The sequence below is a fragment of the Pinus tabuliformis genome, chromosome J (genome assembly GCF_031772625.1).
Source record: "Pinus tabuliformis cultivar Carrire ecotype Pingquan chromosome J, CPIR1, whole genome shotgun sequence".
In the NCBI taxonomy this organism is placed as follows: domain Eukaryota; kingdom Viridiplantae; phylum Streptophyta; class Pinopsida; order Pinales; family Pinaceae; genus Pinus; species Pinus tabuliformis.
The window spans coordinates 77104808-77393165 of NC_142295.1; the positions used below are offsets into that span (position 1 = coordinate 77104808).

Genomic DNA, 288358 nt, shown 5'->3' on the forward strand with positions numbered 1-288358 from the left:
TTATTTATGAGAGAATATTCAGTTATCTGAAGTGCAGCAGTTACATGCATGCATGCATTAACTAACTGAACTCACAATTAATTCAACAAACTGTTTGAATTAATCTAACTCGACTTAACTCAGTTAACTGAGCTAACTAATTACAACTCATCCTTATCTCTTTAACTAATGGATAAATTCCTCAATCAATGGGATAACTGTTGGATGTCCTCACATAGACTTCATGTTTGATTTTCTCCAACTAATTAACTCAAGATGAATTTAAAAATTATTAATCAAACAGCTGCTAAGGACAAATTCGAATTTTACTTCTCAATTTTAGTTCAGGGACTAACTAAAATTGGAATCCATCCCGAAATGCTATTTATAGCAATGCTATTTTTATCACTTCCATTTTTCATTCCTTGTTGCTATGTCCAACACTGGTACCCAAACTGCTATTTATAGCAGTGCTATTTTTAGCACTCCTATTTTTAGCATTTCTTGTTGCCATTTTCAACAAAAACTCATGTTTTAAACTTGCAATTAACCTCATGAATCCTTAAGCACTTTTAACATAATCTCAAAGAAATTTAGTACAACAAACTAATTATCCCAATCAGATCAAGTTTGGTATCAAAGCTCTTGGTTTTCTTTGTTCAAGAAGGATTTGATTGTTTGCAAGTGAATGTCATGCTTACAAGGTTGATCTCAAGAGAGGAGAAGGGAAGCTGGTTGAAAGCCCTAAAGTTGGGTCAAGGAGAAGGAGTGTAATGTTGCCATAATATCCACCACCATTTCTTCCTTAAGTTGCAGTTGAGGCTTCAGTGAGCATCTCTCGTGAAGGAGAGCCTACAAACATGACAGAGGATGAGAAGGTCTTTAGGAAGGCTTTCTTTGATATGACAAAGATGGTGAAGGTCCTCTATGAAGAGAGGAATACCAGACTGCAGGGTGAAAGCTCCAAGCCTCCCAAAGGAGAAGTTTCTTCAGGAGGAGGAGGTAATGGAAATGGAGGTATAAAGGATAGAGTCCATAACATTTTCCTTGATGTGTCCTTCCAGCTCTACCTATTCGATGATTAGTCTGCACTCAACTAATCTACACCACATAAAGAGAGTATATTTTAGTCCATTTAATTGTGTTGATAAGAACATGATTGTTCTGATTCCATACACCTTTGATCTTTGATAGTCAAACTAATACCCAACAAAGTGGTGGGTAAAAAGGCCAAATTTCCTTCTAAGCTAAGATCAACAACCTTTTTCCAACCTTGAGACCATAGGGGTGTCATCCGAGTTTTCAATCAAATTCAATGCACATCTTACAATTACCTATGGGTGTTGTTTGATTTCTTTAGGGATGAATATGTCTCTACCTCGGCCCATTATTACCCCAACTCTTGCTTGTGATCCATCTTTAACTCTCGATGCCATATAGGATCCATGTGTGGGAAGGTTAGTATCATTGCATTCCAATGGTTGGATAGAGGTCTTATTTCTAGCTGTGTTTGGACCCCAATTATTGACAAGGATAATATGGCCTTATTAGTATTTCCAAGGGATCTAGGTGGGGTAGCGGAAACTCTTTGTAGCCCCCCTTACAGGGGGTTTTGGGGAAGCACTCCCCAAGAGAAAATTTTGGAAAAAAATCTTGCAAAATATTGTAATGTCATAGTCAATCTAGATTGTTCATCATTAGGTCACAAATTTTTAATTTGTCAACTTAGCGAAAAATTGAAACCCTGGGACTAGATTTCACTTTTTGAGAGGACCAATTTTGACTATTTAAGTGCTCAATTTCGACAAGGGAAAGTGTACTTTTGAATTGAAGCCCACAATGTCACATTTGATTAGGTCAATTATAACAGGAAAATGGACACCCTTGGAGGCCTATAAATACAAGTGACCTCAAGCTCATTTGGAAATTACCAAGCATATTCTTCTTCTCTTCTTCATTGATTGGTTTTCATAGGTCTAAGGTTGGGTCGCAAAATTTGGTTCATACAGGTTCGAGATTACAGGATCCGAAGCTCACACTTGTTTTAGGGTTTTGGGTCACTACCGCAAGTTTGTCACAAGCAAATTTCTGCTCAAACCGCAGGCTTGCAGGCTCAACAATGTGGTTGGAAGGTCTCAACCACACGCATCCTTCTTCCTCCGTGTGGTTGGGCTCTAGTTCTGAAATTTGACATTTGACTGTTGTTGACCGCAGACAGGAAAAGTTGTCTCTAATCTTTATTCATGTTGAGAACATATTTATGAATGTTGTTGGGTTAATTTTGATGGATTATTTTTTATTGGGCTCATTGTACTCTATCTTGAACATTTTATGAGAATCTAATAAGAAGAAAAATTTTAAAGGGTTTTCCCCGTAGTGGGTTTTTCCTTGGTCTCCGACCAATCCTAGTGTCTCTGTGTGTGAGTGCATTTCTTATAGTGTTCCTTTATGTTCTTCTACATTGATGATGATGTTGCTCTTTCTATATAATTTCATATGTTGCTAAATAATGTTGTAAAACTAAATAATGATATGATGTTATGGGGTGAATTTAATATGAAAATGAAGAAATGCAATTATGTTAGGGTTTATGGTAGGTGTTAGGTTAGGGTTTCTTTTCCTGGAATGCTAGCCCTTTTTTACGAGGGAATTGTATTTCGATCATGGATTATTGAGAGAACATTGTAATTGAGAGAGAGGAGACTGTGAGAAAGAAAAGAGGAAGTTGTAGTGGATGTGCTACTGGTTGTAATCCTTTCATTTGTTATACAAAATAAAAAGGAAGGATTGGTTATTTCTCCATATATGTAACCCAATTCAAGTGAACCACGTATATTTGTGTCTCCTTTGTATTGTTTCATTCAATGTTTTATTTCCACTTTCAATTCTATTATATTTCTCTATGATTTTATTCCTAACAACCAGTATTAGAGTTGAAGATTTATTTGGCTAATAAAACTCATAGGAAAAGAGGATTCCTAGTTTGAATGGGATCATTGGTGGAAGAAGGTTTTAGGGTCAAGAAGTTTAACAACCAAAACTACCAACTATGGAAGATACAAATGGAATATTACCAATATCAGAAAAATCATTTTCTCCCATCGGGTAGAATAGCAAAGAATTCAATGAATATGTTTTGTTGCATTGATGATGATGTTGTTCTTTCTATATAATTGCATATGTTGTTGAATAATGTTGTAAAACTAAATAATGATATGATGTTATGGGGTGAATTTAATATGAAAATGAAGAAATACAATTCTGTTAGGTTTTATGGTAGATGTTATGTTAGGGTTTTTTTTCCTAGAAATCCATCCATTTTTTACAAGGGAATTGCATTTTGGTCATGGATTATTGAGAGAACATTGTAATTGAGAGAGAGTAGACTTTGAGAAAGAGAAGGAAGTTGTAGTGGATGTGATTGGTTATTTCTCCATGAATGTAGCCCAAATCAAGTGAACCACATATATTAGTGTCTCCTTTGTATTGTTTCATCCAATGTTTTATTTCCACATTCATTTCTATTATATTTCTCTATGATTTTATTCCTAATTACTCGTATTAGAGTTGAAGATTTATTTGGCTAATAAAACTCATAGGAAAATAGGATTCTTGGTTTGAGTGGGATCATTGGTGGAAGATGGTTTTAGGGTCAACAAGTTTAATGACCAAAACTACCAACTATGGAAGATACAAATGGAATATTACCTAGATTAGAAAATTTATTTTCTCCCATCGTGTGGAATAGAAAAGAATCTAATGGCTGTGAAAACTAAAGAATGGGAGGTTTGTGAAAAAAAGGCACTAGGAACAATGCGGCTATCCCTGACAGCATCAGTGTATTTTAAAATTTCAAAAGAAAAGACAACAAAGGGTTTGATGATGACATTGAATAAACTGTACGAAAAATCCTTAGCTTCCAATAGGGTATTTCTTATGAAGCAATCATTTAATATGAAAATGTCATAAATGGGTCAGCTGCTAATAATTCAAATGAATTTAACATAGTCACCAGTCAATTAAGTTTTCTAGGAGTAAAACTTTGATGATGAGGTCAGGCTCTTTTGATTTTGTGTTCATTGTGAAAAAGTTGAAATGGCTTCATCATGGTTGTGAGTAATTTTGTATGTAGTTTTAACAGTTTAAATTTTTATAATGTTGTTTTTGTTATCCTTAGCGAGAAAATATGACGGAAAGGTACAAGTTAGATTTCAAATAATGCTTTGATTGTAGAGAATGGGGGAAGACAAAGTGGGAGAGGAAAGAGCCCACAAAATCATGGAAATTATAAGAAGGGAAAATCCAAATCCAGAGGGAGGTTGGAATGTTAGCATTGTGGGGCGAAAGGACATAATAAGAAAGATTGTTGGTCTCTAAATAATAATAATAATAATAATAATAAGAGATGGACAACTAGAGAATAATAAGGAAGAAAATGTAATAGGTGATGTGTTACAAGATGTTTTAATCTTTTCAACATATAACGTTATTGATTCTCAGGCTTCATTTCAAGCCATACCCCATAGGAAATATTTTCAAGATTATGTTCAAGGTGATTTTGGATAGGTTTATTTGGGTGATGATGAACCATGTAAAATTGTTGGAAAGGGTAAGGTATGGATAAAATTATAGAATGGAAACCAATGGTTGTTGAAAGAGGTAAGGCACGTTCTTAATTTAAGAAGAAATCTAATTTCAACAGGGTAGTTGGGAAGTGAAGGTTGTACAATCACATTTATAGGAAATTCATGGAAGGTCACTAGAGGATCTCTGATAATAGCAAAAGGAGAGAAGGTATGTATAATGTATCTATGTATTGGTAATGTTACCTTTTTTATTGCTTTAGCTTCTACAGGAGTAGATACGGTGTTGTGGCATCACAAACTCAAGCACATGAGTGAGAAGGGGATGCATATTCTCCACTCAAGGAAATTATTTCTACATTTGAAGAAGATTTATTTGGACTTATGTGCATTATATGGAAAATAGAAAAGAGTTAAATTTTTCATAATTGGGAAGGAAAATAATGTTGATTTCTGGTAGCATTGGATGTGCTCTAGCCATAGAAATTCGTGGAGAGGCTAAGGCACATAAGATCTCCAAGAACCAGAAATGATTTGGGGAAATTCCTCCGATTGGAGAGATATTAAAATAATTAATATTTTTAATGGGGTTCCTAAGTCTAAACTTAGGAAAATTAAAAAATTAATGGGTATGAATATAAAACTAGGTGAGAATGTTCTAAATGACATGGATCAAGCTAAATCTAATCTTAGCCGTTGATTAGGAACTTAATCTCGATTGTCGAAGACTCAACAGGAAAAGTATAAGAGGAGGCTTGAGGGTCAGATGGAGACATACCAAGTTGATAAGTCAGTTATGTTATCACTTAAGAATTCTAATGCCAAAATTTCTCATACTAGTTTGATGATAAAGGTCAGTGCTAGTCTAAGTTTGATTTTGTTTTTCCTTAGAGTCTGAGTCTTAGGGGGTCTTGAGTCAAATATGCATTCTCATTCATCACTGGTCATTCTCATTCATCACCGGTCTCATAGCCATGTGTCAGTTTGGTTTAAAAATTACTATGTGCCACAAAGCCTTTTAGGTGATTTCGTAGCGCATGTAACCATTTTGAAGTGTTTTCGCAGCGCATAAATCCTTTTAGCAGTTTCGCAGCGCAAAAGTCCTTTAGGTGATTTCGCAGCGCGATGTGTTTTAGGTGATTTCGCAGCGCGACACGTCTTAGGTGATTTCGTAGCGCACAATTCAAAATTTACACTGACCGCGCTGCGAAATCAGAGATTCGTGCATTCCGCAGCGAATCTTTCCCAACTGTCAAATCTATCAAGTTAAGTTATAGTTGCGTCATTCATTGTCAGTTTATGCACTCCACATATCATGTCCAACCGCTTATCTCCATTATTACAGTCACTAGGTACATTGGTACACACGGATTGCAAGTTCCAAGAAAAGCCAGGTATCCACAGTCTTAATGATGATTGTATTCGTTGCATGAGGAACAAGTCTGCAAGTTTTCAATTTGAATACATTGTTATCAAGCGAGGCAGTTATCAAGCGAGGCAGCCATTCAAACAAGGCAAAGATTGAAATTTGAGCAGCGACAGTGTTTCAAACCTTCATGGAGGGATCGACAGAAAGGAAAGACCACAGATCAGGCAAATGTTTGAGAAACGAACCTGAAGGTTTAGACATAACCTTGAAGAACAGAGAAGTCGAGCATGCGTTTAAACAAGCTGGATGTTGGAATTTTTGCAAGAAGCTCCAGGGAGGTCATGCACAAGTTACTAAGGAATTTGCCCTGAATTTCACAGGACTAAACTCAAAGGTTGGTATGCTGGAATTGCAGGTCTCACCAGACATGATATCCACAGTTACAGAGATTCCAAGAGGGCAAGAAAGTTGGTTCAAGAATTTCAAATTTGATATGACCCCATGCAAAGAATTTCTAAAGCAGGAGTTCATTAACTCAGATTTAAGCAAGTCTGTTCCTAGAAGTTATGTCAAAGAGTCATATGCCAATTTGCTTACTTGTATACAGAAGTACCTTACTTGTGAAGGGAGATATAACAAGGTGTATTCATTATAAGGAATTTAGACTTCTGTGATCCATAACATTGTTTAGATAATCTTCGGCAAAATCACATAATCAATCTTTTGTCGACGCGTTTCGAACCAACCAGTGTGGTTCATCGTCAGGACAAGTTGAAGAAATAATCTGGCTTAGCTTGATTAAATAGAGTGTGTAGAGACTCCAACGGCTATAATGCAACGACTACTTTTGACTTGATGATCATAGTCAAACCCCTAATTTTATTATTAATAGAAGCATATAATTCATTATTATTCGTTAATTGAATAATACAATAAATTTATTGTTTAATTATAATGGTCATTATATCTTCATATTTATTAATTAACCTATATTTATTATTATTCCCCAATTTATTTAAATATAAATAAATAGTATTAAATTATTGTTAGACTTTAGTTACAATAGGTAACTTTGTATTTATTTATTAATAATGATTTAAATCTAAGGGTCCAAAGGTAATACTAGATATAATGGTCATTAAGGTAAACTAAAACTATGGTCATTAATAAACTATATCTTTATATAACCTATATTTATTATTATTCCCAAATTATATTTAAATATAAATAAATAGTATTAAACTACTATTATTCTTAGAATTTTAATTACACTAGGTAACTGTGTATTTATTTAAAAATAATTGTTTAAATCTAAGGGTCCAATGGTAAAATAGATCTTCTCTAAAATAAATCATTTTTATTAATTATTTAACTGTAATAGCCCAATCGAAATTAAAATAATAAGTTCTATACGATAATTATGTTCATTAAATAATCTATATTTACTTAATAATTTATAATTCTAATATTATTAAAAATAATAAATGGTATTCTAGTAAAATTAAAGAACATGTATATCCATTAACTCAATGTTATTGGTATATCATAAAATTCCAATAATTTCTTGTTTATCAATTAAACCTAAGGGACATTGGTAAAACTAGATCACCTCTTATAATTAATTTAATAATTTATATTCACCAAAATATTTATTTACTAAAGTTTTTTATTAAAATTAACTATGTTATTATTCATAAGGTTTAAAAAGGGGGTCTTTATTAATACAATATATATGAAATTAGATAAAGGTAAAATTCAAGGTGTAGAAGAATTAAATATCAATGCAAAAAATCTAATCTAATTTTAAATGACCCCAGGGATTACTTAATAACATAATTATAACTCATGCATTCCATGACAAACCAGCCAAAAACAGAACTTGAGGAGAGGGAAGACAGAAACCCTAAGACCTAACAAAAGGGGAAAGAGGAGACTAGGAAGACAAGGCTGGGACCCAGCAACTGCTAATCTTCCAGCCATCATCCCTATTAAGATTGTTCGGCCTTTTCTCAATCTCCAGGGCCTCTCTAAATTTGCGATGGTGAAACTGCGCAACTTTGGCAATGACTTGAGCATCTTCTATACAAACATGATGCATAGTCTTCCCCGCATGCTCAGCCAGGGCTGAGGACTTGGTCCTACCATGTCTCAAGTCAGCTTAATGCTCGCTAATCCGTTGATTAATAGAGCGACCCGTCTCACCAATATAAGGGGTCCCACAGGAGCAGGGAATGACATAGACGCCCTTCATGTCCTTAGGGTCAATAGGGTCTTTCACAGACCTGAGGGAGCTACGGATAGTGTGGAGAGGTCTAAAAGAAGCGGGCACATCGTACTTCCTCATAACCCTCGCAATCCTATCTGTGGTCCCTTGGATGTAAGGAAGGTTCACACCCATGATATGGTCTTATTGCAGGAAATTTGCAGTTAAGGAGGCTTATTTTAACCAAATGCAAGCTCGGTGGGAGGACCAAACATTTCCAATTCCTGAGGTGGTTGATTTTAGTGTTCAATTCCATAGCTGGACTGTTCCTGCAATAAAGGAAGCTCAATTTATCAGAAATTTCAATACGAACCTCAGATCTAGGATCAAGGTCATGAAGAAACAAATTGAAGCCAGCTGAAAGAATCTCCTTAAAGAAATCCCACTTCAAGTAAGGCTATGTTTCAAATTTTGATGGTTTTGCTTGGTATAATCTTTCTTGAAGAATCATACATTTCCATTCAGTTTTGAAAGGCCTTGGAGCAGTTGAAAGAATGTTTAAACAACAAAAAGCTAAAAATAGCAAAATTTTGGGTTGAAACTGTGATTTTTGGAACAACACAGCAGTTTCGTAGTGCCCTACGAAACTGCTGAAGCTACACAATCTAATCTCAGTCAACCGGTTTTGAAATACAAGCGGAAATTTTGAAAAGGGAATATCTTCAAGGGATCATCTGAAGCTATCAACTTTCAACAAGGTCAAGACAGGTGGAGGAAACATGTATTCAAATCCAACTCTAAACTTTTTGTCATAAAGTGAGCACATTTACTACAGTCCAAGATATGTCAGACAGCTTGGAAGAGCTTTTGCCTCCACACATGAAAAAGGTTGACAGCATATCAAGGACGTGGCAATCTAATAAATTTTGGATAATCAAAGGTGAAGGGCATGGTTCTTTGGATTCGAATATTTTGAGGCAAACCAAAGACCGATAAACAGGGATAGTTTCCTATGTTTCAGGGGCAATGGAGAAGATGTGACATTGAAGACCAGCATGGAGCTTTGAACATCCACCACATCCAAACTAAAAAGGGACCAGATGTCAAAGAACGAGAATGATTGTAATTAAGGCTATTATTGGCATAATATAGAGTTAGACTCCTACTTGATTTAGATCTCTAGAAAGTCTAGTTGCAGTTTGTTACATTTAATAGGCAGTTAAAGTTTGAACAGGTGTCATTAGAAGTAGATTTCGAGTTCCCCTCATGTTTGAGGAGGAATCTCAGTCAGGTAGAAGAACTCTATATATAGGAGAAAAGGAAATGTAATAAGGGTTGGAAATTTATGTAAAAAAGCTCTGTTATTAAGCCTATGTAAAGACTTTGTTTCTTTTGGTAATAGAGTACTGGCTTCTGCTACTCAAGAATCATAGAGAGTTCAATGTATGAGTTCCTTTTGTTATCTTTTCATGTTGTCTACAGTATTATGAGTATTTGATTACTTAGAAATCACTTGCAGTGTTCTAATTTCTTTCATATACTCGTAAACTGTCCTTTTTGTGTTTGGTGTACTCTACCTATATTGAAATCTGAATGCCTTGATTTTATTGCAAAGCCAATTCTATTGTTAATGCTAAATGACAAATGACCCCATAAGCCCAATGGATGCTTGCTAATTTTGATTCCACCAGCTTCATTCCTATTTGTTTCACAAAGAGTTAGCCATCTTAATCATAATCAAAAACCTTCAATCCTTTGAGAGAGCCCTCTCAGGCTAAGGAGGCTAAGCCTTAGCTAAAAGATTGGTTTGAAACAGTTACTTGAAGTCTTCCTGGTCTGCAGCCTTCCAGGGCCTGATTTTGAGATAACAAGTTCAATTTTCTAGAGCGGGGTTTTCGCTGAGAGAATCGAGCTAGTGATTTGTTGCAGCGAGGGGCAGTTTGGCACGGGGTCGAGAATACATATCAGAGAGGCAAATATAGTGCCAGAGAGACAGTGTAGAGCCTGGAAAGGTTGACGTAGAGGCAGCTGGAAGCTACGCAGAGGCTAAAGAGGCCAGCGTGGGTGACACAGAGGGTTTGAGAGCTGACGCAGAGAGCCAAGGGGCTGACAAAAAATATTCAGTAGTTGTGCAGAGGCTAGCAGAGATGACACATGGCCAAGAGGCAACGCTAGAAGATTTTAGTGGGGCAGACTAGGTGCTGGTGAGCTGGGAAGGGTGACGCAATCCTTGTAGGGTGACACAAAGCAGTAGATAAGCATGGAGCATTTTTCGCTATCCAGCAAAGAAACTGAAATTGTTGTTGTGGAATCGTTCATCCGATGATTGATCAGCCAGAATATCTATCTCCAAGGAGAGGTAATACTGCCGAGGGCATTCTCTGTTGGGTGAGCCACTTCTGACACCCTAGTTGTATTCATAAATTGTATAATAATAAAACCCTCATATTTGTTGCACCAGTTTTCCCGCATTGGCTTTTTTCAAGGACGATTGTCCATAAATAACGGTGTCCCTTGTGTGTTTGTCACGGTTATTTCAATTGTTGATCTATATATGATTTAAGGCTAAATTTGTGTTTATTTTCGGGATTTAAATTTATAAATAACTTGTTAATGAAAAGAACAAGTAAGAGAAAATAAATCAGATAATGTAGTAGGGATTTCTGACGTGTTAGACTTAGAATCAACATGGTATCAGCGCATTATAGATCACAAGAGAACTGAAGGCACCAACAGTAATCTGAAGAATTTACAACAGTAGCAACTGTCCCGAGAGATAGCGATGTTCCAGAGCAGAAGCAGCAGAGAAGGAGTGACGCAAAGGGCCTACGTCATCATTTTGAGCCAAACGGAGGGTCAGCGTAGAGGCAGAGAGGGGAAAATCCGACCTACGCAGTGCCCGGTCATCTTTCTCAGCCAGGAAGGATCGACGTTGTGGCCAGGAGGAGCAAATTTTGTCGTTTTCGGGATTGCGCAGAGCCTGAAAGGCTCAGTTTTTTCAGTTGTCGGGCCTTGGGGAGCTGTGGGCATATTGTGATCAAGAAGCTCGTGGGGTGTTGTTTCTGTTGGTGCATAACAGAACTCAAGGGGACAAAACCAAGGTAGAGGGAGTCGCTACCTTAATGGATTTCTAGCCAAGAAATTCATATTTGAGTTGCAGTTGCAAGGAGGATTGGAGAGGAACAGTTCGACAATTGGCTAGAGGATTTCCAAGAGGGAAATCAGGACTTAGAGGGAGATTTCTAGGAGGGGAATCCAAACTCAGAGGGATTCTAGAAGAGGAGATGAAATGGAAGTGAATGGAGTGAGGGATCAGGACTGGTTGGATGGGGCTTCCAACTTTGTCATCTAGAAGGCTGGGATCCTGGCAATCCTGGATCGACATCGCATCAAGGACTTTGCCTTGAGAACCATGGTTATCCCAGTCGACCCAGCTGAGAATGAGAAGTATGAGGATGCAATGGCAAGGGCAAAGTGCATGATCCTTGACGGGGTCAAAGATCATGTCGTATCACATATTGCTGAAAAGAACACACAAAGGAGATGCGGGACACTTTGAAGACCTTTTATCAGGGCACTTCCATGCAGCGGAAGATGCTATGGGAAAATCAATTGTGTTCATATCAGATGTAGAAGAGAGAGCAGATAGATTCGTTCCTCCTCAGCTTGCAAGAGATTTGTGACCAACTTACTTCTGTGGGGTCTACACCGGATCCGGAGTTCATGGTGAGGACTGCCCTGAATGTAGTCTCCAAGGAGTGGGAGACATTTGTCCAAAGTATTTTGGGCAGGGCTACCCTTCCAAGATGGGAGGAGATGTGGGCGGCTCTTCGCCAAGAAGAGATCAGGCGGATGACCAAGGCAGGGAGTAGTGGCAGGGGAGGACGAATCAAGAAAGAGGAGGAGGAGGATGCGGCTCTAGCATCTACGGGACAGCAGGGGAAGAGGAAGAAGAAGGACATCTCCAAGGTGAAGTGCTTCCATTGTGGGGAGTTGGGACATTATGCATCCTAGTGTCCTAGGAAGAAAAACAAGGGAGAGGCTTCTGATTCGGAGGCAGCTCTAGCTAAGGTGGAGAAAGAAGTTGAGACTAATGACGATTGTGCCATGAGTGCTCATGCACCTCTAGAGAAGAGGTGGGGAGACATCAAGTTGTAGTCAGGAGGACTACATACGAGGGGCAGGATCCTTGAAGTGCCCAAACTCTTGGATTATATCCGGCTACGGGATCCCTTAACAATAGTAGCGAAATGACAGATGTCAAGTGGAGCAAAGTGTAGTGGAGCAGCAAGACAGTGCTTGGGTGCAGAATTCTGAGGCAACGCAGTGGAGGTTGCAGTAGTGCGAGAGGCACAGAGATGTATGCAGCAGCACAGTGTTAGCAGAGGGAGCACAGAATAGTAGCAGAGGTAGCTCCAATTTCACGAGGCTTCTAGACTAACTAGGTTGTCAGTATTTGGGTAGATTAGTTACTTACTTCTCGGTAACTGAATTGCAGTGCAGCAGTGAGTAGTGGCAGTGCTAGGGACAGCATGTGCAACATATTGAACGGGAGTTGCAGTACAGATGTAGCAATGGTAGTGGTAGTGTCATGGGCAGTAGTACAGGAAGCAGCAGTGCAGATGATGTGAGGCAATAGGTCAAGCATCAGCACAGGTACCGGTGCAGAAGGATCAGTGTGATGTTTCAGTGGTGGAGCATTACTAGAGCACATTCCTCGCTAAGAGGGAGTGTTGATTTGTGGTAGCATCAAATGTTCTCTAATGGTGGAGAGGATAAGGCGCATAAGATATCCAAGACCCAAAAATGGTTTGCGAAAATTCCACCCGGTTGGAGAGATATTAAAATAATTAATATTTTTAATGGGGTTCTTAAGTCTAAACTTAGGAAAATTAAAATATTAATGGGTATTAATATAAAACTGGGTGAGAATGTTCTAAATGACATGGATCAAGTCAAATCTTAGCCGTTTATTAGGGAATTAATCTTGGTCATTGAAGACTCAACAGGAAAAGTATAAGAGGAGGCTTGAGGGTCAGATGGAGAGACACCAAGTTGATCAGTCGGTTCGATTTTCTTGAGCGGGGTTTTTGCTAAGCGAATCAAGCTAGTGATCTATTGCAACGAGGGGAAGTTCGGCATGAGGCCAAGGATACATAACAGAGAGGTAGATATAGTGCCAGAGAGACAGCGTAGAGTCTAGAGAGGCTGACGCAGAGGTAGCTGGGAGCTATGCAGAGGTTGAAGAGGCCAACGTGGGTAACACAGAGGGTCTGACAGCTGACACAGAGAGCCAAGGGGATGACGTAGAGGCTTCAATAGCTGCGCAGAGGCTAGCAGAGTTGACAAAGGGCCAAGAGGCAGTGCCGGAAGATTTTCGTGGGGCAGACTGGGTGGTGGTGAGCTGAGAAGGGTGACGCAATCCCTGTAGAGTGATGTAGAGCAGTAGAGAAGCATGGAGCAGCTTTCGTTGTCTAGTTAAGAAGCTGAAATTGTTGTTGTGGGATCGTTCATATGGTGATTGATCAACCGGAATATTTGTCTCCAAGGAGAGGTACTACTGCCGAGGGCATGCTTTGTTGGGTGAGCCATTTCTGGCACCGTAGTTGTATTCAGAAACTGCATAATAATAAAACCCTCATATTTGTTGCACCGGTTTTCCCGCATTGGGTTTTTCCGGGGATGATTGTCCAAAAATAATGGTGTCCCTTGTGCATTTGTCTCAATTATTTCAGTTGCTAATCTATATATGAGTTAAGGTTGCATTTGTGTTTATTTTCGGTATTTATATTTATAAATAACTTGTTAATGAAAAGAACAAGTAGGAGAAAATAAATTAGATAATGCAGTAGGGATTTCTGACGTGTTAGACTTAGAAATTTTAACAAATAATAGTGAAAAGTTAGAGCTTGTGCATATATATGTATGGGGACTAGATTGGGTATCATCTCTTGGTGGCTCTTATTACTATGTTACTTTTATTGATGATGCAACTAAGAAAACTTGGGCTTATTGATACTTTTAAGAAATGGAAAGTTTTACTTAGGAAGGGGACATGAAATAAGTTGAAGTGTCTCACATCAAATAACTGGGATGAATTTTAGAACTAGGACCTTCATAGTTAGTATTCATACCATGGGATTTATATAGAGAAGACAATTCTAGGAACATCCGCAAGAAAATGGTTTTTCGGAAAGGATGAACATGGAAATCTTAGAGTGTGCAAGGAATATGAGATTGCATGCAGGATTACCCTTAAAGTTTTGGGTAGATGTTGTGGAAGTTGTTGTTTACTTAATAAATAGAGGCCTTCAAGTTCTTTGGATGTTGGCATTCCAGATTACTCATGGATAGTTAAAAAGTTAAACTACACATTTCCAAAGACTTTTAGTTGTGAAGCACTTGTCCATATTGTTAAATAAAATAGAACAAAACTTGAGGCAAATTCCAAGAAGTGTACTTTTATTGGATATGGAGTTAGTGATTTTGGCTATCACTTATCGAATTATGAAAATCACGAAATCATTAAGAGTGAAGATGTGGTATTCAAGGAGAAGGTCACGTACAAAGATCAATTTCACAGAAAGAAACATCAAAAAGAAAACAAGGAATACACAATGCTTAATGTAATCACACACACACAAAAACCAAAGGTGCCATAAAATCAAAATGTTAAAAAATAACAACAACAAGTACCTCAAAATCCTACAAGTGTCGTTATAAGATCAATCAAGTTAACTAGAGCCCTTAAACAACACTCTTCTTCGTTGTATTATGCATTATTGATTGATTCTAGTAAACCAGAAAGATGTGAAGAAACAATATAGGTAAAAATAGAAAGAAATGAGAGCAAGGCGTGAAAGAAGAGATGGACTCTTTGATACATAACCAGACTTGAGACTTGTTCTTGTTGCCTGCAGGTAAAAGAGCATTGCAAAATAAATGGGTTTACATGTTGAAGGGTGGAAATGGAGGAAAAAAGAGGTACAATGCCATACTTGTTGTAAATGGGTTTGCACAGAAGAAAGGTCTAGATTTTGATGAAATGTTTTTTCTATTGTCAAAATGACTTCAATTAGAACTATTTTAAGTTTTGTGTTAGTAGAAGATTTACATCTTGAATAGTCATATATAAAGACAAATTTTCTCCATGGGACTTGGAGGAAGATATTTATATGCAACTACCACAAGGGTAAGATGCCAAAGGGAAGGAAAACTTAATATATAGACTAAATAAGACCATGTGTGATTTAAAGCAAGCTCCAAGGTAGTGATATTTCAAGTATGACAGGTTTATGATAGAAAAAGGTTACCGTAGACATCAATTTGAACATTGTGTTTATTTTAAGAGACTAGATGATGGAAAATATATTATCTTGATATTGTATGTAGATGAAATACTTGTTGCAGGGTCTAACATGCATGATATAAATATGCTCAGAAGGAAATTAGATCATTTAGTTGTTATGAAGGATTTGGGTGTTTCAAATAAAATCCTTAGTATGAGAATAACAAGAGACATGAAAAATAATAAATTAACATTGTCTCAGAGTGAGTACATAGAAAAGGTATTGGAAAGATTTAAAATGAAAGATGTGAAACTGGTTAGTACACCATTGTCTATCCATTTCAAATTGATTAAGAAGATGTGTCCCAAGACATGGGAGGAGATAAAATACATGTCCAAGGTTCCATATTCATCAATAGTTGGTATCTTGATGTATGCAATGGTGTGCACAAGGCCAAATATTGCACATGTAGTGGGAGTTGTGAGCAGGTATATGAACAATCTAGGTAAAGAGCATTTGAAGGAAATAAAGTGGATTCTCAAGTATTTGAGAGGTATTACTACTCATGAATTATGCTTTAGAGGCTCAAAAATTGTTTTACAGGGATATGTTAACTCAGATATGGAAGGTGATATAGATAGTAGGAGGACCATCATAGGGCATGTTTTTACTGTAAGTGGAACAATAGTAATTTGGATTTTTAAATTCCAAAGGGTTAGTGCACTTTCAACAACAAACGTGGTGTATGTTGATGCTACAAAGGCTATTAAAGAGATGATTTGGTTACAAAGGTTCATGGAGGAATTGGAAAGGAAGAAGGAAAATAATAGGTTGTACAGTGATAGCAAGATTCCAATTCATCTTGTAATGAACTTAGCCTTTCATTTTGGAAGATGGACAATTGAAGTTGGAAAAGATACATACTAGCTAGAATCTTGTAGACATGTTAATGAAGGTAGTATCCAAGGAGAAACTAAGTTTTTGCTTAGTTTTAGTTGGTCCTCAGGCACTACGATGAAGATAAGAAACTAGCCAGGTCAAACTCGAAGCATAGTCTAACAAGTGTAGTAGCAGTGGAGTTGTTGTAATCAGTATCCAAGTAGGAAATTGTTGGTTGTGGAGCATGATTATCTTCCCTTAGTTGCATTTGGACTCTAGTTCCTGGTGGGAGGTGTAGAGGACCTTGAATTCATACTATTGTCACCAAGGGGTCTGGGGATAGCACCCCCAAAGATAAATTTTTGGGAAAACTACCTTGTAAAATATTATAGTTTTATAGTCAATATGAACTATTCATTACTAGGTCACAAATCAGACGATAGATGTTATGTTAGTATTTTTTTCCCCTAGAAGGAAACCCTCTTTTATGAGGGAATTGCATTGCACTCGTGCATTATTGAGAGAGAATTGCAATTGGGAGAGAGTATATTATGAGAGAGAGAAGAGGAGGTGTTGAGCCTCAAACCTGCACCTTCCTATACACCCTCTCAGCCTTCTTTTTCCACTTACTTCATCCATCAAGCTGTTAAATCATTGCATTATAGTCTAAAAAGAGCTTCTGACATGGTTTTCTAACTATGCTTATGACTGTTGTTTGGTTTAGATTTTTGTTCAGGCAGCTGCGGAAACTTGTCAGTTTCCGCAGCCAGCACAGGTTTCCGCAGCCAACACAGGCTTCCGCAACCATTTTGTTAAAGGCTATGCTACAGGTGTCCTATGAAGAAGCGAGCCACATGGGCAAGCTACAAGTGACGGGTACATGGAAAGTGTCCCTTCAGATCAGCCAAATCACCCATAAAAGGTCACGGTCAACAAGGGTCAAAGGCAAAGCCAACCAAGGAATTTAGTGGTGGCACGTCTCTGTTTTGAGCACGTGAAAGTTTACGTGGCACAGTCCTCAGCTCACGGAGACTTCGGCACACCTGGAGATCAACCCTGTAACCTGAATCCAACAGCTACCACTCCGAAGATTTAATGGACATGATGATTGTTACGCTAGATCTCGGGCTGAGGAGATCTACGTGTCTCTGGCAACGCAGTTAACAGCATAGGACTTAGTTAGTTAGTTACAACACTTTTTCATTATAAATAACGCGTTGATAAATGTTGTGTAGAAGCTTTTGGAGATGTAATTTTTGAACTATTGTTATTATCACCCCACTGCACTCTGTTTTATATATTTTGCTGCTACTTTAATACATGAGAAGACTACTTTCCTGAGCTCGTTTTTGTGACTGTTCGTTGATTGGCTGAGGTGGCAGAGGGCCCCTGCGCACTAAAGCCCTGTATAGTTTTCATTTGATTTTATTATGTTTCTGCTTTCATAATCATTAGCTTGTATATAACATACTGTTTTGATGTTTCTAATTCACTGCTGTTTACATTTTCATTTATGTTTTCTTATAGTTGTCAACTGATCAATGCTTTTCTACAGGTTTTCTTAGGCAGCCCGAGCAAATTTTCATCTTTTTGATAACTACTGACATATGAGATCATCTTGTCCTTCCTGCTAATTTTCATTTTCTGAAGTTTAATTCCAGCACTGTCCTTTTTCAAATTGTGTTTTGCTTATTTATTTTTCTGCTACTTAGATATCATACTACTCATTTGTTTATGGTTTCTTTCTATAGTCAAGTGACTCTATTAGTAAGGAATCAGAATATTACTTATTGTAGTGTGATTTAGTTATCATATTGCTTAACTTATTCATGATTGCTTCCCATAAGGTAGATTGAGCTGAAGGGTAAAGGATCAGAAGAGTTGAAGTAGTGTGATTAGTTTCCTTTATGCAATTTAATTTCTTGCAATTTAGTTATCATATTGCTTAACTTATTCATGATTGCTTCCCATAAGGTAGATTGAGTTGAAGGGTAAAGGATCAGAAGAGTTGAAGTAGTGTGATTAGTTTCCTTTATGCAATTTAGTTATCATATTGCTTAACTTATTCATGATTGCTTCCCATAAGGTAGATTGAGCTGAAGGGTAAAGGATCAGAAGAGTTGAAGTAGTGTGATTAGTTTCCTTTATGCAATTTAATTTCTTGCCATTTAGATATCATATTGCTTAACTTGTTCATGATTGCTTCCCACAAGGTAGATTGAGTTGAAGGGTAAAGGATCAGAAGAGTTGAAGTAGTGTGAATTAGTTGCTTTGCTTTTAGTTTTTGAGTTGCTTTAAGTTCAGTTTTTACTTTCTTTTTCATACAGCAGCAAGAATACTGGGCCATTGTCATTAGTTCACTGTTTGATACATTTACTTCCTCTTAAGAATTGATTTCATTACAGTTGTTTTAAAGCTTTCTTTTTGAACACTTTTAAGTTTGGGAAAATCACTGTAGAAATCACCATTACCATCCATACTTAACTTTCATTTTCGCCATCACACATTAGGGAAAGATAAATCCAAAAACAAACTAAAAAAAAACTCAAAAACGACAAAAGACTAAGGAAATGGTTATCTTGTACATATAGTACACTTCACTTCGTCAGTTTACGAATCCCGGATTGACATTTTAAATAGCAATTTAGAACACACTAAATTGACCAAACATTTTGGCGCTGTTGCCGGGGAAGTGAAATTAGGTAGCCAATTTCTTTTAAAAAAAAACAAGAAAATTTCAAGGAAGGAAAATTGATAACCTCTCAAAGTATGCTCTCCTCTTGCACTTAATGTGATCTTGAGGATCAGAAAAGAGAAAGTTATTGGTTTAATAGTTTCTTGAGTATGCTCTCTTCTTGCACCTAGAGTGACCTGGAAGATCAGAAAGAGAATTATTAGCCCGACTTGAAGAAAAATAAAAAAAAAACGACATGCATAGAGCAAGAGATTCTAGGGGAAGGTTTTTAGCTAGAGCCAAGAGTTCGATTTTTACAACTCCTTCTACCTCAAGGAATAGACAAGAGACACCTCCATCATCTCCAACCTACACTCCTAGCCTTAGGATTCCTGGAATTCAAGAGATAGTAGTTGAGTTAGGAGACTCTTCCTCCCCATCCATCGAATCTGAATTAGGAAAAGGTCCTTTCTTTTCTTCTACAGGGAGACACATTGTAATTGAAGAAGTAGAATCATCTGAGGAAGAAGAGGGAGAAATTCCTCCTTGTTCGCCATTAGTAGAGGAACCAGAGGACTCTGAAATCTCTGAGAAAACTACCATGACAGAAGAGGGAGTTAACAGATTTGGTAGAGGTAGAGGTAGAGGAGGGGGAGGAGGAAATAATGGAGGAGGTAGAGGTAACAATGGGGAAATAGGGATGGAGATAACTCATTCGGATTTCCTATAGTCGATGAGGATTCTCGAGCAACAATGAAAAATATTTCACCATCTGTCCTCCCAAACTTTCATGGGTTAAGAAATGAAGATCCTGAAACATTTCTATTTGAGTTTGAGGTCGTGTGTCGAACATATGATTATCTGGAAGACCCTCAAAAACTCAAACTGTTTCCTTCAACATTGAAAGGAGCTGCTTTGAAATGGTTCATGGGATTACTCACTCAATCCATTAGGACTTGGAATGATATGAAACAAACATTTTTGGATAGATACATGGATTATTGTATGCCTACCAACCACAAGGATGAAGTATTTAAAATGGTACAAAGAGAAAATGAAAACTTGGAGGATTTACTTGAAAGATTCCAATACAATCTGAAAAGAGCAAAAATGAGTAACTTAGATGAGGAGACCTTGAAAGCCCTTCTATTAAAAGCCATTAGAGATGAATGGATAGATATTTTGAACATGATGGGAAAAGGAGACATATCTCAACTTCCACTTCATGACATAGCAGAACTGTGTGTCCATCTCTCAAGAGGAAAATCTAAAACTAGAAAAGGGCCTAGAGATCCTTCTCTCATCAGAGCAAACAAATCTGCAACTGGATCAGTAAGTAGGGCTGAGATTGGCAATATGCTTGATGAATTCAAAACTGATATCTTAGGGAGTCTTAGTGAGCAATTAGACACTCTTAAGATCCACAATAAGCAGAAAGCATAAGCTGAAGCTTTAGCCATCTTTTGCCCAAAATGTAGAAAAAAACATGCTCTTAGAGAATGTCCCTTGGATGCAAAAGTTGTAGAAACATGTGCGATCTGTTCAGAGAATCATGAGACCAAGGATTGTCCTTCAATTCCTGGGCTCAAAGCTATCTTTCAAGAAGATCCAAATACAATTGAGTCTCTCTGTTTTGTTGCAAGGAGACCTTGGCAGGGGCAACCAAATCAAGGGTTTAACAACTCTATGAACTTTCAACCCCCACCAAATTGGAATCCTTGGCAACAACCTTGGTCCCAACCTCAAAATCCTTTTCAATCATGGGTACAAGGTATGCAAAATCCTTATGGGAGATTTGCTCAATTTTATCAATATCCTCCATCTTTTCAAAACCAACAGGCTCCACAACTTCCAAATCAAAACCCACAACTATCATTGCCATTTCAACAACAACAACCCTCTCAACAAAACCCAAATTCTCAACTCTTGCTTCCATTCCAACAGAAGTCAAATCAACTTCCTTCTCAGCCATTGCCAAACCCCAATAATAAAAACCCTCAAAATGCTTACATGATAGAAGGTCAACAATTTCCTGCCTATATGATTGTTCCTCTCAATGATGTACAACTCAGATCTGGTAGAGTTCTAGATAAACCTTCTATAGATGCCCAAAATCAAAGCATTTCTGAGGAAGAACCTTTTGAAGCCAATAAGGGTTCTGAAGCATCTCTTCAAAACCCAAACACTCAGAAAGAAAAAGAAAAAGAACTAACCCCCACAACTCCTATAGTTGAGAAACCTGCATCTTCATCCACACCTCCTTTTCCTGAAAGATTACAAATTGACAAAAGGGTGGAAAAACAAATCTTGTTGCCTAACTATGACTTTCTAGATGAATTGAAGAATGTCTGTATCAAGATTCCCTTGTTACAAGCCATTAAATATATTCCTATTCTAGCAAAAACAATAAAGGAGTTGAGTCTTAAAAGACCAGGAGTTGAGTCATGATGGGAAAAATTACTATGCAGAAGTATGTAGATCCCGGTAGTCCAATTGTCAAAACACATATCCATGGGGTTGAAATTCCAAATACTTTGATTGATTTAGGGGCTGCTATCAACATTATGAGTAGACAGACAATGGAACAACTGAAACTTCCTAACCTTCTCTTTACACCTACTTTACTGCAACTTGCAGATCGATCAATTATTAAACCAGATGGTGTATTAGAAGACATTTCAGTCTCCTTAGACTCTTGGGAATATCCAGTGGATTTCATGATTTTAACTCCCAAGAGTAATTTAGGAGGACATCCTCTCATCTTAGGAAGACCTTGGCTAGCCACAGCCGATGCTTTCATCAGTTGTAGGTTTGGGGATATGTATATTTCTGATGGTAATTTTACAAAGAAATTCAATCTGTATCCTCCAGCAAAAGGAATTACAGAAATAGGAGATAATGAATGGATTGATGATGAAGATACTATACAACCTGTCTTTACCATTTCTGAAGTTAGTGAAGATAGTCAAATTCTGAACACATTAGAAAATTTTGAAACATCTTCAGAATATGACCACACACAATTTCAGTTAGATTCTGACATTGAGTATTTATCATCTAGACAAATGTCTCTTTTCTCTATGGAAGAATTTGGTAGTTCCGCCATTGAGATCTTTCCAGGAAAAACATTGAATATCAACAAAAATTTGGAAAGATCACAACAGGAAGAACTAACCAAAATCTTGCAAAAACATTCTACTGCATTTGCATGGGAGTATACCGATATGAAAGGTATTGACCCTGAGACTTGCATTCATCACATCTACATTGAGGAAAACAGTAGACCAATCAAACAACCTCAGAGAAGGATGAATCCAAACCTTAGGGAAATAGTGAAAGAAGAGCTCCAAAAGTTACTTAATGTAAACTTCATTTATCCAATTTCAGATAGGTGATGGGTTTCTCCTTTGGTTATAGTACCTAAAAAGAATGGTAAATGGAGGGTATGCATTGATTACAGGGAATTGAACAAAGCAACTTTGAAGGATCACTTTCCTTTACCCTTTATCGATCAGGTATTAGATACTTTAGCAAGCAAAAAGTATTTTTCATTTTTGGATGGTTTTAGTGGTTACAATCAGATTCAAGTAGCACCTGAAGATCAGGACAAGACCACATTTACCTGTCCATGGGGAACTTTTGCTTATTGAGTACTTCCTTTTGGATTATGTAATGCACCCGCAACATTTCAAAGGGCAGTACTAGGAATCTTTTCCGATCTAATCCATGATTGTGTAGAGGTTTATATGGATGATTTTACAGTTTATGGTAATTCATTTGAAGAGGCATTAGAGAATTTGGAAAAAGTCCTTATAAGATGTAAAGAAACAAACCTATCATTAAGTCATGAAAAATACTTTATGATGTTTACTGAAGGGATTGTTTTAGGACATTGTATTTCAGGAGATGGGATTAAAGTTGATAGATCAAAAGTTGAAGTCATCTCCAAGTTGCCTATTCCAAATTTTCAAAAAGATGTTAGAAGTTTTCTTGGATTTACTGGATATTATAGAAGATTTGTTGAAAACTTCACCAAAATAGCATCTCCATTCTTCAAATTACTTACAAAAGACTGTGAATTCAAATGGGATCCTGATTGTCAATCTGCATTTGAAACTTTGAAAACAAGAATATCTAAAGCACCCATTTTGAGAGGTCTGAATTGGAAACTTCCTTTCCATATTTCCACAGATGCTTCAGATACAGCTCTAGGAACTGTGTTGGGACAAAAGGATTTAGTTCCTTATGCCATTTACTACACCAGTAAAAATTTGACTCCCACTGAGTTAAACTATACTATGACTGAGAAAGAGTTCTTAGCTGTTGTTCATGCAATCAATAAGTTTAGACACTATATAACTGGCTATGAAACTTTTGTCCATACTGATCATTCTGCAATTAGATATCTCATGAATAAACCTGTTACTAATGGCAGAGTTACAAGATGGCTCTTACTTCTACAAGAATTCAATATTACTGTGTTGGATAGACCAGGGAAACAAAATACAGTAGCTGATTTCTTGTCTAGAATCCAAAATGCTAACGAAGATTCTCCTGTAGAGGATAAGTTTCCAGATGAATATTTGTTTGCAGTAACTACTAAGAATCCTTGGTATGCAGATATTGCTAACTATTTGGTTACAGGGAAGCTACCTCCACACCTATTTCCTGGTGAAAAAAGAAAAATTATTCAGGAGAGTTCAAGTTATTCATGGATTTCTAATGAATTGTTTAAAACAGGGCTAGATTGTGTGATCAGAAGATGTGTTCGGGAAGATGAAATGCCTGACATCCTCAAGGCATGTCATGATGAACCATGCGATGGACACTTTGCTGACAAAAGGACGGCCTATAAAGTCCTTTCTTTAGGATATTATTGGCCTTCCCTTTTCAAAGATGCAAAACAATATGTCAGAAGGTGTGACAGCTGCCAAAGAGTTGGGAGACTGACTCTTTCAAATGAAATGCCATTACAACCACAGGTACTCATCGAACCCTTTGAAAAATGGGCTTTAGATTTCATTGGACCCATTAATCCACCATCTAAACAAAAGAAGTATATATTGGTATGCACTGATTATGTCACTAAATGGGTAGAAGCCAAAGCATTGCCTTCTGCGACTGAAAATTCAGTTGTTCAATTTCTTTTTGAGGATATTTTTACTCGTTTTGGTGTCCCAAGAGAAATTGTGACAGATCAGGGAAGTCAATTTACATCTAATTTGATGGAGAAGCTGATGGAAGAATACAAAATCAAGCACAGAAAATCTACTCCTTACCATCCGCAAGCAAATGGCCAAGTGGAGTCTACAAACAAAGTTCTTGAAAGCATCATCACCAAAACTGTTCATCTACACAGAAAAGATTGGGCAGAAAGGCTTCCTAAAACCTTATGGGCCTACATAACTACATGGAGGAACACAACAGGACATTCTCCCTATGAACTTGTTTATGGGAAAGAAGTCTTGCTCCCCATTGAGTTTCAAGCCAAGACTTTCAAGATGGCAGTCCAGTTGGGGATGAATCTATCAGAAGCCCAAAAGCACAGAATGGAGCAGCTGAATGAGCTAGATGAGATCAGACAAGATGCAATTTTAAGGACTGATCTAGTTCAACATCAAAGAGCTAAGTGGCATGACAGATACATCAAAGAAAGAAAGTTTCAAGAGGGAGATTGGGCGTTACTGTTTGATTCCAAGTTTAAAGACTTCAAAGGAAAATTTCAGACTCATTGGCTTGGGCCATATGAGATTGACAAAGTCTTTAACAATGGAGCGGTAAGAATCAAGACCATTGATGAATTTCAAACTCCTCTCATTGTGAATGGCCACCGATTGAAAATTTATCATAAGCCACTCTCAAAAGAGGAATTTGTCAAAATGTTCCAAGGGAATTCTGCAATAAGGCTGGTGGAGAAGAATCCTACTCCCCCATCAGCCTAGCCTTTGTTTCTTTCAGTAAAAATAAAAAAATAAAAAAATAAAAAAAATAGAAAATCGTATAAGCCTGAAAACCAATCATAGATTGGCGGTCTTATACAGAAAATGTAGAGTGAAAATTAGGGACACCTGACACTCTATATTTTCAAAAAAAAAAAAATCTCCTCTCCTTCTCTTTCCATTTTCACTCCATCTCGTTTGCCATTTCACTTCACCTCCATTTCATTCTCATTTCCATATCACTTCACTCCACTTCATTTTCATTTCATTCCACTCATTCCATTTCATTTCATCAATAAAAATCCCTTTCAGGGCTATTTTCATTCAGTTAGTTTTTCTCTAACTATCTTTGTTCAGTTAAGGGGGTGCTGTCTCAGTTTCCGCAGCTGGAAACCGTTTCTGCAGCCAGAAGCAGTTTCCGCAGCCAGCATCACTCTGTTTTCAAATTTACAGTCAACTGTTAGTGCAATAATCATGAAATGCAGGTGTAATTGAGCTAAAGACATGGGGCATCTCCAAGACATCAAGGAAGAGCAATTGGTTAGAAGCCTTGAGCAAGAAATGTAAAAGTTTCCGAAGGTATGATCAAATTTTTTTATCAAATAACAATTCAAGTCATAATTACGCATAGTTATCAAACCATAACAAGTTCTACTATGTGCAATGATTTGATACAATAGCTCCAATACCACTCCTATTCCACGATATCACTCCACACACCTTGCATTCATTTCTCCAACGGTCTCATGATTATTCCGAGTTTAAACTCAAGACTGACTGCACTTCCATTTATTACCCGTACTCTTGAGACGTGACCTATTGTGTTACGGTTCTTCTTAGCCGTAATTTCCGCAGCCGTTTGTTGAGACGTGTAAAAATTTCATACACAGTCATCCGATTCGAAAGAATCCCGACGTCACTCCATTCGTTTACCACTCCACTAATACCATACTCCTCCCATGCATCCACATTTTATTTTGAACTTGTTTACTGCTGCTCACCCTCTATTCCTCCGGTAATTCAGGTACTTCCATTCCCTGTTCTCCATTTTCGACTGCAGCCACTACAGTTATCCTAAACCCCGACTGCAGCCACTACAGTTTGTTCTAAACCCCGACTGCAGCCACTACAGTTTGTTCTAAACCCCGATTGCAGCCACTACAGTCTATCCTAAATCCTGTAACCGAGCCATTTTTTTTTTGAACCCTCACACGCAGAAGAACTCTCAGTTGGAATTTAAAACAGAGGATGGGAAAATTACTGAGAGCAGAGCCGGAAGGACCGAAATACTTGGAAGGTTATCCTCAAACTAAGGAATTGCTGAAGAAAGCCAGATGGTTACGATTTATCCAAAAGTTTAAAGGCCATAACAAGGAGGTGACCAAAGCTTTTGCACGGTCTTTTGATGGACAAACAGTGGAGATTGGAGACTTAAAGTTCACAGTGACTGAGGCCACAGTAGCAGTTGCCACAGGCCTACCTCAAGAAGGTGAAAGGTGGTTTAAAAATAGAAGTGTGGACGATCAGATATGGAGAATCATGCTACAAAACTAAGGTATGGATACCACCATATTTACAAGAGGCATCCCTGTTCATGCACTAAAAGAGGAATGGTCTAGTCTACTGTTAGTTATCCAGAAATTTATCACGTGTGAAGGTCATTTTGGTTCTATGTATATGTATCATGCTAGACTGATGATGAATTTCCTAGAGGGTCACACTCTTAATTTGCCTCATTTTCTGCTATTGAGTTTGAAAAAGATGAGTATTATAGTTCAAAAACACATAGGCAACATTGAAACTCATCTCTACCATCATGGACTCATAAAAATTCTTATTGAGGACCAGTTGAAGAAAACTAAAGATACTTGGGAGCAATTCTTGACAAGAAACTACTTCCAAGAGCCATCTGAGGCCTCTGGAAGTAGTCCACCAAAGATTCCAAGTAAAAGTAGGAGGAGAGAAAAGAACACTACAGTCCAAGACTCCCCTACTATAGAAACTCAAGAAACTGTCCAAAAAGAAAAAGAAGATAGAGCTAAAAATAAGAAACAGAAGAAAGAAAAAGGCAAAAGAACCATCCAAGAAGTCTATCCATCCCCTAAGCAATCCATAGAGGAGGATTATCAACCACTGTCAGAAAGATTAGTACATCTTCAGGCTGCTGCTATAGCAAAGAAAAAGAAAAAAGGAAAACAGAGTGCACAAGAAAAGAGTATTAGTCCATACTTAAGGAGGAGCACTAGGCTAAAAGGAAAGGTGAATAAAACCCAAGAAAAACAGCCTCACTTTATTGATTTAGGTGAAGAGACACTTGAGAAATCTCCAGCTCAGCCAAACATTGAACCAAGTCCTCCACATGATGAAAGCCCTTTTCGGCCGGAAAGAGAGAGCAGTCCTCCTCCTCCACCAGATTTTGAGCTTAGTCCGAAAAAGACACCTGAGGTAGATCCTAATCAGCAAGAGGTATATAACTACCTGGAATCCTTAGAACAATCAGCTGCAGGACCGAGTACCACTCTGCCACTAGATGCACAAGTTCAGTCTTTGAAACAGGAGGTAATTGAATTAGAAGTCCTAAATAGGCATATCAAACAGGAAAATGAAGCAGTCAAAGAGCAGAGCAAGGTAGATAAGATTGTCCATGATAACACAATGCTCCATTTAGGACTGTGGCAAAAGAAAAACAGGAAATTAAAGAAAAAGTGCAAAAAGTTAAGCAGAGCATTGATTAATCTCAAGTTCAAATGTCTAGTCAGGAAACCCAGGATGATGTTAGCACCAAAGAAGAAGAAAAGAGGGCTACATGTCCTAGCAGAAGCCTCAGAACATATGGATTAGAGGGAAATAACTAAATTTTGGTTGCATGAGGACATGCAACACCTTCACAGTGGGGGTATGTTGAGCCTCAAACCTGCACCTTCCTATACACCCTCTCAGCCTTCTTTTTCCACTTACTTCATCCATGAAGCTGTTAAATCATTGCATTATAGTCTAAAAAGAGCTTCTGACATGGTTTGCTAACTATGCTTATGACTGTTGTTTGGTTTAGATTTTTGTTCAGGCAACTGCGGAAACTGACAGCACAAGTTTCCGCAGCCAGCACAGGATTCCGCAGCCATTTTGTTAAAGGCTATGCTACAGGTGTCCTATGAAGAAGTGAGCCACATGGGCAAGCTACAGGTGACGGGTACATGGAACGTGTCCCTTTAGATCAGCCAAATCATCCATAAAAGGTCACGGTCAACAAGGGTCAAAGGCAAAGCCAACCAAGGAATTTAGCAGTGGCACGTCTCTGTTTTGAGCACGTGAAAGTTTACGTGGCACAGTCCTCAGCTCATGGAGACATCGGCACACCTGGAGATCAACCCCGTAACCTGAATCCAACAGCTACCACTCCAAAGATTTAATGGACATGATGACCGTTACGCTAGATCTCGGGCTGAGGAGATCTACGTGTCTCTGGCAACGCAGTTAACAGCATAGGACTTAGTTAGTTAGTTACAACACTTTTTCATTATAAATAACGCGTTGATAAACGCTGTGTAGAAGCTTTTGCAGATGTAATTTTTGAATTGTTGTTATTATCACCCCACTGCACTCTGTTTTATATATATTGCTGCTGCTTTAATACATGAGAAGACTACTTTCCTGAGCTCGTTTTTGTGACCGTTCGTTGATTGGCTGAGGTGGCAGAGAGCCCCTGCGCACTAAAGCCCTGTATAGTTTTCATTTGATTTTATTATGTTTCTGCTTTCATAATCATTAGCTTGTATATAACATGCTGTTTTGATGTTTCTAATTCACTGCTGTTTACATTTTCATTTATGTTTTCTTATAGCTGTCAGCTGATCAATGCTTTTCTACAGGTTTTCTTAGGCAACCTGGGCAAATTTTCATCTTTTTGATAACTACTGACATATGAGATCATCTTGTCCTTCCTGCTAATTTTCATTTTTCTGAAGTTTAATTCCAGCACTGTCCTTTTTCAAAATTGTGTTTTGCGTATTTATTTTTCTGCTACTTAGATATCATACTACTCATTTGTTTATGGTTTCTTTCTATAGTCAAGTGACTCTATTAGTAAGGAATCAGAATATTACTTATTGTAGTGTGATTTAGTTATCATATTGCTTAACTTATTCATGATTGCTTCCCATAAGGTAGATTGAGCTGAAGGGTAAAGGATCAGAAGAGTTGAAGTAGTGTGATTAGTTTCCTTTATGCAATTTAGTTATCATATTGCTTAACTTATTCATGTTTGCTTCCCATAAGGTAGATTGAGCTAAAGGGTAAAGGATCAGAAGAGTTGAAGTAGTGTGATTAGTTTCCTTTATGCAATTTAATTTCTTGCCATTTAGATATCATATTGCTTAACTTGTTCATGATTGCTTCCCACAAGGTAGATTGAGCTGAAGGGTAAAGGATTAGAAGAGTTGAAGTAGTGTGAATTAGCTGCTTTTCTTTTAGTTTTGAGTTTCTTTAAGTTTAGTTTTTACTTTCTTTTTCATACAGCAGCAAGGATACTGGGCCATTGTCATTAGTTCACTGTTTGATACATTTACTTCCTCTTAAGAATTGATTTCATTACAGTTGTTTTAAAGCTTTCTTTTTGAACACTTTTAAGTTTGGGAAAATCACTGTAGAAATCACCATTACCATCCATACTTAACTTTCATTTTCGCCATCACACATTAGGGAAAGATAAATCAAAAAACAAACTAAAAAAAACTCAAAAACGACAAAAGACTAAGGAAATGGTTATCTTGTACATATAGTACACTTCACTTTGTCAGTTTACGAATCCCGGATTGACATTTTAAATAGCAATTTAGAACACACTAAATTGACCAAACAGGAGGTTACCATGGATGTGATGTAGGTTGTAATCTCTTCATTTTATTGGATGAAATAAAAGGAGGGACTAGCTATTTCTTCATGGATGTAGCTCAAATCAGATGAACCATGTATATTGGTGTCTCCTCTGTATTATTTCATTCTGTTTTTTATTTATGCATTCATTTTGATTTTATTGTTCTCTAATTGTATTCCTAACAATACTCTTCCTTTCCTTTCTAATATAGCCTAGGAGAGTTCATATAATAATGTATTTATATATGTCCTAGAGGGGCAGCTCAATTGGTAATCAAAGTAATGTGAGTTTGTGGTATCTAAGAGATCCAAGGTTCGAATACCCCGGGTTGTGCCCTGGTTTATGGAGAGGACAGAATTTTATCAGTATCCTTATGTCACGCAAGCTTCCAAGCTCCTCTAAGTTGCAAAAAAAAAATGCATTCATGTATAAGAATCTTTTTTTGCAAGATCTCCTTTGTGATGACATGACATAATGATTTTGTTGCTAAATATTTGTCTAATAAATGCATGTTCTTAAACCCCCAACTCCATAATACTTTCAGAGTTGCAACCTTATGCCACTTAACCAAATAATTCCCTTTGTAATCATTACACCCTTGCCACATATAATTGAAGAAAAACTTTCTAATTTTTTCAATAATACCTCTAGTCATATGAGATAGAGTGTGTTGATATATTGGAATATCTTCTAGCACAAATTTTATCAAAACCAATCTACTTCCATAGAGTACTAGTTGTTGCAACAAAAAGAGATCCATTTTCCAATTTTAGATGACAACCAATGCAAATTTATTTTCATGGAAATTAGGGTTAAGTGAATCCCATATATTTAACTCCGTCTAGCATGTTTAAGTCTTGCATAGGAAAGCATCCTTTAGTACCCAAATCCAGAATACCATCAAAATCAACTATATAGACTACAAACTTATTCTCATTTATTTCCATGTCTATATTCTTATTGTAAAGTTGTAAAATGACCTTGAAACATCAACCTTCCCTTTCTAATCCATACCATAACAATAGAACATCATCTATGAATAATAAGTGTGTGAATTCCTTGGATATTCCTATTCTCGCATATTTGATTCTATTCATTCTCATAGATTCACAAATGGGTCTACATGTGTTATTATGTGTTGATGGTGTTGGAAGTCGCCAATAGGGAAGGGGGTCTCCCTGATGTGAAGTCCCAATTAGACCCCACACCATTTGGAGTAGGAGCCCCAACCGGAAAATGACTGGTTTCCAAAGTGGTGGTTTCAAAGGTGTGCCTTGGTTGCGATAAACACATAGAATGATATATACATGACTTTGGTGATAGCAAATGTATGAACTTTGTGAAGTATCAAATGTAATGCATGAAGTTTCCATCACATCAAAGGGAAATAAATGAGCCCCTTAGAAGAAATTAATAGAACTAACTTAGAAGAGATGCACGAGAAATACAAAAGAATCGTTAGTTAACGTGCAAAATAGTTAGCCCCGAGGGATAGCTCAAATGGTCGAGTTCCCGTTGATAGTACTCTCCCGGTTTGGGAGGTCACGGGGTCAAATCTCCTTGACGCCCTCGGGGTTAGGCCTGATCTGGCCGACCGGCAGTTCCCTTCGGGTGGAGCTGCCCCGATTATCTACGTGGACGTAGCGGCCCACCTCTGGTGCCCCGTGAACCACACAGGAAAAAAAAACAAAAAACAAAAAACAAAAAACAAAAAACAAAAAACTTGCAAAATATAGTTCACAAGATAACAATGATCGCAATAACATAAACAACACACATCCAACGAGATATATACTAAAGCAAATGAATTAGTTCATTAGTATTAGTATAAGTGAAACAACATACATCGCAAATATATAAAAATAGTCTTACTACATCCATGACATATGCATGAAGGTGTGTTGGCTCTGAGCTTTTATTAAAGAGTGAAAGTTCCAGACATACAATTACATTGACAAGACACTAGCCCCAATAGTGGAACATGAAGCCAACACTTGCTTCTCCAAAGAATGATATTCCTCCTATGCTAAATTATAGAAGCCAAGGCTCCAAATAAAAGCTTCCAAGCCTTCGATTCCAAGCCCTTTGCTTGAGTTATGAGGGTTTATTTATAACAAATGAGATGACCCTTCATCTCCCATTGTGACCTTTGAGCTTCCCTCATGACTCTTTGACTTCTTTTGTCTTTTCCTAACCAATGAATTTTCATATTCCATAATTGACACTTGGACTTCCACTTACATATTTTATTTCAAATACAATAATACAAAAACCCATATAGGACAAAAATGGGTAGAGCCTAATAAGACAAACTAGACACATTAAGCTTGAGTTTGAGGAAACTCTAGCTCAACAACTTCAATTTGTAAATCTTTAGTTACATAGTGATGCCAAGCTTTGTATTGTGCAATGGTCTCCTCAAACTTTGCAAGAAGATTAGGCTGATAGTAGACTCTAGCTTCCATTGCATCTGGGTAGACGGTTTTGGAACCGGTTTGTGTCTCCTTCTTTAATAAGAACAACATAGTATTGATCTTAGCAGGGCCACCAATATATTTTTGCATGGTGTGTCTATTAATCTCCAAGTATTCTTTGGTAGCAATATGCTTCAGTTGGTCCAAGTATTTTGAAACTTCCTTCCTGGCCATGTTTTTGCCCTTTGCCTCTATGAATGACCCGATTGAAGGGATCTTATGAGATTTTACCAAAGGAGTCCACACCATTGTATAACTGTGCATAAGAAGATAAGATGTTGGCTATGAAAGTGTTGAGTTGTTTATTGCTTTGCATAAGCATTCTAACTTCAACTTTCTCCAACTCAACTTGTTGTCTTGTTTTCTTAGCCAATTCTGATGGTGCACCTTTGTACTTCATTCCCCATTCATGAATTGTGGTGATGGCTACATGAATGACTTTCAGAGCTTTTGCATTCTCCCGTGATTTCTTTTGCATATCATGCAAGGGGACAACTTCTTTATGCACGGTGACCAACTCCTCATAAATATTCATCATAGTGTCTCCCAATGCTTGAAATTCACCATATATAGCTTCCTGAAGCTCCTTCAAGTAAACATGTGTGGAAGACAACTTTTGAGTTTCTTCTTGGAGTTGTTCTATTTGTTGTTTCATAGCTTCTAAATCCTTTTCCATTTGTTTGTTTTCTGCCATTAGATAATCTGTATTTTCCTTTGAATCTCCTGCAAAGGCCAAGTTAGTTGCGACAATGGTTTGAGGATTCCTTCTGGTATCCATGACAATCACCTTTTTTGTATTAATGAAAGCAGGATGTGTGAGGTCATTGGGGAAATTCTTCTTTCTTTCTTGCACAATTTTTCTCTGAAGCTCATTGAAATTCAGCTACAAATATCCATGACTAGGCTATCATCTAAAGGAGAAATTTCTTCTTCATCACCTAGAGCTTGCCCATTTGTAGGAGGAGGCGGAGACTAAGTGATTATTTTTCTGTATTGGGCATAAGATCAACATCTTGGTTTTGTTTCTCTTGTTCTACCTCCATGTCTTGGACAACTATTAGCTCTTCAACCTCTTGGGCAAGTTCTTGATCCTGTTGCTGCTTGATTTCTTCTTCCTATAACTACTATTATCATTCTTCTTCTAATTGCTTCAACATTGTTTCTTCTTCTTTCTTTCTTCTCAATTCTTCTTGCATCTGTATTTCTTCTTGCTCTCTCTTTTCCTATTCTTCATTCTACCTTTGTTCTCCTTCCTTCCTCTTCTACTCTTCTCGTTGTTGCTTCCTTTTTCTTTCTGCTGCCATAGCCACTTTTAGAATAGCTAGATCCGCTTTAAACTTGCAAATTTGCTCCTCTATTGAGCTATGAGAAACCTTCATTTTATATTTAATGGTCATTGGGTTGTGATCTTCTAGTTTCCTTGCTTTCAGAGTAGTGTCCTGCTCTAGAGCCACATGGGAAGGGCCTGCTTGGCTACCTAGTGTGTGGGGCCTAGAGGCAGTATAATGGTTCTTGATCTTCATCTTCTCTGACCTAGAAAAAGTTCCACACGACCAATTAAAATGAAACTTAGCATAGTGCTGCTTGTAAATGCCTTTGGGATCGTACTGATGATAATCTATCGTGCCAAACCTGAAGTTCTCCAACTCTTTGACTTCAACTTCTGTAACCTTTAGGTTCTTTATTTCGTAGGATCCCACCTACAAAGGAAAACCAAGCTAGGGTGCCTTATTTTTCCTCTACAGTACTGTTGATAATCCTATGGCAAGATGATATGTGACCTCCTGCATGACCAACTTATCTATAGCATACCTTGGTAATAAATGAGATGGTTTCTGGCAACCAAACACCCCGAGGTAAGTGTCATTTGGTGAGGTAAACCAATCGGTAATTTTTTATACTGATTCCATTGCCTCACAGGATCAGTAAGGGGGTTTTTCTTCAAATGTCATCTGGTACAAGACTTCAACCAGCTTCTCAATGACTCCTTTGTAACTACACTCTAAAATTAGTTTGCAATGAATGTGAACAAGAGGTTCCTTGGGTGTCCATTTCCAACCCATACCAGGAAAATCATTTCGAGCACAAATACCATCCAACAGGCATCCAGCATATAGAATTTAGCTTGCTTGCCCTTAGGTGGATTATTTGCCTTGTTTACATTAATCTTGAGCTATTAAGCCAAAAGGTCAGACCAATTAAATATCTTCCCCTCCGTGACAATTTGATGCAGCATGTAAACCCATCGTTCAGGGAAGGATTCAACGTTTTTTTGTCCATATATTCAGGAGCATAATTGTTGGAAATACTGAGGGGGGGGGTGAATCAGTATTTCTTTTTCCGACTATTGTTTTACCAGTTAAAACATTAATATTCAGAACAAAAGATGAACAACAAGAATAAATGCTTTTATTTATATAATCTTTGCAGGAAAATAGATACAATATATGAGTGGTTGCAATCAGTTGCCAAGCACCAACTTGGACTTTTGTGAGGCTCCAACCTCCAGAGCTCCAACTCTATTTCGCCAAGGCAACAATCTTGGACTTAGGAGCACCAACTCCCAAGGAATTCAATCCTTACAGTTCCTAAGACACCAGTCCCAAGGACACCAATCCTTCTTACTTCTAAGGCACCAATCCAAAGGACTCCAATCCTTCTTACTTCTAAGGCACCAGCCCCAAGGACTTTGACCCAATCTTGTCAAGGCACATTTGATAGTAATTTTCTGCTCTCAGAACTCTTCATTACTGAGTTTTGTCTGTATACAACTTCACTGTAGTCTCCATGCTACATCATCAATGGCAACCAGTCTTCTTATGAATGGGTCTTTGCAACTCTTCATACTGTCCACACAGAGTCTCTAATAGCCTTCGTGCTCTATGATAATGTCTTCACACAGCTTTAATCAGTCTACTGTTAGCTGCACTAAGCTCTGCATAAAGAACAACTTTCTGTTCAAGCATCTGTTCTAATGTCACAATGAATGCTTCAGCATGACTGCTTCAGCATGACTGCTTCTCTGTTGGCTACTTCTCCCCTTCGACTGTCTCCTGTCTTGTTGGTCCTTCAGCCCTTTTTCTGTTCTGTTGGACCCTCTGCTACTGCCTCTGTTTTCTCCAATTATTTCAACAACACAACTACGACCTTGCCTCCACTGTTCTCTGTTTTTTCGTATACCTGACACCCCTGACCTTTGGCTTCCTTTCTCCGCTAGCTCTTTGGCTTCCTTTCTGTTTAGGATTACAGCCTTGGAAAGCATCGGATTTATCAATATCCTTTACTTTTACAATCATAAGTAAAAATTGTTTACTTGAATTTACAATTCTTTTCATTTGTCCCAAATTTATGAGAGAGAAGTTATCTTTGAGTTCATGAGCCCTTACAGTATATTCAATTCCATCCTTAGTGAGTTGATACTTATTTTCAGTTCAATAGAAGATAGCATTCCTATCGTATAAGTATGGACTTCCTAATACAATTCCACATATGTCCAATGGGACTATGTCTAGCCCAACCTCATCTACAAACTTTGACCCAATAGTAAAACGAAGTTTACATTGTTTTGTAACTTGTAGCTTAGTTTTATCACACACCCAACCTAATGGATATGGATTTTTATGAGGTTTTGTTTCTAGACCCAACTTCTTTACAATTGCTTCAGAAATCAAATTAACTTGTGACCCACTATCAAATAAAGTATCAATTTTAGTATGCTTGGAAATGACTCTAATGTGAAATAGCTCATTTCTTTTCCTCTCATCATTATCATTATCAACAGAATGCGAAGAAGTACTTGTAGATGCTTTAGAATCTTTACCTTTTATACCTATAGTTGTAACTGTTGTCTCGTCACCTGAATCTGATCCCAAGTCCTTTTGAATAGCAACAACATTTTTCCGCTCCTTACTCCCAAACTTCTTAGGCTTCAATTCCGGATGCAATGACTAGCAGTGTGCCTCATCGTGACCTTCCTTCTTACAATGAGTGCATGAAGGTTTATCTTTCTTCACAGTGTTTGTTTTCTTCTCCTTCCATTTAAGTTTCTTCTTGCCTTTATTCTTGCTTTCAATAGGTTTGGATGATTTCCCAACATCATGGGTTACATTTTTGCCTCTAGCTTCTAGATGAGTTGCTTGAACCAATACATCATCTAAGCTAGTTGGATTGAACACAAGTATGGTATGCCCCAAATAACTATGAAGACCACCTATGTATTTCAACAATGTCTCTGGTGAGTCCAATGATATGCCTAATGTAAAAGATCTCTTACAGAGTTCCTGAGTATAACTTTGAACACTTTGACCTTTTAATTGACGTAGTGTTTGCCAACTCATCATTTCTTGTTACATATAAGCCAAAGGATAAAATTTCTTTTTAATAGCAGAAACAAATTCATTCCAAGTTGAAATGATTTTACCATGCTTTTTGAGATCTGCTTGTGTCTTGCCTTCCCACCATACAAGTGCAGTTCCTCCAAGTCGAAGGCTAGCAAGCTGGATCTTCTTCCTTTCTGAAACAACTTTCTGCACCCTGCAATACACTTCAATTTGTCTTATCCAATTATCAATCTTTTCAGCGTTAAGTTCTCCATCATAAATTGGCAAATCAAATTTTACATCTAATTTGATCAAAGAGGATTTCTTTTTTTTCTTCTTAGAAGGACTAGATTTATGAGAAGAAGAGGATGATGATGACGATGATGGTGATGATGGAGGAGATGGTGGAGGAAGCATTTCTCCCTTTCCCTTATCTTCTTTATCTTTAGGTGATGAAGTGCCTTCATCTTTGTTCTTCTTAAACTTGCGATACATCTCTTCCACCATTGCACGTATCATCATGAAACTATCCAAAAATTGAGATTCTAACCCAAGTGGGGTTTCATCCACCATCCTTCTTTGTGAAAAGACCCTTCCAATCTCTGGATTCACCTCAACAAGTTCACCTTCACCTCGTTCGAGCCTCAACCTAGTAAGCATTCAAATATTCACACAATCTTGTCAGACCTTAAAAACCTTTGAGCTCCAATACCACTTGATCCGTTAATGAAAAAGGTATTACAGACTTTATGTGAAGTTTCTTATGTTACTTAGTGCAATGGATCGAAAAGATTGCGAATAGCATAAACACATAAGCAAACTGAAAACACATCAACACAACAAAATTTAATAAAGGAGTTCACCAGACTCTCCTAGTCCTTTAGCTTCTAGTGTTGACCGCTTTATTTTGTCTTCAAAATGTTGTTTCAGGTATGAGCTCAAAAACAGAGACTCAAATGAGAAAATGCACCCCATCATTGCATTTAGCTCAAAATTTCGAGTCAAACGAGTATAAACTTGACCATATTTGGCCACTGTGACCTCCAGACCCCCTGGAATGATCCAAAACCGCCTCTGTCCCTGCAAAACCACTTTCTGCTAACAAAAACCACCTTGGCCTGCATAAAACCGCCTCAGTCTGCGCGCTGGTGGTATGGCGGGTTTGGCACCTGCAAATGTTTAACAAAAGTTTTGTTCGGCTTTGTTTCAAGCCCGAACATATGATATGTTGGTTATCGGACTGCGTTGAAGTCATTGCATATATATGGTTTTGGTAGGTCGAGGGTTTGAAACCCCCGCCCGACCGTTCCGCCATTTGTTATGTTGTTACAATGTATATGCAATGTATTTCGGCGGTGATATGTGTTGGCTCCGTTGGTTTATACATTAATCATATGGTATTATATACCATGTATAGTTGTGTCTTGCGGTGAATGTGGGATATTATGATATGTTTGGCGGACTATATAATAATTAACCTATCCAAAGGTCCGGCGGTCGTGGGGTTGACCCCGACCGTCCGGCCTTTTTCCGGCAACCCAATCCCGCTCACCATAAATACAACATGATCATTTCCGATAACAAGTCCTAATGTAGCCCGTCCGGTGCGGTCCTCCAGCGAAAACTCAGCCATTCCGGGAGGTCAGGGGTTCGATCCTCCCTGATCCCCAAAATTTTGGAAATAAGGCCAGATTGGGCAAAATCCGGGCTGCCACGTGTCAACACCGGATTGGCCCATATCAACCAATCACACCGCGACACGTCACCTCCTCTGCTGATGTCATCCAGGACAAGTGGTGTATTCCCAGGACGACACGTGTCCTGCTGACATCACCTTGTTGACCGTTGATCGTTGACTGTTGACCTTTGACTTTTTGCCCTAATTTTCCATAAACTTTGACTGGCTTTAACTTCTTCATCTGGACTAAGATTTACACGCAGTTCGCACTGTTGGAATCCTATCGACAAGCACTTCAACTTGATCCCACTTTCATCTATATTTGAAGAATTTGATCTGGAGGCAAAACTGGATCCATTTTGGATCATATTATTAACTTGTAAATAGGATTTGTTACAATACCACATGCACAAAAACCATAACTGATTTCACAATCAAAATATTTTATAAATATTTTAATTTAATTTAATTTTATGACATTTTTTAATTGAAATTTAAAAAGAAAAAGATTATAATTACTTTTGAGAAAGAGATGGAATTAGAGAGGGAGGGAAAAAGAAAGACATAAAGAGAGAGAGGAGAGTGGCAAGGAAGAGAGAGGGGGGGTGGAGGGGGGAAGAGAGAGAAAGTGAGTGGAAGCGTGAGGGAGAGAGAGATAGATAGATATAGAGAGAAAGTGTGTATATTTTGGGGTTGAGATAGAGAGAGAGAATAAGAAAGAGACACATAGATACAAATATAGATATATAATACTATATAACCATCCTAGATCCATGTTATTCCCAGATCTATCAAGCAATGAGAGGGATCAAATATCTGGGCGTGCAAACATTTTCTCAAGTTTTGCATTCAAAAAAAAGGTTTGCACCACAATAGATTTGATCTCTCTCGGTGCTTGATAGATCTGGTGTTAAGATGGATCTAGGTCGGTTTATGTTTTCTTCCATTCTTTAATATGTAGGAGTAAAAGTGTAAATGTGCAAACTTAGTAGTGGTTACTACCCACCAAAAATTTATGCAAGTCTTTATCCCTTGGTAGGAAATTAAAGGATGAAGGCTTTTCATGTTTGAACATAAACAATTTTGTTTATTTTATATAATGTTTTTAAGGATATAAAAAATAATAATATTTTGTTCATATATTTAAAACAACATGACAAACAAAAGAAGCTTCCCCAAACAAATAAATTCAACACGTATACTATATGGCTCGTTGAGGTAGTTATGCCCAACAACGCTCACCTTACAATTTTAGAATCTAAACAGTTTCCCTAACCATTTGGATGCGGATTTTGTTTTTGTTTTTGTCCTTCTATTTCCCACTGTTAAATTGCAATTAATGTCATTATCACTGCAAAATATCATATAGTAAGTATTGATATGAGTATGCCATTATGGGTTTTTGAGTTTTTTTCTTAAAAAATTAATAATAAAATAATATTTTGTTCATATATTTAAAACAACATGACAAACAAAAGAAACTTCCCCAAACAAATAAATTCAATACTTATACTCTATGGCTCGTTGAGGTAGTTATGCCCAACAATGCTCGCCTTACAATTTTAGAATCTAAATAGTTGCCCTAACCATTTGGATGCAAATTTTGCTTTTGGTTTTGTCCTTCTATTTCCCACTGTTAAATTGCAATTAATGTCATTATCACTGCAAAACATCATATTCTTCATTGATAGTAAGTATTGATATGAGTATGCCATTATGGGTTTTTGAGTTTTAAAAAAAATAAAAAAAATTAATAATAATAATAATAATAAATAATATTTTCTTCATATATTTAAAACAACATGACAAACAAAAGAAGCTTCCCCAAACAAATAAATTCAACACTTATACTCTATGGCTTGTTGAGGTAGTTATGCCCAACAACACTCGTCTTACAATTTTAGAATCTAAACAGTTGCCCTAACCATTTGGACGCAGATTTTGTTTTTGTTTTTGTTTTTGTCCTTCCATTTCCCACTGTTAAATTGCAATTAAAGCCATTATCACTCCAAAACGTCATATTCTTTATTGATAGTAAGTATTGATATGAGTATGCCATTATGGGTTTTTGAGTTTTTTTTCTTTAAAAAAATGGTCTTATAAACATCTTGGGTTCTTTCATTCATCATGAAATATATGTACAAAGTGTTTTATAGTGTTTCTTTTGTTGTTTTAATTTGTCAAACTTTCTCTCTATCACCAAAAAAAAAAAAAAAAAATGCATTTTCTATTCCTTCAGATATTGTTTAGGGTTGTTTGGTTCTATAATTCATTTGATATTTTCAGCAACAAGCAACATTTTATCACAATTTTTCTTTCTATAAGCATCTAGGTACTTTGTGAATTGTAGTCTTATGGTGTTTGTGACTTCAAGAGGTCTGGAATGAATATTGTAACAACTATAGATGTTGTAATTCTATCATGCTCTACAGAAGAATTTTGATAGTCACTTAGTCCATTGAATGGATGTTTTAGTTAGCCTAGTAGAAGATAGAAGAATTTAGGGTTTCACGTTGTCTTGTATGCATATATCATAACGTGCTCCTATGGACAATATGAAGATAACTTTTATTGGAAAGGAAATACTTTTCATTTTATTGGACTATAATATCTATGCAAAGAGTATTGTTGTGCTCCTATGGACAATATGAAGATAAATTTTATTAGAAAGGAAATACTTTTCATTTTCTTGGACTATAATATCTGTGCAAAGAGTATTGTTGTGCTCCTATGGACAATATGAAGATAACTTTTATTAGAAAGGAAATACTTTTCATTTTCTTGGACTGTAATATCTATGCAAAGAGTATTGTTGTCCCACGTGAATTGGTACCCACACTTTTTCATTTGCTAAATTTGTGACATCTCTCATAGATTTAAAAATAAATTTCTTAACTTTTTTAATAAACAATGAACACAACTATTAAATATTAGGTTCCAAATGATTTGATGCAATGGTTGTTCACAATAATTTTTTCTATCTCAATATATTTTTTTCAATTAATTGGTGTGATGGATACTTGAGCTTTTACAAGAGTAAATATTGTTATAGTATAATTACAATGGGTTTGAATCCTTACTCGGTGCAGATTAAAATTTTGAATCTTTTTTTTTTCACTGTGAAGAGTCGAATACAAATGAGTACGATTACTAAGTTTTTTTATATACACCATTATTACACTTCACCTGTCTCAATGTTGGTTTAAAACTAATGCAATATGTTTTTTACAGAATAATACAAGACCAAATTTAAAGCCCTAGTTGAAACAACTTTTTCTTTTAAAATAGAGAACTACCAAGGTGAATAATATTAGAACATGAAAGCAATTTATTTTTCATGAAAGCTCAAGATGCACAACCATGAAGTCAATCTAAGCATCCTTGGGAGATATATATTCCTGAAATAAATGGGGCAATTGGATTTAAGGACAATAACCATCTAGTTAAAAAAACATGATTTGCAAAAATATTCCTGAATCAAAATAAAACATAAATTAGTAAAAACCATGACTACTATTCATTTCTATATGGACATTTTGAAAAAACTACAATAGAGAAAGGGAAAAATTTTACCCTAAATATATTTTTTCCTATTTTAGTGCCCACAAGGACATTAACTTCTGTCTCACGACCTTCTTATCCAATCATGGGAAAGGGTAGGGCAGACAATGGTTCACGTCTTTTGTTAAATTGCGGCATGGAGATGGTTGGCGCTATTGATCAGAATGATCCTAGCTTGCTCCTCCTAAGACTAGGTTAACCAAATTACACTTTCTCATATTTATATTTACCTTCTCGTCTCCAAAGTCGCATGGTCATCCCATTGATATCATCCTTCTACTACCATGATTTTTAAATATTTGTGCAATGATTTTTCATTGTTAAGCTTCATAGGAAAACCACCTAAAATTAAAATCCTACTCAAGTAAATAACCTATTTATCAACAGTTACTGCACCATAGTTTAAGCAAGTATTTACATAAAAATTCAATATGGACAAGATATAAATATACCTACTAGGAGTTAGAGCCTACAGTATGTGCAAATTTGGTAGTGGTTACTACCCACCAAAAAAATTATGCAAGTCCTTATCCCTTAGTAGGCAATTAAAATTTCCACTTCATATATCAATTTGCATTTTCCTAAAAACATAACATCTAAAATGGCAAGGACTAAGTTGCCTGCAACACTTGTTTATTTTTATTTTTGGTCTTTTCTTATGTTTTTTTCTTATTGCTAATTTTATTTACATTGCTCTTGCAATAAGACTTTAATTCTCTTCGCTAATAAAATGGTACAAAAATCAAATTGTAATATACTAGGGTAGCTATATAAATTAAATAGCTAGTAAATGAGGATAGACATCAATCCATAATAAGCCTCAAAACATTTTCTTTATTATACATCTCACATTGCTAATATATATATATATATATATATATATATATATATATATATATATATATATCTATATCTATATATATATATATATCTATATATATATATATATTATTATTAAAGAATTAATATATAAGTAAAACTTATATACATTTGAATAAACATGGAACAATATTCTTAACCATGGAGATTTATCGCCACTTTAACATGGATATCCTTAATCTATAAATAGACTTATTTGTGAATATCATGGCTTATGTTTTTTCTTATTGCTAATTTTATTTACATTGCTCTTGCAATAAGGCGACAATAGGCATCAAACCACGATAAGCCTCATAACATTATTTTTATTATACATCTCACGTTGTTTATATATATAGTGCTTCAAACCTGCAGGCTCAGAACTAGTTCTAGAAGCACATAGAGACAGGATAGCGGATCTACTCTACAGAGGTCGAGGACTGACCCGACAAATGGTAAACGGGGGGTCCACTGGGACCCCATCCTTCAAGCAAGTTGTAATGTAGAAACAGAAAGCGCAGGAAGGATTTAAAATCACTGGTTATGGAGAGCGTAAGGAAAATAGCGGAACCAACAAAGAAAGGACACAGAAGTTGCAAAAAGAAACAAGAAACAACCCAAAAATGAAAGAAAAAGTAAGTAATGGACAGGAGAATAGCGACAAAAGGGCAGATGCAAGCCAAAGAGACACAGCTCCAATAAATATCCAAACAGAGGAAGAAGAGGAACATGAGGCAGAGAAGCACTCTCGAGATGAAGAGGAGAAAGCAACAGCTCTAAACCCCAGTTCCAACAAAGCAACGCAAGGAGCATGCAAACCAAAAAAAATAGAAACCCTCAGAGTGGTTTTCTCAGATCCGGACATTCAAGCCTATAGAGAACATATGTCGGAACATGCAATAATATGCAAGTTCATGGGAACGAGCGCTCTGTCAATGGATCAAGCAACATTGGAAACCTAAAGGTGATGTTAAACTACACCTAGGGGCAAAAGGTTTTTTTACTGTTGTTTTTACGAACTTAGAGGACAAGGACAGGGTTTTCGATGGAGGTCCTTACTTCTTTGCATCAGCGGGACTCTATATGAGACCCTGGAAAGCCAACTTTGTGCCAGAAAAAGAAACCTTCACACAGGTTCCTGTGTGGATCCGCTTATTCTCCCTTCCAATAGACTATTGGGGATTAGCGACGCTTAAGCAAATAGGAGACCGTCTAGGAACCTTCATCAAAGCTTCAGAAGCAACGATGCAACGAAGATACACTTCCTGTGCAAGAATCTGTGTGGAGATGGATGTCTCAGGAGCTCTGCATGAAGGCCTATGGCTGGAGTTTAGAGATGAGGACTATTATCAAGCCATCGATTATGAGCAAATCCCCTTCCGATGTAGAAGGTGTCATGAACACGGACACCTTGTCAGAGAATGCCCTTTAAACAGAATAGGGGAAGAGCACAAACCAGAGCAAGCAGCAAAGAGCAAAGAAGCCTTCACAAAGCCAAAAGCAAGACAAAGAGCTAACAGGAAAAGAATGAACAGAGCAGGGGTAGACCCAGGCATCACCAACAACACCTTTAGCATTCTGGAAACCGATACAGATTCAGAAGGAACAAACAGGGAAAAGAAACTTAATGAAGAGCCAAAAGACAAGCAAGGACATAAAACAAAGGACGGGGAGGAAAATCTAATCAGAACAGAAGTCCAAATGCAAGAGCTAGAAGACGAACGCGATGAAGATACTGATATGCTAACCAGTGATGGGGGTAGTGAGGAGATGGAGCTCAATGAAGTTATAGAGAAGGAAGGGGTGAACCTACCAGACATGGAAAAAAATTGGAGAACTCAAGGACTAGAAAATATTCCGGAAGAAGAAATAAGGAAGATCAGTGATCTATTCATCGCAAGACAAAAGGCGGAATTAGACAGGCAAAACAGGAGATTAGGTATAGCAAAAGGCACAGGAAATCATTCAAAGAGCATTTCTCTTAATCCAACAGGTCTGAAGCAAAGAAAGAAAAGAGGTCGAAGAACAAATGGGGAGGTATTGCAAGATTTGGGGATTTTAATGTTAAATTCAGGCAAAATGAAGGCTCTAAATGCCTTCCCGTCTTACCAATAATATATCTAGTTATAAATGAAAATCATTTCATGGAATGCAATAGGGCTCAATAGCCAAGCGAAACAAAGACTTCTTAAGAGAAAGTTCCAAAAAGAAAAGCCGGATATTATGTTCATACAGGAAACCAAATGTGCCATTAATCAAATGGAGAACATCAGCAAAAGGCTGGGTAAACCTATAGAATTTATAGATGTAGCCAGTCAGGGATGGGAAGGAGGCATAATTACTCTTTGGGACACCAAAGTGGTAGATATCCTCTCAATGGAAGCTACAAGATCGTTCGTAGCCACGGAAGTTCAAATGATAGGTAATTCTGAAACTTACTTATGCATAAATGTTTATGGACCGCAAAGGTTAGAAGATAAATTTTCTTTTCTTAGTTCTCTCATGAGTTTAAAGCTTAGACATCCCACCTCGAAGATAATCATGGGAGGAGATTTTAATATGATAACCTCTCTCCTGGAGAAGAAAGGAGGAATCAGAAGGCTCAATAAGGATGCAGAACTCTTTGCTGAATTCATTGATTCTGCCAAACTAGTAGACATCCTTCCCAAAAATGGTTCCTTCACTTGGAACAATAGGAGAGGAGGAGAGAAGTTGATTGCCTCTCGTTTGGACAGATTTCTGATCTCTGAAAGCATTTTACTTGAAGGAATAACAGTGGATTCTGACATTCTTCCCAGTGGAGGATCAGATCACTGGCCAATCTCTTTGGAGGCAGCCTTCCTAGGGACCCCTAGAAACAAGCCCTTCAGATTCGAAAAGTTCTGGTTGACTCACCCCAATTTTGTACATTTGCTGGAGAAATGGTGGTGTGAACCATTGGACATCAGAGGAACCAGAATGTTTAAGCTCCAAAGCAAATTAAAACACATCAAAAACAGAATTAAAGAATGGAATGCAACTGAATTTGGGAACATCTTCCAGGAAAAAACCATCATAGAGGGCAAGTTAAATCAAATTCATAAGGAATGGGCTTCGGGGAACAGCAGTGAAGACTCAAGGGAACAGGAGAAGGCATTGATGCAACAATGGCAACTCCGTTGTCAACAGGAAGAAACACTTTGGAAACAAAAGTCAAGGATCCAGTGGCTAAAGGAAGGAGAACAGAATACCAAGTTTTTCCATAGATCCACGCTGGACTACAGGGGTGCAAATAAAATTCTTCGGCTCAATAATGAAGCAGGGGAAACTCTTCAAAATCACAAGGAAATATCAACTTTGCTTACTAGGCACTTTAATCATATAGCTCAGGAAACACAGGAAGAAAGAACAGAGGCCATAGAGGAACTAACCCAAGCTATACCCCACATCATAACTAATGAGCAAAACTCAGCTCTGTTAAGAGCTGTCTCGATGGAGGAAGTGGAAGAAGCTGTCAAGAGTATGCCGAATGATAAGGCACCTGGGCCTGACGGTTTTACAATAAATTTCTACAAAGCCTGCTGGCCTACTATTAAAACAGAGGTTTGGGAAGTTGTAGAAGATTCCAGACGCTCCTGTTCCATTCTCAAATCGCTGAACTCCACCTTCCTAGCTCTAATTCCTAAGGAAGAAGAGGCCAACTCTCCAGAAAAATTTAGACCTATAGCTTTATGTAATGTGATATATAAAATCATATCTAAAGTTATAGCCAACAGACTTAAGCCAATTCTTCCTGACTTAATTTCGGAAGAGCAGTCAGGCTACGTGGAGGGCAGACAAATTTTGGACAACATCCTTTTAGCTCAGGAGATGGTTCATACCCTTCAGACAAGAAAATTAGCAGGTATGCTAATGCAGCTAGATCTCTCCAAAGCTTTCGACAAGGTCAACTGGAATTATCTGGAAGCCATTCTGAATGCTTTTGGCTTTGACAAACAATGGACCAAATGGATCCTAGCTCTGATTAAATCCACCAAATTTTCTATCTTGGTCAATGGCTCCCCCTCTGAACCTTTCTCCCCCTCCCGAGGCATCAGACAAGGAGACCCTCTCTCCCCATTCCTTTTTGTGATCCTTATGGAAGGGCTCAGCAGACTCATTCACAAAGCAAGAGATGAAGGAAAAATCAAAGGATTACATCCACTTCACTCCATACCTGCAACAACGCACCAGCAGTTTGTAGATGACACAATGCTGCATGGCACTCCAACTGTGAAAGAAGCCAGGGCTTTCAAGAACATTTTAAACCTCTTCAGCAAAGCTTCAGGTATGGAGATTAATCATGCTAAATCTACTATTTTCTTCTTTAATACTCATCTAGCCATTCAGAAGCATCTATCCAATATTCTAGGCTTTCGAAGGGGTAGTCTGCCCTCTAAGTATCTGGGAGCCCCACTTACGACTAAACCTTGGCAAAAAATTCATTGGGAAAAAATCTTGGCGAAAATGGAGAAAAGATGTAAACATTGGACTCATAGGGCTCTTAATTTTGCTGGAAGATTGGTCCTCACTAAAGCAATACTGCAAGCCATTCCGCAGTATCTGCTTTCCATCATGCCGGCTCCTAGTGGAGTCTTCCAGAAAATTAGAGCTATACAAAGATCCTTTCTGTGGAGTGGCAATGCTGAGAAAAAGAAATGGGCACTTGTGGCCTGGAACAAACTATGCAAATCGAAAGCAGCAGGGGGCTTAAATTTAGTGGATCCCTACACCATCAACATGACATGCGGAGCCAAGCTGTGGTGGCGTTGGTTGAAGGAATCCAATCTGCCATGGGCCAGACACTGGAAGGAGAAATACATTCCCGACTGCAACGAACAGGACTTAATAAGGTTACAGGAAGTGCCTGAGGGTTCTCCAATATGGAATTTAGCTAGAAGGAATCGCAACTTAGTTCAGGACCATAGTTTCTGGGAAATCCGCAATGGGGAAACCGCCCTTTTTTGGGAAGATGCTTGGCAGCAACTCCCAAAGCTGGAAAAACCAGAGCTCGAAGATTTTAAAAGAGAATGCCAGAACAGGGGAAGGTTTACTGTCCACCATTACTGGAGCCACAACAGCAGCGACCAGGAATGGAGGGAATGGTTAATCCATGACACTGAAAACTCAATTGAGGAAAACAATAATATAAGTGATCTGCTAAACCATCTAAACAAAAGAAAAATCAGAAAGGCCACAGAAAGCGACATGCTAAGATGGGGCATGAAAGGGAGTGGTAATTTCACACTCAAAGAGGCCAGAGAGCAGCTAGAGCATTCAGAGCAGGTGGAGGTAATGCAATGGAGCAACAAGGTCTGGGATCCCATGTTTTGGCCTAAAATAAAAACCTTTCTCTGGCTCCTAATGCGGAGAAAAACTCTTACCTGGGAGAATCTACGCAAAAAAGGTTTTAAGGGCCCTTCTAAATGCCCTATGTGCAATCAAGCTGAAGAAACTATGAACCATCTATTCAACACCTGTGAATGGGTTGATCACCTTTGGAGATGGATGGAAACTATAATGCAACAAACTAACAGGGATAGGGACTCCATTCAAAACACTATTATGAATTGGCCAAGCGAGTACTCAAACAATTTAAGAATCAACAGTATATGGAAAGTCTTGCCAGGCTTCATAACTTGGACCATATGGAAAGAAAGAAATAGAAGAATTTTTCAAAATGAGCACAGAAATATAGAGCACTCGCAAATTACCTTAACCCAAAATATTCGACAATTAATCTTGGTAAAATGCAGAGCCGATCCTGACAACCAAGCTTCGGCCAAGGACCAGAGAATTCTGAACGCCTTCAATTTGGACAATGAACGAAACATGGGAACCATAGAGTGCCAGCAAAAACCAAGCACTGTGCCAAGGGGCTGGAGTCGTCCGCCTGAAGGGTTCCTAAAGCTAAACTTTGACGGTGCCTCGAGAGGCAATCCTGGCTCGGCAGGCATTGGAGGAATCATCCGGAATCATAAAGGGGAAATTCTTCACATTTACAGTAAAGCCCTAGGGGAAGGAACCAACAACGAAATGGAATTTGCAGCCATGGAAAAAGGACTAAGGATTCTCAGAATGAACCAAACAAGCAACGCAGTGGTTGAAGGCGATTCAGAGGTGGCCATAACAGCGGCCAGGAAAATCTACAGGGGAACGCCAGCAAGCAAGGTTACCAGACATTGGCGACTGGCCAAGGTTACAGACAATATTGCCAAACTGTTAGGAGAAATGAAAGGCCTCATCTTTCAGGCGGTAAGGCGAAATGCAAATTCGGTTGCTGACCACCTGGCGAATCATGGGATTGAACACCCCAACACAATGTGGGACAGCTGTTGGCAGGATATTGACAACCCAGAGTTAAGAGGAAAATGCATGCAACTCTCCGGGTTAGATCTGGTGACGGCAGAGGAGTCCGACCGGAGGGTCGAATAACTCAGCGCCATAATTGATTAGACAGGCTGACTAGGCAGGCTCCATTAAATTCCAGCAGGCCTCGAAGGACAAGCGAGATAAGGGCAACTATGACAGAAGCAGGTGACAAAGATTTTTGCAGTTTCATGATCTGTGATGGTATGAGCCGCCGAAATACGATCAGGAAGAGGGACACTTGGAAAAATATGGAGCAGGCAGGGAGCGGTGACCGTAAGGGGGTGCAATTATTCCATAACCCAACCAACATACCATCACGCAGCAATTATGATGATCTGACGTGCAAGTTGCACAGAGATAAGCGATCATACACCGGTAATTTCCCCGGAATTCGATATTTAACCACTATCAAAGGCAAAAGGAAAAGCATTGTTTTATCGTGTAGCAAGACAGATCCTCTTCACTCTGCAGATAGAGCTCAGGAAAACGCTAGGAGAGTAAGAAATACAATGGCAGGGGAGGGCAGCCGCAATAAGTCTGCCAACAAAGACCTTCGGCAAGCGAGAGAGATGTATGAAACGCGGACCTCGCAAAGGAATAAGCGTAAGATTATCGACTTAGAAGCCATAGTCCAGGAAGAGGAGAACAAGCTTTCAGACCAGCAAATTGGAAAAGAAGTGGATTGGATCCAGGACCCTGGAACAGTCAGCACTCGCGCTACTCAATTCGTCAGAACCCAAGCTGAGAGCTGGCGTATGAAGACCCTTCTTGCGAAAGCAATGGATATTCAGGGAGAACATGCGGAGCAGTTGCGAAAGCTTCAGAATTTCACAGAAGCTATGACGCATGATCATATGGCGGTCATTGAGAGTAGTGAATTCAAGCTGAGTGCGCTGCACCAACAGGTCGACACTATCGACAAGAAACTCACGGTCCTGATTAAACTCTTAAGACATGTCATTGGTCAAGACAGCAAGCCTTCAGATATGCAGAAGGGAGATCCAACTGGAGATCAGTAGGGCAATCCTCCCAAGCCAGGACAGGTCAACATGTCAAGGTCTGCACCGGTCCTGGAGATGTTTAAACATATCTGACTCTGTAGTCTCTCAGACTCCACGTCCTCGGCGGTCAGTCTCTTTATTTTCGCGGCTTGCTATCCTCGCTTCCTTCTTCTCTGCGGGTTGATATGTTCACTGTCCAGGTTTCCTCTGTTTATGTCCTTCTGTTAGTTCTAGTTCTCTGCCGCCCTGCGAGGTGTGCTGGTTTTTAGTTTTCAGTTACTCTGTCTTCTCTTTTTGGTCTCCTGAAGTAAGGCCTGCTGTTTAGCGGCCCGTAGTCTGCTGATGCAGAAGTTTTGTACTATATTTTCTTTTTGTTAATATCAAAAGCTGACTTACAAAATATATATATATATATATATATATATATATATATATATATATATATATATATATATATATATATATATATATATATATATATATATAAAGAATTAATATATAAGTAAAACTTGTACACATTTAAATAAATATGGAACAATATTCTCGTCCATGGATATTCTTAACCTATAAATAGATTTATCTATAAATATCATCGCTTAGCAATATCACATGCTCAAAAACTCTTAACTCACTTCAAATAACACTTTTAATTTGTGTATACCACTATGAATATTGATAAATATTCCATGGAGGTTAAATCCCTATCATCCATAACTTGCTTCAAATAACACATGTTCATATGATCATTTATTTGCATTAATCAATTTAATTAAAAGGGAAAAATGTGCATAACTACATTGAAGATGAATCTCAACCTTTAATTTGTGTATACTACTATGAATATTCTAGAATATTCCATGGATGTTAAATCCCTACCATCCACCTATATATTATTGATAATTAAATTAAAAATCTAGAAGCCATATTCCAAAATAGACACATTATTAATGTAATTAAACAAATATGAAAAATCTTGCATAATGTTAAAATTTATTTGCCTAGCGTGAAGTTAAGATTCTATTTATCGATAAAAAAAGATACAAGTTCCATGGTCTTGGTTTGCCCTAGTAACAATCTTACCAACTTAATGAGAATTGCTATGAGCTCTCGTTTTTTGGTGATTGCATTAAATCATGATTTTCATGTTGATTTTGAAAAGTGGTGATGCAACATTGCCCTTTTCTCATTTCAAGTTCAAATTCCTACAGTTTTCAAGCATGACATTCCAAATATCATGATTACAAAAAAGATGAAAAACTATGTTGAAATGCAAAATTGGTGATGCATAATCACTTCTTCTTTTTCTTGGTTAAAATTCAAACATTTTCCAATCATGGCATTAAAGACCAAATGTCATGACTATAAAAGACATGAAAAAACATGTTTAAATGTAAAAGTAGTGATGCAACATAAACTTTTTTTTCCCAAAGTTAAAATTTAAACATTTTTCAACCATGTCATTAAGGACAAAATATCATGACAAAGAAAAACTCGAATATCAACACTAATAGTTTGATTATCTTTTTTTTTTTTTTTTTAAATGCTTGTTTTTAAAGTGCCCCCGACCAGGGTGAGAGTTGGTATAAGGGAGGTGGTGGGATTAGTATCGTCGCCATGCAATTAAAGACAATGATGCGAGGGAGGTGGGGTGGCCACCCCCACACAAGCTTCATCATGTGCGAGACATCAAGGCTGTCGAATTACCAAGAGCGAAGGAATTGGGAGAGTTATGAAAAGGTGGCCACCAGATCTATTGCAAGTGGAAAATCTTTGGGAAACATAAACAAGGCTCCCTCTGTAGGTTATCAGAGGCAAAGGACTACTTCCAGGGAGGTTTTGAGTGATGAAGGCAGAGCCAGGGTTCATATCGCCATGGGCGAGGTATCACCTCTCTTACTCAACCTTTGCAGGTACGTTCAAACTATTCATTTTTTGTGCAACATGATTTATGTGAAATGTATGTGTTGTATATGGCTAGTGATGGTGGGTCTAGGTATGTCTTTCTGGATTAAGGTTGAGTTAAGTTCTCTAGAGGTCGGGGGTCTGGGATTTTCTCTTACGCCTACCTTTCTCGGGCCTGGAGGCTTTGTGTTAGGAAACCCAATATCAATTTTAGGAACCTTCCTTTCCCAGGATCCATGAACCCATAGGATAAACATCCTTCCTAGCTTTTGGAAGATTGCAAGTTAGCAACCCTCGCTCCCTTCTCTTTCTACATGCAATCCTTGGGCGAGTGAATTATAGACTGGTATGAGGGTGGTATTTTATGTTTGTATATTGAATCCTTTTACTGGGCCGTAAGGAGTCCACGGGATATTTGGGTTTGTTTTTTAGAACAAAACCACGAAAATAATGAGGAGATGTTCTATCAAGTTGGGTTTAATGTTTCTCTCTACATTGTATATGTTTCTTTAGACTTTGCAAGATCCCATTTTAGCTCAACTCACAAGATCTTCCCTCCAAGCTTCCCCCTAGATCTTGATTTAATAGTTCTCATTACAAGAAAAGAAGGATGGGTTTCAGCTTGTCTGGCAATACTTAGCCTTTTCATTAGCAACAGACAGCTGAAGGATATGGCATGTTCTGCTTCACAGCGTGGTCACATTCTTAATGTTGGTTTGGGGTGGGGCTAAGGCCGTGGGCAGGGGAAATCTCAATCTACCCTTGGCCGAGGTCAAAGGATTAGGCACCACTTCGTCACGGTTACAATTAGAGCTTATAGGACCATTATGCATCCTCAGGCCCGCCATATCATTAGTGAGTGGGAAGCAGAGATAATAAATTAGTCTAATGTTAGAAGAGTTGGGGGACTTTATCTGAGACCCTGGCCATACATGAAGTCGTCGCACTCATTTCCAGTGGAATTTATACCTATTTTGGTTGATGAAGATTGTCTTAGCTAAGGCTTTGACGACTATTATCGCAAGTATCTCAAGTCCTTCAAAAGAGATTCAAGAATTTCACAAAGAATTCAATTTAATCCAGTCCCAGATTCAGCAGCAGAACACTTGCCTTACATACATAGAGAGGCACATCCCATGCTTACCTTAGACTGAGTAGTCAAGCTCAAGTGCCAAAGACCCAAGTCAGTTGAGTCCTATGATTATTAGTATGTTTTAAAACTTAGTATGGATATTGTATTGCTTTAGTCTTGTTTAGATGAATAGTAAGGAATTTGCGTACATATGGTATAGGCGTATGGTCAATAGGAGTCATAAAGGTAGTCAAGTTTATATTGCTTTGGTAGACAATCTCAAACAATTCAAATTTTGGATATCTTATAATGAAACTAGATCGTCAACAGATATGGTTTCCTCTAGGCAGGTTGAGACCATATCGTTATCGATGTTAATCTTGTAACATGTGCCTCATTTTGAAAAAGTAATAGAAATGTACTGCTTAGCTTAAAAAAATGTTTATTTTTAAAGTGTATTTCAGATTTTTCTAACTTTTATTTTATTTTATTTTACTTTTGGGTTAAAATTATCAATTAATTGACATTACAACTTTCACAATTAGAACCATCAAAAATAGAAAATAATTCGAATATAAATTTAAAAGTAACATTACATAATTTTTGTTTAACTATTAATTATTTATCTTTAAAATAATTTACATTAAAAAAATCCCCGGATGCGGGTGATGGTATGTCACACAGGGACGAGCCACATGCCCAGCATGTGCCGCCCCATGCCAACGACCTAGAGTTATGAATCACCGCCGTCGAGGTATAACATTCAGCTGCCCGAGCGATGGGCATTCAATGCTGAGCAGAGTGAAGAGACGGGGAGGCAGGAAGCAGTTATGGAGGGCTCTGTTCGAGGGAATGTTGAGAGATATTTCAGAGAAGTCGGATCATTGCAGATGCATCAGCTTGTTAAGGTCTGGGAGGTGCAGGCTCAGAAAATCTCCGGACGGGTGGGCGCTTTCCTCCCTCAAAACGCAGTCACTGCAACCTGGTATTGTGAACTTGATGAATGGCTCAGAAAGGAACGGAACTCCAAAAGCAATTGGAGCGAATTTGAGGCGGGAACTGAGGTCTCTCGCTCGGGCAAAGTCTGCTCCGGGTTTGCTACTTCTGTGCGTGGTCTTTGGGCAGTGGAGTTCCGCCCTGCATCATCTTGGGTACTGTTATCCTTTGGCGGTCACAGAGGGGACTTCAAACCCACGCGCTCGGTCCTGGAACCAGCTGAAGAGGACGTGGAATCTATGGCTCGATTGCGGGAGAGACAACCGAGTAGAAGGGGACCAGGACGAGGTGCTTCTTCTCGCCCCCCTGCAGCAGATGTGCACCATCACTGCTGCTGCTGCTACTGCCACAGGAGAGCGAAAGCCACCCCAATTCAAGCCAACCAGTTCATGGAGGTCGGTAGCTCCAGCGGAGGGGAGCCTGTGCTTCCAGCATTTGGCTCAGTCGTTTTCACCTTAGGCAGCTCGAAGGATAGTGCAAGCATCAGTGCGCATATCTCAGTCCTCTTTACCAAGGCTCCTGAGGAGAATGAGGATGGAAAACCACCAGTTTCGGCTGAGCTACCTCCAGAAGGCAATCGTGAGGAGAGCCCAGTGCTGCAGCCACCAATTGAAGAAGGAACTTCAGGGAAAGAGCCCAAGCAAGCCCCTCCCCAACTTCCAAAGCAGGAACCACTGGCCACTGCAAAGGATCCAATGGCAATGTGGGCAGGAGTCCCTGAAGGTCAAGGATGGTGCTACGTCGTGGAGGAAGAACCTGAGGATTGATCCCCAGAAGCGTGCTCCAGCCCTCTCTTCTCTCTCTCGGCTATGGTCTACCTCAAAGGTTTCTCTTGGCTACGTTACTGTGTCTGTGTATTTTCAGTTCTTAATTATGTCTTGTATTCTGTGGTCATGCGTCTGGGCGAGGATTCACGTGAAGTTTTTGAATGGAAGCCCCTGCGTGGGCCGTATCGCTACTGTCTAAGCTCAATTCTGTTTCATGTTCTGTTTCTTGTTCTGGTATAGCCGTGTCATTACTGTCTTTGTTTTGGTCTGTTATGGAAGTGTCTTGGTATATTCAGGAGGGGTTGCCCCTGCGAGGGAGCATTTTGGTGTCAAGCTAAGTCATCCAAGGTGCCACAGTTGGCCCTGGACAGCATGTCTCTCTGCATGTAAAGTTTACCTGTAAATATAATATAATAGATTAGCTAATTTTACCGTGAAAAAAAAAAAATTACATTAAAAAATAAATAAATAAATGTAAATGTATACATTTTCACATGGGGAATCAATTTAAAAAAAGAAAATCACCTTTTTTATTTTTATAAAATTGAAAAATGTTAATTATAAAAAAGTATAGAAAAACAATAAAATGCAAAGTTTAACCCAAAAAAACACCTTTAAAACTAAAAGAAAAACAAATAACACCTTCAAAATTAAAATTAATTAAAAAAATATTAAAATAAAATAATAATAATAATTTAAAAACAATAAATACAATTAAAAAAGGGAAAGAGAAAAAATATAAATTTGTTAATATATTTATAAAAATTATAAATTTAAATTTAAAAATAAAAATAAAAAATATTAGTATATTTTAAACCATTTATAAAATAAAAATTAAAAAAGGGTAAAATTTGAATTCTAAAAAACTTTAAAATAAATTTAGGAAAAAAAACACAAGCGACATTCCCTTTTGTGAGCTGACCCCACGTGGCTAGCCTACAAGTGGCCACACAGCGAGAGCACGGGTTGTTTGATAGTTGCTTGAGGCGGAGGGGTGATGCTCGACATCGCCCTACCCCATTGGCTAGCCTACAAGCGGCCACACAGCAAGAGCACAGGTTGTTTGATAGTTGCTTGAGGCGGATGGGTGATGCTCGACATCGTCGTACCCCATAGTCAGTCATTAACAACAATTTTCGTGTGTGTGTGTTCTTGTTCATATATATTATTTTTATTATTTTATATATTTTTTAATGTGTGTTTTGTTTAATTTTAAATTTTTTTCCCAAATCTTTTTTCTTTTAATTTTTTTCTCAATTATTATTTCAACCAAATTTTATTGTTATATATATATATATAATTTTGGTCATTGGATGTTGCTTAGGAAAGAAAGTCAACCTCAGTTTGAAGGCAAAAGAGAAGTTGTTGGCAGTAGGTCAGTCATCAGTATAGTCTCACTTAAGAGTGCAACATAGATAATCTATTCCAATGTGTAAATATGTTAACTTACAATACTTGAACCTCGGTGGGTAGGATAACAACTATTCCACCCAACCACCTAAGGCAAACTCAACTGACTAAAATTTTGGGCATTGGATACTACCTAGGGAAGAAAGTCAACCTCCCGTTCAGCCTAAAGGCAAGAGAGGAGGTTGCTAATCAATTCTCAATATAGACTCACTTAAGAGCATAACATGGTTACTTTATTCTAGAGTGTAGACATATCAACTTACAAGAATTGAACCTAGGTGGGGAGGATAACAACTATTCCGCCCAACCCAAGATAAACTCGATTATGTGTGTGCATATATATATTTTTGGTTTTTAATCATTGTTTATTGAGTTTTTTCAAGAAAAATTGGTTTGCAAAAGACGTATTTTTTAATTACTTGAAATAATAAAATAAATTTTACATGTTTTCAATTTAAAAATTTTGCGATGTGTCATTTTTTAAGGGTGTTTTTGATAATTTTGTGAACATTAATGATGATCTTACAAGTCATAGTCAAAAAAGTATTGCAATTTTAATGCTTCATTGAAGGTCAAGTTTCCATAAGTTAAGTTTTCAAAAGAGCTATACTTTTGGCCATTTAAAAAAAAATGAGGAGAAGAAGAAATTTCATTTGAGTGTGGCCTTGGGAAAGAAACAATTAACCATATAGAGGCTTACAACCTTCTTTTGGGCGTCATAATCCTCGAGAACAGTAGGTAGCCCGCCCCATAATTCTGGGTGATTCACCCCTACTTATAAGTCAATTAATCAAAGCATCTAGTCCTACCAATGCAAAGATAGAGAAAATATTAATCCATATCCAATACCACTTAGCTCGATTGGATGGGGACTCGTTTTATCATGTTTTAAGAAGGAATAACAAAGCAACAAATAGACAAGCAAATAAAGCATGTCAAAATCTCCAAGGCAAAGCTCGAATCAACATGGAAACAAGGTTCATTCCTATCCCATGATCATGAGATTCAACGTAAGCATTATATTGGAACTTGTTCTATCTTTACCCAGTCCCAACCTCGTCACATCCATATCTAGCATTTTCAGGCTTCATCCTCGAGAAAGGACATTTAAGAGTCCAAAATCTCTCCTCCCAAAACATTCAAAAGGAAGATATTATCATATCAAATCTCCAAGGAAATCCTCCTTCTTGATTCACATCATTTTGAATCCTAATCACAATCTCTTGAGCCTCTATCACTTCATGCGCAAACAAATCAAGCCGAGATACATATCCACCCTTCCCTGGTCACCTTCTCACATTCACTATGCACCCCCTGACCGCTCCTCACCCCCAAGCTCCCCTTTTTCATTTTCCCTTTGAAATGGATCCCTCTAGATCCTCGAACTCCCCTTGCAAATGTTGCAAAGGCCTCTATGCAAAGTTGGCCTGAACCAAAGACCTTCAACAGTAATGGAACACACAATGTGAAGAAGCCTTTAGCTCAAAATGAGAGCTTGAAAGAAGAAGAAACCTCACTTAGGGAGGCAATCAACATTGTAGGGATCTTGAGAAGGCAATCTCTTCATTGCAAGAGATTGTTTATGCACATCATTGTTGAATTACTTCCTTGAAACACAGGGTTTCTTTGCTAGAACAAAAGGCCATAGATGCGAGTGAATCAAACAATGGAGGTCAGTACCATGCTACAGGAGAAGATGAGTCCATCAACCAGGTCGAATGAGGATGAAAAAACAGAAAGCACATGAATGCATAACTAGTTCTTAAAACAATTTTGGTTCTAGTCATGAAATGCAAATATGTATTTTTGTTTTCTAGGTATGTACGCTACTACACAAGCAGCGCAAGAGAATCAAATTCTAGTCTAAAAGTAAATAGAAGTACTGAAGTGGAAACTCTATCTTGGGATCCATCTCCCTCTCTTGCATCTATGTACTCAGGCTTCCAAGCCTCACTTCTTTTCAGAATTAATACAACATACTCAATCATATTAAAACAAAACAAAAAAACAAAATTGCTCTTTGTAGAGTGACCTTTTAATTTAGGTATTGATTTTTAAGATTTTTTTAATCATGATATTTGGTTTATAATGCCATGGATAAAAATTGTTGAGATTTTAAGGTTTTTTGTACTTACGATATTTTGTTTTATTTTCGTGGTTGAAAAATGTCAGAATTTTTAAGGTTTTTTGAAGTCATATTATTTGATCTTTAGCGCCATGGTTGAAAATTGTTGGAATTTTAAGGTTTTCCATGATCATGATTTTGGTTTTTAATGCCATGGTTGAATAATGTTGGAATTTTAATCCTTAAAAAAAGTAGTGATGCAACATAGCCACTTATCAAATTCGAGTTGTTTTTTCATGTATTTTGTGCAAAAATGGAGATTTTTTGGGTTACAGTTATTCTTTTGAGGTATAGTTTTTGTTAAGTTGGTAACATTGTTTGGTCTACTATTTAGGAAACTAGACCAATGGTTTAACCTTAAACTTTTTACCATCTAAGTTTAACAATCAATATGAAAATAAAAAATAAAAGCCTTTGATGCATAAATGGATGCTTTCTAACCAGTTATCTATAAAAAAGTGATAAACATGAAACCAAAATTATATATCAAAACATCAGTAACGGAGCATGGCATTAGGATGGGTCCAAAGGCTCCACTTCAAATGGCTTCTTATTATGCAAATAAGAGCTTCTTCAGTTTGGTGGAAAGCCGAAAATGGTCCTCAATTTCTTGCAAGTGATAATATAGGTCATTGATATAGAGCTAGAGCTCATACAGCATGAGAAATATTTCCTCCTTAACCTCATTCTTGTCTATCAAGTCTCTTTCCAACAAAGTCTTCATATGTTGGTATAAATCTATTGTATGTAGGTGTTGGTTGTGCTTATCTTTGGTATGATCTGCATTGGTGTCAAGGAGGCCACCTCAGCAATGATATTTGTGTCTGACAAACACCTTTGTTTGCCTATTATATCCCATTCTACTTCGTTGAGTTCTATCTGAATTATCTACGAGGTCTGCTCATAATAATGATGGGTAGAGGATTTTGGTTGGTGACGAACCCATTCCCCTTCTTTGGTGTCATAATAATCATCCCTCCAATGATAACATACATGGCTTTGTGGAATTGTTGCTACCTTAAATCAAGAAAGCACTAAATCATTAGAGATGGCTATGAAGGAGTTTTGAGGCACCGGGAATAAGGGGAATGTTGGAAATTCTAACTAGGTTACGTCTTGATAATTGTCATTGTATATGTGTCATTATATATTTCTTGAAAAACAAAAGAAAAAACGAATTATTATTTTTCAAGCATGGGTTTCATGCTCAAATCAAATGGTTATTTAGGTCAAGCATGTTCTTCATGCTTCTAGGGTTTTCCAAGTCAAAACAATATTTGTCATGAGTCAAATTATTGTACTAGAGTCAAGTCTCATTTGGACTTTGAAAAGCAAGTGAAAATTTAATTTTATTTTCGAAAATGTAAATTTTGTCCCCACAAGACCAAGTCAGCCTTGGAAGGGGCCCATTTGAGATTTTGGATGTGTATAAATAGAGGATAGTTCAACCTCATTTGGAGACAAGCAAGCAAGTTCAAGTTCTTGTTCCAAGAAGAAAGAGGAATACCAAGAAAGAAGTTTAGAAAGAAGAGTGAAGGTCTAAGGAAGACGAGAGAGCAAAGGTCTAAAGATCATTTTTTTGCCCTAAATAATGGTAGAAGTGTCCTCAGACACACAATTTTATTAATCAGAAAAGAAATTACATAATAATTTTGCAAGAGTTTACACACACACACCAACTCAATTGCAATAAGGAGAATGAGCTACATATAAGCTTAATTTCCTAACCTATTCTAGTTATGGACTACTTATTAAATTAACAAGTGTCCATTTACAATAAATTCCATTCTAACCAATCTACTAACTCTACTCCTAAATTGGAGCCTAAGATACGACATTATTCTAGATGTCATATCTTTTACAACAATATTCTATTTCTAAGTGTCTCCAACATTTAATTAAATATTCTAAATAAATAAATATTCTATTCTAACTTTGTGAACTATGAATTTTGTATTTTGGATCATCTAACATTCCCCCCTATGATCCAAAGATACATTACAACAAATACCAAGTTCATCTCTAAACTTAGTAAATTTGATCTTGCCAAGTGGTTTTGTGAAAATATCGAAGACTTGATCTTCTGAAGGACAATAAACTGGCTTGATGACGTCCTTGGAAATGAGCGATCTAATGTGATGATACTTGGTGTCCACATGTTTTGTTTTGGAATGAAAAACTGGATTCTTGGCAAGCTTTATGGCTGACTGGTTGTCGATGAATAATGATGTAGCTTCTGCTTGAGGAATGCCCAAATCCTGCAAAACTCTGCGCAACCAAACAATTTCACATGCTGCTTCCCATGCTGATATGTATTCTGCTTTGGCTGAAGAAGTGGCCACTGTAGCTTGTTTCTTGCAACTCCAAGATACTACAGCTGACCCCATGTTCATTAAATAACCAGAGGTTGATGCTCGATCATCAATACTACCAGCAAAGTCGGCATCTGAAAATCTGCCAAGTACAAAGTTTTTAGTCTTGTTGTAAAGAAGACCAAAATCTTTTGTTCCTTGGAGATATTGTAGAACCCTTTTGGCTGCATTCTAGTGGTTGTCTCGTGGTTCCTGCATAAAGCATGAAATAATACTAACTGCATAAGATAGATCTGGTCGAGTCATTGTCAGATAAATCAGGCTGCCAATCAACTGTCTATAAGTAGTGTTGTCCACCTTTCCCCCCCTTCAAATTTTGAAAGTTTCAAGTTTTGTTCCATGGGGGTAAGAACGGGCTTGCAATCCTGCATTCTGAAGCGTTGAAGAACTTTTGTTGCATACTTACTATGAGAAATGAAAATATGATGTGGACGTTGGAATACTTTAACTCCAAGATAGTAGTGAAGTAGTCCCAAGTTTGTCATCTTAAAACCTGCATGTAACTACTTTTTCACTTGTACAATATGATCATCATTGTTTCCAGTAATGATCAAATCATCTACATACATAACAATAATCACTAGATTTTGACCCTGTTGACGTACATACAAAGTATCATTAGATTCACTTCGTTGAAAGCGAACTTTCCGAAGGTATTCATCCATTTTGGCATACCAAGCTTGTGGACATTGTTTTAACCCATATAAAGCCTTAATCAGTTTACAAACTTTATGTTCTTTCCCTTCAATTTCAAAACCTGGTGGTTGTGTCATATATACATCTTCTTGTAAATCTCCATTGAGGAAAGCACTCTTTACATCCATCTAATGAACTTTCCATCCTTTTTGTGCTGCTAATGCAAGTGTTAAGCGAATGGTGTTCCATTTTGTTGTAGGAGCAAAAGTTTCCTCATAATCAATGCCTTCCTATTGCACAAAACCTTTAGCCACAAGTCTAGCTTTGTACTTGTCGATTTCTCCATTTTGGTTGTACTTAATTCTGTAAACCCATTTGCATCCGATGGGTTTAACATTTTGAGGACAATCAACAAGTTTCCAAGTGTTGTTGTCTTGAACTGCCTTATATTCTTCAATCATAGCTTGTTGCCATTCTTTATATTTTTTTACCTCTTTGTATGTGGAGGGTTTAGTAAAATCATTCGTGATTAAGGAAAAATTTCCTTCATTCCTGGTGGACCCCCTTGTTCTTGTTTTATTTTTCTCATCAGGCCTTACATCTTTCAAAAGTTAAACAACCCATTTTGGCAATTGATGTTCACTTGTTTGAGATTCTGAAAAGTCACCATCATTATAAAGAGGATTAATGTACACCGAGGTACGTTGATCAACTAAAGATTCTGGGGGCGGAGAATCATTGTCAGAAGAACTACTGCTACTACGAGATTCTGATGAACTTCCAAAAGACCCAGACTATGTTGGTGAAGTAGATGGACTAGATGAATCATCTTCAGAGGAAGGAAAATCAAGTTCATACCAATTTTGTGAATTTGGTTGACCTAGATTGTTTCCTTTCCTTTTATCTCCTTCTGTTTCCAATTTTTGAAGAAGATGTTCTATTTCTTCAGCACTCTTACTCTCAGTTTCATAAAAAATTACATCTTTGCTAACAATAAATTTCTCATTTGACAGAAGTCTGTACCCTTTCTTCTCATCTGAATATCCAATCATTGTGCATTTCAAACTTCGTGAGTCAAGCATAATTCGTCTTTGTTTTGTAACTAAGACATAACACACGAAACCAAAAACCCTAAGGTGTTTAACTTTAGGTGTGAAACCAAACCATGCTTCATAAGGTGTGATTCCATCCAAAGAAGCAGTGGGAGACATGTTAGGACTTAAATTTTTAAAAGTTAACATACATCTCGCCATTCCTAACAAAGTGTGATTCATTCTTTCTACTACTCCATTTTGTTGTGGAGTATAGACATTTGTAAGATGTCGTTTGATCCCATTGTCTCTGCAATAATTTTGAAATACATTTGAAGTGAATTCTCCTCCATTGTCAGTTCTAAGAGTGCCAATCTTTTCCTTGACTTCATTTTCAACAAGTTGACGAAAAATTTTAAACTTTTCAAATGCCTCTGACTTATGCTTCAAGAAGTAAACCCATGTCATTCTGTTGAAATCATCAATAAAGAGTAAGAAATATTTGCAACCTCCTAGAGAAGCTTGCAAGGGTCCACAAATGTCACTGTGTACTAATTGCAAATGCCTGTTTGCTCGCCATGAGCTTGTCGGGAAAAGTTCTCGACTTTGTTTTCCATAAATGCAAGCTTCACATCTTGCATTTTCTTTCTTGAAGGTAGGAAGTCCCTTAACCATTCCTTGTTTTTGCAGTTGAGAGAGACTGTCAAAGTTTAGATGTCCATATCTCACATGCCATAATTTGATACGTGAAATGTTAATGTTTGTTGCTCCTGCAAAGTCAGAATTCCTTGGAATAATTGTTCCTTTCATCCTTAACAGTTTTCCATCTTCATATCCTGTCATCATTGTTTTCATGTTCTATTTGATTGAATTAATTTTAACTAGGCCATCCTCCAAAACCACCTGATGTCCAGCTTGTCGGATCGAGACTAAAGACAACAAATTCTTTTTAAAGGTGGGTACATACCATACATTTGAAATCAATCTTTCTCCAATGTCAGGAAGATAAACTTTAACAACACCTTTTCCATAAGGAGTATGTTTTGTATTATCAGCAAGAAAGATTGAACTAAGGTGGCATGGTTGGAAGTTCCAAAAGAAGTCTTGTCGAAAAGTCATGTGTTGAGTTGCTCTTGTATCTAAAATCCATGCATATTCATAATCACTTTGAAAAAAGGTGGAAACTAATGTTGTTGATTATGATCTTTGACTTGATGTGAAGACATATTCCAAACCATCATTATCTTGATCAGTGGCAAATTGAGCTGTGTTTTGATGGAACTTTGGAATTTTATCAATGGAAGTTCTACAATCTTCTGCAAAATGGCCCACTTTGTTACATCTTCTGCAGACAATTTGATTCAAGTCTCTGCCTCTTCCTTGATACTATCCTCTGCCTCTGCTTTGACCTCTGCTTTGAGTTTGCCCTCTTCCTTGATTGTTTCCTCTGCCTTGAAAGTTGCCTCTGTTTTGAAAGTTTCCTCTGCCTTGACTATTTCCTCTTCTTTGAAAGTTTCCTCTATTTTGGCTTCTTCCATGATCTTGTCCACTATGTGCTGTTGGATGTTGATTGAAATGTCCTCTTCCTCTAGAATTGTGAGTTGATGGTTTACTTGTGCTGGCCTCTGTGAAGAAGACATCTTCCCCTTGTTTCTTTTTCCCAAAAGTTTTTTCGTTTTGAGCCAACATCTCACTTATCTCATCAAACTTTAATTTATCTAACTTTTCGGTCACTTGTAGGGTTTCCAAAAAATGTGTGTAAGAAGAAGGCAATCCAACAATTAAAATTGTGGTCAAGAAACTGTCATCTACTATTGGAAATGCGGCTTTTACTATTTCTTGCTTAATATTTTTAAGCCTGGAGATATACTCAAGGACATATCCTCCTTCAATTAGTTTTTGTTGAAGCAACTTAAGTTGTAGATCAACCTTTTTTTAATTCAGGTTCTGTATCAAATAGATCTTTAAAAGTACGCAAAGCAGTCCATGCATCTGAGGCGTTTTCAATAAGAATATACATCTCATCATTAACTGAGGACTTTATAAGAGCTAGTGCCTTGACATTTTTAACTTCCCATTTTGCAAGTGAACTTACATCTATAGGTTTATTAGGATTAATGTCTCCATCACATATGTCTTGCCACAATTCATTATATATTAGAGTGCTTTCAATGAGACGTTTCCATGTTTTGTATGATTTTACCCCTTCAAGCTTATCAGAATTAGAGAACAGATTAATTAACTTCGACATTGTAGTTTTGAAAAGATAAGAAACACACCACGCAAAAACGATCTATCGGGGCTTGGCCTTGACCCTCGTATAGTCGTTGGAGGAGAAAATTGACTGAGCTTTGCACTTGGCTCTAGTCAATTTCTCTTAAAAATTTTACAATGAAATCTTTCAAAATTTGACTGATTTAGAATTGTTATGAAACCAGCTCAAGAAAAGATAGAAAAGATAAATCCACGCCTTAGAATTCAGCCTCTTCGAGGGGGCAACCTCCTTTACATTACATAAATGAACAATTCTTGGATGATACAAATGACAAAACCTCCTTTCTATATATAGGAGTCTAAGGAGTCACAATATAATCCAGCCGACCTAACAATAATAATATAAAGCCACAAAAATAACAATAGAGGGATTCTATGGGGCACAAAATAACAATATGGGGGTAATAGGGGCACAACAATATAAATAGGGGTATAACTACAATAGTAATGGGGTAATCACTAGTATTATAGGGACCCAACATGCCCCTCTCCTTCAAAAAAGTGTTGTCCTCAACGCTTGAGCAGTTCTGGATACTTCTGCATAAAATTCTCATCCTCCCATGTGGAATCTTCAGCGGATAAGTTCTTCCACTTGATAAGATACTCTGAAATTGATCGATTTCGTAGCTGTCGAGTTCTTGTTTCTGTGACTGCTTCCGGTTCCAATATAATTTTTCCTTCCTCGTCAAGTTCTGGCAATATTGTTTGAATTGGGAGCTTGTCACCTATAACCTTCTTTAAACATGAAACATGGAAAACTGGGTGCAATCGAGAAGCTGCAGGAAGCTCCAATTTGTATGCCATAGTACCAATCTTTTCCAACACCTTGTACGGACCATAATACTTTGGTGATAATTTATTATCCTTCTTAGCTTGCTTTAGGGAAATTTGCTTATATGGTTGTAGCCGTAGGAATACCCAATCACCTACATCAAAACTTCTTTCACTGCGATGTTGATCTGCCTGTTGTTTCATTCTATTTTGTGCCAACACGAGGTTATCCTTTAAGAGTTGGAGGACTTGTTGTTGATGTTCGATGTGATGTTCCACTGCCTGAACCTTAGAATTTTCTCTTAAATATGATGTGATGGATGGTGGTTGATACCCATAAAGTGCCATAAATGGGGTCATTTTTGTTGCTGTATGGAAGGAAGTGTTATACCACCATTCAGCCAGAGGCAACCATTTGACCCATTGTGTCTGTTTATCAGATACAAAGCAACGAAGATATCCTTCCAAACATTTGTTTACTATCTCAGTTTGCCCATCAGATTGAGGATGATAAGATGAGCTATGAGCTAACTGAGTACCAAGACAAGAAAATAATTCTGTCCAAAAATTTCCAGTGAAAATGGGATCTCTGTCACTTACAATAATCTTTGGGTTTCCATGTAGCTTTTGAACTGTTTCCATAAATGCAGTAGAAACTGTACTGGCTTTAAATGGATGTGATAATGCACAAAAGTGTGCATACTTGGTAAGTCTGTCAACTACCACCATGATGACACTCTTTCCCTCAGACTTGGGTAAACCTGTGATAAAATCCATTGAAACCTCCTCCCAACGTTGGCTTGGAATGGATAAAGGTTGTAATAGACCTGGTGTCTTAATTGTTTCAACTTTATTTTGTTGGCAAACCAAACATTCCGCCACAAACTTTTGAATATCTGATTTAAGGCCATCCCAAAAAAATTCCTTCTTAACCCTGTGGTAAGTTTTTAAAAATCCTGAGTGCCCTCCTAAGGGAGAAGTGTGCAATTCCATAAGAATCTTTTGTTTTAGCTGGGAATTCTTACAGAGGTATAAGCGATCTTTGTACCATAACGAATCATTTTGCCAGCTAAATGTATCAGAAGTACTGGAATCTTGTTGTAGCTTTTGAATAAGTGCCCACACTTCTTCGTCATTCTTCCATTCCTCCCTTGCTTCGTTTATCCAATCTGGTTGGATAATAGAAATGGCACACAACAATGCTTCCACATCCTCATCCTTTCTTGAGAGTGCATCTGCCACCACATTTTGCTTCCCTTTTTTGTAGATGATTTCAAAGTCATAACCCAACATCTTTGTGACCCACTTTTGTTGCTCTTCAGAGGATAATCTTTGTTCTAAAAAGTATTTAAGGCTATCATGATCCGTTTTTACCTTGAAGTGTCTTCCCATTAGGTAGGGTCGCCATTTCTTAAGTGCATGGAGTATTGCCAACATTTCCTTCTCATAAATAGCTTTGCTTAAAAACTTTCCCTTGATTGGACGACTTTCAAAAGCAATGGGTCTTTCATCTTGCATTAGAACAACACCAATTCCATTTCCTGAAGCATCACATTCCACAATAAAGGTTTTTGTGAAGTCCGGTGTAGCTAAGACCGGTGCTTGGCACATTGCCTCTTTAAGATGTTCAAAGGCCTTTGTTGCTTCCGAAGTCCATGAAAATGAATCTTTCTTCAATAATGTTGTTAGAGGTGCTGCTATTCTCCCATAATTCTTAACAAACTTGCGATAATACCCTGTCAACCCAAGAAATCCTCGCAGATGCTTTATGGATGTGGGGATTTTCCATTCCTTAATGGCTTTAATTTTGCTAGGGTCTACCTTAACTCCTTCATGAGATACAATATGACCCAAATATTCCACCTCCTGGACTCCAAAGAAACATTTGGATCTTTTTGCATATAATTGTTTCTCCTCCAATAGTTGTAGCACCCTGTCAACATGTTCAACATGATCCTTCCAAGACTTGCTGTAGATTAGTATATCATCAAAAAATACTAACACAAATTTTCTAAGGAATGGTTTGAAAATTGAATTCATCAAACCTTGAAATGTTGAAGGTGCATTGGTAAGGCCAAAAGGCATGACCAAAAATTCATAATGACCCTCATGAGTTCTAAATGTTGTTTTCGGAATGTCTTCAATCTTCATTCTGATTTGATGATATCCCGAACGAAGATCCAACTTGGTGAAGTAAATTGATCCATGCAATTCATCCAGTAATTCATCAATAACAGGAATGGGGAACTTATCTTTAATAGTGAGCTTGTTGAGCTCCCTATAATCTGGACACATGCGCCATGATCCATCCTTCTTGTGCACCAATACTACTGGAGCTGAGAAAGAACTTTGACTCGGTTGAATTATACCAGCCTCTAGCATTTCTGCAACCATACGTTCAATTTCACTTTTTTGGACATATGGATATCTGTACGGCCTGATGTTTGGAGGAACACTTCCTGGAATCAGATGAATAGCATGATCATGATCACGCATAGGTGGGAGACCTTTGGGAGTCTCAAATACCTTGGAATGATTGTCCAGGACTTTTTGGAGATCTGGAGAAATAGATGATTCCAATGTGGAAACATCTAGCGAACATAATTGTGCAATTACACCTCTTTGCTCCTTTTTTAGAAGCTTTGTCATGCCATTAGAGCTGATTATCTTTCCTGGTTTCCCTGCAATACCCCTTAATTCAACTTCCTTTCCTTCCACAGAAAATTTCATGAAAAGTTCTTGAAAATTAAAAGCTATTGTACCCAAGGATTGTAGCCATTGGACTCCTAGTACAACATCAGCACCTCCCATTGGAATGGAAAGCATTGGGCTAGTCAATACATATTCTCCCATGGATAGCTTGATATTATGGCACTTTCCAGAACAATTTATTGTTCCTCCATTTGCAATCATCACTTGACACTCTGGTGCTGGATATAGGAAGCAATTCAATTCTTTTGCTACCCTACAATGAATAAAATTGTGGGTGCTTCCTGAATCAATCAACACTATTACCTTTTTCTTCTTGATTTGTCCTTCTATCTTGATGGTTTGAGGAGTGGTAATTCCCGCCAATGCATTACAAGATATGGTCGGATTTATTTGTTCTTCATCTAGGCTTTGTTCCTGGAATATATCCTCTTCTTTTGACCTTTCTTGCTCCTTTTCTTCTTCCTCTTCACAATCTATGTAGAATAATTTCTTCTCAGCACACTTATGACCTTTTGTGTATTTGCTATCACAATTGTAACAAAGCCCTTTTGCTCTTTTTTCTTCCAATTGTTGTGGTGTCAACCTTGTAGGTTGTGGAAGACTATGGGCAACAACACTTCCGTCTTTATAGTTGTGAACGGTATGCTTCCTAGTTGCCATAATTTTGCTTTCCATTTTTCTTGCTAACCTGAATGCCTTCTCTAATGAATCAGGTTCCCAAAGGCGCACATCATGTTGGATATTATCCTTTAAAGACCCTATGAACACATCAATCCTATGCTCCTCTGGAATATCTTTTACCCTTATGTTCAATTTTTGGAACTCCTCAATGTGCTCCATTATTGAACCCTTTTGTTTGAGACTTATCAATTGGCTAAAAAAAGTGTTGCTTTTTGTATCCTCATAATGTGCTATCAATTCTTCCGTAAAAATTGCCCAAGTGATAAATTGTTTACGAGAACAAAGCCATTGATACCATACAAACTGATTTGGTTCCAAATATAAAGTTGCCATACGTACCTTTTGTGTGTTTTGCACATTATTGAGATCGAAGAATTGCTCCATCTGTAATATCCATGTGGCGGGATCCTTGCCATCAAACTTCCTCATATCGATTTTTGGAACATGGTGAGTCTTCGATCCAACATTAGAGTCTATGGAATCATGATTAACATTTCTTTTATTCTCATCATGAGTTTCCTTTACTACCTTTTCACCATTAGTGACCCTTTCTTGTAGCAACTTCTTCAATTCATCCATCTTATCATCCATGCCATCAATTTTAGCGTCCATGCCATTCACCTTAGCTTCCATGCCATCCATCTTAGCTTCCATGCCCTTTACCTTAGATTCCACGCCACTTATCTTAGCTTCTGTTAGCTTTTGTGAGCGTGACATTTGTTGCACTTGTTCTTGTAATTTTGATATATCATGTAGCATTTCTTCCTCTTCTTCATGAGTCATGCTAGAGCTTTCAGGTTCCTTACTAGGTGTTTGCATTTTCTTTCCTCGGGGCATCAGTTACCGATAATAATGTTTACTATGCCCTTTGAATTCCGTTAAACCAAGCTTACACAAAAATTAAAAAAAACTACACACCTTTTTTCACTTTATAGAAGCCTGATATTGAATCTGATGTATCTCTGTAATTTCGGATCATCCAATTCTGAAAATGCTACCTGTAGTAGCCTTCTGCGTCCTCTTTCCAATGCCACAAGTCTGAGCCAAATTGGATTCTCCAAGGAAGAGTTATGTGAAATCTCCCACAGTGACTTGCTTTTAGACTGGTTCAGTAGAGCGAACTTGTACGACGTGCCACGAGTCACTGTTTCAACCTTTGAATCTGAAACACACATAAAAGAAACTACAGTCCGTCCTCTTTCTGTACCTTCTTACGAAATTTCAATCCGATCCTCAGAGAGAGAGTTATGACGATTTTCCCCAGGTCACCTGTTTTGAATGTAATTCAGGAGTCTGCAAAAAGGCCAACTTCCTCAGATCATATCTCCGAAAATATCGCGCGAAAAGCTCTAAAATTTGGACCCAAGGTTCAGCGCCAATTCTTCTCAAATGGGTTTTTTTTGCGACTTCTGAAACGTCACAGAAAAAAAGTTATAGCGAAAATTCCACGATGACCTGTTTGGAGCAGCGAAACCCTAGAATCCAAAGCTCTGATACCAAATGTTATGAAACCAGCTCAAGAAAAGATAGAAAAGATAAATCCACGCCTTAGAATTCAGCCTCTTCGAGGGGGCAACCTCCTTTACATTACATAAATGAACAATTCTTGGATGATACAAATGACAAAACCTCCTTTCTATATATAGGAGTCTAAGGAGTCACAATATAATCTAGCCGACCTAACAATAATAATATAAAGCCACAAAAATAACAATAGAGGGATTCTATGGGGCACAGAAATAACAATATGGGGGTAATAGGGGCACAACAATATAAATAGGGGGTATAACTACAATAGTAATGGGGTAATCACTAGTATTATAGGGACCCAACAAGAATCATTGCAATGTTTGATGCAAAATGTACTCTAACCCGCCCTCAAAGTAAAAAAATTACTTTGAGTTACAATGTCACACTTATCTCTCCAAATAAAAAATTACAAATAAAATCTCCTTATTACTCCAAAAATTTACTGGCCCAAACATTTACAAATAACCCCTACACCTTATTACTCCAAAAAAAATACAATTTAGTAGTACATCTTATTACTCCACAAATTTACAAACAATAAATTCCCAAAATACAAAATCTCAAATATCTCTCCAAAATAAACTATTCCTTATCTCTCCAATAAAAATCTACAAAATTAAAAAAATATACCTTATCTCTCCAAAAAAGGCTTCTTCACTTCTTAGATTCAACTTTAAACTTCCAAAAAAAACTTTAAGAAGCTGATTTTTTTTTTTTGTTTACTGGTTGTCCTCCACGCTGGCTGATGACTGGCTCAAGCTGGCTTCTTGCTGGCTTATGCTGGCTTCTTGCTGGCTTCTGCGGGCTTCACGTTGGCTTTACTGGATTTCTAATTTATTTTGTAGACCTTGCGCATGCTATCCCCATAAATTTCTTGCAGAAGTGGTAATGCCTTGATGTTCATTTCACCTCAATCCGACATCGCATGCTCCAAATATCACATTCTGATTGTTTTCCCAAATAGTAAAATTTGAGCAAGTTTGTTGACTAGGCAGTTCACTGGGTTGATCGTACCGTTGAGTCAGTAGGGTGACTGTGCAGGGTATGACCCAATGACAAGATGACACTTGGCTTCCTACAGTTCCCTGGTTTCAGGCGCATTTGATTGGTTTGTACAGGTTGATGTGGACTAATGGAGTGGTGCCACATCGCCCAGTCATGGGCTCCCACGTGGCACCCCAACAGAGACCAAAATTTTGGTATGGACCGAAAGGACCTCCGGGGATTCGAACTCCTGACCTTCTACTCAACATTCCAACACTCTACCATTGGGCTATTTGTGGTGTTTATTATCACATGGTAAGAACCTATATATAAGGTTTGTTATGTTGCCTTTTGGAGGAAGGGGTTGGGGCTAAGACCATGGTCCTCAGCCACCTACACCCACGAGACCATAGGCAGAGGATCCAAGGGCTCGAGGATTAGCCCCAACCCAAGGTCACAGGTGGTATACTAGACCAAATACCAAAGGAGAAGGCGTTAGGTGGAGGGGCTAGGGACCTTAGCCCGGCCCCCAGTCACCACTCATCGATAAGACCACCGATGAAGCTTTAAGCGCTATGAAGGATGGGCTAGGGATAGGCATTAAGCCGTGGTCCCATGCACGCCTACAAGACCATCGGTTCCAGACTTAAGCACCAAGGCGGAGACGCTAAGGTGAGGGGACTAGCCCTAGGGTCATATGTCAACCCACATGACCACAGGCTCCGACAGTTTAGCGCTAAGGCGGAAGGGAGCTTCGGTAAGGGGGCTAGCCCAGGTCCTATGGACCACGAATATGACCATGCGCTGATGTTTTTGGGGCCGACAAGAAGGACAGGTAGTTAAGTCGAATCCTTGGACTCGTGGCACCGACGTGACCACGACCCATGTGCTTAGGGGCTAAACTAGTGGGGGCAAGCGTTAAGGCCCAACCCTCGGCCCCCATGTGGCCCATATGGCTATGATTTTCAGACTTAAGGGGTCACTAGGAAAATTAATGAACCTACAAAATGCACCGGTGGAGGGCGATTTTATCACTCGGTTAGAGGAATTCGGGGTGGAATTGTAGGACCGTTAGACATATGGTCTGATTTGTAGGATGATTAATTATAAAACTCATATGGAGCTTTGGAGAGCCATATATTTTGGAGTTTTTGGCCAAATTGAGCTAAGAAAGAGTGCACTTAGGGGTTTTTGGATGTTCTAAATCCATTGGTGACCTCTAATTTCTGATTTGAGCACATCTAAGGAGCCTTTTTGCAGGTTTGAGACAAAAGGTGTATGGATCAATCAGGGTTTGGAAGCAGTTCTGAAAGGTGTTTGGGCATGGAGATGACCTTGTAGGGGTATTCTCACCTTTAGAAGTCTACTACAACTGTAACTTGTAGGGTTCAGCTCAGGTTCACTTTTCTCATTATGTTATGTTGAGGGAAGTTTTGTTTATGTGCTTCAATGTGGAATTGAAGTGCTTACATGCTCATTTTAGCTCATTTCAGTTGGAGTATGACATCTTTGTAGGAGATGCTTTGTGTTGCTGCTGTTTGTGAGAGTTCTTTGCAAGAGAAAATTACCTTGTAGGGGTAATAGCCACATGTTTACCATCAACTAATTGTTTATGTACTCCATTTTTCTACTGAATATATGAGTGGTCTAGCTATGTTGGCAAGCCCAGAGATGTAGCCCAGGAGGGGTGAACTTTGTCAACAAATATTTTGTTATCTCTTCATTATGGCTACATGAGTTATGTGTTGTTATGTTGCTTATGTTAAGTTACATGTGAAGACTAATTCATGACTTGAAGAGACATTGGAAAAACCTGTTTGTTTCAAGACCCATTTTATCTTGCAAAGCGTCAACATGGTCCTATTTTTGTTTTTATTTGATTTTGGAAAAGAGGAAGAAATCACCTACTCCAATTTCAGATCAGCTAGTGGCACAAAGTGAACCCCTTTCATCTCCATATCTATTTTTGAAGGCATTAACAATAGCTTGTAGAGAATCAAAGGAATTGTCAGGAAAATCATAAAACAATTTCATAGCACCACCTTCTAAGGAAAGGACAAAGAGTTGCATCTTGACATATTCATGATTATAACATGCAGAGACGCAACATGTACAAAAACAAAGACTAAACTTCATAAGATGATCTCTAGCAAAAATTGCAGTATTGCCCTTAAACTAAGGCAAATTATTAATGGTTGAATCTAAAATATCATGAGGATAGCCTTGAATGCTAGTAAAATGACAAGGGGCGAACAAGTCATTCAAAATGACCCGCTCATAGGCTAATGGATGTCAGAGACAGATCCTTGTCCAAGAAAATACAAGAAGGGAGCTTCTAGTATAAATTTTTGCAAAAAATGAAAGAAGTGGAATTGCCACTTGAACATGAATCTAACTCTAAAATCCAAATGACACAAACCAAAAATATAGTCAAGAACCGGGAACATAAAATATCTATCCCCGGATGAGGGTAAAGCAGATGGATACCAGGGAGGGCTTCCTACCCAAGAAAGATTAAATGCTTACTAGAATGTAATTTGTTTAACTTAGCTCTTGGAGCTGTTTTGGGATCAGGAGTAGGGTTAACCAAGCTGCCAGGATTTCTTCTAGTATAAGCTCTTGTGGGAGGATGAATAAGTGGAGTTGCCACCCAAATAGGAAACTAACCCAAATGTCCACGTGCTAAATGTGCACATAGAAACCATAAATTGTTGGTGATGATGGACAAGGTGATGAACAAATGAAAAAGGATGTCAAAGCGTAAAAAAATGTGTCTGTTGATGGGTGAAGAAGATGATAATGATGAAATGTCATAAAAACAAAGGACAAAAATATTTGTCCCCGACAACGACACCATAATGAGGTGTTGTCAGCTTAAATGAAGGATGAAAAAATAAAAAATGATGTGAAGAAAAGGATGTCGTTAAAGCGCCAGGAACAAGATAAACTTGATCCCCGACAACGGTGTCATAAAATGTTTTGTGAACATAACCCATGTTATGTCCCCATGCCTGATTATATCCTCCATCCTTTTAGTCATGTCCACTCTTGGATCATTGTTGATCATACCTCTCAATAGTACTCACTATCCATTTTGTGCAATGAAATCCATCTCCATAGTACGATAGTTGTTTATGCTCTTTCTTATGGAAATGAGCCATTAGACCCCTAATGCCACATTGGTATTAATTATTTTTAGCACATACAAGTCATTAGTGAGGGTGTAATTCCCCATCCTTGGTTCCATATGTGGGACCCTCCTCAAACATGGCATTTTGCATCCTCAAGCCACCTCTACATCAAATCCTTCGAATTCTTAAGTGGGAAAGTGCCTCTTGCCTACCAAAGTTGCATCTATGAAGTTATGAGTAAATATGCCATCAATGAGGATGATAACTCACTGCACTTGCAAAAATCCTTGAACTCATAAGGTATTGTATCTAGAAACACAAGAGAGCTCGGCCAGAGTGGCCTGTTTTGTATCCATCCGTGGATGCTCTTCCTTGCTACTACTATGCTCTTCTTCATGAGTTGCTACCTGCTCTTCCACTTCTTCACCATCCCAATATTATTGCTATGAGGTGGAATTTTCCCTTGCTTATACACCTATGCCTAGGAACCTATGGTTCTCTATAGCTATAACAAAGTTTCTTCCTCCTCAACTTATTCCTTGTTTTATCCTACTCTTTTCCCGCCATTGCTTTTTTTTTTTTTTTGCTGGGGTTTGGGGGGGATGATGAATTTGGTATACATTCTTTTCAGCACTACATCTTTCGTACCCCTCGTCCTAGATATAACATCCCCAAGTTTACTAGGCTTAAAGGATTTAACCCAGCCATGCAGTGGTTCAACTAGTCCTTCCAAGAACATCATTAGCAATCAATACTGAGATATTTCATTCACCATTATCACTGTTAATTTTTGTGTAGCATTTAAAGGTATTCCCACATGTCGAGAGGCCTCCCAAGTCGGCCAAATAAAACTATGAAAAAAAAAATTAAAAGTTTAATTTTTTGGGTTCATGTAGGCTCCAAACTGTCAAGTCGGCCCCACCATGAAAGGGTGTGACCCTTGGTCAAAACCCACCCACTTGACAAGTATAAATACACAAAAGACATCCTCATTTCAACCACTCACTCATCAACTACATAAGATAGTCACACATGTGAATAAAGGAAAAGCGAATTATCTAAAGTTTGACCAAGTTTAATCGAGTTTTACTATTGACTAAGGCTGACCAAAATATGAATTTTTGACCACAGGTCGAAATTCTGACAGTGGACCAGTGTTGACTTTTCTATTCTTGGGTGGTTTGACCAACATTGATTGGTTAATATTTTACCAGGTTTGACTAGTATCTTTGAATTGGATTTTGGCATAGATTTCTAAACAATTTATGTAATTGTAAACCTTGTCGAAGAACAATTTCTCCGAGAAGAAAAGTTGTTGGGTTTTCTCCCAAGTTTGGGTTTCCCAGGGAAAATTTGTTGTTTCTATTGTGCATGGCTATCTCTTTATGATCCTATTGTTTTCATTGTTAAGATTTTTTTTGTGTATAATTGCTCAATGATATAAGTGACATAAGATAAATTAATTGGAAATCATTAGGAAGTAATTATCATATCAAAAAAGTGGTTTCTACTAAGCATCCTTGTAGAAAATTCAACAATCACCAATCTCTAAAATTCAATAATATGGTTGTAAAATTGTGCCAGATCCCTGAAATACGGCTCTAGGTTTTTCTTGTCAAAACTCTTAATCAACCTGCCTGTGAACTCCAAGTAGGAGGTGATATTGAAGTTCCCTAGGGTGGTTAATATGTGGTACCACCATTTGTGTGCCTTGCCTCTCAAGTGTGGGGTATCATACTGGATAACCTTGAACTCTCTCATGGGGTTAAGTTGGAAGAATGTGTCTAATTATTGGACCCAAGCTCAAGCTGCAACACTGGATGCTCCATCAAAAGTATGAACATTTATCTTACTCACCTTCTTGGAAACATCATTATTTTTCCACCACTGATTGTGATCTATGGTTTTGTTATGGTGTTTGATGGTGTAATAACCCTAGAGTGACATGGTTGCATGAAAAATTGCCCCCAATGTTTGATTTCCCTTAGACAATCTGAGAAATCTTCATCTCGATCCTACTGGTTGCTATCTTGTCCTCCCAAGAATTTCAACATAAATGGCATAACTGTGCTTTTGTTTATTGGTGGGGGAACCAGATTAGATGTATTGTTGGCTTCAACATGATGACCACTAGATCCTCCAAGTAATGTGTTGTTTGAACCTCCCGCACCATTGTCAAGCTGTTTTCCATGTACGCTTGCCATAGATTGAGTGGGAGCCTTCATTGTTTGGACAATCTCCTATTGTCCTCTAGCCAAATCATTCAGGGCGTGCTTGATACTTTCCCAAGGTGGATCCTCATGATCTCCCATTTCTTCTTTTTCTTTCTCTGATCTTGGATAAAGGATTTCTCTTCCCTTCTTTTTATTCTTGTAAGTCACAAATTCTCTATCTCTTGGGATCATTAACTATTATAAACCTTCGAGCTGGCATGATGCACTTCTCTGATACCATTGTAATATCCCTCTCATATAATGAACTTAATTTCCATAAATTTAAATTCAAGCAATTCACTATAAATTTTTGCGAGAAGATTCAATAATAAATTGCAAACATCATTCTAGAAATTGTAGAGAAAACACTGTAAGCTCAACTATTTTATTTATAGTTTGGAAGGAAATTGCATCAATTAACCTGGAGATATTTCCAAAAAAACCCTTGGTTTGACTCCTTAGCTCTACAACTCATCCTCCATTGGGTATTCAACTCTCTTAGAGAATGTAATTGAACCCTAGCAATTTGACCCTCTTAAACAATATAATTTTGGCCCTCTGAGAGACAATAATTTTGACCCTTATAATTAATTTGATTTTGGATCCACTGGCAATTTGACCCCTTGTAATTCAATCCTCAAGAACAACAAATCGATTTGCCATGAGATAGGCAACTCGACCCTCCTACAATAAATAATTTCTTCCTCCTTCATAATATCATTTCGGTCCACATAGGTATTAATTTGACCTCCAACTTGTAGCAAGCACTTGGCTCTTGCAACATGAGAAACTCGACCCATCAACACTAGGAATTCAGTCTTTAACTTAAAGAGAAACTCAGTCCCAACAACACCAGAAATTCGACCTTTGAGTTGAAGAGAAACTTGGCCCATGCAACTCCAGAAATTTGGCCCTTTGTAAAATATGCAATTCAACCCTTGCATAGCTCGAAATTCAACCTTTCTGGGTAGATAGATTAATCTCCTCCTAGATTATTGATTCAACCTCCTTGGAATACCATTTTGACATCTTTTACATATGATAATTTTATTGATTAGCTAGGGTGGCCCAATAGTCACCACAACCAATCACCACTAGCTAGAGTGTGTATTTCAACATTGAAATTGAAAATACTTGAGGGTTTTCCATTTCACTAGCTACTAAAGCTTTTTGTCAATTCACTACTCAAATCTCACATGCCCCTTTTCCTCAAGTCTCCTCTTCTTTATAATTTTTTCCTTTTCCAAAATACCATAGGTCACTTATTTTTTCTAAAGTGGCTTTACCACCTTTAATTTAATTATGAAGTTAATATTTACTAATTAATCTATTGACCCCATTTTTCTTGACGATAACCTACGGGGATCATCATAGGTTATGCCTTCATTTTTTCCTACGGCTATGAATGGGAAAGGAACATTACAGTTCAATTTGTATTGTAAATCTCATGTGGGATTGAACCAAATTAGATAGCTACAAACAATATACTAAACCAAATAACTAGAATTGTACCTTCTAAATGACACAAGCCATGATTTCCTTGACGCCTTGTCTCTAGAGTCAACCACTTTTAGATTATAAAAATCCAACCCAAACTACAAAGGTTGAGAATATAATTCCAAACTTGAACTTTCACCTAATTTTCGTTGAAATTCTTAAGAGACACTGAATAAAAAAAATAGAGTAAGAAGCGAAATATTGAGACAAATGCATATCCGAGAATAAAGATTGAACCTTTTGATCGATATAGGCCAAGATTTCCTCAACGCTTAATCTCTAGATAGGATCCCTTTCAAGATATACAAATTCTAATTCAAAACATATAAGGCAACAAAGCACCTAAAACAAAGAAAATCACTCATCAAATGGCCAAGCGCACCAACAAACCTATAGATGTTACATCCATTTCCATGGCTCAACAAAGTCATTGTCCCATCGACCTTATACCATTTAGCAACCAAACATTCACTAGCCATAAGCATGGACACTTTTTACATGCTACAATGATTATAACATGTCCTCAACTCCCTTATCTTGAGGCCACAATGATGAGGTGTGTAGATTTGTTTCATGAGTGAGTTAATGCAAATGATTTCCCAATGTGTATTGTCTCATGCTCTCTATTCCAATATTGCTATATATTTTGTTTACTATTTTTTTTAAATGATCTCATTTTTTATATAAATTTATTGCGCCGAGAGGTGCTCTCGAGAGCACTATGAAACATATTTTATGTAAACATAAATGCTTTGGCTCAATCAAATACAAATATAATATAATAAAATAAAATTAGAGTTGGGAGTTTTTTGGTTTTGCCCATGGTATTTGTCCATGGTATATGTTATGATGAAGCCTATTTAAAAGCTTAAGGAAATCCATTATGGAATGCAAGACTACCAACTTAGATTCATCTTAAGTCCGTACTTGATCTCTCTCCACACTTGGTAGATCTCGATTTAAGATGGATCTATTATGAACAGCATCCACCTCTTATTTAAAAAAAGATACTAAACAAAAAATATGCTACCATTTTTTAAAAGAATATTATTATGTTGATATAAGTTTATGGATAAATGTCGTGCAAGTTTATTGATCTCCTATTCTAGTGGTCTCACCACCCATCAAGAGGGACTCAACATATAAGTTTACAAAATTCAACATTTTCACATTTCTATCATTAGTTTTAAGATTTTTATTTCTTATTTCCATAACTACCATACTCATATAAATTAAATAGCTAATAAAAATAGATAAGTATTTAGTTTTAAAGTTTTGATAATTTTTTTTAAAACACACAGATATAACCAATGATAAATAATTTACTCATGAAATCCACCATGCTATGAAAAACATGGAGTTGTCTTTAGTGTGACTTTTTTGACTTTTTTGAGGTGAAATCTTAATTTGTGTTATTTAAACTGGTTTTTTCACTGTATATATGGATTCAACACCCTGAAAACCCCTAGGGCATTTAGATAGTGCAGGGGTTACACATCAAACTTGTGATTTCAGTAAATTCATGTCAGATTTTAGAGAAATTAAACCTGAAAAAACCACCAAAAAATACACTAAAAAAACTCTGAAATAAATGTTTTAAACATTTATTAATTTTAAATTCAATCATACGTATTTCAACTTAATTTATCCATTACTTATCATTAATTTAATAAAAAAATAATTAATTTACAAAAACAAAGATATTGAAAGTTCCTTGTCAAATGAACATTAGAATTTAATTTTTATTCTGAGATTTTACTTTAGTATCCTGCCACTATTTAGTATTCAGCTACTGTTACAGTTGTAGTATATTCCAACTTAACCTATACCATATTTATTACTCTACTACTGTTATTATTGTTTGCCATGTTAATTAAGTTTAAGCACCGCCAATGGTTGAGAAAATTCATGCATATCTTCAATTTAAAAGTAACTCAAAGCTGAACTGAAGCATCCCTATATATCGCTCAACTGAAGCCTTATGTTTCAGGGCAGCTGCCATTTCGCCCGACCAATCAAAACCGGCGGGACGAGCTAACTCTTTCGCGCCTTAAGATTCTCCTTTTAACTAGAAACCGTAACCCCCAAATATTTCCGCCCTCATTCCCTCCTTTCTTATTGGGTCCATTCTCCCTTGCTATAATAGGGCGGTTCCGCCATATTTAAGGTTCTCTGGCCCTTTAGAGCTCCAGCAACACGAAGGATTTCGATCTCCCTGGCGTCAATAAAACCGCAAGTATTCCGTCGGAAAACGGTTGATTCTGCTCGGATTGCCGAGAATATCGCAGAGTGAAAAATTGCGGTCTCCAACATAAAGTTCTGAAGAATTGCGAGGTAATTCTAGTTGGCCTGTCCTTGTTTTGAGATTGCTTTAAGAACATAGATTTAAAATAATCGAAATACTGGGATTTCGGGGGCTTACAGGTTGAGATTCGAACGACTGATCCGTAAGTATAAAAGTCTGTAGGACGCAAAGAAAAGTGAGTGTTAGTGCTTCCTGTGTCGATTAATTTTGGTATGCAGAGTAGGGACAATCTAGAGTGTAAAACAGTGAGGACTTTTAAGTGTTTAAAGGATGACTTCGAAAATACAGAAAATCGCCGAAGCTTAAGGGTTTCTGCTGGAATTGAACTTTGATGCAAAGGTTCGAAAGACTTTCATACACAAGTCGCGAGAAAAATGTATGCAGAGAAATTTTATAATCAATGGATCGAGTTTGCGGATTTTATCTGAAGATTGCGAATGTTCAAGGGTTTCTACACAAAACAGAGCTTCTGCTAGAAAGGTTCAGGAAATGTTTATGTATAAGTCTCGAGAAAAATGGATTAGGGGTGTGTTAGAATTAATGGATTCATATTTGCAGAATTTAATTAAATGCAGTCCAAATATTTAAGTGATTGAAGTAATTGTAGTTTTCACTCGAGGTAATTGAAGAATCGCAGTTTAAATAATGAATACTGAATAAATTAAACGGTGCTTCATTTTCATTGGACTGGGATTGGGATGGGAAAGTCATCCAAATTACTACGCTGGTTTGGGCTTCCACGTTTTCTGTCTCTGATATTTTACCAGAAAGGAACGTTTTATTGTTTGCATAGTTGACAATGTGCAGCAGTTTACAGGTTTTTAAAGCCTTTGGTGGTCTAGAAAAACATTTTTGATTGTTGCAAAAGATCATTCGTATATGTATCGATATTTTTAAAGTGGGGAGCTGTCTATTTCAACGGATGTAAACCCAGTAATAAACTGAGCTCACCTTTTAATAAGCTGAACCCACCCTTATAATGGCAAGTGAAAAATAGGGTTTGTTGGTAACTTGCCAGTACCATACAGTAATAAGTTTGAAAACTACATCAATAAGAACATCCCTGCCATGATTTGAACTTAGATCATTGTCACAACAATCACTTACCTCTAGGCCATAGCCCAGTGGACATATACGACTGTATGTCTCTGGACTTGTATTGAATTTTGTGACCTTGGTTTATGGGACTTTTTATCCCCATATAAAAAATAGGAAAGTTGAGAAAATATTTTATTCTGGATTAAATTAATTAATGAATTTAATCCATGAAGTAAAAATGCCATTTCTTAGCTATAAAATCTCCTGGATCATTTGGTTTTCATGGGTAAAAATATCTTAGAGGGAATTATAATTGTAGACATTTTATGTTTTGTCTTGTGGAATCACTCTCTCACATCACAACAAATGTGCAGTATCGGTCATGTTCATTTCAATCTCTTGGTATGCAGGGTGGTTAGGGTAGGATGTCAAATTTAAACACTGACTGCATTGTTCTGGTTCCGGTTGATTTCTTTCTATGTTTTCTTTGTACCAAACATTGACAACATTTTAAAACAGAGAAAAATAGTTGACAGAACTCTAAGATACATAAGTGAGTTTTATAAAAGTAGCCAAATTGTGTGAAACACCCTGCAAAAGTTCTTCCTGTGATTCTGGTGAATCTTTGCAGATGATGTATAACAGCAATTGTATTACAATGATCTACCAGGATATGTCCTGTGTTAAGTCAAGTCAAAGGTCAAAGTTAACTTTTATTTTTTCAATGAGAAACATCTTTATATTTTATATAACAAATATACATGTTCCGGTGCTCGAGGGACTGTTCAGATAACAAGGCTCAACATCATTACAAGAAATACTCATTATGAGCTGAGCTCAACTTGTCACATGTGGAAATTGAACTCCGGTGGGGAGGATAACAACATTTCTGCCGACCACCTGAGCTAAACCCAATTGACAAGTCAAAATTCCTTGCCTGATAAAAGTATTTCCATATACAAGAGATTGCAAATACAAGCATGCATCCACTTTTTTTGCTACTTATGACAATACTATAGAGGAGATGCACAGTTTTGAATTGACTTCATTCCACAGCTTTACCTGTGGCGAGGTTCAGGAATTAACAAGGGAATGCTCAATTTTGAATAACTTCAAATTTTGCACTTGGCAGGATACAAGGCGAGTTTATTTCTATGCATATTAACATGCTTTATGTATAAAATAAAACATATAAATTTGGTCTTCGAATCCATCTATCCCATTTTGGAGAAAACGCATCTATTTGACACAAATTTAGGTTGTCCACAGTTTGTTGTATTAAAAACGATGCAGTATTGTAGGCAGAAAATGTCTCATGATGGCCATATAACCATTGACAGCTGTTATTGTGAAATTGAGCTTTTTGGGTTTAACACAGAAAATATGTTAGAATTGCATGGGACTACTCTCATCATTGGATTAAAATGATTACTAATTGCTAGATTTTGTGCCTGTTGCTCAGCTAGTGATTCCCAGTGAAGGCACAGCAGAGAAGACACTAGAGATGACACCTTCAACCTTTCCTTAGTTTTAGTATGTGTGATCTATCGTTGGCAGGATGGCACAAATGCCTATACAGTTGGTGTGCTCATGCATGATAAATTTCCAGTTTAGGTAGAGGGCATAGATCCCATGGAGGGGTTTCATGTTTGCGCACTCTATTTGAGGTGCATGTCACCTGGCATACTTATCCATACGAGGAGGGTGCAACAGTGCATGTGACTAGTGTTAGGGTTTGACTGAGTCACTTTGAGCACTTCATGCATGTGATCAGATAAATTGTATCTTCCATTGTTTTGGCTTGCGAATTTCTGTTTTCGAGCTTGTGTGCTGTGTATTTCTTCTTTGTGGTAAGAGAATACAGATGCAATATTTGAGTGGTGGGTCACCTAGGCATCCCACTTTTGTTGTTGGAGGCACCCAGATGGCCCCTTTTGGGGAATTGCATCCCCTTCACTGGAGAAACGTTTAACTGAATTTCTCCCAAAGGGGATGTGGGGAAACATTTTCCTAGGCACCACCCACCCCCACCTCTGGAGCGTGGGAAGAGTGGTGGGTGTGTCCCTCACCCTAGGGATGCATCCCTGTGGAAAACTCTGTTCAATATGTATTTTGCCTGCATGATTTATACATTTGATCCTATGGGTGATGTCTGATGTATTTTGTTGTGCAACTTCATATTGTAAGTTGTGTGAGCTAGTTCTTATCTTGCAAATGTTTGGTGTACTTATTCATTTGGATTGTTGCTGTATTTCTTGATTGTAATCTTCTTATCCTTTTTCCCTAAGGAAAAATAGTAATTTTCATTATATGAAATATTGAATATTACATGCTGTAGATGCTGATTAACATATCAAAATTGATTGCTGTAACCCAACAATCATCTGCTGTCTAAATATAGCTTTCAAAATAAAACCAAGCTGTCTGATATACATACAAAAATAAGTTACCTATACTGTCCATCAATAAACTGTTCTATGTCTGTTTTATCATATATATTTCAGCCGTATGTGTATGCAAAAATATACAAAAATTATCCCATAACAGCATTATTTGCAGAGATGTCAATGAAAGGCCTGTGATAATACTGGTAGAAATCTGTCCCATTCTGTTCTGTTATCAGCCAAGTACCACGGTTCTGGAGCGTGCCTTCTTTGGATAACTTATCGGAAATTGCATTCCTTTCCCTGTAAATATGTTGACAATAGTTATAGTCAAATTGTGCTTTTAACATAATAACTTCCTCAAATAGATTTCTGAGCGTATGTGTGAGACATATGGACTTCTGATTGAACCAAGCAATAATTATTTTTGAGTCCCCAAATATCTGCAGCTGTCGGCACCCATGTTCCAAAGCAAAGAGGAGAAGAAGCTTTAGACTATAAAACTCTACAAAACTATTTGAGCCCTGCCCCAGTCCAGATTTTAATTTGAAAGAGTGTGAATTGTTTAGATGAAGAATTGCACCCCAACCACATCTTCCATTTTGAGACGAACCATCAAAGTAACCCCATGACATATCTTGCTTGATAATTTCAGGGGTGATAATCTGGGCATTCAATTGTTCTTCTTCTCTGTAAGAAACTCAAATATGGCAATGACTTCAGCAGCAATCGTATCAGGTAAAAAGACTTTCTCCTGGAAGATTTTCCTGTTCTTACCAATCCAGATGCCCCAGAAAATGAGGACAGGGATGTTTCTTAGCTTTCTAGGATTTGCTTCGTTCCACCAAGATTTCCAAGCTTCAATTATTGATTCCCCTGCCGTCTGAGACTTATATGTAAAGCCTGATATATAAAGTTCCAAATCTGCACAGCTATATGACAAGCCAAAAATAAATGATCAACCGACTCAACATCCAAATCGTGTAAAGGACACCAAGAGGCCCCCTGAAAAAATCTTCTTTCTAGATTCTCTCCTGTAGGGATTTTGTTTGTTAGAAGACACCATAAAAATAATTTCGCTTTTGGTGGACTTTTCAATTTCCAAATAAGTTTCCACCACCAGTCCATCACCTCTGGTTCTTTGGAAGCATAGGCATATAAATAGCCTTCCTTGGGAGTATAGTACTCCTTTTTAGAGTGGATCCACAATAGTTCATCTTCACAGTCCTTTATTCTAACATGTGATAGAGCTAAAGCATTTGTATATTCAGCCCATAACTGGTGCCAGTGGGCAGGCAAGTTCAAAGTGTGTGCTGTTAACCATCACTGCCCCCAAAATTGTTGTATTTTCTGCATCACCATGATGAGCCAGATATGCCACTAAATCTGTTGGGGGAATGTGACTATCTCCACAGCCCGACCATGGATCAGTCCCAATCTGGACCATATTACCAAAACCGATCTTCCATGCAAGTCTGGATCCTATGATGTTGAAGGAATGTAACACTTCTTTCCATATTGTTGATATCATTTAACCTTTTCTTGTTTTGTAACCTGACCCAATCTTCCACTGAGAGCGGGTAGATGTACTTTCTTTTTACCACCTCTGTCCATATAAACTGTCTGTAGAAATTAACCTCCAACCAACTTTTGCAGCGAGGGTGATTGTAATCTTCTTATCTTTCCTTGTTGGGTGCTTAGTAAATTGTTAGAAACTTAGAATCATCTGGGATATTTATTTCAAATTTGGCTTGCCCTTGATCTTAAAAATTAGATTATTATTATTTTGATAAATATCAAATTGAATTTTTCTATATGTCTGTGTTTGGTGATCCTGTTTCATTAGCCTTGTCAATGAATGGTATTTTAACCTCCTTTATTATTTTGTCTGTTGGACCTTTAAATGCAATCGATACAACCATGAAGTAATAGCTTTGTTGTAGGATTTAAATTTTATATGATATTGTAAATGGTACGGGTGTAACAAAATACAGTTGATACAACCATGAGGTGATAATTTTGTTGTAGGATTATATGATAAGATCTGTAAATGGTTTGAGTGAAATAAAATGCTGTTGATACAACCACGAGGTGATAACTCTGTTGTAGGATTTATATGATAAGATTCTGTAAATGGTTTGAATGAAATAAAATTTAAATTACAGCTAGTGTTTATCTCTGATTTGATAATTTTACTTGTATTTTTCTTGGGTATTGCGAAGGGTTGGCATCTCATTGTCCTATGTTGCTCATTGTCTGCATACCTGTGAAAGTTCCTTAATTCTATGGTTTCTCAGGCTTTGCCCACTTTCCTGTTTTGATCCTTAGGTCAGTAAATTTATTTGTAACCCGGCAATGGGTCTATTTTTGCTTCTTGCAACAGAGGTCAGGGATATCTTCGTGGAATGTTTTTAACCTTCTCTGATAGTATATTGCTTCCGACCTTCTCGACTCTTGAGTATACTTTTCCAGGACATTCTTATAGAATCATAAGTTGACGGAATGTTGAGATTAAAGAATCACAGTTTTTAGCAGTGCAAAAGATGTAAGAATATTAAGATAAGCTTTTCTTTTGATTCAGAGAAAGTTTGTATCTTTCAATTGTTTTTTTTCTTCATCACATCGATACTCGCAGATTTTGCATTGCATTAATATTTTTCTTGGGTCAGGTGAATTGTATACTATTGCATTGCAGTTTTAGAATTCCAAGGCCTTCATCCTTTTTTAAAAACAGAAATGGCTAGTTTTGTCATAAAATAAGGCTGTGGTGAAACCGTCCAGCAGGATGATAGAAAATTTAAATGAGATCCACAGTCAAAAGAGCTGAAGAATTTCTTAAAGTTCAATGATGTTATCTACTCTATGTGCTAATGTTAGAGTTCTATGCCTACCACTATTTATTTGGCAGGTCTCTTGCTATACATACTGTGTCAACAGAAAAAAACAGCTTTCCAAAATTTTACAAATTCCAAAAACTAATATAGAGGTCATGCCTGCTGCAGGCCTCCAATTTTTCACTGACCTTGGATGACTGGATGACAGAAGATCATTGCCTTGCATGGACTGATGTCTGCTGCACTCTATCCTCCTATCTTTCCATCAGATTGTCCACCCCAAAAGAGACAACAGAGAGGAAAGGTGGAGCCGCAGACTCATTCCCTCATTACCAGACCTTTTCTCCATTTTTAACTTTTCTATTCTTCCCTGGAACATATTCATTCTTTCTTTTGTGTCTTCAGTCCTCTGATTATTGTTTTCTAAGCTGATTTTGATCTGCCTTTGGTGGTTTTTGACTGACTCTATCTGGAAGTTATTGCCTATTAGTTGTCTTTGCATTGCCTGGGCCTCAAATGTATTCCTCCTCTGCCAGTCTTTCCTTGAACCATCCCATTTTTGAGCCTACAGCGAAAAGCAGTCCTGGGCCTTTTCATTGTGCCTCTCACATCTTTGGAAACTCCTGCACAATTCAGAATTCTTGCAAATGGCATGATGTTCTGGATGACCATGTGGGTTTGCCATTGTTTCTTGTTCACCCTCTGTCCAATTCACCAAGCCAAATTTCAACACACCAAGACACACCCACCCAATGCCCATCTTCCATCACACAGAGCTGGCCTCCAGAATGCAAGACTGGCTTCCATAGCACTGAACCTCCCAATACACGGGGTTGGTACCTGTCATGCAACCTCCAGAAGTCTCCAAATCTCAAATGCTGGATGACAAGGAGGGAAATGAAAAATGCAACAGCAGGCAGCTTCCTTCTTATTCAAAATATCTACATGGGTGTGTCCCCCCATCCTCACTCAATGTTCCACTAAGTTTCTGGTACGGGGGATGCTGGGATGCTGGACAGGGAGACGCACAAGGGGGATGTGTGGGAGTACCCCCAAATTTTAGGGAAATTCAGGTGGGACGTGGGGATGTCAGGGTGTGTGTGTGTGTGTGTATGACAAACATGATTGCATTCAAATTGAATAATGAAATATGTTGATTCATACATGTAAATGATTCAATGAAATAGAAATACTAAAATATCATATACATTGATTTTTGAATTCATCATTTATCATTCTAGAATCTAGATTGATTTAAATTCATCATTCATTATTCTAGAATCTGACTAAAATATCATATACATTGATTTTTGAATTCATCATTTATCATTCTAGAATCTAGATTGATTTAAATTCATCATTCATTATTCTAGAATCTGATTAGTACAAAGCAAAATATTAGATACTTAAGTGTGAAGACTGGAATAATAAATTGAAATTGCTTAAACTCAAAAATAGTAAAGAATGACGAGTCAAAGACTCAGTCTGAGGTCATGAGTATCTAGAGTCAAGACTCAAAATTTAAAACTGAAAATGAACAATGCACAATGAATCAATGTTTTGTAAGAATTGAACTCGTCATTGAACTGGTCAACCCCAAAACTGAGAACTGGAAAAAAGCCAGATCAAAAAACTGGTGAAGCAAAAGATACATAAATATTCAAATTTTGAAAAATATACATAAATATTCATGTGCATCCATATGAATCCAAACCATTAGATGCAAATATGCAAAATATCTCATATATATAGCAAGGGTGCATATAACCAAAACAGCACCAAGTGCAATCCATATTTAAACCAAAAATACATCAACAAAGAGGCTCTAGATGACCTCTATAGTCCAAAAGATAATCATGCTACAACAAATACTTATGTATCATCAAAATCATTGCCTATATTCGGATCATCATAATCAATATCACCCTCTAAGCATTAAAATAAGATAGAAAAGGCCTAATATTTCAAATCAAAATTGAGTGATGGGTACATTTTTACCACTGTCATGACAAAGGAGTTCAACAATTAATGCCACCAACATTGAGGTATATTGAGGGCTTGGTGGTCTTGATTAAATGTTAGTTCCATATCCTCATACATGATAAATTCCAATGGAAATGTTGCAATCCCTCCAATCTTGAAATCTTGAAAAATTGTTAGGTCTGTTGGATTCCGAGTGGGATCTAAAATTCTGCTTTCTCCATATGAAATCCAATGAGGTTGTTACCACTCTCAAACATCTTGAAACGATTAATGGTAATGTTAAAACTTTAAAGAAATATGTTCAAGAATTTAACGTTACCATGGATTACATAGCATTAGTATGGCTCTAGGGTTGAATACTAGGCTTCCCCACTCAAATTATTGTTTTTAGGCAAAATTCAAGGGGGATGCCATATATCCCCCTTTTCCAAGGGGGAACGCCAACAAGCACCTTTTTTGGGGAAACACGTTCTGCACATTGGGGAAGTGTTTCCGTTTGCGTTTCCTTGAGTTCCCAAAAGGGGGATGCGGGGAAATGTTTCTTCAGGCGTGGGAAATGTGGGGAGCGCACTGAATAAAACAAATGCTGCCTGTGAAATGTGTGATGGGATGGGGGAGAAGTGAGCCTCTAATAACTGTGTACATACTTTCATTAGTGCTTGCAACTTGTTCGTTGTATTAGGGAACCTCGACCTTAGAATTATGGATATCAAATATTTGATGGAAGGTAGCAGATAACAAGAACGCCCCCACATTTGTTCTAAGTGACCAGAAGAGCAGATTGACTGCTTCATTTGCTTGCTCATCTGCAAATGAATTATGATGTACCTGCAAAACTTTTTGCTAGCCTTTGGGCTCTATTAACTAGTCTACTTAGTGAAGTTTCTTGAGAAGTTGGTTGATAGTTCATATGACAAATGATAACAGAAGAATCCCCAACCACCAAAGACTGTCTTATTTCCTTTTGCTTCAGAATCATAAATCCTTGTAATAGTGATAGTCTATGTCACAAGGTTCGTCGAACTTTAACCTTGAGGTTCGAATTTTGGTGAACCTTACAAAAAATTTGAGGTTCGGCGAACCTCATCGAACCTCATAGCCATTAACCAAGTCCATAGATCAAAACTCATAATTTCATGTCACAACTCAAGCTTGTAATTTATCCTTGTAGTTTCCATGTCCGTGATAGCATTTTTTTATGTTTACTGATGTTGATTTTTTACTATTTTATCCTGTAATTCATTATATATATATATATAGGCGAACCTAATGGCGAACCTCCTAAAAAAATTCGAAATCAAACCGGACCTTGGTGAAAGCAAATTCTTGTTTTTCTTTGGGATTATGGATGATCTCCTCTGCATTTCACACCCCGGGCTTCAACTGTTAGCAAGGCAAAACATGTTGAATTAAAAAAAGTGCAGTCTGCAATTGCCTATAACATGTGCTGAAACTTACTATATTTTTGGATTCTGGAATTGGAAATTTGAGTATAAGAGGAAATTAATTTGTTTTTTATTTTATTTTAATTGCCCCAAAATTCAATGATATCTGTAAACTACTTGAGTTCAACATGAAGTTTTGTGGTTCCCAACTTGCTAGCTTAATACATGAATGTTCTGGAGAATATTAGAAAAGAAACTCTCAACAGTTTTAACAACCTGGACTAACAGCTAGAGGAGGAAACTAGTTGCATGCACAGAGTATGAAAAGTAACTGCTAAAAGCTGTAAGAATATCAAGAGAACATTTTCTTCTGATTCAGAGAAAGCTCATATCTTTCAAGTGTTTTTTTTTTGTCATCAGACTAACACTGACAGACTTGTATTAATTGTATTCTATTGCATTGCAGGTTTGATAATTCCAAGTGTTTCAACAGTTAGTGCGACAAGACTTGTTGAATGTGGTCTGCCATTGTCTTGTCCTTGGACTAAAGATTACTACATTTTTGGCTTTTGGAACCAGAGATTTGGGTATATGAGGAGTTTTATCATCAGATTTTTTTGATTTGTTTCAAAGGATCATTGATATCTGTGAGCGGATTGAGGTCAATATGAAGATTTTTGGTTCTAACTTCCTAGTTTAATTAAGGGGTTGATCTGGAGAGTATTTTTAAAGAAAAATTTAACAATTTTGACTACCTGGACTAACAGCTAGAGAGGAAACTAGTCGAAGCCAATAAATATTAAAATGAAGCGTGCTTTTGATGAAATCTCCGATGATGAGTGGGGAGATGCAGCAGTTAATTTGGACAGAGCAATCAAACGACCTGTACATGAAAAACATATCAGCAATGGGAATGGTTTGAAAAAGGAAGTTAAAGTCCTTCCTTCCCTTGAATCTTTTGCATTCAAAACAAAAAGCAAAGGAATCATTTCTACGCCTCAAAGATCAGATCATCCTTTGGAGGATGATGATTTTCAAGTAACAAAGGGTAGATCCATTGGTAGCCGGGGAAGGCGATTTGTAGTTGATGAGAGTGATGAGGAGTTTGAGCCAATAGTTGAAAAAGAGAGGAATGTTGTAGCTCTTTTGAGTGATGAAAATGAGTCTCTCGGAACTGGGTTGCAACATGCAAAGGTTGTTGATGTAGAGGACGTGGTTGAAATTGACCCCAACTTGGAGGAGGAACATGCAGAAGATGATGTCATAGCGAATGCACTGCAAAAGTGTGATCAAATTGCTGTGACATTGCGTGAGGATCTTTATGGCAGTGGGCCATCCGCTAGTAGCACGTGCTGTGATAGATATGCAGAAGTGGATGCCAGTGCAGCAAGAATTGCAACACAGGTTTGTGACTTGTCTATGTCTTTAAAAACTGTGATGGGTGAACATGTTTAGTGACTAGTCTAATGATCTGGGATGAGGTTCACCAAATTCTCTTACGAGCCCAATCATTGCGGTCATATCTTACAGACAGAATAGCTCTTGTTGGAAATGGAGATACTTTTCAATTGAGAGGAACTGGCCTCAATCTCTTGGTAGCATATTTCAACATAGTTCCCATTTCTAGAAAATCTCTGTTCTAATTACCTAATTTAGTCTCATTTCCTGATTGATAGTTTTTAAATATGCATAAGATCTTGTTTTCTCAGTGATCTGAATTTATTGCTTTCTTCTGTTCATTACATGTTTACGAAGTTGTCTGTTTCTCTATTAATCAGGGGGACATTGATGCTGCCTGCAACTATAAAAGCTCTATGTTTCAGCCAATTTTGAAGCCTTACCAGCTTGTTGGGGTTAATTTTCTGCTGTTGCTGCATCGCAAAGGGATTGGAGGAGGTATTAAGAGGCATTCTGTGTTAGTAGTTTAGGGTTCATTAAATCCAAGGGATTGGAAAATGTGCTTATGAGATATATTTAGTGATAAAAATCTCTATAGGTTTTGAAGTATTGAGCAGTTCATGCAATATTCTCACAGGTCACCAGTTTAAAACATGATTGGTGTTTTAGTTTGTTGTGTTTTGCAACACATACAATTGACACCAATATTATTTTTTCCACAAAAAATCATAATTATTTGACTGTGCATTCTTCATGTGCTTACTGCACTTTCACATGAATAAACAACTATTTCCCAACTTTCAAAAATAAATCCCCTTCCTAAGATCATAAAAGCAAAGCCCATACTATGCACTATATGTCTAGGAAGAATATAATCCCCCTCTCATCACTGCAGTCCAAATATTGCAAAAGAAGGGGAGATTTGCAAGATATTGACTTAAGAAATTGTCTGCCCCCAATATATATATATATATATAAAGAGAAAACAAAACAGAAAATAAAATTTATAAGAACTGAATGTCCCTTCAAAGTCAGTATTGGAAAATTTGGTACTCCATCTTTAACCTCTTCCAGTTCATTGGAGCTCTCTACCAGCCTTAGACAGACTATCTGTGGCAGAGTTTAATTCCTTGTATACATGAGCATAATAAATGAAATCAAATTGACATCCAATCTCTTTTAGATTTTCTTGCAAAGGCTTGGGCAGAACAAGTTGTGAACCCCCATTGATTGAGTTTATTACTAGAGCAGAATCCCCAAAGATCCGAATACTTGAACCATTTCTGTCCTAAGTTGCACTGAAATGGATATGGCAAATTTTCAAAATATTCAGATACGATATGACAAGGAAACGATATATATATATATATATATATATATATATATATATATATATATATTACCTTACTAGACTTTAGGAAAAAGGACTAGAAAAGGAGTCTATTACACCTTCCATATCCTTACTATATTATTCACCTTATATAAATTAATTAATTTTCTATTTAAAATATTTTAAAACCATATACAGTTTAAATGTATTAAATATTATATTCATTTTACAAAATAATATTTAAAAATATATATAATATATAACTTATACAATAAATATTTATATTACACACCATATATATATATATAATTAACCACTTCAATAGTGAGACTAAAAAATTATATTTTAAATTAATAGATTAATGTATGTGTACAATGAAAAATTAAACTTCTTCGTCATTTGGTTGGAGAGTGCACACATCTTCACACTATTTTTTGCCCAATCAATTGATGTACGAATTGATGGCCAGGTAGGTTCGTATGCTCCCTGATAAAGGAATCAGTCAGTCTGTGGAACAACGAAGAACTAACTGGTTCTTTATGTATGCCCGGTAGACTTACCTGTATGGCATTGGAAGATTCCTTGTTTCTTCTACATTCTCTTTCTCTTCTCTTGGGCACCGACATATTTTTATTCATATTTGCCGCTTCCTATATCTTCTTCGGATAGTTAGAGGGCCCTAAGAAAGATAATAGTCGCGGGCTACTGGAAGGTGGGGAGACCATTTTCTTTCTTTTTTAGATAATCTGTGTTTTTATTTAACCCTGATATGCTGGAGAGCGCAAGGCTCCAACTCCAAGTAGCTGCCAACGACGAGTCATGCTCATTGTCTCCAACAAAAAAATGGATGTTGACCTTTCTTGACTTCTCTTGGTGAAAAAAATTGTGACTTCGTTCTTGTCTTTTACCTTTAGTAGGTGGATCCGGATCCAAAAAAAATTACAACCTCTAGAATCGTTTCTAAAATTGGATCCAACATTTCCGAAATTTTGATACAGATAAAAATTGCTTTGATGGTGTTTCACAATGTTTCGTATGCGGATTGTACCCGGTTCTGTTTCAGAAATGGGGAACGACGTTTCTGGCAATTTCCGAAGACGTTTTTGATAACTTAGTTTTTGTCTAGATAAGATAAGATAAATGTATTAATGTCGAACCGATGACCACAAAAGTAGGTAAGTGGGTTGGTGATAGTTATAATGATGCTAGTACATAGCGGGATCAATAAAGTAGCTCCTATATAAGGCAATAACCAGGATGTAAAAGAGCACACTACTCTAAAACCCCAGACAACCAACTCCAAAGAGTGAAGAGGCAATCCAAGAGAGGATGTACATGATGGGTGGTTCATTGGCCTATGGTACTAACTATAAGAGGAGATCTTGGATAGTTGGAGCTCTCTCTCCTAACATCCAAGGCTGAATGGAGAAATCTCAACATAGATGTTTGTAACATTGTCTTGAAAAATAATGGGGTGGGTGTTGGAAATACACAGGGATATTGAGGGGGGGGTGAATCAATATCACTTAGATTTAAATTCTCATCACTTTATTAATCTTAAAAATAAAACCTCATCACACAGTCAATCATCAACAATGTTGCATAAACATTGAGATTAAAGTGAAATTGATACTTGAAGAAAAAATACTTGGATGCTTATCAAACAATCTTAAATTTATTACAACCACTTGTGAGGACACCAATCCTGTATAAGCACCAACTTACAAAAATTGCAGGTCCAACTTGTCAAGAAGATGAGGACACCAATCCTCTGTAAGCACCAATTTACAAATTTGCAGGCTCCGATCTGGCAGCTTGTACTTAACCTTGACAAATATGCTTTCATTTATGTTTAGGCAACCTCGATGAAGTGGGGCTATGCCTCCTCTAAACCAACACACAAAACTTGGCTAGGGCTAGGTCTCCTTTAGAACTTGGGCTCTAGAACATACCTCAGGCTCTCAACATAATAGATTTCAACCTCTTGGAACAAACCTCGACTTCAATAGAATTTGGCCTCTAGTATAGACCTCGGCTTCAACAAAATTTTGCCTCTTGAACATACCTCGGCATCAACAAAATTCTACCTCTTGAACATACCTCTACCTCTCGACAGGGTTGAACTTGGCCTATTTTGAAACATAATTCGTTACTCGGCCTCCTTCACACCAAAACTCGGTCTCCTTTAAACCAGAACCAAAACATATAGAAAAACCTTCAAAATGTATACGAAAAAACCCTTCCACAACTCAACAAATACTTCACAAAGGACTTCTCTAACTCGACTTCACTTCACTTAATGGTTCATGAGGTATGAACCTCAGATTTGCACCTCCTGCTTGCTAAAACAAAACCAAACTTGCTTCAACAATGGCTAGAAATGCTCCTTATTGTTGATTTTTCAAGAGAAATATGATTTTCTAAACTGTTTTTTACTTTCCAATGATTTCTTTAGCCAGTTTCACTTATGTCACATACATAATTAAGCAATTATACATATAAATCTCGACAGTAATGCAATAATGATAGTAGGATTATAAAGAGACAACCAAACACACAAAGAGACACAAAATTTTTCCTGTGGGAAACCCAAATTTGGGAGAGAACCCAACAATCTTTTCTAGGAGAAATTCTTTAGTTCAACAAAGTTACAGTCTGATATTCATAAGTCAACTTAGGTCAAACAGACCATAGAAATCAACAAGTCAAACCTAGTCAAATAGACCAATTTTTGGCTTTTCTACTGTTGCCTCAAAATTCAGTCAACCTTGGTCAACAGGGCCAAATTTCAACCTCTTGCACCTTTTCCGAAATTTGGTTAACATGTGGTCAACTATGCAAAAGAACTTCGATCAACCCGCGGTCAATTGCCCAAAAGAACTTTGATCAACCTTTGGTGAACAACCCAAAAGAACTTCGATCAACTTGCGGTCAATCTGCCGAGAAGAAGGTTCGGTCAGCGCTGGTCAATGCAGTTCAGATGTAAGATAAACTTGTTTGCCACAAAAAATATCTTCCTCAGAAATCTCAGCCTCTTTCCTCAACTCCTTCGCACATGTGAACAAAAGAATAGATGATCTTGTGATGATCCAATTTTTTTTCTCTAAGAGGTGAGGTCGAATGGCAATATATAGTGGTTAGGTTGCCCCCATGTGTTGTGTCAAGTGAGTTGACTTTAATTTTAGGGGGTCGACTTGACCAAAGAAAATTTCAATTTTATTTAATTTCCCTCCTTTTATTTGAGCCCACTTGTAGCTGGGAATACCAAGGACAACTACCTAAAATCATCACTCCCTCTTAGTTAGGGAGGTAGTCAACTTGACTTTCTCAGATGTCCTCTTTGTTGAACAATTTCTCCATCCAAAGAAAAGATTGAATGAGCTAGCTATGTTAATGTATCCATCCACTCCATGTTCTAATCTAGAACCATGTGGAAAGCATCCTACATCAGCATCATGCAAAGGATCTAGTCATCTACTAGTCAAATCCCCTTTGCAAATGGATCTAGTCACCCACTAGCCAAAACCCTTTGGTGATATGGTCAGAATCTTCTGACTGGGGTCAACAAGACTAGTCTTGGGTCACCAGCTCAACAAGTCGTCACTTGGAGCAAGGTCAATACCTTTGACCAAAAAAATGGTGAAACCTTGGGTCAATTACCATCCTTGAATGCCAATCGAATGGTAAAATACTTGTCCGATGCTAAAGGCACTCACTATACCCACTAGGCAAGTACCTCTCGGCAATATGGTCAGAACCTTCTGATTGGGGGAGCACTACAGGCCCTGATACTCTCTGGGCCATTCTCCCTAGCCACATTACATGGCCCCTAGTCAATACCTTTGACCTAGGGAGAAAGTTTGTGATATCAACACTCCCTCTAACTAAGGGAAGCATTGTTGTCTAGCCATCTACTATTCAAATCCCCGTTGCAACTGGATCTAGTCACCCACTAGCCAAAACCCTTTGGGGATATGGTCATAATCTTCTGATTAGGCTCAACAAGACTAGTCCTGGGTCACCAACTCAACAAGTTGTCACTTGGAGCAAGGCCAATACCTTCGATAAAAAAATGGTGAAACATTGGGCCAATTACCATTCTTGCATGCCAATCGAATGGTAAAATACTTGCTCGGTGCTAAAGGCACTCATTCTACCCACCAGGCAAGTACCTCTTGGCAATATGGTCAAAACCTTCTGACCGGGGGAGCACTACAAGCCCTGATGCTCTCTGGGCCATTCTCCCTAGCTACATTACATGGTCCTTGGTCAATACCTTTGACTTGTCAATATCTTGACCTAGGGAGAATGTCTATGACATCAACACTCCCTCTAACCGAGGGAAGCATTGTTGTCTATGAAGTAAACAAACTTCATCCTGGGACAAAGGCTTTGTGAGAATGTTAGCAACTTATGCATTTGTAGAAATGTACTGGAGCCTCATTGCTCCCTTTTCTACCATGTCTCGGTACTTGGTCTCAATGTTCTTCGACTTGTCATCACTGTTGTCTCCAACACATAATCAAACAATCCTGCGAGTAGCTTCCGAAGCCACACTGCTTTACAACTTGCTAGACTTGCTGCAATATACTCGGGCTCTACAAAAGTTTAGTTCTTGCTCATCCAAGATATCATAGTAGAATCCAAATTGAAGCTACATCCCGATGTGCTCTTCCTATCTTCTGCACTCTCTTACCAATTTGAATCTGTATATCCCTGCAACTGTACTTCATCATTTGAGACATATCTCAATTTGTATCCCGCTGTACCGTGCTGGTACCTTAAGTCATGTTGTGCCGCATGACCTCGGCTCAGGCATAAACTGACCAACTTCCTTTGTTGAATCCATCACCACAACTGTTTTTCGTTCAATTGGAATGGGTGCTCTCTCTCAAACTGAAACAGATCCCGCTGTGGCAAGCCTAGCTGCTCCCTAGTCCCTAAAGCATATCTGTTGTCTGATGTGGTCCACTCATAGAAGGCATAATGCTCTTAGAGACCTCCTGTATCTAGGCATATAGTTTGACAACCTTACAGTCCATTATCTGAAGGATCTCAATAATATACTTCCCTTAACCAAGTAATGCATCAAAACCTTACAGTCCATTATCTGAAGGATCTCAATAATATACTTCCCTTAACCAAGTAATGCATCAAAACTAGATCTTTCATCTCAAATTTACAAGTCAACTCCCTTTGACGCTGAAGCAGAGCTTGAATGCTCCCTCTATCACGAAAGCAAATCCTCTTATCACTGTTGCTCCTTTTGTCATGTGAGTCCTTCTGCTCCCATCAGAAACAAGTCATATAATAACAAGATCAACCAAGACTCGTTAGGTATTTGTTAATATGAGAATGCCATACTTGAGATTTTTACAAGGCTTTCTTCAGTTTCCAAACATGATTTTCCCTCTAATGTACCTCAAAGCCTCGAGGTAGTTCTATGTACCCTTCTTCCTCAATCGCTCTATTGAGGAAAACAACCTTCACACCCATATGAGGCAATTTGCAACCCATAATAGAAGCAATAGAAATAATGATTCTAACAGAAGGGTACGTGGCAAATGTTTCTTCAGTCCTCTCCCTCTTTCTGGGAGAACCGTTTTGCCACAAATCTCGCTTTGTACTTCTCTATGTTGCATGCTTGATCTTGTAGATCCATTTGGAAGTCACCACTAACTTCTTGACACGATTTCTTGTTGAAGAAAGTACCTAGTTTTGGTCTTCATAATTTGTACCATTATGTATTTTATGTAAAAAGCGAAAAGAAAAGAAAAAGAAAAATTATTATTTTTCTAGATAAGCATGTTCTTCATGCTTCTAGGTTTTTGAGTCAAAAAGTCAAAGTCCTATTTTGGACCTATTGTAAAAGAAAAAGAAAAAGAAAATTTTAAATGTAAATTTTGGGATAGAAACCCCTTTAGATGCCAAGCTAGCCTACATGTCAAGTTGGCCTTGCCCTAATGGACATGTCTATTCGTGCCCCCTCTAAACTATATAAATAAAGGGAAGATGGAGCTCATTTAGTCACACACATTCAATGATTTGTGGCCTGAAATATTGTAGGAAGGGACAACAAAGAAGAGGAAGGCCAAAGTCTGCTTGAGGAAGATTCTCTCTTGATATCTATCTTGTGAAAATTCTGCCTAGTTGAAGACTTGTTGTTGATCTCTTACTGATGAATCTGCTGGAAGAAAGGAAGGTCTCTCTTGGCATCTAGAGGTGGGAATTTTTGTGGTTATGGGTCTTGGAAATATCATTTGATCTGATTCTATTAAGAAACGATTTTATGGGTTTTCCCCTTGGAGGTGTTTTGCCTTGGCTTGGAGCCTATATCTTGTGTTCTATTGTCTTCTGTGATTTTCATGTTTTATGGTAATTGCTTGACGATGGAAGGAAAACATAATAATAAAACTGTTATCATTATATTATTGAAGGCTCGATGTAGTGAAGGAACTAGTACACAACAAGAGTATTTGTGTAGTAGAGTAAGTAGGTAAATGCATTATTGATAAAATATGAAATGGTGAGTTACATCCCCTCAGACGGTGTGCCTAAATAGGCATTGATTGGTCATGCCTTTTGACCTTTCACTTACATAGTTAATTTTATTAATGTTAATTACTAATCAATTAATTAATTATTATTGTATTATGAATTATTTATTCATAACATTGCCACCCCCTTTAGAAATGCTTTGTCCTTAAAGCATAACTAGAAGGGGTTCCCGTAATTGAACATGTTTCTATGGAGCGACATCTTTGTGTTGATTGGCGAAATCTTCATGAGTATTTGTACCTTCCTTGAAGATAGTGGGGTTAACACCATATAATTTATAATGTCGTCCTTTCCAGTTAAACTCGATGAATTTTTCTTCCAAGTTTGTAGTATAGCTTCCTAGTTGTATTAACCATTTTGCACCTATAACTACATCATTTCTTTGAGTGGTAGGGCAAATAAATCTGTTTGTAGCTCTAGTTTTTGTATTTGGATTGAAGCCTCTTGACATTCCCCTATTTCCTTGAACTTTTGCCCAGTAGCGACAGACATGGTCAGGTCCTTGATTAGGCATAGACAAAGATTAAGTTGTTTAGCAAGATCAATGTTTATACAATTGTGAGTACTACTAGAATCTACAAGTATATTTACATTTCTGCCTCTTATGAGTCCTTTGAGCTTTAGGGTTTTAGGGCATAATCTCTTCCTCATGTTTGTTGGTGGTGTAGTAAGCTTAATGCTCCTTGGAGATTGGTTTCTCTTCTTTCGAAGATGTGGTGGAATGCATTTTGTAGTTGCTTGTTGTTCTTGATCTTTGGGAGAGTTACTATTTTCATCATGGTTGTTCCAGTCACATGAAATTGCAGTGAATGACGGTTCCTCAGAATTTGAATCTTCATTGTTTGTGACAATGATTTCTTCATCATGTTCTTGTATTTCAACTTGCTTCCCATCTATTATTTTATAGTAACGCAAGGTTGCATCTTCACATTTATGTCCTGACATCCAGTTTTCTCCACTTTTGCGACATTTTGTTTTGTTTCTAACTCATTACTTGAAGTGTCTGATTCTTTCTCGACTTCATAAGTATATAACTTCTTATTAAGGCATTTGTGTCCTGAAGTCCATTTGTCCCCACAATATGTATATTTGTTTGTTTCTTTTTTTTTCCTGAGTATTGTTGTTGGCCTTCATATTCCTTGAATGATGACATTCTGAATTTATGTTTTTTCTCAATAATTATTGCTGCATGTTTGGCTTCTTCAATAGTTTTGGGTTTATGTAGTTTTAATTTTGCTCAAATATACTCTGAGCCAACATCTATACATTTTTAGAAGCTCTTCGTCAGAGAATCCCCTTTGTCTTATAGCTAATACTTCCCACTCGTGGGTGTATTCACTTACAGACTCTTTTTGTTTGAGATGAACGAGTTTCTCATAGAGGTCGTCTTCTTCTTTGTCATGGAACTTTTTTAGCAAGGCATCCTCAAATTTCTTCCAAACAAACCAACGAGCCTCACATTTGTTGGACCACCATAGGAACCAATCATATGCTTCAGCTTCTAGGTTGTTGGATGCGGTCATGATCTTCTCATGCTCACCTATTGGCGGGTTTGCTCCGAAAATGACGTCCATTTTATTTACCCACCCAACGACGCCCCTATGGTGCTTACCATTGTACTTAGGTAATTCCCTTTTAATTTTTTGGCAGTCTCTTTCGGGAAACTTTGTATAGTACTGACTTCCTTGGAACTGTATATGCGGTATTTGTGGGACTTCGTGCATCGGCGGAAATTCATGACTTGGAAAAACTTCGCCTTCTGGAGTCTTGGGACTTTGTGGTGATTCTCACATGGTTAAGGGATTAAACGTTGGGTTGACTCCTCCCATCAATTGGCTCATTATGTTCTTTATGTTTTTGATATCGTTTGCCATTTTGTCTTGGGTGATAATTAATTTATCTTGGCCTTTTCCAAATTCTTCTTGCTTCTTTCTGACATTATCAAGGTTTCATCGGATTTTATTAAGTTCTTGATTTTTTTTTGAATCATCATTATTATTCCCCATTTTCGACTTGTTCTTTTTCTTAGTGGAACCAATTTTGTTTTTAATTAAATAATATATATATTTTAAATAATTATAATTATTAATTATCAATTATAATTATTAATTATATTAATTATAATTAAAACTTATTAATATAAGTATTATATGGTTCATAAAAGTCTTATACGAATCGACCCAATGACTTGAGGTGACGTGACGATTGATTTGAATGGAGACTAACGCGGGCCGGGGGAAGACGTCCGGTCTGTCAGGAGTGTCGGGGGTAGATAGGTCGGTCGGGAATGGAGTGGTCGGGTGGTTGTCTAGACAATGCAGTGAGGGAATCGTGGGTAATGGTGCGGTACACAAGAAGGACGTGATGGCTGAGGTGTAGGAAAATGGCCGACAATGAAGACATGGGAAAGTGGTGGCACAACGGAAGACAATGGAGTACGAATGGAAGATTGAACAGAGAAATGACGATAGAGGAGACCAGTTTTAATGAAAACAAATAAAATGTGCCGAGATGGGGTCTGTGCAATGTATAACGAGGCTACACACTGTGGAGGGAACAAGAGTGGAATACGTAGGAAGAATGCCGGTGGAAAGAGAACGCAGTTGGTTGCCATGTGTGAGGTGATGTAGGGACAACGAGAGTTCCAGCATGGTCAACAGAGTTGGACGTGGTACAACAGACGGGGAGACAGGAACGATAGAATAAGACAACGATAGAGAAAATTGATGGACGTGGAGGTGTTAACAAGCGAGAAGATCGCTGAGCTTTGATACCACTGTAGTGAAGGAACCAATACACAATAAGAGTATTTGTGTGTAGATTTGTGTAGTAGAGTAAATAGGTAAATGTATCATTGATAAATAATGAAATAGTGAGTTACATCCCCTCAGACGGTGTGCCTAAATAGGCATTGACTGGTCATGAGGGTTGATTGGTCATGCCTTTTGACCTTTTGCTTACATAGTTAATTTTATTAATGTTAATTACTAATCAATTAATTAATTATTAAATTATTATTGTATTATGAATTATTTATTCATAACACTTGAATTACTTGACGTCTTGTAGCACGCATTGTGTGTTCGCATGGCTTTTCTAAATGGTTTGGATATCTAGGATTCGTCTTTATATTCCTTTGGACTGAGCTCTATGATTTATTGATGTAATACACTCCTTGTGACAGTCTAAAGCATAACACACGCTATGACAGGATCTCGCATATGCATGGCTCATGGTTCGATTTTTGTAGAATCAATATTGCAGTGACTTCGATTACTAAAATGCAGTTGTTATAACTCTCATATTTGCTTTATCTAATGCTATGGTATGGAACCTTGTGTGTCGGATGACCGACTCATGTGCTGCAACAATTCGGATCAATTTGACTTAACAAATTCACATCTTATATGAAGGATCGCATGGTATATCTCGCATAGTATGAATCATAGTTGTTTCTCTATGACATAAAGTTCGCACTTTTTGTGCGTGCATTTGGTTCGGAGAATGCACTCACATTTCTTCTGTCAGTGAAGATCAAATTACAGTGAAACCCAAATATGAATCGTTGTCTCTATGGCTCAAATTATTCTTGTTCTTGGCTTGCATTCGATCACATTTATGTGAATTGAACAAGATTCTGGTGGCATCGAAATTAAAAATATAGCACGTATTGCATTCATTGGCTCCATTTGACCTTGCGGCTTGTTAGCAATTGATACATAATCTTATGATGGCTCACGTTCATGGTCCGCTTGCTGTGGTGACTTATCAATGACAACAATATCAGAATTAACATTATAATGTGGCTCAGTAGATGGGATGTAATTTAAGTTTCAACATTGATCTGTGGCACGTAAGGCAAGATATTGTAATGTAAAATAGCATCTCTCATTGAGATCACATTGTGATAAAGGAATCGTTGGCTTGGATTGCGTCACTTCGACAATGTAGCAACGGTCATAAGATTTTGATATTCATACAAATGAAAATTGTGGAAAGCCGATCTATTTGTCAATATAATGAGAGCTACCTATATATCCCTGCAAAATTTACAAGACTCGTACAAGTGAGGGATATCCATATCTTGCATGAACAATGATCTTGGTATGAAGGATTATGACGATCATAGTCACTCAAATGACTAAGGGGCACTATTGTTACCCAAATCGTAGAGACATAGTAGCATTTATGTGATAATTAGATGGTGCGTAACAATGGCAAGAACATGGAAGAAGTTGAATCCTCTGTTGAAAAGAACCAAATCTTGTAATTCATGCAGTGTCCTTGTTGAAGATTGATTCATCCTTGTCAATTATAGAAGGACCAAATCTTTGCAAAGAAGAAGGCATGGTAAGAGGTATGTACAATTTGTTTTATATTGCAAGTCAAGATTATGATAAAGGGTCCGAAAAGTAATTAGGGTTTTGCAAGCATACTTTGTATGATAGAAATCTAGGGATTGTAGATCTTATGTTTTTGGTATCTAGGGTTTGTAAACCCTAGATAGAATTTGGATTAGAAATCCCTAGAAGAGGTGAAAAACCCTAACCCTTCTTTGGTTGTTCCCTCTATAGAAACCCTAGAAAGGGTTGAAGTGAATAAACCCTGGGACTTGAAAGTCAAAACCCTAAGACTGATGTTCCGCTGAAAGTAGAAACCCTATCAAGGGTTAGATCAAGAAATTTAGGGTTTGTATCTAAGAATCTTAGAAGTTCACCCCTTGGGAAACGATGGAAACCCTAGATCAACAAAATTAACATCATGCTCTTGTCTTTGTATATTTTGCTTGGTTATACTTGTCAGTAAACATTGCACGTACATAATAAAGGAAGCAAGACAAGAAGGATGGCAAAGCAAAGCAATTCTTCACGAAATTGATGAGCATGACGAAAAGAGAGAATTGTAAGGACCTTGATGGATATGATGAGTTCATAGGAACACATTGATGATATAAAGATGAAGCATGCCATTATGATAGCAAAAATTAGAGTCTACATTATCAAGTTGCTTTGGAAAAAGTCATCTAGCTCTCAAAATTTAAGAAGATTGGGACCACATTGCATATTATTCCTTTGAATTTTTTCTAACATAATATTAGAGGTAGTCATTCTTCAAAGATGGATCTTCAAGATCTTATAAGAATCATTATTTAGGAGGTTCTTAGAAGAAGCATTATGGCATGATTGGTATATATTCCATCTAGGATGGAAACAATACTTTTGAAGGATGCACGAATGCAGATGGTCAAGATGTAGCATTTCCACTCCTAGGAAAGAACTCTATCTTCGACATGTTTAAGAAGCAAGCTCATTTAAGGTTGGTGTCTAGATGGTTGTATGGAAGCAAAGATTGCATAAGATACAACATGACTCTTTGGTAAGGCGTATTGTAAAACCATGTGAAGAGGCTGGAAGGAAAGCTCGATAATATTGATCAACATCCAGAATAGTCTTCGGAAGAAAGGGAGTTAACAATAACAACTCCAAGGAAGATATTGTAATGTGGCAATCAAGTTTGATCTATGGGCACTTTGATTAAATTGAATGCATGAAGAAATACTCATGTGGAGATGCATCATGCGAAAGGATGTTGATCTTGAAGAACTCAAGTAAACTGATGATTAGATGTGAAGGCCATCATGATAAGGTAAGTTTGATATTAATATTTTTTTTTGGTTATTGGTATTTTGGCTAACATATTGTTTTTCTACCTAGAAGGATATTGGAGGAATACATGATGACAGTTGAGGCAAGTTCAACTGTAAGTGTTGCAATTCAAAAAACATATGGATTGAGTATATGTTTTTGGCTATCATGTAGTTAAGATGTTTGCATCATCATCATGGGATTGAAAGGTAGCAGTGTGAAGAGATAACCTGAAGTTCAAGTTTGTACATTGAAGATCACTTTCCAAGGGAGCTATGATTGGCTTGAAGTTTGACAAGGCTCGATACAAAGCCTTCACTGATGATGATGAAAGGAAAGTGATATGCAAGATTGATGACCTGTGCCTTGTCACTAGATTGAAGGAAGAGATACCAAGGAAAGAAGGAACCATGCAACTATCTCCATGAGGAACTAGTAGCTGATACTCTTACGGGAACAAGCCAAGAGAGCTTGTGGTTATGACTTCCCAACTGAAAGGAAGAAAGGGTCGCCTCTCTGGTTGAGACAGAGTGATGATAAACATCACATGTGCATTCTCTTATTCATGTGTCATGCACTTGACCAGGACTAACAACCGTGAGTCTATGTGAAGGCCATGAAGGGAGAATGGTGGAGAATTGGATAAAGCATATGTGGTTTTCTTGAGGATAAGATAAGACAGGTATCCAAGATAAGAGTGGTCGAAGAGAACTGATATTCTTTGAGGATTCAGGTTTGGAAATCCAAGATAAGAATAGTCCTAAAAGGACATACCTGGTGAACATCCGAATGGGGTATGTGCCTTAGAGGTGGTGTAGTATCTCACATAAAGCCTCCCAACTTAATGTTCTTGAATAAAGTTGAGCTTGTCAAGTTAGGCCTCAATGATAGTGTTGGTCATAATGTTGATGCTTATAGATGGCTTACCAATCCGACTCTTCTTATGAGAATATTTCAGTTTGAGAATATCCTTGTACCAGATGTACAATTATGAATACCTCCCTAGCTAGGAGGGAGTGTTCGAGAAAGTAATTAGTTTCAGCCTTCATAATTTATACCATTATGTATTTTATGTAAAAAGAAAAAATAAAAGAAAAATAAAAATTATTATTTTTCTAGATAAGCATGTTCTTCATGCTTCTAGGTTTTTGAGTCAAAGAGTCAAAGTCCTATTTTGGACCTATTGTAAAAGAAAAAGAAAAAGAAAATTTTAAATGTAAATTTTGGGACAGAAACCCCTCTAGATGCCAAGTCAGCCTACATGTCAAGTCGGCCTTGCCCCAATGGACATGTTTATTCACACCCCCTCTAAACTATATAAATAGAGGGAAGATGGAGCTCATTTAGTGACACACATTCAATGATTTGGGGTCTGAAATATCGCAGGAAGGGACAACAAAGAAGAGGAAGGCCGAAGTCTGTTTGAGAAAGACTATCTCTTGATATCTATCTTGTGAAAATTCTGCCTAGTTGAAGATTTGTTGCTGATCTCTTGCTGATGAATCTGCTAGAATAAAGGAAGGACTGTCTTGGCATCTAGAGGTGGGAATTTCCATGTTTATGGGTCTTGGATATCTCATTTGATCTGATTCTATTAAGAAGAGATTTTCTGGGTTTTCCCCTTGGAGGGGTTTTGCCCTGGCTTGGAGCCGATATCTTGTGTTCTATTGTCTTCTGTGATCATCATGTTTTATGGTAATTACTTCATGATGGAAGGAAAACATAAACTGCTAACAGTCTCACAAGTAATTATCATGTAATGGAAATCTGTTAATAAGATAAAAACCTCCCGATTTTCAACGTTTCCTTCATCATGGCATCCTTCAAACTTACTGGCCTACTTGCTCCCTTTGAATTGGGAGCTCTTTTGGTCATCTGGCATAGTTCTAAATGTTAGTACAATTTCTCCCTCTTGAACACAAATCACTCTAGCTAAGATTATGCTCGATCCTTGGAGAATCCTCTTGCCACAAACTTTGCTTTGTTCTTCTCGATGCTTCCATCTTCTGCCATAGCCTTAGCAACCTTCAAGATGTACCTGCAAACCTCATTAGGAGGTCATGGAAGAAAACAATTTATAACCAAGTAGAAGATACAAAGACAAGAGATTGACCAGTGAAGTATTAATAATCTAGGAAGAAAGATATTAAGCACTTATGTTTTGATCTAAGGTTGGCGAGGAATTGTCATCTCCCTCTTGATCCTTGCCTTCTTGTAGAAATCATTGAAATCCATTGACAAACTCATCAAGCTAGAAATGCTTGTACTCGTCCTCATCGTTGATTGCTAATGTATGTAGCTTTCATTTCCTTCCTTGCATGAATTGAATGCACTAGGGTTTCTTCATCCTTGAGTTATCCAACAAGCCAATGTTTTCATGCTACCAAGTATACACTCCTGCTAGCATTCAACATTCTTGGTCGCGTTCTAGGGTTTCACAAACCCTTAGGGCTTTCACATTCAAGTCATAACCTTTAGGTCTTCTAGGGTTTACAAACCCTAAGTCTACACCTAGTTCTTGAACCTTTGATTCATCCAAATGTAGCGAAACACAACCACCATCTTGGAATTGTTGAGATTGTAGGAGAATGTAGTAAGGCAACTATTAATTTTGTTGAGAAATCTAGGGCAAAAATAAGAGGTGATTTCTCTAGAAATGATGACTGCTTGTGAATACTTTTTACTTCTTTTGATTAAGTTCTTCTTTATCTTTTAATTATTAGAGTCTTTACTTCATCAAACAGTTATAAAAAAAACAAACAATAATGAGACAAGGGACATAAGATGTAGGCGATCAACCAGGGCCAAAACCTCTCCAACTTGAGAGGAAAACCCAAATGAATTCTTCTTCTTATAGAATCTTCAAAGATGAATTCCAAGACCAAGACCCTTGACCTATTAACCTCTCCTAGACCAAGTCACAATACCTTTTTCATAGCTGCTTTTTCTTCTTGCCCAAGTCAACACTAGTCAAATTGACTTCTTCACTGCTAATCTTGGCTACTTTGAAATTTCGGCCCTTTTCCACAGTCCTGCAATTTTGCAATTCTTGGCCTGCTTGAACCTCTGCAATTCCACACGTGTGAGTTGATTGGAGAAGTTTGGTGAGGCTTTCCTTCTTCGCTTGACTTGGAGACTTCCTTTTGTGATTTCGGCTAGCAAGAACGTTGGGTTGGTGACCTTTTTTCTGGCTTCTCCAAGGACTGATATAACCCTACTGTAGAAACCCTTATCTTTGTCACATGTGCAAGGAAGATAACCCAAAACAATGCTAAAAACTCTTCGCTTTCCTTCCCTTTCCTTTTGTTGGTTATGAGGCTGCCTTCGAGTGTTTTCTCGCACTTCTTGAATTTCAGATGCTTGAATGAATGCCCAACAAGTGAGGCCGAGTCCTCCTTTATATAGTAGTTTGTCCATGCTAAATAAGCTGACTTGTGCTTGAGACTACGTCGACCTCCTCTTCTAGAATGATCTTCATCTCCTTTTGAAGGCCGACTAGATGAAGTGCTTGTGACAAGGTCTTGGAGGGTTTATGATTCAAACAAATTCTCTTTTTACAATATGTAACATGCCCAAATGGGTCTTCAATACATGACATTGAGTTGATTGACTTTATGACTTAATGACCAAACCTAATAGCTCACAATGGGAGCTTGATCTACAAAAAAAAAAATTCCTTGAACATGAAACCCATGCCTCAAGCATAAAATAATCTATTTATTTTTCTTCTTTTCATTAATTACATAAAGTCATGCTTACACGTCATTATGAAGACCGAACCTAGTTATATATTTCAACAAATTCAAATTCTCTTAACCTTAATAATTGCTTGTGAACTTTAGTTATCTGCTTATGTTTCTTTATTAAATCTGTTCATCAAAGAATTATCAAGAGCAAAAACAATAAAGACAATGGACACAAGAAGTAGGCTCCAAGCCAGGGAAAAACCCCTCCAAGGGGAAAACCCAGAAAGAATCTCTTCTCTTTTTATAGAATTTGCTTCAAATGAGAAAACCAAAACCCTAGATTAAGTCCTCCTCCAAGCAGCAATTCAGCCCTTCAAGAATCTCTTCCAAACAAGTCAAAGTTTGACCAAGTCAACAAAGGTCAAACCACTTCAAATTTGCTTCTTCAAAATTTCGGCCTACTACTTCAGATCTGCAATTTCGGTTTGTTGGAACAGTAGAAATCCTTCTTTCTAGCATGTGTCAATCTTCCAAATAATTTCTTCCCCAATTAAGTCAATGTCTCCTAAGTCAACGAGAGTCAAAGCTAGGTCAAAACAATGTTTCGACCCTCTTGCAACTTGGACTTGAAATTCTTGGCCTCCTGTAACGCGAACTTGCAATTCTCGGCTTGTAGAAACCTTAACCCTCACGTGTGGACAAAAATAGATGGAAATTAGGTCTCCTTTCTTCGCTTGGTTTTTTTCCTTGTTCTAGCTTTTTTTGCTCCCTTTCTTGCCTAATGTCAAACTCTTCCTGTTGTAGATTGAATTGGTACCAAATGAGGTCGAAGCTGCTTATATATGTAGCCTTTCCATGAGGTCGAATACCCCTCTCTAGGCCGACTTCTCGCTGGTAGGGCCAACTTGTGCTTGGAGGCTCATAAGGACTTTCTAGACTCAAAACAATATCTTTTACATGTTACATCTTGCCCAATAGGGTCTTATACAATTGACAAGGACTCTCTTGACTCGAGAAAAATATTCTTTTGACATGACAAACCCTAGGAGCATGAAATGCATGCTTGATCTAGATGATCAATAAAGTGAAGCATGAAACCCATGCTTAAAAAATTAATATATATTTATTTATATATATATATATATTTTGTAACATAAGATATACGTATTGACACGAGTACAATGACAATTATGAAGACCGAAACTAGTTACAATTTCCAACACTCCCTCTTAAGTAGGGAGGTATTTATAATTGTACAATCAGTACAAGGATATTCCCAAATTGAAGAGTTTTCATAAGAAGAGTCGGATTGGTAAGCCATCTTTAAGCATCAACATCATGACCAACATTGTCAACATAGTAAGGCCTTAACTTGACAAACTCTTCTTATAACAGAGCATAATGTTGGGAGGCTTTATGTGAGATACCACACTACCTCTTCAAGGTACATACCCCATCCGGATGTTCACTAGGTATGTATCTTGGATACCTATCCAATCTTCAAAGAGTGTCGGTCTACTTTCTATCTTGGATTTTCTATCCTCAAGGAAATGCCAGATGCTTATCCAATCCTCTGTTATCCCTATCATGGCCTTCACTTAGACGTACGACTGTTAGTCTTGGCCTAGTGCATGACACATGATAGAGGAGAATACAATGTCCATCATCAGTCCCTCTCAACTAGGGAGAATGTCCTCATTCCCACTTGATTAGGGAATAGATTCTTGCTCCTTCACAATTATTTAATGAGACTTTCTTACTCCCTCATAAGCATAGAGGAATTTTCTTTCATTTCCTTTCAATTAGGAAGTCATAACCACAAGCTCTTTTAGCTTGTCTTCATAAGTGTGTCAGCTACCAGTTCTTCATGGAGATAGTAGCTGCATGGCTCTTTCTTTCCTTTGTGGCTCATCATATTGAGCTTCTTTCTTCCAGGATGATTTGGAGCCATCTTCTTCCTTCAAGCTTGTGACAGGATTCAGGCTATCAACCTTTTATATCACTTTCCTCTAGATATCATCATTGAAGGCATTATATTGAGCTTATCAAAATAGAGTTAATGAAAGCTCCCTCTAAACATGAAAGTGAACACCAGGTTATCTTCTTATACTGCTACCTATCAATCCCAAGATGATAATATAAATATCTTGACATCATAATCCTTTAGGAATTTACCAAAATCATTCACTCAATCCATATGTTATTTGAATCGAGTTCAACACCATCAGTTGAACTTGCCTCAACTGTCGTTATGCATTTCTGCAATATCCTTCCAGGTGGCAAAATAAAATGTTAACCAGATAATCAATATCAAAATATTAGACTTTCCTTATCATGATGGCCTCTTTTATCTAAGTATTTGCTTACTTGAAGCCTTTGTGATCAACATCCTTTCTCATGATCCTTCTCCATATTGTACAAGAATCTTTCTCCATGCATTCATTTTAATCAGGGTGCCCATGGATCGAACTTGATTACCAAGCTACAATATCTTCCTTGGAGTTGTCATTGTTAACTCCCTTTCTTTCTTCTAGAGACTACTTGATGTGGATCAATATCATTATGTTTATACCATGCTACCTTGTGAGAGAGAGTCTTGATCTGTAGCCATGTTAAAATTTCTTCTTTCAAGCATCATGTAACCATATGGAAGGCTTACCAAGCACACTTTTATAACCAAATCTTTCTGCATGATTCTTGTAGATATGAATCCTATCCTAGAGAAGAGTTACTTAAAATATACATACGTTTTTTTTCCATACAACCATCTAGCCACCAACTTCTAGAACACAAACAATGTCTCCAGATGTGCTCGGGTCAGTAATGATTTCGTATCTTGGAACTAGGAAGGTCCGTCATATGTGCATCATAAGGAGTATACATCAAGTCCAACAACAATGTGGAAGAAGTCTTTATAGAAGGTACATCAATAAGAGGAGGCACATCAAATTGTAATAGAGAAAGATTCACCATAGTAGGCTGGGTATCATTATTACAAGAATCCTCAAAAAGAGGTAGAGGAAACGATGCTAGCAGATTCTGAATGAAAACTCCATCAAACATAGCATTTGTATTAAAAGGATGATATAAAATTATAAATTAAATACTAAACTATGGGCCCATGTACTTGATCCAAAAATCTTGAAATACAAAATTGATGAAGTCATACTTTGATCAAATGGTTGGCACAATAGATCAAAACCATATGTAGGATGCACAATTAGATGTACTGTAAAATGTGTCTACAATTTTATTTAGACGATCCCTATCACAGACTGTTACTCTTGCGTGCACTTTAATCCCTTGAAGAAAGTCAAGTATGACATGAAGACACAACTCTTTGTTAGACAACTGTTGGATCTAGAGTTCTTCTGTATCAAATTTTCTCAAATACAAGTAGTCTTGTTGAATAGGGCAAAGAACCATTTAGAGACCATTAAGTTCAACAAAGTTTAAGGCTTCATAGAGTATTTAGGGAATCCCTTGTATAGACCAAAGAAGGAAATAATACCATCTCTTCCATGAAAACTGCAGTGTATTGTTTCTGTATTTAGGTAGCATAATCCTTAGCCAAAAACACATCCTTAGATAAATAAGATAAAATAATTTTATCAATGTCCAACAAATGACTACAAAAGTAGGTCAGCGGGACTAAAAGTTACATCCAGTGTGGGAGTGCAAAAGCAAATCCTAGGTAATGCTGAAAACAAGAGAGAGAAAGCTAAAAAAAGTGCAGCATAGATAAATGTCAGGCTAAGTGACCAGTTGGTCTAATCAAAAGATATATCACGGTGTCATAGGTGCAATGATGCAATGTAAAAGTCTGAGACTAGAGAAATATAATTGCAATGATTGAACGAAGAAGATAGCTTTGCATTTTGAAGAGGGGAAAAACATTACAAAGGAAGCCCTACTCTTGTAAATAGGGTGAAATGTTTTAGAGATACCCAAGGAACCTTAAAAAAAAATTGTAACCGTTATGTATTCATAAAAACTTAAAAGAACAGAGCTGCAGCCTCACCTACAAAACTTGGACCAAATGCTGAGGGGAACCCTGAAATAGATGATCCAAACAAGCTTCTGGATCAGTTGTTGTAATGAGTACCTGAAAGTGGGTTAAAACCCCAGTTAAAACCTTTTAAACCCTAGAAAAAAGATGACCCAAAAACTTAGTTCAGCAGCCCTTAGGGCAATGCTACTATCAATAATATTCAGATCATTCTTGAGATAAAAGGCTGAAATAAAACAGCTGGTTGCAGAATTATCACCATGAACAACCATGTAGATACTAGAAACCCTTGTGTTTGGTGCTCAAATCAATGGACAAAATCTCAGTAATTAGTAAATAAAACAGGCACTGACAGGCCTAAAAATCGGCCAATCCAGGCAGGAAAAGTCCATGAAAAAAGTCTTGATATTCCTTAGCTTTGTTTCTCTCCCAGATGCCAGAATCTGATTATGAAAGCATTGAAGAGCTAAGAAGAAACTTTAACAGCAGCAAAGTAGGTAGCAAAATATTCCCACCGTCTGATACCATGCTGAGAAATCAGATTTAGAAACCCTATTTCTGCAAATTTGTTGGAATGAAAAGATAATACATTCCAAATGCATTCCTTCTTTATACGTCATTGTATAAATAAATATTGCAAGCCTTTTTTTTACATCATTTTTTGATCCCTGAGATAAGGCTCTCTATCTTAAAGTGTTTAATCCTATGAACACCTGTATCTAGTGTTGGTGCACTCATGTTCTTCGGTTGCTTTTTCTCTTAATGGTTTATTTGATAATTCTTATTCTAACCTTGAACCAGAACCAAATTGGTTGTGGTCTGGTTCTTGTATGAATTGGCTGAACCCATCTTATCAGTGATGCTTATTTACCCAAAAAAATGAAAAAAAAAGTAATCCACCCTTGCATGCTATATGCATGATCAAAATATGCATATTTATCATCTGATGGTTTGGATATATATATATAATGTGGAAAAAGTCCAAGTCGGGATTAAATTGGCAAGGGTCCAGAAATTGAAAAAGTCTTTAAAGTCTAGAGTTTTTTGAAAAAGTCAGCAAAATTAAAAATAATACAAAATATTCATTTTTTTTTAAAATCCAGACTTTTTCAATAAAATCCCAATTTTTTTCAACAAAAAAACACAGTAAAGAAGCTACCTCATTTACGATTTTTTGGAAAAAGTCCCGATTTAATCCTGACTTTTTCGACTGGCAAAAAATCGGCCAGCTAAAAAAATCGCGTTTTGGGGATTTAATCCCGATTTTTTCCCCGACTTTTTCCACACTTGATAACACTGTTTTCCATAAACAAGTTGTATGTGTTCATCTTTAGCTGTTAGATTCTCTTGTTTCAGCTCATCCCATATCATACACTGATGCTGATAGTAAGCTATTAACTTACGTTGACAAAATAGGCAATTTTGCAGATTAAATATGTGGACTTGAATTGTAGAGGCAGAAATTACCTATTGGAGATTGAGATGTGTGGTGAGGAATAAGTTGTCATTTCTGATCCATCTATTTGGGATATGGATTGGTTGAATTTTGTTATGCCTTGCCTCTGAACTACTGTGAAACTATTTTGGCATATCGTGAATTATTCACTTAACTGCTCAATCATCTCCGTAATGTTTTGATACAAAAACTGGTGTTTTTTGGTAGCTATTTTGGCTGATGAGATGGGACTTGGTAAGACAGTACAGGTATGATATTCTTGAATTATTTGTTGTACTGAGGTATGAATTAGTTGGAATTAACCTCTTGTGTCAAGAAGTCATTAGTCACAATATTGTCTGTAAATGTGGCAGGCTATCATATTTTTATCTCTACTGAAACATTTGGACAAAGATCCAGGTCCCCATTTGGTTGTTTGTCCAGCTTCTGTTTTAGAGAATTGGGAAAGAGAATTTAAAAAATGGTGCCCTTCATTTACTGTCATTCAATTTCATGGGGCTGGACGGGCAGGCTTATCCAAAAAACTAAATTTTCTTGCAAAGTCTGGTGCACCACCTCCTTTCAATGTGGTGCTGGTATGCTATTCACTTTTTGAAAGACACAGGTAGCTCGGCAGATATGAAGCCATTAACTGAATATTACTGGCATATGTATCTTGTTGCTTATCTGTCTTCCACTTGTAGTGGTATTCAAGTTTGTCTGTTCTGACTCTGCTGTTCTATTGTCATCAACCAGTGCACAACAGAAAGATGATCGTAAAGTGTTGAAGAAATGGAGATGGAGCTGTGTTCTAATGGATGAAGCACATGTTTTAAAAGATCGGAGCAGTTACAGAAGGAAAAACTTAATGGCTGTCGCGCAGAATGCAAAGCAACGGCTAATGCTTACAGGAACTCCACTGCAAAATGATCTCGAGGTAAAGTCATCATTATGAGTTATTTCACCAGCTATTTTTTCTTTTATGTCTGTTTTATCTTGCTTGATGTGTGTATTAATCCCTTGGGATTGTACTGTTTCATTCTCTGGGTTGCATATCCTTCATGGATATATTTGCTTTCAAGATATTTTAGTTTGTGATAAATATACTCTTAACGCTGCAGCTGATATGCAGGATTAGTTATCAAGAGAATGTCTGGAAACACTTTTTAGTGCCCAATTTATGCATTTTTTGTATAGTAATTGAGAAAGCCTGCTTTTACCATTAGCATAATCTAAAGTCTTCTTTGTTATTATCGTGTATTCCCCTTTGAAATATTCATTTTAATTCAGTTAATTTTCATTCAGAGCTGGAATTATATTTGCATGGGTATGAAGGCAACTTCAGAGACAGTTATGATTGCTGGAGATCATATGCAGTAAAGCTTCATGAGATTTAGAAGAGAATTTGGAACACATAAAAGATATTTGGAAATTAATGTGCCAAAAACCCAAGTGTACTCACTAGGTCTCAAGGTATTATTGAGATACATTTAGTAACAAGCCAGAGGTTTTTAGGGATTTTAGAACTGAAAATGACAATTCAGCCCGAACAAAATATATTTGTTCTTTAGTCATATCATGAACTCAAACTTTCTTGAACATTGTTTACAAATGCCACACACAAAATAAATGACTGAGCGTAGACAAAAAGTTTTGTTGATGGTTCATAAGATAAATCATAAGATAAGATAATTTTATTAATGTCCGAAAATGACCACAAAAGTAGGTCAATGAGACTGAAGAGTACAACCAATATAAAAAATAATGTGGGAGTGCCAACGCAACTCCTAGAAAATGCCAAAAATAATACAAGGATCCTTATATATATGTATAAAATCATGATGAAGGTACGATGATATAAAACACTAAGTGACTTTGAGAAAGACTGGGAAGGTGGACAACCCAACATAAGAATTTTTTACGTGAGAGAGTGAGAGAGGGAGATCGAATAATGAGGTTGATGATGTCAAGGTCTCTGAGTCTGATAGCAAAGGGTGAGGGGGCCAAATTGGGCATTGGCTTGATGTCGGAGTTTTTAGGAAACTCTGAATAGATCTCTGGTTGCTCCTCTGGATCCTGGATTAGTCTGATGGGTGGGGCATTCTCTATTCTAGATTCGTCTAGAGCTAATTTCTCTATTGCTTGGGGAACGTGTGGCTTGATGTACATTCATACATCTCCAAACTCTAGTCTCAATAATATCGGGTGTTCTCTGAGAAGGGGAGGTTGAGGAGAAACCCAGGGGTCTCACTCTCCTATTATCGAGTGCACTCTGCCTATAATTTGTTACTCCGATTTGATGGATTGACATGGAAGTATGGGGTAAACAGTGTGGTCATCCTAGAGCAAGGCGTGGCATGTAGGAGTTGAGATCCATGGCTGAAGATCTCCTCAGATAAAGAGGGTTAATCATCTCTGATCTTGGTACCTAAAGAAACCACCTGAATACCTATAGAGCCAGTGATAGTGTCCTTTGATCTCATAGTATAGGGTGTTGAGAAATCTAGGGCAGCTAGATTAAGGTGATTACTCTAACTTTGATAATTGCTTGTGATGTTATTTTTCTTGAACTTGTAGAATTTATAATTAGCCTCTTCTTTTCTTGATTTATTATTGTGTTCTTATCATCAAACAACTACCAAAACATGAAGATCAATGGAATAAGTGGACATAAGATATAGGTTGCTAGCCAAGGCCAAAACCTCTCCAACAGAGAAAACCCACAATAATTCTTCTCTTCTTATAGAATCTTCAAATGATGAATTCCAAGACCTTTAGACTCACACAAAGACCCCTCTAAGACCAAGTCAACCTCCTTCAGATGAGCTTCCCTTCCACAAAGTCAATCACTAGTCAAACTGCTTCAAAACTGTTGCAACTTCACTTTTGATCTCAAGTTCGAACCCACAACTTTTGACTGCAACTTTCAACCTTACTGTAGAAACCCTAATTTGCACGTGTGGTGAAAAGATGGTAAAAGAGGTCTTCTCTCTCCTTCGCTTAGGGTCCTTTTTCCTTAGTAATTCAACTTTCAAATTTGATCCGTTTGACACCAAACTTTGGCTTCTTTAGATCACTGCAATTCGGGCTTGTAGCAACAAAGTGTGCCCTAATTTCTTCGCATGTGTGGGATATAGTGACCCAAAATTAGACTTCAACCCTTCCATTTTCCTTCCTTTTTGTTCTCCTTCTTCGTTGGCCTTAGGATTTTTTTCTTGTCCTTTTTTATCGAGCTTGATGGATGCCCCTCAAATGAGGTTGAGTATCTTGTATATATACCTTTTCTGGGAGTACGAATTGTCATCATGAGGTTGACTCCATCCATTGTAGGTTGACTTGTTCTCTTGCAGGCCGACTTGGCCTTGGAGGGTCTTTTGACACACTTTGACTTAGATAAATTCTTTTAACTTGATACAAGATGCCCAATGGGCTCTATTACAAATGACAATGACTCTTTTGACTCTTAGACTCTATGACAAAACCCTAGAAGAACACATTGGGTGCTTGGCCTACAAATAAATTGACCTATAGCATGAAACCCATGCTATATAAAAGAAATATTAAATTTTTCTCTCTTTTACATCAAATACATAAAATAAAAAATACATGAGATTATGAAGACCGAACCTAGTTACAAATTTCAACACTCCCTCTTAACTAGGGAGGTTTTCATAATACATGGAAGGTACGAGGACATTCTCATACTAAAGAATTCTCATAAGAAGAGTCGGATTGATAAGCCATCTCATAAGCTATCTTTTCAGCTTATATCAATGCATCTCATCATATCAACCAACATTGTCATATAACAAGGCCTTAACTATGGGGGGTAGATGATCATGCCATTACGCAACTCAAAAAATCCATTAGGTAGAAAGACATCTTTGAGCTTAGACTTGTCGGGAGTGAAATCCAAGTGAACTGAATGTACAATTTGTAGATATCCTTTATGATAGCCTAGTTCAATACTCGTCTAGTTGGCAAGAGATGGCGTGGCAGATCAAGGGAGAATTTGAATGGGGGAAGGCACATTTGGGAAATGGTAATCATCTAAAGAAGCCAAAATGCGTCGAGTACCAACCTCACGCTTGGCCTAGGGAAGGATTTGAGGTCGGAGCCTTTGAGGGGCAAAGTGCAATGTAGGGATACCTCTCTTGCCTAGTGGAAGAGTATTCGAGAGATCAATCTCTATGAAGGAAAGAAACAAAACAGAAAATGACGTCGGGGCAGAAGGGTGGACACCAAAATTTGCTTGAATGATTGGATGTGGAGTCGTTCGCTTACGATGGATGATGTGCCCGAGAAGCAAGGTCTGTACTCTATCTAGTCTAGTCCAGTGTATTTGTAACAAGCTCAGTCCCCAAATCTTAGAGCCATAGAGAACTGTGGGTTGAATAATCGCCTCCATGAGATAGAGTTTGATTGAGATGTCTTGAAACTGCCCCTAGAACCATTGTATCTCAATGAGGGCTAGGGAACCATACCCTTTGCTAACCTGAGGCTAGAGGGCTCTTCGAAAAACAAAACGAGGCCTTGTGAATTGCACTCCCAAGTAAATGTAAGTTGTGGTGATCTCGATCGTTGTTCCTTGGTAGTAGAAATGTAAATTTGTAAGAGCTCTTTGATGCATTGAAAATTAAAACCTTAGTTTTACTTAGGTTGACTGTCAATTGTCAGAGGTCACAAAAATTGGCTAGTGCATTGATCTGTCTCTGTAAGCCCTTAGGAGTAGAGCGCAACAAGACCAAGTCATTTGCGAATAGGAGTAGAGAGATCAACACTTGGTGTAGAATACAACCATCACCTTCTTGGATATGCTCATGAAGGAAGGATTCTAGTTCATTTAGCTCATCATTATTGCTTCCAAAGAGGGCCAAGGAGAGGTGCTACCCTTGTTTTACCCCAATTCTACTCTGGATGAAGTTAGAAAGGCCATGTGCCAACCTGATGCACCGCAAGACTAACTCATATAGTCTCATGATGGCAGCTAGTAGGGTCTCAAATATGCTAATACTGCAAATAATTTGGAATAACCCCTCCCTTAGGATTGTGTCAAATGTTTTTTGAAAGTCTACAAAATAATTATAAACCTTTGGAGGGTGATAACTAATCTCTTGAATAATGGGTAGAGTGTAAAGATGTGATCAATTGTTTGGTAGTTGGGGTAGAAACTTGTCCTCTAGCCCTGAGATGACAACTCTCTAGATCCTCAGAAAGCTATTTATGTAAGATTGTAGTGTGAAGGTTGGAGAATCGGTCTAATGAGTTGAGGGTCTAATGTAGGTGTGATGACGAGTAGAATGGGTCTAGGAGTCAAGGGTTGCTTCCATGAGGATCGAGGAAAGTATCTCATACTCGACTAAGGTTGTGTCCAATGACTAAAAAAGTGGGGGGGGGGGGTGTTGTAGGAATTCCTTTAAGTTGGTGGTGTAAGAGGCAACATGACCTCTGTCAAAAAAGAAAGGTGGTGCGAGGGGTTGGTGGGTAGGGGGAGGTGGGGAAGTAGAGAGGGAGAATGTTAAAAGGGCATGGTTTGCCAGGGGAAGGCATGAAGTTAAGATATATTGAATATGCAGGAGAAGGTCTTGGTTGGCAAGGACAGACTCGACCACACTAGCCCTCCCACTATGTTGGAATCAAGTAGAAGCTCTTGAGCTTGAAAAACAAGGGAGCCCATTCAGGATGAATAAACCATGGGCTTCACTCAACTAAAAGAGGTGTCTCTTGTAACCTGTGTGTTGAAAATGTAACTAGTGTTGGTCTTCATGATGTAATACAAATATATCATTGATGTACTTATTATATTTATTTATTATATTCATCATTATTATTTTTATTTCTAGTGAAAGCATGTTCTTCATGCTTATAGGGTCAATTGAGTCTAAAGAAATGTAATTGAGTCAAAGTCCCATTTGGATTGCTTGTAAGAAAAGAAATAATAATTTTGTTTCGAGTCAAAGAGTCAAAATGTCATCCACAAGGCCAAGTTGACCCTCCTTGAACAAGTCGGCCCTAGAGGTAGCTATTTGACCCTCTTGGACATCTCAACCACTTTGGAGATCATTCATCACTCACTTTGTTACGAACGTAAAATTATATAAAATAAAATAAACATAAATAAATATAAATAATAAATAATCAAGTAACGATTATGTTAAAAAGTCATTGTTGAAAAGGCATGTCTAAAAGACATGCCCAATCGCGAAGGGACACCTGCCTAGTATATATGCGGGTCCTCATTGTAACATTCAAACATCACTTGTACATTTTTATATATAATAAGTTATTATTACAAAATACCTTTTGTGTATTTTTACTTTAAAGTCAACAAGCTACAAGTATTGTTGCTTTAGTGGTATCCTAGCCATGCCGCACAATATAACCATGCGAGTCTTTGAACATTGTTCGCCGCACAATATGCCATTACGTTCACGCCCTGAATTCATGGAGTAGTTTAGTAAAATTCAAGAAGCATTTCAGCATTTGGAAAAATCATATGCAGAAGTTAAAGCATGTCGAAAGGAAATCGATAATAAGGAAGATGACAATGAAAGTGAAGAAACGAAATAAGGTGAAGCAGGAAAAGAAGATTGTGATCAGATTGATGATATTGAAAATGAAGATGTAATAGATAATGATGAGTATAAAAGTGATATCAATCAAGATGACGATTTCGATGAAGATGATGTAGACTATCTTGAGAAACATGAAGATGAACAATATCATAACAATGAGGAAGATGTTGAAGAAGACATTGATGATGATGAATAGAAAAATGTGAAAGAAGAAAAAAATCATGTTAAGGTGCAAAGAGATATTTTGGAAGGTCTCATGGCTCGAATTGTAAGCTCAAAGAATACAACACATCTAAAGTAAGTGCTGGAGGAAGTGTCACCTCCGACCATCCTTGAAGCTTCATGTGAGAGTGGGCAAGGTCTACGTAAGACATGTAGAACTCATATGACGAATGAGACAACAACAATTGTTGCAGGAAATCTCGTGACTCTTTCAACTTGCAACTTGTTATTCTTCCTGGGCTAAAGGTAACGATGAAAAAATATCATAGTTGGGCAAAGAATTTGAATCATCCAAGTTGCATCAACCCGACCCTCCTTCTGGCACCCTATTTGATGCCCACACCGCTGTGACACTCGCTCTCCTGATAGTTCTCATGAAACACTTGCGTATCGACTGTTCTCGTGAAACACCCGCTCATGTCTGCTGGCCACCCATTACTCTCGCTAATGTTACAAGCAACATTCTAGTTAATGCTATCGAATCTCGTAGGATGACTTGGAGAGCCAGATCGACCTGGCTGAATTCACGTCTGTTATTTCCGCTGTATAATCCGCCTGTTGGATGGCTATACATCGACCACTGTTCCGACCGGAAACCTGCTACCTCATCGCTGTTTTGACATGACCACGTTAAAATGAGACATCCATTCCGTGGTCAAGCAACGTGTTCCCTTGGTCAAAGGACGTGACCGACCGTCAACCCAATCATCGTGGATTATATAAACTCACATAATTATAAAGTCCGTTGGGCTATATAATTATATAGGTTTATATATAATTCATATAGCTATATAATTACAATAATTTTAAATTAATTATTGATATAATTAATTTACTGAATTCAACTATATATATATTTAAAAAATAAAAAATAAATATTAAATTTTTTTTGACATAACCCTGGACTCAAAACAACATTACCAACGAATTATAGAAGCTGAGCTACCAGTGACGGCGTGTTACGAATAAAATAGATATAAATAATATAAATATAAATAATGAGGATAATTGTATACTGATTAGTTAATTAATAATTAGTTAAACAAAAAGCCATATCTAAGGAGACATGACCACTCGTGAAAGGGTGCTTACTTGGCTATATATGACCCTTACTCTCATTTGTATCATCATCCTTTTCATACATTTTAATATATATTCTTGTATCCTTAATGGAGATCTACAGATTCCAAGTCTTCTAGAGCATTTAACCTGCAGAACAAACTTTTTCCTTCCATTTGGTATCAGAGCAGTTCGATCCTCTGGCCACTCAATTGTTGCACAGAGTGTGTTTTCCGATCCACGTCCTTGGCCATAAAAGTCATCAACTTTGTTGTCGTTGGAGCATTTCGCTACAAGCTTTTGGAGGGTCTCCATTTTTGTTATTAGGCTTTGGCCATTTAAAAAAATCAACAGAAAAAAAAAGTATTGAGAAAAAAGTGAAAAAAGGGATTATATATATTCTGAAATTAATATATATATATATATATATATATATATATATATGGATTATATATATTCTGAAATTAAAAAAAAAATATATATATATATATATATAAAGTTATATGTTAAAAACCAAAACAAAATAAAATCAAGTAAAAAGAAAAGCACTTACCTGGTCGACACGAGTAACAAATGCCTAATCTGCAGCTGCCTGAGCCGACGCAACCGGACAAGATCAACAGACAACAGGACCTCCGCAGAACCTCCGCACGTCATCAACCTTCAACTGCTCGTGTAGCTGCAACCATAAGATACCCAACACTCGAAGCCGCTGCCACCTCTATCGCCCCTCGACTGTTTGAATGGTTGCTCGACAGACCTCGATGCAGCACTCCAGACGCCATCGCACGACCCTTCAACCATTTTACTACTTGGTCGCTGCTGCCATAGCCACCAGAACACTATCATCGCTGACGTTTAGCAATATTCACTGTAGATCCTTATCATTGTGCATCCGTCTACACCTGTAACTACGAATTACTGTGGACACAAGTCAGGGGTTCAAATATTAAATAAGTTCTTTGACATTCTCAAGTGAATTTGGTGTAGCCGTCATAGAATAGAGCTCGATAGTTGTGTGCAAATTTGAATTTGAGCACTGTGTTATCAACCAGTGGGAAAGTCGTCATCCACAACGACTGCATTCTGTATAGAGATTAATCTCGTTGTACATTTATCGGCTGAGAAATTGTCATCAAATTGTTGCCGAGTAATCATTGTAGTGGGGAACTGAGAGGTCACATCATATAACAAAGAATCACGCCCCTCAAATACTAAATCGAAAAGTATACATATTAGTTGTCGTTAATTAACTACAAATCATTACTCCAAAACATTAACTCTTGTGCAAATCGATACTATATAAGTCTCATAATAAAACCCCCACTCTAGGTGCATGCCCGTGTGTCCTATACACCTGAAGTATTCCATTTGAAGTAAAAAAAATTAATAATATTAAGTGAAATTTAATAAAGATAATACACCCTAAGAAGTACAAAAAAATATTAAGTGAAATTTAATAAAGATAACACACCCTAAGGCTCCATTTGAGGTAATTAGAAATAATAAGGTTCCATTTGTTGTAATTAGAAATAATAAGGGGTTATTATTAAACCTTAAAGCTCATCAACGAATACAAAAGTAGTTCATTTAAAAAAAAAAAAAATGGAGTCTAACTAGAAAATCAAGGAAGGAAGATTTTTAGAAACTTTACCAGGTTATGCTAAAGTACTATATAAAATTAAAGGAACTCTCGCAGGAAAGGATGTCATTATTGCCATCTCACTTGCTGAAGATAAAAATTATATCACGTCTAAAATCACAAACCAGTTAGTAGTTCCAGAATCAAATATAATCGAAAAATTACACTGTTTAAAAAAAACAATACGAAATCTTTGATTTACAGTGAAACATTGGTGATTATACATTTATATCACAATTCTTTGTTCAATCCCTATGGAAGAACCCAAGTGACATTATTCTGGGATCACCATGGATGGAAACCCTAGGTTCCTTCATCCTGAATACGAAAAAGAAGTTTTTGACATTTTCATACAAAAAGAAAAAAATAACACTTCAAGATGTTACATTGAAGCCAAATTCAGTAACGCTAGACGACATACAAGATATTTCAAAAGTAATTTTTCAAGAAGGTAAAAAAGTTTTACAAAATATGCAAGGATAAGTTGACAAGATCACTGTTGACAAAAATGAAGAAGTTTCTCAGCTTAAAACCATAGTGAAAAATTGTTAATGCAAATTAAGAAGCTTAAGAAGGGTAAGAAGTCATTAGAAAACAAGGTACAACAACTTATCGAGAAGGAAGCATCAAATGTAGGAATTCAAGTTGATGAAAGAACAACAGATACCGATCCAGTGAATGTTACAACTCAGAAAGAAGACAAGCAAGTTGAAGAAAATACAAACTTAAATGTTGCAGTTCAAACAATGAACATCCCAAGTGAATGTTCCTTAACCTATTCAACAACAATTTCGCTAGAAGAAAATCGAAAAATTGCCGCACACCCAAGAAGGGAAAGTCAAACCAAAAAGTTCCATATTGACATCCAAATCACGAGAGTAGACAATTCAATCAAGCTATGTATATGTACCATTTAGAACAGAAACAACAAACTGATGTTCCATGCAGTGTTGCAAACATCGCGATCGAGATTAAATCGGTGAGGGGAAAAAATCGTAAAAATTGGTAAAAATCGGCAACATTAAAAAAAATAGAAAAAATTCATTTTTTTTTTTTTTCAAATTTTCAAGTATCTAAAGCATCCACGATTTTATCGTGATTTTTACGATTTTTATCGCGATTTTTTCAAAATGAAAAAATTGTTGATTAAATCGGTCGATTAAATCGCCATGCCGAAAAAATCGCGATTTTCGCAACACTGGTTCCATGTCCTATGATGACAATTCGTTGCAAAATTCTAGTGTCAGAATATTCCATAGAAGATTAATCTAGGATGGTCTGATCCCTTCTCAGTACGACAATTTTGTTTGTCACTTAGAAGATCATATCAACTTGTATCAACGAAGATATTTGAAACCGAAAAATAGATCAAGTGAAGCAACAAAACATATAGCTTATTGGTTTGAATGTAAAAATACACGAGGTATTTGTAATAAGAATTTATTATATATAAAAATGTATGAGTGATGAATGTTACAATTAGGACTTGCATATATACACCTAAGTAGGGGTCCTTTCGTGATTGGGTATGTCTTTTAGACATGCCTTTTCACTTAACTTAATGACTATTTAACCTAATCAATATTTGATTATTTAATATTTACATTTATTTTATTTGTTAAGAATTATATTCATAACATAGCCCTTTCCTTCAGAAACTTTGTTCTCAAAGCTTTAATGCTGTGGATTTTCTTCACTTACTGTCTGTCGTCTCGATGTATATAATCTGGCTATCCTCTCGTCATGTAACTCATCAGTAATATTCCTTTGGATTTTTTTTTAATTGTTTTTATTTCATATATATAACTCTATTTTTTTTAAATAACTCTAATTTTTTTAATCTCCCATTAATCTATATATATATATATTTAATATATTAACTATATAATATATTTAAATTATGATTTATGGTTATAAATTATATAATAAATAATTATAAATTTTATATAATTTATAATTATTTAAGTTTATAATTAATCAAACCATATTACCCATTTTATAACCAGCGTCACTGTAAGGTCATGTCACCGTTTGAAAAAGATGCAACGGATTTGGAGGGCGGCATATAATGCCAATGACAGAATGGTTGACTTTTTTTAGAAAGACCGGACCGAAAGACACGTAAGTATCGCCTGTCACGGTGGGGATGTCAGCCTGTCGAAGGGAGGATACCAGGTACGACAAAGTTCGAACCAGCAGAGTAATGTCAGCTTGTCGGACGGAGGACGCGAGGAAAGAAAAGTTGACGCAGGATTTAAACCAGTTGCGTGTGTAGAAACAAAAAGCCATACATGGCATTTCGGGATTGCTTTCACAGAGAACTAGCCGTGGCTGCTTCTTGTTGAAAGACGACGCCTCATCCCATTTTATTAGGAAATAGTTTGATGAGAGAAGGTCATTCCCTTGTTTGCAGATGATGCGATAACTATACAGAAATTCCATAGGCAAGCAAGCAAATATTTCAATTAAGAGATCGTTAGGCAATTCGTTCCACCATGAATCAACTAGCGCTGCTGCTTCTTGGATTTAAAACAGTGCGAAACACGCATGTAAAAGAATATCGAATGAATTGATTAACCTGGAGCAAACAGCTCAATCATAATACAAAGATATTTACAATAATAGAAACATCAGGTTTACAAATTTATCAGGACCAAGAGGCTTGGTGAAAATATCGGCGGGCTGCTCTGTTGTGGGAACATAGTGCAACTGAACTGAGCCGTCTTCAACCAGCTGTCGAATGTAGTGGCAGTGAGTTTCCACGTGCTTTGTTCGTTAATGAAAGACTGGATTCTTGGCAAGTTTGAGCACTCCCTGATTATCACAAAACAAAGAAGTAGGCCCTGTCTGAAAAACATGCATATCTGCAAGCATACGACGAAGCCAAACTGCCTCACAGGCTGCCTTAACTGCTCCCCGATACTCTGCTTCTGTTGAGGAGAGAGCCACTGCCTGTTGCTTCTTACTAGTCCAAGTAACAGCACCAGATCCTAGACTAAACACATACCCAGCTGTAGATTTACGGTCATCAACCGAACCGGCCCAGTCAGAGTCAGTGTAGCCACTGAGAATAGGATTGGAGCTGCGAGTATATAAGAGGCCATAATCAGAAGTACCACGCACATATCGTAGCACCCGCTTTGCTGCTATCCAATGATCAGCTTTAGGAGCTGACATAAAGCGAGAAATGTAGCTTACTGCAAAACTGATGTCAGGTCTGGTAGCAGTAAGATAGATGAGACTGCCCACTAATTGCCTGAATAAAGTTTCATCCACAAGAGGAGAGGATGACTGTGCTGAAAGTTTGAGCCCTGGTTCCATAGGAGTCGTGGCCGGTTTGCAATCCTGCATTCTGAACCTTTCCACAAGATTTTTGGCATACTTGCACTGAGAAAGAAAGATCTGATTTTCAGTCTGCCACACTTCAACCCCCAGACAGTAATGAAGAAGTCCCAAGTCTGTCATCTCAAAAGTTCTGCATAGATCTTGTTTGATCCCATGGATCAAATGTGCAGAGCTGCCAGTAATGATAAGATCATCCACATAGACAACTACAAACAAGATATCATCACCAGTATGCTTGATATACAGGTTTGCATCAGATGGACTCCGCTGAAAACCCTGATCTGTCAGGTACTGATCAATTTTCATGTACCAAGCCCGAGGAGCTTGTTTCAATCCATAGATTGCTTTAACTAACCGACACACTTTCTGTTCTTGACCAGCAACCTTGAATCCTGGAGGCTGCGTCATGTAGACTTCTTCTTGGAGATCACCATTTAGGAAAGCACTCTTTACATCCATCTGATGAACTTTCCAATTGAACTGAGCTGCTATGGCAAGCACAAGCCTTATGGTACTCATCTTGGCTGTAGGAGCAAAAGTCTCCTCATAGTCAATGCCTTCCTTCTGTGAGAACCCTCGAGCCACAAGACGAGCTTTATACTTGTCTATGGTTCCATCAGCTTTGTATTTCACTTTATACACCCATTTGCAGCCTATGGGTTTTTTCTCTGCAGGAAGATCAGAAAGTGTCCATGTATGATTCTTCTGAAGACTTTGGAATTCGGCTTCCATAGCCTGTTCCCACTCAGATGTACCCTTAGCCTCTGAATAGGTTTGAGGCTCAAAAATACTGTGTATGTTAGCCATAAGAGCAAAATTGACTGTAGACTGTTGTCTGTTCTTATGTCTAGAAGTTCTACCTTCAAAGAGCTCATCATCCCGGAGATCACCTATGGTTTTAGCCCACCATTTAGGCCGAAGAGAAGAAGAACCAATATCAGAAGCAGAGGAACCAATATCAGAAGGAGGTGGAGAAGGCTCAAGAGCAATAGGGACAACAAGAGGAGGGTTAGCTTCTGGAGGAAGCTCAGATAGAGTATTATCAAATACTGATGCTACATCATCCCTCCCATCAGGTGGACCGACTGGAAGAAGAACACTGTGAGGCTGATCCTCAGAACATTGCTGAAAGAATCCTCTGTCCTCATCAAAGACTACATCCCGACTGAAGCTAAGACGACCAGTGGCTATATCTATCAGCCTATAGGCTTTGTGATGATCACTGTACCCTGTCATCATGAGTTTCTGGCTTTTGGAATCCAACTTAGAGCGCTTAGCAGCTGGAATCCAAACATATGCAACTGAGCCAAATACTTTGAGATGACTGATCTTAGGCTTACGGCCAGACCAAACCTCTTCAGGAGTCTTCCCTGTAACAGCCTGAGTGGGTGATCTGTTAAGAAGGTAAATAGCAGTAAATACTGCTTCAGCCCAGAATCTGTTTGGAACACTCCTGTGTTGTAACATGGAACGAGCCATTTCAACAACCGTGCGGTTGCGGCGCTCGACAACACTGTTCTGCTGAGGAGTGTAGGGTGCGGTTAACTGATGTTTGATGCCATGAATATCACAGAAATTGGCAAAAGCTGAAGAACAAAATTCCCCCCCATTGTCGGTCCTAAGAGTCATGATGTTACAGCCAGACTCTTTTTCAACTAAGGTTTTAAACTTCTGAAAGGTACTAAGTGCATCAGATTTATTTTTTAGAAAATACACCCACATCTTTCTACTGAAATCATCTACAATAAGTAAAAAATATTTGCATGCAGTGATAGAAGCTGTATTCATAGGACCACAAATATCAGCGTGAAGTAACTGGAGTACCTTAGATGCATGCCAAGATTCTCCATTCTTGAATGAAGACCGATGTTGCTTTCCTGCTTGACAGGCGCCGCATACCCCTAACTGCTGAGTCTGAATATCAGGTAATCCTGACACAAGTCCCTCCCGGGAGAGCTGAGAGAGATACTGCATATTTAGATGCCCATATCGCTGATGCCAAAGAGTACTGATGGGAGAGACACGTGCTGCTAGAGCCACTTCTGGAGAGTCACCGGTGTCAAGTAGCCTATATAGACCATGGTCCTCTAAGCCAACAGCAACTGTTAGACTAGTCTCTCTGTCAATAATAGAGCACTTGTGTGCACTGAACACAACATCAAGCTGAGGAGAATTCCTCATAATCTGGCTGACAGACAGCAGATTAATTTCCATACCAGGAACATAGTATACATTCAGAAATATGAGTGTGCGCCCACCAGACTGAATTTGAACTGTACCTCTGCCAGCTACTGTGTACTTTTCACCTCCGCCAAATACCACGGAATCACTGAAAGGTGAGAAGTCAATAAACCAGTCACGCCTGTGAGAGAAATGGCGTGATGCACCAGAATCAATGTACCATGCAGAAGAAGGAACATGATCTGAAGACCTTTTAGCCATAAAGGCGTAAAAGGCTTGATTTCCTTCTAACATCAGATTGGTGAGCGTGGCCATTTTCTCAAAGACAATACAGAAGTCCAGCACACAAAATATATTTCCACAGTCTAAAAAAAAAAAATGGCAATAGAGCAGATTCCACTGCTGTAGCTGTACCCTTCTTTCACAAGTCTTACACTGCTGTTTGAAGTGATTTTATTGATTATACAGCTGCCGGTTTAACACAGGCTGCAGAACAAATTCTTCACAGGCAGCCTTGAGCAAACAAATGCCAAACTTCAGAGATAAAGAAACAGGAAATAAGGGCCGAGACACATAACCTTAACAAATTGTAAACTGAAGCTGTCCAAGCTGTGCTGTATACGCTGTTCTGGTCCCACCACTTCAAAAGAAAATCACAATAAACTTTTAATCAAACCGCTACGTAACCACGTGAATCTGGAAGATGGCGTCACTTGAAAATACCGTCACTGGAAAATCCCTGAAAAGATGCGTTATGCCGTCACTATGATCTGGAAACTACGTGGATCTGAAAATACCTTTATGTGGATATGTGCTGTCTCAGCTTCACGTTTACACTGCCGGCAAACACCACTCCACTTATGCCGTCAAACACCACGTCTCAGGTATGCCGGCAAACACCACGGATATATACGTCTCAGGTATATACGTATATATATTTCACGTCTCAGGTATGCCGGCAAACACCACGGATATATACGTCTCAGGTATATACGTATATATATATATATTTCACGTCACGTCTCAGGCATATACGCGTTTGAAAATAAACACGGGTTTGAAATTTGCATCCACGAGTCTGAAATATATATCACGGGTTTCAAATGTATATATGAACAACGTGTTTCAAATATTTATCCACAGAATGAACCACGGGTTTCAAAAATGTATCCACGGGTCTGAGGTATAAATCCACGATTTTGCCTGCAGATCGAATTTTCAACCCACGACTCCGACTTTCAAAAAAAACAAATGAGTTTTGAGAGAAAACACCTGGATCACGATTGCTGAGGAATTCCACGTTGTGGTCGAGTAGCCGCCAGGCGAAGAAGAAGATAGCCGGATTCACGATTCCAAGCAAACTGGTCAGCCAAAAAAAAATTCCGCTCCCACGAAAACAGTCACCGCCACAAAGTTATTTCCTTAATAAAACGATCATGCAAGGGAAGAATCCATTTCTGTATCGAGATGGACGACTGTAAGCTTTTATCACAGCGAGCAAAGCCGAGGCTAAGACTCAGTGAAGGCTGCCTGGCTTACAGAGGGCTCGACCTTAGAAAGGACTCAAGAGATTACGATGCAGAGAGATTTACTCTTCAAGAAATCTCTTAACCTTACTCTGATACCATAAAACAGTGCGAAACACGCATGTAAAAGAATATCGAATGAATTGATTAACCTGGAGCAAACAACTCAATCATAATACAAAGATATTTACAATAATAGAAACATCAGGTTTCTATGTAGAATATAGAACAAACAGTTTCATCTAAGAAACTGCTAAAAGAATAAAAATAGAAACAGCTAAAAGACTGAGCATTACTAAATAGAGATATATTCTAATAGGATTTCCATATTCAAGCTATGTGAATGTGTGAATGCTAAATTGCATATTTCTTCCAATTTTCTGGACATGGGAACGATACCAGGGTGTTCACGTACAACGTGTTTTCAATTCTCCCAACAAACTCTTTTCCTTCTGGTGGGGTGATTTGGATAAGCTTCTTCACACACTCTTCATAGACCTTGATTTCTTCTTTCATTCTTTCATTTAAACCCTCCTTATCAACCTTTCTTGGACGTTTGAGATAGTCAAGAACATGGCGTCTAAAGTTAGGATCCTTTAACTCCAAACTCATCAAATTGCTACTAGTAAGATATTTCACACTAGAAAATGCAGCCTCTAGCATCAGATCATCTTCATCAAGAGCACTAGAAGCTGTTTGATGTTCTTGAACTTCTTCACCAATATCATCTGCATTTGCACTTGTAACATGATCACCAAGTGGTTGGTTTTCGAAAACATCTAGCACAATTGCTAAACTTGCAGTGAAGCTTTGCCACTTAGGAAGACTGTGAATCATTGGAGCATGGTTGCCAAAGTATTACTGTAAAATCCAGAATGTCTTGGATAAACAACGAAGGAGCTGATTACATGTCCTGAGCATGACAAGCTTCCCTCTCCCAAGGAGTTCTGCCTTTCCAAGAACTTCCTGCTTGTTTTCAATGTACCCAAAAACCTCTTTGTAGTCTCTGATTGTTGACATCTCAGTCAAATCTTCAAGTATTCGGAGTATGAGGCCTCCTTCACCATGACCCATTTGGCAAAGATAAAGCATAATATCAGGAAGCTTGGGGATAAACCCACAATTGTTTTCTGCATCCAATTCTACAATTGATTCCCCATGGTGCATTGTGGGTTCTCCAGCCTCAACTGCAGAGGTCACTAGCTCTTGCAACAAAGCCCTCAAGCCATTTTCTAGCAACTGATTTTCCTCTTGGGCAAGCACGGTCTGGTTCTTAGGACCCACAGCCTCCTGCAATGCCTGAAGTGCAAATGTATATGGATGGCTTGGCTTCATCAATGCATCTCTGAATATTTCCCATACTCGGTCTCTTTGTTCATGGCTGGAAATAGGGACCGGGGTTCTTTCCTGAGAACACTGATGCTGATAGAGTTAAGGGAAGGAACAAGAGGGGCGCTGTCTTCTATGTGGAACAAGATTGTTGGCAGATGATTGTTGTGTACATTTTCTCCAGATAGACTATGCTTGTCTAATGAAAGTTGCATTGAAGTCGCTGCCTCAATCATGTCTTTAGGTTATGCTATTGTGGTTATATCACCAATGCTCTCCTTAAGATACAATTTATGTCTTAAAGTTGTAACAGGTTTCCTGGTTTTGTTTCCTCTCTGCATAATCAAAGAAGAAGGCTTCAATGGTGTATGCTGATATTCTATAGAAGTTTATGGATTCTGACATTGACTCATATTTCCTTTATTGGTATCATCCATATCCTTCTTAACCACAGTATTTAGCTTGTCTCTGGGTACCTTCTTATCACTACTTGTATCAGAACTCTTTAAGATGCTTCTTGGCGTGTCTTGGATTTTGTCTGGCATATCAACCTCTATCGAAGTGTCTGAAACATGCTCTTTAACATTTGCTCATAAGCTTGGAATGTCATTTCTATCATTTCCATTTGGATCATCATCTTGATTATTTTCTACAACACCTTCATCTTCAACATTATTATCATTCTGATCAAAATATTCTTTTCCTGCTTCACCTAGTTTTGTTTCTTCATTGTCGCTATTATCTTCCTTATTATCGATTTCCTTTCGACATGCTTTAACTTCTGCAATTGATTTTTCTAAACGTTGAAATGCTTCTTGAATTTTACTAAATTGCTCAATGCATTCAGGACGTGAATGTAATGGCATATTGTGCGGCGAACTACGTTCAAAGACTCGCATGATTATATTGTGCGCCATGGCTCCGATACCACTGAAGCAACAAAATGTATAGCTTGTTGGTTTGAATGTAAAAATACACAAGAGGTATTTGTAATAAGAATTTATTATATATAAAAATGTATGAGTGATGAATGTTACAATTAAGACCTGCATATATATACCTAAGCAAGTGTCCTTTCATGACTGGGCATGTCTATTAGACATGCCTTTTCACATAACTTATTGACTATTTAACTTAATCAATATTTGATTTTTTAATAACATTTATTTTATTTACTTTACTTGTTATGAATTATTTTCATAATATCAAGCCTTTGCATCAACAAGCTTTGAGGACAAAGCTTTTTTGAGGAGGAAGGCAATGTTACAAATAAAATATATATAAATAATATAATATAAATAATGAGGAATGATTAGTTAAACAAAAAGGCATGTCTAAGGAGACTTGACCACTCGTAAAAGGGTGTTTACCTGGCTACATAAACAGAACCCTTACTCTCATTTGTATCATCATCTTATTCATACATTTATTTATATATTCTTGTATCCTCAATGGAGATCTACATATTCCAAGTCTTTTGGAGCATTTAACCTGAAGAACGAACTTTGTTCATTCCACGACAAGTTTCCATATGCCAAGATGACAACCACAAAGACAATTGCCAACAATATATCTTTGAGGACAAAGCTTTTGAAAAAAAGGGCAATGTTACGAACATAAAATTATATAAAATAAAATAAACATAAATAAATACAAATAATAAATAATCAAGTAATAATTATGTTAAAAAGTCATTAGTTAAAAAGGCATGTCTAAAAGACATACCCAATCATGAAGGGACACCTGCCTAGTATATATGCGGGTCCTCATTGTAACATTCAAACATCACTGGTACATTTTTATATATGATAAATTATTATTACAAAATACCTTTTGTGTATTTTTACTTTAAAGTCAACAAGCTATAAGTTTTGTTGCTTCACACTCGTTCACATCGATTTTTGTGCAAGAAGAAGAACAAAAATCAATGAAAGTCAAAAGAGAGAGAGAGAGAGCGAAGTCAAAGGAGAGAGAAATTTGAGTTTCTAGTTTGTTTATGTTCACACGTGCGAAGGTACTAGAGCAACTTTGCGAAATTACAAGCCCAAAATTTTGTGATTTGACTAGATTTGACAAGGTTTTACAAATATTGACTTTGTTGACTTTGATTTTGTTGGAGGAGACTCGGAGGAAGCGTTGACTTGGGGTCTTTGTGGCAGTGTTGGTCTTGGGGTTTGGATATCTCACTTTGATCTAATTCTATAAGAAGAAGATTTTTGGGTTTCCCCCCTTGCGAGATTTTGCCATGACTTGGAGCCTAATTTCTAGTGTTCTTTGTCTCTTTGGGATCTTTATGTTTTTTGGTAATTGCTTGATAAAGACAACATAATATTTAATAAGAAACCAACAAACATTCACAAGTTATTATCAAGTTAAGGGAAATCATCATTATCTACTTGCATTTGGTTTCTCAACACTGTGAGAGGTCAATTTCCATCCTGCTAAATTTGATGACTCACAGTCTTTGGCTCTAGCTCTTGGAGGCAAAGTGTATCTTGAACTCTATCGTGAAGGGGTACCTATAGGTCTCTGGTGTGGTTGTTGAAATCACCGAGAAGATTGATCTCCCCAAGAGTGTAGTGGTGGGAGATGTTTGCATGGAGATTGAGGAAAGGTTCTCCCTTGAAGTCACTATGTAGTGCAAACTGCAATGAGTTTGGGGGAAAGTAGCAAATGACAATGTAGCTGTCTTAGAGAAGGGAGTTGTTTCGATGTAACTGGACCCACAAAAAATTATCATGCTTATCGAATGACACACTCTAATGTTCCCAATTTTTAGATTACTTTGTGATGTGGTTAGGATATATTTCTAGAGCAGGTGTTAACCAGGTCATAGGAGTAGGATTACACTATCGGTGGGCTTGGAGGGTTTTGGAGGAGTTTTATGTGGTCTCACTGGGATTGCTAGCCAAATTTCATCATCAGGATCAGTTCCGCACAATTCAATCTTGGTTCCATTGCATTCTGATGATTCTTATAAAACGAGGTTATTGTCAAAAATATTTTAATTATTTACGCTTAAGGTGCTATTTTGGGTTGATTATTTGGAGGAACACCTTAGTGTAATAGCTGATTGGAATCAGGGCAAAAATATCTACAAGGCAAGATGATGAAAAAGGGGCTTTGGGGTGGCGGTGTGATCATTGTGGCAAATTAAGCGTTTTCCGGGGTTAATAGTGACTTTAATTAGCTAATTAAAAGTCACATTATTAAATAAAAGAGGGGAAAGGTGCTTTTGTTATTTAATTGGAGAAAATGTCCAAGAAGGGGCAAAAGTCACTTGGAGAAAATAAGAAAAACTCACTTAGTGACTCTATGAATTAAAAATAAAATAAGAAGGTGCTTCTAGAAAGATCCATTTGTTGTTGAAAGGGAGAGGGGGTCACTTCTCATTCATTCTACTCTATTCATCATTACTTTGAAGATCGATTCGGCACAACCGATTCTCATACAAGGGTTTCAGGCGAAACTCTTCAGTTGATTTTGGTGGACTTTCAGTGCCACCCTAGTTGGATCTTTGGGGAGATTAATTCAAATTTTCCACTCGTGTAGAGAAGATTTTGCAAGTGTTTGGAGTGGATTTCCACACGAGACCCTTGGCTAAAGGGTTAATTTTCTGAGCTTTGGTCATTGTCATTGTAGGTTCGAAGTATATTGTTGGAGGCTGAATTTATTCATTGAGGCCGAGTTCTTTGTAGAGGCCGAATTTATTGAAGGCCGAAGTCATCATTGTCCAGGCCAAAATTACTGGAGTCCGAGTTACCGTTTACTGGAGGTTGATTTCATTCACTGGGGCCGAGATTATTTATTGGAGGTCATTTTCATTTGCTGGGCCGAGATAATTTATTGGAGGCCAATTTCATTTATCGGGGATCGAGATTATTCACTGGATGTTGAGATCGATTGCCAGATTCATTTGTCGGAGGTTTGATCAACTACTGGAAGTCGAATCCAATTTGCTGGAGTTGAGTATAATTGCTAGTGGCTGAGTCTATTTGCTGCAGAAAGGTCGAGTCATTCTTGATGGCCGAATACATCATTTGTGGAGCTTGATTATTGAAGGCCGAATTGCTCATCATTCTTGGAGGTTGAGTTTATCATTATTGGAGGTTGAGTTCACTTGTTGGAAAAGTGTTAAAATTGGCAACTAGGGCCAAATTCCACCTTGGGATAGCTCTCTTGATGGAGATGATGATTGCATTAAATTCCTCTTTTCGAGAGGACCAAGAATGATATAAAGATCATCTCGTTTGGACAAGCAGAAGTATGATTTTGAACTCATGCCCACTCATGTACAATTTGTTCAGCTTTGCCACAACATCATGTAGGCTCATGAAGCCCAATAGACACTTTGTCACTATTTTGGGTTGACTTTGACTTCCTAATCAGGCCGAGTCTGATTGGGGAAGACTGAGTTGTTTTGAGGACATTCTATTGCTGCTTTGACCAACGTTGACTTTTTTGGTTAGGGATGAAGTTTCACTATAGAAATTTACAGGGTTGTTTTGACTTTGAATTGGGCAACTCAATTTGACTTTTGTACTCTCTCTCTGCTGGACATTTGATATAATAATAAGAAGATTCTGTGAAATGGTTTTCCCCACATTGGGGTTTTACCTTGGCATCCGCCAAATCTAGTGTCCTCTTGTCTTGGCTTGTCTTATGTGTTTTGTTGCATGTTCTATCTGCTTTTACTGTCAGTGTGATTATTGTGATTGCTATTGGAAATTTGAAATTGTTATTGGACTGCTAAGGAACATATGACCTACCATTGTTAACAAAAATTAACACGGTATCAGAGCCCGGGTGAAGACATATCCCAAGCAAGAGAGGAAAAACACTGACTAGGGACTGTTGTTAGACAAGAATCTTGGTCTAGCTTCAATGGCTTCTACATCCTACTTCAAATATGAGGATAAGCTCGAGGACAAATTTGACTATCATGCATGGAAGATGACTTTGGAAGAGCATGATGCAATGGACTATGTAGAAGAGTGGTGGAGCCTCCTTCAAATGCACTTGCTGTTGCAAAAACAAAGTACAAGAAAGGTGAGGTCAAAGCTAAGAGAATTATCATAGATCCCATTCAAAAGCATTTGGTTGCCTATATTTCTGATTTGGAAACATCTAAGGAGATGTATGACAAGCTTGTTGGAATGTTCAAAATGAACAATGCAAATGAAATCCTTTTTCTCAAGAATAAGTTGAAGGACATCAAAATGGACAAAGGGGATTCTATCCAATCCTATTTCATGAGGATCACACAAATCAAGAATGACCTTTTATCTATTGGAGAAGTTGTTGCTGACAGGGAGCTCACTCTCATTCCACTTGGAGGTCTTACAAGAGCATGGGACGTGTTTAACACCACCATCCTCAACAATGACAAGATTCCTAGTTTCGATGAATTTTGGCTAGATGAACTCAAAAAGAAACAAGGATGATGGAGAGAGATAAGCCTTCAAATGGAAATGATCCTAGTGCTTTCTTCGCTCATGCTAAGAGGAAGAACAATGTTGGTCCAAGGAAACAAGGTCAAGGATTTAAGCAGGGATTCAAAGAAGGAAGAAAAGGAAGGTGCTACGATTGCAACAGGTTTGGCCACTATGCTAGAGAGTATCCTGACAAGAAGGATACTCTAAGGGATGATGACAACAACAACGACGACAATTACAAAGGCAATGGCAATGGCAATTAAAGGAACAACAAGTTCAACCATAAAGGAAAGAGGAATGCTCTCGTTGCTCGACATGGAAATGGTCAACCTCCCAAATGATCAAGAAACTCCAGGTATGAGGAAAGTACTGTTGTAGAAAAACAAAATGAATTTTATCTTATTTCTGCTTTATCTACTACCTCTCCTTCAGATATGTTGGATCATCGATTGATTGATAGTGGAGCCTCAAGGCATTTCATTGGGTACAAAGAGGCCCTCTCAAATTTGATTGGAAAGAAGATTGATTTGGAGATCATACTTGGAGATAATGCCACCTATCCCGTAAAAGGCATAGGTATTGTCACTTTACGCTTGAATCAAGGTCAAACCATTCAGTTATAAGAAGTATTGTATGTGCTCGATTTGAAGAAGAACCTGTTATCTATTTCTGCGATGGAAGATAAAGGCTTCAAGGTAGCATTCATTGATGGAAAGGTACTTATTTGGCAAAGAAACCCTAAAGATGCATTTACACTTGGATTTAGGGTTGATGGTCTTTATCACGTTGGAGGAAGTCCCTTGGGAGCCATGTCTTGCGATACTTCTCTTCAATCTGAATTATGGCATCGAAGATTTGCCCACCTTCATTACAAATACTTACGGGTAAGGAAGATGGTCAAAGGTATGCCCGAATTCAACATGGATCATGAAGGAGTTTGTCAGGGTTGTGCAGCTAGGAAACATAGAAGGGGACCATTCCCTTCAAGTGAAAGTCAAACTTTTGATATTCCTCAACTAGTCCATTTTGACCTATTCGGTATGTTGCCTGTAACATCACTGGGAGGACACTTATATTATGCTGTCTTTGTGGATGACTTTTCTCGCAAAACATGGATCTATTTCTTGAAGAAGAAGGATGAAGTGTTCAAATGGTTTCGTTCTTTCAAAGCTTTGGTGGAGAATCAAACAGGGAAGAATATCAAAATATCGAGGACCGGCAATGGAACCGAATATGAATCAAATGAATTCAACGGCTTTTGCAGAGAGGTTGGCATTAAGAGGGAGACAACTATTGCATACACTCCTGAGCAAAATGGAGTTGTTGAAAGGAAGAATCAAACGATCATGGAAGCCACTGGTGCCATGCTCCATGATCTAGGTCCACCAAAGTTCTTATGGGGAGAAGTTGCCAACACTGTCATGTATGTTCAAAATAGGTGTCCACATCAAGCATTTGATTTCAAGACACCTGAAAAAGTTTTCACTGGTAAGAAACTTGATGTTTCTCATTTTAGAATATTTAGTGGTCCTGTGTATTTTCATGTGCCTAAAGAGAAGAGAAACAAGTTTGGAGCATGTGGGAAGAAAAGAACATTTGTGGGTTACAGTGAAAATTCAAAGGCATATAGAATCTATGTGCGTAGTCAACAAGATATGGAAGTAAGCCATGATGTTACATTCGATGAAGACTTTTCCCTTGGGAAACCCAGAGATCTCCCCATTCTAGGAAAGGAAAATGATAATGCTGTAGATAAACAAGTTGAATCTCTGATAGATGAATCTATGCCTGATGGATCCCATTGATCCATCACCTGGTGATCCCTCTACCTCAAGAAAAAGACTTTTGTGGCTCAAGGATTCTCTCGAAGATGCTGAAGGACATGTTGCTCCAAGAGGGACATTTCGTGAAAGTAAGAAGCCAAATAGGTATCAAGGGTACCTTGTTGCTACGAGTACTATTGTTCGATTTGAGCCATGTACATTCAAAGAAGCCATAAAGCACCAAGTATGGATGGATGCGATGAATGAGGAATACGAATCAATCATGAAGAATTATGTCTGGGATGTGGTTCTTAGGCCCAAGGACAAGTCTATGGTTACATCTAAATGGATTTACAAAATCAAACATGGAGTTGATGGGAGTGCTGAAAAATATAAAGCCCGGTTTGTTGCTCAAGGCTTCTCTCAAAAGGAAGGAGTGGACTATTATGAGATATTTGCACTAGTTGCTCGTTATACCACTATATGGTCGATTATTGCTTTTGCTGCCTCTGAGGGATGGAGCCTGCGCCAAATGGACGTTAAGACTACTTTCTTACATGGCTCGCTTAAGGAGGAAGTTTACTTGAAACAACCTCCGGGCTTTGAAGTACAAGATCGAAGGACACATGTGCAGGTTGAAGAAAGCCCTTTATGGGTTGAAACAAGCCCCCAAGGCTTGGTATGAGAGGATTGATAGCTATCTTATGAAGCTGGGGTTTACAAGGAGTGAAGCTGACCCTAACCTATATTTCAAGGTTGAAAAGGACATGCCCCTCATTTTAGTCCTTTATGTAGATGATCTCTTTCTGAAAGGTGCAGACCCTCTCATTTATCAATGCAAGAGGGAGTTGGCATTCGAATTCGAGATGAAGGACTTACTTCCTAAGCGTGGAGGTCTGGCAAAAGCTAGATAAGATTTTCTTTTCTCAATGAAAATACATTGTGAAGTTGCTCAAGAGATATGGGATGGTGATTGCAAGTCTGTGTCTACTCTAATGGAACTCAACTTCAAGAAGCTATGTGGAAGCGTCGCTGGGCTCGAATTAGCAAACCGTTCCGAATATAAACAACTTGTGGGGACCCTAATGTTCTTGGTAAACTCCTGTCCTAACATATGCTTCGTTGTAAATACGTTGAGTCAATTTATGGTCGAGCCTCATCACATACATTGGATTGCTGCTAAGAATCTCTTGAGATATCTCTGGGGCACAATCAATTATGGACTGAGATACACTGCGGGGAATTTGAGGCTGCATGGATATACCAATGCTGATTGGATTGGTTGTGTGGTGGATCATAAGAGCACGTCTGGGTGTTGCTTCTCATTAGGGTTTGCTTAAGTTTCTTGGATGAGTAGGAAGTAGAAGTTGATTTCTCTAAGCACCGCTGAGGCCTTATACATTGCAGCTAGTATGGCTTGTTATGAAGCTGTTTGGTTGAGGGAGCTCTTTAGAGCTATTTGAGCACGTGCTGGATACCACTGTGATTTTCTGCGACAACCAGAGTGGGATTTGCCTTTCAGAGACTCCTGTGTTCCACGTCTACTCCAAGCACATTGATATTAGGTACTGCTTTATCCGAGATATGGTACAACGGGGAGCAATAAGGCTCCAACACATCAGAATTGATGAGCAGGTCGTAGATATCCTCATGAAGCCCTTGGGGAAGGTCAAGTTCCTAACCTTCTAAGAGAGTCTTGGAGTCGTGGAAAGACTCTCCCATGAGGGTTCCGCTTGAGTTGGACATTGAGCTCTGGGAGTTGCTGGGGGCTTGGTGTACTTCTTGGAGCTTTGAGCGACCATAGGGTGAGTGGTTCACCTTCCCCTATTGGTGCACTATATACAGGGTGAGTGGTTCACCTTCCCTTGTGATACCCCATGATGGTTGACGTGTGTAGGGTGAGTAGTTCACCTTCCCCTATGATTGACATATGAATAGGATAACTGGTTTACCTTCTCCTATGGCATATGAGCAGGATGAGTGGTTCACCTTCCCCTGTTGATGCCCCAACATACATCCTACCCATGTAGTCTGGGACTCATGGGAAGTACCTCTCATCTAGCCAATGAGATGGGAAAAGTGGATAGGGATGCATGGTGTTCAACCACTTGATCTGGGATCAAGTCTGATCGAGGTTCTACCTCTAGACTGACTTTTGTCAGTGGAGAGTGGTAAGGTCTTGTGACTCACTCTGGATCGATTCTTCTTCATTATTCATATCAGTGTTCAATGGAGCAGAGATGAGATACAAATATGGTTCATGACATCATGATGGCATGCTGATCGATGATGATGGATGGATTGACAGATGGAATTCTCCCTAGTTGAGAGGGAGTGTTAAAATTGGAAACTAGGGCCAAATTCCACCTTGGGATAACTCTTTTGATGGAGATGATGATTGCATTAGATTCCTATTTTCGAGAGGACCAAGATTGATATAAAGATCATCTCATTTGGACAAGCAGAGGTATGATTTTGAATTCATGCCCACTCATGTACAATTTGTTCAAGTCGGCCACATCATCATGTAGGCTCATGAAGCCCAATAGACACTTTGTCACTGCTTTGGGTTGACTTTGACCTCACGATCAAGCCGAGTTTGACTGGGGAAGATCGAGCTATTTTGAGGACATTCTATTGCTACTTTAACCAACGTTGACTTTTTTGGTTAGGGTTGAAGTTTGACTGTAGTTGACTGCAGAAAGTTACATGGTTGTTTTGACTTTGAATTGGGAAAGTCAATTTGACTTTGATACTCTCTCTCTTTGCTGAACATTTGATATAATAATAAGAAAATTCGATCAAAGGGTTTTCCCCACATTAGTGTTTTTCCTTGGCATCTGCCAAATTTGGTGTCCTCTTGTCTTGGCTTGTCTTCTGCATTTTTTTCATGTTCTATCTGCTTTTACTGGCAGTGTGATTATCGTGTTTGTTGTTGGAAATTGGATATTGTTATTGGGCTGCTAAGGAACGTTGAAGCAAATTGTGCCAAGCATAAAACATACCATTGTTAACGAAAATTTGGAAGAAGGTCGAGTTTCATTACTGGGTCGAGTATTTGTTGGAGGAGGCCGATCTATTTGCTGAGGGCCATGTTATTTCCATGAGGCTGAGTTATCTTGTTGCTTGGTCGAGTTTGCTTGCCGAAGCAGAGTTCTTTTTAAAAAAAATCGAGATCATCCTTCTTGAAGGTCAAGTTATTCTAGTTATTTGCCAAAGCTGTATTACATGTTCACAAGTTGACCCCTCGATCAAGTTAATAAAATTCTAGTTGTGCCTTAAAATATCTCTGCTATAAGAGTTTGTTTATTTTGCATACAAAGTGTTCGAAGAAAATCTTGTATGCAAAGTGTTTGTCAAAATTTCTAGAAGAGAAATTTAATATTTTTGCAAGTTGTGCTAGCATATTTTAGCCAAGGGATATTATATACACCATAGTAACCATACTTTGCAGGGAGTCTTGCATAAGACATGCAACTCCCTCGGGTTCTCTGATGTTGTTAGATCTAGTCTCCTATCGACAAGCACTTGCCCAATGGTACCCATGGATTGCCAATGGCATCTGAATGGGGTTGGCGTGCGTTGTCATGAAGGAAAAACGGTCATGGGACCCAACTGCATCACAAAGTCTGTTGATTTTTGATAGCATTGGGAGGTATTCCCGCATGGATAAGGGGGTCTCCAAGTTGGCCTATAGAAATTAAAATAAAATTTATTTTTGGAGTGACAACTCGACCCAGTCGATGAAAGCATATGTCCCTTGGATTATTTTGGCCCCATTCGACAAGTATAAATAGATGATGTGGCATCTCATTTTCACCACCGAGCAAGAGCAATTCATATTCTCTCTCATCATCATCTTATCTCTTTTGGACAACGTGTGAGGAGGAGGAGGTTGTGTTTGACTGAAGTTGATCGATCTGTTTTTGACAAAGTCTTGGAGGATGCACTTGTGAAGTTGTTTCACTATTGTCCAGGTCAAAGGGCTAGTTGTAGTACAAATTTGGCTACAGATTGATTGCAGGGATGTGTTTGACCACAGGCCGAGTTTTGACTATCTAACTAGCGTTGACTTTGTATATTTTGGTTGGTTTAACCAGTGTTGACTTGCTGTTGTTTGACCAGGTTTGGCTGGTATTTGGATTTGAATATTGGCACAAATTTCTAGACAAGTTGCTGATTTGTAAACCTTGTTGAATAATTTCTGAATTCAGGCTTCTGTGATCCATAATGAATTAAGTAAGAATTTTTTTGGTAGAAATCACATAGGAAGGAAATTAGTTTGCCGATGCGTTTCAAACCATCTAATGTGATTCATTGACAAGACAAGATGAAGAGGCAGATCATGGCACAAGCATAAATATAGAGCAATGTAGAGACTCTTGGTTAAATTAACGACTAGTTTATAAATAATATATTTTTATAATTTCTATGATAAACGGCTAGTTTATAAATAATATTTTATTTTATTTTATTTTTAACATTAATCATTAGGATTAAACTAATCTAGAATATGTTAAATATATATAAAAATAAAACAAACTTGCAAAGTCAAACTTCAAATAAAGAGCGAAGTAAAAAATAACTGAAGGAATCAGGATCTTATTAATAAATAATGGAGTTAAGACTAAAATAAAAATATAACTTATGAGAAACAATGCCATAAATAAAAATATTCAAATAATGTAAATTAATAAATTTCAAACTCAAAATAATCAAAGAAAGATTCAAGAAACAAGGTCAATCATAAAATAAGGGGCGCATGCCTTATAGAAAATCCAAGGAATTAATAAAATAAACAAGGTCTAACCTAAAATACAAGTTTAGAGGAGCTAAGAAAGATCAAGATGATAAAATACTCTTAGAGTTAAGAATGCCAAGATGAAAAAACTTAATTAATAAAAACAACTAGAGAAACTTAATAACAGTAACCATATAAACAAATAAGAAACAAACACAAACAAAAGGAAAATTATAACTTTTTTTATTAAATACTTAAGAAGACAAGACAGGGACCCAACTTCTGCTAATATTCCAACCATCTTCTCTATTCAAATTATTGGTCCTTCTTTTGATTTCAAGGGCCTCCCTAAATTTTCGATGATGGCAATGACTAATCATGGCAATGACCTGAGCATCCTCAATGCAGATGTGATGCTTAAATTTATTTGCATGTTGTGCCAAAGCAGAGGAGCGGGTCGTACCATGCTTGATGGCAGCGGCGTGCTCACAAATCCTTTGATTAATCGTGCGACCGGTCTCACCTATGTAGGGAGTCCCACAAGAGCAAGGGATAACACAAACACCTCATCTTTTTAGGGTCCACCGGGTCTTTGACAAATCTTAGGGAACTTCGGATGGTATTTAGAGGCCTAAAGGTTGAAGGAACCTTATGCTTCCTTAAGATCTTTGCAATCTTGTCAGTGGTCCCTTGGATAAAAGGGAGATGAACTCCAGAAAATCGATCCTTGGGTTTTTTCTTAGCTCTAGGACCTTTTTCCGATATGAGGAAAAGCCTTAGTGCATTGGTGTTTACTGTACCCATTATTAAGGAAAACCTTCAGGAGGTGCTTTCTCATCATTAAGATGTTTGTCATCAGAAACTCTTACAACTCTAGTTGCTAAAGTGCTAAGAACACCAAGCTTTTGAGCTGAGAAATGATGAGATTTAGCATGAAGATATTGCTCAGTGTGAGTTTTCTTCCGATAGACTGATGCCAAATAGAGCCATCATCATTCCTAGAAAGGAGGACGTCAAGGAAGGGCAGACTGCCATTGCTTTCGAATTCCATGGTGAACTTTATGGAACTAGATTGATCATTAAGATGAAGAAAGAAAGGGTCCAACTCTTCCTTGCCATGGGACTAGATGACATAAGTGTCATCTACAAACCTCTTCCACAATTTAGGCAGAAGAGGAGAAGAGGATAAGGTTTTTGATTCAAAATCCTCCATGAATATATTAGCTACCACATGGGAGAGGGGGGAACCCATGGCGACACCACAAGTTTGCTCATAGAATTCTCCATCAAAAGAGAAGAAAGTAGAGGTGAGACAAATATCAACTAATTTAGCTGTATCAGGATCTGTAGTACACTTAATGAATTCAATGGCCTCATTGATAGGAATATTAGTGTAGAGGGAGACCACATCGAAACTCACAAGCTTGTCATCCGAATCAAGATTAATACTCTTTAACTTGTTGACAAACAAAGTAGGGTCCTTGACAAAGGATTCTGTACGACCAACAAGGGGCTTAAGCTTCAAGGCTAGATATTTAGCAGGAAGATAGGTCGGCCCTCCTATTGTGTTGACAATGGGTCTCAGAGGAGCCCCTTCCTTATGAATCTTTGGAAGGCCGTAGATCTTGGGGGTAAGAGGGCTACTCTTGATGAGCTTATGACTGAATAATTTCTCCTAAAGAAAAGTTGCTTGGTTTTTTTCCCAAGGTTGGATTTCTCAAGGTAAAATTAGTCTCTTTTGTGCATGATTGTCTTTCTATGATCTTTGTTGTTTCCACTATATTTACTGTTGGGATTTTTCTGAAATGTAATTATTCAATGATAATAGTGGCATAAATACTAGTTGAAAATCATTAAGAAGTAATTACCTAGCAAAAAATTGTATCTACTGCACTCTAGCATAGGAAATTCAACAAAGTGTACTAGTTGAAGACCAAAACACACCATTTACAGTTCTAGTAGCTAATGGAGATGGTGGGTTGACTCCCCTAAACATACCCCTGGTTGGACAAGACTGTTAGTTGGCCCGAGGGTGAGAGTATCCCAGAGGGGGAAATCATTAGTGACAACATTTAGATCACAAATAACTGCCTACTTCCCTTCTTGCCACAAAGATTCGACTCGGTCCTTAGATAACTTGGCCCTTGCCTGTTGGGATTTGGTAAGGTCAGGATTGAGAATGGTCTTTTGTGTGGGCAGGAGACAAATCAGTCTTCTCTTGGCTTGGAGGGCTTTGAGTCTATCTTCGAGTGTCCAAAAATGAAGGAAGAGCACAGAGTTGGGGCACATCCATGCATGCTCAAGGGTGAGGTCTTTCAAATCTAGAGTGTTGTGAAGGAAGAAGGTGCCTAGCTATAGGGGACTTAAAGGGGCCACATGAGGGGGTAGCCCATGTACTCTCAGATTGAGCTCTTGGGCTCAGTGGAGGTGTTCCATGTTCAAATTTCCATGTACCACCCTTTCAACCACAGTGAGTGGGGGTGGGGGGGTTGCTCCCTTTTGTGGACCACTTCAACCCAAAAATTAAGTGTTTTCTGCTATATTTCTATCTCTTGTTTAAAGTTGGTCTACTGTAATTTCATCTCTTCCTGCGAATTTTTAGTGTTTAGCATTTCTTTTTAGAGTGCAAGGGAATCCTCAATTGGTTTTTGTAAATGCAAGTTTTCTTGTGTTTTCAATTCAGAAACTAGTTGCTTGAGGTTTGTTACTTTTGAATGGAGCTTTTGGTTTTTTGTTTCCAGAAATTCCACCCTCTTTAGTAAATCCTTGACTTGGGAAATCCAATAAGAAATGTCTTGCTCCATGGTGATATTAGTGGGGTGTGAAAATTTCACTATGAAATTTTTATTGCAGCAATTGGAATTAATTCTTCTAATTGAAAATAAATTATGCAGTTTATTGTTACAACAACAACAAATTAATCACACTACAATCTTCACAAACAAAATACCGCGGAAAATAAAAGCATTGGAAACTGAGAAATACTAGCACACACACAAAAATGACACTGTTATTTTTGGACAAAAATCCTCAGAAAAACCCAATATCGGAAAATCAGTTGCAGTCGTTGAGGGTTTATATTATTATTTGCAGCAAATAATTAAGTATAATAATTTGGATGCCAAACTGACAATCGAATCTGAGAGAATCACTGCCAAAATTATCATGAGGATTTTTCCTCACCCACAGCTGATTTCAACTCCCGAAACTGGTCCCTCAACAATTCACACTTCCTTCTGCGTCAACCTCTGCGTAGTGCTTGCGCTAGCTTTGTCGTTGTTGCCTTTGGAAACTCTTAAAATCTGTAGCTCTTCTTCTCTACGACTTTGGAACTAATTCTTTGGACCTTTTGATCAAAATCTCAGCCACCAACTACTGAATCAACTGCTCCTCCAACTAGATCGAAGTGCACTGCTGTTGTCTCTTGCGCAGTCCCTTTGGGTAAACTCGCACTCCCTCAATATGATTCTCCGTAACTGGAATATCTTCCTCTGGATACTGTTGACCTCTCTTGCCACTTGCTACTCACCCATTGGCTCGACTTCCACTGTTGAACCACTCTTGCTACTGGGAATTCGACTTGCCTGGGCGACTGAGTATTTGCACGAGTGCGTTCTCCATCTCTACCCATCGACCTCTTATATTCTTTAGTTGGGACTCCAACAACGACGATTAAAACTTAATCAATGGTTGAGATAATTTCCAAGTTGATCCGTGTGAGTTTCTAGATGATTCATACCTTTCTCAATTAATTCCTATTAATTTACCACTTTTCCTAAGAGTTAGGAATTTTTTAGTTATGGTCAATTAATTTAATTGAGCCATCTCTAGGTGGAATTTTTAGAAACAATTTCTGGGTTTTGGAGAACTCTCGTGTTTTAGAATTTCGACAAAGTCTCGAGACTAGAACACCATCCGATGCTATAAAAACTAACACTCCCTTTTAGCGAGGAAGGTGTTCTAGTGCTGAATTACTACAATATATTGTCTCTTCATCATCCTCCCATACACACTGCTGATGTTTGACCACTGTGACTTTCTGCCACTACCCACTAATCACTGCGTAACTCTAATGCTGCATCTGTGCTGCTGATGACACTACTATACTGCTGCCAACTCTGCATCTACAGTGCAATCCCCTCCCAATTGTTGTTGCTGCTATTGTAACTACTGCAACTGAGAAGGATTCGAAATACTGTGTCCCTGCTACTGAAACATGTTCTCCACCATATCCATTTTCTCTCTAAAATAGACGAACTTAACTCTTTCAAGAGTTTTCACGAGTATATTTGCAACCTGTTCATCTGTGGAAACATACTGTAGCTCGACCGCTCCATGTTCAACACAATCTCTGACGAAATGACATCGAATATCTGTGTTTGACCTGTCATGAAACATTGGATTCTCAGAGAGCTTGATGCAACTCTAATTATCACAATGAACACTGGTCGCTCACATCCTTTGCTTGAACAAGCTAACCAACAATTTCCAAAGCTATATAGCTTTGCACGTAGCTGTGCTCACTGCCATATACTCTGCTTCTGTAGAGCTTAGTGCTCTTGACTTTTGCTTCCCGCTACACCAAGAAACCATCCTTGATCCAAGACTGAAGCAGTACCTAGAGGTACTTTTCCTGCCCACTGCACTGCTTGCTCAATTTGCATTTGTGAACCCACATAGTCTGACGTCATCTCCTTGGGTATATTTCAACCCATACTCTATTATGCCGCACACATACCTCAAAATGTGCTCCCTATTGTCCAATGTACCCTCTTCATTTCCACCATAAACTGGCTGAGGGCATTGACTGCGAATTAGATATCTTGCCTAGTGTTGACAAGATACATGAGAGAACCGATGGGTTGTCTATACAAGGTGGGGGTCAACATCCTTTTCATCTGATGTATCTATTTTCTTCTAGTTGGTGATCATGGGCGTAGGCATGGGTTTACAAACTTGCATTCTTAATCTCTTCAGAATATTTGTGGCATATCTTCCTTGGTCAAGGAAGATTTCCCCGTTCTTCTGCCACACTTCCAATCCTAGGAAATAGTGCATCAACCCCAAATCCTTCATATGAAACTCTACTGCCAGGTTCCTCTTGTAGTCTTCTCTGAGCCTGATGACCCTATCAGGAAGAGATCATCCACATACAACACTAGGATGAGTAGCTCATCCTCTACCAACAAATAGTAAAGGTTGGGATTTGCGTCACTCTTGACGAATCCCATCCACTGCAAGTAGCTGTCAATTTGACCATACCATGCCTTGGGAACTTGCTTGAGCCCGTATAGAGTTTTCTTTAGTATGCACACATGAGTGAGCCTCTCATGAGTCTTGAAGGCCTTTGGCTGTTTTATGTGCACCTCCTCCTCTATCACCCTGTTCAAGAACGTTGTCTTGACATCCATTTGTTGAATCTGCCACCCCATTCGAGCTGCTAGGGATATAACTGACTAGATAAAAGTGTATTTGGCAATTGGGGCGAAGGTGTCCTCATAATCTATCCCTTCTTTATGCCATACCCCTCTGCCATGAATCTAGCCTTGTGCTTCTCCACATTGCCATCTGGAGCGTACTTGATCTTGTATATCCACCAAGAACCTACAACTAACTTGTCCTTAGGTCTTGGCATCGCTTCCCAAACATCATTCGTCATGATAGAGATGTACTCCTCTACCATGGCATCTACCCACACTTGACATTGTGTGGCTTCCCGAAAGATGGAAGGTTTTGCAACCGAGCCACAAATGCTTAGTACCAGTCAGGCTGCTGACTCTCGCTCTTGTTCGTCCTAGGAGCTCTAATGAACTCCTTCACATCTCTCAATGTCCGACGAACTTTTCTGCTGGTTCGACCACTAGTCGTGGGAGGTTCAACCAACTCCTCCTCATCTTGCCTCTGTTGCTCCCTCTACTGTGATCTCACTAGATCCCTTGCACCTGAGGAAATGCTAATACTAGTCAATGTACTGGATCCCTGTGACAGTCCCATTGGTGGGCCCACTGTCTGCCCCTATGGCTGGACCAATGGAGCTTCTGGTGGCTCACTTTGATCTCCTGTTGGCATCTCACGAGACCTCCTGAAGGCTTTTTCCTCCACTAACTTTATGTCTCGTCTCACTACGATCTTCCTGCTTCTAGGAACATAAATCATATATGCCTTTGAGGTTTCACTATACACAACGAGAAACCCCTTCTTTGCAGTTTGATCTAATTGCTATGCTTCTCATTTGGCACATGACAATAAGCTATGCTGCTAAAGATCCTAAAGTGACTTACCTCAGGCTTCTTTCCTGCAAAGACCTCTTCTGGTGTTATCTTTCCCAATGCCTTTTAAGGAACCTTGTTCTGGATATCCACTGTTGTGTTACATGCCTTTGCCCATAGAAACCTGTGCAAATCTTGATCATATAACATCGCTTTTGCAGACCCAACTATAGATCTGTTTTTCTGCTCTGCTACCCATTATGCCATGGAATATATGGAGTTGTCCACTCTTTTCTAATGCCTTTCTTCACACATAAATCTGTGAAGCCTTTATTTGTGTATTCTCCACCAATATCGGAGCGAATTACTTTGATCTTCTTCCCTGTTGCATTCTCTACTAGGGCCTTAAATTCCTTGAAGCGATCAAAGACCTCATCTTTGGTCTTAAGAAGTAGATCTAGGTTTTCCTGCAATGGTCATCAATAAAGGTGACGAAATACTCGGCCCCACTGAAGGCTCTAGTGGACATAGGGCCACAAATGTCTGAATGTATAAGTCCCAACACACCATCTGCTCCATTGTCATTTCTTGGGAATGATGCCTTAGCATATTTCCCAAGCACACACCCTTTGCACACATCATCGTGTTTTGTGCCAAGTTTTGGAATACCTGTCAGAGTTACCTTGAGCATTCTAAGTGCTCCAAGCTGTAAATGTCCCATTCTCCTATGCCATAGCTAATTCAGGTCTTTTTCACTGCTACTGTCGCTGCTTATTAGTGCCATTGGAGAATCAAGCTGCAACCTATACAATCTGTTGCTTCGAACTGCAATCTGCCTCACCCTCTTCCATCTCGGGTCTTTGACAAACACCTTCCCTACGAAGTGGATATCATTTCCCTTGTCTTGTAGTTGGGATATTGAAATCAGGTTCATGCCTAATCTTGGTGCATGCAACACATCTGTAGCACTGGTACTTGCTCTTGACTCCCTTTGAAAATCAATGGTACCTCTCCTCATTGGAGTGCACATCGTATTGTTTCTCATCGTAATCTGGAAGTCCATCTGCTCTTCATTGTAGCTAGAGAAGTATTCTCTCGTCCCTGTAATGTGAGCTGACGCGCCACTGTCTATATACCAGACACCTTGTGAAGCTGCGCTAGATAAGCAAGCGAATTTGTCCTCCAGTCTGGAAGAAAATTTTGAGGCCTCCTGAATATCACATCTGTCCATGGCCATATTGAAAATATCTGAGGAATTTATTGAAGACATCCTGAGTATAAATCTGTGTGCTATTTCTCTTCCACCCGACACTGATTTTGTTCTAGCAAACTGTTGCAAAACACTCTGTGCCCAAACAAGAAAATCTGCTCAACGAAAAACACTGAGCAATTGCTACCCCCTCTCCCTGCTGGAATTACTTCTGAGAAATTCAAACTTTTTTTGCCACCTGCAACTGAAAATTGAATTCTTCCCAACAATTTGCATTGCTTGGCTAGGCACTGTGCAACCCCAGAAAATTCGTCTTGTTGCTACCTTTGAAAAACGACTTTTTCTTTCTTTGCATCTGAGCTCCTCGTCTGTAAAACTCACTCTGATATAATGTGAAAATTTCACTATGAATTTCTATTCCAAGAACTAAAATTAATTCTTCTAATTAAAAATAAATTATGCAGTTTATTGCTATGACAACAACGAATTAATCACACTGCGATCTTCACAAATAAAATACTGCATAAAATAAAAGTGTTGAAAATTGAGAAAAGCTAGCATACACGTAAAAATGACTATTATTTTTGGACAGAAGTCCCTAGAGAAACTCAATGTGGGAAAACCAGTTGCAACCAAAGTTTTAAAAACCGTTTTTAAAAACCGATTACCAGTCTAACTGGCCGGTTAGCAAGCCCGCCGATCTAAACCGGCCAAAAAACCCGGTTCATTAGCCCATTTCTATCAAACTAGCCGGTTCCGTCCTAAACTGGCCGGTTAGAGGCACGCCCACCGTAAAGTTAAAAAAGCAGAATTCTGACTGTGTTTTAGGGGTTTTGGGGGGAAACTAAGGGTGTTTTCCCTCCAAAAACACCCTCTCCAAGCCTTTAAGAGGCCCCTCTCACTCTCATTTGTCTCAAACAACTGATTTGGAGTGTTTGTGAGTTTGTGAGCTTGGAGAGTGTTGAGTTTATGCGCAGCTAAAGTAGTCATCTTGGAGTTGGAGTTGGAGCTATTTTGGAGATAGTGTGTAGCTGTTAGTGGAGTTGCCATCTTCAAGAGGAGGCTAAAGAAGCTAGTTTGCATTTCCAGGTAGTCATCATGCCTCCAAAATCCAGAGATATTGCATGGGCTCATTGTGATATGATTGATGGCAAAATGATTTGCAAATATTGCCAAAAATCCATTCAAGGAGGGGGTATTAATAGGTTCAAGCAACACTTGGCTGGGATATGAGGCCATGTAAAGCCATGTGGAGCACCAAATGAAATAATAGGGCATATTAGGGCAGAATACCTTCAGAAGCTTGAGACTCAAGTCATTGAACCAATAGAGAAGTTTGTGACTGCAAAGTTTGGGAGTCGAGACTCAACCAACTGAGTTTGATCATGATGACTCATGAGAAGTTTCAAGTGATAATGTTGATCACTATTATAGTATTATCATATATGTAGACTGGAGTCTTGTGGTAGGCCACTGGTCCCATAGTTTGTAGGCTTTGTTTTTGCACTCTAGAGGCCATTTAGAGCCTCATTGCTTATGTATTTTGTCGATGATATGTATTGCACTCGGTGCCATTTTGATATATTCACCTTCACTTGGTATATAAATGAGCAATCTTTGCATATTTTGTCTCTATTGGCTTGGAATCGTGGTTTTAAATCTTAAAAATAGTTTTTTTCATTAAAAAATAATTATTTAATGTATTTTTTTAAAACCGGTTCGTTTAGACCAAACCAGTCCCAGTTAGACCGGTTCCGGTTGGTAAACTGGTTCATTAGGTGGACCGGTCCGGTCACCGGTTCCGGTTTTGAAAACATTGGTTGCAACAACTGAGGGTTTATATTATTATTTACAGCAAATAATTGAGTACAATAATTTGGATGCCAAATTGACAATCCAATCTGAGAGAATGACTGGCAAAATTATCGTGAGAATTTTTCCTCACCCCACAGCGGATTTCAGCTTCCAAAATTGGCCCCTCAGCAATTCTCACTTCCTTCTGCGTCAGCCTCTGCGCAGTGCTTCCCCTGGATTTGTTGCTGTTGCCTTTGGAAACTCTTGAAATCTGTAGCTCTGCTTCTCTCTGGCTCTAGAACTGCACTGTAAAAATTTCTGTTTTCCCACCCCGGTTTTCAGTTTCTCCTTATTTCTCCCATGTAGTTAAATGCCCATTCCCATAACCATACATTTAACAGACTGAAAAAAATAAATATTGCTGAAAACACAAATTCTGGAAATTTTTCAGAATGCTGGAAATTGCAGAATTAAAAATCAGCGATTAAAAACAGCCATTAAAACACATTAAAACACTGATATTTTTGGTCAACTTGACCCTGGAAAAACCCCCTACAACTCTTGGGGAAAACCAGTTTGAGAGCTCTTCTTTATTTCTGAAAATTGTCTTTTTACAGTGAGAATTATTCAGCAAAAAATCAGCAAGCAAATTTACAACTTATCTCCTTTCCCGTGCCTCACAGTAATCTGGAAATTACAGCAAACAGGACAGCAATAAATGCTGTACGACCTCCGTTTTGTGTGCAGAAAAATCAGCAAACTGCTCCTCGATTTTTGTGCAAAAATCTGCCTTTCACTATGTGCTGAATCAGCTGTACAAATCTGCTCAACTGCTGCCTTGGAATGTGTGCCAAGCTGCTGTCTCCTTCTCCTTCCTGCTCAGAAATCTCTCTTGCTCTCTTGCTCTCCTTTTCCCAATCTGCTCATGAAAGAATGAATGACCTTTTCCTCCTTTTCCTCCTTTAATATAACTCCAAGTGACTTTTGGGTGATCCAAGTGACTTTTGGGTGATCTCTAAATCCAATGGCTGAAATAGATTTAGATCAATGGTTGAGATTAAATGCTCATTTAAATCTCACTTTCTATTTTTTAATTCACCCCACTTTAATAAAGACCCACTTAGTCATTTATTTCCAAAGTCACTTTTCCTTTCTAATTTTTCATTGACTTTATAAAAGTCACTTTAAAATTAGACTTAATAACTTTATCACTTAAAGTCACTTTTAAATTAGATTTAACTTTATAAAATTATAAAGTCACTTTAGGAGAAAAATTAAATTCTTTTGGACACTTTTCCCTAGGCCAAAGATCAAAGCCTAAGGGAACCACTTGTCCTCCGGTACCAAATTTCAACATGCACTGCTGTTGCTGCCTGGGAAAACTCACACTCCCTCTATTTGACTCTCTAGAACTGGAATATCTTCCTCTGGATACTGCTGATCTCTCCTGCCACTTGTTACTCACCCATTGGCTCGACCTCCAATGCTAAATCACTCTTGCTACTGGGAATTTGACTTGCCTGGGCAACTGAGTATCTGCAGAATTGTGTTCTCCATCTACTCGTTGACCTCTTCTTATAATCTCTAGTTGGGACTCCAACGGCCACAATTAAAAGTTAATCGATGGTTGAGATCATTTCCAAGTTGACCCGTGTGAGTTTTTAGATGATTCACACCTTTCTCAATTAATTCTTATTAATTAACGACTATTTCTAGGTTAGACTTTGGAATTTTTTAATTATGGTCAATTAATTTAATTGAACCATCTCTAGGTGGAATTTGCAGAAACGATTTCTGGGTTTTGGAGAATTCTTGTGTTTTAGCCTCTCCACAAAGTCTTGAGGCTAAAACACCATCTTTCCACAAAGTCTTGAGACTAGAACACCATCTGATGCTACCAAAACTAACAGCCGTAGGTTTGGATTTGTCCTTGGCTGGTGTCACTAGTGTTCTCTAGCAGTGATGGTGATGGGTTTTCCTCTATTCTCTGTGCAATGCCTACCCACACCTCGAAACACCAATTCCCACAAATGATCTCAGCCCTGCAAAAGTAGTTATCGGGTAGTTTCCTGTAATGAAGATCCTCAAAGAAATCTTTCAGGGCTTGAGCATCGCTAGCTACAGCAGAGTCAATGACTGAACTCGGCCTATGTAAAAATGATGATTCCTCCATAGTTCTAGAAAATACTTTGTAATGTTGTTCTTTTGTTTAGTGTTTGAATATGGAATCACAAACAGAATCCATGTTAAACTAAAGATGATAAGTAATACTCCTGTAAATCAGAGTAACTATCCTACATGCATTCTTTTAACTTTTGATGCTTGTATTTTTTCTTAATTTAGAACTGCTGCGTAATCCTTTTCTTTTGGATGGTGCACAAAACAGTTGGACATTAGGTTTGGCCTACAATTTATTGCAAACAAGGGAGCTTAGACACAAATACTTCATTCTTTTTTAGCTGTTACTAGATTATTATATCTAATTTTCTTGTGATGGATCAAAATGAAGGTTATGCTTTGCTGAGTGTGTTTTCAAGTGTTCTCTCCTATCATGATACGCTCTTCTTGTATGCATAGAAAGGATAGTTGCAAGAGTCTTCTAAGTTTGATGAACATAGTATAATTTCATGAGTAAAAATGTGATCAAGGACAGTGTGAATTACGAAACATGTGTTATTGTTTTGCATTAATTGTTAAATTTTAAATATAGATGCCAAAGCTGGTCAGAATCACACCAATTTCTTATTTTATGTAGCTGGCACCAATATGATTGTGTTATGAATATGAAGTGTGGATTTTTGCTCAAGTGTTAGATCCTATAATATGCATTTATGTATCTGAAGTGAACATTTTTCCAGGAGCTGTGGTCACTTTTGGAGTTTATGATGCCAAATATTTTTGAAACTGGTGATGTGGATTTGAAGAAGGTTCTGAGTGCTTCGGCAGAAGATACAAACTTAATTGCTCGTATCAAAACAATTTTGGGGCCATTTATTCTAAGGCGCTTAAAATCAGATGTTATGCAGCAGCTAGTGCAAAAAACTCAAAAGGTTGGAATAATGCTATCTGATTTTCCATTTACAGTGTTTGTTAGTGGATGCAATTTACTTCTGCTGGTTTCTGGTAGCTAAAGTAATATCATAATAAAGCCATTTATTCATTAGGATCCATGAGAGAGAAATGGTTGATTATTTGATCCATGAAACATTAGAATCAGCTTGCACAGATATTAATACATTGGGTAAGCAATGAAAGGAAATGATTGATGGGATCTTCTGAGAGAATCCTGCCACTTGTATTCGTACCAGATGCTCTAGTGTTGCTCCCTAAGAGTAGCATGTCTATGAATTTTACCATGGTGCCTTCACAGGGTCAATACTAGCTTATTTAGAGAAATTTTTAATATTCTGGAATTTATCTAACAGAAGGATTCACTTGGCTGAGATTCTCTGATGCATGTATTCTGTTTTGTACAGATAGAGTCTCTGACAATGGTACCAGAACAGGCTGCTGCATATAAAGAAGCTATCGAGGAGTATCGTGCAGCTTCTTTAGCACGTTTGGCAAAAAATGCAGGGTCTGCAGTAGAGAATGTTGTCGATTTCCTTCCTCGGCGCCAGATTTCTAACTACTTCACACAGTTTCGAAAGGTGTGCTGAAATGCCAACACAGTGGTTATAGCACAGCTTGTCTTTGGAATTATATTATAGCTGTTTCTTAAGGATGCAATTGTGGTTTTTCACAGATTGCAAACCATCCTTTGCTAGTTAGGCGTATCTACACTGAAACCGATGTACACAATTTGGCTAAAATTTTGCATGCGAGAGGTGCTTTTGGTGATCAATGCACCCTGGACAGAGTCAGGGAAGAGATTCTGGGTTATAATGATTTTTCATTGCATCAGGTAAGCGTCTATTGGTAACTCTCTGTTTGTGTGGGTGTCTGTTTGTGCATGTGCATTCAGCCATCTCATTCTTAAAACCACATTTCAGGGACATGTGAAATCCCATTGTTGTCTAGAAGTTTCTAGACTGTTATATCCCTTACTGTATTAACTTTGTTCATCGTGCTTGGTTTATATTTGAAGAGAATTTGCATGTTTTATGAAATATAGCTTTTTCATTTATGATCTGTCCAAGTCACGTAACTTTGAATTAAAAGACATGCTTATGTGAAGTCAGCCATTTAATAAGTAGAATTAGTATGCCTGTGGTTATCATCTTCAGGTTAGCTTTGGTATAAGGTTTCTAAATGTTAAATTGTAGTTTTTTTCTCCCAGAATATTTGTTCATGTCATGTAATTGGAATGCAAGAATATGGCACTTATATACTGAAGTGAAGTTAGATGCATGCATATTATTTGTAATTGGGATTTTTTGCTTTTTTACCTCATTTCTTTCCCACATTTGCTTAAGAATTTACATCTATATTGTCTTAGGCTCATGCATGGAAGCATATTTTACCCACAATATTTAATTGCCACAAATATGTAATGCTAAATTGCATGGCATTGTGCTTTTCTGAGCTTTTGAGAAGACATAGGATAAGATAAGATAAATATATTAATGTCTGACAAATGACCATTGAAGTAGGTCAATGGGACTGTTTTAGGTACAATGATGTAAACACAAAGCAGGAGTGGTAAAATGGCTCCTTTATAAAAGCAAGAAACATGAAGTAAAGTAAAATAGTTGTCTGATCGAAAACCTAGAAGGCCAACTCCAAAGAATGGAGAAGTGGTCCAGGAGAAAGATGTACAAGGTGAATGGCTCTACAGCATATGATACTGGCAATAAGAGGCAATCATGGTCTATTGGAGCTATCTTTGCTAGCATTCTAGGCCAAATGGAGAAATCTAAAAGCATATGTTTGTTCGGAAGAAGAGTTGGGTGGGGAGCCTAAATGCGTACTGTTGATTGCCTGGAAGGAGGGACTCATCATTGCAGTTTGGAATATATCATCTGGCTGCTGTATTGTCTACTAGTATAAGGTTTGGTTTGGTGGTGTTGCTGGGTTCCACAGAGGTGGGAGTAGAACTGTGTGTCCTCACTGATATAAAGTCATCTTTGTCCATTTGTTGCTCGATGCCCCTATTAAGGATCACCATAAAAAAGGAAGTAATTTGTTGAGTGGAAGCAGGTTCAGAGAGTGGATGTTGCTGGAGGATAGAAGAACAGAGATTGAAGGCCTCTTGCATGTATAAATCTAAGCATCTCTGGTCAGGATATCGAAAGAAATTTTCAAGTGTTTGTGTCTCTCTGAAAAGACAGTGGAACTATCCTTTGATCTTGTACTAAATCAGGCAACAAAAGGTTAAATGCTCCTCTGTCCTCATCTAATGGAGATAGTACAATTGGCAGATCCTGTCTTATGGACTAATTTGGTGATTAGTCTCAATTTGTAGCTTATTAGATCCAACTCTAAACTGGGCCAAGGAATCGGGAAAGTGTGCATCCAATGGCGAAGTGTATAATGAGATTGAATAATGAGCCCATCACTCATAACCATGGAGTGGTCAACATAGAAGGCCATCTTTGTACACAACCTACCTTGAGGGTTTATTCAAGTGACTTGCACAAACTGCTTGTAGATGACCTCTTTGATGATCGCGTTCAACTCCTGTTATTTAGGTAACAGGTGGTCGGGTGCATCAAGGGAGTATCTGAATGGAGGGAGTTGATCCATTGTAATGCTCACCAAAATGCTTCAAATTGAGGATTGTAGCATAAAGTTTTGAAATCATGTGGTTTGCCATGATTGTTATACAGTTGTTGTGATTTGTGTTTGATCTTGATTGTGAATTGGGTAAATACTGTGATGTGACCAAGACTGTCGAAAGCTCATGCAAAGCACATGGTTGAACAAGTTGGCTAGGTGGTTATTCATAGCGTGAAGACCTTGCTTGAAAAGCTATGTTTGGAATGCTTCCTCATCTAATTTTGTAGTATTATTTATCATCCAAACAACCTCCTTGATATCTCAATATGGGAATAAATGATAAGAAGGGGTGGGGTTGGTTGGGGGAGGGAGGTAACTTGGATTGAGGGTTTTCTAAGGACATCATACATGGGGGCAGGGGGTATATGAGTAAACATGGATTTTTGGGGGAGAGTTGCAAGGGAACAAGGTGTGACATAAATTTGTGTGGGAATGGATAAGGGAAGCACTTAACTCATGTTCCTATTGGGGAATGAAGAAGTGCTTCTTATGGTGAAGTAGGTGGCATTAGGAGGCTTTAGGATGGGTGAGCATGGATGAAGGTGCATCGAAGTTGACTATCAGGGAGTTTGCAATCTTTGTCATGCCACTTGTTCATAGGACAATATCTAGTGTTTAGGGGAGGTGAGGTGGATTTTGTGTAATGGGGATAAGGACAAAAGAGTTGCTTCCCAAATTGCATAAGAAAGATAGATGTATTTGGCATTGACATAAATGAGGCATGTGAAAATGGACTCAGGTTGGAGCCTCTGTCAAAGATGGGAAGTAAAGATGTTAAGATCACCATTGTCAAAGAAAAAGGTGGTTTGAGATTGGCCAGGGGAGAAAGGTGTTGTCAACCCGAAGGAAGAAAGATAAGCAAGCATGGTTGACTAAGGTAATCAGAGTCACCTAGAAGTGGTTGAAGGGTAGTATACTTTGACTGGATAAGACATAATTGACTACACTTGAACCTCCAACGTGGGGCATGCAAGTGAAGAAGCAAATTTGTGGAAAGCAAGGAAGGTTATTAAGGATCAATAGCTCATGGGATCTACTAAGTTGCGACAGGTGGCTACCGTGGCTTGTAAGAGGCTCTGATGTATCATTCTTTGGTTTTTTGCTGAATCTAGATCTGTTTCTTGAATGCAAAACATGCTGTTTGAGTGATTGTGGAAAGGGATATGAAGAGTTCGAGTATGGGCATTGAAGCTACACAGGAAGATGACATCCTCCATTATCGAGTATTGAATGATGCTAGCATATAGGTCCATGTAAGCGTCTTTGTTTGAAACACTATGAATAGCGAACTGAGATGACATGGGGGGAAGTAACAATCTGCCATTTAGATGTCTATGGGTAGGGAGATAAGTCCACTAAGTTGAATCCACATGAATATAACAAATTTCTCTGAAGCCACAAGTGAAACTCTATCACTGAAGGAGTCCTTGATGAAGTAGGCAACTTCGTTTTAGCCGTTGACACCACCTAAAGATTTGGTCTCCTTTCGACAAGTCAAAAACCAATAATAGCTTGCTATGTCTAGGAGTGGTTGGACATGGCTTGTGTGATTCTCAGTGATAAAGAGAATATTGCATGTACCAAGAGCATCAAATATCATGCTTGGAGATGACTATAAAGATCTATTACTATTCAAGCAACCCATTGAGATACTCAAACCCTATTGCATCCCCCATTGATACCTTTATTTAGAGACCCCAAGTTGAGTGCATCTTGGGGGAGGGGGATCTTGGATGACAACCTTAAGGTTATGGATGACTGTGCATTTTCTAGCCTGCCGTTTTGTTGTGACTAGCTCCCTCGAGTGTTTTAGTTTTGTAACTTGGAATTGAGTGAGATCCTCATCTAAGAATATATTATTAGGAAGGGAAAATTGTTTGCACTTAGCTCATAATTCTCAAAGCTTGTCAAATATTGCAAGCAAAATCCTTCAAAGGCCATTCAAAATGAAAGACAAAAGAAGATTGGGAATGCTACTGCTCCAAGAAGTTATGCTGAGGTAATCAAGGACAAGAATCAACAAAGGATTGAACCTCCTCCAAGAAAGAATTTCTTCAGAAGATCATCAAGGCAAGCCATCTCATCCAGGTAACTCATATATTTTATGGGTATTGTTTTTCATGTACAAATTTTGGGCATAAGGCTAGGGATTGCAAAGCTTATGACAAGGATGATTATCAAGGTCATTATCAAAACCCTAGAAGCAAGTTTGCAGGAACACAAGACATATATTCAAATGGCATCATCAACAAAAAGTATATGTTTGTTGGTCTATTATTTAGGTATCATATCGAATGCTTCAAATGCCATAACTATGGACACATAGGTCGTGATTGCAGATGCATGATAAAGTATAAGAAGGTTTGGAGAAGAGAACAAAAACAAGAACATGTGAATGAAGAAATCTCAGAAGTCATGCTTACAGGATGCGTGAAGTCACAAGACCATGATGAATCTACAGATATCAAGGAAGATGCGACGATTCAAAATGATGATCCTACAATAGAGTAGGTCCATATATCATTTTAAGCAATCTAGCTTTGAGACTCCTAGTCCTGTGAATGTTGAAGAGGGGGAGTCTAAGTAGCAACAATTACAAATTTGAAGATATATCTTTCGTGCAATTTGATTTGGAAAGGCAAACTCGCAGTGGTTTGATGGCAGATCTAAAGAAATAGTCAATACAAAGATTAACATTATGGATAGATTGGTCAGCATTGTGTATAGTTGAGTAGCAGATTTGAAAAGAAGAGTCATGGATAGTTTTGTGGCACTTCAATATTGATCTTGGAAGATTTGCAGAAGGCCTCGTTGTTATTATCATAGAGGTAAATTTTTAGTAAAGCATATTGTCGAGGGAAGTCAGCTTGTCACAGAATGGTAAGCGACACAACAAGACGGGAAGATAATCTATCAAGGGGGAGAAAGGAAAATTGTAGGAAGATATAGGGAGATACTTCATTAGGGGTAGTTACCCTTTTCCATTGATGTCAAAGGGGGAGAGAAATTAGGAGAGGAAGATCAAGCATGGAAAACCCTAAACATCCAAAAACCTAACCCTAGGAGATGAAGCGCCAAACTATGGGCCCCGTTTTGGGTAAATTGTTACATCAATTTCTCGGGGTCGTAACTTTGGCATATGATCTTCGTTTGACGCGCACAATACCTCGTTAGAAAGATCTATCCGAGGACTACAACTTTGGAAAGAGCAACATCAGTGCATGGACCCATGTTGCTCCCAGTTTTCCCAAAAAACGTCGTTTAGGGCCTCAAAATGGCTCCGAAAGTTCAGGACTCTAAAAACTGCTAAAATAGTAAACTGTGCTACAATTAAGGAAACTGAAAAGTTGAAAGAAACAATGGTGGGGGTCCAAGTGGAATTGGCAGGTGGCCACCAATATCCACTTGGATCATTCCTCCCCCCTTAGGAAGCAATGGTTCCCATTTCATTGAGTTCCTCCATGAGATGAGGGAACTTCTGCTGAACTTGGTCCCTGGTGAAGGAGTTGGCCTGCTTTGACAACTCGATATAGTTGGATATTCTGCTGGCGAGTGTGCTTGATCTGTGTGTCCATGATCCTATCAGTTGCAGTGTGTTCCATGCAATCTGGATTTAACTCTGTGTGTGTGAGCTGTTCTGTAATGTCGGATGTGTCTAGTAATGGTGGAAAGTATGCCTGAAGGCGGTCCACATTGAACACTGGGTGCAGGCCAATGAATGGGGGAATGTTGAGCTCAAATGCATTATCTCCCACAGCTTGGTAATGGTGTAAGGACCATATCGGAGTGGTTTGAGTTTCCGATAGGCTCTGGTAAGGCGTTCCTTTTTGCAAATGCAACCAGACTTTGTCGCCCACCTGAAACTTGTGTGGCACCCAATGTTGATTATGTCGTTGCTTGTACTTGGCATTTGATTTCTCTAGAATGTCGTGGACCTGCTGGCGAATATGTTGGATGTGCTCAATGAAGCTATTTGCCTTATCTGTTTCGGACTGGACATGAGCCGAATCTGCCTAAGTAGCTGCAATTGGCATGGCCACATCAATGGGACATAGTGGCTGGAATCCCAAACCCACCTGAAAAGGGCTGTGGCCAATCGAGCTGTGGAGAGCCTGGTTATAGCTGCGTTGAACATAGGGGAGGCTCTCATCCCATGTGCGTGGATGCTTTGAGTTGTACATGCGCAGAATGTGTACAATCATCCTGTTGACAACTTCTGTCTGGTCATCAGTTTGGGGATGAAGGCTGTGGACTTAGTGAGTTTGGTGTCCAACATCGACCAGAGACTGGACCAAAATGTACTGAGGAACTTGCTATCCCGATTTGAGATGATAGATTGTGGGATCCCAAAGTGTACCCACACTCGTTCAAAGAAGAGTTTAGTAGTGGCTTCTGCTGTGATATTCTTTTTGCACGCTGCTATGATGGCCATCTTCGAGAACTTGTCGACGACCACAAAAACATAGCCGTTTCCATGCTTAGTAGAAGGAAGGCTCGACATGTAATCCATGGAGATGGATTACCAAGGTCGACTAGGGGTAGACAACGGGGTATAGGGGCTTTGCTTCTTGATGGTCGGTTTGGCAATGGCACAAGCAGTGCATGATCTGATGTACTTCCCGACATCTTGTTGAAGATTCGGCCAATAGAAATACTTCTGCAGTACTGCCACCGTTTTCTCGACCCCGAAATGCCCAACAACCCGACTGTAGTGTGCTTCCCAAATCATCTTGGCACGCTCGCTTGAAGGAACACAAAGGTGACCCAGGCGGCATAACAGGGCATCGTGGAGGTGAAAATTTGGAACATGCTAACCCTCCAAGAGTGTCTGGTATGTGTGGCAAATTCTGGGTCGCTTTTGTAGAGGAGTGGCCAATCAGAAGTCTCGTGCCCACAAGAGTTGAGCACGATGTTTAATGCTATGATCGGTGGCCGACTGAGGCAATCTGCAACATTATTGGTGCTGCCCTTCTTATACTTGATATTCAAATGGAATTGTTGCAAGTATGTGGACCACTTCTGATGGCGATCATTTTGCAAATTCCCTTGGTTCTGTATGAACTGCAGGGGCCGGGTCTGTGTGGATGACCGTTTCCTTCCCCAAAATGTAATGCTTCCATTGTTGGCAAGCCTGCGTAATGGAATACATCTCTTTGTCATAAGTGGGATACTTCCGGACTGTGTCTGAAAGTGTCTCACTGTGATATGCCATTGGATGCTCGTGTTGAGTAAGGACTGCCCCAATAACATAGTCGGAGGCATTTGTCTCGACCTCAAATGGTTGTTGCAAGTCTGCTAATGCTAGCATTGGTGCTGAGCAGAGGCGATCTTTCAACTCTGTGAATGCCTTCTGTTGAGATTCAGACCAAAAGAATTTTGCTCTCAAGGGCCAACCAAGGGCCAAGTGATATGAGAAAATCCCAACACGACCTGCGGTAGAAGTTGGCAAGACCCTGAAAGCTGCAGAGCTCTATCAGAGTGGTTGGAGATGGCCAATCCCGAATGACTTGGATCTTGGCTGGATCCACATGCACCCCCCGTTCATCAATAATGTATCCTAGATACTGAACTTGGGTCATGCCAAAAGTGCATTTCTCCAAATTGGCACATAACTTGTGTTGTCGCAGTGTTTGGAGAACCTGTCGGATGTGGTGGAGGTGCTCTTCCCAACTCTGGCTGAAGATCAGGGTGTCATCCAAGTATACCACTACAAATGAGTTGGTGAATGGCCGCAAGATGTCATCCATTAGCCTCATGAAGGTTGCAGGAGCATTCGTCAATCCGAAAGGCATAACCAACCATTCGAAAAGGCCCTCCTTGGATTTGAAGGCAGTGTTCCACACATTGGAGGGTTCGATTGGTACCTGGTGATATCCTGACTTCAAATTGATCTTGCTGAAATATTTTGCCCCCTTCAGTTGGTCCAGGAGGTCATCAATCCGTGGGATCAGGTACCTATTATAAACAGTGATCTTGTTTAGCGCCCGATAGTCAATACGGAGTCTCCAAGTCCCATCCTTCTTTTGTACCAACACGATTCGGCTCCCACAGGGCGATGAACTCGGACCGATGTGGCCTTTCTGCAGCAGCTCCTGAATCTGCCTCTTGATTTCATCATTCTCTAGAACGGAGCGTCGATAGATTGGTCCATTGGGCAGCAACGCACCTGGGGTCAGATCGATGGAGTGCTTGACCTGATAGTGGAGAGGAACCCCTACGGGGGAGGTGAAGATGTCCTCGTACTCCTCCACAATCTTGTCCATCTGTAGTTGTCGTGCAAAGGGGCCCTGTTTGGAGGTCGTGGTCACCGTCTTCTTGTTTCCTTGAGGGCGTATCATCAAGAAAACAAATTTCCCAGTTTTGGAAATGAGCTTACTGCATTGTTTTGCAGTAACCAAAGAAATGGCGGTAGGCGGTGCTACCTCCGGTATCTTGTACAACTTATTTCCCAAAGTAATAATAACAACATGGGGCCTTGATTCATACACAACATGTCACTTCCACAAGTATGGTTGGCCTAATAATACATCACAAACATCAAGGGGAGCAACGTCACACAATACCTCATTCGTGAAGGGCTTGATGTTGTATGGAAGGCGACACTGCTAGCTCACGCGAAGATCCCGTCCTTGGTGAAGCTACCCGATGGTGTATGGTTGTGGATATGCTGTGGTCGGTAAGCCCAACTGCTTCACGACCTCTGCCAAAATGAGGTTCTTTTGGCTCCCGCTGTAGATAATGAACTGTAGTGGGAGCCCTTTACCCACATCTGGGAGTGGAAGAGTTGCTCCTCCTCCTCCTCTGGATCTTCGGGTTCTTCCTTCTGGATCTTCGTGGTGGCAACGGTGGCATTGGGCTCCGCATCGATAATCTGCTTCCCCTTGTTAGGTTTTGACTTAGAGTCGGAACATGCATCTGATTCTGAAACCTTTAGCTCGACCACCAGTGACTGCTTGGCCCGACACTCACTTGTGTTGTGAGTGGAGCTCTTATGGAACTCACACCACTTTCCCGTGTCCTTTTTCGGCTTCGCGACACTGTTCTTTGCTTGCAATGTTGGTGGGTTGTTTTGGGCTGCCCCGCCTTGGCTTTGTCTTTTGTTCTGCGATTTGGGGGCACCTTTCTCTTGCTTCGGATTCATAGATCTAAAGTCTCGCTTCTTTTGTTTAAACTTTTGCTCGATCTTGACGGCATATCGGTATGCCGTGCCGAGCGAGGAGATGTTCAGGAATTCTATTTCTTCCTAGATGTACCTGTGCAGGAAGTCGCGGTATTTGAGTACTAAATGCCACTCTGAATCCTTGATACCCAACGTTGTGCGAAGGGTATGGAAAATATTGGTAAACTCCGGCACGTCTTGGTCCCTTCCCTGCCGCAGCGTGGTCCACTTTATGTATTGATCCTCATAGCTTCTGACAGGGTAGTACTGCTCCTTGATGGCAGCCCGGAATGAATTCCAAGTGGGTGCAGCTGAAGACAGTGAGGCCGTACTTTCATCCTTCTGCTCACAATAGGTTTCCCAGTAGTCCTTGACGTGGGAGGTGGCTTTGAGAAGAGTGAAAGTAATCTTTTCCTGACCGGAAAAATCATGAATAGAAAAATACCCTTCTAGCAGATTTAACAATTTATCTACGACGTCTGCATTTATCTGACCGTCAAATATGGGAATGTCAAAGTTAACTTGTACCTTAAAGGGTGTGGCGCTTCCAGAGTAGCTGCTGGAAGTAGATGTGTCGTCCCTGGGTAGCTGCTGAAGGATTTGGGCAAAGTTGTCCATCATCGCGTTCGTTGTCACTCGAGGGCCTCTTCGAGCAAGATTTTGATAGGATCTCCTGCTGCCTCGTCTTTCTTTTCATTCGCCATGGGAGGCCGTCAGGATTTGCGAGGCTGGTCTTGCAAAGGTTCAACCAGTTCAAGCCCTAACTCCTTATATTCCGACCTCGTTGGGGACATGCAAGGAAAGACAGAGAAAGAGCACACTACTTTGATACCACTGATCCGGATTTAAATAGGAACGCAAGAAATTACAAATATAACCATACATACGGAGATGCAACAAAAATAATACTTCATTTCATTACTATAAAATATTGAAATATGCTTACAAACAGAAATGGAAATAAACTAGCTAAGGTGATGGTAGCTTATCTCTGAGAAGAGATGTGGCAGCTACATGCCTCTGAACTGTCTTACAATGAGGCTCAAAGACCTATTTATTGTTGAAAAACAATGGAAAACCCTAAACATCCAAAAACCTAACCCTAGGAGATGAAGCGCCAAACTATGGGCCCCGTTTTGGGTAAATTGGTACATCAACTTTCCGGGGTCTTAAATTTGGCATATGATCTCCGTTGGACGCGCACAATATCTTGTTAGAAAGATCTATTCGAGGACTACAACTTTGGGAAGAGCAACATCGGTCCAAAAAACGTTGTTTAGGGCTTCAAAACGGTTCCGGAAGTTCAGGACCCGAAAAACTGCTAAAAATAGTAAACTAGGCTACAATTAAGGAAACTGAAAAGCTGAAAGAAACAATGGTGGGGGTCCAAGTGGAATTGGCGGGTGGCCACCAATATCCACCTGGATCACCAAGTCGGCCTCTAAAGGAGGTTTTATTTTTGAAATTAATTTTTGATGCAAACTATTTCAGGTCAACCTCTTTATGGGGGGAGTTTTTAAATTAAATTTGGAATTTTTAGGGCAGATTGGCCGTCATTTGTTGCCCCTCCTTCAAGTATAAATAGGGCACTCGGTTACCCTCTAAAAGCATCATTCAAATCATAGTTTTAAAACTCCGACTCCGACTCCGACTCGGCCGAGGATCGACTCCGACTTCGACTCCGAAACGGTAATGACTCGGCCGGCTCGATTTCAATGACTCGGTCGTTGTAAAAAATACATTAAATATTTAATTTTTTTTATAAAAAAACATGATTTTAAAGATTTTAAACATAATTTTAAAGATTTTCATTCATGTTTCCAAACACATAGCATTATAATATAGATGGAAGACAACATATGATCAAAGTAGGCTCATGAACCAATCCATTATATCAAAGTGGTACCCAATGGCAATACATAGTCAACTGTCATACATGATCAAAGACTCAAAACAAAAAACACATAACCAAGGAGGCTAGAAATGACCTCTACAACAAAAGTAAACTGTGACCAGACTCCAGTACTAGTACTACAGCTACTGGCTAGTAGCTACTGCCAGAGGAGCCAAGATCATGTCGATCAATCTCTGGATCATCATCAGAGTCAGACAGGGGGCCCCATGGCTGCTCATCATCATCATCATCTCCAACTGCAGTTTTAGAAGTGGTACCACTAGCAGGCTGCGCAACTGCAACAGATGCAAGCTAAGATAGAGTAGATATGCGGCTGCGCTTCTGTCGTGGCTGAGCAGAGGAAGCACCTACAACTGGAGTCCTTGTTGGCTATGAGACTGAAGCTGCTGGATTGGGATCTGCATTCAACTGAACAGCATGTTCAAGTTCAACTGATGTCTCGATATCTAAATCTAAATCAAGATCCTCATCAAGATCAAACTCTGCTGGACGACAATCCACTACCCAATTTGATGTTGGATCAATGTCTTCCAACACAATGGGATTTGAATTAGGTCTTTTGTTCAGCAAATGGTTTCGTCTGAGCCAGAGGTTGTATTGGACATAAACTAGATCATTTAACCATTTTTGATCCAAACGGTTTCTCTTCTTTGTGTTACTTGGGAGTAGGAGCGAAAACGGGAGCAGGAGCAACATTTTTAGAAGCTCCTTGTTTGGGAGCGAATCCCAGAGGAGTTCAACAACCAATGTCACTAACATCAAGGTACATAGAGGGATTGGTGCTCTTGATTAAATATGAGTTCCATACCCTAATACATGACAAAATTCAATGGAAACATTGCAATCCTCCAATCCTGAAATCCTGAAAAACTGATAAGTCTGCTGGATTTTGAATGAAATCTAAAATTCTACTTTCTCCATATGAAATCCAATGAGGCCAAAACCACTCTCAAACATCCTGAGTCATTTCATGGTAATGTTAAAAATTTAAGTAAAAGGATGAAAATGAAGATTAAGGAGAATGTCACTTTTACTTTAAGAATTTAACATTACCATGAAATTTGAATAGCATATCAATAGTAGAGAGCATTTGAGTGACCCCAAATAACATTTAGCTAATTCATAAAACACCTTGAAGTCCAAACCAATCAGCAAACCCCTTAAAATTTCATTAAAATAATGTTAAATTGTTGTTTTAGTGGGTTACGGGCCGTTGTTTGTGACTCGGCCGAGTCAGTACGGGAAACGGCCGAGTTGGCCATCACTCGGCCGAGTCATTGAATGACTCGGCCGAGTCATGGCTGACTCGGCCAACCGAGCCGTTTTCTGTACCGAGTCACTCCGGAGGGCAATGGAACGGACCAACTCGGCCGTTTCCGTTTCGAAACGGCCGTTTTTTAAAACTATGGTTCCAATAATCTTTTTTGTGTAAATCACTCTGAGATTTTCTGAGGCCAATAGGAGTCACGCTGATCGGGAGCATGGTTGGGATTTCTAAAGGTATTTGGACTTTATTTTCTCATCTTTTTGTGGTGATTCATTGGACAGGACAAGGGCTAATTAAGGGCATGTTACAGGATTGTGAGAGCAAGTTTCTTCGACCTTCCTGAGGCCTGATCTGAATCGAATTTTGCCTTCCCCAGGCTTGATCTGAATCGATTTCGACCTTTCTGAAGCCATATCAGAGGTCATACCTGAGCCAATTTCATCCACTCGTGTAACAAACATAATAATATGTAATAATTATAATCAATAAAAAGGTGTCTTATTAAAAGGACACTCCCCTTCATATGAAAAGGCACCTCGCCTAGTATATACAATAGGGGCCTTTATTTGTAACATCATCAATCAATTCATTATATATATAGATATATATTTTTAAATTACAATACTTCGTGTATTTTACATTTAAGTACAAACAAGTAACTGTTTGTTTTCCATATTGGTATTAGAGCTGTTTGACCCCATAGCCGTTCAACCGTTGCACCAGAGCCACATAGGCTACCATCACATGCTTTAGATCTTGAAATCATGGACACATATTTCAAAGAATTAAGTGAGATTCTAGAATCGCTACAGGAAATTAGAAAAACAATTATAAAATCATTGGAGAATATTGAAACACTGGATTCAACACCTACAATGGAAGTTGACATTGACATGAAAGTGACTAGCAGTGAAAAATGTTCTAACCTGGAAAACGATGTTGAATTAGGAACTCCTCAAGGTCATATAAGTGAAACTCCAAAGACTAATCAAATGAACAACTACCAGACAATTTATAAAGAATACATAGAAGAATTCAACAATGATGGAACACCCACAAGTAGATACTCTCAAATCAGCCATCAAAGATTGAGAGATGAGAGATTGAATGACACTGAATCTATGACCAGTTGCCAAAGTTATAGAACTGTAATATCAATGGGCATTACAACTAGTGAAACCCACAGTCACAAAAATTATAAACATGTAATAAACAGTAGCAGAGATGGATATGAAATTAGCCATCTAAGTTATAGAGACGAAAAACTAAAATATAAAGAATATCAAGGCAGCCACAAGACTTTTAAACTTGAATTACCAATCCCCATCAAATATAGTGAAACAAGTAATCAACAAAGTAGTTGTAGAGATGGAATATCCATGCATAGTATTAGAATAATGCTATTTTAGTATTTTAATGCTCATTTATGTAAAGATAAGATCGTCTGTGATCTTATTAGCAGTTTCTTATTAGAAACTTTCTGTTTCTATTCCTTAGTAGAAACTTGCTGTTTCTGTAAATACTCTTGTATTATTTATTGAGCTTCATTGCTCATTGTAAATAAATTCAATCCATTCATTGATTATGGTATCAGAGCTCGGGTATTTTTTCGTTTGAAAAATTTAGTGTTTCATTTCGAGCAGCACTTTTGTTTTTTTTGGACTGGGTTTGGACGTTGTACGCCAACACAAGTCCGGGGATCTGAGTGTTTTGGTTCGTGCTGCCCATGGATCATTTCTTTCCCGACTACTGAATCCCGTTTCACGTCATCAGAATTCACTCTCCGGCTAAGAGTTGACATGGCAGCGGAAGTCGGGATTCTAGCAGGTTTCGCTTTCGACTCCCGTTCTAAACTTGATATTCAGGTGCTTGTTCCGCAAGTTTGAAGAAATCTTCTTTTTTTTGTAAAGTAAGTCTCTCCTCTGTCAACACCGAGTTTCGATTCCTTGAAGCATTGTTTTTTTTTTTTTTTTGACCACGCCTGCCCATATTGGCGTGTTGTCTTCTTCGTCTGCATCACTCCTCCCGCGCACATGATTTCGTGACTCATACAACCATAATTTCTGAGAGAGCATTTCGGCCAAGGACGTCGTTGGTGCTGCGGCTGATCCATCCCCGTGCGTAGGTCTTGCCAAAGTAAACCCGCAAAAGACGTCGAATTTTTTTTCCGGCTATTTCTTGTTTTCGTGGATTCAATGGTGGACGCATGCAACATCGACGTTAGCGAGGGTGAATTCATTTAAAAACAATGGTTCATTCTCTTGGCGTCGCCCACGGGAAAATCCGGTAGCTGTGAAAATCTCGTGACCCGTTCAAATGCCGCCCACGGGAAAATCCATCGGCCCATAGCATGTTATTGCTGTTACTATAGCTGTAGCTTTGGCCGTTCAATACGCTCTCTGCAGTTGGTAGACCATTGTCTGGCGACATCCTTTGATAGATTCAGGTGTGTGGGAGAAATCGAACCTCCGACGTGTCTTTTTTCGTGTTTGACGGATTCCTTTTTTTTATTTTCCTGTGAAAATTGTCGGAAGACGTTATTTTTACAGAGAGCAAGATTTAGTATTATGGCTTGGATGTCGCGTATCTGTTAATGTGCATTGGAGATCAAAGGCTAATAGAGGCAGCATATTTTTTTTTTTGTTTTCTTGTTCGGGTGGTCAGCAGAGTCTTGTTGAGGCAAAAGTCAGGGTACGCAGGATTCTACATTGTCTAGTAGGGGAGTACCTATCAAATTTTGTCCGGATCAACCGACATCTGCATTGAAATCCGTGCTAGATTCCTTTGTTGTTTTCTGTCTTGGGAAACGTGGAGTTGGATTTGCTAACTTATTTGATGTTCGAAGGCAGTTAGCGCTTTAATGGCACGGACTATAACATTTGGAAACAGAATATGCTGACCATTTTTGAATATAGGCGTCTTGACCAGCGCATTTTGGGCAAAGAGCTCCGTCTTGGTACAACGAGTGCCGATCAAGATAAGTTTGATGATTGAAATCGAGAGGCTGTTATGCTTCTCAAACTCTCTGTGACTAACTAAGTCACCTGACACGGGGATTCGGGACACGTAGGATTCGGGATTCGTGGTGTCGGATTCGGGACACGCTGACCCCCGGTACATGACACGTTAGGACACGTTATATATTATTTTATTAAAAAATATATATATATATATATATATATATATATATATATATTAAAAATTAGTTATTAGCATATTTCTTACACAAATTTTAATTAATGATACAAATTTATTGATTTCAAACATAGATCTTCATCCATCTATAGCTATTAGCATGCATAGTACATAGTCATACAAAAGTCAAATAAATGTCAGTGGTACTGGTCACATAAATGATAAATCATAAATCTATTAAAAATTTAAATCATGATTCATAATTCATAACTTAAAGACAACTTACAACTACAAGATACTAGATAGTAAGATAAACACACTGACAACTGTATTTTTCTCATTAAGTCATCAAATCAAAATCTGTTACATAGGTAGTGTTGGTGCAATGCCAATGGCAAATAGAAATAGAAAATATAAAACAACTATAGGTATACAAGCCTCAAGGCATCAATCAGCATCAGAATCAGCATCACTGTCCCCATCATCATGGTCCCCACTGCTCTCCTCTGCATCCTCCTCCTCCCCTGTATCCATAGTCGCCTCTGCATCTGCTGGTATGGAGGTTGACCCCTCTAAGTCATCAAAACTAATAGGGTTTAGCACTGGATCACTGAGATCCATGTTGGCCAATGCCAACTCAACAGTGGCGTCCAGACCCATATCTTCAGGAAAGACATCCCACATCTTTGTCTTTCCCCTCAACCACTCTTCCCTCTGCCTGTAAATAAGACGAAGGTTGGTGTGCACATACACCATTGTCTCTGCCCTGGATTGCTCAAGCCTGTTCTTCTTCACAGTATGCAAATTCCCATATGTGCTCCAATTCCTCTCGCAACAAGAGGATGAAGTCACCTGAGAGAGGAGCCTCATGGCTAACTGCTGAAGAGGAGGGCTTGTTGCCCCATGATTTGCCCACCAAGAGTAGGGCTTCTTAAGCCCCCTGTCTCTAATCACATCATAACCTCCAAATCGACCAGTGCCAGTGGAAAACTCTGCAAAGGCATCCTCCACCTCAGCAAGCGATGCACTATCCTGATAAATCCGCTTCAATGCCTCTTTCCTCCCCTGTGAGATTTCACCATCCATGTGAGGAGGGAATCTGTGGGAAGGTCCACCATTCAGCCACTCATGGCTGTAGTATTTGGGGTTCAATGAGTGAGCCAAACAATGTAAAGGTGTACAATTCTTGTCCCATCTGCGGACAAGAATATCATGTATGGTATCGCAGAAGGCCTCTGGTGATGTCTCATACGGGGGGCACTCACTCTGTAGAATAATGCTCCTCACAGACTCAATCATGGAATCCCATCCCTCATAAACCTCTCCTAGGATGGGTTTGTCTGTATCTGCAACTCGAAGCAAAGAGATGATAGGGTCCATGATCCGAATAATTAGATCTACCCTCTCCCACCAAGCATCATCTAGTACCGTGTCCTTCACTCTTTTAGAGGCTGCCTGATCTGTCTTTCTCCAAAAAGACCAAAACTCAGAAATAACCATGGACCCAAGAGCAGTCTTGACCTCCCTCAACCTCTTCAACATCATGAATGAAGATGCAAACCGTGTATCAGCAATCTTCAACAATGATAGATTGCTGTACTCCTTGTAGATAGTGAGGGCATTTGTATGATTTTGCACAAAGTTACGTATATGTCTTGCATCCTCAATAATGCTTCCAATCCAAAGCACATCAGAAGCAATGGATTTCAGTGCTAAGTTCAATGAATGGACAATTCAAGGTGTCCAAAACACTTGTGGATATTTAGCTTCCACAATCATGCCAGCCGCCTTGCAAACAGGTGCATTATCTGTAATGATTTGCACACAAGAATCAACACCTACCTCTTCAACAACTCTAATAAATAACTCACCCATAAATTGTGCATCCTTGTATTCGCCAAGTGTATCCACTGCTTTCAGGAAAACTGGACCATTCAAGGAAGACACCATGAAGTTGATGATTGGGTGTCGTGCTGGATCTGTCCATCCATCAGAAACAATGCTAACCCCAGATGTTGGCCATGATGCCCTAATAGGCTCGAGCATTTTTTGCACCTCTTTTTTTGCCTTCGTCAACAATGTGGTTCTCAGCTTCTCTGACCCAGGAGGCACATACCCTGCTGGAGCCCCTTGAGTTAGAGCTCGGCACATCTCAACAAATAAAGGTGAACGTGCAACATTAAATGATATGAAGTTTTGATAGAAGAAGAAGGCAATGGTGAGATCAAGCTCTTCCCGTCTCTCTTTTTGGAAAATCCTGTCCATTGGACCAAGTGATCTTCTTTTTAATGCTTGTCCCCCAGTAGAAGTAGAACTCTCAAATGGAAATTTGGTGGTGGCTTTCCTCAAAAATGGAAGGGGGTCTTCATTCTTGCCCTTGGGTGCTTTTGATTTTGAAGCCAGTGCCACATGTTCCATACCAACATGGGCCTCCTTTTCCAATTCTTTTCTCTTTTGTGAAGGAATATCTTTACAAGCTCCAATCCCCTTACCAGGTATAGCCAACAAATGTGCTCTCACACGGTGATATGTGCTTGTGAAAGAAATGTTACAAAAGCTGCATTTCCATTGCACATTGCCTCCTCCCTTTCCCTTGCTGTTTGGCGCATCCTCTCTTGCGACATATTTCCACAATGGATATTTTTCATTGTCTTTAAGTCCTCTTCCCTCAACATTACTTGCAGCAGACTCTGATGATATTGGGGGAGGAAGAGCATCTCTACCCATGACATTCTTGCCCTTCCTTGCTGCCCCTGCGTTTGATTGAGCCATGTTACCTCAACCTGTAAAAAAAATTAACAAACTACTGTAAAAATTTAAATGAACAAACTGCTGTAAAAATGAACAAACTGCTGTATTACGAAACTATTTACCTAAAATTTAAATTTATATACATATACAATGAAAAGGCAGCAAAGTTTGTCTTGTTTATTCTCTTGTTCTGGCCACAGAGACTTTTCTCTTACAGGCGGCAGAATTTTGTAACAGCTCTCTGTCAGTCGTTTTATGCTTCTAAGTTCTGAGACAAGACAGGGTTTCAGAATTTATTAAACTGATTATTTTTCAGACGAGATCAATGACTGTATAAATTCCTTCTTCTTTTTTTAAACTCTAAACTTCCACAAAGACAGTCAGAGTCATTCGATGTAATTTTCTCATTTGCTTGGAAATATAAATAATGTGATGAACATTGAGGTCAAACACTAAATGTAGTTGAATGACCTGCCAAACTGTATGAATGGCCACCTGGAGGATAATAACTATAAGGTTCCAACTCAAGGTGTAGAGGCACACTGTTCAGATCTGATAATAGAAACTATGTTGGAACTGAACCTCGAATCTTAAATATATATTTGTTGCATATGGATGCAGGAGCGATGCTGCCAAAGCTGGCCTATGGGCGTTGCTCTTTCTTGCATTAATAATTATTAATATTTTCATTTATTGCCCTATACTTGAGATACACATGGCTAGGCTTTACTTTTGTATGTCTTGCAATTCTTTTACCTATGATTCTGAAGCAATCGATTTGGGTTTCGAACTTGGTCACACTCTCAGTCGGGCAGATATGTTCTTACTTCTTCCCAATACAGTCTCCCATGCATATATGACAAGCGCAATACCCAGCGGCACCCAGGAGATACACGCAATTATACAACACTATATAGACTTGTTACGCAGACTATATATACACTGTATTACGCAGACTATATATACGGGTTCGGGGTTTACTATATATACGTATTACGCAGACTATATATACGCAGGCTATACAACACAGCAACTTAAAACTGAAATTGTAAACCCGTTCACGGTTCGGTTCCTTACCTGTAGAGTCTAGACTGTAGTGACGCAGTAACTGGACTGTGGTCGTTCGGTTCGCTCCTCGCACGCAGAAACTGGACTGTGGTCGTTCGACAGCAACAAAGAATGATCATAACAGCAGCCCGACACCCCTTTTTAACACTGCAGAACCTCAAAACGAATCACAAAACCCTCAAAACGCGTCGAAAAACCAGGACTCGTTTCCAGGATCGAGACACGAATTCGAAAATCGCGGCACGTTACGGGACACGACGTGCCCCAGTAGGACACGACGTGCCCTCCAAACCTGACACGAATCGGCACAGAATCGTGTCCGATTCGGGATTCGTTGCCTGTTTTCAGCGAATCCGGTTTCACAGGTGACTAATGATCAGTTACCACAGATTCCTTCGGGCAAGACAGCTTCCGAAATCTGGCAACATTTGAAGGAAATGCACGAGACATCCGACAAGAGCAGAGCTTTCTTTCTAAAGAATCAGTTGTTCTCCATCATGATGGAAGAACATATGTCTTTACAGGAACATCTTAATAGGATTAAAGACATTTGAGATCAGCTCGAAGCCATTGGTCGGACCATGGAGGAAGAAGATCTGGTAGTCATCACTCTGAAAAGTCTACCAAAATCTTATGAGCACTTCATAGAAACACTCAACATTACCTCCACTAATGTTGATTTGAAGTTTTCGGATTTATGCACCAAACTCATGTAGCAGGATCGTTGGAAACAATAGTTTGGTAGTGGTGCTTCATTAGCCTCCTCAGAAAATGATTTTGCTGCCCAATATCAGTCCTCTCAGTCCTTTCAGCAGCAAGGTTCTTCTCAACATTCTGATCCTGCTAAGAAGAAAAATGTGTAGTGTAATTACTGTCACAAGTTCGGCCACATGAAGAAAGATCGCCGATAGAGGATTGCTTCTGAACAGAAGAAACAGGGAGGGTCTCATCAGACAACAAATGTTGCAGAACATTCCGAGCAAAAGGGATCTGCCTTTTATGCCTTTATGGCTAAGAGGTCCTCAGATCATGTCCCGTCTTCTCCCTGGTACATTGACTCTGGTGCATCACTTCATTTCTCTCACAGGAGTGATTGGTTTATTGACTTCTCATCTCTCAGTGATTCCGTAGTATTCGGTGGAGGTGAGGAGTACACAGTGGTTGGCAGAGGTACAATTTAGATCCAGTTTGATGGGCGCACACTCATCTTCCTGAATGTGTACTATGTTCCTGGTATGGAAATTAATTTGTTGTCTGTCAGCCAGATTATGAGGAACTCTCCTTAGCTCGATGTGGTGTTCAGTGCACACAAGTGATCCATTATTGACAGGGACACTCGTCTTATGGTCGTTGTTGGCCTAGAAGATCATGGCCTATACAAGCTTCTTGACACTGGTGATTCTCCAGAAGTGGCTCTAGCAGCTCGTGTTTCTCCCATCAACACTCTGTGGCATTAGAGATATGGTCATCTAAACATTTAGTATCTCTCTCAGCTATCTCGGGAGGGACTTGTGTTAGGGTTCCCTGATATTCAGACTCCGCAGTTGGGAGTGTGTGGCACCTGTCAAGCTGGCAAGCAACATCGGTTTTCATTAAAGGATGGAGAATCTTGGCACGCATCTAAGGTACTCCAGTTAATTCATGCTGATATTTGTGGTCCTATGAATACATCTTCTATTACTGGTTGCAAATATTTTCTGCTTATTGTAGATGATTTCAGTAGAAAGATGTGGGTGTACTTTCAAAAAAATAAATCTGATGTATTTAGTATCTTTCAGAAGTTTAAGTCCTTAGTTGAAAAAGAGTCTGGCTATAATATCATAACTCTTAGGACATAATGGGGGGGAATTTTGTTCTTCTGCTTTCTCCAACTTCTGTGATACCCATGGCATCAAACACCAGTTAACTACACCCTACACTCCTCAACAGAACAGTGTTGTCAAACGTTGCAACCATATGGTTGTTGAAATGGCTCGTTCCATGTTGCAACACAGGAGTGTTCCGAACAAATTTTGGGCTGAAGCAGTGTTTATTGCTGTCTATCTTCTTAACCGATCACCTACTCAAGCTGTTAAGGGGAAGACTCCAGAAGAGGTTTGGTTTGGTCGTAAGCCTAAGATCAGTCACCTCAAAGTGTTTGGCTCGGTTGCATATGTTTGGATTCCAGTCGCTAAGCGCTCTAAGTTGGATTCCAAAAGCCAGAAACTCATGATGACAGGGTACAATGATCACCACAAGGCCTATAGGCTGATAGATATAGACATTGGTCGTCTTAGCTTCAGTGGGGACATAGTATTTGATGAAGACAGAGGGTTCTTTCAGTCTCCTTCTTCTGAGCAGTGTTCTGAGGATCCGCCTCACAGTGTTCTTCTTTCGTTAGGTCCACCTGATGGGAGGGATAATTCAGCATCTGTATTTGATGATGCACTACTTGACCTTCCTCTGGAAAATAATCCTCCTCTTGCTGTTCCTGTTGTTCTTGAGCCCCCTCCCTCTACTCCTGATATTGGTTCTTCTACTCTCCGACCTAAATGGTGGGCTAAAACTATTGGTGATCTCCGGGATAATGAGCTCCTTGAAGGTAGAACTTCCAGAAATAAGAGCAAACAGTAGCCTACCGTAAATTTTGCTCTTATGGCTAACTTATATAATGTTTTTGAGCCTCAAACCTATTCAGAGGCTAAGGGTATACCTGAGTGGGAACAGGCTATGGAAGCTGAATTCCAGAGTCTTCAAAAGAATCACACTTGGACTCTTTCTGATCTTCCTACAGGGAAGAAGCCCATTAGCTGCAAATGGGTGTATAAAGTGAAATACAAAGCTGACGGAACCCTAGACAAGTACAACGCTTGCCTTGTTGCTCGAGGGTTCTCACAGAAGGAAGGCATAGACTATGAGGAGACCTTTGCTCCTACAACCAAGATGAGTACCATACGGCTTGTCCTTGCCTTAACAGCTTAGTTCAATTGGAAAGTCCATCAGATGGATGTAAAGAGTGCTTTTTTGAATGGTGACTTACAGGAAGAAGTCTACATGATGCAGCCTCCAGATTCAAGGTTGTTGGTCAAGAACAAAAATTCTGTAGATTAATCAAAGCACTCTATGGTTTGAAACAAGCCCCTTGGGCTTGGTACATGAAAATTGACAAGTACCTAACAGATCATGGCTTTCAGCGGAGTCCATCTGATGCAAACCTGTATATCAAACATACTAGTGATGATATTCTGTTCGTGGTTGTCTATGTGGATGATCTTATCATTACTGGAAGTTCAGCACATTTGATCCATGGGATCAAACAGGATTTGTGCAACACTTTTGATATGACAGATTTGGGACTTATTCATTATTGTTTGGGGGTTGAAGTTTGGCAGATTGAGCACAACATCTTTCTCTCTCAGTCCAAGTATGCCAGAAATCTTGTGGATAGGTTCAGAATGTAGGATTGTAAACCTGCCATGACCCCTATGGAACCAGGGTTCAAACTTTCAGCTCAGTCATCCTCACCTCTTGTGGATGAAACTTTATTCAGGTAATTAGTGGGCAATCTCATCTACCTTACTGCCACTAGACCTGATATCAGTTTTGCAGTGAGCTACATTTCACGCTTCATGTTAGCTTCTGAGGTTGATCATTGGATAGCAGCAAAGCGTGTGCTGCGTTATGTAAGAGGCACTCCTGATTATGGACTTCTGTACACTCGGAGTTTAGATCCTACACTCAGTGGTTACACAGATTCAGACTGGGTTGGTTCAGTTGATGACCGTAAATCTACAACTGGGTATGTGTTTAGTCTGGGATCCGGCGCTATCGCATGGACTAGCAAGAAGCAACATGCAGTGGCTCTCTCCTTGACAGAAGGCGAGTATCGGGGAGCAGTTAAGGCATCTTGTGAGGCAGTTTGGCTTCGACGCATGCTTGCGGATATGCATGTTTCCCAGGCAGGTCCTACTCCCTTGTTTTGTGATAATCAGGGAGTGCTCAAACTTGCCAAGAATCCAGTGTTCCATGAACGAACAAAGCATGTGGAAACCCATTGTCACTACATTCGACAGCTTGTTGAAGATGGATCCGTTTAGTTGCTGTATGTTCCCACCACGGAGCAGCCAGCAGACATCTTCACCAAGCCACTTGGTCCTGACAAGTTTGTAAAATTCAGAGGGTCTATAGGTGTTGTAAATAGATTGAGCATTAAGGGGGGGTATTAGAATAATGCTATTTTAGTATTTTAATGCTCATTTATGTAAGATAAGATCGTTTGTGATCTTATTTGCAGTCTCTTATTAGAAACTTGCTGTTTTTATTCCTTAGTAGAAACTTGCTGTTTCTGTAAATACTCTTGTATTATTTATTGAGCTTCATTGCTCATTGTAAATAAATTCAATCCATTCATTGATTGCATAGAGGCTCTGGTATCAAACATTCTGAAGGGTACTCTTGTGACAATGAAAGGTATTCATGCAAATATACCCAAAAACCAAAACCTCAATATAATTTTTTTTATGGAAATCTAAAGGCGATCAGGATCAATGAAATTGTTTTTGCAGATGATGAGGAAGTAAAACAAAACACAATGAATGAACAGGATGGGGAGAAACCCGAAATCAATCAACAGGGAAGCCATATAATTGAAATACTCAGCAACAACAAACATAACAAGAACATGGAAGTTTTGAGTATAATAAACTCATTTCCTCCAGTTTTAAAGATGAGATTATGTGTGAATGAAGTTGAGCTTAAGGCAAAACTGGCCATCTTATGGTTGTCATGTGTCTAGGCAAAATCCATTTATGAATGGTGCGACAAATATTTTGGGAAGGAAGCCAAGCAACTTCTCTGTAACATTCTCTGATTTATCTTATGCACCAACAGAATGTCACTGGTATTCATATTTGCTGACGATGACAAACTTTTAAAAGATGCTGATACCAGTCCACATTGGAAGTGTTATCAATCCGCAGTGGTGCAAGATTCTTCTTAAAGGGAGGCACACCTTGAATCCTTGAGGACAATTAAACTGCCTGCAGGTACTCATGGAAGTTGTTTATGGTATCCCAATATTCTTAAGAGGCATGAACCCTGGTATTCCAATATTCTCAAGAGGCATAAATCCTTGAGAAATCAAGCCGCAATGTGTTGGAAAATATGGTAGCTATGGTCAGTATTTTCATCTTTAAAAATAAATGGAAATTATTAGGTTGGTTGGGCCTTTAAGAGGCACCTATTCGACCCCTGCTTGAAGGCTATATAAAGGAGATCATTTCTCCTCATTTTGACACTTCAATTTTTTCTTATGCATATTTAATCCAAAGAAATTACAGGAGGACCGAAATTTAAGGAGGCCGAAATTCAAGGGAGGGCCGAAATTTCAGGAAATTCACTTTTGGCATGGCACTTGATCACAATCTTGGTTACTGGTTTGGCTATTATTTTCTGCTATGGTTATTTCTGATGTAATAATGAATCTGGAACTGTCCCTCTCACATAAGGAAAGATTTATGGTTTTTCCCCTGGCTGTGTGCATAATTTTTTGTATCTCATCTCTTTGTTTCATGGTTACTTTACTGCTCTTTAATGTTTATTGGTTGATGTTTTTTTTTTTGTACAACTGCCTTAATGATATTAAACTTAATGTTATGTGAAACTAATGTTTAATTGATCATTGAAGTAGTTATCAGGTGAAGTTTTTGTTTTTATTCTAGCAAGTGACCTAGAAAATCAACATGGTATCAGAGCGGGTTGAAGAGCAGGTTGAAGAGGATGGACATGGCAAGTTCTCGGTACTTAAAGAAGGCCGAATCTGTATCTACCCTTGAAAACCAGAACCTGTAATAGTGATTGTGATTGGCCATCATCTGAGGTATATAACTCTATTTACTATTTAAGAGAACCTCTCTGTGGAATAGATATGCGAGCTAATAAGACTCCCTCTTCGGATCTCCTAAAGTCCTTAGCGAAAATTTGAACTCTGTGATGAGTTTTCTGTTAAGGCCGGGTCAAGTTATCTTAGCACTTACCTTTTTGTGGATATTTAAACCACCTATATTCTGTGGATATTTGCGAGTTTTCTCAGTGGCATCTTATTATCTAGTATGTTGAGGAAATATGCGAGTTCTGTGGATTCAAGTATAGTTATGAGCATACTATGTCTTGAAGGCCCTAGTTTATATTTGCAAGGATCATGCAAAGGTTGTTACCCTGAGGTGTGACCTAAAGTCCAATCAAATGATATGTGAAGTTCTAAAGCTAGTTGCGCTGATGTTCTAAGGTTAGAATCTCTGTGATATATATTCATATACGAAGTTGCAATATGTACAACCTATGTAAAATGTCACTATGCGAGAAAGACTGTACAAAGATTGATGACATCCAAATTATTGATTAGACACAGGAAAGTTCGAATCTTGTTTACCTCTGTCCGAGCCCTATTATTCTCTTCTCTGAATTTCTATGGCTACCAATTAATATAGATATCAGCAAGATCCGTGTCTCATCCGTATGTGAGCTTTGTGTGAACTTCCTTCCATGATATATCAGTCACCTATTTTAGTGCGATTTGTTTTCTGTAGAATTCTATGAAGTCTTGTGGCTCTATGATATAAAAGCTGCTTACTGTATACAAGTTATGTGGCATCTTGGAGTGATATCTTGAACATATGAAGATCTATTTACACTGACAGAAGTCCAAGTCTTAGGAACAAATTGTTGAAGCTCCATCCTTGTGAATGTACAAGTGATATTATCTTGATCTCTATAGACAAAACTTAATCAAATCACAGAGCTCACCCCTTATACATAGAAGGACCTTCATTACAGAAGCCGACTTGAAGGGAAAAATAGCCGACTCTCGTAAGTGTTTGATAGAAGATGATCAAACTGCGAGTCTAAAGAATAGTAGGATTCTACTTTGGGAATTTAAGATATAAGGATTGGATTCAAGAAGATTGAAGATCAAGAGGGCGCTGTCATGAGCACAAAAGATAAACATCTTGTATCTCTTTTTATTGACATTGAACTGTTTATCGTGTGTAATCTGATGACATGATATGTTTGAAGTCAAACTTTTAATGATATAGATAATGAATTGGACAAGGTCAACTCCTTGGTTGTGGTATGGACTCAATGATGATGATCCTTGATGATAAAAAAGTAGAGCCTTTGGATTAAATTGCTTCTGCCTTATGAAGAAGCCCTAGCAAATAGTTGTTGACCCTTCTTCGATATAAAGGGTTGAGAAAATCTTGGGATTATGAATTGATTGCTAAAAGATCTGACATCTTGATGTTAAGATTGATTTACAGGTTGGAATCAAGAAGGTTAAAGATCAAGAAGGAGCTGTCTTAATCAGAAAAAAATAAATATCTTGTATCTCGCTTATTTTCTTTACTGGGGCATTGGATTGTTCATGAACCCTAGGTAGTGTTTGGAGAGGGAAATCAAAGGCTTGTGGACTATTATTGAAGAAACCCTAACACTTTAATTTTTATGTATAATTCTTGTTGATATATTCCTTGTTGATAATAAAAGGACCCCTAGATGATGTGGATTGTTCTGATGATATTGATATATGACTCCTTGTTGTTGATGATGTGGGCTCCTAGTTGATGATGATAGTATTCCTTGCTGACAATGATGCATGACTCATTGATAACATGGATGATGTGATTGGACTCCTTGATGGTGATGTGAACTCCTTGATAGCTACTCTTTGATGATGATGATGATGATGATCTGGACTCGTTGATGATGATAATGAGGACTCGTTGATGACATGGACTCGTTGATGATGAATTAGACTAGACTCTTTGATGATGATGATGATGATGTGGACTCGATGACGTTGATGATGATAATGAGGACTCGTTGATGACATAGACTTGTTGATGATGAATTGGACTAGACTCCTTGATGATGATGACAATGATGTGGACTCGTTGATGACATTGATGATAATGATTTTGACTTGATGATGACATAAAATCTCTGATAACATAGATGATATGTACTATTATTTGGACTCCTTGGTGATGTGGACAAGATCAACTTTTTGTTGACGATGATATGCATTCCTTGACAATATAGACTACTTGATGATGATGAAGATATGGACTTGATGGTGATGTAGACTCCTTGATGATGATGATGACAAGGAGGACTCCTTGTGGACTCCTTGATGATGATGATGACAAGGAGGACTCCTTGTGGACTCCTTGATGATGATTGAACTTCTTGAATGAATTCCTGAAAAATGATATAATATGATAATGATATGGACGAGGTCAACTCCTAAAGACATGGACTCCACGATGATATGATGAATGATGATGACTCTTTAATGATGTGAACTACATGATGATGATGAAGATATGGACTTATTAATGATGTAAATTCCTTGATGATATTGACTCATTGATGATATAGATTCCTTGATGATGATGATGATATGGACTCAATGATGAAGTAGACTTCTTGATGATGACAATGATGCCGATGATGATGTAGACTCCTTGATGACTTGGACTCCATGAACTCTTTGTTAATAATGAGAACTCCTTAATGATGATGTGAACTCTTTGATGATGGGATGGACTCCTTGATGATGTGATGAGTTTGACTCAATCTAAGAAGGCTATGATTAAGAGGGAGCAGACAAGAGCACATTTCCATGAAAGTGGCTAGAAGTTCTAAAGACTGATGCTCATCCAGATATGCTAAAGATGAACTTGTGATTAATTTGCTATGTAGAGGATTTCTGTGTAAGAGGGCGCTGCTTTTGAGGCATGAACCTAGTGATATCCTTGGCACAATGGACTACAGGTCCATCGATATCTCCCTTGTGAATGATTTGAAGAAGTTGCAAGACTCTGATATTCACTAATTCGTTGATCTATTTGATGATGTTTGTTTTTGCTGAGGCCATTTATTATCATTGGATTCAGTTATGGTTTGCTGGATTCTACTATGGTTGCTGATGCCTGCTTTTGTGAGAAGCCACTTATTATTTGGATTCGATTATGGTCTGCTGGTACCTGCTTCTGAGAGAAGCCATTTATTATCTGCTATGGATACTTATATTCACTTTTATGGTTACTGATGATTACTTCTGTGAGAAGCCACTGCTTAAGTCTAATATTGTCTGCTGATAGCTGTTGACGTTTGCTTATGAGAGAAGCCTTGACTGAAGTTGGATGAATAGTTGAATGTTGTTGTTTGCTGAAATGTTTGAGATCCACCATGGTACATTTCTGATGTTGAGCTTGTTGCTGATGTTTACGTGAAGAAACTAAAATGAATAAGAATCTCCTTGAAGAGGGAGCACTGATTACATAGCATGATATTATGGATCATCTCTTGTAGGCTGTGTCACGTCAGACCTTGTGTTCTAGGAGATGTATTGTTGATTCCCCCTATAGGCTGTGAGCCATGAGACCTTGTGGTACAGGAGATGTATTGTTCATTGCTCTTGTAGGTTGTGTGTCGTGAAACCTTGTGGTCTCAGAGATGTATTCTCAATTCCTCCTATAGGCTATGAGCCATGAGAACTTGTGGTCCGGAAGATGTATTGTTGATTCCTCTTGTAGGCTGTGAGTCGTGAGACCTTGTGGTCCATGAGATGTATTGTTGATTCCTCCTGTAGGATGTGTGCCATGAGACCTTGTGGTCTAAGATGTATTGTTGATTCCTCCTATAGGTTGTGTGCCGTGAGACTTTGTGGTCTGGGAGATGTATTATGTGAGACCTATAATTGGTCGGGGAGATTGATCTTGACAGATATATTTGTATTTGTGATCTATTCCTTAGGTTGTGGGTTGTGAGACCTATGGTTGGTCAGGAAGATTGATCTTGAGAGAGAGAATGAAAAGTACTTCCTCGACTAAGAGGGAGTGTTAGAAAATATGGTAGCCATGGTCGGTATTTTCATCTTGAAAAATAAATGGAAATTTGAATTTTTAAATTAGTCTCCAAATTTATTAGGTCAGTTGGGCCTCTAAGAGGCACCCATTCGACCCCCACTTGAAGGCTATATAAAGGAGATCACTTCTCCTCATTTTGACACATTAGTTTTGTCTTATGCATTTATGATCTAGCGAAATAACAGGAGGGCCAAAATTCTAGGGAGGGTCGGAGTTTAAGGAAATTGACTTTTGGCATGGCACTTGATCATAATCTTGGTTACTGGTTTGGCTGTTATTTTCTGCTATGGTTATTTATGATGTAATAATGAATCTGGAACCCTCTCTCTCATGTAAGGAAAGATTTATGAGTTTTCCCCTTGTGGGTTTTGCCTTGGCTGTGTGCCTAATTTTCTATGTCTCTTGTCTCTTTGTTTCATGTTTTTTTTTTGTTTGTTTATTTATTTATATATATTGGTTCTGAATAAGTCTACTCCTATATTGATACAAAATATTTTTACAGAGAGGCAGCGGCCTCGAGAGGTCTAGCCCAGAAAGGCGGCTTACTCACATTACATTTCTGAAAATTGACCCAAGAAGATTAGCTGATGACTGACTAGAACCAGGACCATGACTGGTACATAGAGACAGAAAACAACATTGTCAAAACCTGTAGACTGACCAAAATACTGAAACAACTTGTCTGAGCTTATACATATGATCATGGGAGCGCTGCCCAGGTCAGAACTGTAATCTAAGTCAAAAAGCAGCAAAACCCTTAGCTTTAAACAGACAGGGAAACTACAACCAGAGAACGAAAACCTTATTATGCATCTTGAGCGGTGGAAGGCGCTTCTTCCACGATTCGACATCCAAAACTGGAGGAATAATCATCATCTGAGGGATGGCCCTCTTCGCTTGGAGAACCGCCTTCAATCGGAACACTCGGACTCTCCCGAGTTGACATAACCTGGGAGGCAGAACCACCTGGAGCCTTGTTCTGCTGGCTATGAAACTGAGAAGTGCCTGGCGACTCTTTCTCCCTCGTCTCCGTAGTCGCATCTGGAGTTGCCGACACCGAACCAACTGTGCCTTCGCTCAGCTGAATAGTAACAGAAGCAATGAAAGAGTGATTACTGAGAGTACAGGGGATTTGAAAACGGGCCGTATGAGCATGAATATTGTGAGAGCTCGACTGTAAAGCATATTGCCCCCGGCCACGTCCACGACCTCTCCTGGTGGTTGGATGGCGATCAGAGCCAAATCCTGATGAGCAAGAGGAGGAGTCCATGGTAGAGGAAGAGGGCTGGCGAATGGGTCGCCCCCGGGAGCCTCCCCTTCTACAGCCCATTCTTTGGCGCAATATAGGCATGCTGAACAGAGCCGAGGGAACAAAACAAGTAGCAAATCTTTGCAAGCCGGGAGAGATGGGAAGGGGGAGAGCAACCTTGCTCAAAGAAGCACTGATAATGATGGAGGACAGGCAACAAATAAAGTTGCAGGAAGGTCTTTGGAAAGCCAGAAGTCCCAGCTGAGAATCAACCCCGCATTTCAGAGCGCAGCGATTCCGTGGACTAACCCGAGAGCAGAGCGCTGCGACAACAAGGATACCAAACATTCGTTGAGGAGGAACAATGAAGAATTGGAGGAGCACCATGACATAAGAGCAGAAATGCCAATTTGGGGTGTCGCGCTGCATTAACGCAGCATTGAATGAGCTTACTGGGAGAATTAAGGCTGGCAGCGAGTGAGGCCAGATGGCGTTGGGTGTGAACCACGCGCCAGCCCATCCAGCGGCCTTCGTACCCTTATCTGTACTACACACCCGCATCCGGGATCTTTGTTTCATGGTTACTTTACTGCTCTTTAATGTTTATTAATTGATGTTTTTCTTTTGTATAACTACCTAAATTATATTAAATTTAATGCTATGTGAAACTAATGTTTAATTGCTCAGGTTAAATAGTTATCGAGAGAAGTTTTTATTTTTTATTTTTTTATTCTAGCAAGTGACCTAGAAAATCAACACAATGTTCTAAATTCTCATTTCATGAAAGCAATGTAGAGAACTGGTATTCCATTCTAAGGAATGGTTTGAGATGCTTAAGCAAGACAACTTAATGTTAAGAGGTAATACCTCGGGGGACAATATTTATATGTTGAAATACTTAAATATATCCACAGGCTATGACTTTGAAGCTGATGGGGGCAACATTTAATAGGATAATATGGGATGATGAATTCTACAGGTTTTGTGGCGAACTAGGTCATAGGCAATATGTTGGTTGTGATCCATGTGCTCCAAAGCAAAAGAAGAAACGAAAGAAATTTCTAAGACAGAGAGCAGATTGATCTAACAGCCAAGCGATCGACTCTCAAGAATTAAGAAAGCAATTAAGCGGGTCAACACAATGAAAACAACAACAATATAGATCTGTGCTCCAATCCACTTTTGCTTTCGCCCAAGGACTACGACGCATATGCTGGTCCTTTGCTAGAGGAACTGTCCATTCCATATTTCGACTGTCAAAACCACGAAGCTAATCAAGGATATGATCAATACCTGAAGCAACAAAGGTTCAATCAGTACCAAAACCTAGAATCAGGGCAACAAGCATACACATAATACCAAGGCCAAGAAACAACACAAGGATACGTTGAGTACTAAAAGCAAGAATCGGGTCAGGATTATGAGCCTCTAGGGACTCAGTACAGGGCTCTCAAGATCATGGTTTCCAATGGCTACTGCAAGACTGTTGACGTCTAGAGTGGAGTGTTGATTTACAAGATGCTTGTGGGCGTTTATCCTTTTGATCCCCAAGGTCGCCAACATAACGATGGTACTCTTGCCTCCACATCAGAAGAGACGACCAAGCTTTGGGATGATATTTTAAACAAACACCTCGATTTTCACAATTAACCTTTGGTCTTAGATTTTAGAGTCCACCAAAGATCTTGTATTAAAGATGCTTTAGAGTCCGCCAAAGATCTTGTATTAAAGATGCTTTTCAAAAATCCTAAGTCTCGATTAACTGTTAGACAAGTTTTAGAACACCCGTGCCCAAAAGTATTATGCCGAAATGCAAAGAATAGATGCCCCCTATCCAGAAGGGGACATGACAGTATGATGGTATAACTCAAAGTTATAAAAGAATTTAATTGTATTAAGTAAATTAAAATAAAAAATCAATTAATAAACATTAATTGATTATCATAAAGTGGCCTTATTAAATTATAATAAAGTTAGTTTATTAAATTCTAAAGTTACTTTATAAAATTAAAATAATAATAATAAATATAAGTAAATAATAAAAGTAGTAGTGAGGTCTGTAAGGAAGAAGATTAAAGATGACGTGATGAATTTAACCTATAAAAATAGATAAGCGAAGTGCACATCTAGAAAGAGATAATCTTGCTCATTATGTTTTGAGGACAAAGCATCCCTTAAGAGGGTGGCACTGTAACAAACATAATATTATGTAATAATAATAATCACTGAAAAGGTGTGTTTTATTAAAAAGACACATCCCTTCATATGAAAAGGTACCTCGTCTAGTATTTATAACGACGACATTCATTTGTTACTTCATCTATCAATTCAGTCTCTCTCTCTCTCTCTCTCTCTCTCTCTCTATATATATATATATATATATATAGATATATATTACAATGCATTTGTGTATTTTACATTTAAGTACAAACAAGTAACCGTTTGTTTGCTACATCTTGAAGCCAAATTAGGCCTGAGGTAGCCGCAAAGAAAGAAGGCTGAATTAGGTCTGTTGTAGTCGCAGATGAGGGTTGAGTTAAGTCTGACTTGTCCGCAGAGAAAGGAAGTTTAAGGCCGCAGGGAAAGAGGATGTTAAGGCTCAGTCTAAGGCCGAGACAAGGGCTGAGATTAGCTGCAACAAAAGAACAATAGTAAGGCCTGTCTAATCCACAACTGGTAGGCCAAGTTTAGGCTTGGTTGGATAGAGTCAAAGGCAACATGTGGGTCTGATTTGATCACTATTCAAAGAGAAAAACTAGTTGGAAGATCTTGCAGAAGTACCATATCTTACTGAAGAATTAGATGCTTTTTGTGACTGCTAAAGTGATTGAATGCATAACAATAGAACAAATCTCTTATATTATTTGTCAGAAATACTCGTCTAAAAGCTATTGAAACTGAGTGATTGCTTACTGTTGAAACATTTTAGGAGCACTATTGTTTATGTGCACAGGGTTAATAATGTTGTATGATTGAGTCAGTCAGATTGAGCATGTGACCCATACTATCTGCTAATATATGTGTTGTGGCAAGGTTGTGCTTATTATTGATTATAGAGGTCTATTGCTGAAGCTATTAAGAATGACAATGTGTTGATGATGGCTGCTTATTGAACTGAGGGTGAGGCTGTCATTATTGGTGCACATTTATGTCAGGCCAATGTACTTGAGTGCATAATCATTATTGAGTTTAACACATATTGTTGACATGTATACATGATGCCATGTATAACTGAGATGGTATACTGCTAGGGTTTATGTGGACATAAGTCGCTGCTAGGGTTTGTATTGAAGAGAGTCTATAGTGCTATGACTTGTATTGCCAGTGTTGTTATTGAATGTTGTTAGGGTTTCAAGCATGAGACTTGCATATGCTATTGCTGAAATGTATTGTTGAGAATAGCTAGTCTTGTGTTGAGTAAGTTGTTGTTGGCACTCAAATATATGGGCTGAGTGCCTAGAGAAAGAGAGGGTTTGTATGTCGCTGGTGTTTGTATATGCAACTGTAGGTGTCTTGAACAGAGTTTGATGAGCTAAGGTTGACAATGTGCTGTTGGTTTATGGAGCAGAGTGGTTGATGAGTGTTGAGTCAATAGAGGTTAAGAGATGTTAATGAATGTGATCAACAATGCTGTTGATGTGTTGAAGAGCTTAGAGATGTGTCGTTGATGACTAAATATTTGATTTCTACCATTGTGCACATATGATTATTGAGATAGGGTTTTGTATGGCCAAAATTTCTCATGGATTATTGCTGATGGGAATAATGCAATGATAATATAGCATTGGTATTGCTAGCAATGACCTGATATTGCTTTAGGGCCAATGTTGAGAAGTCTTGACAGTAGTGGGATTGACATCAATATTGTAACAAATGAACAGTGATGTAAAGGAAGCAAGAGCAGTGCGGCGATAGTGCAACAATGTATTGGCAAAAGTGATGATAGTGATCAAACACAGTGGGAAGTAATCTACAACAACGTAATTTATCTTATTCAGTTATCTTATTTTAAGGGTTGTTGGGTGGTGCAAGGTGGAGATTGAAGTCTCCGTGAGGTTGGTGTTGATATTTTGTAGGTCTTCTAAACTGATAATTAGTTCCAATGATTTAATCCTTTTTCATATTCTCATTTATCATTAAGCAATTACATAGCAGACATCAACAATAGAAACATGTATGACAATACGATCATAAAGAGATAACCAAATAAGAGACACAAATATTTTACCCTGGGGAAACCCACATGGGGGAAAACCAAACAACCTTTTTATTAGAGAAATTATTTAGTTCAACAATAGATACATCTAATCTTTTTAGTCAAAACCAAGGTCAAACTAGCCATAAACAAATCTAGGTCAAGCCCTGTTAAACAGAGTTAAGTAGTCTCACAAATTTGGTCTACCCATAAGAGATTCATTCTGCTAGAGATTCGTTCTGGCTAGATTTAGTCTGCGAGAGATGGCTTGCCCATAAACTCGACTTGCTCTACCTCAGAGATGGTTTGCCTAGATTCGACCTTTTGTCTAATACAATTTGCTGCCCAAGATGAATCCTCATGTGTGAACATAGAATACAAAGTGATCTGGATTCCAAATTGTTTGTTGGAGGAGGAGGATGAAATGACTTTATATAGTCATTCAAGGAGCCTGAATTGGTATCACTAAAGGGTCAAGCCGACTTGATCAATAGGAGGGACAAATTGATATTTTGGGGCCAAAAAATCAAATTTAGAAATTCAAAATTCCCCCTTTTGAAGCTGACATGAAGAACATGTATTACATATATTTGGAGGGATAAAACATTTAATTATGAAGACTGGCCCTAGTTACAAGACTTAACAATTGGAGCCTGAGAACACTTTAGGGTGGTAGGGTGGTGCTAGGGTAGTAGATTGATGCTAGTAGGGTGTTGGAACATCCTTCTAGTTGGAGCTGGTAGAAACAGTGTGTTGGTGCATCTTTTTAGTTGGTGCTAATAAAACCCCAGGGGGTTGGAGCCTCCTTCCATTTGTTTTTGGAGAATCCTGGAGGTTGGAGCTTCTTGTTGATGTAATCTTTAAGACATATATTAAAAGTGTTTCATGGTTTTCTCTCACTTGGGTTTCCACGTAAAAATCTCATTTACTGTGTTTGATGTTATGCATTGTTGAATGGTGTTGTTAATTGTTTAATATTTACATGATATGATTAATATTGTTAAAAAGTGCCCAATACTGATTCACCCTCCTAGTGTTGGTAAATATTCCAGCCATGATATTTTTTATAGTGAATACTTTGAGTTAGTTCATATTGGAGCCAACGCGAGAACATTAGGTAGTAGCAAAACATTGGTTTAGGTATTTGAGGGAAACAATGGAGGATGGTCTAAGGTATCTTGAAGATGTTGGAGTGAAGTTGCAAATTTATTTAGGCTTTAGATTGGGTAGGTAATGTAGTAGACAAGAAGAGGACCTCAGGTTGTTGCCTTAGCTTGTGATCAACAATGGTATCATGGTAGAATACATGACAACTAGTATTGTTAGTTGTGACACTATTTGTCTTTTCAAGTTGTAGGATTGTTTGATCAGGATTGTTACCTACAACCATTTATTGTGATAATTAAAGTTGTATCAAACTCTTTGAGATTCTAGAGTTTCATGAGGTCCAAAAGGGAGCATTAAATCTCCAACATATTACCATAGATTAGCAGGTAGTATATTTTGGTCAAGCCCTTGGCAAAAGGGTAGTTTGAAGCTTTTAGAGATGTCTTGGATTGGTGCATAATCCCTTTCTTGTTAGGAGGTAGTGTTGAGAATTATAGCTCGGATGGGAACTTTCATAAAGATTCATTGTGAATGTGTGGCTAGTTCAAGATATTTTAAAAGAGATTTAATTTTTGGAAAAGTATTTATATTTTGCAATTCACTTTAGTTAAAAGGTGGAAGTCTTATATTTAATGGTTGAGTCTAAAATTGTTTCTTATGCATGACTTAGATGAGGGGTAATCTTGAAGATGGTTTCTTCGCTAAAAGCATAAAGATAGGGTAAGGTAGAGACTTGATAGCACATGAGCAATTGAGAAGGTTGAGTAACAGTGAGAGGGAGAGAGTGCAAGTAGCCAGGAAAGGGGTGTTATTAGGAACATGGAGTCTTGCATAGCGTATGGAACAATTGTGTACAATCGTATGAATAGATTTGTCCAATGTTTGTAAGTTCATAGGGATAGGTTTGTAGAGATTTGTATATTCATATAGATAGACAATACAAGTATATTTTTTGGATATATTGTTTTGTTGGTAGGTTGGAGGTTTCCTTGTAAGTTTTTTGAAGGAATGAAATGTTGATTTAAAGACTAATTACACGGGGGTGTGTGGAATTAATTGTTATGCTTTTGTTATTTAATTTCTAGCTATTTTGCGATTAATGCTATGGTATGTAATTTAATTTTAGCATTAATTAAATTTAGCAATATACTTGTTTGATTGAGATCACAAGGACAATAATCACTTAGTGAGTGAAATTTTCACACTATGTACTAATATTGCATGTACTTTTGAGTCCCATTAACCTAGTTATTGTGATGCTTTGTTGGACATTAATAAAATCATGTTATCTTTTCTAGCTAATTCAATCTATGCTAAAAACGTTGCAACAAAGAGAAAAAAGAAAATAAAACTTTGACAAAGCATAGGTTTCATGGCACTATGAAGTATTGGACTCATTTTTACATCAGTGGCTTTTCCCCCTCCTTGTCTATCCTTTCTTTACCAATCTTGGAATCTTGTTCTTGTCATCATGTTTGCTACAAACATTATTGTTTCTTCGTGAAAAGCTTCTTCCTAGTCACTGTTTTTGGTTTTTGATCAACGAATCATTTGATATCCCTTCTTTGGCTCTAACGTTTGCGTTTACTTGCTCAGATAGGTTGCGGATTGTTACTTTTCACTCATTTAGAACCCCCATTGCTACTAGCCTTTACCATAGGATTGTGATCAACATTGTAACATATTTCTTCTTGAAATCTATGAAGTAATATCATAACTTTGTTAGAATATTTACCTAGTTGCTCTAATGTTCTTCTCCATTCAGCCTACATGAGCATTGACAAAAGTTGGGGAGCACTTTTATGGGTGATCTTTATGAGGGTACTTTGTTTTATGAATTCCTTTCACCATCTTTGTTTTTTCGGATCTTTTTTTATTTCATGATGGGTATGCTTGCCTTGGTGGGCACCTTATCATTGAAGTAGTCAAATGCTTTAATGTTGGTGGTTACTCTTGATGCTAAGAATTCTACTAAATGGGCATGGTACATTTATGATATTCTTTTATCTCATTGTTAGGTGGATTAGTGGAGTGATTCCTCTCATTAATGAGTAGCAGTGGGACACATTTACGAAGAGGGTTACTCTCTCACATAGTAGGGTGCAATTAATGAGTTTGACATGGTTTAGCTTAACATGCCAGTTGGGCTTTGTGATTATGTATTGTAACTTCCCTACTCTTCTCAGTCTATAAAAAGGAGAGGGGGGCACATTGGTTTAGCAAGTCTATGTGAGGTAGAAGGTTAGTGTTGTTACTAGTGTGTCACTATGAGAGTAAGTATGTGCGGTGAGTGTGTTGGTTGTTGTAAAATCCTTTGATGATGAATAATGTGATATTTTATTGGAGACTATGCTCACTATCTCGAATTTCGAAATTGTAGAGTTATGTAGAATAGTCCCTAGTTATCTAGTATTTTGATTTAGCTCATAGATTGTAGTATTTGTACTCTTAAATCTACTAGGTCACGATGAGCGCAACTGTTGAAGTTATGAACTAATGATGGAGTGGACCCCTACATATAGGGTGCAGGGAGAAATTCGGCCTCAAGACTAGGGCGCAACTGTGGCGCATAAAGGATTTCAAGGCCGAGGAAGAGGGCGAGGAGGAGAAGCTGGAAGGGGTCGTGGACAAATTATCTGTTACAACTGTGGGGAAGCAGGTCATTTCGCGCGTGACTGTCAGAATCCAACACACCCCTCCTGTCAGTGTTGTAGGCAGTTTGACCATGTTATAGAAGATTGCTCGATAATTATAGCAAAGATGCAAGAAAGGAAGACTCAGACCCAATAGTAGCTTACGCAGAATATCCAAATGATGTTGTCGGAGCCTCGCGAGGACGAGTCTAGTGTTAATATGATTACGCGAAGCGGTATTGCCACTGGAGAAGACAAGGGGAAGAAACCAGAAGTTGAGGGATGGGTACGCAAGGCTGCTGAAAAGGAAGTTGGGTTCGATCTAAGCAAAGGAAAGGAAACCTTTATGGAGGCTAAGAAGAGCTTTGCAGAAGCTTCTACATCAGGAAGTTAGGGAAAGTCCGAAGGAAGTGATAATGCGCAGGACCCTTTGTTGTTAGCGACATTTTTGAAGACTTACATGAAGCTTTTAAGACATAGAAAAGCAGTAAAGGGGCTACAGGAACTAATAGATAACTATATGGGTAAAAATAAACCTCTACTGGAACAGCGTGCAGTGCGCAATGTGGGAAAAAGCAAGAAGTGAACGGGTTGCGTGATGAGACTGATTGCGCAAATTGGAGAGTACAAAATGGATAAGGTGGTTCTTGATCTGGGATCTGATGTGAATGTTTTGCCAAAGCAAATGTGGGAGAGAATGGGGGAGACCTGCGCTGCAATGGTCTCCTATCCAGCTATGAATGGCAAACCAACGAAAGATCATTCCTATGGGGTGCCTATATGGGGTCACGGTAGATATTGAAGGAGCAAGCGCCCTAGTTGACTTTGAAGTGATTGAGATAGTCAATGATAGCAACCCTTATCTTGCACTACTTGGCATCGATTGGGCCTTTGATATTGACGCAGTCATTAATCTCAAAAAGCGTAGAATGATGTTTGAAAGGAAGGAGCTTAGGGTTATTGTTCCATTGGATCCGATTGAGGGTGCGTGATATACTGAACCAGTCCGCGATTATGAAGAAGAAGATGACCTTGATCAGATCTATAAGATCACTGCGTGCGATGAGGACTGGATCAACCCCATTGCGGATGGATGGATCACGTGGGATAGGATAGTTCTTGCACTTCAGATTCTAATGAGGAGCTTGAGCATTGGCAGAACCGACTACATGAAGTATCATCGTTGCGCTGTAATAGGCTTACAAAATCGCTTCGATGCATATCCATTGAGGTACGAAATTTACCTTATTATGATGGTTTAGAAGATGTTAATTTGTTTTTGGATAAGTTTGAAAGGGATGTACTGGAGGAACATCGGTTCCAAGCTCTAGATATTGTGTTGCGAGCTATGCTTGCCCGTTGGTGGGGTATGCATAAGGACAACTTCGCTGATTGGAAGGAGTACCGAAGAATGATGAAGTTGAGGTTTGGGTATGCCAATACCCGCTTGGTGGAGAAATACACAGGGAAGGATGATCTACGTGAGCATTTGGTGCGATGGACGAAAGCATGGGGAGAAGAACCACAGCTGGAGTGGGTTCACATATTTTGTCATACTTTGGACACCATCCCAATGAAATGGTATTTGGAAACTAAGCTGCGACACGGGATGACAGAATGGGATATCCTGAAGGAGAGCTTTCTGTTAACTTTAAGCTTGAGTGTATAGATGAGGTGCTCCAAAGGATCAAAGCCACAATATTCAAAATGCCTGAAGAGCCGGTTGAGTGGGTACAACCAGATTGGAGTACGCAGCTACGCTATGTGCTTGAATGTTATAATATGACCATGAAGAAGGGTGAAGAAGATCCCAGAAACATCAACATTCCTGAGTCTGAAGGACAATGCGAAGTCGAGGGACCTAAGGCGGAAATCCCCAATATATCAGAGCCTTTAAAGACCAAGCAAGTGAATATTGGGTCAGAGGCATAGTCGAAGTTTGCGAAGATAGATGACTATTGGGATGAAGATACAGTTGATAAAGTCGCGGAATTGTTGCGCGAATATCAAGACTTGTTTCCCACCAAGTTCTTTGATCTAAAAGGGATAGTAGGGGATTTGGGTGTCATGAAGATTACTTTAAAGCCAGATGCGAAGCCAGTAAAGCAGTGCCCCTATCGATTAAATCCCAAGTATAAAGAAAATGTGTGCAAGGAGTTGGATAAGATGCTAGAAGCTGGGATCATTGAACCTGTGGAGGAGTCACACTGGGTGAGTCCCATGGTGGTTTAAGAAAAGAAGTAGCAGGATGAAATTCGGATATGTGTAGACTTGAGGAAGCTGAATGATGCGTGCGTCCATGATCCATTTTCTATGCCCATGATCCATTTTCTATGCCATTTACAGACGAGGTACTAGAGAATGTTGGAGGGTAGGAAGCCTACTAGTTCATAGATGGGTTCTCAGGGTACCATTAGATCAAGAGTGCGCTGGAGGATCGGAGCAGGATCACCTTTGCAACTGAGTGGGGTTGTTTTTAATACACAATGATGCCTTTTGGACTGAAGAATGTGCCCACAATCTTTTTGCGAGTGGTAATTACGACCTTCAAGGAATTTATCCACAATTTTTTGGAGGTCTACTTTGATGACTGGACAATGTTTGGATTGGTAAAGCGCCATGTTGCTAGTCTGTGCCTCATGCTAGATACCTGTTGAAGACATCAGATAGCCCTTAACTTGAAGAAGTGCATATTCTGTGTACCTTATGGGATACTCTTGGGTCATGTGGTTTGCAAGCAGGGATTGATGGTAGACCCTACCAAGATTGCAATCATTGTTAATTTGGAGGCCCCGAAGAACATTAAGCAGCTACACACAACATTGGGCCATACCAAGTATTACAGGAAGTTCATCAAAGCGTATGCACAAATAACTGTGCCAATGGAAAAACTGTTGAAAAAGGATGCGACCTTTTGTTGGGACGAGGATTGTTAGAAAAGTTTGGATGTTTTGAAGGAGAAAATGGTCACCGCGCCCGTCTCAGTGTTTCCTGATTGGAAGAAGGAGTTTGATGTTCATGTAGATGTGTCCTGTATTGTGTTGGGTGCAGTATTGACCCAGCCAAGCGAAGGAGATATTGATCACCCTTTAGCATTTGCGAGTAGGAAGTTGTCGAAGGTAGAAAAGAACTACTTGACCATAGAGCGCGAAGGACTAACAATGGTCTACGCATTGCAGAAATTTCGGCACTATCTGTTAGGAGTGCACTTCAAGATGTATACAGACCATTTTGCTTTGAAATATTTGGTCAACAAGCCTGTGTTGTGGGGGAAGATTTGCAGGTGGTTGTTGTTGTTCCAAGAATATGATTTTGAGGTAATTGTGAAGCTAGGATGCCTGAATGCTGGTCCTAATCACCTCTCGTGGATTGAGACTGGTGATGAGCCTACAAGTTTGGAGGAAGGGTTGCCTGATGCGCAGCTCTTCACTGTTCGCGTTGCAGATGATCACTTCGCAGATATAATTCAGTTTTTGTCTACATGTACAACCCCGGAAGGATATTCGACGCAATAGAAGAAAGAACTAGTGGTCCAGGCGACTGATTTTTTGTGATTGTCGGACACTTATACAAAATGGGCTTTGATGAAATATTGCGCAAATATGTCCTAGAGTATGAGCGGCCAAGACTGTAGGAAGGCAAGCTGATTCAAAACGAGATCGACGAGTTGCGTTGCAAGGAAACAATCATCTGGTCGAGGACGCAGTTGTGGACAGATGAGTCAGTTGACTTTGTCAGTACAGAGCAAGCTAAAGGAAATGCAACAGACTCAAAGGACCATGGGCCTTACAATGGAAGGCCCAACTACTGAAAAATTGGTCGAAGAAGTGTAGCAAGATGGTACGCAGTGAACCGCAGACCTGCAGGTTTTGAAGATCGAGTTCAGTGAGCTACAAAAGAAGATCAAGGTACCACCAGCAGAGTGACTCGCGGACGAGTCATCAAATTGTGTTGAGGGCTTGTTGGGACAAGGCCCCCTAGGGTAAATTTTGTAATTAATTTTTGTATACTTGTAAAGTCTCCATGCTTGAGGGAGCGGAGCTCGAAGTTCATAAAATTCAAAAGGAGCTTTAGTCCCTTAGTTTGTTAGAAGATATGGAGTTTTGTGACCTGCCCATGGTTTGTAGACCATTGTATTGTAAAAGGGAAGGCTATATATAAAGGAGTCATAGCGAGTCTAGAAAGTAACTTGAATAGAAGATAAATTGTATGGGCAAGTAAGTCTGAGACAGGAAAGTCTGTCCTTGTACTTAGGCGAATGGGAAGGCCCTTGCAGCTGTGTGTGTGGGGACCTTGGTAAGTCCGCAGGCTGAGTGCTTGAGTCCTTGCAGCTGTGTGCACAGGGAAAAGAGTCTGTAACTGAAAAGATTATATCAATAAAGACTATTTTTGAAGCTATAATTGTGTATCTGTGCATCTGTATTTACTTATGCAGTTTCTGTATTTCCGCTCTGTTATCTGAATTTAGATGAATGAACATTTAATTGATGCACGAAAATAGTAGATCAACTCATTTGATTGATGTTATGAATATTTAAAGCATTTCGCGGAGGTTTAGATTCAGTTTTTTGCACATTACTGCAATTATCTGTATTGTAAGGGTTAGGGTTTGCGAAGACCGGAATAAGTCCTAGGAACCACAAAGACCCATCACACTGACCTTTGGATGCAGAAACCTGGTTCTGTCATCCCCCAATACAGCTTCGGGTGAGAGTGCAGCCTGCGCTACACGGGCTGTTGCAGAAGGGGCCAGCAGTTTAGGGTTTTGTTGGTTGGCGCAGCTATCTTTGAACCTGGGTCAAGACCCCTTAAGCCAACAGTCCTCATGCTTTCATAGAACTTTTTTGAATTCTATCAATTCTCTTTGATTCATTGTTTCTTTTGTGTGACAAGAGCAAGAATTTGACTTGAAAAGGCCAATGTTTGATTTGAGCCAACTTTTTCCTTCAATTGCATTGTAAGGCCAGACCTGGAACAGAGTCCCACTTTCCTTTCCTTGATGATTATTATTAATGATCCAAAATAAACCTAGAACTGAAGAGCAACGTAGGGTCTCGTGACTCTTTTGACTGCTAACCCAATTCAAACTTCTAGCTTTGTTTCCAGAGCCAGACAAAACAAGGCTTGTAGCTCTTTGCCTCAGTCTCTGGGAAAATGAATCCAAAAATTAACTAACAGAAACAAAGATTCCCGTAGACAGCACCAAGACGAACAGAAAAAGTAAGGTCCCAGAACCAGAATAACTTAAGGAAGAGCAATCTAGGGGCCTCAACTCAGATCCAAGGCAGAGACTCCACAACTGGAGGCTCCTCCAACAAGAAGAGCCCAATAAGAGGAAGGCTGATCCAGGATGGCCAACAGGAGCAAAACCAAAATGATCATGGAACCGGAAAAATTGCACCACAACCCAGGATATATATAGGCCCTCAATCCATCAGCTGAAAGGCACATACCTGAATCCCAATTTTGCTTGAGAACTAGTCAGAAGAAAATTTGCCCTGAGATGCTGTCCTCCCTGTGCGCATCTCCCAAATGCCTTCAACCGCAATATCAAACTACTTCTACAGGGTTTCATTTCTCTGTGGCAGATTAAGTCAGAAGAAAATTTGCCCTGAGATGCTGTCCTCCCTGTGCGCATCTCCCAAATGCCTTCAACCGCAATATCAAACTACTTCTACAGGGTTTCATTTCTCTGTGGCAGATTAACACTTTGGATGTGCGACAGCGTGTGTTTTGTCTTCTGCAGATATGATTGCTAGTTCACTTGATGTGAAGGCCTGTGCTCGTTAATTTGGTTGTCAACTATCCTGAAGTTTATAGGAAGTGGAATATAGATTCCCCCACCCCCCCGCCAAACATTTTCTGTTTTGGTCTTGGCTAGACAGGTGGCTCTTTTGCAAGGATATTTGCCTCCTTGTTTAGCTCGTGCTTTATGTGATGAAAGGAGACACTTGAAATTTTTTGCCTCCAGCAATGCTTGCACTAGAACTTTTGCCAGTCTGCTTTCCAGAGGATGGGACTTCCCTAGCTTTGCATTGATCACATTCATGGAGTTACCCAGTTCTATTAGGGAAGATACCTGGAGTTCCTTTGCCAAGATAAGGCGTCTCAGTAATGTGTATGCTTCTTGGAACTTCCTCTTGGCCCGAGGAATAGGATGCTACCTGTGTTCCTCCAGGATCATAGAGAATCCCCCCTGCTCCTGTCACCTGTAGTTTCAGTTCAACTTAAACCAATACCTATGCATGAATTTAATATATGCTAGTGTATTGTAGGAAAGCAACTCATGACAAGGTGATTGTTCAGTGCCCTTGTCAAATATTTCCTAACTATTAACCCATCTATTAGATTCATGAAATGTATTGGGTCAATATATATTATATTTTATAGGGAGAGTGAATTGTATACTGATGTTTCTGACAGGAAAGTAATATCATGCAGTACAGTAGCCATGATTTCTCCGTACAACAATAGATGTTTCTTCATTGAATCTTCTCATCATTTTTTTATTTTACTTTGTATCATTCGTATGACATGATGCATTATTCATAGTATTACTAGGAAGTGTGACCTGTTTGACATATTGATCAGTCAATATTGTACCAGAATTGTGAGCACTATCTTCTGTGTATATGATGTATCAGTTGGTATTTGAGGTGATATTGGGCCAGCGAATGACTACAATGCCATATTTAGCTTCTTTAGCTTCCATATACAATTCTCCTTGATATTAGAGTGTCTGTCATGCATTTTTCTTTGGCTTCTATGGCAAGTATTTCCATCTTAATACAACTATATTTTATACTACGTTTGGTCGTGCATTATTCGTTTGTTTCTATAGTACTTCAAGTATTTGTATCTTAATCCAATTCTATTTTATATTCAGCCCTGTATTATTCTAATTTTCATGATGTATTTTGTGATTCTAATGTCCTTTCAGTTATCTCTTTCCTATGGCGGTGTTGGATGTCGAGGAACACTTGATGACCGACATGCTTTATGCTCTGCAAAATGTCAGGTATTTTCTTAGTTGCATATAGGAAGATCAGAGAAAAGGATTTACCATTATGCTTCAGATAATTATCCAGGCGATTGCCAGACTGCCAATTAGATGTTTATCAATGACTTGTTTTCTACCAGGCACTGTCAAAACTCCTACCTGTATTGCACCGTGAGGGTCATCGTGCTTTAATTTTCAGTCAGTGGACTGCAATGCTTGATATTCTTGAATGGGCATTGGACACAATTGACGTGACTTACAGACGATTAGATGGCAGGTACACGTGTATTTGGATTCTATAAAGAGAAGTCTTCACATTTGTTGTTCTTTTAAAAAGATCAACAGTAGTTCATTACATATTATAAAATATTGGTAGGAAAGAATGCTTCTTTAAAATGCAAGTGATACAATTCCTTTGCTCTACAGCACTCAAGTCTCAGAGCGGCAAACCATTGTTGACACTTTCAACAATGATCCTACAATTTTTGCGTGTCTTCTTTCGACCAGAGCAGGGGGCCAAGGTTTAAACCTTACTGGGGCAGATACAGTGATTATTCATGATATGGACTTTAATCCCCAAATGGATCGGCAAGCTGAAGATCGATGTCATCGTATAGGCCAGACAAAACCTGTGACTGTGTATCGGTATGCTCTTTTAATCATGAATTACTAGCATGTCTTGTGCAGTAAATGTGTTTATGATCAGCCAAATGTGATCTGAATAATGTCCATAAAAGATCCATGTTAAAAGTTCTGTTTACTTTTTAATTTTCCTTTTCTCTTTGAGTTGTTAACAGTTCATAAATTCCTTTAATTTAATATTTCTGTAATGGAACTATACTATAGTTCCAACCTGATATGTTAAGTGTACATAATATTGAAGTTTGCCAGAAATTGATATTAACATCTGTGTATGCAGGCTTGTGACTAAGGGAACAGTGGATGAAAATATTTTTGAAATAGCAAAACGTAAATTATTTTTAGATGCAGCAGTTCTTGAATCTGGCGTGGAAGAAGTCAATGATAATGATAGCGATGCACGGACAATGGGAGAGATATTGGCTACAATCCTTGCTTCCACTCCAAGTTGAACAGTTGCTAGAAATTCGAATTCTGATTGAGTATAAGTTACTTGTGTACACAGGGTGCAATGAATTTTAAAGTATTGCTGAGCATAAACTGCTATAGATGAAATATTGAAGATGTTGAGATGTTCAGGCTTGACCCCCCTTATATTTCATCCAGCTGATATTCAAAATAGTGCAAGCCAGGAAATTGTGAACCCACACAAAAATGGTTGCTACTATAAGTAGCAATGACTTTCAGATACTGTACTCTGCTTCCGAGAGCCTCTAACTGCTCTTGGAAGCATTACACAATACCACTAAATACGTGGTTTGTATTTCTATGAGAATGATATGATTGCCAGTACTAAGGTATGATTGCAAAAAGATGCAGTTTCAGTTAGAAATAGAACCCTGCACCTTACAAAAGGCAACAGAAATTGTCTACTATTGGGGTGGGATGATTTTTAGCAGACCTACCTCTAACCTATGGGAATTTAAAAATCTGGAGGCATGGTTGCATTTAGGGCTGTTGACTTTGTGTTTGTAGTGGAAACAGACGCTGGATGCCTCTGAAAACCTGAAATTCCTGATGATGCAGAGTTATTGTATCATGTTATATGTTGACATTTAATTCTACGCATTCTATAGTGGATTCCAAGATATCTGATCATTATATGTTGTGAAAATAAATTATAGCATCTCTGGGTGTTTATTTCTTTTCTAATTAATATTGTTAATGAGAATATGGGATTTTCTTCCCAAATGCCAGTCTTTGAAGGTAAGCTATAAATGAAAGCAAATAGAGTGTTGTGGTGTTCCTTTCTTTCCCGACTCCAGAATAGCATGAACAAATATTAGCTGTCCAATTTAATTACTGATTTCTTCCCCATGCAAGTAGTGAAAAGTATAGTGCCAATCAAATATTTATGTATAACAAGCTATTCAAGCTATGCCATTGTTTCAGACTAGCCCTCTCCCAATGTGGCCCCTCTCTCCTTTCCTATAGATCTGATCCAAATCCATGCCAGATACAGACTGTATCAATATCCATCACATGACACTCTGGATCCTTCGTGGATTTCTCTAGGATTCCATTTTTAGATGGATTAGTGAACCCTGACTATAGTTGACCATGATTGGTTAGGCATTGTTTATTGGAAGCTGAAGCGTTGTCGATGATTTTCACTTAAAAGAGTTACAGTTACTAGTAACTAAAAACTATCATGTAATATCGAACTTGCATGGTACGGGGAAATGGAAACATGTATCTGAAACTGGAACGCGCTTTAAATGTGACCCCCCAAGAATCAAGAAACAGGGATATATATATATATATATATATATATATATATATATTCATATTTCAGAAAATTATTCTAAAACTTGGAAAGAAAGCTATTAAATTATAACATTATAATTTAGAATATAGATATAGAGTCATAAGTAAATGAGCAAGTGCCAAGGCCAAAAGCTCATGAAAATCACACTACAACAAATACCTACGTGTCATCGAAATCATTGCCTATATTGGGATCCTCATCATCAATATCATCCTCTAAGCATTAAAATAAGATAGAAAAAGCTTAACATGTCAAATCCGTTTTTTTTTGAGTGATGTGTATACTTTTACTAGTTTCATGATAGAGGACTTCAACAATCAATGCCATTAACGTTAAGGTGCATAGAGGGCTTCGTGTTCTTGATTAAATGCTAGATCCATTACCTCATACACAACAGAATCCAATGGAGAAATGTTGCAATCCGGTCAATCCTAAAAACTGTTAAGCCTTGTTGATTTGGGGTGGGATCTAAAATTCTACTTTCTCCATATGAAATCCAATGAGGTTGGAACCACTCTCAAACATCTAGAGTCAATTAATGGTAATGTTAAAAATTTAAGTAAAAGAATGAAACTCTCACCCTTTTACTTTATGAATTTAGCATTATTAGGGTCTTAGGGTTGAATATTAGAATGCTCCATTCATAAATTATTGTTTTTTTAGATAATAATTTGCATTTGGTCCACATGCACCACACAAGCATGTTGTCCTGCCTTGCATGTGTTGTATGGACGTTGAAATGCGATGTACAAACATTGAAACGCGGGCTTTGGTGCCTGAAACTCGTTTCACTTTTTCAAATGTGGTTTAACTCAGTTGAAATGTGTTTCTAGGGTTTCTGTACCAAGATGCCGTTGGTATGGTGGGGTTTGGGGGGTTCCCATGTTTCCTGCAAATTAGTGTAATATAGATCAATGAGATTTCAATGGTTCTAGTTCTAAATAGAGCTATCAAGAAGTTTTATAGGAGCCTAGGAAAATTGTAAAGGTATTATGCAAAATTTGAATATCCTCAAAAAATCTGATTGCTCTGTCAATAAGTCTGAAATTGAGCCCAATAAAACGAGATATGAAAGTGTTATGAATGTACGACAAATGACCACAAAAATAGGTCAGTGGGATGAAGAAGCATAATTTAGTTTATATACAATGTGTGAGTGCAAAAATGACTCTTAAATAAATACAGGAAGTAAGAAGTAAAAGAAAGGAATGAAGAACTAGGTATCTCTATAGGAACTACAAACTAGCAATCCAGCAAAAAATATTAAAAAACATAGATGCTATGACAATAAGAGAACTAGACACTGAGGATCTCAGTGCTGTGCAAGAGAGGGAGAGGATGTTGGATCTTACAGGTCCTTACAATTGAGGTTGAGCGAGGGGACCAAGATGCAGACTCATTGTCATAGTTGTCAATCACTGTGAAAGGGCTGGTGCCTTGGCAGATGATATTTTCCGGGCAGTGAACAACGCTGAGGGGATCCCACCATGCAACCCTGGGGAAATGAGCAATGAATGCCCGCTCTTCTATCATCCAAGGTTGAGGGAAAGGACTCTTGATAGAGGCCTAGCAGCATGGCTAACATTGGGGATGGTTAGGTGGTTGGGTGTACTTTTCCTCTGGGTTTGTCTATTGGTATGGTGATGTGTGGTTTATGGTTTGGAACATAAACTCTTCACAGGCCTCAAAGGTGCAGGATAGCCATTTGGAGGGGGAGCTTGTGAAGAAACCAGAGAGAAAACTTGAGACCTCACTGATCTAGGGTCTGGAGTATCCTGGACCTTTCCCTGTCGCTTCTTGCTCCAAACAGATGGGGTAACCTGGAAGTAAGAAATAATCCTGTTGAAATTCATAGGGGGAGATAGGGGCATGCAAACACTGGGATCAGTATCTGAGCACTTATCTCTGAAGAGAGCAAAGGCTCCTCTGATTGGGCTATTGAAAGAAAGCGGGTAGGAGCTCCTCAAATCCTGATAAAGGCAGTGTTGATGGCCATGGATCTCATAGTAGAATGGTCATCTGAAAATGAGATGCATTTCTGTGTCTGGCTTCTGTAATTGGTGGCGCTGGAAAGTATTGTCGGTGTGTGGTATGTGGTGTTCAGTCTCTATCTAGAGTTTGGGATATGATGGTAACTCCAGCTCTTTGCTTTGTATTCTATACAGTGATAATACAAATTTGTTTTTTTTATAGTTTTCCTGTATAGAGCTTTATCGTAGATGAGTCCAAGGTTTGGAGATCTTGCCACAACAAAGGGCATCTGCCGGTTTAGAAAAAAATGTTGCAATTATTAAAATTGACATTTGAAATTTCAACTTTCTCATGGACTTCCATTTCCATGCTCTACGACCTTGCAATTTAGTTCAGAAGTTTCTTTTGTTCTTCACCGATAGTGCTGGCTTCACTGGTTTTTTCTCAAACAATTGAATATTGACTCTTTTTCTGGACCATTGATCTGGGATCACAAAGCTGGTTTGCAGCACCGATTAGAGGCAGGAATAGGGGCAGCAAGTGACTAGTTGGCAGGGGTTCCAACAATTCACGAGGTTGGACTTTTTCTTTGTGTACGGTTACAAGAGAAATCTGAAGATCAAGTGTTAGCTAGTTGAATACAGTGAGAGTTTGAATAAACAAATTGTGTTAAATATGTTGTTAGATAGAAGGTTTCTAAAGATGATGAGCATGCCATTCTGAAGTACATCAAGAGGCTAGACATCAATCTAATAGTAAACAGAATTGCTTGACATACAAATACTGGAGATTTTCCTAAAGCAAGTCAATGGTTATAGGAGATGTATAATTGGTGAAAAAGCAAGCAGATGTTCAATTGTGTTTTGTAATCAGCATAGATTAGACGACATTGCTTGTATAATGTCAAACATCCTCGTGGGAAACAGATATTGATCAAGATTCAACACAACAATCACATGGAGAAATTAAAGACTATATTAATGAAAACGTAGAGCTCTATAAATATTTTCATGATTAAATGTTTTCATAGGTGATAATAGGTTTCCCTATTCATTGATATTATCACTTTGGTACTACCAAGAAATCTTTTGGGTTCGTAGTTGTTTGGAAGAAATCACTCCATAATTTTAGGGCTTGCTTACATTGGACACATCATTGGCCAGGAAACTGCTGTGGGCCAAGTTGTAGAAGGTATTGTGAGACAACTAGAAGTGGAAGGTAAAATATCAGGTATCTATCTGCTAAGTTTAACTTTTATGGAAGCTTTAACTATTTATGGACTGATTGTGGCCCTAGCACTTCTATTTGCAAATCATTTTGTTTGATTTTGATAAAATATGATTGCCACACCTGGCCATTACATTAGTATTTCTCCAAGAATTTCCTTGTTCAGGCACAGGGAGGGCTGATCTGAATAATTAGCAAATGAATTATTGTATTTCTTCCAATACCTGTACTTTGGTCAGAAAGATTCATGACACTTGTAGTAGGGGAGGGAGTGGATAGGGCAAACAATTTTTTTAGCCGTAATCTAACAAGACATTGTTTTTGCGTGGGAAACAATGGAAATGCCAGTATGATTTTGATAAAATCTGGTGGAAATTTTTGGAAATCCAAGTTACAGTTGTCAAGCTTCAAGATTTTGGGTGCTCTAGGGGATTTTGATGGTGCTGAATCCATTTCCACCATCAAAAGCATGATTCAACTACTACTGTCAGATTTTTTGAAAAACAAATGGCCGGATTCTGGTAATGTTTGGCCATCAGGGTGAAATTGACATGACAACGTCATTTTTTTTGGGGTTTAAATCCTTATATAAGATTTGGGATCAAGTTAAGTATCCCAAATATTCTTATTCAGAACTAGATAGGATGAAATAAGAAAAGAACAAAATTATGTAGAACATATTCTTACTTACAAGGGGAGAGTGAAAAATATAATTGATCATTTAATTCCTTGAGTTATTGACCTTAGAAGCTATGCTGTCTCAGTGCCCACACATATGTTATTGATATGTATCCCAATTCATATGTTTCACGCTTAGATACTTCAATACATTTCAGATACCTTTTTAATTGTTTATGATATCTTCATTTTCTAAAACCATCACCCCTTTGCCATATACCAATTCATACATTACTCATGCTTCAATACTTCTCATGTATTACCTTTATTAACGTTTCGTGGATCTTCACTTTTATAAACAATAACCTGTGATTTTTGCCAAAGTAAATACAAAACCCTGGGATATGTCTCCTCTCGAGGATTCTCGCATGGTGCATGAAACTTAATGTTGGGAACTGTTGTTTTCCCAAAGTGCATATTGTTGAAATTCAAATGCAAGCTAAAAGTTCTGATTTTGATAAGTACTTGTGACTGGCATATATGTTTTCTTTTTAGCATTCACTTCATTCAAATATGCCATCAAACAATTATACATTCAATTATGCAAGTATAATGAAAATAGAGATCACAATGCACAAAGAGACACCAAAATTTTAGTTCAATGACTAGCGTAAAGCCCAACAATTCTTTCTTTATAGAATCATTGTCAACAAGAGGGAAATCCAAGTTATAGACAAACTTACCCGCGTGGTAGTATGACAATCAAAGTGCCAAGTCAACCCTTCAACATGTATGTCCAGAATATAGTCCACAAGATGTCACATGTCTGTCATAGTATTGGCCATAAGGTTCCCTTGCTTTTTCCCTCTATTCTAACCACAAAACCTCTTTGTCAACCTCATAAACTTTGCATAAGATGATTGCCTCAGATGTTGCATCATAGAGAGATTGACTCAGACTTCGAAGAGATTGCCTCAAACTTCACATTATTCCATGAATTTGTATTGGTCCCATATTTGCATCATTCGCCTCAGACTTCATTTGAACAAATGATGTGGTAATCCTTTTGGAGGACGAATAGGTATTTATAGTTGTTTATCCATGTGAAAGGGTGCCTCTCTTGAGCAGGCCGACTTGACAAAATGGAGGGCTGACTTGACCACTTGGGTTTGACTAAAAGACAATTTATTTTTTCTTTTTTCTCAAGCATGAAATCCATGCTGCAAATAAATTGTTTTTGACTCAAATTATGCTTAGTAAAATATATTATGAAGATCGATACTAGTTACAATTTCAACATCCCTCTTAACTAGGGAGGTATTCATAATGATTCATCAAGATGTTTTCAGTTGAAATATTTTATAAGAAAGGATCAAGATTGATAAGCATTATCAATAACATCATCATAACCAACATTGTCAAATTACCAAGGCCTTATCAAGTAGCTTTATCTCTCCACTAGATCAATGCACACTGTCAGGAGGTATTCAACAGGACACCACACAATCGCCTCATTGAGGCACATACTCTATGTAGGTGCTTGTATGTCCTCCATAGGGCCATTTCCTAATTCAATGTCACAATACTTGACTTCGTTGGTGTTAGTTCTAATTAGCCACAATACTTGACACAAGGAAATGTTGGTCCATTGGACCATTCTTAAATAGGGTCAATGTACTTGACTTATGGTGTTAATAATAATTTGTCATATTACATGTCACAAGAATGTCAATCCATGATTCTTGTCCAATCCACCATTCTCCCTATCTGGGTCCATGTACTTGACCTAGGGTCTTAATCCTAATCAGTCACTGTATATGACATAAGGAGAAACTGGGTGTCCATCTTCACTCCCTCTTGATTTGGGAGTTATCCACAAGCCCAAGCTTGTCTTGGAAATACTCAAGCTTTCCTTTCATCAACTACCTATTTATCTGTGGATATCTATTGTAGCTTCTTGGCACCCATTAGCTCCATATCTTGAATAGTAGCACTTCAACATAAAGTGCTTTGAACTTCCATGAAAATCCAGGTTTACTTGACAATCTTCATAAAGTATCGCGGTCGAATCCTTCACAACTAATTGCATACGCTGCCAAATATTTTACCTCGACAATACTTAGTGCAACATAACCCTGGTTTTTTTTTCTTCTAAGAAATCATAATATATCACATGCATAAATAGCCACCAATAGTACTTTTCTCATCGACAACACTGCCAACCTAGTAATTGAATCAAATACATCAGAGAACCAATCAACTCCCAACATCTAAATTCCAGGAGGATCTTGATCACATTCTTCCCTTGGCCAAGGAATTTTTTACCAGGTTTCTATCAAACCTCAAGTCCCAAGTAGTAGATCCTTCATGTTAAATTATGCTTCTAGCTCCCTTTGAAGGCAACACCTTTTCCTTTGGAATAAGTCATTCAATCAATACTAAAGTACATGATCTTCTTTCATCATGAGGCTCCTTTTTTGTGCTCTTCTAATTGAGGCAATCATCTTAACATGATCATTTCCCTCTTACTATGAGAACCTTCTTGCTTCTATACTTCCATCTGTTGTGTTGAGAAATCCAAGGAGGTGGCTAGTTAATTGATTTCTCTTATTATGGCATTATCTTGTGATGGTTTATTATTATTATTCTTTCATTCAAGTTATCTTTTCATTATCATCAAGACTAATGCCAATCAACAAATAGAAGAGGACACAAGATGTAGGCACACAACCAGGGCAAAACCCCACTCTAGGGGAAAACCCGGTCAAGAATTCTTTCTTCAGTAGATTCAAAACAAGATGAGATAACCAAGACCCTCACAACCTAGACTAGAGACTTCCTCCATCAAGTCATCCTTGTTTGATCTTCTCCAGTTTGTCATCCATGTCACTGTGTGAGCACCGAGTCCTTATCACTATGATAGTATCGAATTTTTATCACTGTGATAGCAACGAAATCCTCTTCACTGTGATAGCACGGAGACCTTGTCATTGCACTGAAACCTTGTCACTGCACCTAGACCTTGTCACTGTGCCGAAATCATCTCTTTAATTTATAGCGAAGTTATCTCTTCATTATATTGTGCTTGCAACGAAATTCTATGAACCCATTCTTTGGAAATGAGCCAAACTGTCTCATTGTAGTAGTACCAAAACTTTCTCTCTGAAATTTGAACTTGTCTCCATGTCATTTTATTGAAGTCCTTATGCTTATATATATAGTTGTTTATCCATTATAAATTAGCTGACATCAGTCTTTTGAAGAGAAGTGTCTTTTAGGTTGACTTGATGATGATTTATTTGATAGCAAGGAGACTTTAATGGAGGAGTCTTTGACCAAACAAAAATTGACTTTGACAACAACCTAAAGCCTATAATGGAGGCTTGACTTAAGACAATTGACCCAAGTATGAAACCCATGCTTGAACAAGTCAATTCAATTAATATTTTTTTTTTGGTTTCTTTTGACAAATATATTATATTTTGACTCAAGTACAATTATGAAGACCAAACCTAGTTACATTTTTCAACACTCCCTCTTAACTAGGGAAGTATTCATATTTACATATAACCATAGAGGTATATGGAAGATCTCAGAACTCATAATCTATGAAGAGGTTTAGGCACTGGAATGTCATGGACTAGATTCATGACCAGGGCAATCTATCCAAGGTCTCTCAACAATTTAGGCAGCGCAATGCCACAGACTAGATTCCTGACAAGGGCAATCTATCCAAGTGGGACTAAGATGGATTAAAGCTTTCAGCGTTTCTAGGTACCATCAAGCTTGCTAATCATCAACCCAGGGATCGAGGTGTGTATTCGAGGTCAAAGCTCAATGACCAACACCACTCTCCCTACTTCGGGAACTAGACATCAACACAAAGTGTCGGTCAGATGTCCTCCCAGACATGTTTCACTCACAAAGCCTCAACAACAAATCTCTCCTGATCAAACTGATTGGTAACCAGCATGCTATCAAAACTTTGAGAAATCTACCTGTACAAACATAACCGCAATCAATAATACACTTTCAAATGTACATAATCAAATACAAACCTTCAGGGTCTTTCAAACAAAAGGATGTTGCTTTTCAACTTTTCATAGTAGGACTTATAGCTTTACCAATGAATCTTGACAGAACATTCTTCAACCATGCAACTTCCTTTCCTACTTCTCATGCAACAACATATTTCATAAATCGATCCGGTTTTTCTTAACTCAGCAGCCCTTCAAAAATACATTCTCCAATTTTTTCTATCAAGGTGTCCATCATGACTATGATATGACCTCCCTCTCAACTAGGGAGATTCCTTTCATTCGTGCTCCCTCTAAATCTAGGGAGATTTCTTTCAATCAAGCTCCCTCTTAACCTAGGGAGATTTCATCCAGGCTCCCTCTTAACTTAGGGAGTTCTACTTCTTTTTTATGACATCGAAGAATCTTTTGTGGCTTCCATCATTTTCATCAGAGTTATCATTACCATCACCATTTAAATCTTGCTTATCACATCAAATTTTCTTTACGAACATTTTCTATACCTTGAAGATCACGTAACTACACAACTCAGATAGCAAGTACAACCAAATCTATACAAGCATGAAGTTTAACCATATCAAAATCACGGAAGCATTCAACTTTATTATCAGATGCCCAAACTTACAAACAAGAGACGTACTCTTCAACATCTTGCTAGGGACTTTGTCATAAACCCTAGACTACTTCATCAAGGCTTCGAGCATTTCATAACATCTTTTATTACATCTAGAGTTTCAATGTTTCTTCCAAAGTTATGATATACCCTACTATAACATATAGCAAACCCTAGAAACAATTCAAATAAATATAGATCTACAAAGTATCTAACAACTTTCAGAATTCAAATGTTAGACTTTCCACTAGGATATCATACAAACCCATGAAATTTTAACAATCAAAACCAATCATAGCTCAGTCAACAACATGACTAGCTTCCATTAGCGTTTGTTGCAAACCCTAGATTTTCTCAATCAAACATCAATCACAACTAAAACTCGGATTTATAAATATCAAATTATCACATTGTCATCATACATCAAAGTTTTTTACTTCTACTAAGGTTTAACTCCAAAACCCTAGATTTCACAAACACTATCAACGTAGCGAAACAAACTTTGACTAGAGCTTAGTTCCAAACCCTAGGAATCATGACCATCAACAATTACGTTAACTAATAAATCTAGGATTCCATAAGCATATCACATCCTATGTTAGTCAAACCCAACCATACAAATATCAATAAGAGTTAGACATATAACAAATTTGATCATACTAGGGTTTGATCAAACAAACACACATCCCAAGGAAATCATTTCTAAGACTTTATGAGGGTCTTGCTTATACATTCTACCAAACCCTAATGATTTAGGGTTTCAACACAAAATATAGCAAACCCTAATTTATCAATACTTCAAAGGTTTGGGATTTCAGACATTACCCTTCAACCCTAACAAGTTAGGGTTTTCATAACCATAACGAAACCCCAAACAAGACATGAGTCAATTACTATAGACTTCATCAAAACATTAGACATTTTCTTTCAACAATAACCCTAAGCAGATTAGGGTTTCACACATAATCATCAACATACCCTTAGGTTAGGGTTTTTCACAATGAACCTTTCTAGGGTTCCACAAGAGCAATCAAAGATATAAAGAGGGTAGATTTATCTAATGACGAATTATCCAATCAAGAATCTTTAAGATTCAAGGAAGTTAGACAAAAAGATGTTAGTAATACAAATTTCAAAATAAGATAACGTACTTTTTATATTAAGAGAATTTTATACGGTCTATAGTCTAAGACATACCTGGAAATGTTCCTTGACAAACCTTGTAAGGATTCCTTGAAGTGTTCTTTTTGTATTAAGCCATGATCTTTTATACTTGTAGTAAATACTTTCAAGCAAAACATATGATACTAAGAACATGATTTAATTTCTCAAGTTAGATCTTCTACGTAACCATGGAGGATGGAATCCTATGATATCGAAGATCAAGTTATTCATTCTTTCAATTAGAACTCTTACTTGACATTCTAGATTACTTGTAAATCCTAGAAGATAAGGATTAAGGTTCTAATATGAGATTTTCATATGTTATCTAGTGATTACAATCTTTACCCTAGACTAGCTATAAACAAGGATTGTATGAACCATTTAAGATTAGATATATTGAAAATCTAAAATCTTATGAGCAAACGTTGTGTTTACATACCTCTGATTTGATAGCTCATTAGACTTGTTGCATGTGCATCTTATTAAGTGACAATACTTACTTGATTTCCTTGAGTTGGTTCCTTGTAATTGGACTATCAATTCAGATCCTCAAGGCTTGAATTTCTTTCTCCATAGGACAAACTTCAGATTCCTTAGTTATGTGGAGATGGCCTCATTCTTGGTCCTGTAGTAGCCCTTATCATATTTCTTGTAGTCATAGATCTCCACGAGTAATTGTACTGAGTTCCTTTTTGTTGTAGACCTTCTTTATTGCACTTAAATAAATTTTGTGATAACTTGGTATTCAAAACATATCAATGCTTTAACCTGAATACTCCTACATTGTCCTGTAATCACATTGATATATATTCACCGAACTTATTTTTGAAATCACACGAACTCATGATTTTGGATTTGATCCAAACATTTCACTAAGATACACTGAAGTGCATCACTGTTTTATCCAAACTGCTTCAATCTATTCTTGACAATGGATTCAATCTCAGATAGTGAGTTTTCTTCATTACCAAAACCTTCTTGCCAATAAGGTGATTTTTCAGCGTTTTTCCAGCATAGCTTTGATACCATGTTGAGAAATCCAAGGAGGTGGATAGTTAATTGATTTCTCTTATTATGACATTATCTTGTGATGGTTTATTATTATTATTCTTTCATTCAATCTATCTTTTCATTATCATCAAGACTATTGTCAATCAACAAATAGAAAAGGACACAAGTTGTAGGCACACAGCCAGGGAAAAATCCCACTCTAGGGGAAAACCTGGTCAAGAATTCTTCATTCAGTGGATTCAAAACAAGATGAGATAACCAACACCCTCACAACCTAGACTAGGTACTTCCTCCATCAAGTCATCCTTGTTTGATCTTCTCCAATTTGTCATCCATGTCACTTTGTGAGCATCGAGTCCTTATCACTGTGATAGTACCAAATTATTCTCACTGTGATAGCAACAAAATTATCTTCACTATGATAACATCGAGACCTTGTCACTGCACAAAGACCTTGTCACTGTGGCAACACTAAAACCTTGTCATTGCACCTATACCTTGTCACTATACCGAATTCATCTCCGCAATTTACAACGAAGTTATCTCTTCATTATACTGTGCCTTCATCGAAATTCTATGAATCCATTCTCTGGAAAAGATCCGAACTGTCTCACTGTAATAGTACTGAAAATTTCTCTCTAAAATCCGAACTTGTCTCCATGTCATTTTAGCGAAGTCCTTATGCTTATGTATATGGTTGTTCGTCCATTATAAATCAACCGACATGAATCTTTTGAAGAGAAGTGTCTTTTAGGCCAACTTGATGATGATTTATTTGATAGCAAGGAGACTTTGATGGAGGAGTCTTTGAACAAACAAAATTTGACTTTGACAACAACCTAAAGCCTACAATGGAGGGTTGACTTAAGACAATTGACCCAAGCATGAAACCCATGCTTTAACAAGTCAATTCAATTAATAAAAATTCTTTTTTCTTTCTTTTGACAAATATATTACATTTTGAATCAAGTACAATTATGAAGATCGAACCTAGTTACATTCTTCAACATGTTGCATACTAGATTTTTACTTCTCTTAGGCACAAATAATCAAGACATACTCTAAATTGCTCACTCCCTTTGAACTCCGTTCTTCTAGTACACATTGGGAAAGTCCTCATGCTTTGCTTCATTCTTCCAATTCTTCCATCTCTTTCATTTGTTGCCAAAGCCTAGGTAGCTCTTATCATTGACTTGCAATCCTTATTAGGAGGCCATGGAAGAACAAATACGATATAGACAAGAGAACATAAAGAAAATAACAACATTAGTAATCAAAGAGAAGAGTTATAGAATACTTCTCTTTTGGGAAGGTATCAACTTCCTCTTGACGTTGCATCCATCTTGCGCCTTGTCCGTGTTATCATTCTGATGACATTCTTTCCTTGTAAAAGTGAAGGTTTCTTGTTCAAATCCTTGCTAGGGTTTTACAGGCCAACATATTGATTATGGCTTGATAAAAAGTAAGACCTTTTTCCTTAGAGGAAATTAGTCTCTTCTCAACTTGTTAGGGTTTTGTAAACCCTAGACTTCCAATCTACAAGTTCTCTTTTATGTCCAAATGCCAAAACCTTAAAGTCCATTGTTTCCAAGGAATGCATTTTTAGTAAGATTTGAGCATTAGATTTGAGCACATCAATCTTTTGTCCAACATGTCTTCTTTACCTAAGTGATGACACCAACCAGTGAATCTTACAACTTTTGTCTTGGTTATGAAAGTTACAAGTTTCCAACAACCCTAAAGGCAATCAACATTTCTTCGAACTGCTTACTTCAAGGAGATAGGTCGGCTTCTCGCAATGCAATTCATCTAAATCTCAGTCCTTTTATTATGTATAGAACAAAAGTTTCTTGAGGATTCGACTTACTTTATGAGACTTCACAAGCTTCTATTAACGATGCTTCTTTGCTTCAGGATTATAACAACTTAGCATATTTTCAATGCCTAAGGCTATTTGGCCTTTCATTAATGGTCCTAAGGTCTTGTGGTTTTGAACAAGTAGTCTGAGACTTGAACTGAGGCATTTCGACCTAAATGTAATGAAATTCCTTTTTGGTCTCTTGATCTGAGGTCAACTTTGTTCTAAGGCATATGCTCTGAGGTATGAGATAGGACTTTGAATTATTTGTCAATTTGAAACTATGGATTGAGAATCCTTGACCAGACTTCTGACCTCAAATCTTATTGGTGTATAATGATAGCTATTAAAGACCTTATATGTTTGTAGTGCCATATCCGCATCAGGATAAAGCACTGCCTTTAATGCAAGTGTAAGATGAAGACCAAAGCATAGGACTACCACTGTTCTTGTTGCATGTTGTTGATAATGACCATCAATGTGATGATACCCTTCTTTTGGAGAACCTTGCGACTAGATTTGTTTATGCTTATGCAAAGTGGTAGACACAATTTTTGTTTGTCTTTGAATTTTATCATGACTTGGTGTCATCCCTATTTCTTTAGAAAATCACTTGGAAACACTTAACTGGTTCACTCAATACGCTTATTAGCTACAAAAATAGAAGTTGCCAGGAAAACCACTTATGAGGTTATAGGTCAGTAAATAACTTCGTTATACCATACATTTGATCGATGATTTACTTCAATATGAAACCTTCATATTAGACCAGATGATCCTCCCTGTTCAGGTCTCATAAACAAATGATGATCTCTTCCCTGTAGTGAAGGCTCCTTCAGATTATATGTCTTAACTAAGAAGGCTTTAGACCTTTGTTCTTAGATGCTTTGATATGCTCTTAAGTGACTTGGATCTCAGGCAATGAATTTGATTTCAAATAATGACTTTGCTCTAATTCCAAAGCTTCTTGTAGCTTGAAATGATTTAACTTCAACACTTTGTTCTAACCTATGCTCTAATGCCATGTTGAAATTCGATGCAAGCTAGAATTTCTAATCTTGATAATTACTTGTGATTGATATATATGTTTTCTTTTTAGCATCAATTCAATCAGTTATGTCATCAAGCAATTATACATTCAATTATGCAAGTATAATGAAAATAGAGTTCACAATGCACAAAAAGACACCAAAATTTTAGGTTAATGACCAAGGCACAAACCACAAAAGGGAAAACCCATCAATTCTTTCCTCATTAAATCATTCTCAACAAGAAAGAAATCCAAGCTATAGACAAACTGACCAGTACGGTAGTATGACAACCCAAGTGCCAAGTCAACCCTTCCACATGTTTGTCCATAAGACAATCCACAAGATGTCACATGTTTGTCACAGGATTGTCCACAAGATCGCCCCACATTTTTCCCTCGGTTCCAACCACAGAACCTCTGTGTAAACCTTAGAAACTCCGCATAAGATGATTGCCTCAGAGTTCACATCACAGAGAGATTGGGAGATTACCTCACACTTCACAATATAGCGAGATTGCCTCAGACTTCACATTATTCCACAAATTTGTATTTGTCTCAGATTTGCATAATTCGTATGCCTTAGACTTTGTTTGAATAGATGATGTGGTAATCCTTTTGGAGGAGGACGAGTAGGTATTTATAGTTGTTTGTCCATGTGAAAGGGTGCCTCTCTTGGGCAGGTAACTTGATAAAATGGAGGGTTGACTTGAGCACTTGGGTTTGACCAAAAGACACATAAAATTCAATTTTTCCTTTTCTCAAGCATGAAACCCATGCTACAAATAAATTGTTTTCGACTCAAAATATGCTTGATAAAATATATTATTAACACTGCTACTAGTTACAATTTCAACACATATGAAGCCCCTAGAAATCTCAACATTATATTTATCCAATGATATCAATATAATACATGGATTTAATCACCTTGTAAATTAAAGAGTGTCAACACACCAACAACTCTTCAATAGACAAGGATGACACCTCATAAAGGGGTGATCTCAAACTTTGTGATTCTTTAGGGTCTCACACGATAACATTCATCCCCTCAATCACAAGGTTGGATAATTATACTTGTAAAGCAACTTGAATTAGTGAGTAAATTGGTACCATTTTCAATCTAAAACTTCATAATTTATCTTCAACGAAAACATGTTTAAATAACGGTCAAAATTGGATGTTAAATGGTTGATCTAAAATGAAATTTGTAAGAGGGTATATATTTTGCAATTGAACAATTGTGAGGTTTGAACATCCTCCTACTAAGTGGTGAAAAAATAGTTATCATTTTGCTATTAGTGAAAAAAATAGGATCATCAAAGTAGTTTCTAAACTTAGACACAGGTATTAAATAATTTCCCAATGAATAGTTGAAGGGAAATGAGAGGATTATATGTTTCATGGTAGGTCTTCCTAAATATGTTGTTTCAATGAGATTGATTAAGTGGATTGGGCTCTAGATACCTTGTTGAGGAAACCAATGGCCATGCCATAATTTCAAAATTTTGATTTGAATTTGATGGATAGGACTTCAAGACTTGAAGCTTGACTATCATAATTGATATTCCCTCTCATTAAGGTGCACTGTGAGAAGAAGATCGTTGAAGAGTCCAAGTTTGAGCTTTTGGTTTCTCCAATAGTTTTTTTACAAATGTATTTAGTGGTTTTTGATTGACCATTAACCATTTTGTCTTGATACCATGTATTTAGTGGTTATGGTTAACAACTAGCAATTTTCAATTCATCGATGCATTCCGCTCCTGGGGGTGTAGAAAAGTTCCATTTTGTCTGTTGTAACATGTATTTTGTTGTTTGTTTAATTCAAAATCACTTGAAAAATATTTTGAAAAAAGATAAGGCAAGTATATCGGAAATCAAAATATAAAAGAAATGGAGAAATATATCGGATTTTACAAAGGAAAGCAAAGAAACAAGTGTTAAAACATTAACATCGGACTTCACAATATATATGCCATATTTTATAATGATGGTGGGTTTGAAACAACGTAAAGCGCTTATATTACTCCGCCGATTGCGATATGGATGGGCCGGACCCGAAATAATATATATAGTGTGTTTAAAAGTTCGGCGGGTCTGCTGTATCGAAAATCCTTTATATACATGCATATGGGTTCCGCTGATCGCGATTTGTGATGACGGACCCAAAATGATATATATATTATGTTTTATAATTGTGACAGGTTTGTCGTATCACACAACATATTATATATATATATATATATATATATATATGGAAAGCACTGATTGCGATGAGCGATTGGATTCCGAACCCGATAAGTTTATGTGCTATATTTTATAAGTTAGTGCGTCCGCCTTATCGCGATTTTTATTGATATTCACATATATTTGTTGTTTACAGTGTTTTATATGAATTTCTATTATAAAGAATTATAATAGAAAGGTCGGACTTTAAGCATATATATAATAATTAAAAGCCTCGGTGGGTCCACAAGGTGTATTAAAAGGAAGATTTCAAGCTATAAGGTAGGATTTCGGGCGGAATGAAAATCGTAAGTGGTTTTTAGTGGAGATCACCTAATCCCACTTATCATTCAACATGTAGCAACCATGTGGAGAGAGGAAACCGCCTGTTTCGGTTGAGTATTCTCCAGGCTTATGTCCCACCCGAAACCTTTACGTAGATCAACAGTGGAGTTGAATTGGCGGGAAGTATGCCTTGGGAATTGTGCCGAGCTCGTATTGGAAGCGGAAAAGCATGTTTTATCATATATTTTCATTATAAAAGTTTTACGCATAATTCCAATATTTTCATAGTTATTGAGGCCTAAGGGTGCATAAATTAAGTTTTACAAGGATTTTCGGGCCGATTGCGATTTGCGATGGAAGTCAACAGAGCGTTGAATGGGCGGTTTTGACAGGTTATAAAGCAGGAATTACTCTTTTGAGTTCCGTATTAATCAGAAGTTCGTGTTAATTTCACTGTGTAATGTGGAAAATCAGGGTTAGAGCCGAAGCTTAAGAGGAAGACAATTCGATATATTTCTTGGCATTTTGGCCAATCAGAATGCCCTTGTAAGCCCAGGATTACACAAACTAAGCGTATTTCATTACGGATAAGACAAATTAAGCATCATTAGGGCATTCACAGAGGAATTCGGCAACGGATCAATGGAGCAAGCCAACAATTATCATCCCCTCTTGAATCCAGTTATGTTCTTGTTATTTCATGTTGTTTGAGGTGTTTTTTACCCTCTGTAAAATTTTGTAATGAGTTTTTACTTCATATAGTTAGAACATCAGTTAGATAGTTTGGGCAGTTTCAGAAATCAACCACTGTTCCACAATGTATAAAAAGAGGAAAATTTACTAAGAAAGGGTTCGAACTTTGGAGAACTTGGAGACTAGGCCACTGTGTTCCTGATATCATCGTTGATTAATGAAAGAATCAGAAGTTTCCATGAGTTGTTGCATATAATTTTGTAAGCTTCTCTGTCATGTGTCATGCTATGTTTTATTCTTTCAAGTATAGTAATGAAGCAACATGTCTTTATTTGCTTATGTAGATAAGGTTAAAATTCCTTAAAGAGCGCTCCTATACTTGAAGTCTTCACTTCTCTTCTAAATTATAGATAATAGTTTCTGTGAAAGATCAACATATTGTCTATGATTCAGTTCTCATTATCATAATTCCTCTAAGTTACAGATAATAGTTTCTGTGAAAGATCAACATATTATCTTTAACTTCCCCTTCAAACTTTCTTCATTCATCATTTATATCTAGCAACAAATGGCATTCTGAGATGTTCTGGTCATACATGTTTAAGAGTTAAAGACCAAGTTTTCCAGGTCCTTCATTTGAGAACACAATAAACAATAAGTGATAGTAAGTAATATTTATTAATGTCTTAAGCATAATTTCCCCACAACCAGGAAATTTGTTTCTTAAGGAACAACATTAATTGGCACCGTTGTCGGGGAGAGAAGATAAGAAGATTTTTCCCCGGGTTTCAATATTTTCCTCTGGTTGTTCAGTGAGGATGAAATATTTGGCTGTTTTGAATCAAAGCAATAATTATGGCTTCAATAAGACCCCATACAAGATCAGAGACTTCACAAAAGAAGGTTCAAGCTCTTTCATATCCTGAAAGGCTATTTTCTAAGAGGATTCCAACTAGACCAATTCCTACACTGTCTGCGTCAAGCAACAACTTATTTGAACATTCATCTGATAGAGAGTCATCTTTTTCATCATCTTCATTTCAGTAACCTAGCTGTCAAGACCATTCTTTTGAGATTGTTACTTTTCATTTACCTGCTGTAATTATTCAACCTCAACCAATAACCACATTACCTCCTTTGCACATTCCATTTACCTCTCAATCAAGTTCCACATCTGTTGGTAATCAAAGTTCAGTAAACATGGCAGCACCTGCATTCTTAGTGAATAGGTATGCACCTCTTCAACTACCACAACCTTACAATCAAATGCCACAGGATTACCTTAAAACTCTTCCACGTTTTTCAGGAGAAGATGAATAGACAACAGAGAATCATGTAGTAGTATTTTGTAATTTTGCAGAAAGCCTAAATGTTGAACATTTAGATGTTGTTCTAAGACTCTTTGTTCAGTCCTTGGATGGAGAAGCAAGGAAATGGTTCAAAGGACTTCCCAATAATACCATTCCTTCTTGGGAAGAGATGGAACGTGTGTTTATTCAAAGATGGGGAGAAAAAAGAGACCATGGATATTCATTAACAAAGTTTAATGCCATAAAGAAGAAGTCTGATGAAACTGTGGCTGAATTTGTTAGAAGATTTAACAAATTGTAGAATAGTCTCCCAGCAGAGATTAAGCCTCCTCCTGCTGGTTCAAAAATAAAATTTTCAGGGGATTTTGAATCAAATTTTGGATTCACATTAAGGGGAAGAAGAGCTCCAACCCTTGATCAAATCCAAACAGATGCTTTAGAGATAGAAGCGAATCTGGTGGCTGCAGGAAAAGCACCAGAGACACAACCTACCCAAGACAAGGGAAAGGCAAAGATAGAATCCTCTCAAAGTCGATCATTGGAGGATATGTGTAATGTAATTAAAACTATGCCAGAAAGTTAAATAGGTTAGAGTTAGAGAATAAGAACTCTCAAAGACAAACACAATATAATAAGAACTTTAATCCCCAATTCAGAAGACAACCTTTGCAAATCTTGCAAAAGGAAAGAAAAGATCAAAATCAAATTCAAGCACCATTATATATAGAAGCAGATCCTAGTGAAGGACAACCTGAAGATCAAATTTCTACATTATATGCAGTGGATGAAGATGAACTCGGCATTGAAGGAGAAGAGTATGTGTATGATGAAGCAAATGCTATTCATGATGAAAATGAAATTGATGAATATTGGAAACAATTCTCTGATTTTATGTAGGCTGAACTACATAAGAAATATGACCTGAGATCTAGGAAAAGATCAAGAAATCAAGAAAATGAAAGTGAGCAACAAGTTTCAACTTCCTCACCAAAGGCGACTCCACAAGAATCTCAGCTTGCAAAATATGTAGATAAAGGAAAGCAGCCGCAAAATGCAAATGGCAAGACACAGATACTTCGAGGTGAGTCTTCTCAAGATCAAATTGGAAAAATTCCTGAAACTTGTTTCAATTCCTCAAATAATTCCAGTCATGAAGAAAGGTGAAGATGAGAATGAAAAGATTGCTAAACATAGTCTTACCAAGGAGTTGGAAAAGGTAAGAATACAAGTTCCCCTTACAGAATTGGCAAAAACACCTACTTATCAAAAGGAGATTGCTGAGTTTATTAATTTAAAAGAAAACGAGAGTGACACTGTAAATCTGCAGGAAGATGAACCAGTAGTGGTTTTTGGTCCACACATAGAGGAAGTAGATTCTTCAATACCTCTCTTTTATATTTCCCTATTGGTTCATGATTTCCTCCTACATAACTGTATGTTTGATTCGGGAGCTTCACATAATCTTATGCCTTTGTCACTGATGAAGCAACTAAATCTACAAGTGACCAAACCTTACAAGGATTTGTATTCTTTTGATTCAAACAAGGTCAAGTGTCTGGGGGTTATTAAGGATCTGGTAGTGTCACTAGCCCGAATTCCAGCTAGAAGTTTGGTCATGGATGTTGTAGTAGTAGATATTCCTGCTAGATTTGGAATGCTTCTATCTAGATCCTGGGGGGCTAAATTGGGAGGCGTTTTGAAGCTAGATTTTACATATGATGTTATACCAGTTTTTGGTGGGGAGGAGAGGAGGTTGTACAGAGAAACTAGGTTTGTAAAGACAATTACAAAAAACGGAGCAAGCAATTCACCTGTATATAGTCAGGAGAAGGATGATTTTGCTTGTTTCACACTGCATGATAATGCAGAGCTAGTTGAAGATAATCAAAAGCATCTTGCTTCAACCAATGTAATTACAGAGCTGCAAACAGAAGTGTGGAAATGTTTCTTTGACAAAGCTTATTCCAAGGAAGGAATAGGCGCATGTTTTCTTCTAATTGCACCTAGAGGTAATATGTTCCCTTTTTCTTTCAAATTAGAGTTCGAGACAACCAACAATGTGGCAGAGTATGAGTCCTTGATTATTGTTCTACAAACAACCAAACAGATGGGAGTCAAGTCAATTTCTACTTTTGGAGATTCGGAGCTAATTATTAAGTAGATAAAAGATCACTGCCAAACAAAGCATCCTAGGCTCCGGGCATACAGAAATGAGGTATGGGATTTGATTGAAAACTTCTTTGAAGCTTTTAACATTCAATTCATTCCAAGAGATGAGAATAGATTGGAAGATTCATTGGCTATGGCTGTTAGCACTTTCAAGCCTCCTATTAATCCAAGACTAAGATATGAGGTAGAAATGAGACAAAGACCTTTGTTCCTGATAATGTTAAGAACTGGCAAGTTTTTAAAGATGACCAACCTATTAAGGAGCTTTTGACTATGGTTGAAGAGTTCCGGGGCATAGAAATTGATCAGGACGAAGAAGAGACAACAAAAGTTGCAGGAGCCAGTAGTTTAAAAGATTCAATAGCAAATCAGAAGATCTTTCAATTGAAAGATAATACTCTGCCAAAGGGACTTGTTCCTCTTGAAAGGCTTTTTAATTCCAATGATGTAGTTGTGAACTCACGGAAAATCTCACAGGATGAACATATTCAGGATCATAACATTGGAACTCAGGAGAATCCCAGGTTAGTCAAATTATATGTTGGAGTTTCACCTAACTTCCAAGAAAGATATATTAAACTTTTCAAGAGTTATGTTGATATCTTTGCATGGTCCTATGAAGATCTTAAAACCTATCATGTAAATATTACTAAACATAGGATTCCTTTGAAGGAGGGGGTTAAACCCTACAAGCAAAAGCTTAGACAGATAAATCCTCTGCTTCTACCATCAATTGAAAAGGAGGTCAAGAAGTTGCTTGATGCCAAAATCATAGTCCCACTCAGGTATTATGATTGAGTGGCTAATCTAGTACCTGTGAGAAAAAAAAATGGAGAAATAAGGTTGTGTGTGGACTTTAGAAATCTCAACAAGGCTTCTTTGAAAGATAACTATCCATTGCCTAAGATGGATCATGTGCTGCAAAAGGTAACAAGATCTTTTAGAATGTCAATGCTAGATGGATTTTCTGGTTATAACCAGGTGGCTGTGGATAAGGAGGATCAAAAGAAAACGACATTCACAACTCCCTTGGGAACATTTATGTATGCCAGAATTCCTTTCGGATTGATGAATGCAAGTGCTACATTTCAAAGGGCTATGGACATTTCTTTTGTTGGAGATAAATTTGTAGTGATATATTTGGATGATATTACTGTTTTCTCAAAGTCTGATGAAGAAAATTTGGATCATTTGCAGAGGAATTTTGATAAATGTAGAAGATTTGGACTTTCCTTAAATCCCAAGAAATCCATTTTTGCTCTGGAAGAAGGAAAACTATTGGGACACATTGTTTCCAGAGAAGGAGTGAAGATAGATCTAGCCAGAGTACAAGCTGTGCAGAAAATACCATTCCCTAGGAGTAAAAAGGATATTCAAAAGTTTCTGGGAAAGATAAACTTCCTGAGAAGATTTGTATCCAACTATGCAGAAATCTTGAAAGAAATCACTGATATGCTAAAGAAGGAGAACGAAGTGAATTGGACCAAAGAAGCTAGAGAATCATTTTCCAGAATTAAGGAGGCATTACAGGCGGCTCCAGTCTTAATCAACCCTGATTACCAAAAGCCTTTCCAAGTTTTCTCATTTGCATCATCAAGTTCAATAGCTGCTGTCTTACTGCAGAAGAATGATGAAGAGAGAGAGCAACTAGTTGCATTCTTCAATAAGATACTTAGGGATTCTGAGCTGAAATATAATATTCTTGAGAAACAGGTGTATGCTTTGGTAAAAGCCCTGAAATCTTTTAGAACTTATGTGCTGCAGTCCCGAATCATTGCTTATGTGCCAAATGTTGCAATGAAAGATGTATTAGTACAGGGAGATGTAGAAGGCAGAAGAGGAAAGTGGATTGCCAAGATCCAAGAATACAATTTGGACATAAAACCTACAAAGTTGGTGAAAGGACAAGGATTGGAAAAAATGTTGACAGAATCAAACTTTCAGGCATTGGGAATTAACTTGTTGGCACCTGTGGATGAAAAATTAGTCGAAGAAAGTGAAAGAGAGCAAGATCTAGGTATGAAGGTTAGGTAAAAATTTTTGTGTTCAGAATGGTATAAGCATATAATTCATTATTTGTGCTTTCCTTCTTGTCCTCAATCCTTAGATAGAACAAAGTATAGGGAATTAAAGATCAAGGCACAAACACATGTGATTGTGGAAGGCAGATTGTACTGGAAGGATCTTGCTGGATTTTATTGCTATGTTTAACAGATGAATTTACAGAAACAATCAAAGATTATCATGAGGGGTTTTGTGGTGGGCATTACAGTTGGAAAGTAACTGCACATAAGATCCTTTAGGCAAGATTTTATTGGCCTACTTTATTTGGTGATACATATAGGTTTGTTAGAAGTTGACAGAAGTGTCAGCTTTTTGCTGAGAAGAAGAGATTAACTCCTTTACCTTTGATTCCAGTTTTCATAGAGGAGCCATTTAGGCAATGGGGATTGGACTTTGTTGGAGAAATCAATCCACCTTCAAGCAGACAACACAGGTGGGTTCTCATAGCAACTGATTACTTCACCAAATGGGTAGAGGCAATTCCTACTAAGAGAGAAAATGATCAGACAGTAATGAAGTTCTTGGAAGAAAATATTTTCAGCAGATTTGGATGCCCCATTAAAATTATAACAAACAATGCTCAAGTCTTCAACTCAAGTAAGTTCATTGCTTTTTGTCACAAGTATAATGTTATTTTGTCCCATTCAACAGCTTACCATCCTCAGGGAAATGGATTAGTTGAGTCTATTGACAAAACTTTGATGAAGATCCTTAAGAAAATATTGCAGAAAATCAAAGAGATTGGGATTCTAAGTTAAAGTTTTCTCTGTGGGCTGCTAGAGTAACCACAAGAAGATCTACAGGGAAATCACCTTTTGAATTAGTATATGGAACTCAGGGTCTGTTTCCAAGTCAACTTGTAAAGCCAGTGATTGCAATGATTCAAGAGGCGAAAGAAGAACCAAATGCTTTGGTAAGAAGAATGAACAAAGTGGTGGAGCTAAGCGAGAGCAGGGACAAGGTAAGAGACAACTTGTTTATGTATCAATCCAAGATGAAAAATATTTTTGATAGGAAAGCCAAGGAAATTGATTTCAAAGTTGCAGATTTGGTATTGAGATGGGATACCAGAAGAGAAGATAAGGGTAAACATGGGAAGTTTGATTCTCTCTGGTACAGTCCTTTTAGAATTTCTTAACTGAGATCCAATAATACCTTCATCCTTGAGAATCTTGATGGTGAAACTCTACAACTGCCTATTAATGGGCAATACTTAAAGCACTACTTCTAGTTCTAAAGAATAAGCATCATTTCATTGGGGATACCAGAGTGAAATCATTGTACAAATGCCATAGCATTTCAGTTTATGCAAAGCAATATGACTCCATGCCCGAAGTGAAGGCACTAATCTGTGGTTCTTAGTGCTTCTATGGCAAAAGCGCTATCCCCAGGTGGAGCCAGATGTTGTACCATGCATTTTGTTGTTTGTTTCAATCAAAATCACTTGAAAAATATTTTGGAAAAAGTTAAGGCAAGTATATCGGAAATCAAAATATAAAAGAAATGGAGAAATATATCGGATTTTACAAAGGAAAGCAAAGGAACAAGTGTTAAAACATTAACACCGGACCCGACAATATATATGCCATATTTTATAATGATGGCAGGTCCGAAACAACGTAAAGAGCTTATATTACTCCGCCGATTGCGATATGGATGGGCCAGACCCGAAATAATATATACAACGTGTTTAAAAGTTTGGCGGGTCCGTTGTATTGAAAATCCTTTATATACATGCATATGGGTTCCGCCGATCGTGATTTGTGATGACGGACCCGAAACGATATATATTATGTTTTATAATTGCGGCGGGTTCGTCCTATCGCACAACATATTATATATATATATGGAAAGTACCAATTGCAATGAGCGATTGGATTCCAGACCCGATAAGTTTATGTGCTATATTTTATAAGTCAGCGCGTCCGCCTTATCGCGATTTTTATTGATATTCACATATATTTGTTGTTTACGCTGTTTTATATTAATTTCTACTATAAGTAATTATAATAGAAAGGCCGAACTTTAAGCATATATATAATAATTAAAAGCCTCGACGGGTCCGCAAGGTGTATTAAAAGGAAGATTTCAAGCTATAAGGCAGGATTTCGGGCGGAATGAAAATGGTAAGTGGTTTTTAGTGGAGATCACCCGATCCCACTTATCATTCAACATGTAGCAGCCGGGTGGAGAGAGGAAACTGCCCGTTTCGAGCGGGTATTCTCCGGGCTTATGTCCCACCCGAAACCTTTACACACCATCCGATCTGAAAAGCGTAGATCAACAGTGGAGATGAATCAGCGAGAAGTATACCTTGGGAATTGTGCTGAGCCCGTATTGGAAGCGGAAAAACATGTTTTATCATATATTTTCATTATAAAAGTTTTATGCATAATTCCAATATTTTCATAGTTATTGAGGCCTAAGGGTGCATAAATTAAGTTTTACAGGGATTTTCAGGCCGATTGCGATTTGCGATGGAAGTCAACGAAGCGTTGAATGGGTGGATTTGACAGGTTTATAAAGCAGGAATTACTCTTTTGAGTTTCAGATTAATCAGAAGTTCGCGTCAATTTCACTGTGTAATGCGGAAAATCAGGGCTAGAGCCGAAGCTTAATAGGAAGACAATCCGATATATTTCTTGGCATTTTGGCTAATCAGAATGCCCATGTAAGCCCATGATTACACAAACTAAGCGAATTTCATTACGGATAAGATGAATTAAGCATCATTAGGGCATTCACAGAGGAATTCGGTAGCGGATCAATGGAGCAAGCCAACAGTTATCATCCCCTCCTGAATCTACTTATGTTCTTGTTATTTCATGTTCTTTGAGGTGTCTTTTACCTTCTGTAAAATTCTGTAATAAGTGTTTACTTCATATAGTTAGAAAAGCAGCTAGATAGTTTGGGCAGTTTCAGAAATCAACAACTATTCCACAATGTATAAAAAGAGGAAAATTTACTAAGAAAGGGTTCGAACTTTGGAGAACTTGGAGACTAGGCCATTGTATTCCTGATATCATCATTGATTAATGAAAGAATTAGAAGTTTCCATGAGTTGTTGCATATAATTTTGTAAGCTTCTCTGTCATGTGTCATGCTATGTTTTCTTCTTTTCAAGTATAGTAATGAAGCAGCAAGTCTTTATTTGCTTATGTAAATAAGGTTAAAATTCCTTAAAGAGTGCTCCTATACTTGAAGTCCTCACTTCTCTTCTAAATTATAGATAATAGTTTATGTGAAAGTTCAACATATTGTCTATGATTCAGTTCTCATTATCATAATTCTTTTAAGTTACAAATAGTAGTTTCTGTGAAAGATAAACATATTATCTTTAACTTCCCCTTCAAACTTTCTTCATTCATCATTTATATCTAGCGACAAATGGAATTCTGAGATGTTCTGGTCATACATGTATTAAGAGTTAAAGACCAAGTTTTCCAGGTCCTTCATTTGAGAACGTAATAAACAATAAGTGACAGTAAGTAATATTTATTAATGTTTTAAGCACAATTTCCCCACAGTCAGGAAATTGGTTTCTTAAGGAACAACATTGTCTATCAATATACTTGATTTCAATTTTTAAAATGAGCATAGTCATACCCATACCCTTTGTAACAATTAATTGGAATCCATTTTGTTTGTAGTTTATCTATGGAAATTTGTTTTTGTTTATATATGATTTAGATAGAAATACTTATGCAACTTCTTGACTTGTTGATTTTATCTTTAGGTACTCGTCCAATGATAATGAATTATATGTTTTTTATTCTTTTTCTTTTGTCATGTCTAAATGATGATTTGTCTTCCCACAGTGAAGACATTAGAGATTTTTTTAAGTCTAAATGGCCCTCCTAAGGAATATTATAAAATAATACTGGAAATAATAAAATAAGATTAGATTACCTCATCACGTTTTGGAGGAAAACAATAAAAATAAAAATTAATTTCTCAACTTATCTCCCTATAATTTACTCAAATTTCGAGCGGGAACACTCGTGGTATGCATAATTTAATTTTGCATCCAACGAGTACCATTTTCGATGGACTACTACACCAAAAATGTGAAATACATGAAAAACGCGATTGCAATCACATTTTTCATGTAGTAGGGTCCACTGAAAGTATGCAACCTGGGTATACTTTAGATGCAAGATTAAATTCTTCATCCAACAAGTGTCCCCTTGAAATTTGAGTAAAATCATGAGGAGATAAGTTGAAAATACGAGTTGAAAAAATAGTTTTTTGTTTTTATTTTTTTACCCTTTTGTCTTTTTTCCCAAAAATGGTGAATCATCCCCCATAGATGATATCATCATATTGAATCCTATTGGTTCTTATAAAGTTGATTTTTGTTGATGCCCATTTTTGACCTCAAAATTTCTCTAATGCAAGGATGCAGACCAAAACAAAATCTCCATATAACCAATTCTATGTCAATGTTGGTATTTATTAGGTATTTTCTCAATGTTTTTATTATCCATTGTGCCATCAACATTTTTAACTTCCTCAACTTTCAGAGTCTTCAAATTTTCATCAAGAAATGATAAACTCATGAATTGAACCAATTTGGAGAAATATGGAATATGAAAGTTGCTTTCATCATATCCTAAGCGATGTTGATTCTTGTTGAGTTGTAATTCTTTTCAAGGTTTGACAATAATCTTGGAAGGATCATTTTATACTTTTGAGGTTCTTCAAAAATGTTTTCTCTTGTAACTTCAAATTCACACATTGTTTTAATTTTGTGCTTATGCTTCTAACTCATCTTCAACAAAAAATTCCTTTATCAATTTATTTGTAATGAATAATTTCATGTCATTGCATGGTAAAGAATCACCAATCATATCTTTTGTTGCATTTTGATCAACCATTTTCATTAAATCATCCATGTCACTAGTATCAAGCTTTTGCATTGTATCATATGTGTCACAACTTGCAATTAACACCATCATCTGCATTAAGTCATTTGTGATACAAGAAACATCAACCATTTCTATGAGGTCATTTGTTACACAAGTTGCATTGACTATGTTCTCAATTAGTTGTTTCTAGTCAATTAATTTTAATTGGAGTGTTTAAATCAATTTAGTCCTCTAATCAAATTGCTTGTAAAAATTAAGATTTAAATTATCCAAATCATATGAGGGTTATGTGATTCTTTGATATTTTGATTGGTGTTTTTGTAAACACTTTTCTCCTTTGCCTATTGTTGATTTTCAATTATATTGTGCTTGCTCATTTGTTTTCAACTTTAGGGTGTTAGGTAGTATTGGTCACGCATACCAAAGTGTGATATTGACAATTATTTGTCTTTGATGACCATGACCTCATTCGATTTCGGCTAGGTCTTGTGGACAACTTTTCATAATACAAAATTCAGTGATTCGACCAGGGTTACTCGGGAGTGGGAGCGACATTTTCAGAAGCTCCTAGTTTGGGAGCGAATTTTGGAGCATTATATATATATATATATATATATATATATATGATGCATATATGTCAACAAAAACATGTAGAATGATGAATTAGATATAAAAAACATTAAAAACATAGATTGAACAATATAATAACAATCATCTAGAAGTTATAATCTTCATCAACCACATCCACAAGTTAGTAACATAGTAACATACAACATATTGAGTCTCATGATTCATCAATCTTAAAGTTTCAAGCTTTCAAAATTCAAGATATAACATTTATCATCATTGATCACCAAAGTTGTACTTGTAAGCTAAGTGTAACCATTACAACAAATAATATCTAGCATTAAATGAAATGTTATAAAATGAAATGAAATGAAACAACTTTCAACTTTCATGAAGCATCATATTCATAATTCATTACTAATGAGTTATAATTGCCAACTTCAAACTTCAAACTTAAATTGTCATATATTGTTTAAAAAAATATGATAATAAATATGAAAGATTCATTAGTTATAAAAACTACTAGAAACTAGAAAAGACAAGTAAATCTATTATCTATTTCTTATGCTTGGGCCTCTTGCCACCATGAGAAATGTCTAATTTTTTAGTCTTGTTGGAAAATCAGGATCTTTGTCATTAATATCACCCTCTAAGCATTAATATCCAGAGGTATCTTTATCATTACCTCTAAATCTTTATAGGGATCTTTGTCATTAATATCACCCTCTAAGCATTAACATAAGATAGAAAAAGCATAGCATGTCAAGTCAAGATTTTGCTTGAGTGATTCGTACATTTTTAGGAGGGTCATGATAAAGGAGTTTGACAACCAATGTCACTAACATCAAGGTACATAGAGGGATTGGGGCTCTTGATTAAATACGAGTTCCATTGATCCGAATTGGATCCATAGAAAGACTGTCAAGAACCATGACTGAATCAGGTCGAACAAATCTCTAAAGAAATCCAAAACAGTATCAAAAACACCCTGAACCAGTGGCCATGGCAGCCGACGTGGAATGACGAGGACCTCGGTCAAAGCGCGCTGACCGAGGCCCATGGAGACGCGAAGGAGGCCAAAGTAGCCCCTGGGAGCCTCGGAATGGAAAAAGGACGAGGTTTTTGATGCGCGATTAGCGCATCACTAGGCGAACAAGGCCCTGAAGGGGAAGCCCGAGCACTCGGTCACATCGGGAGCCAGGAAACCGCGGGCGGAAAAATCGAAAAACGCTAATGTATGAAGGCGGGACCTACGCACTACCAGCGGTATTGATCGGGGTGCCCTTAAACGGTAAGAGGTTTTGGACAGGAGCGGAGCAATTCCATACACCGATCGATGCGTGGCAGGCAGAGGTGAGGGAAAACCACCGTTGATCACGCGCTATCAATCGAGCAAGTCAACCGCGCGAAACGTGCGTATGACGTCGGATCTGGAGGGCCCAGATCGGACGACTGAGATCGCACTCAATGGAAAGAAGCAGAATCGACAGGGAATTAAGCCGCGTTTGAAGATATCTGGAATCTGTTTGACCGCCATGATGGAGGAAGAATGCATCCACGACATAACTGAAGAAACGAACCGACAAAGCATGCTGGCGCCATTTAGAGGAGAACAAGTGGCCACTCCAAAAAAACAAGGCCACCACTGAAAGCTGGACTGGAGACCTAGCCCTGGAGAATAGGGTGAACTCCTTATTAAAATTGTTTGTGTCTTTGTGTTGCTTACTGTATTTCTCTGCTATCTTTCCATTTTATTGTCTGTGTATTGGCAATCTGATCGATCCATTGTTTCAATAACATAGAACACACACCGGCACATAAGTCTGTAATACTTTAGTTTAATAAATCTTTAACTGATGTCACTCATAGGGTGAATATCAGATCAAGTGGTATCTGAGACCTAGGCTGTAAGGTTAAACAAGCTTGTGTTAGTATCACTGTGAATGCTCACAAGATCAAAGCTCAAATTAGGATAAGGAGAGTTAGTGGAAACTAATCCTGAAATTGGGAGAGTCTATCCTCGAAAGACCATGTCAGAAGAAATTTCTATGGGGCCAGACCCTCAATTCATAAAGAGTTTCCTAGCTGTAAAGTCTATGGTTGAAGAAATGTACAGAGACTTTAGAAAGCAAAAGGTGGAAGATGCATCAGGCTCTAAGCAAGAGAAAGAAGAAGATGAGTCTCACTTCCATGACAACTCCAAAGGAAAGGGGAAAGAGGAAAACTTTCTCACACCTCCTAATAGCCCTGTACATAATAAGAAAGCATCTTTGATTAAGTTAGATGTTAAATTTGATTTGCCTATATATGATGGAGAGCTAAATGCTGAAAAATTGGACAATTGGATTAGACAAATTGATGTGTATTGCAGGGTACAAAACATAAACTCAGACAAGAGTAAGATTCAGCTGGCAAGCCTACGCCTAGGAGGCACTGCCTTGGTTTGGTGGGAAGGTAGAACCCAAGCTGACATGAAAAGACATGGCAAGACCATCTCTGTCTGGAGTGACTTTGTTTCTACAATAAAAAAGCAGTTCTATCCATTGGCCTACATGCAACAAGCCATGATGAGTTGGCAAACTCTTTGGCAGTTGAAGGGGCAAAGTGTACAAGGGTATACTCAAGAGTTCAGAAAGAGAGCATTGATGTTGGGTATCTCACTAGACTCACCAGAGACTCTTTTGAAGTACATTGGTGGTCTACACAGCTACATGAGGCATACCATCCTCATGTTTAATCCCACTAGTATAGATGAGGCATCTGTACAAGCTACTCATCTAGAAGCTAGAGGAAAGAATGGCGATCCAAAAGTTGGGGGACCATCCCAAATCACTGTAAGCAAGAGCAAGGAGAAAAGAAAACAGAAATGGAAAGCAAGGAAGGCTAACACTGCACAAAAAGCCAAAGCTTCATGCACTCACTGTAAAAAGGAGGGGCATGATGATGAGCATTGTTGGATTCTGCATCCAGAGCTGAGACCTAAGAAGTCCGAGGGCAAGAACAAGAAGACAACTGCAACTATTCATAGAGATTTAGGGTCAGACTCAGGAGATGAAACAACTATAGCAGCCACAGGTATAAGAGGTTGTCTGCTTTAGAGAATGCTGAAATTAAGAAGCAGGTGCAAGAGTTGCTCGAGAAGGGCTTCATCAGGCCTAGCACATCACCATGTGGGTCACCGATCGTTTTGGTGAGAAAGAAAGATGGCTCGTGGAGAATGTGCATAGATTACCGAGCATTGAATAAGATAACGATAAAAAATCGTTATCCCCTTCCTCGCATAGATGATCTTTTAGATCAATTGAAAGAAGCTGTTTATTTCACCAAGCTGGATTTTCACAATGGATACCATCAGGTCAGAGTTGCAGAGCAAGATGCATGGAAAACTGCTTTCAAAACAAAGTAGGGATTGTATGAATGGCTGGTTATGCCTTTTGGCTTAACTAATGCTCCTGCTACTTTCATGAGATTAATGAATGATGTACTTAGACCTTTTCTTGATGATTTTGTTATTATGTATCTGGATGACATTCTGATTTTTAGTAAAACGTGGGAAGAACATTTAAAGCATGTTAAGCAGACATTAGATGTTTTGAAAAGATAAAAACTTCATGTTAAACTCTCAAAATGTGAATTTGGCAAAACATCTCTAAACTACTTGGATCATATAGTAGGGGGAGGTGAATTGAAAATAGATCCCTCTAAAGTGGTAGTCATTGTGAACTGGCCTAAACCCAGGTCTGCTATAGAAGTGAGAAGCTTCTTAGGAGCATCACAATATTGGAGGAAGTTCATTTCTAACTTCTCCTCGATTGCAGCTCCCTTACATGCTTTAACAGGATTGAATAAGGTGTTTCAGTGGGGAGGCAAACATCAGAAAGCTTTCGACACCTTGAAAGAGAAAATTAGTACAACATTTGTACTAGCACTGCCAGATTTACAAAGACCATTTGAGATCCAAACTGATGCCAGTGACTATGCCATGGGAGCAGTGTTGACACAGCACGACAAACCCATATGTTATCATTCTGAGAATTTTAATCATGCAGTAGTTAACTATCCTACATATGATAAAGAATTGTATGCATTAGTTCAGAGTGTGAAAAAGTGGAAACATTACTTAATGGGCAAAGAGACAGTAATACATACTAATCATCAGCCACTTCAATATCTACACTCCCAAACTAAGTTGCAGCAATCAAGACATTACAGATGGATGGGTTTTCTACAACAGTTTCACTTAATCATCAGATATAAAAAGGGCATACATAACAAGGTTGTAGACATGTTATCTAGACCCATTATAAATGCATCTACCATACTTAAGCATAATTCTGTGCTACATGAAAGCTACATAGAACAATATGCTCAGGATATGGATTTTAAAGATGTATATGCAACTTTGAGTCAAGGCAAAAGAGTAGAAGAATTGGACTATCATATAAAGGACCGACTCTTATACCATTGTGGGAAACTCTGCATTCCACAAACTGAGAGGATAAAGATAATTAGGGAAGCACATACTTCTCTGATATCAGGTCACTTTGGGGTAAGCAAAACAGTTGCACAACTGCAAAGATTCTGCTATTGGCCGAAAATGAATGAGATAGTTTCTATATATGTAAGAGGGTGTGCCATGTGTGCTAAAAACAAACCCAACAATAGAAAACTAGGCTTGTACACTCCATTGCCAGTTCCTTCTCACCCTTGGGAAAGTGTTTCCATGGATTTTGTTGGAGGACTGCCTAAATCTAGGAAAGGTCATGATTATCTATATGTTGTTGTGGATAGGTTCAGCAAAATGTGTATTTTGATACCTTGTAGTAAATAGATCACAACTGAACAAACTGAAAAATTGTTCTTTGAACATGTATGGGTTCATTTTGGATTACCCACTTCCATTGTATCTGATCGAGACACCTGATTTGTGGGGAAGTTTTGGTCTAGTCTGTGGGAACTGATGGACACCAAGTTAAAGAAAAGCACAACTTTTCATCCACAAACAGATGACCAGATAGAAGTAGTAAACGGGACTGTGATCCAGTTACTGAGAAGATATTGCAGTAAACATCCTAAGCTTTGGGATGAACACTTGTGTTATGTGCAACATGCTTACAATAGAGCCAAACACTCTTCTACACAAAGATCTCCTTTTGAGACCTGATTTGGTTTCACACCAAGGTCTCCTTTGGATTTTTTCTTTGGTAAAGATACCATGGTTGATGGACACAATGATGTGGACAAGGCAACTAGGTTCATTGAACAGATCCAGGAGATCCATCAAGCAGTACAGGAACAATTGGAAAAGAGCCAGGCCAAGTACAAAGCTAGGCATGATAAGCATCAGATGGAGCATATTTTTCAAGTTGGAGACCAAGTCTGGCTGTATATCAGCAAGGATAGGATGCAAGGTGAAGGTAAAAATCTAAAGCCTATCAGGTATGGACCTTTTAGGGTACTTGAGAAGATTGGTGAAAATGATTTTCGCCTTGATCTACCAGCTTACATGCACATCTACTCAGTCGTAAATGCAAAATGTTTGAGATTGTTTGAACCTTCAATGATTGAGGACCCTGAAGAGCAAAGTCAATTGCCTTCTATTGATGACCTGCTACCTGAATACCTCAATGAGTTGCAGGAAGACACAGTGCTAGACAAGAAGGTGAGGACAACGCGCAGGGGAGAAGTTGAGTACCTCAGGATTGGGCTCAAAGGTTCAAAGCCAAGCAACGCAAAGTGGATTGAGATTGGACAAGTGAAGAAACAATATCCTCACTTAGTCGATGCTTGAAAACCAAATTTTGGTGGTCCAAAAGCTTTTCAGTAGGGAGGCCGTGATCTGAATTGGATCCATAGAAAGACTGTCGAGAACCATAACTGAATCAGGTCGATCAAATCCCTAAAGAAATCCAAAACAGTATAAAAAACACCTTGAACAAGTGGCCATGCCAGTCGACGTGGAACGACGAGGACATCGGTCAAAGCGCGTTGATCGAGGCCCATGGAGACCGCGTAGGAGGCCAAAGTAGCCCCTGGGAGCCCCAGAATGGGAAAAAGACGAGGTTTTTGATGCGCGATTAGCGCTTAGGTGAACAGGGCCCTGGAGGGGAAGCTCGAGCACTCGGTCACATCGGGAGCCAGGAAACCGTGGGCGGAAAAAGCGGAAAACGCTAACGTATGAAGGCGGGTCCCACGCACTGGAAAACCGGCGATATTGGTCGATGTGCCCTTGAACGGTAAGAGGTTTTGGACAGGAGCAGAGCGATTCCATACACCGATCGATGCATGCCAGGCGGAGGTGAGAGAAAACCACCGTTGATCACGTGCTATCAGTTGAGAAAGTCAACTGCGCGAAATGTGCTTATGACGTCGGATCTGGAGGGCCCAGATCAGACGGCTGAGATCGTGCCCGATGGAAAGAAGTAGAATCGACAGGGAATTAAGCCGCGTTTGAAGAGATTTGGAATCCGTTTGACCGCCACGATGGATGAAGAATGCATCCACGGTGTAACTGAAGAAACAAACCGACGAAGCATGCTGGTGCCATTTAGAGGAGGACAAGTGGCCACTCCCTGAGCGTTCATGATGACACCGAACACAGGGAACTCCAAGCGCAGTTGTAGAAGGTGAATCGACACAAGCGAAAGGGGAACCGAACAGGCATAGGGATCGAATGGCTAAAGCTATGAACAGAGGCAGTCGAATCAGTTAGAGTTGGAAATAAAGTTGAGAAGAGTCCAAGTGACCAAGAGAGATAGTGAACAGTGAACCCTGAGAGGAGGATTGAACACAGAGAACAGTAAAGCTAAGCAGAAGAGACAGAGGGCCGAGTTGACCATAGGCAGCATCGAGCACCAGAGAGCTTGAAGATTCAAGCCTTCCCATAGAGGAATCTGTCCGGACTGAGCATCACATTTGGCTCTTTCCACTGTAGACCAAGAGGTCACAGAGCTGGTAGGAAGAAGAAGAGTTTGTGTATTCCAAGTGGCTTGGGGAATCCAAGAACCACCCTGCCAAGCAAAATCTGCTTCAGGAGAACTCATATTGAGTCCCTGTATTGTAATTTCTTTGCTTAAAGACACAATAAAACAAGGTCACCACTGAAAGCTGGACCGGAGACGTAGCCCTAGAGAATAGGGTGAACTCCTTATTAAAATTGTTTGTGTCTTTGTGTTTCTTACTGTATTTCTCTGTTGTCTTTCCATTTTATTGTCTGTGTATTGGCAATCTGATTGATCCGTTGTTTCAATAACACAGAACACACACCAGCACATAAATATGTAATACCTTAGTTTAATAAATCTTTAACTGATGTCACTCATAGGGTGAATATCAAATCATCCATACCCTAAGACATGACAAAATTTAATGGAAACATTGCAATCCCCTACTCCTGAAATCCTGAAAAAATGATAAGTTTGCTGGATTTTGAATGAAATCTAAAATTCTACTTTCTCCATATGAAATCCAATGAGGTCAGAACCACTCTCAAACATCCCGAGTCATTTCATGGTAATGTTAAAAATTTAAGTAAAAGGATGAAAATGAAGATTAAGGAGAATGTCACTTTTACTTTAAGAATTTAACATTACCTTGAATCACATATCAGTACTAGGGCCATAGGCTTGATCATTAAGTTTCCCCACTCAAAACTTATTTGTTTCTTTGAAAAAAAATCACATTTGGAACATTATTGCATTTTTTTTTGCAAAAAAGGCTAAACACTCCCAAAAATGAAGGGAGCGTGCTCCTGAAAATGCTCCCTCCTCGGGAGTGCACTCCCGAAAACGCTCCTGCTCGGAGCGCAAATTGGGAGCGAAAGGGAAAGGAGGGGGGCGGGAGGCGCTCCCCTGCAACCCTGGATTTGACCTTCTCCAAAATTTATAATTATTCAATTCTTGATTCAAAGAGGTGCTTGCTCCTGATGGGTTTACAATTTTCCATTTAGTATGTTTGTTTGTTTGCATATTTAAATATTTGTTAAAAAATTAGGCACAATGTTAGGACTCAGAATTGACCTATTTTTGACCTTATCTTTTTGCCGTATTATTATCCTTTTGCAGTCATAGGTTGAAAGCTTTTGATTTTATAATGACATAATTACCCCAAGGTACGAAGTAACTTCCCGCATATCTATGTTTAATTGTTCATTGCATATTCGTGAATATCTTTATATTTATCCTTGGAAAAGCTGACTAAACTGTCGAGTAATTGTCTTAAGCTTGCAGGAATTATAATGTATAGTTGCTGTAACACCAGAAACAGCAACTATGCAGTTGCTGTAACACCAGAAACAGCAACTACGCAGTTGCTGCAACACCAGAAGCAGCAACTCCGTAGTTGCTACAGTCAGCAACTGCAATCACCTAAAGTAAGCTATTTTGTAACAGCCGCGAATAACAGATGGAAACTATTTAAAGAACCCTGACGCGGCATAATCAAGCGGATGTCTAAAGCAAGAAGAACACAGTCAGCATGGCCTAAATCAGGAACAACATGGGGAAGCGGCAAAGGAATGTGAAGATCCCGAGAAGACGGTCGAAGTCAGTTACCAGCTGTGTAACAGCCAGAACCCAAGAAAGAACATATTATAATACTGTTGTAAAAGCGTTCTGAAATTCTTATTTTTGATAGAATGGGTTAACTGAATGGGCTGTAATACTCTATTGTAATAGATGTCTCCTCTATAAAGAGGAGACATCTACAGGAGAAAGGGGATTAGTCAATGTATATAGTCAGTCTGTAAAGGGAGATTTTGAGAACATCAGCAAGTCTGAACTTTATTGTATTCAAATCTTTTTGACAGATGAATATAAAACTGTTTTGAGCACTTAATCCAGTCTTCGTGTTCCTGGGGAATCTTGTGAGAGGGACTGGGCCCACCTTCCTCACAAGATTCACCCATTTACTTTCTTGTCAAGTGTGTAAGTGTGCAATAGTTTCTTTCTGGTACTCTGTTTGATTCTATAGCATTACCTCTGGTATTTTCTGTTTTGCTAGTACTCTGTTTCATTAATCACTTGAGTTTGTTTCTCACCGGTGAATGAGAGTGCAGTGTGCATTAGTAATCTGATTACAGGGGTAGGTGCTGAACGTCCCCACCTGGAGGATAGGGTCCTGATCCTCTGCCAACAGAGCATCCATCACTTTGCTTTCCAGATTTGTAGTTTTAATTAATTGCTTTTATTTTAACAAGTACTGTAATGACATAGCGTAAGAATTACGTATACTACAGCTTTTCAATGCTTTTAGAATTTAAGTACATACAGTACGTAGTAGCCTTTGGAATAAAAAGACTTTCCCTGGTTGACAATTAATGTGGTACTTGAATGTTTAATTCATAAACAATTCAACTAGCCAACATTTTGGCGCCGTTGCCGGGGAAGGAAACTAAAGATTTCTAAAAGCATTAATGGTTTCTTTGTGAAAATAACAGATGCATGAGAGGACGCAAGAAACCTAATTTCACAGGCGGCAAAGGAGGAAGAAAGACTTATATCGACGAAATCATCTCAAAGGCCGAAACATCACAGAGGACGAGTTCCCGGAGACCTCAGATCCAATACTCCTCACAAACAGACCGACAGACGGAGGAAGTAATAGGACCTGAAAGGAAGCTGGAAGCACCAGAATACACTGAGGAACCGGTAGAAGAACCTGAAGAAACAGAAGGCACTGAAGATAAAGCAAGTGATTCAGGAAAAATACCAATGGAGGATAACAGAACAAAAGGAAGAGGGGAAAACTCGCTCTCTACCCTGGAATTCCCTATTGGGGAGCTCCCGAGAGGAACAACCCCCATGAAAAACATTCCACTCTCGGCATTACCCAACTTTCATGGGTTATCCTCTGAAGACCCGGACGAATTCCTCTTTGAATTCGACATACTATGTAGAAGTTATGATTACATAAGTCCTAATCAGAAGCTGAAATTGTTTCCAGCAACACTAAAAGGGAATGCGTTGAGGTGGTTTATGAGCTTAGGAGCTCAGGCAATCACCACCTGGGACCAGATGAAAGAGGGATTTCTGGCCAAGTATCAAGACTACTGCCGGACAAGAGAAAGGAAGGAAGAATTGTTTAAAATGGTTCAGAAAGAGGACGAGAATTTAGAAGATTTCGTGGAAAGATTACAGTATAATCTGCAGCGGTCTGATCATCCTAATATGAGTAAAGATATTTTGAAGACCATTTTGCTGAAAGGGGTAAGAGATGACTGCCTGGACATGTTAAACATGCTTGGAAAAGGGGACATTTCCAAGGAACCCTTTGATGAAATTATTAATCTCTGCATGAGGTGTTCAAGGGGAGCAGCAGGTAGATCAAAAGGCAGAGATAATGTGTATTCAAGAGTTCAGAAGTCAGCCAGTGGAGGAGCAACAAGAGCTGAGATAGGTAACTTATTAGAAGAATTTAAAACTGAGATGCTAAGTTCTTTTGCTTCACAAATTGATGCTCTGCAGGTTAAGAAGAAACATGCGGAAGCAGAAGCTGCTCTGGCAATTTTCTGTTCCAAATGCAGAGAAAAACATCCACTTAGAGAATGCCCACTGGATAAGATACCTATCTGCACAATCTGCGAGAAGGACCATGAAACACAGCAATGCCCCTCTCTGCCTGGAATCAAAGCAGCACTGCAGTCAACCGAAGAAGAAGCTGAAGCAGTGTACCTGATGACACAGAGGAGGCAATGGCCACAAAGACAAGGTATGAGCTCTAACACAGCATTCAATCATTGGAATAATAATTCTCCTTTTCAAACAAACTACCCACCCATGAACCAAATGCAGTACCCACCCTTTAATGCAATGAATTTTCCACTTATGCAACAACCAAATCTTCCTTTTCCTGATCCTACTATGTGGAATCCTTGGGCTCCCCAGCAACCGTACTTCAATCAATGGAATCCAAACTGGGCAGCCCAACAGATACCATTTCCTCAACAACAACAGTCTCTTTCCTTACCATCTAATAATCCTCCGAATAACCAGGCAATGAGACCACAACTGCTTGTACAACCTAACCCCAATCCAAATAATAATAAAGCCCTGCAAGTTATTGACATTCAAAATCAGCCTATCTCTCCCCTGCAATGTAATGATATTCACCTTCGCTCAGGGAGAATAGTCGAACCCATTATAGATGATATTACTGACTCTGACAAAGAAGAGGCTAGAAAAGAGAAACCAGCTAACCATAGTGCTGAAACAGCAGAATCAACACCTAACAATAATGATCAAACAATAGATCTGCCATTCCCTGAAAGGCTGACTCTCACTAAAACACCTGAACAACCTACCTTTAACCTTTTAGGAGAGCTACAGAACTTGTATGTCAAAATCCCATTATTGCAAGCATTAAGGTATGTTCCTATATATGCTAGAACTATTAGAGACATTTGTATAAAAAAGCCTGGAAGGAAGGCTAAAGATCCCCTCACAGTTCATGTGATGGGGGAATTAACTGCCTTAATGACTGAAAAAGATTATCCTGTGAAGTATGGTGACCTTGGTCACCCTACAGTAACAGTCCAGGTTGGAAAAACCTTTATCTCTAAATTCTTAGTAGATTTAGGAGCTGCAATAAATATTATGACACTCGAAACATCACAATTGCTCCAGCTAAAAAACTTTATCAGGGAAACCCCAACTATCTTAGAGTTAGCTGACCGTTCTACGATTAAACCTGAAGGGGTCATTGAAGACCTTATAATCTCTGTAGAATCCTGGAATTGCCCGGTTGACTTTGTGGTGTTACAGACTAAAACAAAGTTGGGGGGTCATCCGTTGATTCTAGGGAGACCTTGGTTGGCTACAACAGATGCTTTCATCAGCTGTAGATCTGGATCAATGACCATCTCCAATGGACATGAAACTAAACAGCTTACCCTCTATCCTCATGCCACACCCATGATTAATAGTGACAATTCTGTATGGGTAGACTATGAGGATGAGGAAACCCAACCTATATTAACTATTGGACACGATTTGACTTTTAAGGACTCCACCGAAGATGAATTAATCAGCAGCTTTATTTCTGAACCCTCTTCGGTCAGCCCTGAAACATATAATCACTTCACTACAATCTTAGAATCTGAATCCCAACAGAACATGAAAGATGAAAACCTATTTCAGACAGCAGTATGCAGCCCTTCCAAAAGTACAACAATCGAAATTGAACCTGGTAAAACACTAAATATAAATCCTGATTTGACTGATAATGAAAAAAAAAAATTAATAAAGTTACTCCAAGAAAATAAAGAGGCATTTGCATGGGACTACACAGACATGAAAGGGATCTCCCCTGAACTATGCACTCACCGTATTTACATTAAGGAGGGGTCCCGGCCAGTCTGTCAACCCCAGCGAAGAATGAACCCCAACCTTAGAGAAATTGTCAAGGAGGAACTTCAAAAACTCTTAAATGCAGGATTTATATACCCCATATCTGACAGTGAGTGGGTTTCCCCACTTGTAATTGTACCAAAGAAAAATGGGAAATGGAGAGTATGTGTGGATTATAGAGCATTGAATAAAGCCACCCAAAAAGACCATTTCCCTTTACCATTTATCGATCAGGTATTGGATAATTTAGCAGGGAAGAAATTCTTTTCATTCTTGGATGGGTTTAGTGGATATAATCAGATCAAGATTGCACCCCAGGACCAGGACAAAACCACATTTACCAGCCCATGGGGAACCTTTGCTTATAGAGTACTTCCATTTGGGCTGTGTAACGCTCCAGCGACATTTCAAAGAGCGGTAATAGGGATCTTTTCTGATATGTTAAATGATTCATTGGAAATTTTCATGGATGACTTTACTCCCTATGGAGTGACCTTTGAGGATGCACTGCAAAATCTCGAGAAAGTACTTAAGCGGTGTATAGAAGCACACCTTGCTTTAAGCACTGAAAAGTGCCATATGATGATGAATCAAGGTATTGTGTTGGGTCACTTTGTTTCATTTTTAGGGATTCAAGTCGATCCAGCTAAAATACAGGTAATTCAGAACCTCCCTATCCCAAAAACACAAACGGATGTAAGAAGCTTTCTAGGACATACCAGATATTATAGAAGATTCATTAAAGATTTTTCCAAAATAGCTTCTCCTCTATTTGTGTTGTTAACGAAAAACGCTGAATTCAAATGGACTGATGATTGTGAAAATGCATTCAATAAACTTAAACATCAGTTGTCCGCAGCTCCTATTTTAAGAGGACCTGATTGGGCATTACCCTTTCATATCTCCTCTGATGCCTCAGACACATCAATTGGAGCTGTCCTGGGTCAGGAAGAAAACAGTCTCCCATATGCCATCTATTTTATTAGCAAGAACATGACACCAGCTGAGCTAAATTACACAGTTATCGAGAAGGAATTTCTGACAGTTATCTATGCTATTAACAAATTTAGACACTATATTACTGGCTACACTACCTTTGTGCATACTGATCACTCGACCATTAAGTATTTAATGAATAAATCAGTTACAAATGCCCGAGTCACCAGATGGCTATTACTATTGCAGGAATTTGACATCACAATTGTAGATAGGCCAAGTAAAGAAAATGTAGTTGCTGATTTCCTTTCTCGTTTAAAAACTGATGAAAATGCTCCAGTAGATGATTCTTTTCCTGATGAGTATTTATTTGCAGTCTCTGCTAACTCACCTTGGTATGCAAACATTGCCAATTATCTAGTTGCAGGAAAATTACCATCACACCTATCACACAGGGAAAGGAGGAAGATCATCCAACAAAGTGCTAGGTATAGCTGGATAAGCGGGTGTCTGTTCCACACAGGAATAGATCAAGAAATCCGGAGATGCGTTGGGGAAGACGAGATTTATGATATACTGAAAGCTTGTCACGATGGTCCTTGTGGAGGACATTTTGCAGATAAAAGAACAGCTCACAAGGTACTTAGAATGGGTTATTACTGGCCATCACTTTTTAAAGATGCTAGAAAATATGTGAAGGCTTGTGACAGCTGTCAAAGAATGGGCCATCCCAACCATAGGGATGAAATGCCACTCAATCCCCAGGTAACTCTTGAACCCTTTGAGAAATGGGCATTAGATTTCGTAGGTCCCGTTAATCCTCCATCTAATCAAAGAGTTTATATTTTAGTATGCACAGATTACATGACTAAATGGGTAGAGGCCAAAGCACTCATTAAAGCTAATGAAGAAGCAGTACTAACATTCTTATTTGAAGAAATCTTTGTTAGATTTGGACTACCCAGAGAATTAGTCACTGATGGAGGAACTCCTTTCAATTCTCATGGCTTCAAAGATACGCTCCAAAAATATCATATCAAGCATAAGATGACCACACCATACCACCCCCAAGCAAATGGGCAGGTGGAAAGCACCAACAAGGTCATAGAAGCTATCTTAACAAAAACAATAAAGGAGAATAGAAGGGACTGGTTTCAGCGGTTGCCCGAGGCTCTTTGGGCCTATAGAACCACTTGGAGAAATACAACAGGCTTTTCACCCTATGAATTAGTTTTTGGAAAGAATGTTATTTTTCCTGTAGAGTTTGAGATTAAAACCTTAAGAACTGCCTTAGCTGTTAACCTTGATTTAACTGATGCACAGACAACCAGGTTGCAGCAGTTGCAGGAATTGGATGAGAAAAGACTGGATGCCGTCCATCAAACAACTATGATACAGCAACAAAGAAGCAGATGGCATGACAGAACCATCAAGCAAAAGCAGTTCCAGAAAGGTAACTGGGCTTTACTTTATGATTCACGTTTCGAGAATTTTCAAGGGAAGCTGAGAACAAGATGGTTAGGGCCGTACGAAGTGGATACTGTTTTCCCAAATGGAACAGTTAGACTTTTAACAATTGATGGAAGCAGAACACCACTGTTAATGAATGGCTACCGACTTCGGTTATATCAGCGGCCGGTTTCCAAAGAGGATTTTAAAGCCACTTGCATGGAAATAAAACAATATTCTTTTCCAGGGGAACTTGCTGTCCCTCAAAGCACTTGAGTTTCTATTATTTATGTAATTTTTTTAGGTTAGATATTCTTTTTTTTTAGAAACTAATAAATCCTGCCAAGGATTGCGATATTACATTTCAGTATTTTGCAGGTGTTAGCTTGGGAAGTAGCTGAGAACGAAAAGTCTCAAAAGGAATTACTGTGTGGACTCCGAATCCCTATTGCTGCAACACCATTCCCCGTTGCTGCAACACCATTCCTGTTGCTGCAACACCATTCCCGTTGCTGCAACACCATCCCTGTTGCTGCAACACCATTTCCCGTTGCTGCAACACCATTCCTATTGCTCCAACACCACTTCCCGTTGCTGCAACACCATCCCTGTTGCTGCAACACCATTTCCCTGTTGCTGCAACACTAGTTCCATTACTCCGGCACATTCCCCGTTTTCACAAACGTCTTTTTCCCAATCCCTGTTGCCCCAACGGTAATTTCCCGTTGCTGCAACACCAATCCCGGTGCCACGATATTGCTTCCCGATCACGAAATATCCTTCCCAGCAAAATTCCCTCACGTACAAAAAACCCTGTCTTACCACTTCAGCCCCAAAAGAACAAATCTTGATAAAATATACCACCTCTTGTGATGATTACAGCACCTTACTATCACTTCCCGTCATTATCATTACAAATCACCCATATTCCCATGCTTTCAGATCCGCGGTAATTATTATAATTTGGCAGAAGACAAGAAAAGACTTTTTGACGCAGCGATCAAAAAGGTAAAATACGAAGGTACGCACGTTTATGAATGAGCATTAAATAATAGATAACGCGGAAAAGTTGATAGGACCATCAAATGATTGCATTCCCAATCATATCATTTACACGTAGGAGGGGGGGGGATTACCAAAGCAATTCTCATAATGACAAACCACGCCAACTACCGCCACCCTTAATTCTCCCGGTTGTATGTAAAAGCCACGACATGTTACCATTTGCGATGTATACTCTGAGTTGAAATCGGTAGCTCGGCTCTGAATTCTGAAGATTCACCGAGACAACAGCCATGGGAGGAACCCTCATTACTCATGAACCTGGCACGACAGCAGTCCTGGAACTCTTTCCGGAAATTTACCAAATTTTCTTGCAAGCTGGATGGATAGAGTATTTCAGGAGACTTCCGGACTTTGACGAGCAGCAAGTCCTGGAATTTGCATGTAATTTGACAGAAGGATTCTCTGTCGTCCAAGGAATTCAAGTTCCAGTCACGGAAGAAATCATAGCTGAAGTCACCGGACTTCCAGCCAATGGCACACGGTGGTTCAGCAGAAAGCACCTGATTCTGAATGCACAACAAGATTTTCTCCGACCAGGCGAGGAAGTAGAAACCAAGGGCAGAGGTGTAGCACTGCGGTCGTTACCTCAACCATGGCCAAAAGTTGCTGAATTCGTCAAGTAATATCTAACGTGCGAAGGTCGCTACCAGGTAATTTACCAGCACGACTTCGTCCTGTTAAATCACTTAAGAAATGGTCAATTATTGAACATGCCATATTATTTGCTGGGTTGTCTCAAAAATATGTCACGATATGCTATGAAAGCGAAGCATCCAGTCCTCTCCTTAAAACATCATCGCTTAGCCCAATTGCTGATTAACAGAGCCCTCGCTCTAAACAACCCTCCACCCCCCATTAATCCCCATCCGGAGGAAGGAATTCCACAGCCGGAGCATGAAGGTCCTCATCAAGAAGAGGAAACTCTTCGTCAAGCTGAGGACACACCTCAGCAAGACGAAGAGCTTCCTCAGCAAACGGACGACATGCCTGAACAAATCCCTTTGGAAAACCCTCAGCAAGCAGAGCATATTCCCGAACAACCCCAGCAAACACCCCTGCACGTTACTGAGAATGAACAAGCAGCAGCAGAATTAACCACATCTCCCAAAAGAACCAATCCTTCCGCTCCCATACTCAGTATTTCTACTGATGATTCCGACGATAATATCCCAATTACTCAGCTTAAACGAAAAATGCAGCAGGAAAAGAAAACCCCAGCAAAAAGAAGAAGAACTAGGGTTTCAACCAAAGCACCTACTACTCCGACTACTGTCCCTATCTTAAAGGCTAGCAGGAAGAGAAAAACGCCTCAATTCCCTGCTTCTCTACCAAAACGAAAATCGGTAGTAGTTGAATCTCCTAATTCCTCCAGTTCACCGCCCATCGCTTTAAGAATCCGCACTCCAGCCACTCCTCGAAATTCCTCTCCCTCACCCACAGAGGCTGAGATGCAGAGTATTCATAGCTTCGTGACATCATATCTTAAGACAACTGATACACAAGAACCAGCTGCCGACACCCAGAGTGATAGTGACCAAGTGGCTGCAACACAAGAAACAGCCACTACCCCAGGTGACACACAAGAACCACCTGTGGGGAATACTGATCAAATTGACGAAGCACAACCTCTGCCTCCACTGGAATCTACTGTCCCACAGGATCAACCTACCATACCTGCCCTACAGGAAGAAATTGAGTTTCTGAAATCTCAGATTCAGGACTATCAGGAAGAGATAATAAGGGTCAGGGAAGCGTATCAGAAAGAATTCAGCCTGCATGTTTTAGCATGAGTAGCGTCTGCAGCAGAGAAAAGTAAAGATAACGAATATATGTGTACAAATTGTGGTGAAATATATACTCAGGCAGGATATAAGGTAGTGCAAGAACCAATGAAGGAAGCCTCCGCTGCTGTAGATGAAACAAAAGAGCCTGCTGATGCACAAATAGAAATCCCACAATCCTCTGCTGAGATAGAAAAACCTGTTGACACACAAGAACCAACAGGTTCTTTAGAAGAAATGCAGGCAGAAAAACCTGTTGACACACAAGAACCAACAGGTTCTTTAGAAGAAGTGCAGACAGACAGACCTGTTGTTACACAAGAACCAACAGGATCTTCAGAAGAAGTGCAGACAGACAGACCTGTTGTTACACAAGAACCAACAGGATCTTCAGAAGAAGTGCAGACAGACAGACCTGTTGCTACACAAGAACCAACAGGATCCTCAGAAGAAGTGCAGACAGAGAGACCGGTTGCCACACAAGAACCAACAGGCTCTCTAGAGAAGATGCAGGACCAAGATCAAGGACTTACTGACACACAAGAACCAGTAAGTTCACCTGAAACTGCACAAGATCAAGGACTTACTGACACACAAGAACCAGTAAGTTCACCTGAAACTGCACAAGACCAAGAGCTTACTGACACACAAGAACCAGTAAGTTCGCCTGAAAATGCACAAGATCAAGAGCTTACTGACACACAAGAACCAGTAAGTTCTCCAGAGACTGCACAGGAACAAACAGAGGAGCTTGCTGACACTATGCAGGAAGAAAAGAAAGAGGAGAACAAGGATTCACCTCGGCCTACCCAATTTGCTATGGAAGAAGAAGCTACACAAGAACCAGGAAATGAAGAAGGAAACATTGAAAGGGTTATGGAACGAGAAGAAGACATAGAAGAAAATGAGGAAAAAGGTACAGACTCACCCCGACTTACCCAGAATATTATGGAGGAAGAAGAAATAGTTTCAGGAGAAAATGAAGAAAAACTGGACTCACCTAGCCCTATTCAAGTTGCCAAGGAGCTAGAAGAAGAAGAAAAAGATACAAACTCATCACGGCCTACCCAAATTATTATGGAGGAAGAACAAATAGTTTCAGAAGGGAATAAAGAAGAATTGAATTCGTCCAGCCTCAGTCAAACTGCCAAGGAGCAAGGAGAAGACGAAGAAAAAGGGACAGATTCACCCTGGCCCACCCAAATCACCTTGGAGCAAAATGAATTAGTACAACAGGAGGAAGAGACTCTAGTCAGAAATGAAGAGAAAGATGCTGGATCATCCCAGCCCACTCCAACAGAGCAGATGATCCTGGTTGATGCCTGTATACAAACAGAGCTCCCCACTGTTAGTGATGCATGCACACAAACAGAGAGTTTTCAGGCATTAAAAGGTAAGTGGTGGAGAGAATATCAGCAGTCTCAAGGCAAAGCATTCGAACAACAAAAGGGGACCTGGTTTGATCATGCTTATAAGAACTGGGAAGCACTGGAGCAGTGTAGGGCCCAGTATAAAGAAATCAAGGAACTGAAAGCCAGACTGTCCCAGATGTTTGAGTTATGTCAAAGAATGCTTGCCACAAGGAAACCCTCTTTTAATTATGCTACATTTTTTAGGGAAAGACTTGCATTTATACAGCTGAAGGCTGTCAAAGAGGGGAGGCCTCATCAAGTGGTCACAGCAGAGCAGTTTATGCAGACCTTTGCAGAGGCATCCAAAAACGATCAAAACCTGCTATGTGAACTATACCTCCATAATGAGGCTGTGTCTGAAGAAAGGAACATGAATATGATACCTGTAGTTGGTGACATACAGCTGAGAGCCTTCATCTCCTTTTTGGCTAATCAACTTACCTGGCAGAATGCCTTTGTCTCAGCTCACCATAACGAACAGAATTGTCTTCTGTGGATTCGAGCTGAACCACAGAACGCTGCCACTTTCATTGCACAACACCTAAAAATGGTAAGCGACCCTGATATGAAGGATCATGTCATGAAACTGCAAACAGAGGTCCTAACAGACTGTCAGCGTTATGTAAAGACTAAAGCATCCTTGGCTGTTAAAGCAAATAAACTGTTTTGGGAAAACTGCCCCACAGAGAGGCAGGAATATCACCCGTATAACCCATCAAATCTGCAAGTAGCACTCTCAAGGGTACCTCAGTATGTTAAATGCATGCAGCATTGTGCCGAAAATTGGATGGGTTATAAATTCAAATTTCCACTTTTATGGTTGTCTGGTGATCAGTATAAGGGCCAGTTTGGACTATCTAACAGGGAAGAAGCAGCAGCATGGAAGCATATACAAACTGTTTGTGGGTTCAGGAAGAAGTTTGATGCTACTCCCTACAGCTATTGTCTTAGTAATCTACATTGTTCGTCCCAGTTCTCCGACTCAGACTCAGAGTAGCCATTGCATGGGGACATGCAATCTCTTCAGTTGGGGGGGATGTTGGGACTCAGAATTGACCTATTTTTGACCTTATCTTTTTGCCGTATTATTATCCTTTTGCAGTCATAGGTTGAAAGCTTTTGATTTTATAATGACATAATTACCCCAAGGTACGAAGTAACTTCCCGCATATCTATGTTTAATTGTTCATTGCATATTCGTGAATATCTTTATATTTATCCTTGGAAAAGCTGACTAAACTGTCGAGTAATTGTCTTAAGCTTGCAGGAATTATAATGTATAGTTGCTGTAACACCAGAAACAACAACTACGCAGTTGTTGTAACACCAGAACAGCAACTACGCAGTTGCTGCAACACCAAAAGCAGCAACTCCGTAGTTGCTACAGTCAACAACTGCAATCACCTAAAGCAAGCTATTTTGTAACAGCCGCGAATAACAGATGGCAACTATTTAAAGAACCCTGACGCGGCATAATCAAGCAGATGTCTAAAGCAAGAAGAACACAGTCAGCATGGCCTAAATCAGGAACAGCATGGGGAAGCGGCAAAGGAATGTGAAGATCCCAAGAAGACGGTCGAAGTCAGTTACCAGCTGTGTAACAACCAGAACCCAAGAAAGAACATATTATCATACTGTTGTAACAGCGTTATGAAATTCTTATTTTTGATAGAATGGGTTAACTGAATGGGCTGTAATACTCTATTGTAATAGATGTCTCCTCTATAAAGAGGAGACATCTACATGAGAAAGGGGATTAGTCAGTGTCTATAGTCAGTCTGTAAAGGGAGATTTTGAGAACATCAGCAAGTCTGAACTTTATTGTATTCAAATCTTTTTGGCAGATGAATATAAAACTGTTTTGAGCACTTAATCCAGTCTTCGTGTTCCTGGGGAATCTTGTGAGAGGGACTGGGCCCACCTTCCTCACAAGATTCACCCATTTACTTTCTTGTCAAGTGTGTAAGTGTGCAATAGTTTCTTTCTGGTACTCTGTTTGGATTCTATAGCATTACCTCTGGTATTTTCTGTTTTGCTAGTACTCTGTTTCATTAATCACTTGAGTTTGTTTCTCACCGGTGAATGAGAGTGCAGTGTGCATTAGTAATCTGATTACAGGGGCAGGTGCTGAACGTCCCCACCTGGAGGATAGGGTCCTGATCCTCTGCCAACAGAGCATCCATCACTTTGCTTTCCAGATTTGTAGTTTTAATTAATTGCTTTTATTTTAACAAGTACTGTAATGACATAGCGTAAGAATTACGTATACTACAGCTTTTCAATGCTTTTAGAATTTAAGTACATACAGTACGCAATAGCCTTTGGAATAAAAAGACTTTCCCTGGTTGACAATTAATGTGGTACTTGAATGTTTAATTCATAAACAATTCAACTAGCCAACACACAATAGCATCAAGAATTCAAATATGTTTTCTCACATACAAGAAAAAAGTGTGCCATTAATGTGAAATTTTGCTTCAAATGCAACAACTGGAATTAATTATTCTAACTGATAAATTATGAAATTTATTTTGTTACGAAAAAATATCGAATTAATCACATTGCAATTCTTCACAAATAAAAATGTTGTGGAAATAAACTGGAAATTGAGAAAATGATAACACACACAAAATAAAATTTTGACAGTTATTTTGGACAATTGTCCCCAGAAAAACCCAATGAAGGAAATTCACCCTCCTAAACAAGTAATCCTGGCTCAGTCTAACCACTCTAACTGGCTAACTTAGACCCCTTTGTGTAGCTTCTACGCAAGCCTTACGCAGTCACTCACATGCTCTACCCGGATCTCCCTCAAATATGCTTCTGATTGATTGTTGCTGCTCTAAGATGTGTTCTCTGACCCTCTGGAAAATTATTCCAACCTCCGACAGTTGAATCCTCCTCCTACTCAGCCAAATCGAACTGCCTTGTTGAGGCTACTACGTAGTCCCTGCGCAACATCTTGGAGAAATAACTTGGTCTCCTCTCCTGAATCTCCAAAACGAATCCTCCTTTGAAATCGTTGTCTCTGTCCCTTTGCGTCCCTTCTGGATCAAACTCTTTTCCTCTAGTTGACCTATGAAGCTAGATAGCTTGGTCTGCCAATGAACTCACACTATTGGCTTCTCTCTTGTGTGTCTAGCTCCAACCCCATTGACCTCCTCTTATAATCTCTCGTTGGCTCACCAATGACCATGATTAAGTCGTCATCAACGACGAAGATAATCTCTAGGTTGATCCATGTGAGTGTTAGAGAATTATCACATTTCTCAATTAATTCCCATTAATTAATTGATTTCCCTAAGTTAGACTTAGGTTTTAATTATCGATCAATTAATTTAATTGACCTCTCTCTAGGTGAAATTTCTAGAAACGATTTATGGGTTCTGGAGCTTTCATGTGCTTTAGCCTCTACATAAAGTTTGAGACTAGAACATCTATTAGATGCTACAAAAATCAACGCTCCCTCTTAGCGAGGAAGGTGTTCTCTCTATATTATAACACCATCTCCCATACACGTCGCTGATGTCTGACAACTGTGACCAACTGCCATTTCCCACCAACTACTGCGCAACTCCGATTCATCTGCCACACTATAGTTGAACCAATGCTTCATCTGCGCTGCTACTAACACTGCGCTGTACCACTTGTACTGTTCCAACTCTTCCCCGTGTTGTAGTTGATCTCATGTTGATGTTATTGCTACAACTACTGCAACTGAGCTCCAAAATATTGAATCTCATGTATCTATGGACTGCAACTGTTTCTTGAGTCACTAACTGCTACCAATCTCTACACTGTCCCCTGAGTTTGTTTGCATTGCAACTGCTTTGTCTTCCTCAGCATCTGACTACAACTAGTACTGAAACTATCCCTCAAGAACTGACTACACCATTTGACACTAATCAATTTGCCACTGAATACTGTGGGCCCCTGTAGTAAGGGTATTGATCCAAGAAGAAACACCTACCCAATGCTAAACATCTATCTGCTGCTCAACACCTTTCCGATGCTACCCTCAAGAGATCCTTCCCAACTCTACGCAACTTTGGAGTCTAGAGCTCAATGTCTCCCCACCTCTCTCCTGGAGGTATAACTTCGTACAAAGCGAAATATCCCTCCAACCAAGAGGATAACTGGTTATTCTCTACCAAAGCTGCTGCTTGCTCCTGCTTATCCTTCTTGTCCTTCTACCTCTGAGGACACTGAGCACTGTAGTGACTGAAATCACCATACTTGAAGAACTTGACCTTCGACAAGTCCTTTTTCTTATCTCCTCCCTGTGAGCCTTGTCCTTGATTGGGACCTTTCTTTGCTTATCCCTTTTATGCAAGGGCTACATTCTCTTCCTCCTTCACACCCTTCGATCCTCTGCTGCTGCCACTGAAACTAATCTTGACTAGAGCAAGTCACATCTTTTCTTGCATGAAATATGCTCACAATCGATCCCATCCAGGTAGTTGATCTTGTCTAATGATGCCTTATATTAAAGTAGCCCACTCCTCGGTGAAACCATTGATAGCTACACACACAAGTTTAAATTGTTGTGGCGTCTCTCCTACGACAGAAAGCTCATTGCAGATATATTGAATGTTGGTAAGGTATGGGGTGACTCCTCCATTTTACATCTTAGTGGTTCTCAAATTTTCTTTCAGGAACATCTTCTGATTCTTGGAAGGATTCTAATATGGTGTTGCGAGAGCATCCCACATTTATTTCGCCGTATTATTGGCCGCTAAGTGTGAGAATATATGATCTTGAACCCCATCAAGGATCAACCGATTCACCTTGGCCATTTTCTTATTATAGTTCTCTAGTTGTTAAGGATATGTAAGTACGACTATAGCTCATTTTCCGTACGTCTTAAAGTTGGAAACTAGGGCCAAAATTCCACTTTGGACATCTCATTTAATGGAGATGATTATGGCATTAAATTCCTATTTTTGAGAGGACCAAAATCGACCTAACGATCACTAAAGTTGGACAAGGAGAAAAGTGTTTTTGAATTAAATCCCTCACATGTGTAAATTGTTACGGTCGGCTTGGGGTAAAATAATGTAGTGGGACCCCTCTCCATCTCCTATAAAAGCAAGTGTCCTCCAACCTTATTTGTATCATCCAAAAAGGTGATGTATTTCATCTGAGGCAGCCGAATTCAAGAGGAGGACTACGAGTGTGTTTGGGACTGCATTTTGGCTTGTTTTTGTCTCAGATCAGGTCTAAGTTTGAGTAAAGAGGAAGCCACATTGTTAAGGGCTATTTGATGGTGTTTTGGGCATAATATTGTGTGGGTCTTCTCCTAAATTATAAGTCGCATTCCTGACAAATTGGTACAGGTAGGCCTCAGTGCTAATATTCCTTGAAACAAAAGGCCGAGAGGCTAGTTGGTATCACAACTAGGCCACGGGCCTAGTCTCCTTGGATCAGGTGGACCGAAAGACTTATTTTGGGTTGGCATCAACTCAGAACAACTTATAGATGTGGACAAAACTTATTGAAGAGAAGTCGCTGCCTTGAAAGGAGATCTGGAGGTGAGTAGAAGAGTTGTAACATTGTGTTATAAAACCTAACCAGTATTCAAACTATTGTCAAAGGAAACCGAGCTGAAGAGAAATTTTTTTGTTGATGCTTTGACTACCGTTGACCAATGGTTAGGGCAGAGTTTGTTTGAAGGCAGAATTGCAGACTTGGTTGGGCAATTTCTTTGGCATTTGGACAATAGTACTAATCTTCATATTAGCAAGTCAATTTTGACTTTGATTTTAATCTCTCCCTCTCTTTCTCTGTTGAACATTTGATAATAATAATAAGAAGAATTGATAAAGGGTTTTCCCCATCTTGGGGTTTTTCCCTGGCTTGAGCCAATTCCCGTGTTCTTTTGTCTTGGCTTGTCTTCTGTATTTATCGTTTATGTTATTTCTTTAGTTACTATCAATGTGATAATGGTTTATGTGATTGCTAAGGAATAAATTGGAATTGTAAATGGGCTAATATGGAACATTGAAGTAATTGTCCTAAGAAAAGAACATGCTAATACAATTTAACAGTACATCTTCAAACCAAACTCATCCAACAGAAAAAACATTTTTGCCTTTCAAATAATGTAGTTGGATGCACCATCTAATATGTCTTGGTCACGAAGTCTTGCTGAGGCCATTTTCTGCAAAACTTATAACATAGAAATAAACAGGAATCTCCTCCTCTCCTGATTGGCTACTTTCTCTGCAATTCACACTCCTTTCTGGAATGTGCAGACACATATGCTGGTTCTTCCTCTACAATTGGAAATTTCAGATTTCCTTCAAGGATGAACTGGAAACCCTCTGAGAAAGAATCCCTCAATATGTGCAATTTCTCTTCCACCTGACATTGAATCTACTACTGCAAAACTTCTACAAAAACCACTGCACCCAAATCAAGAATATGCTCAACGAAATAATGATATGCTTCACCGAAATTTACCTTTTGGCTTCACTATTGCCTGTTGGAACTACTACTGGGCTTCACAAATTTTTGTGCCACTTGCATTGGAAAATCGAACCCTCTGCCCAACAATTTGAACTGCCTGGCCAACCTTTACGCAGACCCTGGAAAAAATGTGTTGCTGCTCCCTCTAAGTTGCAAATTTTTCCCTCTTCGTCTCTGAGCCTCTAATCTTTCAAACTTACTGTGATACCATGGGAAATTTCGCTTGAAATGCATCAACCAAAATTAATTCTTCTAACTGATAAATTATGCAGTTTATTTTGTTATGAAAAAATATCGAATTATTTACACTACAATTGTTCACAAATAAAAATGTTGCGGAAATAAATTGGAAATTGGGAAAATGATCACACACACACACACAAAAAAAAAAATTGACAATGTTATTTTGGACAATTTTCAGGGGAAAAACCCAATGTGAGAAAATCGGTGCAATATATGAGGGTTTTATTATTATGCAACTGTGAAATTCTAAGTACAATCAATGGATTCCAAAACTAGCAATTTGATCTGAGAGAAATGTTGGCAAAATCAATTGAGGGAAATTTACCCTCCTCCACAAGAAATCCTAGCTCAGTGCGGATATTCGAACTGGCTAACTCAGACCCCTTTGCACACTTTCCGCACAAGCGTTGTGTAGTCACTCATACGCTCTATTCGGATATATGTTGAATCTGCTTATAACTGGTTGTTACTGCTTTGAGATGAATTCTCTGGCCATATGGAAAATTATTTCGACCTCTGGAAACTAAATCCTCCTTCTGCTCAGCCAAATTGAACTTCCTTGTTGAGACTACTGTATATTCCTTGCACAACCACTTGGAGAAATAACTTGACCTCCTCTCCTAACTCTCCGGAACTGGAATCCTCCTCTGGAATCACTATCTCTGCCCCTTTGCATCCCTTCTAGGTCGAACTCTCTTCCTCTACTCGACTTCTTAAGCTAGATAACTCGATCTGCCAAGGATATCGCACTATTGGCTTCCCTCTCATGTGTCTAACTCCAATCCCATCGACCTCCTCTTATAATCTCTTGTTGGCTCACCAACGACCATGATTAAGTCCTCATCAATGACTAAGATCATCTTTGGGTTGATCCATGTGAGTTTCTAGAGAATTATCACCTTTCTCAATTAATTCCCATTAATTGATTGATTTCCTTAAATTAGACTTAGGCATTTTTAATTATCGATCAATTAATTTAATTGAGTTGTCTCTAGGTGGAATTTCCAAAAACAATTTCTAGGTTCTGGAGCTCTCATGTGTTTTAGCCTCTCCACAAAGTTTTGAGATTAGAGCACTTTTCCAATGCTACAAAAATCAACAATTAACCCCTTATTATAATTGCAAGACAAATCTAAAATAAATGAAAAAAATTAAGTCTCAACTCGAGAGAGATTTCTTCAAACAAAAAAACATTGACAAGGATTTTGTATAAAATCTATTACACTTACACATCTTAAACACTTTCACAAGGACCATTTTGTAAACTAATAACAAGTTATGCCCACTCTTTGTTTTTTTAATAGAGAGAATCAATTTAACAATTTTGACAGAAGCTTATGTCCACTCTACTTCTTTGTGGAGAACTGTCCACTCAACTCATCATGCATATTCAATGATTCTCAATTAAGCTTGACACATCAATCAGTAAGCATCGTCAATCCTTTGTGACATCATTTATTAATTCATGTCATGATAAATTGGTATAATAAACCAATGTTTCATTCCTACCTCATCTAAGGCCAAAGAAATTTGTTCCAAAATTTTTAGATGATAGAGGATCGACATGAGTACAAGACTTATGCTATACTTCTTATAAGTCCATCCATGATAGATCATTTTTGAATTATCGATGTATTTTTGTAAGTATCATTGTAGCATGGTATAGGATTTGAGGGATAGGAGCAAAGTCAAATTGTGGTAGAAAGTAAGAATCTCACCTAGAGAAGCGAGGTAAAAAATTTGACATATCGCTCTTATTTGAAATATTTCTAAAAAATATTGATTTCATAAATTGTTTCTTCCCTTGAGGGTTATTCTTCATGTTCTGGTAAAGAATTGGAGAACTCGAGCATTCAAAATCATGTTGAGACTACTTTCAGAGAGCCACATATTTGATGATGCAAATTTGAGGATCCAACGATGACAATTGCTGTAGGCGTCTTGGTTGAACATATACCTTTCAAGCAGAACTTTGTTATTGCTAATTGATTATAGTTAATTGAAAATTTTGTGCATGCAACTAGTATGCACAAGTTAATTGTTAACTTTTATTCTTGTTTGTTGGATTTATAAAATCTATAATTGAGATAACATTATAAAGATGTATGTTAGAAGGTACGAGATGATGAAGATATTATGAAAAAAAACTGGTATTGGGATGGGGGACTTGTTAATTAGATTTTTTGAAATTTTATCCTAAACAATTTTTTTTGAAGTTTTGGCTAATATCTTTTTCACCTTTACTTTGATTTTGCTTCATGGAAGTTGGATGCAGGATCCAAAGGGCACAAAAGGTAGGGGTGACGAATTATTATGGAAAAGAGTGGGGTTCAAGAGATGTTAAACCTTTGTTTTCAATTTACAATTTTACATAATAAATTTACAATTAATAAATTATTCAAACATTGTATTATTTAAAGGTCAAAGTTGGCTTCAACAACTTCACCATAGCAAACGTGCTTCTTTGATCATGAAGAATTTTATGACTCTAGTGGAGTGTTTTATGCATTCCTTCCTCATCCATATTATGGATTACCACAATATCCGCGTTCCACAAATCATCACTTTGGAATTATATCATCTTCAAGAGTTTGATATAATTTTAAAGTATATAATTAAGTTATGGTACCAATTCTTTAAAAAAAAAGCTTTAGCTATCTCAACATTATATTTATCGATCATATCAATATATATTATGGCGGTTGGATGCAGGATCCAAAGGGTACAATAGGTAGGGGTGGTGAATTATGATGGAAAAGTGGGGCTCAGGAGATGTTAGAGCTTTGTTTTCAATTTACAATTTTACGTAGTAGATTTACAATTAATAAACTATTAAAACATTATATTATTTAAAGATCAAAATTAGCTTCAACAACTTCACTATAGCAAACACACTTCTTTCATCATGGAGAATTTTAAGACTCTAGTGAAGTGTCTTATGCATTCCTTCCTCATCCATATTATAGATTACCACAACATCTCACCTTCCACAAATCATCACTTTAGAATTATATCATCTTTAAGAGCTTAAAATGATTTTGATATCATTTAAAAATATATGATTAAATTATAGTACAAATATTATCACTTTGGAATTATACCATCTTTAAGAGTTTTGATATCATTTTAAAGTATATAATTAAGTTATGGTAGAAATATTATAAAGAAAAAAACTTTAGCCATCTCAACATTATATTTATTGACCGTATCAATATATAGTATGGAGCCATCTCATAACTTAAAGATGCCAACAATATAACAAATCTTTGATATCATTTTAAAGTATATAATTAAGTTATGGTAGAAATATTATAAATCTCAACATTATATTTATCGACCATATCAATATATAGTATGGAGCCATCTCATAACTTAAAGATGCTAACAATATAACAAATCTTGATATCATTTTAAAGTATATAATTAAGTTATGGTAGAAATATTATAAAGAGAAAAACTTTAGCCATCTCAACATTATATTTATCGACCATATCAATATATAATATGGAGCCATCTCATAACTTAAAGATGCCAACAATATAACAAATCTCAACATTATATTTATCGATCATATCAATATATAGTATGGAGCAATCTCATAACTTAAAGATGCCAACAATATAAGAAATCTCAACATTATATTTATCGATCATATCAATATATAGTATGGAGCCATCTCATAATTTAAAGATGCCAACAATATAACAAATCGTGATAAGGATGATACTTCATGAAGAGGTATCAATCATATCAATATATAGTATGGAGCCATCTCATAACTTAAAAATGCCAACAATCTAACAAATCATGATAAGGATGACACTTCATGAAGAGGTAATCTCAAACTTTGGGATTGTCGAAAAGCTCATGGTTTAATGTGGGAATGGCTAGACAATGTTCAAAACTTAATATTAGGGGTTAGTAAAATTAAATCTAATTAATTTGTATATTTTTTCGCTTTACCTCTTAACACTGGTTCACCCATATTTCAATTTGACAATTACAAATATAAATATTTAACAAGGTAGATCCACATTAAATAATTGACTAATAATATTGAATATCAAACTCATTAATCATAATTAATGATAAAGAGAGAATATTAACTTTTGCATTGATACTTGTTCATCCACATTTCCAATTCACATTTTATTTTTATTTCAACATTTTTTTTTTTTTTTTTACTAGAGGAATCGGCAACATCGATGGTATCGTACTCGCGTTACACGGGGTCGAATCCCATCGGCTACCTCTATAACCTCTAGGAGGGTCTGCCCAGGCCGCCTTGAACGTCCCTCGGGTTTTCTTGGGGTTTGAACTCGTGACCTGCATAGCTGCACGAACGACTTAACAAATCGTTCGCTTGCCACTAGACCAAACCCCCACGGCCTTTATTTCAACATTATTAATTAAATCACAATAATTAATTAAATATGTTGAATATTAATTTGTGCATATTCAAATTATATTTAATGTTTTTCCATTTAAATTTCATTGTAAATTTAATATTGAGGTTAATTTTTTGTCATTAATATTATATATGATATTAAATGTTTCATTTCATTTTATTATTATGTTGATTTGTAAATTGCTATAGATATTTACTAGATAGTTTGTCACAATAGATCTGATAATAAAATATTAAAACACAGGATTTCCACACTATTATAATTTTATTAAACTTTAAGATCTGTAGAATTAACTGTAATTAGTGCATGCATGCGAATGGAAATTATGTAGAAAATTAGAAAATGACAAAACTAAGTTCACACACACACAAGACATAAAATATGCTCTGGGAATCCATTTCGGGAGAAAACCCTGCTAGAAGGTGAGGTCGCTTCACTCTCTTTCTCTGTTAGGAAAATAAGGTTGCAAGTACAAAGAAGTAATACCTTTGGCCCGTGGGTTGCTACAATGCACATATCCTCTTTGTATGCTCTACCTCCTATTTCTTCTAGCTATCTTTGCTCAACTATGGAACAAAATGGTCTCGAAAGAATTGAATGTCTCTTCCTCATAGTGACCCAATTATAACACAACCCGATAGTCTGCTAGTGGTTAAGTTTGACTACATCAACTCTTAACGAGAGTTACAATATAGACTCTTCTAAAGTTTTTTACATCAAAAACACATGGCTAGCCCCTTTTCCATGAATAATGGGGGCTGACGTGACTTCCTCGTGAACTATAGGTGTGAAAACATGAATGTCAAATTTTGAGTGGCATAACATTATGGACTCCGATTGACTAGATTCTTGCGTCATTGGAAAGATCCTTGTGTGTAGAAAACATGAAAATGTGTGATGCTAGAGCGACAAAGTTTTACCCCCAAAAAACGTCGTTTGATGCCTTAGAACACTCCTAGAAGGTTTTAGACCCCGTTTCGCCAAATTGGGTCCCACCAGTAAAAATGGTTCCATGAGTTGATTCTTCCACGTTTTCCACTCCGAATGCATAGATATTGATGAGAAACAATATAATGATCCAATTTGAATCACGAATACCCATTTTGGCGAATAAGGTGAGGAAATTTTTCCTTCACCTTCTCTCTAGTGTACCATTTAGCTTTGCCTGAAAGTTGTCCCTTCAACCCAATTGTCAAAGGTCATGTTGCCCCTGTCTTGTAGTTTTGAACCTCTTATGCAAAACTGTATCTTTTGTCAACTTTGTCTGAGCATCGGGTGAGAAATCCTCCAGTGAATGTAGGACCTGCTCCTCTTCCTGATCTAACATAAAAGGTTCATAGAGTTTCAAATTCTCCATATCCACAACTGAGTAAATTCACATATATGGTGGTAAAATGAGTCAATGAGAATTATCACCCACCTTTTCCAGTATCTCAAAGGGGCCATATTATTTGATCAACACCATGGTCTTCCCTACACCAAAGTGCCTAACAACCTTGGAGGTGTGAGCCTCTTTGATCAGTTGTAAATTCTCACCTTTAGGAACACATAACTTATCCAGCCTATAGAGTAACCCATTCTGGAGATGGTATTCAACAATGTTGTGGCCATCGTGCACATGACTCGGACTTTGCAATTGCTGAAACGCCTCCTTGAATTCCTCATCTTCTGAACACGCCTCTCTCCATCCATCATGGGTGAATGGATCCATGTGCATAAGAGTCCCCAAAGCTGTGATCTTTGATGTGGGTGGCCTTGACAACATGTCGACCAACTTTTTTGTGCTGTCGTTTTAATACTTGATCGCAAAATGAAACTGTTATAAAAACCCCATCCACTTGTAATGCCTGGTTTGTTGTAGCTTACTTTGGGTTTACAAGTACTGCAACGACTGGTGATTTGTTTGGATTACTGTCTCATTTCCTATCAGATAGTGCTTCCACTTTTTCACAGTTTGCAGCATGGCATAGAGCTCCTTGTCATAGGTAGGGTAGTTAAGTATTGGCCCATGAAATACTTTAGAATGGTAGCATACATGCCTTCCTCCCTGCATCAAGACAACTCCCATTGCTTATCCACTCGCATATGTCTCCACTTTAAAGGGCCCTTGCAAGTTTGGTAATGACAGAACTGGTTCTTGACTGATCTTCTTCTATAGCTCCTCAAAATCCTTTTGCTGACCTTTCCCACACCAGAAACTCTTGCCACTTGTTGCTATCGTGTGGAGCGGTGTTGCTACCACTGAAAATGAAGATATGAATTTCTTTAGGTATTATGCTGCCCCAATGAAACTCATGACCTCAGAAACATTAGTAGGCATCGACCATTTCATGATGGCCTCCATCTTGGAAGGATTTATCTTTAGTTCTCCTCCACTAATCACATACCCCAAATACACGAAGGATTACTGCGCAAACTCACACTTCTTGAGATTTTCGAGCAGCTGGTGCTTCTTCAATGTTTCTGACACTTGTGTCAAATGTGAAATATGTCCTCCGAGGTAGCACTATATACCAATATATCATTCAAATAGATAATAACAAATGAATCTATAAAAGGGTGCAGTACAACATTCATTAATCTCTCATAAACGTACCTGGTGCATTACATAGGCCAAATGGCATAACTAACCACTCATACAAACCTTGCCTAGTTTTGAAGGTGACCTTCCATGTATCTTCTCCTTTGACTCGAGCCTGGTGATATCGAGACTTCAAGTCCAGCTTGGTGAAGTACTTTGCTTGCTGCAACTAATCCAACGGATCATCTATCCTGGGCAAGGTGTATCTGTTCTTGAGAGTGATTTTATTCAACGCTTTGTAATCTATACATATCCACCAAGTCCCATCCTTCTTTGGCACAATGATGATGGGTGACCCACATGGTGATGTACTCGGTCGAATGACACCCTCTTCCAACAACTGCTGCAACTGTTTCATCACCTCACTTGCTTCTATAATAGACTTCCTATACAACCCAATATTTGGTAATGGGGAGTCCAAAAATAACTGGATCTCATTTTCCACTTCTCTCTTAGGTGCTAACCCTTTGGGCTCTCAGAACACATCCCTCTATGCCTGTAACAACTCCTCCAATTGTTGTTTCTGTTTCTTAGTACACCCCTCCAGGGATGCCTTGCCTCTTATTATATCTTCTTCAAATTAAATTTCTCTTAAAAACAATAAAACATACTTCTTGTTGGAACTGATCAATTTCTCTACTTGGTTGACACTTACCAATGAAATTTTCAACTTGTCTTTGTGTTCGCTAATGATGAACGATTTTCCATCCTTTACGAGCTGGTACTGATTGAATCACCTCATGAATATTGCATCGTGCATGTAAATGTATGGACTACCAAACACGACTCCACATACATCAAGGGGAACCACATCTAAATCTAATTCATCAATAAAATCAACACTAATAAAAAATCTAATTTTACAGTGTTTTGTTACCTTCAACTCTGCATCCTTATTTATCCATCCTAGTGGATATGGGTTTGGATGGTCACAAACTTCCAACCCCAACTTCTTGGCCAACTCTGCTGCAATAAGATTCGCCTGCGATCCCGAGTCAAATAGAGCATCAATCTTCGTCTTCTTGACTTGTATCTTTATATGGAATAGTTTGGTCATTTATTTCTCTTCCGATTTCTGAAGGCTACTCAGATTCACCTCCTTCTACATTGACATATAGATGATCTTCTCATGCGCGTCTGAGCTTATTTCAACTTGGTTGCTCCAATCCATGGCCATGAGTTTCTTCTTCTTGTTATCTTTCTTCTTGTTCTTTGGGTTTAGCTCTGGATGCAACTTCCAACGTTTCTTCTTTGTATGGCCATTAATGTTGCAGTGGTTGCTAGGATCTTTGCACTGGAGTGTTGTGGCTGCTGTATTTTTATCTTTTCCCCGTTTTTGCTTCTTCTTCCCCTCCTTAGAAGTGTCTTGTTGCTCCTTCTACTTCGATCCACTTGATTGCGCTCTCTTCAAACCTATGTTTTCCAGGTACTGTGCCTGTACACAAGCCTCGTCCACCGATTTGGGCTTGAACAACATCAATTTCTCACGTAGATGGCGGTGCAGACCCCCCTAATACTTTAGGAGTACATATGGGATTTTGGAGAGATACCCAACATTATAGCCATCTTTTTGAATTTCGTGGTGTACTCTTGAGCTCTTCTGCCCAGATTTTGCCTGAAGTAATGCCATCAGATCCACTGGTCCTCCATGTACCTAATGAGATAAAATTGTGACTTAATGAGGGTTTTGAAATATTCCCACTTAGTCACTAGAGGTTCTCCCTCTAACCTTAGGGTTCCTGTGTGGTTTTCCCACCAAGTTAGTGCATGGCCCTCTAATTTCAGGCACGTGAATGAGATCTTCTGTCCTTCCTCAATCTGATGGACGCTGAAATAAACTTCCATTTGTTGCAACCAATGGTTCAACTTCAGAGTGTCGATCTCACCATGATATGGCTTGATATCAAATTTTGCTTCCATTTTAAATAAGGACTAATTCATGGCACTCGAACCAACTTGATATTTTCTAGATTCTTTCTTTGACTGTTTCTTTGTTTCTCCTCGATCTTTTGATCCCCATTTAGATTTTTCCTCTGCATTTGAACCCCCATGTTCTCTAAATATACCCAACTTACTATTCAAGGCTGCCATGAGGAGGCTTACATTATGGTTGATATATGTGACTTGTTGTTCCAACCACGTAAACCTCACTTCTGATGTATCAAAAGGTTCATTTACATATTCGTCACCCATGATTAAGGTTTTACGATTTTCGGCCCCACCGATCTAGATCCCTACAATCTCCGCAAAATACCCAAAGAAACCTGCTCTGATACCAAATGATCTATGAACTGTCGTGGATATTCCATTGTACAGTTCATCACAAAAAATCAATAATAAAATATTAAAATGTGGAATTTCTAACTGTTACAGTTCTATTAAACTTTAAGGTTTGTTGAATTAACCTTAATTAGTGCATGCATGCAAATGGAAATTATGTAGAAAAATAGAGAACAAAAAAATAAGCTCACTCACACACACAAGACACAAAATATGCTATGGGAAACCCTTTAGAGAGAAAACCCAACTGGAAGATGAGGACACTTCACTCTCTTTCTCTGTCTGGAAAATAAGGCTGTAGGTACAAAGAACTAATGCCTATGTCCCATGGGCTACTACAATGCACAAATCCTCTTTGTGTGCTCTACCTCCTATCTCTCTTGGTTGTATTTTCTCAACTATGGAACAAAATTATCTCGAAAGAATGGAATGTCTCTTCCTCCTAGTGGCCCAATTATAACACAACACGATAGCCTACTAGTGGTTAAGTTTGACTACTTCAAATCTTAAATAGAGTTACAATATAGACTCTTCTAAAGTATTTTACATCAAAAAAACATGGCTAACCCCTTTCTATGAATAATGGGGGTTGGCGTGGTATCCCCCGAACCATAAGTGTGAAACCAGGGAGGTCAACTTCTGAGTAGCATAACTTTTGCATACAGACTCTAATTGACATGCTTCTTGTGTTGTTGGAAAGATCTTTGTGTGTAGAACAATCTGAAAAAGTGCGGCACCAAAGTGACAAAGTTTTACCCCCCAAAAAAAAAGTTTGATGCCTCAAAATGCCCCCAGAAGGTTTCATACCCCATTTCACCAAACTAGGTCCTGCCGCTAAAAACAGTCTTATGAGTTGATTCCTCCTTTTTTCCAATCCGAATGCATCAAGATGGATGAAAAACAATATAATGATCCAATTCAGATCATATGCTTTGAAATATTATCAAAACTCAATATAATGTATATCAAAACTCAATGTAATGTAAACATTATTTTTTCTTTCCTTATTGTAAAAATAAGAAAATCAATGATTAAACAATTCTTCGACCTCTGGAGTTTTGGTGTTTGGAAATGATTTGCAAGTAGTCCTACCCGTGTATTCTCTTTATATATATCTTTTCAATTTTTTTAGGTAATTGTATATTTTTTTAAAAAGAAATGTGTAGAAATTTATATTAATAAATATGGGATCCGACCCAAAATCGTTACAATTCTTCTGAGCACATGAATTACCAAAATTCCTTGAAGGTTTTGGGTTATAACACACATGATCAACCCAAAACCTTGTAAGAGAACACCTCGCTACCAGAAATTTGTTCCCATTCCAAGTCTAAACTTTCCAAAAGACCCCTTAAATCCAAATATATTTGCAGCCCATTCTCAACTTAACTTTTTAGCTTCGAGTGACTTCTCGTTATCCTTGGAGAATTACTTTTCGACTTTTTTCCCAATTGGGTCCAGCCCAAGTTTTCTCTTGATTTTGACAAATCACCCTTCTTTGGTGAATTTCTGTTAGCAATTTTTTCTTTTGTCCCAAAGAAGAAAATTCCACTTCCGCCTAATCAGCCCAAGAGGGAGCCTTCCCGGTGTTAAGTTCTAAAGAGATGTGCCCATAGGATTTGAAATTTGTAGTTATGATCTTGCCCCTATCCAAAATTGGGAGGTTAGTTTCAATAGTCTTTTTTCCAGAGAAAACTTCGGAGAAGCAATTGGATTACTAGCTTTAAATGTGAGATTAGAAAGCTCCACACCGCATATTTACTTGATTTACTACTTAAACTCCTCGATCCTGAGGAGGATCAATTTTGAACTCTGATAATTTTATGCCATTTTGTGAGAGGAACTCATTTCAACGAATTGGAGGGGGATATTCCTTTGAGATTGTATAATGATCATAATTTGCTCCTACCCACCATCATGGTTTTTTACTAGAGTTCTTTGATTTGAGCTTCTGAGATTTGAGACTGTTTTTAAGAGAGTTCCTAGTTTCATAGCAAGCTCTACAATGAAAAGAGATGTTTTCGTAGCCTAGATTTTGCACCCATGAATAACTTGGTCCAGTTAACTTAATATCAATAGTAAATCCTTTGTTGAAATCCATTTCCACACATATGCGAGCATATGTGGACTTCAGGTAATATTTTTTCTTCGCTTCGATAGTAGAATTTGCCTAGAGTATTGCCAATTGCAATCAAAGTAGTAAGATTCCACATATGCAAAGGAAGGTTTGGGAGCCTTAACCAAATTAGAGCAGTCAAACTTAATGTCGAATGAGGATAAAAGGAGGGGAAACAAGGTGCCTAGAGAGCCCTGTGCTACCTTAGAACCATGGACCAAGGTCATAAATCAACGCTCAATCATCAAATTTGTCAAATAATTCAATGAAGAAACCTCTTGCTAGAGGGTATACGTTCAAACCATCAGAAAAAAAGGCTTCCACTGCTGAGAAATCCAAGAATGGAGGTCTACAAGCTTTGGCCATAGATCGTTGAATCTGCGAATTAAACTTGCCTCAAAGAAAAATTTTGCTTCACTTAAAGCTTCAGCCCCTAAGGGAACCTCAATCTAGAGAGCTTCAATAATTGACATCCCTGAAGAAGAGGATCTAGAGAAAGGGTTCAACAAATTGCGATAAGAGGATTTCACCATATTGCAAAAGGACAGAAGGGGCGCCGACTGTCGACAACCCTCCTAGCTTGAAAGAGGAGTGGCGCTTAAACCATCAGAGGCTGTTACGAAGAACAAAATTGAGTCACACGACAATGTTATAGAGGGTTTTTCATCTCCTATGACAACGATAGACACTAAAGTTTAGGATGATAAGGATTCAGTCGTTGAGGAAGGCAATCTCTTGCTCAATACATGAAACGAAGACATGCTTCCAGTCATTGAAGAAGGCTAGACTGAAGAATAAAGTGAGGTAATAGTCAAGGGCACAAGAGAGCTTGAGGATGCAGGTGCTAGTAGATTGAGAAGCGCCTCCATCTGAATGCACTTTGAGAAAGAAGAAAGAAGCGACTAGTTAGGGCCGAACTTTAGCCATTTAGAGCTCTCTCTCTCTCTCTCTATATATATATATATATATATCACATCTTAATGAAAATAGATACAAAGAATAATTACCTCTTCGTAATATAATGATTAATTATTTGAAAGATAAATATGTTTTTTTTTATTATCTTCTTTTCCCTTTTATGTCAAAATTTAAAAACTTTGAATTATTTTCTAACCACCATTTTTATATAAAATTTAAATTTTATAAAGCAAATTAAATAGTAATATATTTAATTTAGAATACAATTTCTGAATAATTTTACTTTGATTATCAAATTTAGAATACAATTTCATAAATAAGTTAAATAATTTTATAAGGTATAATAATTGAGCTTGAATTATATATATTGTTGTTAGTGGTTTGTGGGATTAGAATGTGACGAAGAAGCTACTATCCATGGGCATTTAAGTTGTCAAAATGACTCGAAAATTACACTAGGCCTAGGTCATACAAACCCTTAACATGGTTAGATATATACCCACAAAATTTGAACCAAAAACTTAACGCAAGAAGTACCTTAATAATAGACTCTGCCAACATCTAATCTATATATCTAAAAACAATCTAAAATTACAAATAGGTTTAAAATCAACACTATATAATAAAATGTTTTTACATATATATTTTTATATATAGTCTTCAAACCTAATACCGAAAACCTTTGAGAAACCGCACACGATTGCATGAATAATGTTTATATTTATTTCATGGATTAATAAGCATATTCAACCGTGGTTGGATAACAACCACATTCATTCCCACTTATCGCCTTTATGGATTTATTATCATTGTAATTTGAAAGATGGATGGGATAATGTGCATTATATGCTTAATTACCTTGAAGGTGTTCTATAAGGGCGTGCTCACTAATTGATCTTCGTCGCTTGTGGAGAGCCTATAAGGGAAAGACACTTGTTTACATTAACATGCACAGACAGGAAAGACACATGTTTGCATTGGTTACATCAGCATGTGAAGGTCTTAGTGTGTTTGTCTTCCACAAATGAACAAAACTCGACCAGTGATCAAATTTGAAGGGCTGGTCTTAATATTGTTTAGAAGAGCATATATTCGTCTAACCCTTCAAAGATGAAAGGTTATAAAAAAACATGTGTTTCTATTGAAAATTGTATATTGAATAAACCCTTAATAAAAGAAATGCCAAAATGAAATAGTGTCATAAATCTTTAAAATCTTTAAAATTTAAAGAGTGACTACATTAAACACTATAAAATCTCAAATTCCATTAAAAAGGGTAAACATATGTTTCTTATGTTCATTAGATGATCTTCAAAAGTATTTGGACTTACATCATTGAAAATATAAATCTATTTGCATAATGGAAAAGACTTTTTAGTTTATACTCTGTTTTGTTCAACTTGAAGCAAAGCCTTTAAAAATTTGTATTTTAACTCTCAAATTTTTAATTAAAAATTAGTTTTTAAATTATTTCAATTTATTTTAAAAAGTACAAATTCGTCCGCCTGGGGTAGCTCAATTGGCAATGGCCATGGAATGAAGTCTTAACAAACTGGAGATCTTGGGTTTGAATCTTGTGCTACCCTCTCCCATAGCGGGGTGAATAATGGACATGTAAACTCGAAAATCGGAGAGTCCTACCAAGCTTATAGAAAAAAGAGTACATAATCACTTCATATCAACTATGTCCATAAAAGCTTCTTAATTAACTACATCTATAATTAACAAATTTGATTAGCATTAAAATTCCAAATCACGAAACAAACAAAATCTTTGTTTATTTGTTAATTAAAACTTTTCATATTTAATCATCTTAAATCAAATTTCAAACCAAATATTTTATGTTGCATGTTTAAAGTTTCTATAATTTTTAATTAACATGTGAATTAAATTGTACTTTTAATATTCAGAGAACCTTGAAAATCCATAAAACACATTTATTTTTTATGGATAATGAAAGTGTAGCTCCCACAAGCAGGAAATATCTCTCCAAATGAGGAGCACTTTAATTAACCTTAACCATACATTTAAATAGTAGTAGATACCAGTAAAACCCCTAGTACAACAATACCATGTCCTATTAAAACGCCCAGTTCAACAATACCATTCATACGATACGATTCCTGGTTCTCTCCATCCAACTCATTTTACCAAATTCTCCTCTAAAATACCCAAAGACAACATTATCACTATCCTCCTATGTATCTAGATATATAAAAAATGAGAAATAGGCGATTGAGAATATGCTAAAAGGCTAATCATCATGCAATATCTTAAATGACTTATTTGTTTTTGAGAGAAGGAAGTGAAATGAAAAATAAGGCAACCCATATAAAGAAAAAAACCCTAGATGCATTCATAATTTCTCCCATAAAAGAAAAAGGAAAAACAAAAACTAACGGAGGCAATGCTGCATCTCTAAAAGAGATGCGATAATACCATTCTCAGACATTCCATAATCTATTTTATCTGTCAGCGGGCTGCTTCAAGCAATCAATGTTACGCTAACAAGCAGGCTGCCTCAAGCAATCAATGTTACACTAATCTTTAAGTACCTGGAAATGCCTCACAATACCGGATCTCTAGTAACCCTTTTCCGGAGAGTAATTGCTTGCTTAATTGTGGAACAAAATAGAAGTAATTCTTTAAATTTTTCTAAGACTTTTTTGAGGCTGGATATACTACTTCCTTTCTAAATTTTGGTTAAAAACGAGAAACTAGACATGCTCATTTTTAAAGAAGTTTCACGATCGTCAATTTTTTTTGTTGGATAAATTCAGAATATATGATTCATCAAGAGGAAATACTGACAAATACTTTGTGAAATTGCAAGGGATGGAAGAAAGTAACTTGTTGTTGCTTGAAAACTCGTAAATCTTATCAGTTTCAGAGAAAATGATGATAGTGACTTCAACATCATAGAGAACATAAAGCTCGAATGCTTTCTTTAGGAGTCCACTTTTGCGTTTGGAGAAGGAAGCATGTCGAATACTAAGGTTTTGAATGCATTTTAGCTCCAACTCCTTTCCCATTTTGAGTAGTTTGCATAATAGAAAAATATATATCCAGAAGTTTGAGTAATTTGTCTTATCTTTACACCATAAACAAGATTGATGGCCTAATTTCATGGCACTTTTGCTTAGCTGCGGATCTAAGAGAGATATGAAATCTCGTTGGACTCGAAAGTTAAAGAAGCCAACAACAACCCAACATGTACTCTTAATTGCAACATCAACATCAATGTAAAGCCTTTGACATTGTCGGTCAAGTGCAAAGACAATTTATGAGCCTCTACACTCTGACTAGTGATGCTGCCTGTAAATTTATGAGTTAAGAAACGAGAAAAAGGCAACTAGGGGTCCAATGTCGAGGATAACTGCCAATTTATCTGGCCAAAATTCATCCAATAACCCTTCACGGAGCATTTTTTTATATTAAAAAAAAACTAGTATAAATCAAAATTAACAATTTTTGTTCTGATTAATTTTGGTCCACACACTTTTAGGATGTGTTAGACCCCTCTTTAAGGGTTGTGACATGTGAAATTTTGAACTCTGAACACCAGTCCCTTGGTTGTGCTCTCCCAAATCTTTATTCACGCTAAGAAATGTGCCTCAAGTGAAGCTGCCCTGTTGGTACATCATGACTCTCTTAACACTGGAACAAAAACCCAAACACTTGGATGCCACTTATTTTCCAAGTTTGGGCACCTCCACCACACCATGTCTCATCGTGCGTTTAACAATGGCACCATGTAGTCACATATATTGGGATTCTGCTTCAGAATCTCCTCCATCAAGTAGATCTTGTTTATTCCCGATTTGTCACTTGTAACACACAGAGAAAAACTTGGTCGTTGATGTTCTATCTAAGAGAGGGATCACTCTCTGTCATGGTTTTATGTTTTTTGAGCTCTGGAATGACATTGTACAGGAAGATGGCTCTTTCGGTTTCTAATCTTTTGTTTTGTTTCTTCTGGGGATGCCTTTGTTTTTTTTTTAGAAATGTTGGCAAAATCAATTGAGGGAAATTTATCCTCCTCCACAAGCAATCCTGGCTTAGTCTGGCTACTCGAATTGACTAACTCAGACCCCTTTGCACAGTTTCCGCACAAGCCTTACGTAGTCACTCATACAATCTATTCAGATATACCTCGAATCTACTTCTAACTGGTTGTTACTACTTTGAGATCAATTCTCTGGCCATATGGAAAATTATTTCAACCTCTGGCAACTGAATCCTCCTCCTGCTCAGCTAAATCGAACTTCCTTGTTGAGGCTACTGCATATTCCTTGCACAACCACCTGGAGAAATAACTCGACCTCCTCTCTTGACTCTCTAGAATTGGAATCCTCCTCTGGAATCACTGTCTCTGCCCCTCTGCGTCCCTTCTAGGGTGAACTCTCTTCCTCTACTCGACTTCTTAAGCAAAATAACTCGATCTGCCAAGGAGCTCGCACTACTGGCTTCTCTCTCATGTGTCTAGCTCCAACCTTGTCGACCTCCTCTTATAATCTCTTGTTGGCTCACCAACGACCATGATTAAGTCCTCATCAACGACTAAGAATATCTCTGGGTTGATCCATGTGAGTTTCTAGAGAATCCTCACCTTTCTCAATTAATTCCTCTTAATTGATTGATTTCCTTAAGTTAGACTTAAGCATTTTTAATTATCAATCAATTAATTTAATTGAGTTGTCTCTAGGTCGAATTTTCAAAAACAATTTTTGGGTTCTGAAACTCTCATGTGTTTTAGCCTCTCCACAAAGTTTTGATATTAGAACACTTGTCCAATGCTACAAAAATCGACAATTAACCCCTTATTCTAATTGCAAGACAAATCTAAAATAAATGAAAAAAATTTAAGTCTTAACTCGAGAAAGATTTCTTAAAAAAAACCATTGACAAGGATTTTGTATAAAATCTATTACACTTACACATCTTAAACACTTTCACAAGGACCATTTTGTAAACTAATAACAAGTTATGCCCACTCTTTGTTTTTAATAGAGAGAATCAACTTAATAGTTTTGACAGAAGGTTATATCCACTCTATTTCTTTGTGGAGAACTGTACACTCAGCTCATCATGCATATTCAATGATTCTCAATTAAGCTTGATTCATCAATCAGTAAGCATCGTCAATCCTTTGTGACGCCATTTATTAATTATCTCTTTCATTCCTACCTCATCCAATTCGAAAGAAATTTGTTCCAAAAATTTTAGATGATGGAGGATCGACGTGAGTACAAGACTTATGCTATACTTCTTATACGTCCATCCATGATAGATCATTTTTGAATTATCGATGTATTTTTGTAAGTATCATTGCAGCAGGGTATAGGATTTGAGGGATAGGAGCAAAGTTAAATTGTGGTAAAAAGTAAGAATCTCACATACAGAAGCCAGGTAAAAAATTTGACATATCGCTCTTATTTGAAATTAAGTCTAATTAATTTGTATATTTTTTTGCTTTACCTCTTCACATTGGTTCATCCATATTTCAATTTGACACTTACAAATATAAATATTTAATTAAATAGATCCAAAGTAAATAATTGATTAATAATATTGAATATCAAACTCAAAATTAATGATAAAGAGAGAATATTAATTTTTGCATTGATACTTGTTCATCCACATATCCAATTCACATTTTATTTCTATTTCAACATTATACTTTGTATAGATTTAATTAATTAAAATCATAATAATTAATTAAATATGTTGAATATTAATTTGTGCTTATTCAAATTATATTTAATGTTTTTTGATTTAAATTTCATTGTAAATTTAGTATCGAGGTTATTTTTTTTTATTAAAATTATATATGATATTAAATGTTTTATGTTATTTTATTATTATGTTGATATGTAAATTGTTGTAGATATTTACTGGACAGTTCGTCACAATAGATTTGATAATAAAATATTAAAATACAGAATTTCCACACTATTACAATTTTATTAAACTTTAAGTTATGTAGAATTAATTATAATTAGTGCATCCATGCGAATGAAAATTATGCAGAAAAGTAGAAAATGACAAAAATAAGTTCACACACAAGACACAAAATATGCTTTGGGAATCCTTTTTCAGAGAAAACCCAGCTAGAAGGTGAGGCCGCTTCACTCTCTTTCTTTGTTAGGAAAATAAGGCTTCAAGTACAAAGAAATAATGCATTTGGCCCGTTGTCTGCTACAGTGCACATATCCTCTTTGTGTGCTCTACCTCTTATTTCTCCTGGCTATCTTTGCTTAATTATGGAACAGAACGGTCTCGAAAGAATTGGATGCCTCTTCCTCCTAGTGACACAATTATAACACAACCCAATATCTGCTAGTGGTTAAGTTTGACTACATCAACTATTAACTAGAGTTATAGTACAGAATCTTCTAGAGTATTTTACATCAAAAACACATGGCAAGCCCCTTTTCCATGAAAAATGGGTGCCGACATAGCATCCTCCTGAACTATAGGTGTGAAAACAGGAATGTCAACTTTTGAGTGGCATTAATTTTGCGTACAGACTTTGATTTATGTGCTTCTTGCATCTTTGGAAAGATCCTTGTGTGTAGAATAACATGAAAATGCGTGATTCTAGAGCGAAAAATTTTTACCCCTAAAAAATGTCGTTTGAGGTCTTAAAACGCTCTCGAAAGGTTTCAGATCTCGTTTCGCCAAACTGGGTCCCGTCGGTAAAATGGTCCCATGAGTTGATTCTTCCACTTTTTCCACTTCGAATGCATTAATATTGATGATAAACAATATAATGATCCAATTTGAATCACGATTCCCCATTTTGGCAAATGAGGTGACAAAAGTTTTCCTTCACCTTCTCTCTGGTGTACCATTTAGCTTTGCTCGAAAGTTGTCCCTTCAACCCAATCTACCAAAGGTCATGTCGTCCCTATCTTGTAGTTCTGAACCTCTTCTGCAAAACTGTATCTTCTGTCAACTCTTCCTGAGCATCGGGTGACAAATCCTCCACTGAAGATAGGACCTACTCCTCTTCCTGATCTAGCATAGACGACTCATAGAGTTTCAAATTCTCCATATTCACAACTGAGTAAATGCACATATGTGCTGGTAAACTAAGTCGATAAGAATTATCACCCATCTTTTGTGGTATCTCAAAGGGACCATATTTGAGAGCCTTGATTTTCTTACCAGGCCCCTGCAACCTCTCCTTATTCAACTGTAGCCATACATTGTCTTCCACCTTAAATGATTTATCTGTTATGTGTTGATCATGCTTGGCCTTATACTTCTCTTACAGATGGATCTGCCTAATATTCTCTATAAAATTTTAAGCCGTCAAAGCATCTCTTGTGAGATCTTCCCTCACTCCTTGTTTCCCATATGAAATATCCTAAGGTGAAGGTGGAAAATATCCAAAACAAGTCTCAAATGGGGACTTTCCTGTAGAAGTGTGGACTAATATGTTGTAATAATGTTGTATAAATACTATATTTTCATCCCAGGTCTTCAGATACTTCAGGTTGTATCCCCTCAGAAGTTGCACTAAAGTCTTGTTGACTACTTCTGTCTGCCCATTTGTTTGTGGATGGAATGTTGTAGATCTCTTCAACTTTGTGTCCATATTATCCCACAATGTAGTCCATAATGCACTGAGAAATATTATATCCCTATCTAAAATGATGCTCCTTGGTATCCCAAAGTGCACCTAAGTCTGTTCAAAGAACAATTTTACTGCTTCTTGTCCACTAATGGAATTTTACAGGGCATCAAAACACACATCTTGTGGAACCTGTCAACTACCACGAATAGGTAGTCATGTCCCTTCCTGGTTGTTAGTAAACCTCCCACAAAGTCCATGGAAATACTCTGCCGAGGGCGAGTAGGTATAGGTGAGGGATGATGTAGACCCTGTTTCCTGTTAATGGGATTTTTGGTACAACAAAGCATGCATCTTCTTATGAACCTAGCTACCTGCTCTTGCATTTTGGTCCAATACACATAACTCTACAAGGTAGCCATGGTATTCCCTACACCAAAGTGCCCAACAACCTTGGAGGCATGAGCCTCTTTGATCAACTACAAATGCCCACCTTTAGGAACACATAACTTATCCAACTTATAGAGTAACCCATCCTGGAGATGGTATTCAACGATGATATGGCCATTGTGCACATGACTCTGACTTTGCAACTGCTGATACACCTCCTTGATTCCTCATCTTCTGAACACACCTCTCTGTATCCATCATGGGTGAATGGATCCATGTACATAAGAATCCCCAAAGCTGTGATCTTTGATGTGGGTGGCCTTGACAACATGTCGGCCAACCTTTTTTTGCTGCCCTTTTTATATTTGATCACCAAATGAAACTGTTGTAAAAATCCCATCCATTTGTAATGCCTGGTCTGTTGTAGCTAACTTTGGGTCTACAGGTACTGTAACGATTGGTGATCTATGTGGATTACTATCTCATTTCCCATCAGATAGTGCTTCCACTTCTTCACAGTGTGCACCATTACATAGAGCTCCTTGTCGTAGGTAGCGTAGTTAAGAACTGCCCTGTGAAATACTTCAGAATGGTAGCATACATGCCTTCATCCCTTCATCAAGACAACTCCCATTACTTATCCACTCACATATGTCTCCACTTCAAAGGGCCCCTGCAAGTTTGGTAATGCCAAAACTGGTGCTTGACTGATCTTCTTCTTTAGCTCCTCGAAATCCTTCTGCTGGCCTTTCCCTCACTGGAAACTCTTGCCACTTGTTGTTATCACGTGGAGCAGTGCTGCTACTGCTGAAAATGAGGATATGAATTTCCTTAGGTATTGTGCTGCCCTAGTGAAACTCATGACCTCAGAAACATTAGTAGTTACCGACCATTTCATGATGGCCTCCATCTTGGAAGGATCTATCTTTAGTTCTCCTCCACCGATCACATACCCCAAATACACCAAGGACTGTTGCGCAAACTCACACTTCTTGAGATTTTCTAGCAGCTGGTGCTTCTTCAATGTTTCCAGCACATCCGTCAAATGTGAAATATGCTCCTCCCAGGTAGCACTATATACGAGCATATCATCCAAATAGATAATAATAAATGAATCTATACAAGGGTGTAGTACATCATTCATTAATCTCATAAACGTACTTGGTGCATTACATAGGCCAAATGGCATAACTAACCACTCATACAAACCTTGCCTAGTTTTGAAGGTGACCTTCCATGTATCTTATTCTTTGACTTGAGCTTGGTGATATCCAGACTTCAAGTCCAGCTTGGTGAAGTACTTTGCTTGCTGCAACTGATCTAACAGATCGTCTATCTTGGGTAGGGTGTATCTATTCTTGAAATTGATTTTATTCAACGCTCTGTAATCTATACATATCCACCAAGTCCCATCCTTCTTTGGAAAAATTATGATGAGTGACCCACATGGTGATGTACTTGGTCGAATGACACCTTGTTCCAGCAGTTGATGCAATTGTTTCATCACCTCACTTGCTTCTATAACAGACTTACTATGCAACCCAATATTTGGTAATGGGGAGTCCAACAATAGTTGAATCTCATGTTCCACTTATCTCTTAGGTGGTAACCCTTTGGGCTCTCGGAACACATCCCTGTATGCCTGTAACAACTCCTCCAATTGTTGTTTTTGTTTCTTAGTACACCCCTCCAGGGATGCCTTGCCTCTTATTGACTCCTCTTCAAATTGAATTTCTCTTAAAAATAATAAAACATACTTCTTGTTGGAACTGATCAATTTCTTGGTTTGGTTGACACTTATCAGTGAAATTTTCAACTTTCCTTTGTGTGTGTTAATGATGAATGATTTTCCATCCTTGACGAGCTGGTACTAATTGAATCTCCTCATGAATATTGCATCACGCATGTAAATGTATGGACTACCAAACACAACTCCACATACATCAAGGGGAACCACATCTAAATCTACTTCATCAATAAAATCAACACTCATAGAAAATCTAATTTTACATTGTTTTGTTGCCTTTAGCTCTGCATCCTTATTTACCCATCCTAGTGGATATGGGTTTGGATGGTCATGAACTTCCAACCCAAACTTCTTGGCCAGCTCTATTGCAATAAGATTTGCCTATGATCCTAAGTCAAATAGAGCATCTTCGTCTTCTTGACTTGATCTTTATATGGAATAGTTTGGTCATTTATTTCTCTTCCTGTTTCTTAAGGCTACTCAGATTCACCTCCTTCTGCATTGACATACAGATGATATTCTCATCCACGTCCGCGTTGCTTTCAACTTGGTTGCTCTAATCCATGGCCATGAGATTCTTATTCTTGTTATATTTCTTCTTATTCTTCGGGTTTAGCTTTGGATGCAACTTCCAACATTTCTTCTTTGTATGTCCATTAATGTTGTAGTGGTTTCTAGGATCTTTGCATTGATGTGTTGTGGCTATCATATTTTTATATTTTCCGCCTTTTTTCTTCTTCTTCCCCTCCTTAGAAATGTCTTGTTGCTCCTTCTACTTTGATCCACTTGATTGCGCTCTCTTTATACCTGTGGTTTCTAGGTACTGTGCCCTGTACACAAGCCTCGTCCACCGATTTGGGCTTGAACAACATCACTTACTCATGTACATGGCGGTGCAGTCCCCCCAAATACTTGAGGAGTACATATGGAGTTTTTGGAGATATACCAAAAATTATAGCCATATTTCTGAATTCTGTGGTGTACTCTTGAATGCTTTGGCCCGACTTTTTCCTGAAGTAATGCCATCGGATCCACTGGTCCTCCATGTACTCAATGGGATAAAACTGTGACTTAATGAGGGTTTTGAAATATTCCCACTTAGTCACTAGAGGTTCTCCCTCCAACCTTAGGGTTTATGTGTGGTTTTCCCACCAAGTCAGTGCATGGCCCTCTAATTTTAGGAGCGTGAATGAGATCTTCTGTCCTTCCTCAATTTGATGGACGTTGAAATAAACGTCCAGTTGCTACCACCAATGTTTCAACTTCAAAGCGTTGATCTCACCATGATATGACTTGATATCATATTTGCTTCCATTTTAAAGCACTAGTTGAGACACAGTCAGAGAGAAAAATCAAAGTCCTCCTTACAAACAATGGGGGGGAATGTGTTAACACAACACTTCAGAACCTTTTCCTTGAGTCCGGCATACATTTTCAGCACACAGTTCCATACACTCCACAGTAGAACGAAGTTGCTGAGAGAAAGAACTGATCTCTCAAAGAGATGGCTTCCTGCATGCTGTATGCTAAGTCACTACCTCATAAGCTATGGGATGAAGCACCTAATTGTGATAACTACATCCAGAACAGATCTCCTCATAGACCTGTCAAGGATCAAACCCCCTTTGAGGCTTGGAGTGACACTAAACCGGAGGTCACCCACTTCCGTGTTTTCGGCTCCCAAGCATGGGCCAGGATCCCCTCTGAAAAGAGGAAAGCTCTTGATCCACAGAGCATTGAGTGCATCTTTGTTGGATACCCTGATGGTGTGAAGGGATATCGACTCCTGATTTCCTCTACGGACAAGCTCATCATTGAGCGAAGTGTCCAATTTGAGGAAAGTCTCTCGCATGCACCTCAATTGCCGCATGTAGACACCTTTTATCTACCTCATGATCGAGCTGATGACTCAGTACACTCAGATGCAGATACAGAGCATGCAGATGCCGAGGTAGAGCATGCAGATGCAGAGACAAAGTCTTCATATACAAATCTAGTGCATGCATATGATGATCCACATCCAAGCCCAGATCGGGCTTCCAACAATGAATCAACTTCCCCTGTCATAAATCAAAGAATAAGGAGCTTAAGTGAGATATATGCACAAGACCACCCAACTGCTAGAAATGGTCTTGTGGGGGATAATTCTGATCCGTGGAGGACTAGCTCAGAGTTTATTGAGCCTCCTCTTGTCCTCACTGCCACTAAACCAACGCCATCTCGGCATTGTCATTTGGTTCAGTCTTCTGATCCGCAGTCTTATGCTGAGGCTGCTGGGCATCCCTCTTGGGAGTCCGCCATGGAGGAGGAGTACAACTCCCTCCTCGAGAACCAGACCTGGGATCTGGTCCCCCTTCCTTCAGGAAGGAAACTTGTTCAATGCAAATGGGTCTATAGGACCAAGAGTGCTGCAGATGGGCAAATCACTAGACAGAAAGCCATGCTAGTAGCCAAAGGCTTCGAGCAAGTGCATGGCATTGATTATGATGAGACCTTTACTCCAGTAGCAAAGATGGATTCCATATGCCTTGCACTTGCCATTGAGGCTGCCCATGGGTGGGAAGTACATCAGATGGATGTGAAGAATGCCTTTCTTCACGTAGACCTATCTGAGGAGATCTACATGGAGCAGCCTCATGGTTTCATTCATGATTCATCTTTGGTCTGCAGAATGAAGAAGTCTATCTATGGCCTTAAGCAGGCCCCGAGAGCTTGGTATGCGAAGATGGATTCTTTTCTCTTATCACAAAACTTCGAAATATGTAAGTCTGATCTGAATGTTTACATGCTCAAGACACATGACTCTCTTCTTATCTTAGTTTTGTATGTGGATGATCTGATAACCAGCAGCTCGACTTCAGCCATTGTTGTAGTCAAGAGGACCTTGCATGATAGGTTCTTGATGACGAACATGGGTCCATTACACTTCTTTCTTGGTCTTGACGTAAGCAAGGATGCCACATGCATCAAACTCTCTCAGGCTAAGTATGCACGGGATCTCCTCGAGAGATTTCACATGAATGACTGCAAGCCAGCACCGACTCCTTTTTTGTCCGGGGTACGCCTTGAGGATGGAGGTGACACTCCATTAGTTGATAGTACTTTCTACTGATAGTTAGTGGGGAGCTTACTGTACCTCACCCACTCCAGACTAAATCTCTCATATGCAGTAGGGGCAGTTTCCAGGTAAATGCAGGCCGCATGAGTTACACTGGAAAGCTGCCAAGCGCATCCTTCAATATGTGTAGGGCACCATCACCTTTGGTATTCATTATGTAGCAGGCACTGCATTGAATCTCCTTGGCTTCACAGACTCTGATTGGGCGGGCAACAGTATTGATCGCAAGTCCACCTCCGATATTCACTCAGTCTAGGGTCTGGCCTTATCTGTTGGTCGAGCAAGAAGCAGCTGCTATTGCTCTCTCTTTAATTGAGGCCGAGTACAGAGGAATAGTCAACATCACCATTCAGTCTCTATGGCTACAACACTTCCTCACTGAGTTGGGCATCTAGTTCCACCAGCCCACTGTCATCTGGTGTAACAACCAGAGCACTCTCAAATTTTGCAGGGATCCGGTACAGCGACAGCGAATGAAGCACATAGAGATCCATATGCACTACATCAAAGACTTAGTACATGATTGGGTCATTGATTTGCAGTTCTGTCCTTCAGTAGAACAGACTACAGACATCTTCACCAAGACATTCACTAAGCAGAAGTTTCACTCTTTGTGCGATCATCTTGGAGTGAAGGACACAGTTCCTTAGCAACTGTGTTTTCTTCCTCTTTTCAATTGATTACATTGTATTTTGAGGGGGGGCTTTTCCCACAAGGTTTTCCCTCTTTCCTCAATTTTAGTACAAGTTGCACTATATTTTGGGTGACCTGTGGCCTTAGTTTCCAAGGCCCATTTTCTATTTTTCCCCATTGTGGTGTTCATGGGGGGTGTTGGAGGTACTACACACCTAGGACCTTCATTACTGGCACATGCAGACACTTATTTAGAGCATTCACTGACATGCAAGGCTTCAACACTGGAATCTTCACCAAATTGGCGCCTTTGACTGTCCATGCATGCATGGGACTACATGCAAGATCCTTTCTGCATGATTTACTCCCTGATTTGCTCCTCCTTTCACTCCGTAACTGGCTAGTTCTCTCCGGAACATGATGTAGGTGTCGAGTCCTCTCATTGATCACCACTATGGCACATTACCTTGGGATCTTCACCTAGTAAGGCGTATTAGTTGACTCTCATGTATTATATCATAAGCTTTGTAACCTATTTTCTGTTAATCAATAATTCTTTTTGTTCTTTCAATTTTTTTTAGTGTTTTTTCTCTACAAAGCTGTGTGTTCAACATTTACTTGCTAGATTCATTTGTGCAGGTTTTTTAACACATTTACAATCTCTCCCTCACAAAATGCTATTAAAAACAAATTGTTGTGATTCAAGCCAAACACATGCCATGAAGAACCTAGGTTAGATAGTTGAAGGCAAAGGGTTGGATTCTTGTATTTTCCAAATCCACGTCACCTCGTCGTCATCCACAAAACTTGCCCATGGATGGATCAAAAGAGATCATGTAGAATGAGCTGAGAGCTTATCAACAAACCCAAATCCAATGTTTACGTTGCAGTCTAAATCACATTGCGCAATCACAGAGCTATCTGAGAAAACAAATAATACCCACTTCATTTTGTTGCATTCCAACTGACCACGATCCTTAATTGGATTTGATCTCTTCTAGCAGTTTGTAACATATGCTCCCATGCCTTTTGCATGAAATGGACTAAGCCTCACAATCTTGACATCTTTGGCATCATATCTATATAAACATTTTCGGCACCCATGTGAATGGTCCTGAGACAAATAAGGGTATAATGTTAAGAACAAATCTTTCCATTATGTTGACAAAGATCTTTGCATTATCATGATTTCTAATTTAATTTCTAGGTCGATTTCTATTTGCCTTGTATGATGAGTAAGGCTACATTTACAAAATGTTTTGTGTATTTTGTAAATTGCACCACTTAAGAGTATGTGTTTCAATGACAGAAGCTAATAAAATTCTTTGGGGAATGTTTCAAGGTTACTTCCCTTAACCACAATATTCTCGATGTGCTTCAACAACCTGATGGATTTGGGGAAATCCAAAAGAGGGGCATTACTATTCAACTCCCTAACTCTAGAGGTGCCTGAAATGTAATGTTCATCTTTCACATTTAAAATAAATAAATAAAGATGTGATCACTTGTGTCTACAAAATGCTAGTATATTAATAACAACAACATTCTATGTTAAAGTAGAACAAGGCATGTGACTGTGTGAAGCTAAAGAGTAGATAGGGGTCGCCACAGCTGACATGACTTTAAGAACTAGATGTTTCTAGCTGCTATGAGTTAGAAGAGATGCATGACTTAATAGGCTGTGACTTAATGGGCCACTCTTGATGTTGGGCAATCAAACCATGAGGACTGCAATGCTGCGTGAAAGCTTGGATTTGTGTTACGAGTATAGGTTTTTCCATTTTAAAGCTCAGCTTTTAGCAATTTATTGTGCCATATCCGAGGTATGGATTCAAGTACTTTCATTCCTGGGGAATCATCTATTGCAAGTTATCTTTGTGGTGTTTTCATATGTTTTTGGGCTCTGTTTGTCAGATTTCGAGGTAGAAATTCAGGGAGGCTTTGATTTTTATCACTTTTTTGCACTTCAACTTTAATCTTTGTAGCCTTGAAGGAGATTCTTTAACATACATAGTGGTATTTTTTTAATTTTATTTTATTTATGAAAGATTGATGTAACCAGAAAATTGATGACAAAATTCTTGTCCATAAAATTTTACTACAAATCAATTAAGTGTTTTTATCAATTGAACTTGAAAGCACACATTACAATGCTACAACAACGGCCTAATAACAATAGGGTGGCAGTTTACCTGTGGTGCATTGTAAAAGACTTCCAAGTTCTAAATATTTACTTCGAACTGTCGTTTATTGACATTTAAGAACAACAAATTGGTGAATAGATTCTATAAGAGACATTCAGAATGTCATGTTGGGTGTTATGCAGTGTTTCTTACTATGTCAAGTATAATTGGCTAAAAAATCGACCCTTGAATATACTGGGGTTTCTTATTCTAGCTTGAAGGATTATTCTTTTATGTTTTCTTGTGCATTTTGGAATGATTGATTCTTAGATTTCATCAAGACAACAATATTTCAATTGATGGAGTTCAAGAACAAAGCTAAGAGGTACAATTTTCTTTACTTATTTCTACATAAATGGTTGTTTTAATTTTTTGTAGAGGTATAGTCTCTTAAATATTAGAGAAATTTTGAAGTTTAAATTAGGTCTTGGAATATTATAAAATAATAGTGAAAATAATAAAATAAAATTAGATTATATCATCAAATTTTATAGAGAAAAAAAGAAAAAGCATTTTTTCAACTAATCTCCTTATGGTTTTACTCAAATTTCGAGTGGAAGCACTCGTTGGAAGCAGGATTTAATTCCCCGTTCTATGAGTACCCATGTTGCATATTTTCGTTGGACTTTGCTACACGAAAAATGAGGAATATATGGAAAATGTGATAACAATCACGCTTTTTCATGTATTTCTCATTTTAGGGTCCATAAAAACATGCAACATGGGTACTCAGATGGGGAATTAAATTATGCATCCAATGAGTGCTCCCACTCAAAATTTGAGTAAAACCATAAGGAAATAAGTTGAAAATATGAGTTTCTCGTTGTATTCCATCATTAATTTTTCTAGCTTTCCATTTAATTATGTAATATTAACCAATTTTTAACTAGTTTTGACTATGAAATTATCATTAATTAATAATTTTTTTTAATTAAAATAAAGTAATAGATGGAAATTAGTTGTAAATAAATAATTAAATTAATTTTATTATTATTATTATTTTAATCAAAACGAAAGTAATTAATAATAAGGTAAAACTTAATTATTCTAAACAATAAACTGAAAAATAGTAATAGAAAATGAAAAAATAATAAATAATAAATAAATGAACAAACAAAATAAAAATAATATGTTCAAATTTAACTATTCTAAACAATAAACCTAAAAATAGTAATAAAATATAAATCAAAATAATGAATTAACTCAATTTTATTATTTAAATCCAAAAAATAAAATAATATAGTAAAAAAAATGAAAAGTAAATAAATAAGAAATAAAAGAATACCAACAATTTGATTAAGATGAATAAATAAATATTACAAAAAATTTGGAATACAAGGTAGGGATCCAACATCTGCTAATATTCCAACCATCGTCTCTATTCAGATTGATATGCCTCCTTTCAATTTCCAAGGCCTCCCTAAACTTACAGTGATAAAAATGATCAATCCTTGCAATGACCCTCATCTCTTCAATGTAGATGTGGTGTTTTGTCTTTTTCACATGTTCTACCAAAGTGGAGGAGCAAGACCTTCCATGTTTGATGTCAGTGGCACGCTGATTCATGTATAATTGTTTTATTTTTTTTGTCAAAAATACAAATAATTTAGAAAAATAAAAAATAAAAAACTTGTTAGGTCTCATAATGAACAATTAATTAATTGCACCGAGAAGCACTCTCCATCCCACTATGGTAGAGATGTTGTAATATAATGTTTAGCATTTTGACTCAGCCAAAATACATAAAAATAAAAATAAAATAAAATTAGAAAAAATAAATTAAATAAAAAAGATTAATGTAATGTAATGCAAACATTTTAAGTCAGTCAAAATAAAATAAAATAAAATAAATAAAAATATAAAAATGGCCCATGGTATTCACATGGAGTATAGCCTATTTAAAGGGGTGAAATTAAACCAAGCTAGATCTATCGTAACTCCAAAAATAGATTTGATTCCTCTCTGCGCTTGGTAGATTCGGAGTTAAGATGGATCTAGGTTGGTATATTAACATCAATACTTCAATACTTTATCTATCAAATATCTATTAAAAATAGATTTGATTCCTCTCTACGCTTGGTAGATCCCGAGTTAAGATGGATCTAGGTTGGTATACTAACATCAATACTTCAATATTTTATCTATCAAATATCTATTAACAAAGTTTTGTTATGTCACAAGCTTCCAATTAATTGAATTTAGAAGCGACTTCCGTTATGTCAAATCTGATAGTACAAGTACAAATTTGTGCAGATTCTCCAAGATAAGATAAACTTAAGCTTTGAAAGG

The 288358-nt window shown here is 38.1% G+C and overlaps 1 protein-coding gene across 1 annotated transcript; it reads left to right on the top strand.

The window, feature by feature from the left end:
- Nucleotides 1–80145: 80145 nt before the first annotated feature.
- Nucleotides 80146–203650, top strand: ETL1 (SNF2 domain-containing protein / helicase domain-containing protein). The gene is made up of 13 exons (XM_089377182.1): nt 80146–80507; nt 90569–91506; nt 91881–91998; nt 114392–114432; nt 114538–114788; nt 114920–115100; nt 156053–156244; nt 156671–156844; nt 156940–157098; nt 202243–202320; nt 202443–202579; nt 202729–202947; nt 203222–203650. Exons 2-13 carry the CDS (start codon nt 90907–90909, stop codon nt 203391–203393), a joined length of 2322 nt encoding a protein of 773 aa, XP_089233308.1. The 5' UTR covers nt 80146–80507; nt 90569–90906; the 3' UTR covers nt 203394–203650.
- The last annotated feature ends 84708 nt before the right edge of the window (nt 203651–288358 follow it).

Bases quoted from the DNA above. Each gene is read 5' to 3' on its own strand.
- ETL1 (XM_089377182.1), top strand. From the start codon at position 90,907: ATGAAGCGTGCTTTTGATGAAATCTCCGATGATGAGTGGGGAGATGCA. The intron at 91,999-114,391 runs GTATTAAGAGGC...GTTTTTTGGTAG, and splicing joins TCGCAAAGGGATTGGAGGAG to CTATTTTGGCTGATGAGATG. The intron at 202,948-203,221 runs GTATGCTCTTTT...CTGTGTATGCAG, and splicing joins AAACCTGTGACTGTGTATCG to GCTTGTGACTAAGGGAACAG.